The sequence below is a fragment of the Pipistrellus hanaki genome, assembly GCF_964339955.1.
Source record: "Pipistrellus hanaki genome assembly, chromosome: 9".
Classification (NCBI taxonomy): Eukaryota; Metazoa; Chordata; class Mammalia; order Chiroptera; family Vespertilionidae; genus Pipistrellus; species Pipistrellus hanaki.
In genome coordinates this window covers 4,045,247-4,329,368 of record NC_140511.1, presented here as the reverse complement: position 1 = coordinate 4,329,368, position 284,122 = coordinate 4,045,247, and positions in this window count along the sequence as shown.

The window sequence follows — 284,122 nt, the reverse complement described above, 5'->3', positions numbered from 1 at the left end:
GAACTGACTTGGAGATTCTCTTTCAGCTGTTCTAAAGAAGTTCTCATCTGTTTACAGTCATTTTCACTGAATTATTCATGTTTTCATGTAGTTTCCTATATTCTGCCTTCTGGCCCAAGTATAAGCTTTGCCCATTTTATCAAACAACTTCCTACACATTGTTATGAACTGAGGCAGCTCGGGAACATTGTCTCTAAAATGTGTTATAGAGTGTAGTACTACATTTCAGTGAAGTGTAAGGCTTTCCTAGTTTCCTATATTCTGCCTTCTGGCCCTAGTATAAGCTTTGCCCACTTTATCAAACAACTTCCTACACACTGTTAAGTAATGAGGCAGCTATTGAAGATTGTCTCTCAACTTTGTTATAGAGTGTAGTACTACATTTCAGTGAAGTGTAAGGCTTTCCAAAGCTGCCGAACGTGTTTCTTTCTCTATTTCAATGGTATTCTGCCTTGTATAACACACATTTACCACTCTAGTCTCCTTTAAGTAAAGAATATAGGATTCATAAAGTGTTTCATGTGATCTTAACTGGAATTAAGGATTTCCATTATCTTAGCTACATTTTCTACACTAAGAACTGACTTGGAGATTCTCTTTCAGCTGTTCTAAACAAGTTCTCATCTGTTTACAGTCATTTTCACTGAATTATTCATGTTTTCATGTAGTTTCCTATATTCTGCCTTCTGGCCCAAGTATAAGCTTTGCCCACTTTATCAAACAACTTCCTACACACTGTTATGAACTGAGGCAGCTCGGGAACATTGTCTCTCAACTGTGTTATAGAGTGTAGTACTACATTTCAGTGAAGTTTAAGGCTTTCCAAAGCTGCCGAACGTGTTTCTTTCTCTATTTCAATGGTATTCTGCCTTGTATAACACACATTTACCACTCGAGTCTCCTTTAAGTAAAGAATATAGGATTCATACCGTGTTTCATGTGATCTTAACTGGAATTAAGGATTTTCCTTATCTTAGCTACCTTTTCTACACTAAGAACTGACTTGGAGATTCTCTTTCAGCTGTTCTAAACAAGTTCTCATCTGTTTACAGTCATTTTCACTGAATTATTCATGTTTTCATGTAGTTTCCTATATTCTGCCTTCTGGTCCAAGTATAAGCTTTGCCCACTTTATCAAACAACTTCCTACACACTGTTAAGTACTGAGGCAGCTATTGAACATTGTCTCTCAACTGTGTTATAGAGTGTAGTACTACATTTCAGTGAAGTGTAAGGCTTTGCAAAGCTGCCGAACGTGTTTCTTTCTCTATTTTAATGGTATTCTGCCTTGTATAACACACATTTACCACTGTAGTCTCCTTTAAGTAAAGAATATAGGATTCATACAGTGTTTCACGTGATATTAACTGGAAATAAGGATTTTCCGGATTTAGCTACCTTTTCTACACTAAGAACTGACTTGGAGGATCTCTTTCAGCTGTTCTAAAACAAGTTCTCATCTGTTTACAGTCATTTTCACTGAATTATTCATGTTTTCATGTAGTTTCCTATATTCTGCCTTCTGCTTCAAGTATAAGCTTTGCCAACTTTATCAAACAACTTCCAACACCTTGTTATGAACTGAGGCAGCTTGGGAACATTGTCTCTCAACTGTGTTATAGAGTGTAGTACTACATTTCAGTGAAGTGTAAGGCTTTCCAAAGCTGCCGAACGTGTTTCTTTCTCTATTTCAATGGTATTCTGCCTTGTATAACACACATTTACCACTCTAGTCTCCTTTACGTAAAGAATATAGGATGCACACAGTGTTTCATGTGATCTTAACTGGAATTAAGGGTTTCCCTTATCTTAGCTACCTTTTCTACACTAAGAACTGACTTGGAGATTCTCTTTCAGCTGTTCTAAACAAGTTCTCATCTGTTTACAGTCATTTTCACTGAATTATTCATGTTTTCATGTAGTTTCCTATATTCTGCCTTCTGGTCCAAGTATAAGCTTTCCCAACTTTATCAAACAACTTCCTACACCTTGTTATGAACTGAGGCAGCTAGGGAACATTGTCTCATAACTGTGTTATAGAGTGTAGTACTACATTTCAGTGAAGTGTAAGGCATTCCAAAGCTGCCAAACGTGTTTCTTTCTCTATTTCAATAGTATTCTGCCTTGTATAACACACATTTACCACTCTAGTCTCCTTTAAGTAAAGAATATAGGATTCATACAGTGTTTCATGTGATCTTTACTGGAATTAAGGATTTCCCGGATCTTAGCTACCCTTTCTACACTAAGAACTGACTTGGAGATTCTCTTTCAGCTGTTCTAAAGAAGTTCTCATCTGTTTACAGTCATTTTCACTGAATTATTCATGTTTTCATGTAGTTTCCTATATTCTACCTTCTGGCCCAAGTATAAGCTTTGCCCACTTTATCAAACAACTTCCTACACACTGTTATGAACTGAGGCAGCTCGGGAACATTGTCTCTAAAATGTGTTATAGAGTGTAGTACTACATTTCAGTGAAGTGTAAGGCTTTCCTAGTTTCCTATATTCTGCCTTCTGGCCCTAGTATAAGCTTTGCCCACTTTATCAAACAACTTCCTACACACTGTTAAGTAATGAGGCAGCTATTGAACATTGTCTCTCAACTTTGTTATAGAGTGTAGTACTACATTTCAGTGAAGTGTAAGGCTTTCCAAAGCTGCCGAACGTGTTTCTTTCTCTATTTCAATGGTATTCTGCCTTGTATAACACACATTTACCACTCTAGTCTCCTTTAAGTAAAGAATATAGGATTCATAAAGTGTTTCATGTGATCTTAACTGGAATTAAGGATTTCCATTATCTTAGCTACATTTTCTACACTAAGAACTGACTTGGAGATTCTCTTTCAGCTGTTCTAAACAAGTTCTCATCTGTTTACAGTCATTTTCACTGAATTATTCATGTTTTCATGTAGTTTCCTATATTCTGCCTTCTGGTCCAAGTATAAGCTTTGCCCATTTTATCAAACAACTTCCTACACATTGTTAAGTACTGAGGCAGCTATTGAACATTGTCTCTCAACTGTGTTATAGAGTGTAGTACTACATTTCAGTGAAGTGTAAGGCTTTGCAAAGCTGCCGAACGTGTTTCTTTCTCTATTTTAATGGTATTCTGCCTTGTATAACACAGATTTACCACTGTAGTCTCCTTTAAGTAAAGAATATAGGATTCATACAGTGTTTCATGTGATCTTAACTGGAATTAAGGATTTTCCGGATTTAGCTACCTTTTCTACACTAAGAACTGACTTGGAGGATCTCTTTCAGCTGTTCTAAAACAAGTTCTCATCTGTTTACAGTCATTTTCACTGAATTATTCATGTTTTCATGTAGTTTCCTATATTCTGCCTTCTGCTTCAAGTATAAGCTTTGCCCACTTTATCAAACAACTTCCTACACACTGTTATGAACTGAGGCAGCTCGGGAACATTGTCTCTCTACTGTGTTATAGAGTGTAGTACTACATTTCAGTGAAGTGTAAGGCTTTCCAAAGCTGCCGAACGTGTTTCTTTCTCTATTTCAGTGGTATTCTGCCTTGTATAACATACATTTACCACTCGAGTCTCCTTTAAGTAAAGAATATAGGATTCATACAGTGTTTCATGTGATCTTAACTGGAATTAAGGATTTTCCTTATCTTAGCTACCTTTTCTACACTAAGAACTGACTTGGAGATTCTCTTTCAGCTGTTCTAAACAAGTTCTCATCTGTTTACAGTCATTTTCACTGAATTAATCATGTTTTCATGTAGTTTCCTATATTCTGCCATCTGGTCCAAGTATAAGCTTTGCCCACTTTATCAAACAACTTCCTATACACTGTTAAGTACTGAGGCAGCTATTGAACATTGTCTCTCAACTGTGTTATAGAGTGTAGTACTACATTTCAGTGAAGTGTAAGGCTTTCCAAAGCTGCCGAACGTGTTTCTTTCTCTATTTTAATGGTATACTGCCTTGTATAACGCACATTTACCACTCTAGTCGCCTTTAAGTAAAGAATATAGGATTCACACAGTGTTTCATGTAATCTTAACTCGAATTAAGTATTTCCCGGATCTTAGCTACCTTTTCTACACTAAGAACTGACCTGGAGAATCTCTTTCAACTGTTCTAAACATGTTCTCATCTGTTTACAGTCATTTTCACTGAATTAATCATGTTTTCATGTAGTTTCCTATATTCTGCATTCTGGTCCAAGTATAAGCTTTGCCAACTTTATCAAACAACTTCCAACACCTTGTTATGAACTGAGGCAGCTTGGGAACATTGTCTCTCAACTGTGTTATAGAGTGTAGTACTACATTTCAGTGAAGTGTAAGGCTTTCCAAAGCTGCCGAACGTGTTTCTTTCTCTATTTCAATGGTATTCTGCCTTGTATAACACACATTTACCACTCTAGTCTCCTTTACGTAAAGAATATAGGATGCACACAGTGTTTCATGTGATCTTAACTGGAATTAAGGGTTTCCCTTATCTTAGCTACCTTTTCTACACTAAGAACTGACTTGGAGATTCTCTTTCAGCTGTTCTAAACAAGTTCTCATCTGTTTACAGTCATTTTCACTGAATTATTCATGTTTTCATGTAGTTTCCTATATTCTGCCTTCTGGTCCAAGTATAAGCTTTCCGCACTTTATCAAACAACTTCCTACACACTGTTATGAACTGAGGCAGCTCGGGAACATTGTCTCTAAAATGTGTTATAGAGTGTAGTACTACATTTCAGTGAAGTGTAAGGCTTTCCTAGTTTCCTATATTCTGCCTTCTGGCCCTAGTATAAGCTTTGCCCACTTTATCAAACAACTTCCTACACACTGTTAAGTAATGAGGCAGCTATTGAACATTGTCTCTCAACTTTGTTATAGAGTGTAGTACTACATTTCAGTGAAGTGTAAGGCTTTCCAAAGCTGCCGATCGTGTTTCTTTCTCTATTTCAATGGTATTCTGCCTTGTATAACACACATTTACCACTCTAGTCTCCTTTAAGTAAAGAATATAGGATACATAAAGTGTTTCATGTGATCTTAACTGGAATTAAGGATTTCCATTATCTTAGCTACATTTTCTACACTAAGAACTGACTTGGAGATTCTCTTTCAGCTGTTCTAAACAAGTTCTCATCTGTTTACAGTCATTTTCACTGAATTATTCATGTTTTCATGTAGTTTCCTATATTCTGCCTTCTGGTCCAAGTATAAGCTTTGCCCACTTTATCAAACAACTTCCTACACACTGTTAAGTACTGAGGCAGCTATTGAACATTGTCTCTCAACTGTGTTATAGAGTGTAGTACTACATTTCAGTGAAGTGTAAGGCTTTGCAAAGCTGCCGAACGTGTTTCTTTCTCTATTTTAATGGTATTCTGCCTTGTATAACACACATTTCCCACTGTAGTCTCCTTTAAGTAAAGAATATACGATTCATACAGTGTTTCATGTGATCTTAACTGGAATTAAGGATTTTCCGGATTTAGCTACCTTTTCTACACTAAGAACTGACTTGGAGGATCTCTTTCAGCTGTTCTAAAACAAGTTCTCATCTGTTTACAGTCATTTTCACTGAATTATTCATGTTTTCATGTAGTTTCCTATATTCTGCCTTCTGCTTCAAGTATAAGCTTTGCCCACTTTATCAAACAACTTCCTACACACTGTTATGAACTGAGGCAGCTCGGGAACATTGTCTCTCTACTGTGTTATAGAGTGTAGTACTACATTTCAGTGAAGTGTAAGGCTTTCCAAAGCTGCCGAACGTGTTTCTTTCTCTATTTCAGTGGTATTCTGCCTTGTATAACACACATTTACCACTCGAGTCTCCTTTAAGTAAAGAATATAGGATTCATACAGTGTTTCATGTGATCTTAACTGGAATTAAGGATTTTCCTTATCTTAGCTACCTTTTCTACACTAAGAACTGACTTGGAGATTCTCTTTCAGCTGTTCTAAACAAGTTCTCATCTGTTTACAGTCATTTTCACTGAATTAATCATGTTTTCATGTAGTTTCCTATATTCTGCCTTCTGGTCCAAGTATAAGCTTTGCCCACTTTATCAAACAACTTCCTATACACTGTTAAGTACTGAGGCAGCTATTGAACATTGTCTCTCAACTGTGTTATAGAGTGTAGTACTACATTTCAGTGAAGTGTAAGGCTTTCCAAAGCTGCCGAACGTGTTTCTTTCTCTATTTTAATGGTATACTGCCTTGTATAACACACATTTACCACTCTAGTCGCCTTTAAGTAAAGAATATAGGATTCACACAGTGTTTCATGTAATCTTAACTCGAATTAAGTATTTCCCGGATCTTAGCTACCTTTTCTACACTAAGAACTGACCTGGAGAATCTCTTTCAGCTGTTCTAAACATGTTCTCATCTGTTTACAGTCATTTTCACTGAATTAATCATGTTTTCATGTAGTTTCCTATATTCTGCCTTCTGGTCCAAGTATAAGCTTTGCCCACTTTATCAAACAACTTCCTACACACTGTTAAGTACTGAGGCAGCTATTGAACATTGTCTCTCAACTGTGTTATAGAGTGTAGTACTACATTTCAGTGAAGTGTAAGGCTTTCCAAAGCTGCCGAACGTGTTTCTTTCTCTATTTCAATGGTATTCTGCCTTGTATAACACACATTTACCACTCTAGTCTCCTTTAAGTAAAGAATATAGGATTCATACAGTGTTTCATGTAATCTTAACTCGAATTAAGGATTTCCCAGATCTTAGCTACCTTTTCTACACTAAGAACTGACTTGGAGAATCTCTTTCAGCTGTTCTAAACAAGTTCACATCTGTTTACAGTCATTTTCACTGAATTAATCATGTTTTCATGTAGTTTCCTATATTCTGCCTTCTGGTCCAAGTATCAGCTTTGCCCACTTTATCAAACAACTTCCTACACACTGTTAAGTACTGAGGCAGCTATTGAACATTGTCTCTCAACTGTGTTATAGAGTGTAGTACTACATTTCAGTGAAGTGTAAGGCTTTCCAAAGCTGCCGAACGTGTTTCTTTCTCTATTTCAATGGTATTCTGCCTTGTATAACACACATTTACCACTCTAGTCTCCTTTAAGTAAAGAATATAGGATTCATACAGTGTTTCATGTGATCTTAACTGGAATTAAGGATTTTCCTTATCTTAGCTACCTTTTCTACACTAAGAACTGACTTGGAGATTCTCTTTCAGCTGTTCTAAACAAGTTCTCATCTGTTACAGTCATTTTCACTGAATTATTCATGTTTTCATGTAGTTTCCTATATTCTGCCTTCTGGCCCAAGTATAAGCTTTGCCCACTTTATCAAACAACTTCCTACACACTGTTATGAACTGAGGGAGCTAGGGAACATTGTCTCTCAACTGTGTTATATAAAGTGTAGTACTACATTTCAGTGAAGTGTAAGGCTTTCCAAAGCTGCCGAACGTGTTTCTTTCTCTATTTCAATGGTATTCTGCCTTGTATAACACACATTTACCACTCTAGTCTCCTTTAAGTAAAGAATATAGGATTCATACAGTGTTTCATGTAATCTTAACTCGAATTAAGGATTTCCCGGATATTAGCTACCTTTTCTACACTAAGAACTGACTTGGAGAATCTCTTTCAGCTGTTCTAAACAAGTTCACATCTGTTTACAGTCATTTTCACTGAATTAATCATGTTTTCATGTAGTTTCCTATATTCTGCCTTCTGGTCCAAGTATAAGCTTTGCCCACTTTATCAAACAACTTCCTACACACTGTTAAGTACTGAGGCAGCTATTGAACATTGTCTCTCAACTGTGTTATAGAGTGTAGTACTACATTTCAGTGAAGTGTAAGGCTTTCCAAAGATGCCGAACGTGTTTCTTTCTCTATTTCAATGGTATTCTGCCTTGTATAACACACATTTACCACTCTAGTCTCCTTTAAGTAAAGAATATAGGATTCATACAGTGTTTCATGTAATCTTAACTCGAATTAAGGATTTCCCAGATCTTAGCTACCTTTTCTACACTAAGAACTGACTTGGAGAATCTCTTTCAGCTGTTCTAAACACGTTCACATCTGTTTACAGTCATTTTCACTGAATTAATCATGTTTTCATGTAGTTTCCTATATTCTGCCTTCTGGTCCAAGTATCAGCTTTGCCCACTTTATCAAACAACTTCCTACACACTGTTAAGTACTGAGGCAGCTATTGAACATTGTCTCTCAACTGTGTTATAGAGTGTAGTACTACATTTCAGTGAAGTGTAAGGCTTTCCAAAGCTGCCGAACGTGTTTCTTTCTTTATTTCAATGGTATTCTGCCTTGTATAATACACATTTACCACTCTAGTCTCCTTTAAGTAAAGAATATAGGATTCATACAGTGTTTCATGTGATCTTAACTGGAATTAAGGATTTGCCTTATCTTAGCTACCTTTTCTACACTAAGAACTGACTTGGAGATTCTCTTTCAGCTGTTCTAAACAAGTTCTCATCTGTTTACAGTCATTTTCACTGAATTATTCATGTTTTCATGTAGTTTCCTATATTCTGCCTTCTGGCCCAAGTATAAGCTTTGCCCACTTTATCAAACAACTTACTACACACTGTTATGAACTGAGGGAGCTAGGGAACATTGTCTCTCAACTGTGTTATATAAAGTGTAGTACTACATTTCAGTGAAGTGTAAGGCTTTCCAAAGCTGCCGAACGTGTTTCTTTCTCTATTTCAATGGTATTCTGCCTTGTATAACACACATTTACCACTCTAGTCTCCTTTAAGTAAAGAATATAGGATTCATACAGTGTTTCATGTAATCTTAACTCGAATTAAGGATTTCCCGGATATTAGCTACCTTTTCTACACTAAGAACTGACTTGGAGAATCTCTTTCAGCTGTTCTAAACAAGTTCACATCTGTTTACAGTCATTTTCACTGAATTAATCATGTTTTCATGTAGTTTCCTATATTCTGCCTTCTGGTCCAAGTATAAGCTTTGCCCACTTTATCAAACAACTTCCTACACACTGTTAAGTACTGAGGCAGCTATTGAACATTGTCTCTCAACTGTGTTATAGAGTGTAGTACTACATTTCAGTGAAGTGTAAGGCTTTCCAAAGCTGCCGAACGTGTTTCTTTCTCTATTTCAATGGTATTCTGCCTTGTATAACACACATTTACCACTCTAGTCTCCTTTAAGTAAAGAATATAGGATTCATACAGTGTTTCATGTAATCTTAACTCGAATTAAGGATTTCCCAGATCTTAGCTACCTTTTCTACACTAAGAACTGACTTGGAGAATCTCTTTCAGCTGTTCTAAACAAGTTCACATCTGTTTACAGTCATTTTCACTGAATTAATCATGTTTTCATGTAGTTTCCTATATTCTGCCTTCTGGTCCAAGTATAAGCTTTGCCCACTTTATCAAACAACTTCCTACACACTGTTATGAACTTAGGGAGCTAGGGAACATTGTCTCTCAACTGTGTTATATAAAGTGTAGTACTACATTTCAGTGAAGTGTAAGGCTTTCCAAAGCTGCCGAACGTGTTTCTTTCTCTATTTCAATGGTATTCTGCCTTGTATAACACACATTTACCACTCTAGTCTCCTTTAAGTAAAGAATATAGGATTCATACAGTGTTTCATGTAATCTTAACTCGAATTAAGGATTTCCCGGATATTAGCTACCTTTTCTACACTAAGAACTGACTTGGAGAATCTCTTTCAGCTGTTCTAAACAAGTTCACATCTGTTTACAGTCATTTTCACTGAATTAATCATGTTTTCATGTAGTTTCCTATATTGTGCCTTCTGGCCCAAGTATAAGCTTTGCCCACTTTATCAAACAACTTCCTACACACTGTTATGAACTGAGGCAGCTCGGGAACATTGTCTCTCAACTGTGTTATAGAGTGTATTACTACATTTCAGTGAAGTGTAAGGCTTTCCAAAGCTGCCGAACGTGTTTCTTTCTCTATTTCAATGGTATTCTGCCTTGTATAACACACATTTACCACTCTAGTCTCCTTTAAGTAAAGAATATAGGATTCATACAGTGTTTCATGTAATCTTAACTCGAATTAAGGATTTCCCAGATCTTAGCTACCTTTTCTACACTAAGAACTGACTTGGAGAATCTCTTTCAGCTGTTCTAAACACGTTCACATCTGTTTACAGTCATTTTCACTGAATTAATCATGTTTTCATGTAGTTTCCTATATTCTGCCTTCTGGTCCAAGTATCAGCTTTGCCCACTTTATCAAACAACTTCCTACACACTGTTATGAACTTAGGGAGCTAGGGAACATTGTCTCTCAACTGTGTTATATAAAGTGTAGTACTACATTTCAGTGAAGTGTAAGGCTTTCCAAAGCTGCCGAACGTGTTTCTTTCTCTATTTCAATGGTATTCTGCCTTGTATAACACACATTTACCACTCTAGTCTCCTTTAAGTAAAGAATATAGGATTCATACAGTGTTTCATGTAATCTTAACTCGAATTAAGGATTTCCCGGATATTAGCTACCTTTTCTACACTAAGAACTGACTTGGAGAATCTCTTTCAGCTGTTCTAAACAAGTTCACATCTGTTTACAGTCATTTTCACTGAATTAATCATGTTTTCATGTAGTTTCCTATATTGTGCCTTCTGGCCCAAGTATAAGCTTTGCCCACTTTATCAAACAACTTCCTACACACTGTTATGAACTGAGGCAGCTCGGGAACATTGTCTCTCAACTGTGTTATAGAGTGTATTACTACATTTCAGTGAAGTGTAAGGCTTTCCAAAGCTGCCGAACGTGTTTCTTTCTCTATTTCAATGGTATTCTGCCTTGTATAACACACATTTACCACTCTAGTCTCCTTTAAGTAAAGAATATAGGATTCATACAGTGTTTCATGTAATCTTAACTCGAATTAAGGATTTCCCAGATCTTAGCTACCTTTTCTACACTAAGAACTGACTTGGAGAATCTCTTTCAGCTGTTCTAAACAAGTTCACATCTGTTTACAGTCATTTTCACTGAATTAATCATGTTTTCATGTAGTTTCCTATATTCTGCCTTCTGGTCCAAGTATCAGCTTTGCCCACTTTATCAAACAACTTCCTACACACTGTTAAGTACTGAGGCAGCTATTGAACATTGTCTCTCAACTGTGTTATAGAGTGTAGTACTACATTTCAGTGAAGTGTAAGGCTTTCCAAAGCTGCCGAACGTGTTTCTTTCTCTATTTCAATGGTATTCTGCCTTGTATAACACACATTTACCACTCTAATCTCCTTTAAGTAAAGAATATAGGATTCATACAGTGTTTCATGTGATCTTAACTGGAATTAAGGATTTTCCTTATCTTAGCTACCTTTTCTACACTAAGAACTGACTTGGAGATTCTCTTTCAGCTGTTCTAAACAAGTTCTCATCTGTTTACAGTCATTTTCACTGAATTATTCATGTTTTCATGTAGTTTCCTATATTCTGCCTTCTGGCCCAAGTATAAGCTTTGCCCACTTTATCAAACAACTTCCTACACACTGTTATGAACTGAGGGAGCTAGGGAACATTGTCTCTCAACTGTGTTATATAAAGTGTAGTACTACATTTCAGTGAAGTGTAAGGCTTTCCAAAGCTGCCGAACGTGTTTCTTTCTCTATTTCAATGGTATTCTGCCTTGTATAACACACATTTACCACTCTAGTCTCCTTTACGTAAAGAATATAGGATGCACACAGTGTTTCATGTGATCTTAACTGGAATTAAGGGTTTCCCTTATCTTAGCTACCTTTTCTACACTAAGAACTGACTTGGAGATTCTCTTTCAGCTGTTCTAAACAAGTTCTCATCTGTTTACAGTCATTTTCACTGAATTATTCATGTTTTCATGTAGTTTCCTATATTCTGCCTTCTGGTCCAAGTATAAGCTTTCCCCACTTTATCAAGCAACTTCCTACACACTGTTATGAACTGAGGGAGCTAGGGAACATTGTCTCATAACTGTGTTATAGAGTGTAGTACTACATTTCAGTGAAGTGTAAGGCATTCCAAAGCTGCCAAACGTCTTTCTTTCTCTATTTCAATAGTATTCTGCCTTGTATAACACACATTTACCACTCTAGTCTCCTTTAAGTAAAGAATATAGGATTCATACAGTGTTTCATGTGATCTTTACTGGAATTAAGGATTTCCCGGATCTTAGCTACCCTTTCTACACTAAGAACTGACTTGGAGATTCTCTTTCAGCTGTTCTAAAGAAGTTCTCATCTGTTTACAGTCATTTTCACTGAATTATTCATGTTTTCATGTAGTTTCCTATATTCTGCCTTCTGGCCCAAGTATAAGCTTTGCCCACTTTATCAAACAACTTCCTACACACTGTTATGAACTGAGGCAGCTCGGGAACATTGTCTCTAAAATGTGTTATAGAGTGTAGTACTACATTTCAGTGAAGTGTAAGGCTTTCCTAGTTTCCTATATTCTGCCTTCTGGCCCTAGTATAAGCTTTGCCCACTTTTTCAAACAACTTCCTACACACTGTTAAGTAATGAGGCAGCTATTGAACATTGTCTCTCAACTTTGTTATAGAGTGTAGTACTACATTTCAGTGAAGTGTAAGGCTTTCCAAAGCTGCCGAACTTGTTTCTTTCTCTATTTCAATGGTATTCTGCCTTGTATAACACACATTTACCATTCTAGTCTCCTTTAAGTAAAGAATATAGGATTCATAAAGTGTTTCATGTGATCTTAACTGGAATTAAGGATTTCCATTATCTTAGCTACATTTTCTACACTAAGAACTGACTTGGAGATTCTCTTTCAGCTGTTCTAAACAAGTTCTCATCTGTTTACAGTCATTTTCACTGAATTATTCATGTTTTCATGTAGTTTCCTATATTCTGCCTTCTGGTCCAAGTATAAGCTTTGCCCACTTTATCAAACAACTTCCTACACACTGTTAAGTACTGAGGCAGCTATTGAACATTGTCTCTCAACTGTGTTATAGAGTGTAGTACTACATTTCAGTGAAGTGTAAGGCTTTGCAAAGCTGCCGAACGTGTTTCTTTCTCTATTTTAATGGTATTCTGCCTTGTATAACACACATTTACCACTCTAGTCGCCTTTAAGTAAAGAATATAGGATTCACACAGTGTTTCATGTAATCTTAACTCGAATTAAGTATTTCCCGGATCTTAGCTACCTTTTCTACACTAAGAACTGACCTGGAGAATCTCTTTCAGCTGTTCTAAACATGTTCTCATCTGTTTACAGTCATTTTCACTGAATTATTCATGTTTTCATGTAGTTTCCTATATTCTGCCTTCTGGTCCAAGTATAAGCTTTCCGCACTTTATCAAACAACTTCCTACACACTGTTATGAACTGAGGGAGCTAGGGAACATTGTCTCATAACTGTGTTATAGAGTGTAGTACTACATTTCAGTGAAGTGTAAGGCATTCCAAAGCTGCCAAACGTGTTTCTTTCTCTATTTCAATAGTATTCTGCCTTGTATAACACACATTTACCACTCTAGTCTCCTTTAAGTAAAGAATATAGGATTCATACAGTGTTTCATGTGATCTTTACTGGAATTAAGGATTTCCCGGATCTTAGCTACCCTTTCTACACTAAGAACTGACTTGGAGATTCTCTTTCAGCTGTTCTAAAGAAGTTCTCATCTGTTTACAGTCATTTTCACTGAATTATTCATGTTTTCATGTAGTTTCCTATATTCTGCCTTCTGGCCCAAGTATAAGCTTTGCCCATTTTATCAAACAACTTCCTACACATTGTTATGAACTGAGGCAGCTCGGGAACATTGTCTCTAAAATGTGTTATAGAGTGTAGTACTACATTTCAGTGAAGTGTAAGGCTTTCCTAGTTTCCTATATTCTGCCTTCTGGCCCTAGTATAAGCTTTGCCCACTTTATCAAACAACTTCCTACACACTGTTAAGTAATGAGGCAGCTATTGAAGATTGTCTCTCAACTTTGTTATAGAGTGTAGTACTACATTTCAGTGAAGTGTAAGGCTTTCCAAAGCTGCCGAACGTGTTTCTTTCTCTATTTCAATGGTATTCTGCCTTGTATAACACACATTTACCACTCTAGTCTCCTTTAAGTAAAGAATATAGGATTCATAAAGTGTTTCATGTGATCTTAACTGGAATTAAGGATTTCCATTATCTTAGCTACATTTTCTACACTAAGAACTGACTTGGAGATTCTCTTTCAGCTGTTCTAAACAAGTTCTCATCTGTTTACAGTCATTTTCACTGAATTATTCATGTTTTCATGTAGTTTCCTATATTCTGCCTTCTGGCCCAAGTATAAGCTTTGCCCACTTTATCAAACAACTTCCTACACACTGTTATGAACTGAGGCAGCTCGGGAACATTGTCTCTCAACTGTGTTATAGAGTGTAGTACTACATTTCAGTGAAGTTTAAGGCTTTCCAAAGCTGCCGAACGTGTTTCTTTCTCTATTTCAATGGTATTCTGCCTTGTATAACACACATTTACCACTCGAGTCTCCTTTAAGTAAAGAATATAGGATTCATACCGTGTTTCATGTGATCTTAACTGGAATTAAGGATTTTCCTTATCTTAGCTACCTTTTCTACACTAAGAACTGACTTGGAGATTCTCTTTCAGCTGTTCTAAACAAGTTCTCATCTGTTTACAGTCATTTTCACTGAATTATTCATGTTTTCATGTAGTTTCCTATATTCTGCCTTCTGGTCCAAGTATAAGCTTTGCCCACTTTATCAAACAACTTCCTACACACTGTTAAGTACTGAGGCAGCTATTGAACATTGTCTCTCAACTGTGTTATAGAGTGTAGTACTACATTTCAGTGAAGTGTAAGGCTTTGCAAAGCTGCCGAACGTGTTTCTTTCTCTATTTTAATGGTATTCTGCCTTGTATAACACACATTTACCACTGTAGTCTCCTTTAAGTAAAGAATATAGGATTCATACAGTGTTTCACGTGATATTAACTGGAAATAAGGATTTTCCGGATTTAGCTACCTTTTCTACACTAAGAACTGACTTGGAGGATCTCTTTCAGCTGTTCTAAAACAAGTTCTCATCTGTTTACAGTCATTTTCACTGAATTATTCATGTTTTCATGTAGTTTCCTATATTCTGCCTTCTGCTTCAAGTATAAGCTTTGCCAACTTTATCAAACAACTTCCAACACCTTGTTATGAACTGAGGCAGCTTGGGAACATTGTCTCTCAACTGTGTTATAGAGTGTAGTACTACATTTCAGTGAAGTGTAAGGCTTTCCAAAGCTGCCGAACGTGTTTCTTTCTCTATTTCAATGGTATTCTGCCTTGTATAACACACATTTACCACTCTAGTCTCCTTTACGTAAAGAATATAGGATGCACACAGTGTTTCATGTGATCTTAACTGGAATTAAGGGTTTCCCTTATCTTAGCTACCTTTTCTACACTAAGAACTGACTTGGAGATTCTCTTTCAGCTGTTCTAAACAAGTTCTCATCTGTTTACAGTCATTTTCACTGAATTATTCATGTTTTCATGTAGTTTCCTATATTCTGCCTTCTGGTCCAAGTATAAGCTTTCCCAACTTTATCAAACAACTTCCTACACCTTGTTATGAACTGAGGCAGCTAGGGAACATTGTCTCATAACTGTGTTATAGAGTGTAGTACTACATTTCAGTGAAGTGTAAGGCATTCCAAAGCTGCCAAACGTGTTTCTTTCTCTATTTCAATAGTATTCTGCCTTGTATAACACACATTTACCACTCTAGTCTCCTTTAAGTAAAGAATATAGGATTCATACAGTGTTTCATGTGATCTTTACTGGAATTAAGGATTTCCCGGATCTTAGCTACCCTTTCTACACTAAGAACTGACTTGGAGATTCTCTTTCAGCTGTTCTAAAGAAGTTCTCATCTGTTTACAGTCATTTTCACTGAATTATTCATGTTTTCATGTAGTTTCCTATATTCTACCTTCTGGCCCAAGTATAAGCTTTGCCCACTTTATCAAACAACTTCCTACACACTGTTATGAACTGAGGCAGCTCGGGAACATTGTCTCTAAAATGTGTTATAGAGTGTAGTACTACATTTCAGTGAAGTGTAAGGCTTTCCTAGTTTCCTATATTCTGCCTTCTGGCCCTAGTATAAGCTTTGCCCACTTTATCAAACAACTTCCTACACACTGTTAAGTAATGAGGCAGCTATTGAACATTGTCTCTCAACTTTGTTATAGAGTGTAGTACTACATTTCAGTGAAGTGTAAGGCTTTCCAAAGCTGCCGAACGTGTTTCTTTCTCTATTTCAATGGTATTCTGCCTTGTATAACACACATTTACCACTCTAGTCTCCTTTAAGTAAAGAATATAGGATTCATAAAGTGTTTCATGTGATCTTAACTGGAATTAAGGATTTCCATTATCTTAGCTACATTTTCTACACTAAGAACTGACTTGGAGATTCTCTTTCAGCTGTTCTAAACAAGTTCTCATCTGTTTACAGTCATTTTCACTGAATTATTCATGTTTTCATGTAGTTTCCTATATTCTGCCTTCTGGTCCAAGTATAAGCTTTGCCCATTTTATCAAACAACTTCCTACACATTGTTAAGTACTGAGGCAGCTATTGAACATTGTCTCTCAACTGTGTTATAGAGTGTAGTACTACATTTCAGTGAAGTGTAAGGCTTTGCAAAGCTGCCGAACGTGTTTCTTTCTCTATTTTAATGGTATTCTGCCTTGTATAACACAGATTTACCACTGTAGTCTCCTTTAAGTAAAGAATATAGGATTCATACAGTGTTTCATGTGATCTTAACTGGAATTAAGGATTTTCCGGATTTAGCTACCTTTTCTACACTAAGAACTGACTTGGAGGATCTCTTTCAGCTGTTCTAAAACAAGTTCTCATCTGTTTACAGTCATTTTCACTGAATTATTCATGTTTTCATGTAGTTTCCTATATTCTGCCTTCTGCTTCAAGTATAAGCTTTGCCCACTTTATCAAACAACTTCCTACACACTGTTATGAACTGAGGCAGCTCGGGAACATTGTCTCTCTACTGTGTTATAGAGTGTAGTACTACATTTCAGTGAAGTGTAAGGCTTTCCAAAGCTGCCGAACGTGTTTCTTTCTCTATTTCAGTGGTATTCTGCCTTGTATAACATACATTTACCACTCGAGTCTCCTTTAAGTAAAGAATATAGGATTCATACAGTGTTTCATGTGATCTTAACTGGAATTAAGGATTTTCCTTATCTTAGCTACCTTTTCTACACTAAGAACTGACTTGGAGATTCTCTTTCAGCTGTTCTAAACAAGTTCTCATCTGTTTACAGTCATTTTCACTGAATTAATCATGTTTTCATGTAGTTTCCTATATTCTGCCATCTGGTCCAAGTATAAGCTTTGCCCACTTTATCAAACAACTTCCTATACACTGTTAAGTACTGAGGCAGCTATTGAACATTGTCTCTCAACTGTGTTATAGAGTGTAGTACTACATTTCAGTGAAGTGTAAGGCTTTCCAAAGCTGCCGAACGTGTTTCTTTCTCTATTTTAATGGTATACTGCCTTGTATAACGCACATTTACCACTCTAGTCGCCTTTAAGTAAAGAATATAGGATTCACACAGTGTTTCATGTAATCTTAACTCGAATTAAGTATTTCCCGGATCTTAGCTACCTTTTCTACACTAAGAACTGACCTGGAGAATCTCTTTCAACTGTTCTAAACATGTTCTCATCTGTTTACAGTCATTTTCACTGAATTAATCATGTTTTCATGTAGTTTCCTATATTCTGCATTCTGGTCCAAGTATAAGCTTTGCCAACTTTATCAAACAACTTCCAACACCTTGTTATGAACTGAGGCAGCTTGGGAACATTGTCTCTCAACTGTGTTATAGAGTGTAGTACTACATTTCAGTGAAGTGTAAGGCTTTCCAAAGCTGCCGAACGTGTTTCTTTCTCTATTTCAATGGTATTCTGCCTTGTATAACACACATTTACCACTCTAGTCTCCTTTACGTAAAGAATATAGGATGCACACAGTGTTTCATGTGATCTTAACTGGAATTAAGGGTTTCCCTTATCTTAGCTACCTTTTCTACACTAAGAACTGACTTGGAGATTCTCTTTCAGCTGTTCTAAACAAGTTCTCATCTGTTTACAGTCATTTTCACTGAATTATTCATGTTTTCATGTAGTTTCCTATATTCTGCCTTCTGGTCCAAGTATAAGCTTTCCGCACTTTATCAAACAACTTCCTACACACTGTTATGAACTGAGGCAGCTCGGGAACATTGTCTCTAAAATGTGTTATAGAGTGTAGTACTACATTTCAGTGAAGTGTAAGGCTTTCCTAGTTTCCTATATTCTGCCTTCTGGCCCTAGTATAAGCTTTGCCCACTTTATCAAACAACTTCCTACACACTGTTAAGTAATGAGGCAGCTATTGAACATTGTCTCTCAACTTTGTTATAGAGTGTAGTACTACATTTCAGTGAAGTGTAAGGCTTTCCAAAGCTGCCGATCGTGTTTCTTTCTCTATTTCAATGGTATTCTGCCTTGTATAACACACATTTACCACTCTAGTCTCCTTTAAGTAAAGAATATAGGATACATAAAGTGTTTCATGTGATCTTAACTGGAATTAAGGATTTCCATTATCTTAGCTACATTTTCTACACTAAGAACTGACTTGGAGATTCTCTTTCAGCTGTTCTAAACAAGTTCTCATCTGTTTACAGTCATTTTCACTGAATTATTCATGTTTTCATGTAGTTTCCTATATTCTGCCTTCTGGTCCAAGTATAAGCTTTGCCCACTTTATCAAACAACTTCCTACACACTGTTAAGTACTGAGGCAGCTATTGAACATTGTCTCTCAACTGTGTTATAGAGTGTAGTACTACATTTCAGTGAAGTGTAAGGCTTTGCAAAGCTGCCGAACGTGTTTCTTTCTCTATTTTAATGGTATTCTGCCTTGTATAACACACATTTACCACTGTAGTCTCCTTTAAGTAAAGAATATACGATTCATACAGTGTTTCATGTGATCTTAACTGGAATTAAGGATTTTCCGGATTTAGCTACCTTTTCTACACTAAGAACTGACTTGGAGGATCTCTTTCAGCTGTTCTAAAACAAGTTCTCATCTGTTTACAGTCATTTTCACTGAATTATTCATGTTTTCATGTAGTTTCCTATATTCTGCCTTCTGCTTCAAGTATAAGCTTTGCCCACTTTATCAAACAACTTCCTACACACTGTTATGAACTGAGGCAGCTCGGGAACATTGTCTCTCTACTGTGTTATAGAGTGTAGTACTACATTTCAGTGAAGTGTAAGGCTTTCCAAAGCTGCCGAACGTGTTTCTTTCTCTATTTCAGTGGTATTCTGCCTTGTATAACACACATTTACCACTCGAGTCTCCTTTAAGTAAAGAATATAGGATTCATACAGTGTTTCATGTGATCTTAACTGGAATTAAGGATTTTCCTTATCTTAGCTACCTTTTCTACACTAAGAACTGACTTGGAGATTCTCTTTCAGCTGTTCTAAACAAGTTCTCATCTGTTTACAGTCATTTTCACTGAATTAATCATGTTTTCATGTAGTTTCCTATATTCTGCCTTCTGGTCCAAGTATAAGCTTTGCCCACTTTATCAAACAACTTCCTATACACTGTTAAGTACTGAGGCAGCTATTGAACATTGTCTCTCAACTGTGTTATAGAGTGTAGTACTACATTTCAGTGAAGTGTAAGGCTTTCCAAAGCTGCCGAACGTGTTTCTTTCTCTATTTTAATGGTATACTGCCTTGTATAACACACATTTACCACTCTAGTCGCCTTTAAGTAAAGAATATAGGATTCACACAGTGTTTCATGTAATCTTAACTCGAATTAAGTATTTCCCGGATCTTAGCTACCTTTTCTACACTAAGAACTGACCTGGAGAATCTCTTTCAGCTGTTCTAAACATGTTCTCATCTGTTTACAGTCATTTTCACTGAATTAATCATGTTTTCATGTAGTTTCCTATATTCTGCATTCTGGTCCAAGTATAAGCTTTGCCAACTTTATCAAACAACTTCCAACACCTTGTTATGAACTGAGGCAGCTTGGGAACATTATCTCTCAACTGTGTTATAGAGTGTAGTACTACATTTCAGTGAAGTGTAAGGCTTTCCAAAGCTGCCGAACGTGTTTCTTCTCTATTTCAATGGTATTCTGCCTTGTATAACACACATTTACCACTCTAGTCTCCTTTACTTAAAGAATATAGGATTCATACAGTGTTTCATGTGATCTTTACTGGAATTAAGGATTTCCCGGATCTTAGCTACCCTTTCTACACTAAGAACTGACTTGGAGATTCTCTTTCAGCTGTTCTAAAAAAGTTCTCATCTGTTTACAGTCATTTTCACTGAATTATTCATGTTTTCATGTAGTTTCCTATATTCTGCCTTCTGGCCCAAGTATAAGCTTTGCCCACTTTATCAAACAACTTCCTACACACTGTTATGAACTGAGGCAGCTCGGGAACATTGTCTCTAAAATGTTTTATAGAGTGTAGTACTACATTTCAGTGAAGTGTAAGGCTTTCCTAGTTTCCTATATTCTGCCTTCTGGCCCTAGTATAAGCTTTGCCCACTTTATCAAACAACTTCCTACACACTGTTAAGTAATGAGGCAGCTATTGAACATTGTCTCTCAACTTTGTTATAGAGTGTAGTACTACATTTCAGTGAAGTGTAAGGCTTTCCAAAGCTGCCGAACGTGTTTCTTTCTCTATTTCAATGGTATTCTGCCTTGTATAACACACATTTACCACTCTAGTCTCCTTTAAGTAAAGAATATAGGATTCATAAAGTGTTTCATGTGATCTTAACTGGAATTAAGGATTTCCATTATCTTAGCTACATTTTCTACACTAAGAACTGACTTTGAGATTCTCTTTCAGCTGTTCTAAACATGTTCTCATCTGTTTACAGTCATTTTCACTGAATTATTCATGTTTTCATGTAGTTTCCTATATTCTGCCTTCTGGTCCAAGTATAAGCTTTGCCCACTTTATCAAACAACTTCCTACACACTGTTAAGTACTGAGGCAGCTATTGAACATTGTCTCTCAACTGTGTTATAGAGTGTAGTACTATATTTCAGTGAAGTGTAAGGCATTACAAAGCTGCCAAACGTGTTTCTTTCTCTATTTCAATAGTAGTCTGCCTTGTATAACACACATTTACCACTCTAGTCTCCTTTAAGTAAAGAATATATGATTCATACAGTGTTTCATGTGATCTTTACTGGAATTAAGGATTTCCCGGATCTTAGCTACCCTTTCTACACTAAGAACTGACTTGGAGATTCTCTTTCAGCTGTTCTAAAGAAGTTCTCATCTGTTTACAGTCATTTTCACTGAATTATTCATGTTTTCATGTAGTTTCCTATATTCTGCCTTCTGGCCCAAGTATAAGCTTTGCCCACTTTATCAAACAACTTCCTACACACTGTTATGAACTGAGGCAGCTCGGGAACATTGTCTCTAAAATGTGTTATAGAGTGTAGTACTACATTTCAGTGAAGTGTAAGGCTTTCCTAGTTTCCTATATTCTGCCTTCTGGCCCTAGTATAAGCTTTGCCCACTTTATCAAACAACTTCCTACACACTGTTAAGTAATGAGGCAGCTATTGAACATTGTCTCTCAACTTTGTTACAGAGTGTAGTACTACATTTCAGTGAAGTGTAAGGCTTTCCAAAGCTGCCGAACGTGTTTCTTTCTCTATTTCAATGGTATTCTGCCTTGTATAACACACATTTACCACTCTAGTCTCCTTTAAGTAAAGAATATAGGATTCATAAAGTGTTTCATGTGATCTTAACTGGAATTAAGGATTTCCATTATCTTAGCTACATTTTCTACACTAAGAACTGACTTGGAGATTCTCTTTCAGCTGTTCTAAACAAGTTCTCATCTGTTTACAGTCATTTTCACTGAATTATTCATGTTTTCATGTAGTTTCCTATATTCTGCCTTCTGGTCCAAGTATAAGCTTTGCCCACTTTATCAAACAACTTCCTACACACTGTTAAGTACTGAGGCAGCTATTGAACATTGTCTCTCAACTGTGTTATAGAGTGTAGTACTACATTTCAGTGAAGTGTAAGGCTTTGCAAAGCTGCCGAACGTGTTTCTTTCTCTATTTTAATGGTATTCTGCCTTGTATAACACACATTTACCTCTGTAGTCTCCTTTAAGTAAAGAATATAGGATTCATACAGTGTTTCATGTGATCTTAACTGGAATTAAGGATTTTCCGGATTTAGCTACCTTTTCTACACTAAGAACTGACTTGGAGGATCTCTTTCAGCTGTTCTAAAACAAGTTCTCATCTGTTTACAGTCATTTTCACTGAATTGTTCATGTTTTCATGTAGTTTCCTATATTCTGCCTTCTGGCCCAAGTATAAGCTTTGCCCACTTTATCAAACAACTTCCTACACACTGTTATGAACTGAGGGAGCTAGGGAACATTGTCTCTCAACTGTGTGATAGAGTGTAGTACTACATGTCAGTGAAGTGTAAGGCTTTCCAAAGCTGCCGAATGTGTTTTTTTCTCTATTTCAATGGTATTCTGCCTTGTATAACACACATTTACCACTCTAGTTTCCTTTAAGTAAAGAATATAGGATTCATACAGTGTTTCATGTAATCTTAACTCGAATTAAGGATTTCCCGAATCTTAGCTACCTTTTCTACACTAAGAACTGACTTGGAGAATCTCTTTCAGCTGTTCTAAACAAGTTCACATCTGTTTACAGTCATTTTCACTGAATTAATCATGTTTTCATGTAGTTTCCTATATTCTGCCTTCTGGTCCAAGTATAAGCTTTGCCCACTTTATCAAACAACTTCCTATACACTGTTAAGTACTGAGGCAGCTATTGAACTTGTCTCTCAACTGTGTTATAGAGTGTAGTACTACATTTCAGTGAAGTGTAAGGCTTTCCAAAGCTGCCGAACGTGTTTCTTTCTCTATTTCAATGGTATTCTGCCTTGTATAACACACATTTACCACTCGAGTCTCCTTTAAGTAAGGAATATAGGATTCATACAGTGTTTCATGTGATCTTAACTGGAATTAAGGATTTTCCTTATCTTAGCTACCTTTTCTACACTAAGAACTGACTTGGAGATTCTCTTTCAGCTGTTCTAAACAAGTTCTCATCTGTTTACAGTCATTTTCACTGAATTATTCATGTTTTCATGTAGTTTCCTATATTCGGCCTTCTGGCCCAAGTATAAGCTTTGCCCACTTTATCAGACAACTTCCTACACACTGTTATGAACTGAGGGAGCTAGGGAACATTGTCTCTCAACTGTGTGATAGAGTGTAGTACTACATGTCAGTGAAGTGTAAGGCTTTCCAAAGCTGCCGAATGTGTTTTTTTCTCTATTTCAATGGTATTCTGCCTTGTATAACACACATTTACCACTCTAGTTTCCTTTAAGTAAAGAATATAGGATTCATACAGTGTTTCATGTAATCTTAACTCGAATTAAGGATTTCCCGAATCTTAGCTACCTTTTCTACACTAAGAACTGACTTGGAGAATCTCTTTCAGCTGTTCTAAACAAGTTCTCATCTGTTTACAGTCATTTTCACTGAATTAATCATGTTTTCATGTAGTTTCCTATATTCTGCCTTCTGGTCCAAGTATAAGCTTTACCAACTTTATCAAACAACTTCCTACACACTGTTATGAACTGAGGGAGCTAGGGAACATTGTCTCTCAACTGTGTTATAGAGTGTAGTACTACATTTCAGTGAAGTGTAAGGCTTTTCAAAGCTGCCAAACGTGTTTCTTTCTCTATTTCAATGGTATTCTGCCTTGTATAACACACATTTACCACTCTAGTCTCCTTTAAGTAAAGAATATAGGATTCATACAGTGTTTCATGTGATCTTAAATGGAATTAAGGATTTCCCTTATATTAGCTACCTTTTCTACACTAAGAACTGACTTGGAGATTCTCTTTCAGCTGTTCTAAAGAAGTTCTCATCTGTTTACAGTCATTTTCACTGAATTATTCATGTTTTCATGTAGTTTCCTATATTTGGCCTTCTGGCCCAAGTATAAGCTTTGCCCACTTTATCAAACAACTTCCTACACACTGTTATGAACTGAGGCAGCTCGGGAACATTGTCTCTAAAATGTGTTATAGAGTGTAGTACTACATTTCAGTGAAGTGTAAGGCTTTCCTAGTTTCCTATATTCTGCCTTCTGGCCCTAGTATAAGCTTTCCCCACTTTATCAAACAACTTCCTACACACTGTTAAGTAATGAGGCAGCTATTGAACATTGTCTCTCAACTTTGTTATAGAGTGTAGTACTACATTTCAGTGAAGTGTAAGGCTTTCCAAAGCTGCCGAACGTGTTTCTTTCTCTATTTCAATGGTATTCTGCCTTGTATAACACACATTTACCACTCTAGTCTCCTTTAAGTAAAGAATATAGGATTCATAAAGTGTTTCATGTGATCTTAACTGGAATTAAGGATTTCCATTATCTTAGCTACATTTTCTACACTAAGAACTGACTTGGAGATTCTCTTTCAGCTGTTCTAAACAAGTTCTCATCTGTTTACAGTCATTTTCACTGAATTATTCATGTTTTCATGTAGTTTCCTATATTCTGCCTTCTGGTCCAAGTATAAGCTTTGCCCACTTTATCAAACAACTTCCTACACACTGTTAAGTACTGAGGCAGCTATTGAACATTGTCTCTCAACTGTGTTATAGAGTGTAGTACTACATTTCAGTGAAGTGTAAGGCTTTGTAAAGCTGCCGAACGTGTTTCTTTCTCTATTTTAATGGTATTCTGCCTTGTATAACACACATTTACCACTGTAGTCTCCTTTAAGTAAAGAATATAGGATTCATACAGTGTTTCATGTGATCTTAACTGGAATTAAGGATTTTCCGGATTTAGCTACCTTTTCTACACTAAGAACTGACTTGGAGGATCTCTTTCAGCTGTTCTAAAACAAGTTCTCATCTGTTTACAGTCATTTTCACTGAATTGTTCATGTTTTCATGTAGTTTCCTATATTCTGCCTTCTGGCCCAAGTATAAGCTTTGCCCACTTTATCAAACAACTTCCTACACACTGTTATGAACTGAGGCAGCTCGGGAACATTGTCTCTCAACTGTGTTATAGAGTGTAGTACTACATTTCAGTGAAGTGTAAGGCTTTCCAAAGCTGCCGAACGTGTTTCTTTCTCTATTTCAATGGTATTCTGCCTTGTATAACACACATTTACCACTCGAGTCTCCTTTAAGTAAGGAATATAGGATTCATACAGTGTTTCATGTGATCTTAACTGGAATTAAGGATTTTCCTTATCTTAGCTACCTTTTCTACACTAAGAACTGACTTGGAGATTCTCTTTCAGCTGTTCTAAACAAGTTCTCATCTGTTTACAGTCATTTTCACTGAATTATTCATGTTTTCATGTAGTTTCCTATATTCGGCCTTCTGGCCCAAGTATAAGCTTTGCCCACTTTATCAGACAACTTCCTACACACTGTTATGAACTGAGGGAGCTAGGGAACATTGTCTCTCAACTGTGTGATAGAGTGTAGTACTACATGTCAGTGAAGTGTAAGGCTTTCCAAAGCTGCCGAATGTGTTTTTTTCTCTATTTCAATGGTATTCTGCCTTGTATAACACACATTTACCACTCTAGTTTCCTTTAAGTAAAGAATATAGGATTCATACAGTGTTTCATGTAATCTTAACTCGAATTAAGGATTTCCCGAATCTTAGCTACCTTTTCTACACTAAGAACTGACTTGGAGAATCTCTTTCAGCTGTTCTAAACAAGTTCTCATCTGTTTACAGTCATTTTCACTGAATTAATCATGTTTTCATGTAGTTTCCTATATTCTGCCTTCTGGTCCAAGTATAAGCTTTACCAACTTTATCAAACAACTTCCTACACACTGTTATGAACTGAGGGAGCTAGGGAACATTGTCTCTCAACTGTGTTATAGAGTGTAGTACTACATTTCAGTGAAGTGTAAGGCTTTTCAAAGCTGCCAACCGTGTTTCTTTCTCTATTTCAATGGTATTCTGCCTTGTATAACACACATTTACCACTCTAGTCTCCTTTAAGTAAAGAATATAGGATTCATACAGTGTTTCATGTGATCTTAAATGGAATTAAGGATTTCCCTTATATTAGCTACCTTTTCTACACTAAGAACTGACTTGGAGATTCTCTTTCAGCTGTTCTAAAGAAGTTCTCATCTGTTTACAGTCATTTTCACTGAATTATTCATGTTTTTATGTAGTTTCCTATATTCGGCCTTCTGGCCCAAGTATAAGCTTTGCCCACTTTATCAAACAACTTCCTACACACTGTTATGAACTGAGGCAGCTCGGGAACATTGTCTCTAAAATGTGTTATAGAGTGTAGTACTACATTTCAGTGAAGTGTAAGGCTTTCCTAGTTTCCTATATTCTGCCTTCTGGCCCTAGTATAAGCTTTCCCCACTTTATCAAACAACTTCCTACACACTGTTAAGTAATGAGGCAGCTATTGAACATTGTCTCTCAACTTTGTTATAGAGTGTAGTACTACATTTCTGTTAAGTGTAAGGCTTTCCAAAGCTGCCGAACGTGTTTCTTTCTCTATTTCAAAGGTATTCTGCCTTGTATAACACACATTTACCACTCTAGTCTCCTTTAAGTAAAGAATATAGGATTCATAAAGTGTTTCATGTGATCTTAACTGGAATTAAGGATTTCCATTATCTTAGCTACATTTTCTACACTAAGAACTGACTTGGAGATTCTCTTTCAGCTGTTCTAAACAAGTTCTCATCTGTTTACAGTCATTTTCACTGAATTATTCATGTTTTCATGTAGTTTCCTATATTCTGCCTTCTGGTCCAAGTATAAGCTTTGCCCACTTTATCAAACAACTTCCTACACACTGTTAAGTACTGAGGCAGCTATTGAACATTGTCTCTCAACTGTGTTATAGAGTGTAGTACTACATTTCAGTGAAGTGTAAGGCTTTGCAAAGCTGCTGAATGTGTTTCTTTCTCTATTTTAATGGTATTCTGCCTTGTATAACACACATTTACCACTGTAGTCTCCTTTAAGTAAAGAATATAGGATTCATACAGTGTTTCATGTGATCTTAACTGGAATTAAGGATTTTCCGGATTTAGCTACCTTTGCTACACTAAGAACTGACTTGGAGGATCTCTTTCAGCTGTTCTAAAACAAGTTCTCATCTGTTTACAGTCATTTTCACTGAATTGTTCATGTTTTCATGTAGTTTTCTATATTCTGCCTTCTGGCCCAAGTATAAGCTTTGCCCACTTTATCAAACAACTTCCTACACACTGTTATGAACTGAGGCAGCTCGGGAACATTGTCTCTCAACTGTGTTATAGAGTGTAGTACTACATTTCAGTGAAGTTTAAGGCTTTCCAAAGCTGCCGAACGTGTTTCTTTCTCTATTTCAATGGTATTCTGCCTTGTATAACACACATTTACCACTCGAGTCTCCTTTAAGTAAAGAATATAGGATTCATACAGTGTTTCATGTGATCTTAACTGGAATTAAGGATTTTCCTTATCTTAGCTACCTTTTCTACACTAAGAACTGACTTGGAGATTCTCTTTCAGCTGTTCTAAACAAGTTCTAATCTGTTTACAGTCATTTTCACTGAATTATTCATGTTTTCATGTAGTTTCCTATATTCTGCCTTCTGGTCCAAGTATAAGCTTTCCCCACTTTATCAAACAACTTCCTACACACTGTTATGAACTGAGGGAGCTAGGGAACATTGTCTCTTAACTGTGTTATAGAGTGTAGTACTAAATTTCAGTGAAGTGTAAGGCCTTCCAAAGCTGCCAAACGTGTTTTTTTCTCTATTTCAATAGTATTCTGCCTTGTATAACACACATTTACCACTCTAGTCTCCTTTAAGTAAAGAATATAGGATTCATACAGTGTTTCATGTGATCTTTACTGGAATTAAGGATTTCCCGGATCTTAGCTACCCTTTCTACACTAAGAACTGACTTGGAGATTCTCTTTCAGCTGTTCTAAAGAAGTTCTCATCTGTTTACAGTCATTTTCACTGAATTATTCATGTTTTCATGTAGTTTCCTATATTCTGCCTTCTGGCCCAAGTATAAGCTTTGCCCACTTTATCAAACAACTTCCTACACACTGTTATGAACTGAGGCAGCTCGGGAACATTGTCTCTAAAATGTGTTATAGAGTGTAGTACTACATTTCAGTGAAGTGTAAGGCTTTCCTAGTTTCCTATATTCTGCCTTCTGGCCCTAGTATAAGCTTTGCCCACTTTATCAAACAACTTCCTACACACTGTTAAGTAATGAGGCAGCTATTGAACATTTTCTCTCAACTTTGTTATAGAGTGTAGTACTACATTTCTGTGAAGTGTAAGGCTTTCCAAAGCTGCCGAACGTGTTTCTTTCTCTATTTTAATGGTATTCTGCCTTGTATAACACACATTTACCACTGTAGTCTCCTTTAAGTAAAGAATATAGGATTCATACAGTGTTTCATGTGATCTTAACTGGAATTAAGGATTTTCCGGATTTAGCTACCTTTTCTACACTAAGAACTGACTTGGAGGATCTCTTTCAGCTGTTCTAAAACAAGTTCTCATCTGTTTACATTCATTTTCACTGAATTATTCATGTTTTCATGTAGTTTCCTATATTCTGCCTTCTGGCCCAAGTATAAGCTTTGCCCACTTTATCAAACAACTTCCTACACACTGTTATGAACTGAGGGAGCTAGGGAACATTGTCTCTTAACTGTGTTATAGAGTGTAGTACTACATTTCAGTGAAGTGTAAGGCCTTCCAAAGCTGCCAAACGTGTTTCTTTCTCTATTTCAATAGTATTCTGCCTTGTATAACACACATTTACCACTCTAGTCTCCTTTAAGTAAAGAATATAGGATTCACACAGTGTTTCATGTGATCTTAACTGGAATTAAGGATTTCCCTTATCTTAGCTACCTTTTCTACACTAAGAACTGACTTGGAGAATCTCTTTCAGCAGTTCTAAACAAGTTGTCATCTGTTTACAGTCATTTTCACTGAATTATTCATGTTTTCATGTAGTTTCCTATATTCTGCCTTCTGGCCCAAGTATAAGCTTTGCCCACTTTATCAAACAACTTCCTACACACTGTTATGAACTGAGGCAGCTCGGGAACATTGTCTCTCAACTGTGTTATAGAGTGTAGTACTACATGTCAGTGAAGTGTAAGGCTTTCCTAGTTTCCTATATTCTGCCTTCTGGCCCTAGTATAAGCTTTGCCCACTTTATCAAACAACTTCCTACACACTGTTAAGTAATGAGGCAGCTATTGAACATTGTCTCTCAACTGTGTTATAGAGTGTAGTACTACATTTCAGTGAAGTGTAAGGCTTTGCAAAGCTGCCGAACGTGTTTCTTTCTCTATTTCAATGGTATTCTGCCTTGTATAACACACATTTACCACTCGAGTCTCCTTTAAGTAAGGAATATAGGATTCATACAGCGTTTCATGTGATCTTAACTGGAATTAAGGATTTTCCGGATTTGGCTACATTTTCTACACTAAGAGATGACTTGGAGGATCTCATTCAGCTGTTCTAAAAGAAGTTCTCATCTTTTTACAGTCATTTTCACTGAATTATTCATGATTTCATGTAGTTTCCTATATTCTGCCTTCCGGTCCAAGTATAAGCTTTGCCCACTTTATCAAACAACTTCCTACACACTGTTAAGTACTGAGGCAGCTATTGAACATTGTCTCTCAACTTTGTTATAGAGTGTAGTACTACATTTCAGTGAAGTGTAAGGCTTTCCAAAGCTGCCAAACGTGTTTCTTTCTCTATTTCAATGGTATTCTGCCTTGTATAACACACATTTACCACTCGAGTCTCCTTTAAGTAAAGAATATAGGATTCATACAGTGTTTCATGTGATCATAACTGGAATTAAGGATTTCCCTTATATTAGCTACCTTTTCTACACTAAGAACTGACTTGGAGAATCTCTTTCAGCTGTTCTAAAGAAGTTCTCATCTGTTTACAGTCATTTTCACTGAATTATTCATGTTTTCATGTAGTTTCCTATATTCTGCCTTCTGGCCCAAGTATAAGCTTTGCCCACTTTATCAAACAACTTCCTACACACTGTTATGAACTGAGGCAGCTCGGGAACATTGTCTCTAAAATGTGTTATAGAGTGTAGTACTACATTTCAGTGAAGTGTAAGGCTTTCCTAGTTTCCTATATTCTGCCTTCTGGCCCTAGTATAAGCTTTGCCCACTTTATCAAACAACTTCCTACACACTGTTAAGTAATGAGGCAGCTATTGAACATTTTCTCTCAACTTTGTTATAGAGTGTAGTACTACATTTCTGTGAAGTGTAAGGCTTTCCAAAGCTGCCGAACGTGTTTCTTTCTCTATTTTAATGGTATTCTGCCTTGTATAACACACATTTACCACTGTAGTCTCCTTTAAGTAAAGAATATAGGATTCATACAGTGTTTCATGTGATCTTAACTGGAATTAAGGATTTTCCGGATTTAGCTACCTTTTCTACACTAAGAACTGACTTGGAGGATCTCTTTCAGCTGTTCTAAAACAAGTTCTCATCTGTTTACAGTCATTTTCACTGAATTATTCATGTTTTCATGTAGTTTCCTATATTCTGCCTTCTGGCCCAAGTATAAGCTTTGCCCACTTTATCAAACAACTTCCTACACACTGTTATGAACTGAGGGAGCTAGGGAACATTGTCTCTTAACTGTGTTATAGAGTGTAGTACTACATTTCAGTGAAGTGTAAGGCCTTCCAAAGCTGCCAAACGTGTTTCTTTCTCTATTTCAATAGTATTCTGCCTTGTATAACACACATTTACCACTCTAGTCTCCTTTAAGTAAAGAATATAGGATTCACACAGTGTTTCATGTGATCTTAACTGGAATTAAGGATTTCCCTTATCTTAGCTACCTTTTCTACACTAAGAACTGACTTGGAGAATCTCTTTCAGCAGTTCTAAACAAGTTGTCATCTGTTTACAGTCATTTTCACTGAATTATTCATGTTTTCATGTAGTTTCCTATATTCTGCCTTCTGGCCCAAGTATAAGCTTTGCCCACTTTATCAAACAACTTCCTACACACTGTTATGAACTGAGGCAGCTCGGGAACATTGTCTCTCAACTGTGTTATAGAGTGTAGTACTACATGTCAGTGAAGTGTAAGGCTTTCCTAGTTTCCTATATTCTGCCTTCTGGCCCTAGTATAAGCTTTGCCCACTTTATCAAACAACTTCCTACACACTGTTAAGTAATGAGGCAGCTATTGAACATTGTCTCTCAACTGTGTTATAGAGTGTAGTACTACATTTCAGTGAAGTGTAAGGCTTTGCAAAGCTGCCGAACGTGTTTCTTTCTCTATTTCAATGGTATTCTGCCTTGTATAACACACATTTACCACTCGAGTCTCCTTTAAGTAAGGAATATAGGATTCATACAGCGTTTCATGTGATCTTAACTGGAATTAAGGATTTTCCGGATTTGGCTACATTTTCTACACTAAGAGATGACTTGGAGGATCTCATTCAGCTGTTCTAAAAGAAGTTCTCATCTTTTTACAGTCATTTTCACTGAATTATTCATGATTTCATGTAGTTTCCTATATTCTGCCTTCCGGTCCAAGTATAAGCTTTGCCCACTTTATCAAACAACTTCCTACACACTGTTAAGTACTGAGGCAGCTATTGAACATTGTCTCTCAACTTTGTTATAGAGTGTAGTACTACATTTCAGTGAAGTGTAAGGCTTTCCAAAGCTGCCAAACGTGTTTCTTTCTCTATTTCAATGGTATTCTGCCTTGTATAACACACATTTACCACTCGAGTCTCCTTTAAGTAAAGAATATAGGATTCATACAGTGTTTCATGTGATCATAACTGGAATTAAGGATTTCCCTTATATTAGCTACCTTTTCTACACTAAGAACTGACTTGGAGAATCTCTTTCAGCTGTTCTAAAGAAGTTCTCATCTGTTTACAGTCATTTTCACTGAATTATTCATGTTTTCATGTAGTTTCCTATATTCTGCCTTCTGGCCCAAGTATAAGCTTTGCCCACTTTATCAAACAACTTCCTACACACTGTTATGAACTGAGGCAGCTCGGGAACATTGTCTCTAAAATGTGTTATAGAGTGTAGTACTACATTTCAGTGAAGTGTAAGGCTTTCCTAGTTTCCTATATTCTGCCTTCTGGCCCTAGTATAAGCTTTGCCCACTTTATCAAACAACTTCCTACACACTGTTAAGTAATGAGGCAGCTATTGAACATTTTCTCTCAACTTTGTTATAGAGTGTAGTACTACATTTCTGTGAAGTGTAAGGCTTTCCAAAGCTGCCGAACGTGTTTCTTTCTCTATTTTAATGGTATTCTGCCTTGTATAACACACATTTACCACTGTAGTCTCCTTTAAGTAAAGAATATAGGATTCATACAGTGTTTCATGTGATCTTAACTGGAATTAAGGATTTTCCGGATTTAGCTACCTTTTCTACACTAAGAACTGACTTGGAGGATCTCTTTCAGCTGTTCTAAAACAAGTTCTCATCTGTTTACAGTCATTTTCACTGAATTATTCATGTTTTCATGTAGTTTCCTATATTCTGCCTTCTGGCCCAAGTATAAGCTTTGCCCACTTTATCAAACAACTTCCTACACACTGTTATGAACTGAGGGAGCTAGGGAACATTGTCTCTTAACTGTGTTATAGAGTGTAGTACTACATTTCAGTGAAGTGTAAGGCCTTCCAAAGCTGCCAAACGTGTTTCTTTCTCTATTTCAATAGTATTCTGCCTTGTATAACACACATTTACCACTCTAGTCTCCTTTAAGTAAAGAATATAGGATTCACACAGTGTTTCATGTGATCTTAACTGGAATTAAGGATTTCCCTTATCTTAGCTACCTTTTCTACACTAAGAACTGACTTGGAGAATCTCTTTCAGCAGTTCTAAACAAGTTGTCATCTGTTTACAGTCATTTTCACTGAATTATTCATGTTTTCATGTAGTTTCCTATATTCTGCCTTCTGGCCCAAGTATAAGCTTTGCCCACTTTATCAAACAACTTTCTACACACTGTTATGAACTGAGGCAGCTCGGGAACATTGTCTCTAAAATGTGTTATAGAGTGTAGTACTACATTTCAGTGAAGTGTAAGGCTTTCCTAGTTTCCTATATTCTGCCTTCTGGCCCTAGTATAAGCTTTGCCCACTTTATCAAACAACTTCCTACACACTGTTATGAACTGAGGGAGCTAGGGAACATTATTTTTCAACTGTGTTATAGAGTGTAGTACTACATTTCAGTGAAGTGTAAGGCTTTCCAAAGCTGCCGAACGTGTTTCTTTCTCTATTTCAATGGTATTCTGCCTTGTATAACACACATTTACCACTCTAGTCTTTTTTAAGGAAAGAATATAGGATTCATACAGCGTTTCATGTGATCTTAACTGGAATTAAGGATTTTCCGGATTTAGCTACCTTTTCTACACTAAGAACTGACTTGGAGGATCTCTTTCAGCTGTTCTAAAAGAAGTTCTCATCTGTTTACAGTCATTTTCACTGAATTATACATGATTTCATGTAGTTTCCTATATTCTGCCTTCCGGTCCAAGTATAAGCTTTGCCCACTTTATCAAACAACTTCCTACACACTGTTAAGTACTGAGGCAGCTATTGAACATTGTCTCTCAACTTTGTTATAGAGTGTAGTACTACATTTCAGTGAAGTGTAAGGCTTTCCAAAGCTGCCCAACGTGTTTCTTTCTCTATTTCAATGGTATTCTGCCTTGTATAACACACATTTACCACTCGAGTCTCCTTTAAGTAAAGAATATAGGATTCATACAGTGTTTCATGTGATCTTAACTGGAATTAAGGATTTCCCTTATCTTACCTACCTTTTCTACACTAAGAACTGACTTGGATATTCTCTTTCAGCTGTTCTAAACAAGTTCTCATCTGTTTACAGTTATTTTCACTGAATTATTCATGTTTTCATGTAGTTTCCTATATTCTGCCTTCTGGCCCAAGTAGAAGCTTTCCCCACTTTATCAAACAACTTCCTACACACTGTTATGAACTGAGGGAGCTAGGGAACATTGTCTCTTAACTGTGTTATAGAGTGTAGTACTACATTTCAGTGAAATGTAAGGCTTTCCAAAGCTGCCGAACGTGTTTCTTTCTCCATTTCAATGGTATTCTGCCTTATATAACACACATTTACCACTCTAGTGTCCTTTACGTAAAGAATATAGGATTCACACAGTGTTTCATGTGATCTTAACTGGAATTAAGGGTTTCCCTTATCTTAGCTACCTTTTCTACACTAAGAACTGACTTGGAGATTCTCTTTCAGCTGTTCTAAACAAGTTCTCATCAGTTTATAGTCATTTTCACTGAATTATTCATGTTTTCATGTAGTTTCCTATATTCTGCCTTCTGGCCCAAGTATAAGCTTTGCCCACTTTATCAAACAACTTCCTACACACTGTTATGAACTGAGGGAGCTAGGGAACATTGTCTCTCAACTGCGTTATAGAGTGTGGTACTACATTTCAGTGAAGTGTAAGGCTTTCCAAAGCTGCCGAACGTGTTTCTTTCTCCATTTCAATGGTATTCTGCCTTATATAACACACATTTACCACTCTAGTCTCCTTTAAGTAAAGAATATAGGATTCATACAGTGTTTCATGTGATCTTAACTGGAATTAAGGATTTTCCGGATTTAGCTACCTTTTCTACACTAAGAACTGACTTGGAGAATCTCTTTCAGCTGTTCTAAACAAGTTCACATCTGTTTACAGTCATTTTCACTGAATTAATCATGTTTTCATGTAGTTTCCTATATTCTGCCTTCTGGTCCAAGTATCAGCTTTGCCCACTTTATCAAACAACTTCCTACACACTGTTAAGTACTGAGGCAGCTATTGAACATTGTCTCTCAACTGTGTTATAGAGTGTAGTACTACATTTCAGTGAAGTGTAAGGCTTTCCAAAGCTGCCGAACGTGTTTCTTTCTCTATTTCAATGGTATTCTGCCTTGTATAACACACATTTACCACTCTAGTCTCCTTTAAGTAAAGAATATAGGATTCATACAGTGTTTCATGTGATCTTAACTGGAATTAAGGATTTTCCTTATCTTAGCTACCTTTTCTACACTAAGAACTGACTTGGAGATTCTCTTTCAGCTGTTCTAAACAAGTTCTCATCTGTTACAGTCATTTTCACTGAATTATTCATGTTTTCATGTAGTTTCCTATATTCTGCCTTCTGGCCCAAGTATAAGCTTTGCCCACTTTATCAAACAACTTCCTACACACTGTTATGAACTGAGGGAGCTAGGGAACATTGTCTCTCAACTGTGTTATATAAAGTGTAGTACTACATTTCAGTGAAGTGTAAGGCTTTCCAAAGCTGCCGAACGTGTTTCTTTCTCTATTTCAATGGTATTCTGCCTTGTATAACACACATTTACCACTCTAGTCTCCTTTAAGTAAAGAATATAGGATTCATACAGTGTTTCATGTAATCTTAACTCGAATTAAGGATTTCCCAGATATTAGCTACCTTTTCTACACTAAGAACTGACTTGGAGAATCTCTTTCAGCTGTTCTAAACAAGTTCACATCTGTTTACAGTCATTTTCACTGAATTAATCATGTTTTCATGTAGTTTCCTATATTCTGCCTTCTGGTCCAAGTATAAGATTTGCCCACTTTATCAAACAACTTCCTACACAATGTTATGAACTGAGGCAGCTTGAGAACATTGTCTCTCAACTGTGTTATAGAGTGTAGTACTACATTTCAGTGAAGTGTAAGGCATTCCAAAGCTGCCAAACGTGTTTCTTTCTCTATTTCAATAGTATTCTGCCTTGTATAACACACATTTACCACTCTAGTCTCCTTTAAGTAAAGAATATAGGATTCAAACAGTGTTTCATGTGATCTTTACTGGAATTAAGGATTTCCCAGATCTTAGCTACCCTTTCTACACTAAGAACTGACTTGGAGATTCTCTTTCAGCTGTTCTAAAGAAGTTCTCATCTGTTTACAGTCATTTTCACTGAATTATTCATGTTTTCATGTAGTTTCCTATATTCTGCCTTCTGGCCCAAGTATAAGCTTTGCCCACATTATCAAACAACTTCCTACACACTGTTATGAACTGAGGCAGCTCGGGAACATTGTCTCTAAAATGTGTTATAGAGTGTAGTACTACATTTCAGTGAAGTGTAAGGCTTTCCTAGTTTCCTATATTCTGCCTCCTGGCCCTAGTATAAGCTTTGCCCACTTTATCAAACAACTTCCTACACACTGTTAAGTAATGAGGCAGCTATTGAACATTGTCTCTCAACTTTGTTATAGAGTGTAGTACTACATTTCAGTTAAGTGTAAGGCTTTCCAAAGCTGCTGAACGTGTTTCTTTCTCTATTTCAATGGTATTCTGCCTTGTATAACACACATTTACCACTCTAGTCTCCTTTAAGTAAAGAATATAGGATTCACACAGTGTTTCATGTGATCTTAACTGGAATTAAGGATTTCCCTTATCTTAGGTACCTTTTCTACACTAAGAACTGACTTGGAGAATCTCTTTCAGCAGTTCTAAACAAGTTGTCATCTGTTTACAGTCATTTTCACTGAATTATTCATGTTTTCATGTAGTTTCCTATATTCTGCCTTCTGGCCCAAGTATAAGCTTTGCCCACTTTATCAAACAACTTCCTACACACTGTTATGAACTGAGGCAGCTCGGGAACATTGTCTCTCAACTGTGTTATAGAGTGTAGTACTACATGTCAGTGAAGTGTAAGGCTTTCCTAGTTTCCTATATTCTGCCTTCTGGCCCTAGTATAAGCTTTGCCCACTTTATCAAACAACTTCCTACACACTGTTAAGTAATGAGGCAGCTATTGAACATTGTCTCTCAACTGTGTTATAGAGTGTAGTACTACATTTCAGTGAAGTGTAAGGCTTTGCAAAGCTGCCGAACGTGTTTCTTTCTCTATTTCAATGGTATTCTGCCTTGTATAACACACATTTACCACTCGAGTCTCCTTTAAGTAAGGAATATAGGATTCATACAGCGTTTCATGTGATCTTAACTGGAATTAAGGATTTTCCGGAATTGGCTACATTTTCTACACTAAGAGATGACTTGGAGGATCTCATTCAGCTGTTCTAAAAGAAGTTCTCATCTTTTTACAGTCATTTTCACTGAATTATTCATGATTTCATGTAGTTTCCTATATTCTGCCTTCCGGTCCAAGTATAAGCTTTGCCCACTTTATCAAACAACTTCCTACACACTGTTAAGTACTGAGGCAGCTATTGAACATTGTCTCTCAACTTTGTTATAGAGTGTAGTACTACATTTCAGTGAAGTGTAAGGCTTTCCAAAGCTGCCAAACGTGTTTCTTTCTCTATTTCAATGGTATTCTGCCTTGTATAACACACATTTACCACTCGAGTCTCCTTTAAGTAAAGAATATAGGATTCATACAGTGTTTCATGTGATCATAACTGGAATTAAGGATTTCCCTTATATTAGCTACCTTTTCTACACTAAGAACTGACTTGGAGAATCTCTTTCAGCTGTTCTAAAGAAGTTCTCATCTGTTTACAGTCATTTTCACTGAATTATTCATGTTTTCATGTAGTTTCCTATATTCTGCCTTCTGGCCCAAGTATAAGCTTTGCCCACTTTATCAAACAACTTTCTACACACTGTTATGAACTGAGGCAGCTCGGGAACATTGTCTCTAAAATGTGTTATAGAGTGTAGTACTACATTTCAGTGAAGTGTAAGGCTTTCCTAGTTTCCTATATTCTGCCTTCTGGCCCTAGTATAAGCTTTGCCCACTTTATCAAACAACTTCCTACACACTGTTATGAACTGAGGGAGCTAGGGAACATTATTTTTCAACTGTGTTATAGAGTGTAGTACTACATTTCAGTGAAGTGTAAGGCTTTCCAAAGCTGCCGAACGTGTTTCTTTCTCTATTTCAATGGTATTCTGCCTTGTATAACACACATTTACCACTCTAGTCTTTTTTAAGGAAAGAATATAGGATTCATACAGCGTTTCATGTGATCTTAACTGGAATTAAGGATTTTCCGGATTTAGCTACCTTTTCTACACTAAGAACTGACTTGGAGGATCTCTTTCAGCTGTTCTAAAAGAAGTTCTCATCTGTTTACAGTCATTTTCACTGAATTATACATGATTTCATGTAGTTTCCTATATTCTGCCTTCCGGTCCAAGTATAAGCTTTGCCCACTTTATCAAACAACTTCCTACACACTGTTAAGTACTGAGGCAGCTATTGAACATTGTCTCTCAACTTTGTTATAGAGTGTAGTACTACATTTCAGTGAAGTGTAAGGCTTTCCAAAGCTGCCCAACGTGTTTCTTTCTCTATTTCAATGGTATTCTGCCTTGTATAACACACATTTACCACTCGAGTCTCCTTTAAGTAAAGAATATAGGATTCATACAGTGTTTCATGTGATCTTAACTGGAATTAAGGATTTCCCTTATCTTACCTACCTTTTCTACACTAAGAACTGACTTGGATATTCTCTTTCAGCTGTTCTAAACAAGTTCTCATCTGTTTACAGTTATTTTCACTGAATTATTCATGTTTTCATGTAGTTTCCTATATTCTGCCTTCTGGCCCAAGTAGAAGCTTTCCCCACTTTATCAAACAACTTCCTACACACTGTTATGAACTGAGGGAGCTAGGGAACATTGTCTCTTAACTGTGTTATAGAGTGTAGTACTACATTTCAGTGAAATGTAAGGCTTTCCAAAGCTGCCGAACGTGTTTCTTTCTCCATTTCAATGGTATTCTGCCTTATATAACACACATTTACCACTCTAGTCTCCTTTACGTAAAGAATATAGGATTCACACAGTGTTTCATGTGATCTTAACTGGAATTAAGGGTTTCCCTTATCTTAGCTACCTTTTCTACACTAAGAACTGACTTGGAGATTCTCTTTCAGCTGTTCTAAACAAGTTCTCATCAGTTTATAGTCATTTTCACTGAATTATTCATGTTTTCATGTAGTTTCCTATATTCTGCCTTCTGGCCCAAGTATAAGCTTTGCCCACTTTATCAAACAACTTCCTACACACTGTTATGAACTGAGGGAGCTAGGGAACATTGTCTCTCAACTGCGTTATAGAGTGTGGTACTACATTTCAGTGAAGTGTAAGGCTTTCCAAAGCTGCCGAACGTGTTTCTTTCTCCATTTCAATGGTATTCTGCCTTATATAACACACATTTACCACTCTAGTCTCCTTTAAGTAAAGAATATAGGATTCATACAGTGTTTCATGTGATCTTAACTGGAATTAAGGATTTTCCGGATTTAGCTACCTTTTCTACACTAAGAACTGACTTGGAGAATCTCTTTCAGCTGTTCTAAACAAGTTCACATCTGTTTACAGTCATTTTCACTGAATTAATCATGTTTTCATGTAGTTTCCTATATTCTGCCTTCTGGTCCAAGTATCAGCTTTGCCCACTTTATCAAACAACTTCCTACACACTGTTAAGTACTGAGGCAGCTATTGAACATTGTCTCTCAACTGTGTTATAGAGTGTAGTACTACATTTCAGTGAAGTGTAAGGCTTTCCAAAGCTGCCGAACGTGTTTCTTTCTCTATTTCAATGGTATTCTGCCTTGTATAACACACATTTACCACTCTAGTCTCCTTTAAGTAAAGAATATAGGATTCATACAGTGTTTCATGTGATCTTAACTGGAATTAAGGATTTTCCTTATCTTAGCTACCTTTTCTACACTAAGAACTGACTTGGAGATTCTCTTTCAGCTGTTCTAAACAAGTTCTCATCTGTTACAGTCATTTTCACTGAATTATTCATGTTTTCATGTAGTTTCCTATATTCTGCCTTCTGGCCCAAGTATAAGCTTTGCCCACTTTATCAAACAACTTCCTACACACTGTTATGAACTGAGGGAGCTAGGGAACATTGTCTCTCAACTGTGTTATATAAAGTGTAGTACTACATTTCAGTGAAGTGTAAGGCTTTCCAAAGCTGCCGAACGTGTTTCTTTCTCTATTTCAATGGTATTCTGCCTTGTATAACACACATTTACCACTCTAGTCTCCTTTAAGTAAAGAATATAGGATTCATACAGTGTTTCATGTAATCTTAACTCGAATTAAGGATTTCCCGGATATTAGCTACCTTTTCTACACTAAGAACTGACTTGGAGAATCTCTTTCAGCTGTTCTAAACAAGTTCACATCTGTTTACAGTCATTTTCACTGAATTAATCATGTTTTCATGTAGTTTCCTATATTCTGCCTTCTGGTCCAAGTATAAGCTTTGCCCACTTTATCAAACAACTTCCTACACACTGTTATGAACTGAGGGAGCTAGGGAACATTGTCTCTCAACTGTGTTATATAAAGTGTAGTACTACATTTCAGTGAAGTGTAAGGCATTCCAAAGCTGCCAAACGTGTTTCTTTCTCTATTTCAATAGTATTCTGCCTTGTATAACACACATTTACCACTCTAGTCTCCTTTAAGTAAAGAATATAGGATTCAAACAGTGTTTCATGTGATCTTTACTGGAATTAAGGATTTCCCAGATCTTAGCTACCCTTTCTACACTAAGAACTGACTTGGAGATTCTCTTTCAGCTGTTCTAAAGAAGTTCTCATCTGTTTACAGTCATTTTCACTGAATTATTCATGTTTTCATGTAGTTTCCTATATTCTGCCTTCTGGCCCAAGTATAAGCTTTGCCCACATTATCAAACAACTTCCTACACACTGTTATGAACTGAGGCAGCTCGGGAACATTGTCTCTAAAATGTGTTATAGAGTGTAGTACTACATTTCAGTGAAGTGTAAGGCTTTCCTAGTTTCCTATATTCTGCCTCCTGGCCCTAGTGTAAGCTTTGCCCACTTTATCAAACAACTTCCTACACACTGTTAAGTAATGAGGCAGCTATTGAACATTGTCTCTCAACTTTGTTATAGAGTGTAGTACTACATTTCAGTTAAGTGTAAGGCTTTCCAAAGCTGCCGAACGTGTTTCTTTCTCTATTTTAATGGTATTCTGCCTTGTATAACACACATTTACCACTGTAGTCTCCTTTAAGTAAAGAATATAGGATTCTTACAGTGTTTCATGTGATCTTAACTGGAATTAAGGATTTTCCGGATTTAGCTACCTTTTCTACACTAAGAACTGACTTGGAGGATCTCTTTCAGCTGTTCTAAAACAAGTTCTCATCTGTTTACAGTCATTTTCACTGAATTATTCATGTTTTCATGTAGTTTCCTATATTCTGCCTTCTGGCCCAAGTATAAGCTTTGCCCACTTTATCAAACAACTTCCTACACACTGTTATGAACTGAGGGAGCTAGGGAACATTGTCTCTTAACTGTGTTATAGAGTGTAGTACTACATTTCAGTGAAGTGTAAGGCCTTCCAAAGCTGCCAAACGTGTTTCTTTCTCTATTTCAATAGTATTCTGCCTTGTATAACACACATTTACCACTCTAGTCTCCTTTAAGTAAAGAATATAGGATTCACACAGTGTTTCATGTGATCTTAACTGGAATTAAGGATTTCCCTTATCTTAGCTACCTTTTCTACACTAAGAACTGACTTGGAGAATCTCTTTCAGCAGTTCTAAACAAGTTGTCATCTGTTTACAGTCATTTTCACTGAATTATTCATGTTTTCATGTAGTTTCCTATATTCTGCCTTCTGGCCCAAGTATAAGCTTTGCCCACTTTATCAAACAACTTCCTACACACTGTTATGAACTGAGGCAGCTCGGGAAAATTGTCTCTCAACTGTGTTATAGAGTGTAGTACTACATGTCAGTGAAGTGTAAGGCTTTCCTAGTTTCCTATATTCTGCCTTCTGGCCCTAGTATAAGCTTTGCCCACTTTATCAAACAACTTCCTACACACTGTTAAGTAATGAGGCAGCTATTGAACATTGTCTCTCAACTGTGTTATAGAGTGTAGTACTACATTTCAGTGAAGTGTAAGGCTTTGCAAAGCTGCCGAACGTGTTTCTTTCTCTATTTCAATGGTATTCTGCCTTGTATAACACACATTTACCACTCGAGTCTCCTTTAAGTAAGGAATATAGGATTCATACAGCGTTTCATGTGATCTTAACTGGAATTAAGGATTTTCCGGATTTGGCTACATTTTCTACACTAAGAGATGACTTGGAGGATCTCATTCAGCTGTTCTAAAAGAAGTTCTCATCTTTTTACAGTCATTTTCACTGAATTATTCATGATTTCATGTAGTTTCCTATATTCTGCCTTCCGGTCCAAGTATAAGCTTTGCCCACTTTATCAAACAACTTCCTACACACTGTTAAGTACTGAGGCAGCTATTGAACATTGTCTCTCAACTTTGTTATAGAGTGTAGTACTACATTTCAGTGAAGTGTAAGGCTTTCCAAAGCTGCCAAACGTGTTTCTTTCTCTATTTCAATGGTATTCTGCCTTGTATAACACACATTTACCACTCGAGTCTCCTTTAAGTAAAGAATATAGGATTCATACAGTGTTTCATGTGATCATAACTGGAATTAAGGATTTCCCTTATATTAGCTACCTTTTCTACACTAAGAACTGACTTGGAGAATCTCTTTCAGCTGTTCTAAAGAAGTTCTCATCTGTTTACAGTCATTTTCACTGAATTATTCATGTTTTCATGTAGTTTCCTATATTCTGCCTTCTGGCCCAAGTATAAGCTTTGCCCACTTTATCAAACAACTTTCTACACACTGTTATGAACTGAGGCAGCTCGGGAACATTGTCTCTAAAATGTGTTATAGAGTGTAGTACTACATTTCAGTGAAGTGTAAGGTTTTCCTAGTTTCCTATATTCTGCCTTCTGGCCCTAGTATAAGCTTTGCCCACTTTATCAAACAACTTCCTACACACTGTTATGAACTGAGGGAGCTAGGGAACATTATTTTTCAACTGTGTTATAGAGTGTAGTACTACATTTCAGTGAAGTGTAAGGCTTTCCAAAGCTGCCGAACGTGTTTCTTTCTCTATTTCAATGGTATTCTGCCTTGTATAACACACATTTACCACTCTAGTCTTTTTTAAGGAAAGAATATAGGATTCATACAGCGTTTCATGTGATCTTAACTGGAATTAAGGATTTTCCGGATTTAGCTACCTTTTCTACACTAAGAACTGACTTGGAGGATCTCTTTCAGCTGTTCTAAAAGAAGTTCTCATCTGTTTACAGTCATTTTCACTGAATTATACATGATTTCATGTAGTTTCCTATATTCTGCCTTCCGGTCCAAGTATAAGCTTTGCCCACTTTATCAAACAACTTCCTACACACTGTTAAGTACTGAGGCAGCTATTGAACATTGTCTCTCAACTTTGTTATAGAGTGTAGTACTACATTTCAGTGAAGTGTAAGGCTTTCCAAAGCTGCCCAACGTGTTTCTTTCTCTATTTCAATGGTATTCTGCCTTGTATAACACACATTTACCACTCGAGTCTCCTTTAAGTAAAGAATATAGGATTCATACAGTGTTTCATGTGATCTTAACTGGAATTAAGGATTTCCCTTATCTTACCTACCTTTTCTACACTAAGAACTGACTTGGATATTCTCTTTCAGCTGTTCTAAACAAGTTCTCATCTGTTTACAGTTATTTTCACTGAATTATTCATGTTTTCATGTAGTTTCCTATATTCTGCCTTCTGGCCCAAGTAGAAGCTTTCCCCACTTTATCAAACAACTTCCTACACACTGTTATGAACTGAGGGAGCTAGGGAACATTGTCTCTTAACTGTGTTATAGAGTGTAGTACTACATTTCAGTGAAATGTAAGGCTTTCCAAAGCTGCCGAACGTGTTTCTTTCTCCATTTCAATGGTATTCTGCCTTATATAACACACATTTACCACTCTAGTCTCCTTTACGTAAAGAATATAGGATTCACACAGTGTTTCATGTGATCTTAACTGGAATTAAGGGTTTCCCTTATCTTAGCTACCTTTTCTACACTAAGAACTGACTTGGAGATTCTCTTTCAGCTGTTCTAAACAAGTTCTCATCAGTTTATAGTCATTTTCACTGAATTATTCATGTTTTCATGTAGTTTCCTATATTCTGCCTTCTGGCCCAAGTATAAGCTTTGCCCACTTTATCAAACAACTTCCTACACACTGTTATGAACTAAGGGAGCTAGGGAACATTGTCTCTCAACTGCGTTATAGAGTGTGGTACTACATTTCAGTGAAGTGTAAGGCTTTCCAAAGCTGCCGAACGTGTTTCTTTCTCCATTTCAATGGTATTCTGCCTTATATAACACACATTTACCACTCTAGTCTCCTTTAAGTAAAGAATATAGGATTCATACAGTGTTTCATGTGATCTTAACTGGAATTAAGGATTTTCCGGATTTAGCTACCTTTTCTACACTAAGAACTGACTTGGAGAATCTCTTTCAGCTGTTCTAAACAAGTTCTCATCTGTTTACAGTTATTTTCACTGAATTATTCATGTTTTCATGTAGTTTCCTATATTCTGCCTTCTGGTCCAAGTATAAGATTTGCCCACTTTATCAAACAACTTCCTACACAATGTTATGAACTGAGGCAGCTTGAGAACATTGTCTCTCAACTGTGTTATAGAGTGTAGTACTACATTTCAGTGAAGTGTAAGGCATTCCAAAGCTGCCAAACGTGTTTCTTTCTCTATTTCAATAGTATTCTGCCTTGTATAACACACATTTACCACTCTAGTCTCCTTTAAGTAAAGAATATAGGATTCAAACAGTGTTTCATGTGATCTTTACTGGAATTAAGGATTTCCCAGATCTTAGCTACCCTTTCTACACTAAGAACTGACTTGGAGATTCTCTTTCAGCTGTTCTAAAGAAGTTCTCATCTGTTTACAGTCATTTTCACTGAATTATTCATGTTTTCATGTAGTTTCCTATATTCTGCCTTCTGGCCCAAGTATAAGCTTTGCCCACTTTATCAAACAACTTCCTACACACTGTTATGAACTGAGGCAGCTCGGGAACATTGTCTCTAAAATGTGTTATAGAGTGTAGTACTACATTTCAGTGAAGTGTAAGGCTTTCCTAGTTTCCTATATTCTGCCTCCTGGCCCTAGTATAAGCTTTGCCCACTTTATCAAACAACTTCCTACACACTGTTAAGTAATGAGGCAGCTATTGAACATTGTCTCTCAACTTTGTTATAGAGTGTCGTACTACATTTCAGTTAAGTGTAAGGCTTTCCAAAGCTGCTGAACGTGTTTCTTTCTCTATTTCAATGGTATTCTGCCTTGTATAACACACATTTACCACTCTAGTCTCCTTTAAGTAAAGAATATAGGATTCATACAGTGTTTCATGTAATCTTAACTGGAATTAAGGATTTTCCGGATTTAGCTACCTTTTCTACACTAAGAACTGACTTGGAGGATCTCTTTCAGCTGTTCTAAAACAAGTTCTCATCTGTTTACAGTCATTTTCACTGAATTATTCATGTTTTCATGTAGTTTCCTATATTCTGCATTCTGGTCCAAGTATAAGCTTTGCCAACTTTATCAAAAAACTTCCAACACACTGTTATGAACTGAGGCAGCTTGGGAACATTGTCTCCCAACTGTGTTATAGAGTGTAGTACTACATTTCAGTGAAGTGTAAGGCTTTCCAAAGCTGCCGAACGTGTTTCTTTCTCTATTTCAATGGTATTCTGCCTTGTATAACACACATTTACCACTCTAGTCTCCTTTACGTAAAGAATATAGGATTCACACAGTGTTTCATGTGATCTTAACTGGAATTAAGGGTTTCCCTTATCTTAGCTACCTTTTCTACACTAAGAACTGACTTGGAGATTCTCTTTCAGCTGTTCTAAACAAGTTCTCATCTGTTTACAGTCATTTTCACTGAATTATTCATGTTTTCATGTAGTTTCCTATATTCTGCCTTCTGGCCCAAGTATAAGCTTTGCCCACTTTATCAAACAACTTCCTACACACTGTTATGAACTGAGGGAGCTAGGGAACATTGTCTCTCAACTGCGTTATAGAGTGTGGTACTACATTTCAGTGAAGTGTAAGGCTTTCCAAAGCTGCTGAACGTGTTTCTTTCTCCATTTCAATGGTATTCTGCCTTGTATAACACACATTTACCACTCTAGTCTCCTTTACGTAAAGAATATAGGATTCACACAGTGTTTCATGTGATCTTAACTGGAATTAAGGGTTTCCCTTATCTTAGCTACCTTGTCTACACTAAGAACTGACTTGGAGATTCTCTTTCAGCTGTTCTGAACAAGTTCTCATCTGTTTACAGTCATTTTCACTGAATTAATCATCTTTTCATGTAGTTTCCTATATTCTGCCTTCTGGTCCAAGTATAAGCTTTGCCAACTTTATCAAACAACTTCCAACACACTGTTATGAACTGAGGCAGCTCGGGAATATTGTCTCTCAACTGCGTTATAGAGTGTGGTACTACATTTCAGTGAAGTGTAAGGCTTTCCAAAGCTGCCGAACGTGTTTCTTTCTCCATTTCAATGGTATTCTGCCTTATATAACACACATTTACCACTCTAGTCTCCTTTAAGTAAAGAATATAGGATTCATACTGTGTTTCATGTGATCTTAACTGGAATTAAGGATTTTCCGGATTTAGCTACCTTTTCTACACTAAGAACTGACTTGGAGAATCTCTTTCAGCTGTTCTAAACAAGTTCTCACCTGTTTACAGTTATTTTCACTGAATTATTCATGTTTTCATGTAGTTTCCTATATTCTGCCTTCTGGTCCAAGTATAAGCTTTGCCCACTTTATCAAACAACTTCCTACACAATGTTATGAACTGAGGCAGCTTGAGAACATTGTCTCTCAACTGTGTTATAGAGTGTAGTACTACATGTCAGTGAAGTGTAAGGCTTTCCAAAGCTGCCGAACGTGTTTCTTTCTCTATTTCAATGGTATTCTCCCTTGTATAACACACATTTACCACTCTAGTCTCCGTTACGTAAAAAATATAGGATTCACACAGTGTTTCATGTGATCTTAACTGGAATTAAGGGTTTCCCTTATCTTAGCTACCTTGTCTACACTAAGAAATGACTTGGAGATTCTCTTTCAGCTGTTCTGAACAAGTTCTCATCTGTTTACAGTCATTTTCACTGAATTAATCATCTTTTCATGTAGTTTCCTATATTCTGCCTTCTGGTCCAAGTATAAGCTTTGCCAACGTTATCAAACAACTTCCAACACACTGTTATGAACTGAGGCAGCTCGGGAATATTGTCTCTCAACTGCGTTATAGAGTGTAGTACTACATTTCAGTGAAGTGTAAGGCTTTCCAAAGCTGCCGAACGTGTTTCTTTATCTATTTCAATGGTATTCTGCCTTGTATAACACACATTTACCACTCTAGACTCCTTTAAGTAAAGAATATAGGATTCATACAGTGTTTCATGTGATCTTAACTGGAATTAAGGATTTCCCTTATCTTAGCTACCTTTTCTAAACTAAGAACTGACTTTGAGATTCTCTTTCCGCTGTTCTAAAGAAGTTCTCATCTGTTTACAGTCATTTTCACTGAATTATTCATGTTTTCATGTAGTTTCCTATATTCTGCCTTCTGGCCCAAGTATAAGCTTTGCCCACTTTATAAAACAACTTCCTACACACTGTTATGAACTGAGGCAGCTCGGGAACATTGTCTCTAAAATGGGTTATAGAGTGTAGTACTACATTTCAGTGAAGTGTAAGGCTTTCCTAGTTTCCTATATTCTGCCTTCTGGCCCAAGTATAAGTTTTTCCCACTTTATCAAACAACTTCCTACACACTGTTATGAACTGAGGGAGCTAGGGAACATTGTCTCTCAACTGTGTTATAGAGTGTAGTACTACATTTCACTCAATTGTAAGGCTTTCCAAAGCTGCCGATCGTATTTCTTTCTCTATTTCAATGGTATTCTGCCTTGTATAGCCCACATTTACCACTCTAGTCTCCTTTAAGTAAAGAATATAGGATTTATACAGTGTTTCCTGTGATCTTAACTAGAATTAAGGATTTTCCGGATTTAGCTACCTTTTCTACACTAAGAACTGACTTGGAGGATCTCTTTCAGCTGTTCTAAAACAAGTTCCCATCTGTTTACAGTCATTTTCACTGAATTATTCATGTTTTCATGTAGTTTCCTATATTCTGCCTTCTGTTCCAAGTATAAGCTTTTCCCACTTTATCAAACAACTTCCTACACACTGTTTTGAACTGAGGGAGCTAGGGAACATTGTCTCTCAACTATGTTATAGAGTGTAGTACTACATTTCAGTGAAGTGTAAGGCTTTCCAAAGCTGCCAAACGTGTTTCTTTCTCTATTTCAATGGTATTCTGCCTTGTATAACACACATTTACCACTCTAGTCTCCTTTAAGTAAAGAATATAGGATTCAAACAGTGTTTCATGTGATCTTTACTGGAATTAAGGATTTCCCAGATCTTAGCTACCCTTTCTACACTAAGAACTGACTTGGAGATTCTCTTTCAGCTGTTCTAAAGAAGTTCTCATCTGTTTACAGTCATTTTCACTGAATTATTCATGTTTTCATGTAGTTTCCTATATTCTGCCTTCTGGCCCAAGTATAAGCTTTGCCCACTTTATCAAACAACTTCCTACACACTGTTATGAACTGAGGCAGCTCGGGAACATTGTCTCTAAAATGTGTTATAGAGTGTAGTACTACATTTCAGTGAAGTGTAAGGCTTTCCTAGTTTCCTATATTCTGCCTCCTGGCCCTAGTATAAGCTTTGCCCACTTTATCAAACAACTTCCTACACACTGTTAAGTAATGAGGCAGCTATTGAACATTGTCTCTCAACTTTGTTATAGAGTGTAGTACTACATTTCAGTTAAGTGTAAGGCTTTCCAAAGCTGCTGAACGTGTTTCTTTCTCTATTTCAATGGTATTCTGCCTTGTATAACACACATTTACCACTCTAGTCTCCTTTAAGTAAAGAATATAGGATTCATACAGTGTTTCATGTAATCTTAACTGGAATTAAGGATTTTCCGGATTTAGCTACCTTTTCTACACTAAGAACTGACTTGGAGGATCTCTTTCAGCTGTTCTAAAACAAGTTCTCATCTGTTTACAGTCATTTTCACTGAATTATTCATGTTTTCATGTAGTTTCCTATATTCTGCATTCTGGTCCAAGTATAAGCTTTGCCAACTTTATCAAAAAACTTCCAACACACTGTTATGAACTGAGGCAGCTTGGGAACATTGTCTCCCAACTGTGTTATAGAGTGTAGTACTACATTTCAGTGAAGTGTAAGGCTTTCCAAAGCTGCCGAACGTGTTTCTTTCTCTATTTCAATGGTATTCTGCCTTGTATAACACACATTTACCACTCTAGTCTCCTTTACGTAAAGAATATAGGATTCACACAGTGTTTCATGTGATCTTAACTGGAATTAAGGGTTTCCCTTATCTTAGCTACCTTTTCTACACTAAGAACTGACTTGGAGATTCTCTTTCAGCTGTTCTAAACAAGTTCTCATCTGTTTACAGTCATTTTCACTGAATTATTCATGTTTTCATGTAGTTTCCTATATTCTGCCTTCTGGCCCAAGTATAAGCTTTGCCCACTTTATCAAACAACTTCCTACACACTGTTATGAACTGAGGGAGCTAGGGAACATTGTCTCTCAACTGCGTTATAGAGTGTGGTACTACATTTCAGTGAAGTGTAAGGCTTTCCAAAGCTGCTGAACGTGTTTCTTTCTCCATTTCAATGGTATTCTGCCTTGTATAACACACATTTACCACTCTAGTCTCCTTTACGTAAAGAATATAGGATTCACACAGTGTTTCATGTGATCTTAACTGGAATTAAGGGTTTCCCTTATCTTAGCTACCTTGTCTACACTAAGAACTGACTTGGAGATTCTCTTTCAGCTGTTCTGAACAAGTTCTCATCTGTTTACAGTCATTTTCACTGAATTAATCATCTTTTCATGTAGTTTCCTATATTCTGCCTTCTGGTCCAAGTATAAGCTTTGCCAACTTTATCAAACAACTTCCAACACACTGTTATGAACTGAGGCAGCTCGGGAATATTGTCTCTCAACTGCGTTATAGAGTGTGGTACTACATTTCAGTGAAGTGTAAGGCTTTCCAAAGCTGCCGAACGTGTTTCTTTCTCCATTTCAATGGTATTCTGCCTTATATAACACACATTTACCACTCTAGTCTCCTTTAAGTAAAGAATATAGGATTCATACTGTGTTTCATGTGATCTTAACTGGAATTAAGGATTTTCCGGATTTAGCTACCTTTTCTACACTAAGAACTGACTTGGAGAATCTCTTTCAGCTGTTCTAAACAAGTTCTCACCTGTTTACAGTTATTTTCACTGAATTATTCATGTTTTCATGTAGTTTCCTATATTCTGCCTTCTGGTCCAAGTATAAGCTTTGCCCACTTTATCAAACAACTTCCTACACAATGTTATGAACTGAGGCAGCTTGAGAACATTGTCTCTCAACTGTGTTATAGAGTGTAGTACTACATGTCAGTGAAGTGTAAGGCTTTCCAAAGCTGCCGAACGTGTTTCTTTCTCTATTTCAATGGTATTCTCCCTTGTATAACACACATTTACCACTCTAGTCTCCGTTACGTAAAAAATATAGGATTCACACAGTGTTTCATGTGATCTTAACTGGAATTAAGGGTTTCCCTTATCTTAGCTACCTTGTCTACACTAAGAAATGACTTGGAGATTCTCTTTCAGCTGTTCTGAACAAGTTCTCATCTGTTTACAGTCATTTTCACTGAATTAATCATCTTTTCATGTAGTTTCCTATATTCTGCCTTCTGGTCCAAGTATAAGCTTTGCCAACGTTATCAAACAACTTCCAACACACTGTTATGAACTGAGGCAGCTCGGGAATATTGTCTCTCAACTGCGTTATAGAGTGTAGTACTACATTTCAGTGAAGTGTAAGGCTTTCCAAAGCTGCCGAACGTGTTTCTTTATCTATTTCAATGGTATTCTGCCTTGTATAACACACATTTACCACTCTAGACTCCTTTAAGTAAAGAATATAGGATTCATACAGTGTTTCATGTGATCTTAACTGGAATTAAGGATTTCCCTTATCTTAGCTACCTTTTCTAAACTAAGAACTGACTTTGAGATTCTCTTTCCGCTGTTCTAAAGAAGTTCTCATCTGTTTACAGTCATTTTCACTGAATTATTCATGTTTTCATGTAGTTTCCTATATTCTGCCTTCTGGCCCAAGTATAAGCTTTGCCCACTTTATAGAACAACTTCCTACACACTGTTATGAACTGAGGCAGCTCGGGAACATTGTCTCTAAAATGGGTTATAGAGTGTAGTACTACATTTCAGTGAAGTGTAAGGCTTTCCTAGTTTCCTATATTCTGCCTTCTGGCCCAAGTATAAGTTTTTCCCACTTTATCAAACAACTTCCTACACACTGTTATGAACTGAGGGAGCTAGGGAACATTGTCTCTCAACTGTGTTATAGAGTGTAGTACTACATTTCACTGAATTGTAAGGCTTTCCAAAGCTGCCGATCGTATTTCTTTCTCTATTTCAATGGTATTCTGCCTTTATAGCCCACATTTACCACTCTAGTCTCCTTTAAGTAAAGAATATAGGATTTATACAGTGTTTCCTGTGATCTTAACTAGAATTAAGGATTTTCCGGATTTAGCTACCTTTTCTACACTAAGAACTGACTTGGAGGATCTCTTTCAGCTGTTCTAAAACAAGTTCCCATCTGTTTACAGTCATTTTCACTGAATTATTCATGTTTTCATGTAGTTTCCTATATTCTGCCTTCTGTTCCAAGTATAAGCTTTTCCCACTTTATCAAACAACTTCCTACACACTGTTTTGAACTGAGGGAGCTAGGGAACATTGTCTCTTAACTGTGTTATAGAGTGTAGTACTACATTTCAGTGAACTGTAAGGCTTTCCAAAGCTGCCAAACGTGTTTCTTTCTCTATTTCAATGGTATTCTGCCTTGTATAACACACATTTACCACTCTAGTCTCCTTTAAGTAAAGAATATAGGATTCATACAGTGTTTCATGTGATCTTAACTGGAATTAAGGATTTTCCGGATTTAGCTACCTTTTCTACACTAAGAACTGACTTGGAGAATCTCTTTCAGCTGTTCTAAACAAGTTCTCATCTGTTTACAGTTATTTTCACTGAATTATTCATGTTTTCATGTAGTTTCCTATATTCTGCCTTCTGGTCCAAGTATAAGCTTTGCCCACTGTATCAAACAACTTCCTACACAATGTTATGAACTGAGGCAGCTTGAGACCATTGTCTCTCAACTGTGTTATAGAGTGTAGTACTACATTTCAGTGAAGTATAAGGCTTTCCAAAGCTGCCGAACGTGTTTCTTTCTCTATTTCAATGGTATTCTGCCTTGTATAACACACATTTACCACTCTAGTCTCCTTTAAGTAAAGAATATAGGATTCACACAGTGTTTCATGTGATCTTAACTGGAATTAAGGGTTTCCCTTATCTTAGCTACCTTTTCTACACTAAGAACTGACTTGGAGATTCTCTTTCAGCTTTTCTAAACAAGTTCTCATCTGTTTACAGTCATTTTCACTGAATTATTCATGTTTTCATGTAGTTTCCTATATTCTGCCTTCTGGCCCAAGTATAAGCTTTGCCCACTTTATCAAACAACTTCCTACACACTGTTATGAACTGAGGGAGCTAGGGAACATTGTCTCTCAACTGCGTTATAGAGTGTGGTACTACATTTCAGTGAAGTGTAAGGCTTTCCAAAGCTGCCGAACGTGTTTCTTTCTCCATTTCAATGGTATTCTGCCTTATATAACACACATTTACCACTCTAGTCTCCTTTAAGTAAAGAATATAGGATTCATACAGTGTTTCATGTGATCTTAACTGGAATTAAGGATTTTCCGGATTTAGCTACCTTTTCTACACTAAGAACTGACTTGGAGAATCTGTTTCAGCTGTTCTAAACAAGTTCTCATATGTTTACAGTTATTTTCACTGAATTATTCATGTTTTCATGTAGTTTCCTGTATTCTGCCTTCTGGTCCAAGTATAAGCTTTGCCCACTTTATCAAACAACTTCCTACACAATGTTATGAACTGAGGCATCTTGAGACCATTGTCTCTCAACTGTGTTATAGAGTGTAGTACTACATTTCAGTGAAGTGTAAGGCTTTCCAAAGCTGCCGAACGTGTTTCTTTCTCTATTTCAATGGTATTCTGCCTTGTATAACACACATTTACCACTCTAGTCTCCTTTAAGTAAAGAATATAGGATTCACACAGTGTTTCATGTGATCTTAACTGGAATTAAGGGTTTCCCTTATCTTAGCTACCTTTTCTACACTAAGAACTGACTTGGAGATTCTCTTTCAGCTTTTCTAAACAAGTTCTCATCTGTTTACAGTCATTTTCACTGAATTATTCATGTTTTCATGTAGTTTCCTATATTCTGCCTTCTGGCCCAAGTATAAGCTTTGCCCACTTTATCAAACAACTTCCTACACACTGTTATGAACTGAGGGAGCTAGGGAACATTGTCTCTCAACTGCGTTATAGAGTGTGGTACTACATTTCAGTGAAGTGTAAGGCTTTCCAAAGCTGCCGAACGTGTTTCTTTCTCCATTTCAATGGTATTCTGCCTTATATAACACACATTTACCACTCTAGTCTCCTTTAAGTAAAGAATATAGGATTCATACAGTGTGTCATGTGATCTTAACTGGAATTAAGGATTTTCCGGATTTAGCTTCCTTTTCTACACTAAGAACTGACTTGGAGAATCTGTTTCAGCTGTTCTAAACAAGTTCTCATATGTTTACAGTTATTTTCACTGAATTATTCATGTTTTCATGTAGTTTCCTATATTCTGCCTTCTGGTCCAAGTATAAGCTTTGCCCACTTTATCAAACAACTTCCTACACAATGTTATGAACTGAGGCAGCTTGAGACCATTGTCTCTCAACTGTGTTATAGAGTGTAGTACTACATTTCAGTGAAGTGTAAGGCTTTCCAAAGCTGCCGAACGTGTTTCTTTCTCTATTTCAATGGTATTCTGCCTTATATAACACACATTTACCACTCTAGTCTCCTTTAAGTAAAGAATATAGGATTCATACTGTGTTTCATGTGATCTTAACTGGAATTAAGGATTTTCCGGATTTAGCTACCTTTTCTACACTAAGAACTGACTTGGAGAATCTCTTTCAGCTGTTCTAAACAAGTTCTCATCTGTTTACAGTTATTTTCACTGAATTATTCATTTTTTCATGTAGTTTCCTATATTCTGCCTTCTGGTCCAAGTATAAGCTTTGCCCACTTTATCAAACAACTTCCTACACAATGTTATGAACTGAGGCAGCTTGAGAACATTGTCTCTCAACTGTGTTATAGAGTGTAGTACTACATGTCAGTGAAGTGTAAGGCTTTCCAAAGCTGCCGAACGTGTTTCTTTCTCTATTTCAATGGTATTCTGCCTTGTATAACACACATTTACCACTCTAGTCTCCTTTACGTAAAGAATATAGGATTCACACAGTGTTTCATGTGATCTTAACTGGAATTAAGGGTTTCCCTTATCTTAGCTACCTTGTCTACACTAAGAACTGACTTGGAGATTCTCTTTCAGCTGTTCTGAACAAGTTCTCATCTGTTTACAGTCATTTTCACTGAATTAATCATCTTTTCATGTAGTTTCCTATATTCTGCCTTCTGGTCCAAGTATAAGCTTTGCTAACGTTATCAAACAACTTCCAACACACTGTTATGAACTGAGGCAGCTCGGGAATATTGTCTCTCAACTGCGTTATAGAGTGTAGTACTACATTTCAGTGACGTGTAAGGCTTTCCAAAGCTGCCGAACGTGTTTCTTTATCTATTTCAATGGTATTCTGCCTTGTATAACACACATTTACCACTCTAGACTCCTTTAAGTAAAGAATATAGGATTCATACAGTGTTTCATGTGATCTTAACTGGAATTAAGGATTTCCCTTATCTTAGCTACCTTTTCTAAACTAAGAACTGACTTGGAGATTCTCTTTCCGCTGTTCTAAAGAAGTTCTCATCTGTTTACGGTCATTTTCACTGAATTATTCATGTTTTCATGTAGTTTCCTATATTCTGCCTTCTGGCCCAAGTATAAGCTTTGCCCACTTTATCAAACAACTTCCTACACACTGTTATGAACTGAGGCAGCTCGGGAACATTGTCTCTAAAATGGGTTATAGAGTGTAGTACTACATTTCAGTGAAGTGTAAGGCTTTCCTAGTTTCCTATATTCTGCCTTCTCGCCCAAGTATAAGTTTTGCCCACTTTATCAAACAACTTCCTACACACTGTTATGAACTGAGGGAGCTAGGGAACATTGTCTCTCAACTGTGTTATAGAGTGTGGTACTACATTTCAGTGAAGTGTAAGACTTTCCAAAGCTGCCAAACGTGTTTCTTTCTTTATTTCAATGGTATTCTGCCTTGTATAACACACATTTACCACTCTAGTCTCCTTTACGTAAAGAATATAGGATTCACACAGTGTTTCATGTGATCTTAACTGGAATTAAGGGTTTCCCTTATCTTAGCTACCTTGTCTACACTAAGAACTGACTTGGAGATTCTCTTTCAGCTGTTCTGAACAAGTTCTCATCTGTTTACAGTCATTTTCACTGAATTAATCATCTTTTCATGTAGTTTCCTATATTCTGCCTTCTGGTCCAAGTATAAGCTTTGCTAACCTTATCAAACAACTTCCAACACACTGTTATGAACTGAGGCAGCTCGGGAATATTGTCTCTCAACTGCGTTATAGAGTGTAGTACTACATTTCAGTGACGTGTAAGGCTTTCCAAAGCTGCCGAACGTGTTTCTTTCTCTATTTCAATGGTATTCTGCCTTGTATAACACACATTTACCACTCTAGTCTCCTTTAAGTAAAGAATATAGGATTCACACAGTGTTTCATGTGATCTTAACTGGAATTAAGGGTTTCCCTTATCTTAGCTACCTTTTCTACACTAAGAACTGACTTGGAGATTCTCCTTCAGCTTTTCTAAACAAGTTCTCATCTGTTTACAGTCATTTTCACTGAATTATTCATGTTTTCATGTAGTTTCCTATATTCTGCCTTCTGGCCCAAGTATAAGCTTTGCCCACTTTATCAAACAACTTCCTACACACTGTTATGAACTGAGGGAGCTAGGGAACATTGTCTCTCAACTGCGTTATAGAGTGTGGTACTACATTTCAGTGAAGTGTAAGGCTTTCCAAAGCTGCCGAACGTGTTTCTTTCTCCATTTCAATGGTATTCTGCCTTATATAACACACATTTACCACTCTAGTCTCCTTTAAGTAAAGAATATAGGATTCATACTGTGTTTCATGTGATCTTAACTGGAATTAAGGATTTTCCGGATTTAGCTACCTTTTCTACACTAAGAACTGACTTGGAGAATCTCTTTCAGCTGTTCTAAACAAGTTCTCATCTGTTTACAGTTATTTTCACTGAATTATTCATGTTTTCATGTAGTTTCCTATATTCTGCCTTCTGGTCCAAGTATAAGCTTTGCCCACTTTATCAAACAACTTCCTACACAATGTTATGAACTGAGGCAGCTTGAGACCATTGTCTCTCAACTGTGTTATAGAGTGTAGTACTACATGTCAGTGAAGTGTAAGGCTTTCCAAAGCTGCCGAACGTGTTTCTTTCTCTATTTCAATGGTATTCTGCCTTGTATAACACACATTTACCACTCTAGTCTCCTTTACGTAAAGAATATAGGATTCACACAGTGTTTCATGTGATCTTAACTGGAATTAAGGGTTTCCCTTATCTTAGCTACCTTGTCTACACTAAGAACTGACTTGGAGAATATCTTTGAGCTGTTCAAACAAGTTCTCATCTGTTTACAGTCATTTTCTCTGAATTATCCATGTTTTCATGTAGTTTCCTATATTCTGCCTTATGGTAAATGTATAAGCTTTGCCCGCTTTATCAAACAACTTCCTACACACTGTTATGAACTGAGGCAGCTCGGGAACATTGTCTTTAAAATGGGTTATAGAGTGTAGTACTACATTTCAGTGAAGTGTAAGGCTTTCCTAGTTTCCTATATTCTGCCTTCTGGCCCAAGTATAAGTTTTGCCCACTTTATCAAACAACTTCCTACACACTGTTATGAACTGAGGGAGCTAGGGAATATTGTCTCTCAACTGTGTTATAGAGTGTGGTACTACATTTCAGTGAATTGTAAGGCTTTCCAAAGCTGCCGATCGTATTTCTTTCTCTATTTCAATGGTATTCTGCCTTGTATAGCCCACATTTACCACTCTAGTCTCCTTTAAGTAAAGAATATAGGATTTATACAGTGTTTCATGTCATCTTAACTTGAATTAAGGATTTCCCGCTTCTTAGCTACCTTTTCTACACTAAGAACTGACTTGGAGAATCTCTTTCAGCTGTTCTAAACAAGTTCTCATCTCTTTACAGTCATTTTCTCTGAATTATCTATGTTTTCATGTAGTTTCCTATATTCTGCCTTCTTGTCCAAGTTTAAGCTTTGCCGACTCTATCAAACAACTTCCTACACACTGTTAGGAACTGAGGCAGCTCGGGAACATTGTCTCTCAACTGTGTTATAGAGTGTAGTACTACATTTCAGTGAAGTGGAAGGCTTTCCAAAGCTGCCGAACGTGTTTCTTTCTCTATTTCAATGGTATTCTGCCTTGTATAACACATATTTACCACTCTAGTCTCCTTTAAGTAAAGAATATAGGATTCATACAGTGTTTCATGTGATCTTAACTCGAATTAAAGATTACCAGGATCTTAGCTACCTTTTCTACACTAAGAACTGACTTGGAGAATCTCTTTGAGCTGTTCTAAACAAGTTCTCATCTGTTTACATTCATTTTCTCTGAATTATCCATGTTTTCATGTAGTTTCCTATATTCTGCCTTCTGGTCCAAGTATAAGCTTTGCCCACTTTATCAAACAACTTCCTACACACTGTTATGAACTGAGGCAGCTCGGGAACATTGTCCCTCAACTGTGCTTTAGAGTGTAGTACTACATTTCAGTGAAGTGTAAGGCTTTCCAAAGATGCCGATCATGATTCTTTCTTTATTTCAATGGTATTCTGCCTTGTATAACACACATTTACCACTCTAGTCTCTTTTAAGTAAAAAATATAGGATTCATACACTGTTTCATGTGATCTTAAGTCGAATTAAGGATTTCCCGGATCTTAACCACCTTTTCTACACTAAGAACTGACTTGGAGAATCTCTTTCAGCTGATCTAAACAAGTTCTCATCTCTTTACAGTCATTTTTTCTGAATTATTCATGTTTTCATGTAGTTTCCTATATTCTGCATTCTGGTCCAAGGATAAGCTTTGCCCACTTTATCAAACAACTTCCTACACACTGTTATGAACTGAGGCAGCTCAGGAACATTGTCTCTCAACTGTGTTATAGAGTGTAGTACTACATTTCAGTGAAGTGTAAGGTTTTCCAATGCCGCCGAACGTGTTTCTTTCTCTATTTCAATGGTATAATGCCTTGTATGACACACATTTACCACTCTAGTCTCATTTAAGTGAAGAATATAGGATTCATACAGTGTTTCATGTGATCTTAACTAGAATTAAGGATTTCCCGGATCTTAGCTGTAGGAAACTATATGAAAACATGAATAATTCAGAGAAAATGACTGGAAACAGATGAGACCTCGTTTAAAAGAGCTGAAAGAGATTTGCCAAGTCAGTTCTTAGTGTAGAAAAGGTAGCTAAGATCCGGGAAATCCTCAGTTCTAGTTCAGATCACATGAAACACTGTATGAATCCTATATTGTTAACTTAAAGGAGCTTAGAGTGGTAAATGTGTGTCATACAAGGCAGAATTCCATTGAAATAGAGAAAGAAACACGTTCGGCAGCTTTGGAAAGCCTTTCACTTCAATGTAATGTAGTACAACACTCTATAACATAGTTGAGTGACAATGTTCCCAAGCTGCTTCTGTTCATAACAGTGTGTAGGAAGTTGTTTGTACATGTGGGCAAAGCTTATACTTGGACAAGAAGGCAGAATATAGGAAACTACATGGAAATGTGAATAATTCAGAGAAAATGATTGGAAACAGATGAGAACTTGTTTAAAAGAGCTGAAAGAGATTCTCCAAGTCAGTTCTTAGTGTAGAAAAGGTAGCTAAGATCCGGGAAACCCTTAGTTTGAGTTCAGATCACATGAGATACTGTATGAATCCTATATTGTTTACTTGAAGTTGCCTAGAGTGGTAAATGTGTGTCATAGAAGGCAGAATAACATTGAAATAGAGAAAGAAACACGTTCGGCAGCTTTGGAAAGCCTTACACTTCATGGCAATGTAGTACTACACCCTAGTTCAGAGACAATGTTCCTGAGCTGCTTCTGTTCATAACAGCTTGGAGGAAGTTCTTTGTACATGTGGGCAAAGCTTATACTTGGACAAGAAGGCAGAATATAGGAAACTACATGGAAACATGAATAATTCAGGAAAATGACTTTAAACATATGAGAACTCGTTTTGAACAGCTGAAGGAGATTCTCCAAGTCAGTTCGTACTGTAGAAAGGTATCTAAGCTCCAAGAAATCCATAATTAGAGTTTAGAGAACATGAAACATTATATGAATCCTATATTTTTTACTTATTGGAGCCTAGAACTTTACATGTATGTCACACAAAGCTTGAAAGAGAGAAATAAGCAAATTAAGCAGCGTTGGAAAGCCCTAAAGTTCACTTAATGTAGCATTACACTCTATAACATAATGGAGAGAAAATGTTCCCGAGATTTTCAGGTTTATAACTATGTTTAAGTAATTGTTTGTCCATGTTCCCTATGCTTGTACCTGGACCAGAAGGCCTAATGTTAGAACCTATGAGAAAACATCAGTAATTCTGGGAAAATAACAGTAAATAGATGAGAACTCGCATAGAACATGTATAAAACACTTCTCCAAGTCTGTTAGTTTAAAAAAAGGTATCTATGTTCCAAGAAATTCTTAATTAGAGTTCCGATCACATGAAACAGTTTACAAATCATATATTGTTTACTTAAAGGAGCCTGGAATGGTAAATATGTGTTATACAAGGCAGAATACCATTGAAATAGAGAAAGGAACACGTTCGGCAGCATTGGAAAGCCTTACACTTCACTGCAATGTAGTACTACACTCTATAACATAGTTGAGAGACACTGTTCCCGAGCTGCTTCTGTTCATAACAGTGTGGAGGAAGTTGTTTTTTCATGTAGGCATAGCTTATACTTGGACAAGAAGGCAGAATATAGGAAACTACATGAAAACATGAAATATTCAGAGAAAATGACTGCAAACTGATGAGAACTCATTTAGAACAGCAGAAAGAGATTCTCCAAGTCAGTTCTTAGTGTAGAAAAGGTAGCTAAGATCCGGGAAATCCTTAGTTCGAGTTAAGATCACATGAAACAATGTATAAGTCCTATATTGTTTACTTAAAGGAAATTGGAATGGTAAATGTGTGTCCTACAAGGCAGAATACCATAGAAATAGAGAAAGAAACAAGTTAGGCAGCTTTGGAAAGCCTACACTTCACTGCAATGTAGTATTACACTCTATAACATAGTTGAGAGACAATGTTCCCGAGGTTTTCAGGTTCATAACAATGTTTAGGTAGTTGTTTGTCCTTCTTCCCAATGCTTATACCTGGACAAGAAGGCCTAATGTTAGATACTATGCGAAAACATCAATAATTCTGGGAAAATAACAGTAAATAGATGAGAACTCGCAGAGAACATGTATAAAACACTTCTCCAAGTCTGTTGTTAGTTTCAAAAAGGTATCTAGGATCCAGGAAATCCTTAATTAGAGTTCAGATCACATGAAACAGTATATAAATCCTGTATTGTTTACTTAAATTAGCCTGAAATGGTAAATGTGTGTCATACAAGGCAGAATACCATTGAAATAGAGAAAGAAACACCTTAGGCAGCTTTGGAAAGCCTTACACTTCACTGCAATGTAGTATTACACTCTGTAACATAGTTGAGAGACAATGTTCCCGAGGTTTTCAGGTTCATAACAGTGTTTAGGTAGCTGTTTGTCCATGTTACCAATGCTTATACCTTGCCCAGAAGGCCTAATGTTAGAAACTATGAGAAAACATCAGTAATTCTGGGAAAATAACGGTAAATAAATGAGAACTCGCATAGAACATGGATAAAACACTTCTCCAAGTCTGTTGTTAGTTTATGAAAGGTATCTACGATCCCGGAAATACTTAATTACAGTTCAGATCACATGAAACAGTGTATAAATCCCATATTGTTTACTGAAAGGAGCCTGGAAGGGTAAATGTGTGTCATACAAGGCAGAATACCAATGAAATAGAGAAAGAAACACGATAGGTATCTTTGGAAACCCTTACACTTCACTGCAATGTAGTATTACACTCTACAACATAGTTGAGAGACAATGTTCCCGAGCTGCTTTTGTTCATAACAGTGTGTAGGAAGTTGTTTGTATATGTGGCAAAGCTTATACATGAACAAGTAGGCATAATATAGGAAACTACAAGAAAAAATGAATAATTCATAGAAAATGTCAGTAAATAGATGAGAACTCATTTAGAAAAGCCGAAACAGATTATCCAAGTCAGTTCTTAGTGTAGAAAGGTATCTAAGATTCAAGAAATCCATAATTAGAGTTTAGAGAACATGAATCATTATATGAATCCTATATTTTTTACTTATTGGAGCCTAGAACTTTACATGTATGTCACACAAAGCTTGAAAGAGAGAAATAAGCAAATTAAGCAGCTTTGGAAAGCCCTAAAGTTCACTTAATGTAGCTTTACACTCTATAACATAATTGAGAGAAAATGTTCCCAAGGTTTTCAGGTTCATAACTATGTTTAGGTAGTTGTTTGTCTATGTTCCCAATGCTTATACCTGGACCAGAAGGCCTACTGTTAGAAACTATGAGAAAACATCAGTAATTCTGGGAATATAACAGTAAATAGATGAGAACTCGCATAGAACATGTATAAAACACTTCTCCAAGTCTGTTGTTAGTTTAAAAAAAGGTATCTGCGATCCAAGAAATCCTTAATTAGAGTTCAGATTACATGAAACAGTGTACAAATCCTATATTGTTTACTTAAAGGATCCCGGAGTGGTAAATGTGTGTCATACAAGGCAGAATACCATTGAAATAGAGAAAGGAACACGTTCGGCAGCTTTGAAAAGCCTTACACTTCACTGCAATGTAGTACTACCCTCTATAATATAGTTGAGAGACAATGTTCCCGAGGTTTTCAGGTTCATAACCGTGTTTATGAAGTTGTTTGTCCATGTTCCCAATGCCTATACCTGGAACTGAGGGCCTAATGTTAGAAACTATGATAAAACATCAGTAATTCTGAGAAAATAACAGTAAATAGATGAGAACTCGCATAGAACATGTATAAAACACTTCTCCAAGTCTGTTGTTAGTTTATAAAAGTTTTATGATCCAGGAAATTCTTAATTCAAGTTCAGATCACATGATACAATGTATGAAACCTATATTGTTTACTTAAAGGAGCCTTCAATGATAAATTTGAGTCATACCAGGCAGAATACCATTGAAATAGAGAAAGAAATATGTTAGGCAGCTTTGGAAAGCCTTACACTTGACTGCAATGTAGTATTACACTCTATAACATGGTTGAGAGACAATGTTCCCGAGGTTTTCAGGTTCAAAACAGTGTTTAGGAAGTTGTTTGTCAATGTTCCCAATGCTTATACCTGGATCAGAAGGCCTATTGTTAGTAACTATGAGAAAAAATCAGTAATTCTGAGAAAATAAAGGTAAATAGATGAGAACTCGCATAGAACATGTATAAAACACTTCTCCAAGTCTGATATTAGTGTATAAAACTATCTATGATCCAGGAAATCCTTAATTAGTGTTCAGATCACAAGAAACAGTATGTAAATCCTATATTGTTTATTTAAAGGAGCCTGGAATTGTAAATTTGTCATACAAGGCAGAATACCATTGTAATAGAGAAAGAAACACGTTAGGCAGCTTTGGAAAGCCTCACACGTCACTTCAATGTAGTATTGCACTCTATAACACAGTTGAGAGACAACATTCCCTAACTTCTTCTGTTCATAACAGTGTGTAGTAACTTCTTTGTATATGTGGGTAAAGCTTATACATGGACAAGAAGGCATGAAATAGGAAACTACATGAAAACATGAATAGTTCAGAGAAAATGTCAGAAAATAGATGAGAATTCATTTAGAACAGCTCAAACCGATTCTCCAGGTTAGTTCTTAGTGTAGAATAGATATCTAAGATCCAGGAAATCCTTAATTAGATTTCAGATCACATGAAACAGTGTACGAATCCTATATTGTTTACTTAAATGAGCCTAGAAAGATAAAAGTGTGTCATACCAGGCAGAATACCATTGAAATAGAGAAATAAACACATTAAGCAGCTTTGGAAAGCCTTACACTTCACTGAAATATTGTATTACACTCTCTAACATAGTTGAGAGACAATGTTCCCGAGCTTCTTCTGTTCATAACAGTGTGTAAGATGTTGTTTGTTTATGTGGGCAAAGCTTATACGTGGACAAGGAGGCATAATATAGGAAACTACATGAAAACATGAATAGTTCAGAGAAAATGTCAGAAAATAGATGAGAACTCATTTAGAACAGCTCAAAGAGATTCTCCAAGTCAGTTCTTAGTGTAGAAAGGTATCTAAGATCCAGGAAATCCTTAATTAAAGTTCAGATCACATGAAACAGTGTATGAATCCTACATTTTTTACTTATTGGAGCCTAGAACTTTAAATGCATGTCACACAAAGCTTTAAAGAGAGAAATAAGCAAATTTAGAAGCTTTGGAAACCCTTACAGTTCACTGTAATGTACCATTACACTCTATAACATAGTTGAGAGACAATGTATCCGAGGTTTTCAGGTTCATAACAAAGTTTACGTTGTTGTTTGTCCATGTTCCCAATGCTTATACCTGGACCAGAAGGCCTAATGTTAGAAACTATGAGAAAACATCAGTAATTCTGGGAAAATAACAGTAAATAGATGAGAACCCGAATAGAACATGTATAAAACAATTCTCCAAGTCTGTTGTTAGTTTATCAAAGGTATCTACGATCCAGGAAATCCTTAATTAGAGTTCAGATCACATGAAACAGTGTATAAATCCTATATTGTTTACTTAAAGTAGCTTAAAATGGTAAATGTGTGTCATACAAGGGAGAATACCATTTAAATAGATAAATAAACACATTAAGCCGCTTTGGAAAGCCTTACAATTCACTGCAACCTAGTATTACACTCTTTAACATAGTTGAGAGACAATATTCCTGAGCTTTTGCTGTTCATAACAGTGTGTAGGACTTTGTTTGTATGTCGGTAAAGCTAATATTGGACAAGAAGGCCTAATATAGGAAACTACATGAAAGCATGAATAATTCAGATAAAATGTCAGTAAATAGATGAGAACTCTTTCAGAAGACCTGAAACAGATTCTCCAAGTCAGTTCTTAGTGTAGAAAGGTATCTAAGATCCAGGAAATTCTAAATTAGAGTTCAGATCACATCAAACAGTGGATGGATCCTATATTGTTTACTTAAAGGAGCATGGAATTGTAAATGTTGTCATATAGGCAGAATTCCATTGAAATAGAGAAATAAACACATTATGCAGCTTGTGAAGCGTTACACTTCACTTCAATGTAGTATTACACTCTATAACATAATTGAGAAACAATGTTCCCGAGGTCTTCAGGTTCATAACAGTGTTTAGGTAGTTGTTTGTCCATGTTACCAATGCTTATACCTGGACCAGAAGGCCTAATGTTAGAAACTATGAGAAAACATCAGTAATTTTGGGAAAATAACAGTAAATAGATGAGAACCCGCATAGAACATGTATAAAACACTTCTCTAAGTCTGTTGTTAGTTTATAAAAGTTATCTAGGATCCAGGAAATCCTTAATTAGAGTTCAGATCACATGAAACACTGTATGAATCCTACATTGTTTACTTAAATGAGCCTAGAAAGGTAAAAGTGTGTCATACAGGCAGAATACCATTGAAATAGAGAAAGAAACACGTTTGGCAGCTTTGGAAAGCCTTACACTTCACTGCAATGTAGTATTACACTCTAACATAGTTGAGAGACAATGTTCCCGACCTTCTACTGTTCATAACAGTATGTAGGACATTGTTTGCATATGGGGGCAAAGCTTATGCGTAGACAAGAAGGCCTAAAAAAGGAAACAAAATGAAAACATGAATAATTTGAGTAAATGACAGTATATAGATGAGAACTAGTTTAGAACAGGTGAAACAGATTTTCCAATCAGTTCTTAGTGTAGAAAAGGGATCTAACATCAAGGAATTCCTTAATTCAAGTTTAGAGCACATGAAACAGTGTATGAATCCTATATATTTAACTTATTGGAGCATAGAACGTTAAATGTATGTCACACAAAGCTTGAAAGACAGAAATAATCAAATTAAGCAGCTTTGGAAAGCCTTACAGTTCACTGTAATTTAGCATTACACTCTATACCATAGTTGAAAGACAATGTTCCTGAGCCTTTTCTGTTCATAACAGTGTGTAGGAAGTTGTTTGTATATGTGGGCAAAGCTTATATTGGACAAGAAGGCCTAATATAGGAAATTACATGAAAACATGAATAATTCATAGAAAATATCAATAAATTGATGAGAACTCTTTCAGAAGAGCTGAAACAGATTCTCCAAGTCAGTTCTTAGTGTAGAAAGGTATCTAAGATCCAGGAAATTCTAAATTAGAGTTCAGATCATATCCAACAGTGTATGAATCCTATATTGTTTACTTAAAGGAGCCTGGAATGGTAAATGTTGTCATACAAGCGGAATTCCATTGAAAGAGAGAAAAAAAGACATTATGCTGCTTGTGAAGCCTTACACTTCACTGCAATGAACAATAGTATTACACTCTATCACATAGTTGAGAGACAATGTTCCCGAGCTTCTTCTGTTCATAACAGTGTGTAGGAAGTTGTTTGTATATGTGGGTAAAGCTTATACTTAGAAAATAAGGCATAATATTTGAAACTATATGAAAACATGAATAATTCAGAATAAATGACAGTAAATAGATGAGAACTCGTTTAGAGCAGCTGAAACAGATTCTCCAAGTCAGTTCTTAGTGTAAAAAGATCCAAGAAATTCTTAATTAGAGTTGAGAGCACATGAAACACTGTATGAATCCTATGTTGTTTACTTAAAGGAGCCTAGAAAGGTAAATGTTGTCATACAGGCAGAATTCCATTGAAATAGAGAAATAAACACATTATGCAGCTTGTGAAGCCTTACACTTAATGTAGTATTACACTCTATAACATAGTTTAGAGACAATGTTCCCGAGGTTTACAGGTTCATAACAGTGTGAACTCGCATTCAACATGTATAAAACACTTCTCCAATTCTGTTGTTCATTTATAAAAGGTATCTATCATCTAGGAAATGATTAATTAGAGTCGAGATCACATGAAACATTGTAAGACACCTATATTGTTTATTTAAAGGAGCCTAGAACAATAAATGTGTGTCATACAAGGTAGAGTGCCATTGAAATAGAGAAAGAAACACATTAAGCAGCTTTGGAAAGCCTTATACATCACTGCAATGTAGGATTACACTCTATAACGTAGTTGAGAGACAATGTTCCCGAGCTTGTTCTGTTCATAACAGTGTGTAGGAAGTTGTTTGTATATGTGGGCTATACTTTTACTTGGACAAGAAGGCCTACTAGAGGAAACTACAAGAAAACATGAATAATTCAGAGAAAATGTCAGTAAATACATGAGAACTCATTTAGAACAGCTGAAAAAAATTTACCAAGTCAGATTTTAGTGTAGAAAAGTTATCTAAGACCCAGGAAATGCTTAATTAGAGTTAAGAGCACATTAATCAGTTTATGAAACACTTTTGTTTACTTAAAATAACCTAGAACTTTACATGTGTGTCACACAAGGCTTGAAAGAGAGAAATAAGCAAATTGAGCAGCTTTGGAAAGCCTTACAGATCACTGTAATGTAGCATTACAATCTATAACATAGTTGATAGACAATGTTCCCTAGCTTCTTCTGTTCATAACAGTGTGTAGGAAGTTGTTTGTATATGTGGGCTATGCTTATACTTGGACAAGTATGCCAAATATAGGAAACTACTTGAAAACATGAATAATTCAAAGAAAATGTCAGTAAATACATGAGAACTCATTTAGAACAGGTGAAACAGATTCTCCAAGACAGTTATTAGTGTAGAAAAGTTATCTAACATCCAGGAATTCCTTAATTCGAGTTGAGAGTTCATTAAACAGTGTATGAATCCTTTATTTCTTACTTAAAGGAGCCTAGAACTTTAAATGTATGTCACACAAAGCTTGCAAGAGAGAAATAAGAAAATTAAGTCGCTTTGGAAAGCCTTACGCTTCACTTATGTATCATTAAACTCTATAACATAGTTGAGATACAATGTTCTCGAGCTTGTAATGTTCATAACGGTGTTTAGGTAGTTGTCCATGTTCCCAATGCTTATACCTGGACTAATATTAGAAACTACAAGAAAACATCAGTAATTCTGGGAAAATACCAGTAAATAGATGAGAACTCGCATAGAACATGTATAAAACACTTCTCCAAGTCTGTTGTTAGTCTATAAAAGGTATCTATGATCCAGGAAATGCTTAATTAGAGTCAAGATCACATGAAACCGTGTATGAAACCTATATTGTTCACTTAAAGGAGCCTAGAACGATAAATGTGTGTCATACAAGGCAGAATGCCATTGAAATAGAGAAAGAAAAACATTAAGCAGCTTTGGAAAGCCTTACACTTCACTGCAATGTAGGATTTACACTCTATAACAAAGTTGAGAGACAATGTTCCCGAGCTTCTTCTGTTCATAACAGTGTGTAGAAAGTTGTTTGTATATGTGGGCTATACTTTTACTTGGACAAGAAGGCCTACTATAGGAAACTACAAGAAAACATGAATAATTCAGAGAAAATGTCAGTAAATACATGAGAACTCGTTTAGAACAGCTGAAACAGATTTACCAAGTCAGATTTTAGTGTAGAAAAGTTATCTAAGACCCAGGAAATGCTTAATTAGAGTTAAGAGCACATTAATCAGTGTATGAAACCATTTTTGTTTACTTAAAATAACCTAGAACTTTACATGTGTGTCACACAAGGCTTGAAAGAGAGAAATAAGCAAATTGAGCAGCTTTGGAAAGCCTTACAGATCACTGTAATGTAGCATTACAATCTATAACATAGTTGATAGACAATGTTCCCTAGCTTCTTCTGTTCATAACAGTGTGTAGGAAGTTGTTTGTATATGTGGGCTATGCTTATACTTGGACAAGTATGCCAAATATAGGAAACTACTTGAAAACATGAATAATTCAAAGAAAATGTCAGTAAATACATGAGAACTCATTTAGAACAGGTGAAACAGATTCTCCAAGACAGTTATTAGTGTAGAAAAGTTATCTAACATCCAGGAATTCCTTAATTCGAGTTGAGAGTTCATTAAACAGTGTATGAATCCTTTATTTCTTACTTAAAGGAGCCTAGAACTTTAAATGTATGTCACACAAAGCTTGCAAGAGAGAAATAAGAAAATTAAGTCGCTTTGGAAAGCCTTACGCTTCACTTATGTATCATTAAACTCTATAACATAGTTGAGATACAATGTTCTCGAGCTTGTAATGTTCATAACGGTGTTTAGGTAGTTGTCCATGTTCCCAATGCTTATACCTGGACTAATATTAGAAACTACAAGAAAACATCAGTAATTCTGGGAAAATACCAGTAAATAGATGAGAACTCGCATAGAACATGTATAAAACACTTCTCCAAGTCTGTTGTTAGTCTATAAAAGGTATCTATGATCCAGGAAATGCTTAATTAGAGTCAAGATCACATGAAACCGTGTATGAAACCTATATTGTTCACTTAAAGGAGCCTAGAACGATAAATGTGTGTCATACAAGGCAGAATGCCATTGAAATAGAGAAAGAAAAACATTAAGCAGCTTTGGAAAGCCTTACACTTCACTGCAATGTAGGATTTACACTCTATAACAAAGTTGAGAGACAATGTTCCCGAGCTTCTTCTGTTCATAACAGTGTGTAGAAAGTTGTTTGTATATGTGGGCTATACTTTTACTTGGACAAGAAGGCCTACTATAGGAAACTACAAGAAAACATGAATAATTCAGAGAAAATGTCAGTAAATACATGAGAACTCGTTTAGAACAGCTGAAACAGATTTACCAAGTCAGATTTTAGTGTAGAAAAGTTATCTAAGACCCAGGAAATGCTTAATTAGAGTTAAGAGCACATTAATCAGTGTATGAAACCATTTTTGTTTACTTAAAATAACCTAGAACTTTACATGTGTGTCACACAAGGCTTGAAAGAGAGAAATAAGCAAATTGAGCAGCTTTGGAAAGCCTTACAGATCACTGTAATGTAGCATTACAATCTATAACATAGTTGATAGACAATGTTCCCTAGCTTCTTCTGTTCATAACAGTGTGTAGGAAGTTGTTTGTATATGTGGGCTATGCTTATACTTGGACAAGTATGCCAAATATAGGAAACTACTTGAAAACATGAATAATTCAAAGAAAATGTCAGTAAATACATGAGAACTCATTTAGAACAGGTGAAACAGATTCTCCAAGACAGTTATTAGTGTAGAAAAGTTATCTAACATCCAGGAATTCCTTAATTCGAGTTGAGAGTTCATTAAACAGTGTATGATTCCTTTATTTCTTACTTAAAGGAGCCTAGAACTTTAAATGTATGTCACACAAAGCTTGCAAGAGAGAAATAAGCAAATTAAGTCGCTTTGGAAAGCGTTACGCTTCACTGAAATGTATCATTAAACTCTATAACATAGTTGAGAGACAATGTTCTCGAGCTTTTCAGGTTCATAACAGTGTTTAGGTAGTTGTTTGTCCATGTTCCCAATGCTTATACCTGGACAAGAAGGACTAATGTTAGAAACTACATCAAAACATCAGTAATTCTTGGAAAATATCAGTAAGTAGATGAGAACTCGCTTAGAACATGTATAAAACACTTCTCCAAATCTGTTGTTAGTCTATAAAAGGTATCTATGATCCAGGAAATGCTTAATTTGAGTCAATATCACATTGAACAGTGTATGAAACATATACTGTTTACTTAAAGGAGCCTAGAATGGTAAATGTGTGTCATACAACCTTGAAATAGAGAAATAAGCGAATTGAGCAGCTTTGGAAATCCTTACAGATCACTGTAATGTAGCATTACACTCTATAACATAGTTGAGGGACAATGTTCTCAAGGTTTTCCTGTTTATAACAGTGTGTATGAAGTTGTTTGTATATGTGGGCTATGCTTATACTTCAACAAGTTGGCCTAATATAGGAAACTACTTGAAAACATGAATAATTCAGAGAAAATATCAGTAAATACATGAGAACTCAATTAGAACAGGTGAAACAGATTCTCCAAGACAGTTGTTAATGTAGAAAAGGTATCTCACATCCTGGAATTCCTTAATTCGAGTTGAGAGCTCATTAAACAGTGTATGAATCCTTTATTTCTTACTTAAAGGAGCCTAGAACTTTAAATGTATGTCACACAAAGCTTGAAATAGAGAAATAAGCCAATTAAGTAGCTACGGAAAGCCTTACACTTTACTGAAATGTATAATTAAACTCTATAACATATTGATAGTTGAGAGACAATGTTCTTGAGCTTTTCAGGTTCATAACAGTGTTTAGGTAGCTGTTTGTCCATGTTCCCAATGCTTATACCTGGACAAGAAGGACTAATGTTAGAAACTACAAGAAAACATCAGTAATTCTGGGAAAATAACAGAAAATAGATGTGAACTCACATAGAACATGTATAAAACACTTCTGCAACTCTGTTGTTAGTTTATAAAAGGTATCTACGATCCAGGAAATCCTTCATTGAGCAGCTGGAAAAAGCCTTACAGTTCACTGCATTGTAGCATTGAACACTATAACATAGTTGAGAGACAATGTTCCAGAACTTCTCAGGTTCATAACCGTGTGTAGGAAGTTGTTTTTCCATATCCCCAATGCTTATACTTTGACAACAAGGCCTAATATTGGGAACTACAAGAAAATATCAGTAATTCAGGGAAAATAACATTAAATAGATGAGTACTCGCATAGAACATGTAGAAAACACTTCTCCAAGTCTGTTGTTTGTGTATAAAAAGAATCTAAGATCCAGGAAATCCTTATTACAATAAAGAGTTGAGAAATCAGCTGACAATCGTATAGGTGCTCCTTTATAGGTAACTACCTTCTTTGCTCTTGCTGCTTTTAATATTCTCTCTTTGCCTTTGGCTCTTGGAATTTTAATTATGATTTGTCTTGGTTTGGTCCTCTTTGGATTCCTTTTGTTTGTAGTTCTGTGTGCTTCCTGGACTTGTAAGTCTAATTCTTTCACCAGATGGGGGAAGTTTTCTGTCACTATTTCTTTCAGAATGTTTTCGATATCTTGCTCTCTCTCATCTTCCGGGACCCCCATAATTCTGATGTTGGTTCGCTTGAAGTTGCCCAGAGGTTTCTTACATTATGTTCAATTTTCTGGATTCTCTTGCCTTCTAGGTTCTGTGGAGGAGTGTCTTCTGGCTCTTTACGTTCCAAATCTTTGACTTGATTCTTTTGATCTTCCATTCTGTTTTTAGGACTCTCTATAATATTTTTTTATTTCAGACAATGTATTCTTTATTTCTTGTTGATCCCTTATCATTTCTTTTTGATCCCTTATCATTTCTTATTGATTCCTTATTAATTGTAGTTGATCTCTTTTCATATCCTCATAGGTCTTATCAATCTTTTCTAGGAAATTCTTGAAAAACTTTATAAGCGTAGATTTGAACTCTATGTCCAGTCGCTTTTTGTCCTCCATTTCTTTCATTTGTAATCTATTTTGTTGTCGCATTTCCCAGCTACAGATGGGATGGCATTTCAGGGTGGAGCCTACAGCCTTGGCTTCCGTCAGCCCCGTGGCTCCTGGGTCTCAGAGTCCTTCAGTCCACGCTGCAAGTGCCTCTGAGAGAAAGGTGCCCTTGATTTTCGCCTGCTACCAATCAGTCTAGGCTTTCGCCAAATGAGCCCGGTATTGGGGTTCAGTTCAGTTGGAAGTGGAGCTGGAGGTGGCATTCAGAGCAGTCTGGAGCCCCAGTCTCCTTTCTGCCAGGGCAATCCCACGGCACAGCCAACCATCCCTTCTCTGTGCACAATGTGCAAGCCACCGGGACCTCCTTTTGCCGTTCCCCCAAGGATCCGCCTCGCAGCCCAGCTTCCTATGGATGAGCCTGGGTCCCCGGGATCTGGCCTAGAACTGGGGTTCAGAGCAATCGGAACTGGGGACCAGCACAGTTGGAGCTTTTATCTCCTTCCTGCAAGGGAATGCCAGCCAGGCACTCAGCCTCCCTCCTCTCTAGCTCCATCCTCTCCGGCTCCATCCTCTCTGCAAGCGCGGCATGTCTCCGTACCTTAGGCTTTTACAACTCCTCTGCACTTCCTTCTGGTTTTCTCCTTACTTCTCGCTGTAGAATTTCCAGTCAATCGACTTTCCTATAGTTCTGGGTAATGTCCATTTTATATTTTAGTTGTATTTTATTGAAATTGTTGGGTGAGGATGCGGCTAGGTGTCTACCTGAGCAGCCATCTTGGATTCTACAGGAACCTAGAAGTTTAAATGTGTGTCACACAAGGCTTGAAAGAGAGAAATAAGCACAATTAAGCAGCTGGAGAAAGCCTTACACTTCACTGCAATGTAGCATTGAACTCTATAACATAGTTGAGAGACAATGTTCCAGAGCATCTCAGGTTCATAACCATGTGTAGAAAGTTGTTTGTCCATATCCCCAATGCTTATACTTTGACAACAAGGCCTAATGTTGGAAACTACAAGAAAATATCATTAATTCAGGGAAAATAACATTAAATAGATGAGAACTCACATATTACATGTAGAAAACACTTCTCCAAGTCTGTTGTTTGTGTATAAAAGGAATCGAAGATCCATGAAATCCTTATTACAGTAAAGAGCTCATTAAACAGTGTATGAAATCTCTATTATTTGTTAATCGAGCCTAGAAGTGTAAATGTGTGTCATACAAAGCAAATATCCTTGAAATAGATAAATAAGCACATTTCAGCATCTTTGGAAAGCCTTACACATCACTGATATGTAGTATTAAACTCTATAATATAGGTGAGATACAATGTTCCTGAGCTTCTCAGGTTGTTAACAGCGTGAGAACTCGCGTGTAATATGTAGGAAACACTTCTCCAAGTAAGTTGTTTGTGTAGAAAGGTATTTAACATCCAGGAAATCCTTAATTAGAGTTAAGAGCACATGAAACAGTGTATGCAGACTTTTTATTTAATTAAAGTACCGTGGAACTGTAAATGTGTGCCATGCAAGACAGAATATCCTTTAAATAGAGAAATAAGCACATTTAAGCAGCTTTGGAAAGCCTTTGACTTCACTGTAATGTCGCAATAAACTCTAAAACATAGTTGAGAGACAATGTTCCAGAGCTTCTCAGGTTCAACACAGTGTTTAGGTATTTGTTTGTCCATGTTCCCAATGCATATACTTGGACAAGAAGGCATAATATTGGAAACTAGAAGAAAACAGTAATTCAGAGAAAATAACAGTAAATAGATGAGAACTCGCATAGAACATGTAGAAAACAATTCTCCAAGTCAGTTGTTAGGGTAGAAAAGGTATCTAAGATCCAGGAAAACCTTAATTACACTAAAGAGATCATTAAACAGTGTATGAAACCAATAAACCAAAAAAACCCACATAATTATAAAGGTATGTCATACAAGACAGAAATCCTTGAAATAGAGAAATAAACATATTTAAGTAGCTTTGGAAACCCTTACACTTAACTGAAATGTAGCAATAAATTCTATAACAGAGTTGAAAGACAATATTCCCTCACCCTAACCATAACCCTAGCCCTAACCCTAACCCTAATCCTAACCCTAACCCTAACCCTAACCCTAGCCCTAACCGTAACCCTAGTTCTAACCCTAAACCTAACCCTAATCCTAACCCTAGCCCTAACCCTAACCCTAGCCCTAACCATAACCCTAGCTTCCCAGCTTCATAACAGTGTGTAGCAAGTTGTTTGTCCTTGTGCGCAATGCTTATATTTGGATAAGAAGGCCTAATATATGAAACTACAAGAAAAAATGAGTAATACAGAGAAATCAACAGTAAATAGATGAGACCTCACATAAAACAGCTGAAACAGATTTCTACAAGTCAGTTATTAGTAGAGAAAGCGATCTAAGACCCAGGCAATCTTTAATTAAATGGAGCAGCACATTAAACAGTGTATGAAACCTCTATTATTTTCTTAAGGTAGCCTAGAACTTTAAATGTGTGTCACACAAGGCTTGAAAGAGAGAAATAAGCACAATTAAGCAGCTTTGGAAATCCTTAGACTTTACTGCATTGTAGCATTAAACTCTAAAACATAGTTGAGAGACAATGTTTCCAAGCTTCTCTGGTTCATAACAGTGTGCAGGAAGTTGTTTGTACATGTGGGCAATGCTTATACTTGGACAAGAAGGCCTAATATAGGAAACTACATGAAAACATGAATAATTCAGAGAAAATGACAGTAAATAGATGAGAACTCGTTTAGAACAGGTGAAACAGATTCTCCAAGTCAGTTGTTAGTATAGAAAAGGTATCTAATATCCAGGAATTCCTTAATTAGAGTTAAGAGCACATTAAACAGTGTATGAATCCCATATTATTTACTTAAAGGAGCCCAGATCTTTAAATATGTGTCACACAAGGCTTGAAAGAGAGAAATAAGCACAATTAAGCAACTGGAGAAAGCCTTAGACTTCACTACAATGTAGCATTGAACTCTATAACATAGTTGAGGGGCAATGTTCCAGAGCTTGTCAGATTCATAACCGTGTGTAGGAAGTTGTTTGTCCATATCTCCAATGCTTATACTTTGACAAGAAGTCCTAATATTGGAAACTATAAGAAAATATCAGTAATTCAGGGAAAATAACAGTAAATAGATGAATACTGGCATAGAACATGTAGAAAACACTTCTCCAAGTCTGTTGTTTGTGTATAAAAGGAATCTAAGATCCAGGAAATCCTTAATTACAGTAAAGAGCTCATTAAACCGTGTAGGAACCCTCTATTATTTACTTAAAGGAGCCTAGAACTGTAAATGTGTGACATGAAAGGCAAAATATCCTTGATATAGAGAAATACGCACATTTCAGCATCTTTGGAAAGTCTTAGGCTTCACAGCAATGTAGTATTCAACTCTATAATATAGTTGAGAATCAATGTTCCTGAGTTTCTCAGGTTGTTAACAGTGTGAGAACTCGCATGTAATATGTAGGAAACACTTCTCCAAGTAAGTTGTTTTTGTAGAAAGGTATCTAACATCCAGGAAACACTTAATTAGAGTTAAGAGCACATAAAACAGTGTATGAAACCTCTATTATTTACTTAAAGTAGCCTAGCACTGTAAATGTGTGTCATGCAAGACAGAATATCCTTGAAATAGAGAAATAAGCATATTTAAGCAGCTTTGGAAAGCTTTTGACTTTACTGTAATGTAGCATTAAACTCTATAACATAGTTGAGAGACAATGTTCCAGAGCTTCTCAGGTTCAAAACAGTGTTTAAGTAGTTGTTTGTCCATGTTCCCAATGCTTATACTTGATCAAGAAAGCCTAATATTGGAAACTAGAAGAAAACAGGAATTCAGAGAAAATAACAGTAAATAAATGAGAACTCGCATAGAACATGTAGAAAACACTTCTACAAGTCAGTTGTTAGTGTAGAAAAGGTATCTAAGATCCAGGAAAACCTTATTTATACTAAAGAGATCATTAAAACCTATATTATGTACTTAAAGGAGCACATAACTATAAATGTATGTCATAAAAGACATAAATCCTTGAAATAGAGAAATAAACATATTTAAGTAGCTTTGGAAACCCTTACACTTCACTGAAATGTAGCATTAAACTCTATAACAGAGTTGAAAGACAATACTCCCTCACCCTAACCATAACCGTAGCCCTAACCCTATCACTAACCCTAACCCTAACCCTAACACTAGCCCTAACCCTAACCCTAGCCCTAACTTTAACCCTAGCTTCCCAGCTTCATAACAGTGTGTAGCAAGTTGTTTGTCCTTGTGGGCAATGCTTATAATTGGATAAGAAGTCCTAATATATAAAACAATTAAGCAGCTTTGCAAATCCTTAGACTTTACTGCATTGTAGCATTAAACTCTAAAACACAGTTGAGAGACAATGTTCTCGAGCTTCTCGGGTTCATAACAGTGTGCAGGAAGTTGTTTGTCCATGTGGGAAATGCTTATACTTGGACAAGAAGGCCTAATATTTGAAACTACAAGAAAACATCAGTAATTCAGGGAAAATAACAGTAAATAGATGAGAACTCCCATAGGACATCTAGAAAACATTTCTCCAAGTCTGTTGTTAGTTTATAAAATGTATCTACGATCCAGGAAATCCTTAATTAGATTTAAGATCACATGAAACAGTGTATGAATTATTTACTTACAGGAGCCTAGAATGGTAAATGGGTGTCATACAAGGAAAAATATCCTTGAAATAGACAAACAATTTAAGCAACTTTGGAAAGACTCCTGCTTCATGATAATGTAGCATTTAACTCTATAATATAGTTGAGAGACAATGTTCCAGAGCTTCTCAGGTTCATAACCTTGTGTATAAAGTTGTTTGTCCATATCCCAATGCTTATTCCTTGAAAAAGAGGCCTAATATTGGGAACTACAAGAAAACATCAGTAATACAGAGAAAACTACATTAAATAGATGATAACTTGTATCGAACTGGTGAAACAGATTCTCCAAGTCAGTTGATAAAGTTGAAAAGGTATCTAAGATCCAGAAAATCCTTAATTAGAGTTACGATCACATCTAACAGTGTATGAACCCTACATTATTTACTTAAAGGTGCTTAGAACTTTAAATGTGTCTCAAACAAGATAAATAAGCATAATTAAGCAGCTTTGGAAAGCCTTACCCTTCACTATAATGTACTATTAAACTCTATAACATCACTAATTCCGGGAAAATAACAGCAAACAGATGAGAATTAGCATAGAACAGGTGAAACAGATTTCTCTAAGTCAGTTGTTAGTGTAGAGAAGGTATCTAAGATCCAGAAAATCCTTAATTAAACTTAAGAGCACATTAAACTCAAAATGAAACCTCATACAAGTCTTGAAAGAGTGAAATAAGCACAATTCAGCAGCTTTGAAAAGCCTTAGACTTCACTACAATTTAGCTTTAAACTCTATAACGTAGTTGAGAGACAATGTTACCCTGCTCTTAGGTTCATAACAGTGTGTTTGTTTAAGTAGGCAATGCTTATACTTAAACAAGAAGGCCTAATATAGGCAACTACATGAAAACATGAGTAATTCAGCGAAAATAACAGTAAATAGATGAGAACTCGTTTAGAACAGGTTAAACAGGTTCCTTTTCTACACTAACAACTTACTTGGAGAAGTGTTTTCTACATGTACTATGAGAGTTCTCGTCTATTTTCTGTTATTTTTTCTGAATTACTCATGTTTTCTTGTAGTTTCCTATATTAGGATTTCTTGTCCAATTATAAGCATTGCCCATATGTACAAACAATTTCCTACACAATGTTATGAAGCTGAGAACTCGGGAACATTGTCTCTCAACCATGTTTTAGAGTTTAATGCTACATTGTAGTGAAGTCTAAGGCTTTCCAAAGCTGCTTAGTTGTGTTTATTTCTCTCTTTCAATCCCTGTATGTCACACATTTAAAGTTCTAGGCCCCTTTAAGTAAATAATAGAGGTTTCATACACTGATTCATGTGCTCTTAACTCTAATTAAGAATTTCCTGGATCTTCAATACATTTCTACAATAACAACTAACGTGGAGAAGAGTGTTCTACCTCTTCTATTCGAGTTCTAATCCTTTTACTGTTATTTTCTCTGAATTACTCAAGTTTTCTTGTAGTTTACTACAGTAGGCCTTCTAGTCCAAGTATAAGCATTGCCCACAGGTACAAACAACTTCCTACACACTGCTTAAATGTGCTTACGTCTTTCTTTCAAGCTTCTATGACACACATTTACAGTTCTCTTAACTCTAATTTAGGATTTCCTGTATCTTATATAACTTTCTACACTAACAACTTACTTGAAGAAATGTTTTCAACATGTTCTATTAGAGTTCTCATTTATTTATTGTTATTTGTTCTGAATTACTCAGGTTTTCTTGTAGTTTCGTATATTCAGCATTCTTGCCTTATAAGCATTGTTAAAGGGTTTAAGGCTACATTGCAGTGAACTCTAAGGCTTTCCAAAGCTGCTTAAATGTGCTTATTTCTGCATTTAAAGGATATTCTGCCTTGTATGACACACATTTACAGTTCTAGGCTCCTTTAAGTAAATAATAGATGTTTCATGCATTGTTTCATGTGCTCTTTACTCTAATTAAGGATTTCCTGGATCTTAGATACCTTTCTACACTAACAACTTACTTGAAGTAGTGTTTTCTATACATTCTATGGGAGTTCTCATGTATTTACTGTTATTTTTCCTGGATCTTAGATAACTTTTCTACACTAACAACTGAGTAGGAGAATCTGTTTCACTTGTTATATACCAGTTTACATATATTTACTGTTATTTTCTCTGAATTACTCATGTTTTCTTTTAGTTTTATATATTAGGCCTTCTTTCCAAGGATAAGCTTTGCCCACATATACACACAACTTTGTACACACTGTTAAGAACCTGAGAAACACCAGAACATTGTCTCTCAACTATGTTATAGAGTTTAATGATACATTGCAGTGAAGTCTAATGGTTTCCACAACTGCTTAAATATTTTAGAGTTTAATGCTACATTGCAGTGAAATCTAAGGCTTTCCAAAGCTGCTTAGATGTGCTTATTTCTCTATTTCAAAGATATTCTGCCTTGTATGAAACATAATTACTGTTCTGGGCACCTTTAAGTAAATAATAGACGTTTCATTCACCGTTTAATGTGCTCTAATCTCTAATTAATGATTTCCTGGATCTTAGATAACTTTCTACACTAATAACTTACCTGGAGACCTGTTTTCTACATGTTCTATGAGAGTTCTCATCTATTTACTGTTATTACTTCTGAATTACTCATGTTTTCTTGTAGTTTCCTATATTAGACCTTCTTGTCCAATCATAAACATTGCTCACATGTACAATCAACTTACTACACACTGTTATAAAGCTGAGAAGCTCGGGAACATTGTCTCTCAACTATGTTTCAGAGTTTAATGCTACATTGCAGTGAAGTCTAAGGCTTTCTCCAGCAGCTTAATTGTGCTTATTTCTCTCAAGTCTTGTATGACACACATTTACAGTTCTAGGCTCCTTTAAGTAAATAATAGAGGCCTCATACACTGTTTAATCTGCCCTTAACTCTAAGGATTTTCTGGATCTTTGATACTTTTTCTATACTAACAACTGACTTGGAGAAGTGTCTTCCACATTTTTTATGCAATTTTTCATCTATATGTTGTTATTTTCTCTGAATTATTCATGTTTTCTTGTAGTTTCCTATATTAGGCCTTCTTGTCCAAGTATAAGCATTGCTCACATATACAAACAACTTCCTACACACTGTAATGAACCTGAGAAGCTAGGGAACATTTTCTCTCAACTACGGTTTAGAGTTTAATGCTACATTGCTGTGAAGTCTAAGGCTTCCCAAAGCTGCTTACTTGTGCATATTTCCCTCTTTCAAGCCTTGTATGACACACATGTAAAGTTCTAGGCTCCTTTCAGTAAATAATAGAGGTTTCATACAATCTTAAATGTGATATTTACTCTAATTAAGGAGTTCTGGATCTTAGGTACCTTTTCTACACTAACGACTGACTAGCAGAATGTGTTTTACCTGTTCTATGGGAGTTCTCATCTATTTACTGTTATTTTCCATAAATTACTCATGTTTTCTGTAGTTTCCTATATTAGGCCTTCTTTTCCAAGTATAAGCATTGCACACATGAACAAACAACTTCTTACACACTGTAATGAACCTGAGAAGCTCGGGAACATTTTTCTTGCAACTATGGATTAGAGTTTAATGCTATCTTGCAGTGAAGTCTAAGGCTTTCTAAAGCTGCTTAATTGTGCATATTTCTCTCTTTCAAACCTTGTATGACACACATTTACAGTTTGGGCTTTTTAAAGTAAATAATAGAGGTTTCATACACTGTTTAATGTGCTCTTTACTGTAATTAAAAATTTCCTGGATCATAGATACCTTTCTACGCTAACAACTTACTTGGAGAAGTGTGTTCTACATGTACTATGGGAGTTCTCATTTATTTACTGTTATTATCTCTGAATTACTCATGTTTTCTTGAGTTTTCTATATTTGGCTTTCTTGTCCAAGTATAAGCATTGCTCACATGTACAAACAACTTCCCACACACTGTTATGAACCTGAGAAGTTTGAGAACATTGTCTCTCCACTAAGTTATAGGGTTTAATGCTACACTGCAGTTAAGTCAAAGGCTTTCCAAAGCTGCTTAATTGTGCATATTTCTCTCTTTTAAGCCTTGTATGACACATATTTACAGTTCTAGGCTACTGTAAGTAAATAATAGAGGTTTCATACACTGTTTAATGTGCTCTTTATTGTAATTAAAAAATTCCTGGATCTTAGATAACTTTCTGCACTAACAACTTACATGGATTAGTGTTTTCTACATGTTCTATGAGAGTTCTCATCTATTTACTATTATTTCTTCTGAATTATTCATGCTTTTTTGTAGTTTTCTATATTATGCCTGCTTATCCAAGTATAAGCATTGCACACATGTACAAACAACTACCTAAACACTATAATCAACCTGAGAAACTAGGGAACATTGTCTCTACCATGTTTTACAGTATATTGCTACATTGCAGTGAAGTCTAAGCCTTTCCAAAGCTTCTTAACTGTGCTTATTTCTCTCTTTCAAGTCTTCTATGAGACACATTTAAAGTTCTTGGATCTGTTAAGTAAATAATAGACGTTTCATACAATGTTAAATGTGCTATTTATTCTAAGGATTCCCAAGATCTTAGATACCTTTTCTACACTAACAACTGAATTGGGGAATCAGTTTCACCTGTTCTATACCAGTTTTCATCTATTTACTTTTATTTTCTCTGAATTACTCATGTTTTCAGGTAGTTTCCCATATTAGGCCTTCTTGTCAAAGTATAAACATTGCCCACATATACAAACAACTTTTTACACACTGTTAATGACATGAGAAGCTTGGGAACATTGTCTCTCAACTATGTTTTAGAGTTTAATGCTACATTTCAGTGAAGTGTAAGGCTTTCCAAAGCTACTAAAATGTGCTTATTTCTCCAATTTAAGGATATTCTGCCTTGTATGAAACACATAACAGTTCTAGGCTTTTATAGTAAATAATAGAGGTTTCATACATGGTTTCATGTGCTCTAATCTCTAAGGATTTCCTGTATCTTAGATACGTTTGCTATACTAACAACTGACTTGGAAAAGTGTGTTCTACATGTTCTACGCATGTTCTCATCTACTTAATGTTATTTTTATGAATGACTCATGTTTTCCTGTAGTTTCGTATATGAGGCATTGTTGTCCAAGTATAACCATTGCCTACATGTACAAACAACTTCCTACAAACTGTTATGAACCTGAGAATGTCGGGAACATTGTATCTCAACTATCTTATAGGGTTTAAAGCTACATTGCAGTGAAGTCTAAGGCTTTCCAAAGCTGCTTAAATGTGCTTATTTCTCTATTTCAAGGATATTATTCCTTGTATGACACACATTTATAGTTCTAGGCTCCTTTAAGTAATAAAAGAGGTTTCATACACTGTTTAATGTGCTCTTAACTCTAATTAAAGATTTCCTGGATCTTCGATACTTTTTCTATACTAACAACTGATGTGGAGAAGTGTCTTCTACATGTTCTATTAGAGTTCTCATCTATTTACTGTTATTACTTCTGAAATTATTCATGTTTTCTTGTAGTTTCCTGTATAAGGCCTTCTTGTCCAAGTAAAAACATTGCCCACAAGAACAAAATACTTCATAAATACTGTAATGCACCTAAGAATCTAGGAAACATTTTCCCTCAACTATGGTTTAGAGTTCAATGCTACATTGCTATGAGGTCTAAGGCTTTCCATAACTGATTAATTGTGCATATTTCCCTCTTTCAAGCCTTGTATGACACACATTTACAGCTCTAGACTACTGTAAGTAAATAATAGAGGTTTCATACACTGTTGAATGTGATCTTTACTGTAATTAAAAATTTCCTGGATCATAGATAACTTTCTGCATTAACAACTTCCTAGGAATAGTGTTTTCTACATATTCTATGAGAGTTCTCATTTATTTACGATTATTACAATGAATTATTCATGATTTCTTCTACATTCCTATATTAGGCCTTCTTATCCAAGCATAAGCATTGCCCACATGTACAAACAACTTCCTAAACACTGTAATCAACCTGAGAAAGTAGGGAATATTATCTTTCAACCGTATTTTACAGGAGGAGGTGCCCCCATAGTGGAAAGTGATTTTCTGGGACTTGACACAGCTCTCTCCCCATTGTCAAAGGCTAACCCTAACCCTAAAACTAAGCCTATCCCTCAACCTAACCCTCACCAGTGGCTAACGCCCTGGGGCCCTGTAAAATGTGGAGAAGGGTCTCAAGTGGCCACAAAAGCCTCACCTGCCTGAGCTTCAGACTGGATGAAAGCAAGAGGGACCCTTGTCCTCAGGGCAGGGCGTTCCCGGCGAATGGGGCAGAAAGCAGGCCCCCGGGACCCGGCCACCAGACCAGTAAGAACCTCCGGAGGGGCCGGGGAGGTGCCCCCAGAGTGGAAACTGATTTTTCTCGGACTTGAGACATCTCTCTCCCTGTTGTCAAAGCAGCCCATAGGCAGGGTTGTGGGCATGCCAGGACACTCTGCTGTGAGCTGCTCCTTGGTAGGAGGGATGGGGGCGGGGTGGGGGAGGGGACTGGCAGCGAGGCTCATGGAGGCCCCTGGGTGTCCTGAAGGGAGGGCTGGCTGGTCTGTTCAGGCTCATGGACCTGGGAGGCACCCTGTGAGCAGAGGGCCATGTGCCTTTACATCCCAGAGCTGGGGGCTATTCCTCTGTGTTTGGGGGCAGGGCACACTGGCCGGTGCTGCTCGCTCATTCGTCAAATGGACCAGGGGCGGGGCTTCAGGAAAAAGGAGGCGGGCCGAGGCCCACACCTGAGCCCTGTCAAGTCAAGGAGGGGGCGGGGCCAGGTGAACACCTGGAGGCAGTCACGGGATCAAGGGGGCGGGGCCAGGTGAACAGCCTGAAGTGGTGAGGTAAGCAGGAGAAAGGGTGGCAGGCAGGGACACGGGAGACCAGGAGGACAGTCTGCTGGCTGCAGGGAACTGAAGAGGGGGCCCGGCGGGCGCTTAGCTTACTGGCCGGAAGCGATCAAGGGAAGAGTTGGTTGGGGCCTGTGTCAAAAGCTGGAGGTGGTCCAGTGGTGAAGGCCCTGGGGCCCAGTGAATGTAGAGGAGGGTTGCCAGTGGCCACAAAAGCCCCACATGCCTAAGCTCCAGGCTGGAAGCCAGCAAGAGGTTCCCTTGTCCTCAGGGCAGGGCGTTCCTGGGAAATGGGGCAGAAAGCTGGCCACCGGGGCCTGGCCAGCGGACCAGTAAGAACCTACGGAGGGGCCGGGGAGGTGCCCCTAGAGTGGAAAGTGATTTTTCTCGGACTTGACACAGCTGTCTCTCGGCTGTCAAAGCCCATAGGTTTGGCTGTGGGCGTCCCAGGACACTCTGCTGTGAGCTGCCCTAGGTGTGAGCGATGGGGATGGGAGGGGCGGGGGGGAAAGGGCCGGCCTCGAGGCTCACAGAGGCCCGTGGGTGTCCTGAAGGGAGGGCTGGCTGATCTGCCCACGCTTGGGGACCTGGGAGGCACCCTGTGAGCAGAGGGCAATGTGCCTTTACTTCCCAGTGGTGGGGCCTATTCCTCTATGTTTGGGAGCAGGGCAGACTGGCTGGTGCTGCTCACTCATTGGTCGAATGGACCAGGGGCTGGGTTTCCGGAACAAGGAGGCGGGCCCAGGCCCACAGCTGAGCCTGGTCAAGTCAAGGACGGGGCGGGGCCAGGTGAGCAGCTGGAGGCGGTCACTGGATCAAGGGGGCGGTGCCAGGTGAACAGCCTGAAGTGGTGAGGTAAGCAGGAGAGAGGGTCGCGGGCAGGGACACGGGTGACCGGCAGGCGGGTCTGCTGGAGGCAGGGACCTAAAGAGGGGGCCCGGTGGCTTGGCTGGCGCTTAGCTGACCGGCGGGAAGTGGTCAAGGGAAGAGTGGGTTGGGGCCGGTGTCAAAAGCTGGAGGTGGTACAGTGGGGAAGGCCCTGGGGCCCGGTGAATGTGGACGAGGGTCGCCAGTGGCCACAAAAGCCCCACATGCCTGAGCTCCAGGCTGCAAGCCAGAAAGAGGTTCCCTTGTCCTCAGGGGTTGAGAGACATATGTTAAGAGACATAGTTGAGAGACAATGTTCCCGAGCTGCTTCTGTTCATAACAGTGTGTAGGAAGTTGTTTGATGATGTGGGGAAAGCTTATACTTGGAAAAGAAGGCAGAATATAGTAAACTACATGAAAACATGAATAATTCAGAGAAAATGACTAAACAGATGAGAACTCGTTTAGAACAGCTGAAAGAGATTCTCCAAGTCAGTTCTTACTGTAGAAAAGGTAGCTAAGACCTGGGAAATCCTTTATTAGAGTTAATATCACATGAAACCTCAGTGGTAGAGCATCGGTCTCTGGACTGGGTGGTCCCGGGTTATGTACAGGGGCATGTACATTGGTTGCGGGCACATCCCCGGTAGGGGGTGTGCAAGAGGCAGCTGGTCCATGTTTCTCTCTCATCGATGTTTCTAGATCTCTATCTCTCTCACTTCCTCTCTGTAAAAAATCAATAAAATATATATTAAAAGAAAAGAAAAGGTAGATAAGATCTGGGAAATCCTTTATTAGAGTTAAGATCACATGAAACACTGTATGAATCCTATATTGTTTACGTAAAGGAGACTAGAGTGGTAAATGTGAGTCATACAGGGCAGAATCCCATTGAAATAGAGAAGGAAACACGTTCGGCAGCTTTGGAAAGCCTTACACTTCACTGCAATGTAGTACTACACTCTATAACATAGTTGAGAGACAATGTTCCCGAGCTGCTTCTGTTCATAACAGTGTGTAGGAAGTTGATAAAGTGGGCAAAGATTATACTTGTACCTGAAGGCAGAATATAGGAAACTACATGAAAACATGAATAATTCAGAGAAAATGACTGTAAACAGATGAGAACTTGTTTAGAACAGCTGAAAGAGATTCTCCAAGTCAGTTCTTAGTGTAGAAAAAGTAGCTAAGATCCGGGAAATCCTTAATTCAAGTTAAGATCACATGAAGCACTGTATGAATCCTATATTGTTTACTTAAAGGAGCCTAGAGTGGTAAATGTTTGTCATACACTGCAGAATACCATTAAAATAGAGAAAGAAACACGTTCGGTAGCTTTGGAAAGCCTTACAATTCACTGCAATGTAGTACTACACTCTATAACATAGTTGAGAAACAATGTTCCCGAGCTGCTTCTGTTCATAACAGTGTGTAGGAAGTTGTTTGATAAAGTGGGCAAAGCTTATACTTGGACCAGAAGGCAGAATATAGGAAACTACATGAAAAGATGAATAATTCTGAGAAAATGACTGTAAAGAGATGAGAACTCGTTTAAAACAGCTGAAAGAGATTCTCCAAGTCAGTTCTTAGTGTAGAAAAGGTAGCTAAGATCTGGGAAATCCTTTACTTGAGTTAAGATCATATAAAACACTGTATGAATCCTATATTGTTTACGTAAAGGAGACTAGAGTGGTAAATGTGAGTCATACAAGGCAGAATCCCATTGAAATAGAGAAAGAAACACGTTTGGCAGCTTTCGAAAGCCTTACACTTCACTGTAATGTAGTACTACACTCTATAACATAGTTGAGAGACAATGTTCCCGAGCTGCTTCTGTTCATAACAGTGTGTAGGAAGTTGTTTGATAAAGTGGGCAAAGATTATACTTGGTCCAGAAGGCAGAATATAGGAAAGTACATGACAACATGATGAGCCTGGAATGATAAATGTGAGTCATACCAGTCAGAATATCATTGAAATAGGGAAAGAAACACGTTAGGCAACTTTGGAAAGCCTTAAACTTGACTGCAATGTAGTATTACCCTCTATAACATAGTTGAGAGACAATGTTCCCAAGGTTTTCAGGTTCATAACAGTGCTTAGGTAGATGTTTGTCCATGTTCCCAATGCTTACACCTGGACCAGAAGACCCATTGTTAGGAACTATGAGAAAACATGAGTAATTCTGAGAAAATAACAGTAAATAGATGAGAACTTGCATAGAACATGTATAAAACACTTCTCCAAGTCTGTTGTTAATTAAAAAAGGTATCTACGATCCAGAAAATCCCTAATTACAGTTCAGATCACAAGAAACAGTATATAAGTCTTATATTGTTTTCTTAAAGGAGCCTGGAATGGTAAATGTGTCACATACAAGGCAGAAAACCATTGAAATAGAGAAAGAAACAAGTTAGGGAGCTCTGGAAAGCCTTACCCTTCACTGCAATGTACACTCTATAACATACACTCTATAACATAGTTGAGAGACAATTTTCCCGACCTTCTTCTGTTCATAACAGTGTGTAGCAAGTTGTTAGTGTATGTGCCCAAAGCTTATACATGGACAAGAAGTCATAATATAGGAAACTACAAGAAAAAATGAATAATTCAGAGAAAATGTCAGTAAGTAGATGAGAACTCGATTAGAACAGCTTAAACAGATTCTCCAAGTCAGTTCTTAGTGTAGAAAAGGTATCTACGATCCAGGAAATCTTAATTAGAGTTCAGATCACATGAAACAGTGTATAAATCCTACATTGTTTACTTAAAGGAACCTGGAATGGTAAATGTGTGTAATACAAGGCAGAATACCATTGAAATAGAGAAAGAAACAAGTTAGGTAGCTTTGGAAAGCCTTAAACTTCACTGCAATGTAGTATTACACTCATTAACATAGTTGAGAGACAATGTTCTGGAGCTTCTTCTGTTCATAACAGTGTGTAGGAAGTTGTTTGTATATGTGGGCAAAGCTTATATTAATACATGAAAAAGAAGGCATAATATAGGAAAGTACATGAAAGCATGAATAATTCAGAGAAAATGTCAGTGAATAGATGAGAACTCCTTTAGAACAGCTTAAACAGATTCTCCAAGTCAGTTCTTAATGTAGAAAAGGTATCTACGATCCAGGAAATCTTAATTAGAGTTCAGATCACATGAAACAGTGTATAAATCCTATATTGTTTACTTAAAGGAGCCTGGAATGGTAAATGTGTGTCATACCATGCAGAATACCATTGTAATAGAGAAAGAAACACGTTACGCAGCTTTGGAAAGCCTTACACTTCAGTGCAATGTAGTATTACACTCTGTAACATAGTTGAGAGACAATGTTCCCGAGCTTCTTCTGTTCATAACAGTGTGTAGTAAGTTACTTGTATATGTGGGCAAAGCTTATACATGGACAAGAAGGCATAATATAGGAAACTACATAAAAACATGAATAGTTCAGAGAAAATGTCAGAAAATAGATGAGAACTAATTTAGAACAGCTGAAACAGATTCTACAGGTTAGTTCTTAGTGTAGAAAAGTATCTAAGATCCAGGAAATCCTTAATTAGTTTTCAGATCACATGAAACAGTGTATGAATCCTATATTGTTTACTTAAAGGAACCTAGAAAGGTAAATGTGTGTCATACAAGGCAGAATACCTTTGAAATAGAGAAATAAACACATTAAGCAGCTTTGGAAAGCCTTACACTTCACTGCAATGAACTATTACACTCTATAACATAGTTGAGAGACATTGTACCCGAAGTTTTCAGGTTCATAACAGTGTTTAGGTAGTTGTTTGCCACGTTCCCAACGCTTATACCTGGACAGAAGGCCTAATGTTAGAAACTTTGGGAAAACTCAGTAATTCTGGTAAAATAACAGTAAATAGATGAGAACTCGCATAGAACATGTATAAAACACTTCTCCAAAAATGTTGTTAGTTTAAAAAGTTATCTAGAATCCAGAAAATCATTAATTAGAGTTCAGATCACATGAAAGAGTGTATAAATCCTATATTGTTTACTTAAAGGAGCCTGGAATGGTAAATGTGTGTCTTACCAGGCAAAATACCATTGACATAGAGAAAGGAACACGTTCGGCAGCTTTGGAAAGCCTTACACTTCACTGCAATGTAGCATTAAACTGCATAACATAGTTGAGTGACAATGTTCCCGAGGTTTTCAGTTTCATAACAATGTTTAGGTAGTTTACTGTCCAAGTTGCCAATGCTTATATCTGGCCCTGAAGGCCTAATATTAGAAACTATGAAAAACATCAGTAATTCTGGGGAAATAACAGTAAATAGATGACAACTCTCATAGAGCATGTATAAAACACTTCTCAAAGTCTGTTGTTAGTTTATAAAAGATATCTACGATCCAGGAAATCCTTAATTAGAGTTCAGATCACATGAAACAGTGTATAAATTCTATATTGTTTACTTAAAGGAGCCTTGAATGTTAAATGTGTGTCATACAAGGCAGAATACCATTTAAATATAGAAAGAAACACATTAGGCAGCTTTGGAAAGCCTTAAACTTCACTTCAATGTAGTATTACAATCTATAACATAGTTGAGAGACAACATTCCTGAGCTTCTTCTGTTCATAACAGTGTATAGGAAGTTGTTTGTATATGTGAGCAAAGCTTAAACATGGACAAGAAGGCATAATATAGGAAACTACATAAAAAAATGAATAATTCAGAAAAAATGTCAGTAAATAGATGAGATCTCGTTTAGAACAGCTGAAACAGATTCTCCAAGTCAGTTCTTAGTGTAGAAAGGTATCTAGGATCCAGGAAATCCTTAATTAGAGTTCAGATCACATGAAACAGTGTATAAATCCTATATTGTTTACTTAAAGGAGCCTGGAATGGTAAATGTGTTTCATACAAGGCAGAATACCATTGAAATAGAGAAAGAAACATGTTAGGCAGCTTTGGAAAGCCTTACACTTCACTGCAATGTAGTATTACACTCTATAACATAGTCGAGAGACAATGTTCCCGAGGTTTTCAGGTTCATAACAGTGTTTAGGTAGTTGTTTGTCCATATTCCCAATGCTTATACCAGGACCAGAAGGCCTAATTTTAGAAACTATTAGAAAACATCATTAATTCTGGGCAAATAACAATAAATAGATGAGAACTCGCACAAGACATGTATGAAACACTTCTCCAAGTCTGTTGTTAATTCATATAAGGTATCTACGGTCCAGGAAATCCTTAATTAGTGTTCAGATCACATGAAACAGTGTATAAATCCAATATTGTTTTCTTAAAGGAGGCCGGAATGGTAAATGTGTGTCATACAAGGCACAATAGCATTGAAATAGAGAAAGAAATAGGATAGCAGCTTTGGAAAGCCTTACACTTCACTGCAATGTAGTACTACACTCTATAACATAGTTGAGAGACAATGATCCCCAGCTGCTTCTGTTCATACCAGTGTGGAGGAAGTTGTTTGTATAAGTGGGCAAAGCTTATACATGGACAAGAAGGCATAATATAGGAAACTATAGGAAAACATGAATAATTCAGAGAAAATGTCAGTAAACATATGAGAACTCGTTTAGAGCAGATGAAAAAGATTTTCCAAGTCAGTTCTTAGTGTAGAGAAGGTACCTAAGATCCAGGAAATCCTTAATTAGTGTTCAGATCACATGAAAGAGTGTATGAATCCTATATTGTTTACTTAAAGGAGCATAGAAAGGTAAATGTTTGTCATACAGGGCAGAATACCATTGAAATAGAGAAATAAATACATTAAGCAGGTTTGGAAAGCCTGACACTTCAAAGCAATGTAGCATTATACTCTATAACATAGTTGAGAGACAATGTTGCCGAGCTTCTTCTGTTCATATCAGTGTGTAAGTCGTTGTTTGTACATGTGGGCAAAGCTTATACTTGGACAAGGAAGCATAACATAGGAAACTACATGAAAACTTGAATAATTCAGAGAAAATTTCAGTAAATAGATGAGAACTCATTTAGAACAGCTGGAACAGATTCTCCAAGTCAGTTCTTAGTGTAGAAAGGTTTCTAAGGAGCAGGAAATCCTTAATTAGAGTCAAGATCACATGAAACAGTGTATGAAGCCTATATTTTTTACTTATTGGAGCCTAGAACTTTAAATGTATGTCACACAAAGATTGAAAGAGAGAAATAAGCAAATTTAGCAGCTTTTGAAAGCCTTAAAGTTTACTGTAATGTAGCATTACACTCTATAACATAGTTGAGAGACAATGTTCCCGAGGTTTTCAGGTTCATAACAATGTTTATGTAGTTCTTTGTCCATGTTCCCAATGCTTATACCTGGTCCAGAAGTCCTAATGTTAGAAACTATGAGAAAACATCAGTCATTCTGGGAAAATACCAGTTAATAGATGAGAACTCGCACAGGACATGTATAAAACACATCTCCAAGTCTGTTGTTAGTTTAAAAAAGGTATCTACAATCCAGGTAATCCTTAATTACAGTTCAAATCACATGAAACAGTGTATAAATCCTATATTGTTTACTTAAAGAAGCCTGGAATGGTAAATGTGTGTCATACCAGGCAGAATACCATTGAAATAGAGAAACACGTTAGGCAGCTTTGGAAAGCCTTACACTTCACTGCAATGTAGTATTACACTCTATAACATAATTGAGAGACAATGTTCCCGAGCTTCTTCTGTTCATAACAGTGTGTAGTAAGTTATTTCTATATGTGGGCAAAGCTTATACATGGACAATAAGGCATGATATGGGAAACTACATGAAAATATGAATAGTTCAGAGAAAATGTCAGAAAATAGATGAGAACTCATTTAGAACAGCTGGAACAGATTCTACAGGTTAGTTCTTAGTGTAGAAAAGTATCTAAGATCCAGGAAATCCTTAATTAGTTTTCAGATCACATGAAACAGTGTATGAATCCTATATTGTTTACTTAAAGAAGCCTAGAAAGGTAAATGTGTGTCATACAAGGCAGAATAACATTGAAATAGAGAAAGAAACACGTTAGGCAGCTTTGGAAAGCCTTACACTTCACTGCAATGTAGTATTACACTGTATAACATAGTTGAGAGACAATGTTCCCGAGGTTTTCTGGTTCATAACAGTGTTTAGGTAGTTGTTTGTCCATGTTCCCAGTGCTTATTCCTGGACCAGAAGGCCTAATGTTAGAAACTATGAGAAAACATCAGTAATTCTGGGGAAATAACAGTAAATAGATGACAACTCTCATAGAGCATGTATAAAACACTTCTCAAAGTCTGTTGTTAGTTTATAAAAGATATCTACGATCCAGGAAATCCTTAATTAGAGTTCAGATCACATGAAACAGTGTATAAATTCTATATTGTTTACTTAAAGGAGCCTTGAATGTTAAATGTGTGTCATACAAGGCAGAATACCATTTAAATATAGAAAGAAACACATTAGGCAGCTTTGGAAAGCCTTAAACTTCACTTCAATGTAGTATTACAATCTATAACATAGTTGAGAGACAACATTCCTGAGCTTCTTCTGTTCATAACAGTGTATAGGAAGTTGTTTGTATATGTGAGCAAAGCTTAAACATGGACAAGAAGGCATAATATAGGAAACTACATAAAAAAATGAATAATTCAGAAAAAATGTCAGTAAATAGATGAGATCTCGTTTAGAACAGCTGAAACAGATTCTCCAAGTCAGTTCTTAGTGTAGAAAGGTATCTAGGATCCAGGAAATCCTTAATTAGAGTTCAGATCACATGAAACAGTGTATAAATCCTATATTGTTTACTTAAAGGAGCCTGGAATGGTAAATGTGTTTCATACAAGGCAGAATACCATTGAAATAGAGAAAGAAACATGTTAGGCAGCTTTGGAAAGCCTTACACTTCACTGCAATGTAGTATTACACTCTATAACATAGTCGAGAGACAATGTTCCCGAGGTTTTCAGGTTCATAACAGTGTTTAGGTAGTTGTTTGTCCATATTCCCAATGCTTATACCAGGACCAGAAGGCCTAATTTTAGAAACTATTAGAAAACATCATTAATTCTGGGCAAATAACAATAAATAGATGAGAACTCGCACAAGACATGTATGAAACACTTCTCCAAGTCTGTTGTTAATTCATATAAGGTATCTACGGTCCAGGAAATCCTTAATTAGTGTTCAGATCACATGAAACAGTGTATAAATCCAATATTGTTTTCTTAAAGGAGGCCGGAATGGTAAATGTGTGTCATACAAGGCACAATAGCATTGAAATAGAGAAAGAAATAGGATAGCAGCTTTGGAAAGCCTTACACTTCACTGCAATGTAGTACTACACTCTATAACATAGTTGAGAGACAATGATCCCCAGCTGCTTCTGTTCATACCAGTGTGGAGGAAGTTGTTTGTATAAGTGGGCAAAGCTTATACATGGACAAGAAGGCATAATATAGGAAACTATAGGAAAACATGAATAATTCAGAGAAAATGTCAGTAAACATATGAGAACTCGTTTAGAGCAGATGAAAAAGATTTTCCAAGTCAGTTCTTAGTGTAGAGAAGGTACCTAAGATCCAGGAAATCCTTAATTAGTGTTCAGATCACATGAAAGAGTGTATGAATCCTATATTGTTTACTTAAAGGAGCATAGAAAGGTAAATGTTTGTCATACAGGGCAGAATACCATTGAAATAGAGAAATAAATACATTAAGCAGGTTTGGAAAGCCTGACACTTCAAAGCAATGTAGCATTATACTCTATAACATAGTTGAGAGACAATGTTGCCGAGCTTCTTCTGTTCATATCAGTGTGTAAGTCGTTGTTTGTACATGTGGGCAAAGCTTATACTTGGACAAGGAAGCATAACATAGGAAACTACATGAAAACTTGAATAATTCAGAGAAAATTTCAGTAAATAGATGAGAACTCATTTAGAACAGCTGGAACAGATTCTCCAAGTCAGTTCTTAGTGTAGAAAGGTTTCTAAGGAGCAGGAAATCCTTAATTAGAGTCAAGATCACATGAAACAGTGTATGAAGCCTATATTTTTTACTTATTGGAGCCTAGAACTTTAAATGTATGTCACACAAAGATTGAAAGAGAGAAATAAGCAAATTTAGCAGCTTTTGAAAGCCTTAAAGTTTACTGTAATGTAGCATTACACTCTATAACATAGTTGAGAGACAATGTTCCCGAGGTTTTCAGGTTCATAACAATGTTTATGTAGTTCTTTGTCCATGTTCCCAATGCTTATACCTGGTCCAGAAGTCCTAATGTTAGAAACTATGAGAAAACATCAGTCATTCTGGGAAAATACCAGTTAATAGATGAGAACTCGCACAGGACATGTATAAAACACATCTCCAAGTCTGTTGTTAGTTTAAAAAAGGTATCTACAATCCAGGTAATCCTTAATTACAGTTCAAATCACATGAAACAGTGTATAAATCCTATATTGTTTACTTAAAGAAGCCTGGAATGGTAAATGTGTGTCATACCAGGCAGAATACCATTGAAATAGAGAAACACGTTAGGCAGCTTTGGAAAGCCTTACACTTCACTGCAATGTAGTATTACACTCTATAACATAATTGAGAGACAATGTTCCCGAGCTTCTTCTGTTCATAACAGTGTGTAGTAAGTTATTTCTATATGTGGGCAAAGCTTATACATGGACAATAAGGCATGATATGGGAAACTACATGAAAATATGAATAGTTCAGAGAAAATGTCAGAAAATAGATGAGAACTCATTTAGAACAGCTGGAACAGATTCTACAGGTTAGTTCTTAGTGTAGAAAAGTATCTAAGATCCAGGAAATCCTTAATTAGTTTTCAGATCACATGAAACAGTGTATGAATCCTATATTGTTTACTTAAAGAAGCCTAGAAAGGTAAATGTGTGTCATACAAGGCAGAATAACATTGAAATAGAGAAAGAAACACGTTAGGCAGCTTTGGAAAGCCTTACACTTCACTGCAATGTAGTATTACACTGTATAACATAGTTGAGAGACAATGTTCCCGAGGTTTTCTGGTTCATAACAGTGTTTAGGTAGTTGTTTGTCCATGTTCCCAGTGCTTATTCCTGGACCAGAAGGCCTAATGTTAGAAACTATGAGAAAACATCAGTAATTCTGGGAAAATAACAGTAAATAGATGAGAACTCGCATAGAACATGTATAAAACACTTCTACAAGTCTGTTGTTAGTTTAAAAAAAGGTATCTACGATCCAGGAAATCTTTAATTAGAGTTCAGATCATATGAAACTGTGTATAAATCCCATATTGTTTACTTAAAGGAGCCTGGAATGGTAAATGTGTGTCATACAAGGCAGGATACCATTGAAATAGAGAAAGGGACACGTTCCGCAGCTTTGGAAAGCCTTACACCTCAGAGCAATGTAGTATTCCACTCTATAACATAGTTGGGAGACAATGTTCCCTAACTTTTTCTGTTCATAACAGTGTGTAAGACGTTGTTTGTATATGTGGGTCTAGCTTATATGTGACAAGAAGGCATAATATAGGAAACTACATGAAAACATGAATAATTCAGAGAGAATGTCAGTAAATAGATAAGAACTCGTTTAGAACAGCTGAAACAGATTCTCCAGGTCAGTTCTTATTGTAGAAAAGGGATCTAAGATCCAGGAAATCCTTAATTAGAGTTTAGAGCACAGGAAACAGTGTATGAAACCTTTATTTTTTACTTATTGGAGCCTAGAACTTTAAAAGTATGTCACACAAAGCTTGAAAGAGAGATATAACCAAATTAAGCAGCTTTGGAAAGCCTTACATTTCACTGTAATGTAGCATTACACTGTATAACATAGTTGAGTGACAATATTCCCGAGGTTTTCAGGTTCATAACAATGTTTAGGTAGTTTCCTGTCCAAGTTGCCAATGCTTATATCTGGACCTTAAGGCCTAATATTAGAAACTATGAGAAAACATCAGTAATTCTGGGGAAATAACAGTAAATAGATGACAACTCTCACAGAGCATGTATAAAACACTTCTCCAAGTCTGTTAGTTTATAAAAGGTATCTACGATTCAGGAAATCCTTAATTAGAGTTCAGATCACATGAAACAGTGTATAAATCCTATATTGTTTACTTAAAGGAGCCTGGAATGGTAAATGTGTGTCATACAAGGCAGAATACCATTTAAATATAGAAAGAAACACATTAGGCAGCTTTAGAAAGCCTTAAACTTCACTGCAATGTAGCATTACACTCTATAACATACTTGAGGGAAACTGTTCTTGAGATTCTTCAGTTCATAACAGTGTATAGGAAGTTGTTTGTATATGTGGGAATGCTTATACTTGGACAAGAAGGCCTAATATAGGAAACTACATAAAAAATGAATAATTCAGTGAAAATGACAGTAAGTAGATGAGAATTCATTTCGAACCGGTGAAACATCTTCTCCAAGTCAGGTCTTAGTGTTAAAAAGATATCTAACATCCAGGAATTCCTTAATTCAAGTTGAGAGCACATTAAACATTGTATGAATCCTATATTTTTTACTTAAAGGAGCCTAGAACTTTAAATGTATGTCACACAAAGCAAGAAAGAGAGAAATAAGAAAATTAAGTAGCTTTGGAAAACCTTGCACTTCAGTGAAATGTATCATTAAACTGTATAACATAGTTTAGAGACAATGTTCCCGAGCTCTTCAGGTTCATAACACTGTTTAAGTAGTTGTTTGTCCATGTTCCCAATGCTTATACCTGGACAAGAAGGCCTAATGTTAGAAACTATGAGAAAACATCAGTAATTCTGGGAAAATAACAGTAAATAGATTAGAACTCGCATAGAACATGTATAAAACACTTCTCCAAGTCTGTTGTTAGTTTATAAAAGTATCTAAGATACAGGAATTCCTAAATTAGAGTAAGGATCACATGAAACATAGTATGAATCCTATAATGTTTACTTAAAGGAGCCTAGAACAGGAAAGTGTGTCATATAAGGAAGAATACCATTGAAATAGAGAAATAAACACATTAAGCAGCTTTGGAAATCCTTACACATCACTGCAATGTAGTATTACACTCTATAACAAATTTGAGAGACAATGTTCCCAAGCTTCTTCTGGTCATAACAGTGTGTAGGAAGTTGTTTTTATATGTGGGCTATGCTTATACTTGGACAAGAAGGCCTAATTTAGGAAACTACATGAAAAAATGAATAATTCAGAGAAAATCACAGTAAGTAGATGAGAACTCATTTAGAAGAGGTGAAACAGATTCTCCAAGTCAGTTTTTAGTGTAGAAAAGGTTTCTAAGGTCCAAGAAATCTTTAATTAGTGTTACGAGCACATTAAACAGTATTTGAAACCTCTTTGATTTACTTAAAGTAGCCTAGAACTCTACATGTGTGTCAAACAAGGCTTGAAAGTTAGATATAAGCAAATTGAACAGCTTTGGAAAGCCTTACAGTTCACTGTAATGTAGCACTACACTCTATAACAGGGGTCCTCAAACTTTTTAAAGTGGGGGCCAGATCATGGTCCCTCAGAGAGCTGGTTGGCCGGACTATATGAACTACTAATTCCTACTATAACACCTCGGATGCGTTCACTCCCCCAAAAACCTGGCGAGCCGGATCAGAATCCTCTGCGGGCCACATGTGGCCCGCGGGCCATAGTTTGAAGACCCCTGCCTATAACATAGTTGAGGGACAATGTTCTCGAGCTACCTCTGTTCATAACAGTGTATAGGAAGTTGTTTCTAAATGTGGGCAATGCTTATACTTGGACAAGAAGGCCTAATATAAGAAACTACATGAAAACATGAATAATTCAGATAAAATGACAGTAAGTAGATGGGAACTGGTTTAAAACAGCTGAAACAGCTTCTTCAAGACAGTTCTTAGCATTGAAAAGGTATCTAGCATCCAGGAATTCTTTAATTCAAGTTGAGAGCACATTATACAGTGTATGAATCCTATATTTTTTTCTTAAAGGAGACTAGAACTTTAAATGAATGTCACACAAAGCTTGAAAGAGAGAAATAGGCAAATTAAGCAGCTTTGGAAAGCCTTACACTTCACTGTAATATAGCATTAAACTCTATAACATAGTTGATAGACAATGTTCCCGAGGTTTTCAAGTTCATAACAATGTTTAGGTATTTGTTTGTCCACGTTCCCAATGCTTATACCTGGACTAGAAGGCCTAATGTTAGAAACTATGAGAAAACATCAGTAATTCTGGGAAATTAACAGTAAATAGATGAGAAATCCCATAGAACCTGTATAAAACATTTCCCCAACTCTGTAGTTAGTCTATAAAAGGTATCTACGATCCAGGAAATCCTTAATTATAGTTCAGATCACATGAAACAGTATTTGAATCCTATATTCTTTACTTATAGGAGCCTAGAATGGTACCTGTGTGTCATACAAGGCAGAATACCATTGTAATAGAGAAATAAACACATTAAGCAGTTTTGGAAATCCTTTCACTTCATTGCAATGTAGTATTACACTCTATCACATAGTTGAGAGACAATGTTCCCGACCTTCTTCTGTTCACAACAGTGTGTAGGACATTGTTTGCATATGGGGGCAAAGCTTATACATAGACAAGAAGGCCTAATAAAGGAAACAAAATGAAAACATGAATAATTTGAGTAAATGACAGTAAATAGATGAGAAGTAGTTTAGAACAGGTGAAACAGATTTTCCAATCATTTCTTAGTGTAGAAAAGGGATCTAACATCAAGGATTCCTTAATTCAAGTTTAGAGCACATGAAACAGTGTATGAATCCTATATTTTTAACTTATTGGAGCCTAGAACTTTAAATGTAAGTCACACAAAGCTTGAAAGACAGAAATACTCAAATTAAGCAGCTTTGGAAAGCCTTACAGTTCACTGTAATTTAGCATTACACTCTATAACATAGTTGAAAGACAATGTTCTCGAGCCTTTTCTGTTCATAACAGTGTGTGGAAAGTTTTTTGTATATGTGGGCAAATCTTATATTGGACAAGAAGGCCTAATATAGGAAATTACATGAAAACCTGAATAATTCATAGAAAATGTCAATAAATTGATGAGAACTCTTTCAGAAGAGCTGAAACAGATTCTCCAAGTCAGTTCTTAGTGTAGAAAGGTATCTAAGATCCAGGAAATTCTAAATTAGAGCTCAGATCACATCAAAAAGTGTATGAATCCTATATTGTTTACTTAAAGGAGCCTGGAATGGTAAATGTTGTCATACAGGCAGAATTCCATTGAAATAGAGAAATAAACACATTAGGCAGCTTTGGAAAGCCTTATACTTCACTGCAATGTAGGATTACACTCTATAACATAGTTGATAGACAATGTTCCCTAGCTTCTTCTGTTCAGAACAGTGTGTAGGAAGTTGTTTGTATACATGGGCTATACTTTTACTTGGACAAGAAGGCCTACTATAGGAAACTACATGAAAACATGAATAATTCAGAGAAAATGTCAATAAATTGATGAGAATTCTTTCAGAGGAGCTGAAACAGATTCCCCAAGTTAGTTCTTAGTGTAGAAAGTTATCTAAGATCCAGGAAATTCAAAATTAGAGTTCAGATCACATCAAACAGTGTATGAATCCTATATTGTTTACTTAAAGGAGCCTGGAATGGTAAATGTTGTCATACAGGCAGAATTCCATTGAAATAGAGAAATAAACACTTTATGCAGCTTGTGAAGCCTTACACTTCACTGCAATGTAGTATTACACTCTATCACATAGTTGAGAGACAATGTTCCCGAGCTTCTTCTGTTCATAACAGTGTGTAAGACGTTGTTTGTATATGTGTGTAAAGCTTATACTTAGAAAAGAAGGCATAATATAGGAAACTATATGAAAACATGAATAATTCAGAATAAATGACAGTAAATAGATGAGAACTCGTTTAGAACAGCTGAAACAGATTCTCCAAGTCAGTTCTTAGTGTAAAAAGGTATCAAAGATCCAAGAAATTCTTAATTAGAGTTTAGAGCACATGAAACAGTGTATGAATCCTATATTGTTTATTTAAAGGAGCCTAAAAAGGTAAATGTTGTCATTCAGGCAGAATTCCATTGAAATAGAGAAATAAACACATTATGCAGCTTGTGAAGCCTTACACTTCACTGCAATGTAGTATTACACTCTATCACATAGTTGAGAGAAAATGTTCCCGAGCTTCTTCTGTTCATAACAGTGTGTAAGACGTTGTTTGTATATGTGTGTAAAGCTTATACTTAGAAAAGAAGGCATAATATAGGAAACTATATGAAAACATGAATAATTCAGAATAAATGACAGTAAATAGATGAGAACTCGTTTAGAACAGCTGAAACAGATTCTCCAAGTCAGTTCTTAGTGTAAAAAGGTATCAAAGATCCAAGAAATTCTTAATTAGAGTTTAGAGCACATGAAACAGTGTATGAATCCTATATTGTTTATTTAAAGGAGCCTAAAAAGGTAAATGTTGTCATACAGGCAGAATTCCATTGAAATAGAGAAATAAACACATTATGCAGCTTGTGAAGCCTTACACTTCACTGCAATGTAGTATTACACTCTATCACATAGTTGAGAGACAATGTTCCCGAGGTTTACAGGTTCATAAAAGTGTGAACTCGCATTCAACATGTATAAAACACTTCTCCAATTCTGTTGTTAATTTATAAAAGGTATCTACCATCTAGGAAATGATTAATTAGAGTCAAGATCACATGAAACATTGTAAGAAACTTATATTGTTTATTTAAAGGAGCCTAGAACAATAAATGTGTGTCATACAACGTAGAGTGCCATTGAAATAGAGAAAGAAACACATTAAGCAGCTTTGGAAAGCCTTATACTTCACTGCAGTGTAGGATTACACTCTATAACATAGTTGATAGACAATGTTCCCTAGCTTCTTCTGTTCATAACAGTTTGTAGGAAGTTGTTTGTATATGTGGGCTATACTTTTACTTGGACAACAAGGCCTACTATAGGAAACTACATGAAAACATGAATAATTCAGAGAAAATGTCAATAAATTGATGAGAATTCTTTCAGAGGAGCTGAAACAGATTCTCCAAGTCAGTTCTTAGTGTAGAAAGGTATCTAAGATCCAGGAAATTCAAAATTAGAGTTCAGATCACATCAAACAGTGTATGAATCCTATATTGTTTACTTAAAGGAGCCTGGAATGGTAAATGTTGTCATACAGGCAGAATTCCATTGAAATAGAGAAATAAACACATTATGCAGCTTGTGAAGCCTTACACTTCACTGCAATGTAGTATTACACTCTATAACATTGAGAGACAATGTTCCCGAGGTTTACAGGTTCATAACAGTGTGAACTCGCATTCAACATGTATAAAACACTTCTCCAATTCTGTTGTTAATTTATAAAAGGTATCTACCATCTAGGAAATGATTAATTAGAGTCAAGATCACATGAAACATTGTAAGAAACCTATATTGTTTATTTAAAGGAGCCTAGAACAATAAATGTGTGTCATACAAGGGAGAGTGCCATTGAAATAGAGAACGAAACACATTAAGCAGCTTTGGAAAGTCTTATACTTCACTGCAATATAGGATTACACTCTATAACATAGTTGAGAGACAATGTTCCCAAGCTTCTTCTGTTCATAACAGTGTGTAGGAAGTTGTTTGTATATGTGGGCTATGCTTATACTTGGACAAGTATGACAAATACAGGAAACTACCTTAAAACATGAATAATTCAAAGAAAATGTCAGTAAATACATGAGAACTCGTTTAGAACAGGTGAAACAGATTCTCCAAGACAGTTGTTAGTGTAGAAAAGTTATCTAACATCCAGGAATTCCTTAATTCGAGTTGAGAGTTCATTAAACAGTGTATGAATCCTTTATTTCTTACTTAAAGGAGCCTAGAACTTTAAATGTATGTCACACAAAGCTTGCAAGAGAGAAATAAGCAAATTAAGTCGCTTCGGAAAGCCTTAAGCTTCACTGAAATTTATCATTGAACTCTATAACATAGTTGAGAGACAATGTTCTCGAGCTTTTCAGGTTCATAACAGTGTTTAGGTAGTTGTTTGTCCATGTTCCCAATGCTTATACCTGGACAAGAAGGACTAATGTTAGAAACTACATCAAAACAGCAGTAATTCTTGGAAAATATCAGTAAGTAGATGAGAACTAGCATTGAACATGTATAAAACACTTCTCCAAGTCTGTTGTTAGTCTATAAAAGGTATCTATGATCCAGGAAATGCTTAATTAGAGTCAACATCACATGAAACAGTGTATGAAACATATATTGTTTACTTAAAGGAGCCTAGAACGGTAAATGTGTGTCATACAAGGCTTGAAATAGAGAAATAAGCAAATTGAGCAGCTTTGGAAATCCTTACAGATCACTGTAATGTAGCATTACACTCTATAACATAGTTGAGGGACAATGTTCTCAAGGTTTTCCTGTTTATAACAGTGTGTAGGAAGTTGTTTGTATATGTGGGCTATGCTTATACTTCAACAAGTAGGCCTAATATAGGAAACTACTTGAAAACATGAATAATTCAGAGAAAATATCAGTAAATACATGAGAACTCAATTAGAACAGGTGAAACAGATTCTCCAAGACAGTTGTTAATGTAGAAAAGGTATCTAACATCCTGGAATTCCTTAATTCGAGTTGAGAGCTCATTAAACAGTGTATGAATCCTTTATTTCTTACTTAAAGGAGCCTAGAACTTTAAATGTATGTCACACAAAGCTTGAAAGAGAGAAATAAGCAAATTAAGTAGCTTCGAAATGCCTTACACTTTACTGAAATGTATCATTAAACTCTATATCATAGTTGAGAGACAATGTTCTTGAACTTTTCAGGTTCATAACAGTGTTTAGGTAGCTGTTTCTTCATGTTCCCAATGCTTATAACTGGACAAGAAGGACTAATGTTAGAAACTACAAGAAAACATCAGTAATTCTGGGAAAATAACAGTAAATAGATGTGAACTCACATAGAACATGTATAAAACACTTCTGCAACTCTGTTGTTAGTTTATAAAAGGTATTTACGATCCAGGAAATCCTTCATTGAGCAGCTGGAAAAAGCCTTACAGTTCACTGCATTGTAGCATTGAACGCTATAACATAGTTGAGAGACAATGTTCCAGAACTTCTCAGGATCATAACCGTGTGTAGGAAGTTGTTTTTCCATATCCCCAATGCTTATACTTTGACAACAAGGCCTAATATTGGGAACTACAAGAAAATATCAGTAATTCAGGGAAAATAACATTGAATAGATGAGTACTCGCATAGAACATGTAGAAAACACTTCTCCAAGTCTGTTGTTTGTGTATAAAAAGAATCTAAGATCCAGGAAATCCTTATTACAGTAAAGAGCTCATTAAACAGTGTATGAAACCTCTATTATTTCTTAATGGATCCTAGAAGTGTAAATATCTGTCATACAAGGCAAAATAGTCTTAAAATAGACAAATAAGCACATTTCAGCATCTTTGGAAAGCCTTACACTTCACCGCAATGTAGTATTAAACTCTATAATATAGGTGAGATACAATGTTCCTGAGCTTCTCAGGTTGATAACAGTGTGAGAACTCGCATGTAATATGTAGAAAACACTTCTCCAAGTCTGTTCTTAGTGTATAAAAGATATTTATGAGCCAGGAAATCCTTAATTAGAGTTACAATCACAATAAGCAGTGTGTGAATCTTATATTATTTACTTAAAGGAACCTAGAAGTTTATTTTTTTTGCATCCAATATCTTTATTTTTTTAAATAAATTTTTATTGTTCATATTATTACAAATGTTCCTTTCCCCACCACCACCATTGCTCTCCTCCAACAGGTTCCAACCCCACCCTCTGCCCTTTCCCCTCTCCCCATTGTCCTCGTCCATAGGTGCACAGTTAATGTTCAGTCTCTTCCCACATCCCCCTGTGCCCTTTTCCCCAAGAATCATCAGTTCACTCCCCTTCCATACCTCTGATTCTATTACATTCAACAGTTAATATTGTTCATCAGATTTTTTTTTAATTTCCTTGGTTTTTAGATTCACTTGTTGATAGTTACGTATTTGTTGTTCATAATTTTTATCTTTATTTACTTTCTCTTCTGAAAGAACCCCCTTCAGCAATTCATATAATTCTGGTTTGTTTTTTGATGAACTCCTTTAGCTTTTTTTGTTTATTAGTGAAGCTCTTTATCTGACCTTCGATTCTGAGTAATAGCTTTGCTGGATAGATTATCTTTGGCTGTAGGTTCTTACTATTCATCACCTTGAATATTTCTTGCCATTCCTGTCTGGCCTGCATGGTTTCTGTTGAGAAATCAGCTGACAATCGTATAGGTGCTCCTTTATAGGTAACTACCTTCTTTGCTCTTGCTGCTTTTAATATTCTGTCTTTGCCTTTGGCTCTTGGAATTTTAATTATGATTTGTCTTGGTGTGGTCCTCTTTGGATTCCTTTTGTTTGTAGTTCTGTGCGCTTCCTGGACTTATAAGTCTAATTCTTTCACCAGATGGGGGAAGTTTTCTGTCACTATTTCTTTCAGAATGTTTTCGATATCTTGCTCTCTCTCATCTTCCGGGACCCCCATAATTCTGATGTTGGTTCGCTTGAAGTTGCCCAGAGGTTTCTTACATTATGTTCAATTTTCTGGATTCTCTTGCCTTCTAGGTTCTGTGGAGGAGTGTCTTCTGGCTCTTTATGTTCCAAATCTTTGACTTGTTTCTTGCGATCTTCCATTCTGTTTTTAGGACTCTGTATAATATTTTTTTTTATTTCAGACAATGTATTCTTTATTTCTTGTTGATCCCTTATCATTTCTTGTTGATTCCTTATTAATTCTAGTTGATCTCTTTTCATATCCTCATAGGTCTTATCGATCTTTTCTACGAAATTCTTGAAAAACTTTATAAGCGTAGATTTGAACTCTATGTCCAGTCGCTTTTTGTCCTCCATTTCTTTCATTTGTGATCTATTTCGTTGTCGCATTTCCCAGCTACAGATGGGATGGCATTTCAGGGTGGAGCATACAGCCTTGGCTTCCGTCAGCCCCGTGGCTCCTGGGTCTCAGGGTCCTTCAGTCCACGCTGCAAGTGCCTCTGAGAGAAAGGTGCCCTTGATTTTCGCCTGCTACCAAACAGTCTAGGCTTTCGCCAAATGAGCCCAGTATTGGGGTTCAGTTCAGTTGGAAGTGGAGCTGGAGGTGGCATTCAGAGCAGTCTGGAGCCCCAGTCTCCTTTCCGCCAGGGCAATCCCGCGGCACAGCCAACCATCCCTTCTCTGTGCACAATGTGCAAGCCACCGGGACCTCCTTTTGCCGTTCCCCCAAGGATCCGCCTCGCAGCCCAGCTTCCTATGGATGAGCCTGGGTCCCCGGGGTCTGGCCTAGAACTGGGGTTCAGAGCAGTCGGAACTGGGGCCCAGGACAGTTGGAGCTTTTATCTCCTTCCTGCAAGGGAATGCCAGCCAGGCACTCAGCCTCCCTCCTCTCTAGCTCCATCCTCTCCGGCTCCATCCTCTCTGCAAGCGCGGCATGTCTCCGTATCTTAGGCTTTTACAAATCCTCTGCACTTCCTTCTGGTTTTCTGCTTAATTCTTGCTGTAGAATTTCCAGTCAGTCGACTTTCCTGTAGTTCTGGGTAATGTCCATTTTATATTTTAGTTGTATTTTATTGAAATTGTTGGGTGAGGATGCGGCTAGGTGTCTACCTGAGCAGCCATCTTGGATTCTACAGGAACCTAGAAGTTTAAATGTGTGTCACACAAGGCTTGAAAGAGAGAAATAAGCACAATTAAGCAGCTGGAGAAAGCCTTACACTTCACTGCAATGTAGCATTGAACTCTATAACATAGTTGAGAGACTATATTCCAGAGCTTCTCAGGTTCATAACCGTGTGTAGGAAGTTGTTTGTCCATATTACCAATGCTTGTACTTTGACAACAAGGCCTAATGTTGGAAACTACAAGAAAATATCATTAATTCAGGGAAAATAACATTAAATAGATGAGAACTCACATAGAACATGTAGAAAACACTTCTCCAAGTCTGTTGTTTGTGTATAAAAGGAATCAAAGATCCAGGAAATCCTTATTACAGTAAAGAGCTCATTAAACAGTGTATGAAATCTCTATTATTTCTTAATGGAGCCTAGAAGTGTAAATGTGTGTCATACAAAGCAAAATATCCTTGAAATAGACAAATAAGCACATTTCAGCATCTTTGGAAAGCCTTACACATCACTGCAATGTAGTATTAAACTCTATAATATAGGTGAGATACAATGTTCCTGAGTTTCTCAGGTTGTTAACAGCGTGAGAACTCGCGTGTAATATGTAGGAAACACTTCTCCAAGTAAGTTGTTTGTGTAGAAAGGTATTTAACATCCAGGAAATCCTTAATTAGAGTTAAGAGCACATGAAACAGTGTATGCAGACTTTTTATTTAATTAAAGTAGCGTGGAACTGTAAATGTGTGCCATGCAAGACAGAATATCCTTTAAATAGAGAAATAAGCACATTTAAGCAGCTTTGGAAAGCCTTTGACTTCACTGTAATGTAGCATTAAACTCTAAAACATAGTTGAGAGACAATGTTCCAGAGCTTCTCAGGTTCAAAACAGTGTTTAGGTATTTGTTTGTCCATGTTCCCAATGCTTATACTTGGACAAGAAGGCGTAATATTGGAAACTAGAAGAAAACAGTAATTCAGAGAAAATAACAGTAAATAGATGAGAACTCGCATAGCACATGTAGAAAACAATTCTCCAAGTCAGTTGTTAGGGTAGAAAAGGTATCTAAGATCCAGGAAAACCTTAATTACACTAAAGAGATCATTAAACAGTGTATGAAACCAATAAACCAAAAAACCCACATAATTATAAAGGTATGTCATACAAGACAGAAATCCTTGAAATAGAGAAATAAATATATTTAAGTAGCTTTGGAAACTCTTACACTTCACTGAAATGTGGCATTAAATTCTATAACAGAATTGAAAGACAATATTCCCTCACGCTAACCATATCCCTAGCCCTAACCCTAACCCTAGTCCTAACCCTAACCCTAACACTAACCCTAACCCTAGCCCTAACCCTAACCCTAGTTCTAACCCTAAACCTAACCCTAATCCTAACCCTAGCCCTAACCCTAAACCTAGCCCTAACCCTAACCCTATCTTCCCAGCTTCATAACAGTGTGTAGCAAGTTGTTTGTCCTTGTGGGCAATGCTTATATTTGGATAAGAAGGCCTAATATATGAAACTACAAGAAAAAAATGAGTAATTCAGAGAAATCAACAGTAAATAGATGAGACCTCACATAAAACAGCTGAAACAGATTTCTACAAGTCAGTTATTAGTGGAGAAAATGAATCTAAGACCCAGACAATCTTTAATTAAATGGAACAGCACATTAAACAGTGTATGGTACCTCTATTATTTTCTTAAGGTAGCCTAGAACTTTAAATGTGTGTCACACAAGGCTTGAAAGAGAGAAATAAGCACAATTAAGCAGCTTTGGAAATCCTTAGACTTTACTGCATTGTAGCATTAAACTCTAAAACATAGTTGAGAGACGATGTTTCCGAGCTTCTCGGGTTCATAACAGTGTGCAGGAAGTTGTTTGATAAAGTGGGCAATGCTTATACTTGGACAAGAAGGCCTAATATAGGAAAGTACATGAAAACATGAATAATTCAGAGAAAATGACAGTACATAGATGAGAACTCGTTTAGAACAGGTGAAACAGATTCTCCAAGTCAGTTGTTAGTATAGAAAAGGTATCTAATATCCAGGAATTCCTTAATTAGAGTTAAGAGCACATTAAACAGTGTATGAATCCCATATTATTTACGTAAAGGAGCCCAGATCTTTAAATGTGTGTCACACAAGGCTTGAAAGAGAGAAATAAGCACAATTAAGCAACTGGAGAAAGCCTTAGACTTCACTGCCATGTAGCATTGAACTCTATAACATAGTTGAGGAACAATGTTCCAGAGCTTGTCAGGTTCATAACCGTGTGTAGGAAGTTGTTTGTCCATATCTCCAATGCTTATACTTTGACAAGAAGTCCTAATATTGGAAACTATAAGAAAATATCAGTAATTCAGGGAAAATAATAGTAAATAGATGAATACTGGCATAGAACATGTAGAAAACACTTCTCCAAGTCTGTTGTTTGTGTATAAAAGGAATCTAAGGAAATCCTTAATTACAGTAAAGAGCTCATTAAACCGTGTAGGAACCCTCTATTAATTACTTAAAGGAGCCTAGAACTGTAAATGTGTGACATGCAAGGCAAAATATCCTTGATATAGAGAAATACGCACATTTCAGCATCTTTGGAAAGTCTTAGACTTCACAGCAATGTAGTATTCAACTCTATAATATAGGTGAGAATCAATGTTCCTGAGTTTCTCAGGTTGTTAACAGTGTGAGAACTCGCATGTAATATGTAGGAAACACTTCTCCAAGTAAGTTGTTTTTGTAGAAAGGAATCTAACATCCAGGAAATACTTAATTAGAGTTAAGAGCACATAAAACAGTGTATGAAACCTCTATTATTTACTTAAAGTAGCCTAGCACTGTAAATGTGTGTCATGCAAGACAGAATATCCTTGAAATAGAGAAATAAGCATATTTAAGCAGCTTTGAAAAGCCTTACACTTCACTGCAATGTAGTACTACACTCTATAACAGAGTTGAAAGACAATACTCCCTCACCCTAACCATAACCATAACCGTAGCCCTAACCCTATCACTAACCCTAACCCTAACACTAGCCCTAACCCTAACCCTAACCCTAACTTTAACCCTAGCTTCCCAGCTTCATAACAGTGTGTAGCAAGTTGTTTGTCCTTGTGGGCAATGATTATAATTAGATAAGAAGTCCTAATATATAAAACAATTAAGCAGCTTTGGAAATCCTTAGACTTCACTGCATTGTAGCATTAAACTCTAAAACATAGTTGAGAGACAATGTTCTTGTTCTTCTCGGGTTCATAACAGTGTGCAGGAAGTTGTTTGTACATGTGGGCAATGCTTATACTTGGACAAGAAGGCCTAATATTGGAAACTAGAAGAAAACATCAGTAATTCAGGGAAAATAACAGTAAATAGATGAGAACTCCCATAAAACATCTATTAGAAAACATTTCTCCAAGTCTGTTGTTAGTGTATAAAATGTATCTACGATCCAGGAAATCCTTAATTAGAGTGAAGATCACATTAAACAGTGTATGAATTATTTACGTACAGGAGCCTAGAATGGTAAATGGGTGTCATACAAGGAAAAATATCCTTGAAACAGACAAACAATTTAAGCAACTTTGGAAAGACTCCTGCTTCATGATAATGTAGCATTTAACTCTATAATATAGTTGAGACACAATGTTCCAGAGCTTCTCAGGTTCATAACCTTGTGTAGAAAGTTGTTTGTCCATATCCCAATGCTTATTCTTTGACAAAGAGGCCTAATATTGGGAACTACAAGAAAACATCAGTAATACAGAGAAAACTACATTAAATAGATGATAACTTGTATCGAACTGGTGAAACAGATTCTCCAAGTCAGTTGATAATTTTGAAAAGGTATCTAAGATCCAGGAAATCCTTAATTAGAGTTATGATCACATTAAACAGTGTATGAACCCTACATTATTTACTTAAAGGTGCTTAGAACTTTAAATGTGTCTCAAACAAGGCTTGAATGAGAGAAATAAGCATAATTAAGCAGCTTTGGAAAGCCTTACCCTTCACTATAATGTACTATTAAACTCTATAACATCACTAATTCCGGGAAAATAACAGTAAACAGATGAGAATTAGCATAGAACAAGTGAAACAGATTTCTCTAAGTCAGTTGTTAGTGTAGAGAAGGTATCTAAGATCCAGAAAATCCTTAATTAAACTTAAGAGCACATTAAACTCAATATGAAACCTCATACAAGTCTTGAAAGAGTGAAATAAGCACAATTCAGCAGCTTTGAAAAGCCTTAGACTTCACTACAACTTAGCTTTAAACTCTATAACGTAGTTGAGAGACAATGTTACCCTGCTCTTAGGTTCATAAAAGTGTGTTTGTTTAAGTAGGCAATGCTTATACTTAAACAAGAAGGCCTAATATAGGCAACTACATGAAAACATGAGTAATTCAGCGAAAATAACAGTAAATAGATGAGAACTCGTTTAGAACAGGTTAAACAGGTTCCTTTTCTACACTAACAACTTACTTGGAGAAGTGTTTTCTACATGTACTATGAGAGTTCTCATCTATTTTCTGTTATTTTTTCTGAATTACTCATGTTTTCTTGTAGTTTCCTATATTAGGATTTCTTGTCCAATTACAAGCATTGCCCATATGTACAAACAATTTCCTACACAATGTTATGAAGCTGAGAACTCGGGAACATTGTCTCTCAACCATGTTTTAGAGTTTAATGCTATATTGCAGTGAAGTCTAAGGCTTTCCAAAGCTGCTTAATTGTGTTTATTTCTCTCTTTCAATCCTTGTATGTCACACATTTAAAGTTCTTGGCCCCTTTAAGTAAATAATAGAGGTTTCATACACTGATTCATGTGCTCTTAACTCTAATTAAGAATTTCCTGGATCTTCAATACATTTCTACAATAACAACTAACGTGGAGAAGAGTGTTCTACCTCTTCTATTCAAGTTCTAATCCTTTTACTGTTATTTTCTCTGAATTAGTGTATAAAATGTAATTTTTCAAGTTTTCTTGTAGTTTACTACAGTAGGCCTTCTAGTCCAAGTATAAGCATTGCCCACAGGTACAAACAACTTCCTACACACTGCTTAAATGTGCTTACGTCTTTCTTTCAAGCTTCTATGACACACATTTACAGTTCTCTTAACTTTAATTTAGGATTTCCTGTATCTTATATAACTTTCTACACTAACAACTTACTTGAAGAAATGTTTTCAACATGTTCTATTAGAGTTCTCATTTATTTATTGTTATTTGTTCTGAATTACTCAGGTTTTCTTGTAGTTTCGTATATTCAGCATTCTTGCCTTATTATAAGCATTGTTAAAGGGTTTAAGGCTACATTGCAGTGAACTCTAAGGCTTTCCAAAGCTGCTTAAATGTGCTTATTTCTGCATTTAAAGGATATTCTGCCTTGTATGACACACATTTACAGTTCTAGGCTCCTTTAAGTAAATAATAGATGTTTCATGTGCTCTTTACTCTAATTAAGGATTTCCTGGATCTTAGATACCTTTCTACACTAACAACTTACTTGAAGTAGCGTTTTCTATACATTCTATGGGAGTTCTCATGTATTTACTGTTATTTTTCCTGGATCTTAGATACCTTTTCTACACTAACAACTGAGTAGGAGAATCTGTTTCACTTGTTCTATACCATTTTCATCTATTTACTGTTATTTTCTCTGAATTACTCATGTTTTCTTTTAGTTTTATATATTAGGCCTTCTTTCCAAAGATAAGCTTTGCCCACATATACACACAACTTTGTACACACTGTTAATAACCTGAGAAACGCCAGAACATTGTCTCTCAATATGTTATAGAGTTTAATGATACATTGCAGTGAAGTCTAATGGTTTCCACAACTGCTTAAATGTTTTAGAGTTTAATGCTACATTGCAGTGAAATCTAAGGCTTTCCAAAGCTGCTTAGATGTGCTTATTTCTCTATTTCAAAGATATTCTGCCTTGTATGACACATAATTACAGTTCTAGGCACCTTTAAGTAAATAATAGACGTTTCATTCACCGTTTAATGTGCTCTAATCTCTAATTAATGATTTCCTGGATCTTAGATAACTTTCTACACTAACAACTTACCTGGAGACCTGTTTTCTACATGTTCTATGAGAGTTCTCATCTATTTACTGTTATTACTTCTGAATTACTCATGTTTTCTTGTAGTTTCCTATATTAGACGTTCTTGTCCAATCATAAACATTGCTCACATGTACAATCAACTTACTACACACTGTTATGAAGCTGAGAAGCTCGGGAACATTGTCTCTCAACTATGTTTCAGAGTTTAATGCTACATTGCAGTGAAGTCTAAGGCTTTCTCCAGCAGCTTAATTGTGCTTATTTCTCTCAAGTCTTGTATGACACACATTTACAGTTCTAGGCTCCTTTAAGTAAATAATAGAGGCTTCATACACTGTTTAATCTTCTCTTAACTCTAAGGATTTTCTGGATCTTCGATACTTTTTCTATACTAACAACTGACTTGGAGAAGTGTCTTCCACATTTTTTATGCAATTTTTCATCTATATGTTGTTATTTTCTCTGAAGTATTCATGTTTTCTTGTAGTTTCCTATATTAGGCCTTCTTGTCCAAGTATAAGCATTGCTCACATATACAAACAACTTCCTACACACTGTAATGAACCTGAGAAGCTAGGGAACATTTTCTCTCAACTACGGTTTAGAGTTTAATGCTACATTGCTGTGAAGTCTAAGGCTTCCCAAAGCTGCTTACTTGTGCATATTTCCCTCTTTCAAGCCTTGTATGACACACATGTAAAGTTCTAGGCTCCTTTCAGTAAATAATAGAGGTTTCATACAATCTTAAATGTGATATTTACTCTAATTAAGGAGTTCTGGATCTTAGGTACCTTTTCTACACTAACGACTGACTAGCAGAATGTGTTTTACCTGTTCTATGGGAGTTCTCATCTATTTACTGTTATTTTCCATAAATTACTCATGTTTTCTGTAGTTTCCTATATTAGGCCTTCTTTTCCAAGTATAAGCATTGCACACGTGAACAAACAACTTCTTACACACTGTAATGAACCTGAGAAGCTCGGGAACATTTTTCTTGCAACTATGGTTTAGAGTTTAAGGCTATCTTGCTGTGAAGTCTAAGGCTTTCTAAAGCTGCTTAATTGTGCATATTTCTCTCTTTCAAGCCTTATATGACACACATTTACAGTTTAGGCTTTTTTAAGTAAATAATAGAGGTTTCATACACTGTTTAATGTGCTCTTTACTGTAATTAAAAATTTCCTGGATCTTAGATACCTTTCTACGCTAACAACTTACTTGGAGAAGTGTGTTCTACATGTACTATGGGAGTTCTCATCTATTTACTGTTATTATCTCTGAATTACTCATGTTTTCTTGAGTTTTCTATATTGGGCTTTCTTGTCAATGTATAAGCATTGCTCACATGTACAAACAACTTCCCACACACTGTTATGGACCTGAGAAGTTTGAGAACATTGTCTCTCCACTAAGTTATAGGGTTTAATGCAACACTGCAGTTAAGTCAAAGGCTTTCCAAAGCTGCTTAATTGTGCAAATTTCTCTCTTTTAAGCCTTGTATAACACATATTTACAGTTGTAGGCTACTGTAAGTAAATAATAGAGGTTTCATACACTGTTTAATGTGCTCTTTATTGTAATTAAAAATTTCCTGGATCTTAGATAACTTTCTGCACTAACAACTTACATGGATTAGTGTTTTCTACATGTTCTATGAGAGTTCTCATCTATTTACTATTATTTCTTCTGAATTATTCATGTTTTCTTGTAGTTTTCTATATTATGCCTGCTTATCCAAGTATAAGCATTGCACACATGTACAAACAACTACCTAAACACTATAATCAACCTGAGAATCTAGGGAACATTGTCTCTCAACCATGTTCTACAGTTTATTGTTACATTGCAGTGAAGTCTAAGCCTTTCCAAAGCTGCTTAACTGTGCGTATTTCTCTCTATCAAGTCTTCTATGACACACATTTAAAGTTCTTGGGTCCATTAAGTAAATAATAGACGTTTCATACAATGGTAAATGTGCTATTTATTCTAAGGATTCCCAAGATCTTAGATACCTTTTCTACACTAACAACTGAATTGGGGAATCAGTTTCACCTGTTCTATACCAGTTTTCATCTATTTACTTTTATTTTCTCTGAATTACTCATGTTTTCAGGTAGTTTCCCATATTAGGCCTTCTCGTCAAAGTATAAACATTGCCCACATATACAAACAACGTTTTACACACTGTTAATGACATGAGAAGCTTGGGAACATTGTCTCTCAATTATGTTTTAAAGTTTAATGCTACATTTCAGTGAAGTGTAAGGCTTTCCAAAGCTACTAAAATGTGCTTATTTCTCCAATTCAAGGATATTCTGCCTTGTATGAAACACATAACAGTTCTAGGCTTTTATAGTAGATAATGGAGGTTTCATACATGGTTTCATGTGCTCTAAACTCTAAGGATTTCCTGTATCTTAGATACGTTTTCTACACTAACAACTGACTTGGAAAAGTGTGTTCTACATGTTCTATGCATGTTCTCATCTACTTAATGTTATTTTTATGAATGACTCATGTTTTCCTGTAGTTTCCTATATGAGGCATTGTTGTCCAAGTATAACCATTGCCCACAGGTACAAACAACTTCCGACAAACTGTTATGAACCTGAGAATGTCGGGAACATTGTATCTCAACTATGTTATAGGGTTTAAAGCTACATTGCAGTGAAGTCTAAGGCTTTCCAAAGCTGCTTAAATGTGCTTATTTCTCTATTTCAAGGATATTATTCCTTGTATGACACACATTTATAGTTCTAGGCTCCTTTAAGTAAATAAAAGAGGTTTCATACACTGTTTAATGTGCTCTTAACTCTAATTAAAGATTTCCCGGATCTTCGATACTTTTTCTATACTAACAACTGACTTGGAGAAGTGTCTTCTACATGTTCTATTAGAGTTCTCATCTATTTACTGTTATTACTTCTGAATTATTCATGTTTTCTTGAAGTTTCCTGTATAAGGCCTTCTTGTCCAAGTAAAAACATTGCCCACAAGAACAAAATACTTCATAAATACTGTAATGAACCTGAGAATCTAGGAAACATTTTCCCTCAACTACGGTTTAGAGTTCAATGCTACATTGCTATGAGGTCTAAGGCTTTCCATAACTGATTAATTGTGCATATTTCCCTCTTTCAAGCCTTGTATGATACACATTTACAGCTCTAGACTACTGTAAGTAAATAATAGAGGTTTCATACACTGTTCAATGTGCTCTTTACAGTAATTAAAAATTTCCTGGATCTTAGATAACTTTCTGCATTAACAACTTCCTAGGAATAGTGTTTTCTACATATTCTATGAGAGTTCTCATTTATTTACGATTATTACAATGAATTATTCATGATTTCTTCTACATTCCTATATTAGGCCTTCTTGTCCAAGCATAAGCATTGCCCACATGTACAAACAACTTCCTAAACAATGTAATCAACCTAAGAAAGTAGGGAATATTATCTTTCAACCATATTTTACAGGAGAAGGTGCCCCCATAGTGGAAAGTGATTTTCTTGGACCTGACACAGCTCTCTCACCATTGTCAAAGGCTAACCCTAACCCTAAAACTAAGCCTATCCCTCAACCTAACCCTCACCAGTGGCTACCGCCCTGGGGCCCTGTGAAACCTGGAAGAGGGTCTCAAGTGCCCACAAAAGCCTCACCTGCCTGAGCTTCAGACTGGATGCCAGCAAGAGGGACCCTTGTCCTCAGGGCAGGGCGTTCCAGGCGAATGGGGCAGAAAGCAGGCCCCCGGGGACCGGGCACCAGACCAGTAAGAACATCCCGAGGGGCCGGGGAGGTGCCCCCAGAGTGGAAAGTGATTTTTCTCGGATTTGACAGAGCTCTCTCCCGGTTGTCAAAGCCCATAGGCAGGCCTGTGGGATTCCCAGGACACTCTGCTGTGAGCTGCCCTTTGGTGGGAGCGATGGGGGCCGGGGTGGGGGGGGTGGATAGAGGGTCGGCCCCGAGGCTCATGGAGGCTCGTGTGTGTCCTGAAGGGAGGGCTGGCTGGTCTGCCCACGCTTGGGGACCTGGGAGGCACCCTGTGAGCAGAGGGCTATGTGCCTTTACATCCCAGTGGTGGGGGCTATTCCTCTGTGTTTGGGAGCAGGGCAGACTGGCTGGTGCTGCTTGCTCATTGGTCGAATGGACCAGGGGCGTGGTTTCCGGAACCAGGAGGCGGGCCCAGGCCCACAGCTGAGCCTGGTCAAGTCAAGGAGGGGGCGGGGCCAGGTGAGCAGCTGGAGGTGGTCACGGGATCAAGGGGGCGGGGCCAGGTGAACAGCCTGAAGTGGTGAGGTAAGCAGGAGAGAGGGTCGCGGGCAGGGACACAGGTGACCGGCAGGCGGGTCTGCCAGCCGCAGGGACCTAAAGAGGGGGCCCGGCGGCTTGGCCGGGCGCTTAGCTGACTCACGGGAAGCGGTCAAGGGAAGAGTGGGTTGGGGCCGGTGTCAAAAGCTGGAGGTGGTCTAGTGGGGAAGGCCCTGTGGCCCGGTGAAGGTGCCCGAGGAGCGCAAAGTGATTTTCTCGGACTTGACACAGCTCTCTCCCCGTTGTCAAAGGCTAACCCTAACCCTAAAACTAAGCCTATCCCTCAACCTAACCCTCACCAGTGGCTAAGGCCCTGGGGCCCTGTGAAACCTGGACGAGGGTCTCAAGGGCCCACAAAAGCCTCACCTGCGTGAGCTTCAGACTGGATTCCAGCAAGAGGGACCCTTGTCCTCAGGGCAGGGCGTTCCAGGCGAATGGGGCGGAAAGCAGGCCCCCGGGGCCGTTCCACCAGACCAGTCAGAACCTCCGGAGGGGCCGGGGAGGTGCCCCCAGAGTGGAAAGTGATAATTTCTTGGACTTGACACAGCTCTCTCCCGGTTGTCAAAGCCCATAGGCAGGGCTCTGGGCGTCCCAGGACACTCGGCTCTGAGCTGCCCTTTGGTGGGAGCGATGTGGGCCGGGGCGGGGAGGTTAGAGGGCCGGCCCCGAGGCTCATGGAGGACCCTGGGTGTCCTGAAGTGAGGGCTGGCTGGTCTGCCCACGCTTGGGGACCTGGGAGGCACCCTGTGAGCAGAGGGCTATGTGCCTTTACATCCCAGTGGTGGGGGCTATTCCTCTGTGTTTGGGAGCAGGGCAGACTGGCTGGTGCTGCTCGCTCATTGGTCGAATGGACCAGGGGCGTGGTTTCCGGAACCAGGAGGCGGGCCCAGGCCCACAGCTGAGCCAGGTCAAGTCAAGGCGGGGGCGGGGCCAGGTGAGCAGCTGGAGGCGGTCACGGGATCAAGGGGGCGGGGCCAGGTGAACAGCCTGAAGTGGTGAGGTAAGCAGGAGAGAGGGTCTCGGGCAGGGACACGGGTGACCAGCAGGCGGGTCTGCTGGCGGCAGGGACCTAAAGAGGGGGCCCGGCAGCTTGGCCGGCCCCTTAGCTGACCTGCGGGAAGTGGTCAAGGGAAGAGTGGGTTGGGGCCGGTGTCAAAAGCTGGAAGTGGTCCAGTGGGGAAGGCCCTGGGGCCCGGTGAAGGTGCCCCCGGAGCGCAAAGTGATTTTCTCGGACTTGATACAGCTCTCTCCCCGTTGTCAAAGGCTAACCCTAACCCTAAAACTAAGCCTATCCCTCAACCTAACCCTCACCAGTGGCTAAGGCCCTGGGGCCCTGTGAAACCTGGAAGGAGGGTCTCAAGTGCCCACAAAAGCCTCACATGCCTGAGCTTCAGACTGGATGCCAGCAAGAGGGACCCTTGTCCTCAGGGCAGGGCGTTCCAGGGGAATGGGGCGGAAAGCAGGCTCCCGGGGCCGGGCCACCAGACCAGTGAGAACCTCCGGAGGGGCCGGGGAGGTGCCCCCAGAGTGGAAAGTGATAATTTCTCGGACTTGACACAGCTCTCTCCCGGTTGTCAAAGCCCATAGGCAGGGCTCTGGGCGTCCCAGGACACTCTGCTCTGAGCTGCCCTTTGGTGGGAGCGATGGGGGCCGGGGCCGTGGGGTTAGACGGCCGGCCCCGAGGCTCATGGAGGCCCCTGGGTGTCCTGAAGGGAGGGCTGGCTGGTCTGCCCACGCTTGGGGACCTGGGAGGCACCCTGTGAGCAGAGGGCTATGTGCCTTTACATTCCAGTGGTGGGGCTATTCCTCTGTGTTTGGGAGCAGGGCAGGCTGGCTGGTGCTGCTCGCTCATTGGTCGAATGGACCAGGGGCGTGGTTTCCGGAACCAGGAGGCGGGCTTAGGCCCACAGCTGAGCCATTTAAAGTCAAGGCGGTGGCGGGGCCAGGTGAGCAGCTGGAGGCGGTAACGGGATCACGGAGGCGGGGCCAGGTGAACAGCCTGAAGTGGTGAGGTAAGCAGGAGAGAGGGTCGCGGGCAGGGACATGAGTGACCAGCAGGCGGGTCTGCCGGCGGCAGGGACCTAAAGAGGGGGCCCAGCGGCTTGGCCGGCCCCTTAGCTGACCTGCGGGAAGCGGTCAAGGGAAGAGTGGGTTGGGGCCGGTATCAAAAGCTGGAGGTGGTCCAGTGGGGAAGGCCCTGGGGCCCGGTGAAGGTGCCCCAGGAGCGCAAAATGATTTTCTCGGACTTGACACCGCTCTCTCCCCGTTGTCAAAGGCTAACCCTAACCCTAAAACTAAGCCTATCCCTAAACCTAACCCTCACCAGTGGCTAAGGCCTTGGGGCCCTGTGAAACCTGGAGGAGGGTCTCAAGTGCCCACAAAAGCCTCACCTGCCTGAGCTTCAGACTGGATGCCAGCAAGAGGGACCCTTGTCCTCAGGGCAGGGTGTTCCAGGCGAATGGGGCGGAAAGCAGGCCCCCGGGGCCGGGCCACCAGACCAGTCAGAACCTCCGGAGGGGCCGGGGAGGTGCCCCCAGAGTGGAAAGTGATGATTTCTCGGACTTGACACAGCTCTCTCCCAGTTGTCAAAGCCCATAGGCAGGGCTCTGGGCGTCCCAGGACACTCTGCTCTGAGCTGCCCTTTGGTGGGAGCGATGGGGGCCGGGGCGGGGGGGTTAGAGGGCCGGCCCCGAGGCTCCTGGAGGACCCTGGGTGTCCTGAAGGGAGGGCTGGCTGGTCTGCCCACGCTTGGGGACCTGGGAGGCAACCTGTGAGCAGAGGGATATGTGCCTTTACATCCCAGTGGTGGGGGCTATTCCTCTGTGTTTGGGAGCAGGTCAGACTGGCTGGTGCTGCTCGCTCATTGGTCGAATGGACCAGGGGCGTGGTTTCCGGAACCAGGAGGCAGGCCCAGGCCCACAGCTGAGCCAGTCAAGTCAAGGCGGGGGCGGGGCCAGGTGAGCAGCTGGAGGCGGTCACTGGTTCAAGGGGGCGGGGCCAGGTGAACAGCCTGAAGTGGTTAGGTAAGCAGGAGAGAGGGTCGCGGGCAGGGACACGGGTGACCAGCAGGCGGGTCTGCCGGCGGCAGGGACCTAAAGAGGGGGCCCAGCGGCTTGGCCGGCCCCTTAGCTGACCTGCGGGAAGCGGTCAAGGGAAGAGTGGGTTGGGGCCGGTGTCAAAAGCTGGAGGAGGTCCAGTGGGGAAGGCCCTGGGGCCCGGTGAAGGTGCCCCAGGAGCGCAAAGTGATTTTCTCGGACTTGACACAGCTCTCTCCCCGTTGTCAAAGGCTCACCCTAAACCTAAAACTAAGCCTATACCTCAACCTAACCCTCACCAGTGGCTCAGGCCCTGGGGCCCTGTGAAACCTGGACGAGGGTCTAAAGTGCCCACAAAAGCCTCACCTGCCTGAGCTTCAGACTGGATGCAAGCAAGAGGGACCCTTGTCCTCAGGGCAGGGCGTTCGAGGCGAATGGGGCGGAAAGCAGGCCCCCGGGGTCGGGCCACCAGACCAGTCAGAACCTCCGGAGGGGCCGGGGAGGAGCCCCCAGAGTGGAAAGTGATAATTTCTCGGACTTGACACAGCTCTCTCCCGGTTGTCAAAGCCCATAGGCAGGGCTCTGGGCGTCCCAGGACACTCTCCTCTCAGCTGCCCTTTGGTGGGAGCGATGGGGGCCGGGGCGGGGGGGTTAGAGGGCCGGCCCCGAGGCTCATGGAGGACCCTGGGTGTCCTGAAGGGATGGCTGGCTGGTCTGCCCACGCTTGGGGACCTGGGAGGCAACCTGTGAGCAGAGGGCTATGTGCCTTTACATCCCAGTGGTGGGGGCTATTCCTCTGTGTTTGGGAGCAGGGCAGACTGGCTGGTGCTGCTCGCTCATTGGTCGAATGGACCAGGGGCGTGGTTTCCGGAACCAGGAGGCGGGCCCAGGCCCACAGCTGAGCCAGGTCAAGTCAAGGCGGGGGCGGGGCCAGGTGAGCAGCTGGAGGCGGTCACGGGATCAAGGGGGCGGGGCCAGGTGAACAGCCTGAAGTGGTGAGGTAAGCAGGAGAGAGGGTCGCGGGCAGGGACACGGGTGACCAGCAGGCGGGTCTGCCGGCGGCAGGGACCTAAAGAGGGGGCCCGGCGGCTTGGCCGGCCCCTTAGCTGACCTGCGGGAAGCGGTCAAGGGAAGAGTGGGTTGGGGCCGGTGTCAAAAGCTGGAGGTGGTCCAGTGGGGAAGGCCCTGGGGCCCGGTGAAGGTGCCCCAGGAGCGCAAAGTGATTTTCTCGGACTTGACACAGCTCTCTCCCCGTTGTCAAAGGCTCACCGTAACCCTAAAACTAAGCCTATCCCTCAACCTAACCCTCACCAGTGGCTAAGGCCCTGGGGCCCTGTGAAACCTGGACGAGGGTCTCAAGTGCCCACAAAAGCCTCACCTGCCTGAGCTTCAGACTGGATGCCAGCAAGAGGGACCCTTGTCCTCAGGGCAGGGCGTTCCATTCGAAGGGGGCAGAAAGCAGGCCCCCGGGGCCGTTCCACCAGACCAGTCAGAACCTCCGGAGGGGCCGGGGAGGTGCCCCCAGAGTGGAAAGTGATAATTTCTCGGACTTGACACAGCTCTCTCCCGGTTTTCAAAGCCCATAGGCAGGGCTCTGGGCGTCCCAGGACACTCTGCTCTGAGCTGCCCTTTGGTGGGAGCGATGGGGGCCGGGGCGGGGGGGTTAGAGGGCCGGCCCCGAGGCTCATGGAGGCCCCTGGGTGTCCTGAAGGGATGGCTGGCTGGTCTGCCCACGCTTGGGGACCTGGGAGGCACCCTGTGAGCAGAGGGCTATGTGCCTTTACATCCCAGTGGTGGGGCTATTCCTCTGTGTTTGGGAGCATGGCAGGCTGGCTGGTGCTGATCGCTTATTGGTCGAATGGACCAGGGGCGTGGTTTCTGGAACCAGGAGGCGGGCCCAGGCCCACAGCTGAGCCAGGTCAAGTCAAGGAGGGGGCGGGGCCAGGTGAGCAGCTCGAGGCGGTCTCGGGATCACGGGGGCGGGGCCAGGTGAACAGCCTGAAGTGGTGAGGTAAGCAGGAGAGAGGGTCGCGGGCAGGGACACGGGTGACCAGCAGGCGGGTCTGCCAGCGGCAGGGACCTAAAGAGGGGGCCCGGCGGCTTGGCCGGCCACTTAGCTGACCTGCGGGAAGCGGTCAAGGGAAGAGTGGGTTGGGGCCGGTGTCAAAAGCTGGAGGTGGTCCAGTGGTGAAGGCCCTGGGGCCCGGTGAAGGTGCTCCAGGAGCGCAAAGTGATTTCCTCGGACTTGACACAGCTCTCTCCCCGTTGTCAAAGGCTAAACCTAACCCTAAAACTAATCCTATCACTCAACCTAACCCTCACCAGTGGCTAAGGCCCTGGGGCCCTGTGAAACCTGGACGAGGGTCTCAAGTACCCACAAAAGCCTCACCTGCCTGAGCTTCAGACTGGATGCGAGCAAGAGGGACCCTTGTCCTCAGGGCAGGGCGTTCCAGGGGAATGGGGCGGAAAGCAGGCCCCCGGGGCCGGGCCACCAGACCAGTCAGAACCTCCGGAGGGGCCTGGGAGGTGCCCCCAGAGTGGAAAATGATAATTTCTCGGACTTGACACAGCTCTCTCCCGGTTGTCAAAGCCCATAGGCAGGGCTCTGGGCATCCCAGGACACTCTGCTCTGAGCTGCCCTTTGGTGGGAGCGATGGGGGCCGGGGCCGGGGGGTTAGAGGGCCGACCCCGAGGCTCATGGAGGCCCCTGGGTGTCCTGAAGGGAGGGCTGGCTGGTCTGCCCAAGCTTGGGGACCTGGGAGGCACCCTGTGAGCAGAGGGCTATGTGCCTTTACATCCCAGTGGTGGGGGCTATTCCTCTGTGTTTGGGAGCAGGGCAGACTTGCTGGTGCTGCTCGCTCATTGGTCGAATGGACCAGGGGCGTGGTTTCCGGAACCAGGAGGCGGGCCCAGGCCCACAGCTGAGCCTGGTCAAGTCAAGGCGGGGGCGGGGCCAGGTGAGCAGCTGGAGGCGGTCACGGGATCAAGGGGGCGGGGCCAGGTGAACAGCCTGAAGTGGTGAGGTAAGCAGGAGAGAGGGTCTCGGGCAGGGACACGGGTGACCAGCAGGCGGGTCTGCCGGCGGCAGGGACCTAAAGAGGGGGCCCGGCGACTTGGCCGGCCCCTTAGCTGACCTGCGGGAAGCGGTCAAGGGAAGAGTGGGTTGGTGCCGGTGTCAAAAGCTGGAGGTGGTCCAGTGGGGAAGGCCCTGGGGCCCGGTGAAGGTGCCCTAGGAGCGCAAAGTGATTTTCTCGGACTTGACACAGCTCTCTCCCGGTTGTCAAAGGCTATCCCTTACCCTAAAACTAAGCCTATCCCTCAACCTAACCCTCACCAGTGGCTAAGGCCCTGGGGACCTGTGAAACCTGGACGATTGTCTCAAGTGCCCACAAAAGCCTCACCTCCCTGAGCTTCAGACTGGATTCCAGCAAGAGGGACCCTTGTCCTCAGGGCAGGGCGTTCCAGGCGAATGGGGCGGAAAGCAGGCCCCCGCGGCCGGGCCACTAGACCAGTCGGAACCTCCGGAGGGGCCGGGGAGGTGCCCCCAGAGTGGAAAGTGATAATTTCTCGGACTTGACACAGCTCTCTCCCGGTTGTCAAAGCCCATAGGCAGGGCTCTGGGCGTCCCAGGACACTCTGCTCTGAGCTGCCCTTTGGTGGGAGCGATGGGGGCCGGGCCGGGGGGGTTAGAGGGCCGGCCCCGAGGCTCTTGGAGGCCCCTGGGTGTCCTGAAGGGAGGGCTGGCTGGTCTGCCCACGCTTGGGGACCTGGGAGGCACCCTGTGAGCAGAGGGATATGTGCCTTTACATCCCAGTGGTGGGGGCTATTCCTCTGTGTTTGGGAGCAGGTCAGACTGGCTGGTGCTGCTCGCTCATTGGTCGAATGGACCAGGGGCGTGGTTTCCGGAACCAGGAGGCGGGCCCAGGCCCACAGCTGAGCCAGGTGAAGTCAAGGCGGGGGCGGGGCCAGGTGAGCAGCTGGAGGCAGTCACTGGATCAAGGGGGCGGGGCCAGGTGAACAGCCTGAAGTGGTGAGGTAAGCAGGAGAGAGGGTCGCGGGCAGGGACACGGGTGACCAGCAGGCGGGTCTGCCGGCGGCAGGGACCTAAAGCGGGGGCCCGGCGGCTTGGCCGGCCCCTTAGCTGACCTGCGGGAAGCGGTCAAGGGAAGAGTGGGTTGGGGCCGGTGTCAAAAGCTGGAGGTGGTCCAGTGGTGAAGGCCCTGGGGCCCGGTGAAGGTGCCCCAGGAGCGCAAAGTGATTTTCTCGGACTTGACACAGCTCTCTCCCCGTTGTCAAAGGCTAACCCTAACCCTAAAACTAAGCCTATTCCTCAACCTAACCCTAACCAGTGGCTAAGGCCCTGGGGCCCTGTGAAACCTGGACGAGGGTCTCAAGTGCCCACAAAAGCCTCACCTGCCTGAGCTTCAGACTGGATGCCAGCAAGAGGGACCCTTGTCCTCAGGGCAGGGCGTTCCAGGCGAATGGGGCAGAAAGCAGGCCCCCGGGGCCGGGCCACCAGACCAGTCAGAACCTCCGGAGGGGCCGGGCAGGTGCCCCCAGAGTGGAAAGTGATAATTTCTCGGACTTGACACAGCTCTCTCCCGGTTGTCAAAGCCCATAGGCAGGGCTCTGGGCGTCCCAGGACACTCTCCTCTCAGCTGCCCTTTGGTGGGAGCGATGGGGGCCGGGGCGGGGGGGTTAGAGGGCCGGCCCCGAGGCTCATGGAGGACCCTGGGTGTCCTGAAGGGATGGCTGGCTGGTCTGCCCACGCTTGGGGACCTGGGAGGCACCCTGTGAGCAGAGGGCTATGTGCCTTTACATCCCAGTGGTGGGGGCTATTCCTCTGTGTTTGGGAGCAGGGCAGACTGGCTGGTGCTGCTCGCTCATTGGTCGAATGGACCAGGGGCGTGGTTTCCGGAACCAGGAGGCGGGCCCAGGCCCACAGCTGAGCCAGGTCAAGTCAAGGCGGGGGCGGGGCCAGGTGAGCAGCTGGAGGCGGTCACGGGATCAAGGGGGCGGGGCCAGGTGAACAGCCTGAAGTGGTGAGGTAAGCAGGAGAGAGGGTCGCGGGCAGGGACACGGGTGACCAGCAGGCGGGTCTGCCGGCGGCAGGGACCTAAAGAGGGGGCCCGGCGGCTTGGCCGGCCCCTTAGCTGACCTGCGGGAAGCGGTCAAGGGAAGAGTGGGTTGGGGCCGGTGTCAAAAGCTGGAGGTGGTCCAGTGGGGAAGGCCCTGGGGCCCGGTGAAGGTGCCCCAGGAGCGCAAAGTGATTTTCTCGGACTTGACACAGCTCTCTCCCCGTTGTCAAAGGCTCACCGTAACCCTAAAACTAAGCCTATCCCTCAACCTAACCCTCACCAGTGGCTAAGGCCCTGGGGCCCTGTGAAACCTGGACGAGGGTCTCAAGTGCCCACAAAAGCCTCACCTGCCTGAGCTTCAGACTGGATGCCAGCAAGAGGGACCCTTGTCCTCAGGGCAGGGTGTTCCAGGTCAATGGGGCGGAAAGCAGGCCCCCGGGGCTGGGCCACCAGACCAGTCAGAACCTCCGGAGGGGTCGGGGAGGTGCCCCCAGAGTGGAAAGTGATGATTTCTCGGACTTGACACAGCTCTCTCCCAGTTGTCAAAGCCCATAGGCAGGGATCTGGGCGTCCCAGGACACTCTGCTCTGAGCTGCCCTTTGGTGGGAGCGATGTGGGCCGGGACGGGGGGGTTAGAGGGCCGGCCCCGAGGCTCGTGGAGGACCCTGGGTGTCCTGAAGGGAGGGCTGGCTGGTCTGCCCATGCTTGGGGACCTGGGAGGCACCCTGTGAGCAGAGGGCTATGTGCCTTTACATCCCAGTCAGTGGTGGGGGCTATTCCTCTGTGTTTGGGAGCAGGGCAGACTGGCTGGTGCTGCTCGCTCATTGGTCGAATGGACCAGTGGCGTGGTTTCCGGAACCAGGAGGCGGGCTTAGGCCCACAGCTGAGCCATTTAAAGTCAAGGCGGTGGCAGGGCCAGGTGAGCAGCTGGAGGCAGTAACGGGATCAGGGAGGCGGGGCCAGGTGAACAGCCTGAAGTGGTGAGGTAAGCAGGAGAGAGGGTCGCGGGCAGGGACATGAGTGACCAGCAGGCGGGTCTGCCGGCGGCAGGGACCTAAAGAGGGGGCCCGGCGGCTTGGCCGGCCCCTTAGCTGACCTGCGGGAAGCGGTCAAGGGAAGAGTGGGTTGGGGCCGGTATCAAAAGCTGGAGGTGGTCCAGTGGGGAAGGCCCTGGGGCCCGGTGAAGGAGCCCCAGGAGCGCAAAATGATTTTCTCGGACTTGACACCGCTCTCTCCCCGTTGTCAAAGGCTAACCCTAACCCTAAAACTAAGCCTATCCCTAAACCTAACCCTCACCAGTTGCTAAGGCCTTGGGGCCCTGTGAAACCTGGACGAGGGTCTCAAGTGCCCACAAAAGCCTCACCTGCCTGAGCTTCAGACTGGATGCCAGCAAGAGGGACCCTTGTCCTCAGGGCAGGGCGTTCCAGGCGAATGGGGCGGAAAGCAGGCCCCCGGGGCCGGGACACCAGACCAGTCAGAACCTCCGGAGGGGCCGGGCAGGTGCCCCCAGAGTGGAAAGTGATAATTTCTCGGACTTGACACAGCTCTCTCCCGGTTGTCAAAGCCCATAGGCAGGGCTCTGGGCGTCCCAGGACACTCTCCTCTCAGCTGCCCTTTGGTGGGAGCGATGGGGGCCGGGGCGGGGGGGTTAGAGGGCCGGCCCCGAGGCTCATGGAGGACCCTGGGTGTCCTGAAGGGATGGCTGGCTGGTCTGCCCACGCTTGGGGACCTGGGAGGCACCCTGTGAGCAGAGGGCTATGTGCCTTTACATCCCAGTGGTGGGGGCTATTCCTCTGTGTTTGGGAGCAGGGCAGACTGGCTGGTGCTGCTCGCTCATTGGTCGAATGGACCAGGGGCGTGGTTTCCGGAACCAGGAGGCGGGCCCAGGCCCACAGCTGAGCCAGGTCAAGTCAAGGCGGGGGCGGGGCCAGGTGAGCAGCTGGAGGCGGTCACGGGATCAAGGGGGCGGGGCCAGGTGAACAGCCTGAAGTGGTGAGGTAAGCAGGAGAGAGGGTCGCGGGCAGGGACACGGGTGACCAGCAGGCGGGTCTGCCGGCGGCAGGGACCTAAAGAGGGGGCCCGGCGGCTTGGCCGGCCCCTTAGCTGACCTGCGGGAAGCGGTCAAGGGAAGAGTGGGTTGGGGCCGGTGTCAAAAGCTGGAGGTGGTCCAGTGGGGAAGGCCCTGGGGCCCGGTGAAGGTGCCCCAGGAGCGCAAAGTGATTTTCTCGGACTTGACACAGCTCTCTCCCCGTTGTCAAAGGCTCACCGTAACCCTAAAACTAAGCCTATCCCTCAACCTAACCCTCACCAGTGGCTAAGGCCCTGGGGCCCTGTGAAACCTGGACGAGGGTCTCAAGTGCCCACAAAAGCCTCACCTGCCTGAGCTTCAGACTGGATGCCAGCAAGAGGGACCCTTGTCCTCAGGGCAGGGCGTTCCATTCGAAGGGGGCAGAAAGCAGGCCCCCGGGGCCGTTCCACCAGACCAGTCAGAACCTCCGGAGGGGCCGGGGAGGTGCCCCCAGAGTGGAAAGTGATAATTTCTCGGACTTGACACAGCTCTCTCCCGGTTTTCAAAGCCCATAGGCAGGGCTCTGGGCGTCCCAGGACACTCTGCTCTGAGCTGCCCTTTGGTGGGAGCGATGGGGGCCGGGGCGGGGGGGTTAGAGGGCCGGCCCCGAGGCTCATGGAGGCCCCTGGGTGTCCTGAAGGGATGGCTGGCTGGTCTGCCCACGCTTGGGGACCTGGGAGGCACCCTGTGAGCAGAGGGCTATGTGCCTTTACATCCCAGTGGTGGGGCTATTCCTCTGTGTTTGGGAGCATGGCAGGCTGGCTGGTGCTGATCGCTTATTGGTCGAATGGACCAGGGGCGTGGTTTCTGGAACCAGGAGGCGGGCCCAGGCCCACAGCTGAGCCAGGTCAAGTCAAGGAGGGGGCGGGGCCAGGTGAGCAGCTCGAGGCGGTCTCGGGATCACGGGGGCGGGGCCAGGTGAACAGCCTGAAGTGGTGAGGTAAGCAGGAGAGAGGGTCGCGGGCAGGGACACGGGTGACCAGCAGGCGGGTCTGCCAGCGGCAGGGACCTAAAGAGGGGGCCCGGCGGCTTGGCCGGCCACTTAGCTGACCTGCGGGAAGCGGTCAAGGGAAGAGTGGGTTGGGGCCGGTGTCAAAAGCTGGAGGTGGTCCAGTGGTGAAGGCCCTGGGGCCCGGTGAAGGTGCTCCAGGAGCGCAAAGTGATTTCCTCGGACTTGACACAGCTCTCTCCCCGTTGTCAAAGGCTAAACCTAACCCTAAAACTAATCCTATCACTCAACCTAACCCTCACCAGTGGCTAAGGCCCTGGGGCCCTGTGAAACCTGGACGAGGGTCTCAAGTACCCACAAAAGCCTCACCTGCCTGAGCTTCAGACTGGATGCGAGCAAGAGGGACCCTTGTCCTCAGGGCAGGGCGTTCCAGGGGAATGGGGCGGAAAGCAGGCCCCCGGGGCCGGGCCACCAGACCAGTCAGAACCTCCGGAGGGGCCTGGGAGGTGCCCCCAGAGTGGAAAATGATAATTTCTCGGACTTGACACAGCTCTCTCCCGGTTGTCAAAGCCCATAGGCAGGGCTCTGGGCATCCCAGGACACTCTGCTCTGAGCTGCCCTTTGGTGGGAGCGATGGGGGCCGGGGCCGGGGGGTTAGAGGGCCGACCCCGAGGCTCATGGAGGCCCCTGGGTGTCCTGAAGGGAGGGCTGGCTGGTCTGCCCAAGCTTGGGGACCTGGGAGGCACCCTGTGAGCAGAGGGCTATGTGCCTTTACATCCCAGTGGTGGGGGCTATTCCTCTGTGTTTGGGAGCAGGGCAGACTTGCTGGTGCTGCTCGCTCATTGGTCGAATGGACCAGGGGCGTGGTTTCCGGAACCAGGAGGCGGGCCCAGGCCCACAGCTGAGCCTGGTCAAGTCAAGGCGGGGGCGGGGCCAGGTGAGCAGCTGGAGGCGGTCACGGGATCAAGGGGGCGGGGCCAGGTGAACAGCCTGAAGTGGTGAGGTAAGCAGGAGAGAGGGTCTCGGGCAGGGACACGGGTGACCAGCAGGCGGGTCTGCCGGCGGCAGGGACCTAAAGAGGGGGCCCGGCGACTTGGCCGGCCCCTTAGCTGACCTGCGGGAAGCGGTCAAGGGAAGAGTGGGTTGGTGCCGGTGTCAAAAGCTGGAGGTGGTCCAGTGGGGAAGGCCCTGGGGCCCGGTGAAGGTGCCCTAGGAGCGCAAAGTGATTTTCTCGGACTTGACACAGCTCTCTCCCGGTTGTCAAAGGCTATCCCTTACCCTAAAACTAAGCCTATCCCTCAACCTAACCCTCACCAGTGGCTAAGGCCCTGGGGACCTGTGAAACCTGGACGATTGTCTCAAGTGCCCACAAAAGCCTCACCTCCCTGAGCTTCAGACTGGATTCCAGCAAGAGGGACCCTTGTCCTCAGGGCAGGGCGTTCCAGGCGAATGGGGCGGAAAGCAGGCCCCCGCGGCCGGGCCACTAGACCAGTCGGAACCTCCGGAGGGGCCGGGGAGGTGCCCCCAGAGTGGAAAGTGATAATTTCTCGGACTTGACACAGCTCTCTCCCGGTTGTCAAAGCCCATAGGCAGGGCTCTGGGCGTCCCAGGACACTCTGCTCTGAGCTGCCCTTTGGTGGGAGCGATGGGGGCCGGGCCGGGGGGGTTAGAGGGCCGGCCCCGAGGCTCTTGGAGGCCCCTGGGTGTCCTGAAGGGAGGGCTGGCTGGTCTGCCCACGCTTGGGGACCTGGGAGGCACCCTGTGAGCAGAGGGATATGTGCCTTTACATCCCAGTGGTGGGGGCTATTCCTCTGTGTTTGGGAGCAGGTCAGACTGGCTGGTGCTGCTCGCTCATTGGTCGAATGGACCAGGGGCGTGGTTTCCGGAACCAGGAGGCGGGCCCAGGCCCACAGCTGAGCCAGGTGAAGTCAAGGCGGGGGCGGGGCCAGGTGAGCAGCTGGAGGCAGTCACTGGATCAAGGGGGCGGGGCCAGGTGAACAGCCTGAAGTGGTGAGGTAAGCAGGAGAGAGGGTCGCGGGCAGGGACACGGGTGACCAGCAGGCGGGTCTGCCGGCGGCAGGGACCTAAAGCGGGGGCCCGGCGGCTTGGCCGGCCCCTTAGCTGACCTGCGGGAAGCGGTCAAGGGAAGAGTGGGTTGGGGCCGGTGTCAAAAGCTGGAGGTGGTCCAGTGGTGAAGGCCCTGGGGCCCGGTGAAGGTGCCCCAGGAGCGCAAAGTGATTTTCTCGGACTTGACACAGCTCTCTCCCCGTTGTCAAAGGCTAACCCTAACCCTAAAACTAAGCCTATTCCTCAACCTAACCCTAACCAGTGGCTAAGGCCCTGGGGCCCTGTGAAACCTGGACGAGGGTCTCAAGTGCCCACAAAAGCCTCACCTGCCTGAGCTTCAGACTGGATGCCAGCAAGAGGGACCCTTGTCCTCAGGGCAGGGCGTTCCAGGCGAATGGGGCAGAAAGCAGGCCCCCGGGGCCGGGCCACCAGACCAGTCAGAACCTCCGGAGGGGCCGGGCAGGTGCCCCCAGAGTGGAAAGTGATAATTTCTCGGACTTGACACAGCTCTCTCCCGGTTGTCAAAGCCCATAGGCAGGGCTCTGGGCGTCCCAGGACACTCTCCTCTCAGCTGCCCTTTGGTGGGAGCGATGGGGGCCGGGGCGGGGGGGTTAGAGGGCCGGCCCCGAGGCTCATGGAGGACCCTGGGTGTCCTGAAGGGATGGCTGGCTGGTCTGCCCACGCTTGGGGACCTGGGAGGCACCCTGTGAGCAGAGGGCTATGTGCCTTTACATCCCAGTGGTGGGGGCTATTCCTCTGTGTTTGGGAGCAGGGCAGACTGGCTGGTGCTGCTCGCTCATTGGTCGAATGGACCAGGGGCGTGGTTTCCGGAACCAGGAGGCGGGCCCAGGCCCACAGCTGAGCCAGGTCAAGTCAAGGCGGGGGCGGGGCCAGGTGAGCAGCTGGAGGCGGTCACGGGATCAAGGGGGCGGGGCCAGGTGAACAGCCTGAAGTGGTGAGGTAAGCAGGAGAGAGGGTCGCGGGCAGGGACACGGGTGACCAGCAGGCGGGTCTGCCGGCGGCAGGGACCTAAAGAGGGGGCCCGGCGGCTTGGCCGGCCCCTTAGCTGACCTGCGGGAAGCGGTCAAGGGAAGAGTGGGTTGGGGCCGGTGTCAAAAGCTGGAGGTGGTCCAGTGGGGAAGGCCCTGGGGCCCGGTGAAGGTGCCCCAGGAGCGCAAAGTGATTTTCTCGGACTTGACACAGCTCTCTCCCCGTTGTCAAAGGCTCACCGTAACCCTAAAACTAAGCCTATCCCTCAACCTAACCCTCACCAGTGGCTAAGGCCCTGGGGCCCTGTGAAACCTGGACGAGGGTCTCAAGTGCCCACAAAAGCCTCACCTGCCTGAGCTTCAGACTGGATGCCAGCAAGAGGGACCCTTGTCCTCAGGGCAGGGTGTTCCAGGTCAATGGGGCGGAAAGCAGGCCCCCGGGGCTGGGCCACCAGACCAGTCAGAACCTCCGGAGGGGTCGGGGAGGTGCCCCCAGAGTGGAAAGTGATGATTTCTCGGACTTGACACAGCTCTCTCCCAGTTGTCAAAGCCCATAGGCAGGGCTCTGGGCGTCCCAGGACACTCTGCTCTGAGCTGCCCTTTGGTGGGAGCGATGTGGGCCGGGACGGGGGGGTTAGAGGGCCGGCCCCGAGGCTCGTGGAGGACCCTGGGTGTCCTGAAGGGAGGGCTGGCTGGTCTGCCCATGCTTGGGGACCTGGGAGGCACCCTGTGAGCAGAGGGCTATGTGCCTTTACATCCCAGTCAGTGGTGGGGGCTATTCCTCTGTGTTTGGGAGCAGGGCAGACTGGCTGGTGCTGCTCGCTCATTGGTCGAATGGACCAGTGGCGTGGTTTCCGGAACCAGGAGGCGGGCTTAGGCCCACAGCTGAGCCATTTAAAGTCAAGGCGGTGGCAGGGCCAGGTGAGCAGCTGGAGGCAGTAACGGGATCAGGGAGGCGGGGCCAGGTGAACAGCCTGAAGTGGTGAGGTAAGCAGGAGAGAGGGTCGCGGGCAGGGACATGAGTGACCAGCAGGCGGGTCTGCCGGCGGCAGGGACCTAAAGAGGGGGCCCGGCGGCTTGGCCGGCCCCTTAGCTGACCTGCGGGAAGCGGTCAAGGGAAGAGTGGGTTGGGGCCGGTATCAAAAGCTGGAGGTGGTCCAGTGGGGAAGGCCCTGGGGCCCGGTGAAGGAGCCCCAGGAGCGCAAAATGATTTTCTCGGACTTGACACCGCTCTCTCCCCGTTGTCAAAGGCTAACCCTAACCCTAAAACTAAGCCTATCCCTAAACCTAACCCTCACCAGTTGCTAAGGCCTTGGGGCCCTGTGAAACCTGGACGAGGGTCTCAAGTGCCCACAAAAGCCTCACCTGCCTGAGCTTCAGACTGGATGCCAGCAAGAGGGACCCTTGTCCTCAGGGCAGGGCGTTCCAGGCGAATGGGGCGGAAAGCAGGCCCCCGGGGCCGGGACACCAGACCAGTCAGAACCTCCGGAGGGGCCGGGCAGGTGCCCCCAGAGTGGAAAGTGATAATTTCTCGGACTTGACACAGCTCTCTCCCGGTTGTCAAAGCCCATAGGCAGGGCTCTGGGCGTCCCAGGACACTCTCCTCTCAGCTGCCCTTTGGTGGGAGCGATGGGGGCCGGGGCGGGGGGGTTAGAGGGCCGGCCCCGAGGCTCATGGAGGACCCTGGGTGTCCTGAAGGGATGGCTGGCTGGTCTGCCCACGCTTGGGGACCTGGGAGGCACCCTGTGAGCAGAGGGCTATGTGCCTTTACATCCCAGTGGTGGGGGCTATTCCTCTGTGTTTGGGAGCAGGGCAGACTGGCTGGTGCTGCTCGCTCATTGGTCGAATGGACCAGGGGCGTGGTTTCCGGAACCAGGAGGCGGGCCCAGGCCCACAGCTGAGCCAGGTCAAGTCAAGGCGGGGGCGGGGCCAGGTGAGCAGCTGGAGGCGGTCACGGGATCAAGGGGGCGGGGCCAGGTGAACAGCCTGAAGTGGTGAGGTAAGCAGGAGAGAGGGTCGCGGGCAGGGACACGGGTGACCAGCAGGCGGGTCTGCCAGCGGCAGGGACCTAAAGAGGGGGCCCGGCGGCTTGGCCAGCCACTTAGCTGACCTGCGGGAAGCGGTCAAGGGAAGAGTGGGTTGGGGCCGGTGTCAAAAGCTGGAGGTGGTCCAGTGGTGAAGGCCCTGGGGCCCGGTGAAGGTGCTCCAGGAGCGCAAAGTGATTTCCTCGGACTTGACACAGCTCTCTCCCCGTTGTCAAAGGCTAAACCTAACCCTAAAACTAATCCTATCACTCAACCTAACCCTCACCAGTGGCTAAGGCCCTGGGGCCCTGTGAAACCTGGATGAGGGTCTCAAGTACCCACAAAAGCCTCACCTGCCTGAGCTTCAGACTGGATGCGAGCAAGAGGGACCCTTGTCCTCAGGGCAGGGCGTTCCAGGGGAATGGGGCGGAAAGCAGGCCCCCGGGGCCGGGCCACCAGACCAGTCAGAACCTCCGGAGGGGCCGGGGAGGTGCCCCCAGAGTGGAAAATGATAATTTCTCGGACTTGACACAGCTCTCTCCCGGTTGTCAAAGCCCATAGGCAGGGCTCTGAGCATCCCAGGACACTCTGCTCTGAGCTGCCCTTTGGTGGGAGCGATGGGGGCCGGGGCCGGGGGGTTAGAGGGCCGACCCCGAGGCTCATGGAGGCCCCTGGGTGTCCTGAAGGGAGGGCTGGCTGGTCTGCCCAAGCTTGGGGACCTGGGAGGCACCCTGTGAGCAGAGGGCTATGTGCCTTTACATCCCAGTGGTGGGGGCTATTCCTCTGTGTTTGGGAGCAGGGCAGACTTGCTGGTGCTGCTCGCTCATTGGTCGAATGGACCAGGGGCGTGGTTTCCGGAACCAGGAGGCGGGCCCAGGCCCACAGCTGAGCCTGGTCAAGTAAAGGCGGGGGCGGGGCCAGGTGAGCAGCTGGAGGCGGTCACGGGATCAAGGGGGCGGGGCCAGGTGAACAGCCTGAAGTGGTGAGGTAAGCAGGAGAGAGGGTCTCGGGCAGGGACACGGGTGACCAGCAGGCGGGTCTGCCGGCGGCAGGGACCTAAAGAGGGGGCCCGGCGGCTTGGCCGGCCCCTTAGCTGACCTGCGGGAAGCGGTCAAGGGAAGAGTGGGTTGGGGCCGGTGTCAAAAGCTGGAGGTGGTCCAGTGGGGAAGGCCCTGGGGCCCGGTGAAGGTGCCCTAGGAGCGCAAAGTGATTTTCTCGGACTTGACACAGCTCTCTCCCGGTTGTCAAAGGCTATCCCTTACCCTAAAACTAAGCCTATCCCTCAACCTAACCCTCACCAGTGGCTAAGGCCCTGGGGACCTGTGAAACCTGGACGATTGTCTCAAGTGCCCACAAAAGCCTCACCTCCCTGAGCTTCAGACTGGATTCCAGCAAGAGGGACCCTTGTCCTCAGGGCAGGGCGTTCCAGGCGAATGGGGCGGAAAGCAGGCCCCCGCGGCCGGGCCACTAGACCAGTCAGAACCTCCGGAGGGGCCGGGGAGGTGCCCCCAGAGTGGAAAGTGATAATTTCTCGGACTTGACACAGCTCTCTCCCGGTTGTCAAAGCCCATAGGCAGGGCTCTGGGCGTCCCAGGACACTCTGCTCTGAGCTGCCCTTTGGTGGGAGCGATGGGGGCCGGGCCGGGGGGGTTAGAGGGCCGGCCCCGAGGCTCTTGGAGGCCCCTGGGTGTCCTGAAGGGAGGGCTGGCTGGTCTGCCCACGCTTGGGGACCTGGGAGGCACCCTGTGAGCAGAGGGATATGTGCCTTTACATCCCAGTGGTGGGGGCTATTCCTCTGTGTTTGGGAGCAGGTCAGACTGGCTGGTGCTGCTCGCTCATTGGTCGAATGGACCAGGGGCGTGGTTTCCGGAACCAGGAGGCGGGCCCAGGCCCACAGCTGAGCCAGGTGAAGTCAAGGCGGGGGCGGGGCCAGGTGAGCAGCTGGAGGCAGTCACTGGATCAAGGGGGCGGGGCCAGGTGAACAGCCTGAAGTGGTGAGGTAAGCAGGAGAGAGGGTCACGGGCAGGGACACGGGTGACCAGCAGGCGGGTCTGCCGGCGGCAGGGACCTAAAGCGGGGGCCCGGCGGCTTGGCCGGCCACTTAGCTGACCTGTGGGAAGCGGTCAAGGGAAGAGTGGGTTGGGGCCGGTGTCAAAAGCTGGAGGTGGTCCAGTGGTGAAGGCCCTGGGGCCCGGTGAAGGTGCTCCAGGAGCGCAAAGTGATTTCCTCGGACTTGACACAGCTCTCTCCCCGTTGTCAAAGGCTAAACCTAACCCTAAAACTAATCCTATCACTCAACCTAACCCTCACCAGTGGCTAAGGCCCTGGGGCCCTGTGAAACCTGGACGAGGGTCTCAAGTACCCACAAAAGCCTCACCTGCCTGAGCTTCAGACTGGATGCCAGCAAGAGGGACCCTTGTCCTCAGGGCAGGGCGTTCCAGAGGAATGGGGCGGAAAGCAGGCCCCCGGGGCCGGGCCACCAGACCAGTCAGAACCTCCGGAGGGGCCGGGGAGGTGCCCCCAGAGTGGAAAATGATAATTTCTCGGACTTGACACAGCTCTCTCCCGGTTGTCAAAGCCCATAGGCAGGGCTCTGGGCGTCCCAGGACACTCTGCTCTGAGCTGCCCTTTGGTGGGAGCGATGGGGGCCGGGGGGTTAGAGGGCCGACCCCGAGGCTCATGGAGGCCCCTGGGTGTCCTGAAGGGAGGGCTGGCTGGTCTGCCCAAGCTTGGGGACCTGGGAGGCACCCTGTGAGCAGAGGGCTATGTGCCTTTACATCCCAGTGGTGGGGCTATTCCTCTGTGTTTGGGAGCAGGGCAGACTGGCTGGTGCTGCTCGCTCATTGGTCGAATGGACCAGGGGCGTGGTTTCCGGAACCAGGAGGCGGGCCCAGGCCCACAGCTGAGCCTGGTCAAGTCAAGGCGGGGGCGGGGCCAGGTGAGCAGCTGGAGGCGGTCACGGGATCAAGGGGGCGGGGCCAGGTGAACAGCCTGAAGTGGTGAGGTAAGCAGGAGAGAGGGTCTCGGGCAGGGACACGGGTGACCAGCAGGCGGGTCTGCCGGCGGCAGGGACCTCAAGAGGGGGCCCGGCGGCTTGGCCGGCCCCTTAGCTGACCTGCGGGAAGCGGTCAAGGGAAGAGTGGGTTGGTGCCGGTGTCAAAAGCTGGAGGTGGTCCAGTGGGGAAGGCCCTGGGGCCCGGTGAAGGTGCCCCAGGAGCGCAAAGTGATTTTCTCGGACTTGACACAGCTCTCTCCCCGTTGTCAAAGGCAATCCCTTACCCTAAAACTAAGCCTATCCCTCAACCTAACCCTCACCAGTGGCTAAGGCCCTGGGGCCCTGTGAAACCTGGACGATTGTCTCAAGTGCCCACAAAAGCCTCACCTGCCTGAGCTTCAGACTGGATTCCAGCAAGAGGGACCCTTGTCCTCAGGGCAGGGCGTTCCAGGCGAATGGGGCGGAAAGCAGGCCCCCGCGGCCGGGCCACTAGACCAGTCAGAACCTCCGGAGGGGCCGGGGAGGTGCCCCCAGAGTGGAAAGTGATAATTTCTCGGACTTGACACAGCTCTCTCCCGGTTGTCAAAGCCCATAGGCAGGGCTCTGGGCGTCCCAGGACACTCTGCTCTGAGCTGCCCTTTGGTGGGAGCGATGGGGGCCGGGCCGGGGGGGTTAGAGGGCCGGCCCCGAGGCTCTTGGAGGCCCCTGGGTGTCCTGAAGGGAGGGCTGACTGGTCTGCCCACGCTTGGGGACCTGGGCGACACCCTGTGAGCAGAGGGCTATGTGCCTTTACATCCCAGTGGTGGGGCTATTCCTCTGTGTTTGGGAGCAGGGCAGGCTGGCTGGTGCTGATCGCTTATTGGTCGAATGGACCAGGGGCGTGGTTTCCGGAACCAGGAGGCGGGCCCAGGCCCACAGCTGAGCCTGGTCAAGTCAAGGCGGGGGCGGGGCCAGGTGAGCAGCTGGAGGCGGTCACGGGATCAAGGGGGCGGGGCCAGGTGAACAGCCTGAAGTGGTGAGGTAAGCAGGAGAGAGGGTCTCGGGCAGGGACACGGGTGACCAGCAGGCGGGTCTGCCGGCGGCAGGGACCTCAAGAGGGGGCCCGGCGGCTTGGCCGGCCCCTTAGCTGACCTGCGGGAAGCGGTCAAGGGAAGAGTGGGTTGGTGCCGGTGTCAAAAGCTGGAGGTGGTCCAGTGGGGAAGGCCCTGGGGCCCGGTGAAGGTGCCCCAGGAGCGCAAAGTGATTTTCTCGGACTTGACACAGCTCTCTCCCCGTTGTCAAAGGCTATCCCTTACCCTAAAACTAAGCCTATCCCTCAACCTAACCCTCACCAGTGGCTAAGGCCCTGGGGCCCTGTGAAACCTGGACGATTGTCTCAAGTGCCCACAAAAGCCTCACCTGCCTGAGCTTCAGACTGGATTCCAGCAAGAGGGACCCTTGTCCTCAGGGCAGGGCGTTCCAGGCGAATGGGGCGGAAAGCAGGCCCCCGCGGCCGGGCCACTAGACCAGTCAGAACCTCCGGAGGGGCCGGGGAGGTGCCCCCAGAGTGGAAAGTGATAATTTCTCGGACTTGACACAGCTCTCTCCCGGTTGTCAAAGCCCATAGGCAGGGCTCTGGGCGTCCCAGGACACTCTGCTCTGAGCTGCCCTTTGGTGGGAGCGATGGGGGCCGGGCCGGGGGGGTTAGAGGGCCGGCCCCGAGGCTCTTGGAGGCCCCTGGGTGTCCTGAAGGGAGGGCTGGCTGGTCTGCCCACGCTTGGGGACCTGGGCGACACCCTGTGAGCAGAGGGCTATGTGCCTTTACATCCCAGTGGTGGGGCTATTCCTCTGTGTTTGGGAGCAGGGCAGGCTGGCTGGTGCTGATCGCTTATTGGTCGAATGGACCAGGGGCGTGGTTTCCGGAACCAGGAGGCGGGCCCAGGCCCACAGCTGAGCCAGGTTAAGTCAAGGAGGGGGCGGGGCCCGGTGAGCAGCTGGAGGCGGTCACGGGATCACGGGGTCGGGGCCAGGTGAACAGCCTGAAGTGGTGAGGTAAGCAGGAGAGAGGGTCGCGGGCAGGGACACGGGTGACCAGCAGAAGGGTCTGCCGGCGGCAGGGACCTAAAGAGGGGGCCCGGCGGCTTGGCCGGCCCCTTAGCTGACCTGCGGGAAGCGGTCAAGGGAAGAGTGGGTTGGGGCCGGTGTCAAAAGCTGGAGGTGGTCCAGTGGGGAAGGCCCTGGGGCCCGGTGAAGGTGCCCCAGGAGCGCAAAGTGATTTTCTCGGACTTGACACAGCTCTCTCCCCGTTGTCAAAGGCTCACCGTAACCCTAAAACTAAGCCTATCCCTCAACCTAACCCTCACCAGTGGCTAAGGCCCTGGGGCCCTGTGAAACCTAGACGAGGGTCTCAAGTGCCCACAAAAGCCTCACCTGCCTGAGCTTCAGACTGGATGCCAGCAAGAGGGACCCTTGTCCTCAGGGCTGGACGTTCCATTCGAAGGGGGCAGAAAGCAGGCCCCCGGGGCCGTTCCACCAGACCAGTCAGAACCTCCGGAGGGGCCGGGGAGGTGCCCCCAGAGTGGAAAGTGATAATTTCTCGGACTTGACACAGCTCTCTCCCGGTTTTCAAAGCCCATAGGCAGGGCTCTGGGCGTCCCAGGACACTCTGCTCTGAGCTGCCCTTTGGTGGGAGCGATGGGGGCCGGGGCGGGGGGGTTAGAGGGCCGGCCCCGAGGCTCATGGAGGCCCCTGGGTGTCCTGAAGGGATGGCTGGCTGGTCTGCCCACGCTTGGGGACCTGGGAGGCACCCTGTGAGCAGAGGGCTATGTGCCTTTACATCCCAGTGGTGGGGCTATTCCTCTGTGTTTGGGAGCATGGCAGGCTGGCTGGTGCTGATCACTTATTGGTCGAATGGACCAGGGGCGTGGTTTCTGGAACCAGGAGGCGGGCCCAGGCCCACAGCTGAGCCAGGTCAAGTCAAGGAGGGGGCGGGGCCAGGTGAGCAGCTGGAGGCGGTCTCGGGATCACGGGGGCGGGGCCAGGTGAACAGCCTGAAGTGGTGAGGTAAGCAGGAGAGAGGGTCGCGGGCAGGGACACGGGTGACCAGCAGGCGGGTCTGCCAGCGGCAGGGACCTAAAGAGGGGGCCCGGCGGCTTGGCCGGCCACTTAGCTGACCTGTGGGAAGCGGTCAAGGGAAGAGTGGGTTGGGGCCGGTGTCAAAAGCTGGAGGTGGTCCAGTGGTGAAGGCCCTGGGGCCCGGTGAAGGTGCTCCAGGAGCGCAAAGTGATTTCCTCGGACTTGACACAGCTCTCTCCCCGTTGTCAAAGGCTAAACCTAACCCGAAAACTAATCCTATCACTCAACCTAACCCTCACCAGTGGCTAAGGCCCTGGGGCCCTGTGAAACCTGGACGAGGGTCTCAAGTACCCACAAAAGCCTCACCTGCCTGAGCTTCAGACTGGATGCCAGCAAGAGGGACCCTTGTCCTCAGGGCAGGGCGTTCCAGAGGAATGGGGCGGAAAGCAGGCCCCCGGGGCCGGGCCACCAGACCAGTCAGAACCTCCGGAGGGGCCGGGGAGGTGCCCCCAGAGTGGAAAATGATAATTTCTCGGACTTGACACAGCTCTCTCCCGGTTGTCAAAGCCCATAGGCAGGGCTCTGGGCGTCCCAGGACACTCTGCTCTGAGCTGCCCTTTGGTGGGAGCGATGGGGGCCGGGGCCGGGGGGTTAGAGGGCCGACCCCGAGGCTCATGGAGGCCCCTGGGTGTCCTGAAGGGAGGGCTGGCTGGTCTGCCCAAGCTTGGGGACCTGGGAGGCACCCTGTGAGCAGAGGGCTATGTGCCTTTACATCCCAGTGGTGGGGGCTATTCCTCTGTGTTTGGGAGCAGGGCAGACTGGCTGGTGCTGCTCGCTCATTGGTCGAATGGACCAGGGGCGTGGTTTCCGGAACCAGGAGGCGGGCCCAGGCCCACAGCTGAGCCTGGTCAAGTCAAGGCGGGGGCGGGGCCAGGTGAGCAGCTGGAGGCGGTCACGGGATCAAGGGGGCGGGGCCAGGTGAACAGCCTGAAGTGGTGAGGTAAGCAGGAGAGAGGGTCTCGGGCAGGGACACGGGTGACCAGCAGGCGGGTCTGCCGGCGGCAGGGACCTCAAGAGGGGGCCCGGCGGCTTGGCCGGCCCCTTAGCTGACCTGCGGGAAGCGGTCAAGGGAAGAGTGGGTTGGTGCCGGTGTCAAAAGCTGGAGGTGGTCCAGTGGGGAAGGCCCTGGGGCCCGGTGAAGGTGCCCCAGGAGCGCAAAGTGATTTTCTCGGACTTGACACAGCTCTCTCCCCGTTGTCAAAGGCTATCCCTTACCCTAAAACTAAGCCTATCCCTCAACCTAACCCTCACCAGTGGCTAAGGCCCTGGGGCCCTGTGAAACCTGGACGATTGTCTCAAGTGCCCACAAAAGCCTCACCTGCCTGAGCTTCAGACTGGATTCCAGCAAGAGGGACCCTTGTCCTCAGGGCAGGGCGTTCCAGGCGAATGGGGCGGAAAGCAGGCCCCCGCAGCCGGGCCACTAGACCAGTCAGAACCTCCGGAGGGGCCGGGGAGGTGCCCCCAGAGTGGAAAGTGATAATTTCTCGGACTTGACCCAGCTCTCTCCCGGTTGTCAAAGCCCATAGGCAGGGCTCTGGGCGTCCCAGGACACTCTGCTCTGAGCTGCCCTTTGGTGGGAGCGATGGGGGCCGGGCCGGGGGGGTTAGAGGGCCGGCCCCGAGGCTCTTGGAGGCCCCTGGGTGTCCTGAAGGGAGGGCTGGCTGGTCTGCCCACGCTTGGGGACCTGGGCGACACCCTGTGAGCAGAGGGCTATGTGCCTTTACATCCCAGTGGTGGGGCTATTCCTCTGTGTTTGGGAGCAGGGCAGGCTGGCTGGTGCTGATCGCTTATTGGTCGAATGGACCAGGGTCGTGGTTTCCGGAACCAGGAGGCGGGCCCAGGCCCACAGCTGAGCCAGGTTAAGTCAAGGAGGGGGCGAGGCCAGGTGAGCAGCTGGAGGCGGTCACGGGATCACGGGGTCGGGGCCAGGTGAACAGCCTGAAGTGGTGAGGTAAGCAGGAGAGAGGGTTGCGGGCAGGGACACGGGTGACCAGCAGAAGGGTCTGCCGGCGGCAGGGACCTAAAGAGGGGGCCCGGCGGCTTGGCCGGCCCCTTAGCTGACCTGCGGGAAGCGGTCAAGGGAAGAGTGGGTTGGGGCCGGTGTCAAAAGCTGGAGGTGGTCCAGTGGGGAAGGCCCTGGGGCCCGGTGAAGGTGCCCCAGGAGCGCAAAGTGATTTTCTCGGACTTGACACAGCTCTCTCCCCGTTGTCAAAGGCTCACCGTAACCCTAAAACTAAGCCTATCCCTCAACCTAACCCTCACCAGTGGCTAAGGCCCTGGGGCCCTGTGAAACCTGGATGAGGGTCTCAAGTGCCCACAAAAGCCTCACCTGCCTGAGCTTCAGACTGGATGCCAGCAAGAGGGACCCTTGTCCTCAGGGCTGGGCGTTCCATTCGAAGGGGGCAGAAAGCAGGCCCCCGGGGCCGTTCCACCAGACCAGTCAGAACCTCCGGAGGGGCCGGGGAGGTGCCCCCAGAGTGGAAAGTGATAATTTCTCGGACTTGACACAGCTCTCTCCCGGTTTTCAAAGCCCATAGGCAGGGCTCTGGGCGTCCCAGGACACTCTGCTCTGAGCTGCCCTTTGGTGGGAGCGATGGGGGCCGGGGCGGGGGGGTTAGAGGGCCGGCCCCGAGGCTCATGGAGGCCCCTGGGTGTCCTGAAGGGATGGCTGGCTGGTCTGCCCACGCTTGGGGACCTGGGAGGCACCCTGTGAGCAGAGGGCTATGTGCCTTTACATCCCAGTGGTGGGGCTATTCCTCTGTGTTTGGGAGCATGGCAGGCTGGCTGGTGCTGATCGCTTATTGGTCGAATGGACCAGGGGCGTGGTTTCTGGAACCAGGAGGCGGGCCCAGGCCCACAGCTGAGCCAGGTCAAGTCAAGGAGGGGGCGGGGCCAGGTGAGCAGCTGGAGGCGGTCTCGGGATCACGGGGGCGGGGCCAGGTGAACAGCCTGAAGTGGTGAGGTAAGCAGGAGAGAGGGTCGCGGGCAGGGACACGGGTGACCAGCAGGCGGGTCTGCCAGCGGCAGGGACCTAAAGAGGGGGCCCGGCGGCTTGGCCGGCCACTTAGCTGACCTGTGGGAAGCGGTCAAGGGAAGAGTGGGTTGGGGCCGGTGTCAAAAGCTGGAGGTGGTCCAGTGGTGAAGGCCCTGGGGCCCGGTGAAGGTGCTCCAGGAGCGCAAAGTGATTTCCTCGGACTTGACACAGCTCTCTCCCCGTTGTCAAAGGCTAAACCTAACCCTAAAACTAATCCTATCACTCAACCTAACCCTCACCAGTGGCTAAGGCCCTGGGGCCCTGTGAAACCTGGACGAGGGTCTCAAGTACCCACAAAAGCCTCACCTGCCTGAGCTTCAGACTGGATGCCAGCAAGAGGGACCCTTGTCCTCAGGGCAGGGCGTTCCAGAGGAATGGGGCGGAAAGCAGGCCCCCGGGGCCGGGCCACCAGACCAGTCAGAACCTCCGGAGGGGCCGGGGAGGTGCCCCCAGAGTGGAAAATGATAATTTCTCGGACTTGACACAGCTCTCTCCCGGTTGTCAAAGCCCATAGGCAGGGCTCTGGGCGTCCCAGGACACTCTGCTCTGAGCTGCCCTTTGGTGGGAGCGATGGGGGCCGGGGCCGGGGGGTTAGAGGGCCGACCCCGAGGCTCATGGAGGCCCCTGGGTGTCCTGAAGGGAGGGCTGGCTGGTCTGCCCAAGCTTGGGGACCTGGGAGGCACCCTGTGAGCAGAGGGCTATGTGCCTTTACATCCCAGTGGTGGGGGCTATTCCTCTGTGTTTGGGAGCAGGGCAGACTGGCTGGTGCTGCTCGCTCATTGGTCGAATGGACCAGGGGCGTGGTTTCCGGAACCAGGAGGCGGGCCCAGGCCCACAGCTGAGCCTGGTCAAGTCAAGGCGGGGGCGGGGCCAGGTGAGCAGCTGGAGGCGGTCACGGGATCAAGGGGGCGGGGCCAGGTGAACAGCCTGAAGTGGTGAGGTAAGCAGGAGAGAGGGTCTCGGGCAGGGACACGGGTGACCAGCAGGCGGGTCTGCCGGCGGCAGGGACCTCAAGAGGGGGCCCGGCGGCTTGGCCGGCCCCTTAGCTGACCTGCGGGAAGCGGTCAAGGGAAGAGTGGGTTGGTGCCGGTGTCAAAAGCTGGAGGTGGTCCAGTGGGGAAGGCCCTGGGGCCCGGTGAAGGTGCCCCAGGAGGGCAAAGTGATTTTCTCGGACTTGACACAGCTCTCTCCCCGTTGTCAAAGGCTATCCCTTACCCTAAAACTAAGCCTATCCCTCAACCTAACCCTCACCAGTGGCTAAGGCCCTGGGGCCCTGTGAAACCTGGACGATTGTCTCAAGTGCCCACAAAAGCCTCACCTGCCTGAGCTTCAGACTGGATTCCAGCAAGAGGGACCCTTGTCCTCAGGGCAGGGCGTTCCAGGCGAATGGGGCGGAAAGCAGGCCCCCGCAGCCGGGCCACTAGACCAGTCAGAACCTCCGGAGGGGCCGGGGAGGTGCCCCCAGAGTGGAAAGTGATAATTTCTCGGACTTGACCCAGCTCTCTCCCGGTTGTCAAAGCCCATAGGCAGGGCTCTGGGCGTCCCAGGACACTCTGCTCTGAGCTGCCCTTTGGTGGGAGCGATGGGGGCCGGGCCGGGGGGGTTAGAGGGCCGGCCCCGAGGCTCTTGGAGGCCCCTGGGTGTCCTGAAGGGAGGGCTGGCTGGTCTGCCCACGCTTGGGGACCTGGGCGACACCCTGTGAGCAGAGGGCTATGTGCCTTTACATCCCAGTGGTGGGGCTATTCCTCTGTGTTTGGGAGCAGGGCAGGCTGGCTGGTGCTGATCGCTTATTGGTCGAATGGACCAGGGTCGTGGTTTCCGGAACCAGGAGGCGGGCCCAGGCCCACAGCTGAGCCAGGTTAAGTCAAGGAGGGGGCGAGGCCAGGTGAGCAGCTGGAGGCGGTCACGGGATCACGGGGTCGGGGCCAGGTGAACAGCCTGAAGTGGTGAGGTAAGCAGGAGAGAGGGTAGCGGGCAGGGACACGGGTGACCAGCAGAAGGGTCTGCCGGCGGCAGGGACCTAAAGAGGGGGCCGGCGGCTTGGCCGGCCCCTTAGCTGACCTGCGGGAAGCGGTCAAGGGAAGAGTGGGTTGGGGCCGGTGTCAAAAGCTGGAGGTGGTCCAGTGGGGAAGGCCCTGGGGCCCGGTGAAGGTGCCCCAGGAGCGCAAAGTGATTTTCTCGGACTTGACACAGCTCTCTCCCCGTTGTCAAAGGCTCACCGTAACCCTAAAACTAAGCCTATCCCTCAACCTAACCCTCACCAGTGGCTAAGGCCCTGGGGCCCTGTGAAACCTGGATGAGGGTCTCAAGTGCCCACAAAAGCCTCACCTGCCTGAGCTTCAGACTGGATGCCAGCAAGAGGGACCCTTGTCCTCAGGGCTGGGCGTTCCATTCGAAGGGGGCAGAAAGCAGGCCCCCGGGGCCGTTCCACCAGACCAGTCAGAACCTCCGGAGGGGCCGGGGAGGTGCCCCCAGAGTGGAAAGTGATAATTTCTCGGACTTGACACAGCTCTCTCCCGGTTTTCAAAGCCCATAGGCAGGGCTCTGGGCGTCCCAGGACACTCTGCTCTGAGCTGCCCTTTGGTGGGAGCGATGGGGGCCGGGGCGGGGGGGTTAGAGGGCCGGCCCCGAGGCTCATGGAGGCCCCTGGGTGTCCTGAAGGGATGGCTGGCTGGTCTGCCCACGCTTGGGGACCTGGGAGGCACCCTGTGAGCAGAGGGCTATGTGCCTTTACATCCCAGTGGTGGGGCTATTCCTCTGTGTTTGGGAGCATGGCAGGCTGGCTGGTGCTGATCGCTTATTGGTCGAATGGACCAGGGGCGTGGTTTCTGGAACCAGGAGGCGGGCCCAGGCCCACAGCTGAGCCAGGTCAAGTCAAGGAGGGGGCGGGGCCAGGTGAGCAGCTGGAGGCGGTCTCGGGATCACGGGGGCGGGGCCAGGTGAACAGCCTGAAGTGGTGAGGTAAGCAGGAGAGAGGGTCGCGGGCAGGGACACGGGTGACCAGCAGGCGGGTCTGCCAGCGGCAGGGACCTAAAGAGGGGGCCCGGCGGCTTGGCCGGCCACTTAGCTGACCTGTGGGAAGCGGTCAAGGGAAGAGTGGGTTGGGGCCGGTGTCAAAAGCTGGAGGTGGTCCAGTGGTGAAGGCCCTGGGGCCCGGTGAAGGTGCTCCAGGAGCGCAAAGTGATTTCCTCGGACTTGACACAGCTCTCTCCCCGTTGTCAAAGGCTAAACCTAACCCTAAAACTAATCCTATCACTCAACCTAACCCTCACCAGTGGCTAAGGCCCTGGGGCCCTGTGAAACCTGGACGAGGGTCTCAAGTACCCACAAAAGCCTCACCTGCCTGAGCTTCAGACTGGATGCCAGCAAGAGGGACCCTTGTCCTCAGGGCAGGGCGTTCCAGAGGAATGGGGCGGAAAGCAGGCCCCCGGGGCCGGGCCACCAGACCAGTCAGAACCTCCGGAGGGGCCGGGGAGGTGCCCCCAGAGTGGAAAATGATAATTTCTCGGACTTGACACAGCTCTCTCCCGGTTGTCAAAGCCCATAGGCAGGGCTCTGGGCGTCCCAGGACACTCTGCTCTGAGCTGCCCTTTGGTGGGAGCGATGGGGGCCGGGGCCGGGGGGTTAGAGGGCCGACCCCGAGGCTCATGGAGGCCCCTGGGTGTCCTGAAGGGAGGGCTGGCTGGTCTGCCCAAGCTTGGGGACCTGGGAGGCACCCTGTGAGCAGAGGGCTATGTGCCTTTACATCCCAGTGGTCGGGCTATTCCTCTGTGTTTGGGAGCAGGGCAGACTGGCTGGTGCTGCTCGCTCATTGGTCGAATGGACCAGGGGCGTGGTTTCCGGAACCAGGAGGCGGGCCCAGGCCCACAGCTGAGCCTGGTCAAGTCAAGGCGGGGGCGGGGCCAGGTGAGCAGCTGGAGGCGGTCACGGGATCAAGGGGGCGGGGCCAGGTGAACAGCCTGAAGTGGTGAGGTAAGCAGGAGAGAGGGTCGCGGGCAGGGACACGGGTGACCAGCAGAAGGGTCTGCCGGCGGCAGGGACCTAAAGAGGGGGCCCGGCGGCTTGGCCGGCCCCTTAGCTGACCTGCGGGAAGCGGTCAAGGGAAGAGTGGGTTGGGGCCGGTGTCAAAAGCTGGAGGTGGTCCAGTGGGGAAGGCCCTGGGGCCCGGTGAAGGTGCCCCAGGAGCGCAAAGTGATTTTCTCGGACTTGACACAGCTCTCTCCCCGTTGTCAAAGGCTCACCGTAACCCTAAAACTAAGCCTATCCCTCAACCTAACCCTCACCAGTGGCTAAGGCCCTGGGGCCCTGTGAAACCTAGACGAGGGTCTCAAGTGCCCACAAAAGCCTCACCTGCCTGAGCTTCAGACTGGATGCCAGCAAGAGGGACCCTTGTCCTCAGGGCTGGACGTTCCATTCGAAGGGGGCAGAAAGCAGGCCCCCGGGGCCGTTCCACCAGACCAGTCAGAACCTCCGGAGGGGCCGGGGAGGTGCCCCAGGTGCCCCCAGAGTGGAAAATGATAATTTCTCGGACTTGACACAGCTCTCTCCCGGTTGTCAAAGCCCATAGGCAGGGCTCTGGGCGTCCCAGGACACTCTGCTCTGAGCTGCCCTTTGGTGGGAGCGATGGGGGCCGGGGCCGGGGGGTTAGAGGGCCGACCCCGAGGCTCATGGAGGCCCCTGGGTGTCCTGAAGGGAGGGCTGGCTGGTCTGCCCAAGCTTGGGGACCTGGGAGGCACCCTGTGAGCAGAGGGCTATGTGCCTTTACATCCCAGTGGTGGGGGCTATTCCTCTGTGTTTGGGAGCAGGGCAGACTGGCTGGTGCTGCTCGCTCATTGGTCGAATGGACCAGGGGCGTGGTTTCCGGAACCAGGAGGCGGGCCCAGGCCCACAGCTGAGCCTGGTCAAGTCAAGGCGGGGGCGGGGCCAGGTGAGCAGCTGGAGGCGGTCACGGGATCAAGGGGGCGGGGCCAGGTGAACAGCCTGAAGTGGTGAGGTAAGCAGGAGAGAGGGTCTCGGGCAGGGACACGGGTGACCAGCAGGCGGGTCTGCCGGCGGCAGGGACCTCAAGAGGGGGCCCGGCGGCTTGGCCGGCCCCTTAGCTGACCTGCGGGAAGCGGTCAAGGGAAGAGTGGGTTGGTGCCGGTGTCAAAAGCTGGAGGTGGTCCAGTGGGGAAGGCCCTGGGGCCCGGTGAAGGTGCCCCAGGAGGGCAAAGTGATTTTCTCGGACTTGACACAGCTCTCTCCCCGTTGTCAAAGGCTATCCCTTACCCTAAAACTAAGCCTATCCCTCAACCTAACCCTCACCAGTGGCTAAGGCCCTGGGGCCCTGTGAAACCTGGACGATTGTCTCAAGTGCCCACAAAAGCCTCACCTGCCTGAGCTTCAGACTGGATTCCAGCAAGAGGGACCCTTGTCCTCAGGGCAGGGCGTTCCAGGCGAATGGGGCGGAAAGCAGGCCCCCGCAGCCGGGCCACTAGACCAGTCAGAACCTCCGGAGGGGCCGGGGAGGTGCCCCCAGAGTGGAAAGTGATAATTTCTCGGACTTGACCCAGCTCTCTCCCGGTTGTCAAAGCCCATAGGCAGGGCTCTGGGCGTCCCAGGACACTCTGCTCTGAGCTGCCCTTTGGTGGGAGCGATGGGGGCCGGGCCGGGGGGGTTAGAGGGCCGGCCCCGAGGCTCTTGGAGGCCCCTGGGTGTCCTGAAGGGAGGGCTGGCTGGTCTGCCCACGCTTGGGGACCTGGGCGACACCCTGTGAGCAGAGGGCTATGTGCCTTTACATCCCAGTGGTGGGGCTATTCCTCTGTGTTTGGGAGCAGGGCAGGCTGGCTGGTGCTGATCGCTTATTGGTCGAATGGACCAGGGTCGTGGTTTCCGGAACCAGGAGGCGGGCCCAGGCCCACAGCTGAGCCAGGTTAAGTCAAGGAGGGGGCGAGGCCAGGTGAGCAGCTGGAGGCGGTCACGGGATCACGGGGTCGGGGCCAGGTGAACAGCCTGAAGTGGTGAGGTAAGCAGGAGAGAGGGTAGCGGGCAGGGACACGGGTGACCAGCAGAAGGGTCTGCCGGCGGCAGGGACCTAAAGAGGGGGCCCGGCGGCTTGGCCGGCCCCTTAGCTGACCTGCGGGAAGCGGTCAAGGGAAGAGTGGGTTGGGGCCGGTGTCAAAAGCTGGAGGTGGTCCAGTGGGGAAGGCCCTGGGGCCCGGTGAAGGTGCCCCAGGAGCGCAAAGTGATTTTCTCGGACTTGACACAGCTCTCTCCCCGTTGTCAAAGGCTCACCGTAACCCTAAAACTAAGCCTATCCCTCAACCTAACCCTCACCAGTGGCTAAGGCCCTGGGGCCCTGTGAAACCTGGATGAGGGTCTCAAGTGCCCACAAAAGCCTCACCTGCCTGAGCTTCAGACTGGATGCCAGCAAGAGGGACCCTTGTCCTCAGGGCTGGGCGTTCCATTCGAAGGGGGCAGAAAGCAGGCCCCCGGGGCCGTTCCACCAGACCAGTCAGAACCTCCGGAGGGGCCGGGGAGGTGCCCCCAGAGTGGAAAGTGATAATTTCTCGGACTTGACACAGCTCTCTCCCGGTTTTCAAAGCCCATAGGCAGGGCTCTGGGCGTCCCAGGACACTCTGCTCTGAGCTGCCCTTTGGTGGGAGCGATGGGGGCCGGGGCGGGGGGGTTAGAGGGCCGGCCCCGAGGCTCATGGAGGCCCCTGGGTGTCCTGAAGGGATGGCTGGCTGGTCTGCCCACGCTTGGGGACCTGGGAGGCACCCTGTGAGCAGAGGGCTATGTGCCTTTACATCCCAGTGGTGGGGCTATTCCTCTGTGTTTGGGAGCATGGCAGGCTGGCTGGTGCTGATCGCTTATTGGTCGAATGGACCAGGGGCGTGGTTTCTGGAACCAGGAGGCGGGCCCAGGCCCACAGCTGAGCCAGGTCAAGTCAAGGAGGGGGCGGGGCCAGGTGAGCAGCTGGAGGCGGTCTCGGGATCACGGGGGCGGGGCCAGGTGAACAGCCTGAAGTGGTGAGGTAAGCAGGAGAGAGGGTCGCGGGCAGGGACACGGGTGACCAGCAGGCGGGTCTGCCAGCGGCAGGGACCTAAAGAGGGGGCCCGGCGGCTTGGCCGGCCACTTAGCTGACCTGTGGGAAGCGGTCAAGGGAAGAGTGGGTTGGGGCCGGTGTCAAAAGCTGGAGGTGGTCCAGTGGTGAAGGCCCTGGGGCCCGGTGAAGGTGCTCCAGGAGCGCAAAGTGATTTCCTCGGACTTGACACAGCTCTCTCCCCGTTGTCAAAGGCTAAACCTAACCCTAAAACTAATCCTATCACTCAACCTAACCCTCACCAGTGGCTAAGGCCCTGGGGCCCTGTGAAACCTGGACGAGGGTCTCAAGTACCCACAAAAGCCTCACCTGCCTGAGCTTCAGACTGGATGCCAGCAAGAGGGACCCTTGTCCTCAGGGCAGGGCGTTCCAGAGGAATGGGGCGGAAAGCAGGCCCCCGGGGCCGGGCCACCAGACCAGTCAGAACCTCCGGAGGGGCCGGGGAGGTGCCCCCAGAGTGGAAAATGATAATTTCTCGGACTTGACACAGCTCTCTCCCGGTTGTCAAAGCCCATAGGCAGGGCTCTGGGCGTCCCAGGACACTCTGCTCTGAGCTGCCCTTTGGTGGGAGCGATGGGGGCCGGGGCCGGGGGGTTAGAGGGCCGACCCCGAGGCTCATGGAGGCCCCTGGGTGTCCTGAAGGGAGGGCTGGCTGGTCTGCCCAAGCTTGGGGACCTGGGAGGCACCCTGTGAGCAGAGGGCTATGTGCCTTTACATCCCAGTGGTGGGGGCTATTCCTCTGTGTTTGGGAGCAGGGCAGACTGGCTGGTGCTGCTCGCTCATTGGTCGAATGGACCAGGGGCGTGGTTTCCGGAACCAGGAGGCGGGCCCAGGCCCACAGCTGAGCCTGGTCAAGTCAAGGCGGGGGCGGGGCCAGGTGAGCAGCTGGAGGCGGTCACGGGATCAAGGGGGCGGGGCCAGGTGAACAGCCTGAAGTGGTGAGGTAAGCAGGAGAGAGGGTCTCGGGCAGGGACACGGGTGACCAGCAGGCGGGTCTGCCGGCGGCAGGGACCTCAAGAGGGGGCCCGGCGGCTTGGCCGGCCCCTTAGCTGACCTGCGGGAAGCGGTCAAGGGAAGAGTGGGTTGGTGCCGGTGTCAAAAGCTGGAGGTGGTCCAGTGGGGAAGGCCCTGGGGCCCGGTGAAGGTGCCCCAGGAGGGCAAAGTGATTTTCTCGGACTTGACACAGCTCTCTCCCCGTTGTCAAAGGCTATCCCTTACCCTAAAACTAAGCCTATCCCTCAACCTAACCCTCACCAGTGGCTAAGGCCCTGGGGCCCTGTGAAACCTGGACGATTGTCTCAAGTGCCCACAAAAGCCTCACCTGCCTGAGCTTCAGACTGGATTCCAGCAAGAGGGACCCTTGTCCTCAGGGCAGGGCGTTCCAGGCGAATGGGGCGGAAAGCAGGCCCCCGCAGCCGGGCCACTAGACCAGTCAGAACCTCCGGAGGGGCCGGGGAGGTGCCCCCAGAGTGGAAAGTGATAATTTCTCGGACTTGACCCAGCTCTCTCCCGGTTGTCAAAGCCCATAGGCAGGGCTCTGGGCGTCCCAGGACACTCTGCTCTGAGCTGCCCTTTGGTGGGAGCGATGGGGGCCGGGCCGGGGGGGTTAGAGGGCCGGCCCCGAGGCTCTTGGAGGCCCCTGGGTGTCCTGAAGGGAGGGCTGGCTGGTCTGCCCACGCTTGGGGACCTGGGCGACACCCTGTGAGCAGAGGGCTATGTGCCTTTACATCCCAGTGGTGTGGCTATTCCTCTGTGTTTGGGAGCAGGGCAGGCTGGCTGGTGCTGATCGCTTATTGGTCGAATGGACCAGGGTCGTGGTTTCCGGAACCAGGAGGCGGGCCCAGGCCCACAGCTGAGCCAGGTTAAGTCAAGGAGGGGGCGAGGCCAGGTGAGCAGCTGGAGGCGGTCACGGGATCACGGGGTCGGGGCCAGGTGAACAGCCTGAAGTGGTGAGGTAAGCAGGAGAGAGGGTCGCGGGCAGGGACACGGGTGACCAGCAGAAGGGTCTGCCGGCGGCAGGGACCTAAAGAGGGGGCCCGGCGGCTTGGCCGGCCCCTTAGCTGACCTGCGGGAAGCGGTCAAGGGAAGAGTGGGTTGGGGCCGGTGTCAAAAGCTGGAGGTGGTCCAGTGGGGAAGGCCCTGGGGCCCGGTGAAGGTGCCCCAGGAGCGCAAAGTGATTTTCTCGGACTTGACACAGCTCTCTCCCCGTTGTCAAAGGCTCACCGTAACCCTAAAACTAAGCCTATCCCTCAACCTAACCCTCACCAGTGGCTAAGGCCCTGGGGCCCTGTGAAACCTGGATGAGGGTCTCAAGTGCCCACAAAAGCCTCACCTGCCTGAGCTTCAGACTGGATGCCAGCAAGAGGGACCCTTGTCCTCAGGGCTGGGCGTTCCATTCGAAGGGGGCAGAAAGCAGGCCCCCGGGGCCGTTCCACCAGACCAGTCAGAACCTCCGGAGGGGCCGGGGAGGTGCCCCCAGAGTGGAAAGTGATAATTTCTCGGACTTGACACAGCTCTCTCCCGGTTTTCAAAGCCCATAGGCAGGGCTCTGGGCGTCCCAGGACACTCTGCTCTGAGCTGCCCTTTGGTGGGAGCGATGGGGGCCGGGGCGGGGGGGTTAGAGGGCCGGCCCCGAGGCTCATGGAGGCCCCTGGGTGTCCTGAAGGGATGGCTGGCTGGTCTGCCCACGCTTGGGGACCTGGGAGGCACCCTGTGAGCAGAGGGCTATGTGCCTTTACATCCCAGTGGTGGGGCTATTCCTCTGTGTTTGGGAGCATGGCAGGCTGGCTGGTGCTGATCGCTTATTGGTCGAATGGACCAGGGGCGTGGTTTCTGGAACCAGGAGGCGGGCCCAGGCCCACAGCTGAGCCAGGTCAAGTCAAGGAGGGGGCGGGGCCAGGTGAGCAGCTGGAGGCGGTCTCGGGATCACGGGGGCGGGGCCAGGTGAACAGCCTGAAGTGGTGAGGTAAGCAGGAGAGAGGGTCTCGGGCAGGGACACGGGTGACCAGCAGGCGGGTCTGCCGGCGGCACGGACCTCAAGAGGGGGCCCGGCGGCTTGGCCGGCCCCTTAGCTGACCTGCGGGAAGCGGTCAAGGGAAGAGTGGGTTGGTGCCGGTGTCAAAAGCTGGAGGTGGTCCAGTGGGGAAGGCCCTGGGGCCCGGTGAAGGTGCCCCAGGAGCGCAAAGTGATTTTCTCGGACTTGACACAGCTCTCTCCCCGTTGTCAAAGGCTATCCCTTACCCTAAAACTAAGCCTATCCCTCAACCTAACCCTCACCAGTGGCTAAGGCCCTGGGGCCCTGTGAAACCTGGACGATTGTCTCAAGTGCCCACAAAAGCCTCACCTGCCTGAGCTTCAGACTGGATTCCAGCAAGAGGGACCCTTGTCCTCAGGGCAGGGCGTTCCAGGCGAATGGGGCGGAAAGCAGGCCCCCGCAGCCGGGCCACTAGACCAGTCAGAACCTCCGGAGGGGCCGGGGAGGTGCCCCCAGAGTGGAAAGTGATAATTTCTCGGACTTGACCCAGCTCTCTCCCGGTTGTCAAAGCCCATAGGCAGGGCTCTGGGCGTCCCAGGACACTCTGCTCTGAGCTGCCCTTTGGTGGGAGCGATGGGGGCCGGGCCGGGGGGGTTAGAGGGCCGGCCCCGAGGCTCTTGGAGGCCCCTGGGTGTCCTGAAGGGAGGGCTGGCTGGTCTGCCCACGCTTGGGGACCTGGGCGACACCCTGTGAGCAGAGGGCTATGTGCCTTTACATCCCAGTGGTGGGGCTATTCCTCTGTGTTTGGGAGCAGGGCAGGCTGGCTGGTGCTGATCGCTTATTGGTCGAATGGACCAGGGGCGTGGTTTCCGGAACCAGGAGGCGGGCCCAGGCCCACAGCTGAGCCAGGTTAAGTCAAGGAGGGGGCGGGGCCCGGTGAGCAGCTGGAGGCGGTCACGGGATCACGGGGTCGGGGCCAGGTGAACAGCCTGAAGTGGTGAGGTAAGCAGGAGAGAGGGTCGCGGGCAGGGACACGGGTGACCAGCAGAAGGGTCTGCCGGCGGCAGGGACCTAAAGAGGGGGCCCGGCGGCTTGGCCGGCCCCTTAGCTGACCTGCGGGAAGCGGTCAAGGGAAGAGTGGGTTGGGGCCGGTGTCAAAAGCTGGAGGTGGTCCAGTGGGGAAGGCCCTGGGGCCCGGTGAAGGTGCCCCAGGAGCGCAAAGTGATTTTCTCGGACTTGACACAGCTCTCTCCCCGTTGTCAAAGGCTCACCGTAACCCTAAAACTAAGCCTATCCCTCAACCTAACCCTCACCAGTGGCTAAGGCCCTGGGGCCCTGTGAAACCTAGACGAGGGTCTCAAGTGCCCACAAAAGCCTCACCTGCCTGAGCTTCAGACTGGATGCCAGCAAGAGGGACCCTTGTCCTCAGGGCTGGACGTTCCATTCGAAGGGGGCAGAAAGCAGGCCCCCGGGGCCGTTCCACCAGACCAGTCAGAACCTCCGGAGGGGCCGGGGAGGTGCCCCAGGTGCCCCCAGAGTGGAAAATGATAATTTCTCGGACTTGACACAGCTCTCTCCCGGTTGTCAAAGCCCATAGGCAGGGCTCTGGGCGTCCCAGGACACTCTGCTCTGAGCTGCCCTTTGGTGGGAGCGATGGGGGCCGGGGCCGGGGGGTTAGAGGGCCGACCCCGAGGCTCATGGAGGCCCCTGGGTGTCCTGAAGGGAGGGCTGGCTGGTCTGCCCAAGCTTGGGGACCTGGGAGGCACCCTGTGAGCAGAGGGCTATGTGCCTTTACATCCCAGTGGTGGGGGCTATTCCTCTGTGTTTGGGAGCAGGGCAGACTGGCTGGTGCTGCTCGCTCATTGGTCGAATGGACCAGGGGCGTGGTTTCCGGAACCAGGAGGCGGGCCCAGGCCCACAGCTGAGCCTGGTCAAGTCAAGGCGGGGGCGGGGCCAGGTGAGCAGCTGGAGGCGGTCACGGGATCAAGGGGGCGGGGCCAGGTGAACAGCCTGAAGTGGTGAGGTAAGCAGGAGAGAGGGTCTCGGGCAGGGACACGGGTGACCAGCAGGCGGGTCTGCCGGCGGCAGGGACCTCAAGAGGGGGCCCGGCGGCTTGGCCGGCCCCTTAGCTGACCTGCGGGAAGCGGTCAAGGGAAGAGTGGGTTGGTGCCGGTGTCAAAAGCTGGAGGTGGTCCAGTGGGGAAGGCCCTGGGGCCCGGTGAAGGTGCCCCAGGAGCGCAAAGTGATTTTCTCGGACTTGACACAGCTCTCTCCCCGTTGTCAAAGGCTATCCCTTACCCTAAAACTAAGCCTATCCCTCAACCTAACCCTCACCAGTGGCTAAGGCCCTGGGGCCCTGTGAAACCTGGACGATTGTCTCAAGTGCCCACAAAAGCCTCACCTGCCTGAGCTTCAGACTGGATTCCAGCAAGAGGGACCCTTGTCCTCAGGGCAGGGCGTTCCAGGCGAATGGGGCGGAAAGCAGGCCCCCGCAGCCGGGCCACTAGACCAGTCAGAACCTCCGGAGGGGCCGGGGAGGTGCCCCCAGAGTGGAAAGTGATAATTTCTCGGACTTGACCCAGCTCTCTCCCGGTTGTCAAAGCCCATAGGCAGGGCTCTGGGCGTCCCAGGACACTCTGCTCTGAGCTGCCCTTTGGTGGGAGCGATGGGGGCCGGGCCGGGGGGGTTAGAGGGCCGGCCCCGAGGCTCTTGGAGGCCCCTGGGTGTCCTGAAGGGAGGGCTGGCTGGTCTGCCCACGCTTGGGGACCTGGGCGACACCCTGTGAGCAGAGGGCTATGTGCCTTTACATCCCAGTGGTGGGGCTATTCCTCTGTGTTTGGGAGCAGGGCAGGCTGGCTGGTGCTGATCGCTTATTGGTCGAATGGACCAGGGTCGTGGTTTCCGGAACCAGGAGGCGGGCCCAGGCCCACAGCTGAGCCAGGTTAAGTCAAGGAGGGGGCGAGGCCAGGTGAGCAGCTGGAGGCGGTCACGGGATCACGGGGTCGGGGCCAGGTGAACAGCCTGAAGTGGTGAGGTAAGCAGGAGAGAGGGTCGCGGGCAGGGACACGGGTGACCAGCAGAAGGGTCTGCCGGCGGCAGGGACCTAAAGAGGGGGCCCGGCGGCTTGGCCGGCCCCTTAGCTGACCTGCGGGAAGCGGTCAAGGGAAGAGTGGGTTGGGGCCGGTGTCAAAAGCTGGAGGTGGTCCAGTGGGGAAGGCCCTGGGGCCCGGTGAAGGTGCCCCAGGAGCGCAAAGTGATTTTCTCGGACTTGACACAGCTCTCTCCCCGTTGTCAAAGGCTCACCGTAACCCTAAAACTAAGCCTATCCCTCAACCTAACCCTCACCAGTGGCTAAGGCCCTGGGGCCCTGTGAAACCTGGATGAGGGTCTCAAGTGCCCACAAAAGCCTCACCTGCCTGAGCTTCAGACTGGATGCCAGCAAGAGGGACCCTTGTCCTCAGGGCTGGGCGTTCCATTCGAAGGGGGCAGAAAGCAGGCCCCCGGGGCCGTTCCACCAGACCAGTCAGAACCTCCGGAGGGGCGGGGGAGGTGCCCCCAGAGTGGAAAGTGATAATTTCTCGGACTTGACACAGCTCTCTCCCGGTTTTCAAAGCCCATAGGCAGGGCTCTGGGCGTCCCAGGACACTCTGCTCTGAGCTGCCCTTTGGTGGGAGCGATGGGGGCCGGGGCGGGGGGGTTAGAGGGCCGGCCCCGAGGCTCATGGAGGCCCCTGGGTGTCCTGAAGGGATGGCTGGCTGGTCTGCCCACGCTTGGGGACCTGGGAGGCACCCTGTGAGCAGAGGGCTATGTGCCTTTACATCCCAGTGGTGGGGCTATTCCTCTGTGTTTGGGAGCATGGCAGGCTGGCTGGTGCTGATCGCTTATTGGTCGAATGGACCAGGGGCGTGGTTTCTGGAACCAGGAGGCGGGCCCAGGCCCACAGCTGAGCCAGGTCAAGTCAAGGAGGGGGCGGGGCCAGGTGAGCAGCTGGAGGCGGTCTCGGGATCACGGGGGCGGGGCCAGGTGAACAGCCTGAAGTGGTGAGGTAAGCAGGAGAGAGGGTCGCGGGCAGGGACACGGGTGACCAGCAGGCGGGTCTGCCAGCGGCAGGGACCTAAAGAGGGGGCCCGGCGGCTTGGCCGGCCACTTAGCTGACCTGTGGGAAGCGGTCAAGGGAAGAGTGGGTTGGGGCCGGTGTCAAAAGCTGGAGGTGGTCCAGTGGTGAAGGCCCTGGGGCCCGGTGAAGGTGCTCCAGGAGCGCAAAGTGATTTCCTCGGACTTGACACAGCTCTCTCCCCGTTGTCAAAGGCTAAACCTAAACCTAAAACTAATCCTATCACTCAACCTAACCCTCACCAGTGGCTAAGGCCCTGGGGCCCTGTGAAACCTGGACGAGGGTCTCAAGTACCCACAAAAGCCTCACCTGCCTGAGCTTCAGACTGGATGCCAGCAAGAGGGACCCTTGTCCTCAGGGCAGGGCGTTCCAGAGGAATGGGGCGGAAAGCAGGCCCCCGGGGCCGGGCCACCAGACCAGTCAGAACCTCCGGAGGGGCCGGGGAGGTGCCCCCAGAGTGGAAAATGATAATTTCTCGGACTTGACACAGCTCTCTCCCGGTTGTCAAAGCCCATAGGCAGGGCTCTGGGCGTCCCAGGACACTCTGCTCTGAGCTGCCCTTTGGTGGGAGCGATGGGGGCCGGGGCCGGGGGGTTAGAGGGCCGACCCCGAGGCTCATGGAGGCCCCTGGGTGTCCTGAAGGGAGGGCTGGCTGGTCTGCCCAAGCTTGGGGACCTGGGAGGCACCCTGTGAGCAGAGGGCTATGTGCCTTTACATCCCAGTGGTCGGGCTATTCCTCTGTGTTTGGGAGCAGGGCAGACTGGCTGGTGCTGCTCGCTCATTGGTCGAATGGACCAGGGGCGTGGTTTCCGGAACCAGGAGGCGGGCCCAGGCCCACAGCTGAGCCTGGTCAAGTCAAGGCGGGGGCGGGGCCAGGTGAGCAGCTGGAGGCGGTCACGGGATAAAGGGGGCGGGGCCAGGTGAACAGCCTGAAGTGGTGAGGTAAGCAGGAGAGAGGGTCTCGGGCAGGGACACGGGTGACCAGCAGGCGGGTCTGCCGGCGGCAGGGACCTCAAGAGGGGGCCCGGCGGCTTGGCCGGCCCCTTAGCTGACCTGCGGGAAGCGGTCAAGGGAAGAGTGGGTTGGTGCCGGTGTCAAAAGCTGGAGGTGGTCCAGTGGGGAAGGCCCTGGGGCCCGGTGAAGGTGCCCCAGGAGCGCAAAGTGATTTTCTCGGACTTGACACAGCTCTCTCCCCGTTGTCAAAGGCTATCCCTTACCCTAAAACTAAGCCTATCCCTCAACCTAACCCTCACCAGTGGCTAAGGCCCTGGGGCCCTGTGAAACCTGGACGATTGTCTCAAGTGCCCACAAAAGCCTCACCTGCCTGAGCTTCAGACTGGATTCCAGCAAGAGGGACCCTTGTCCTCAGGGCAGGGCGTTCCAGGCGAATGGGGCGGAAAGCAGGCCCCCGCAGCCGGGCCACTAGACCAGTCAGAACCTCCGGAGGGGCCGGGGAGGTGCCCCCAGAGTGGAAAGTGATAATTTCTCGGACTTGACCCAGCTCTCTCCCGGTTGTCAAAGCCCATAGGCAGGGCTCTGGGCGTCCCAGGACACTCTGCTCTGAGCTGCCCTTTGGTGGGAGCGATGGGGGCCGGGCCGGGGGGGTTAGAGGGCCGGCCCCGAGGCTCTTGGAGGCCCCTGGGTGTCCTGAAGGGAGGGCTGGCTGGTCTGCCCACGCTTGGGGACCTGGGCGACACCCTGTGAGCAGAGGGCTATGTGCCTTTACATCCCAGTGGTGTGGCTATTCCTCTGTGTTTGGGAGCAGGGCAGGCTGGCTGGTGCTGATCGCTTATTGGTCGAATGGACCAGGGTCGTGGTTTCCGGAACCAGGAGGCGGGCCCAGGCCCACAGCTGAGCCAGGTTAAGTCAAGGAGGGGGCGAGGCCAGGTGAGCAGCTGGAGGCGGTCACGGGATCACGGGGTCGGGGCCAGGTGAACAGCCTGAAGTGGTGAGGTAAGCAGGAGAGAGGGTCGCGGGCAGGGACACGGGTGACCAGCAGAAGGGTCTGCCGGCGGCAGGGACCTAAAGAGGGGGCCCGGCGGCTTGGCCGGCCCCTTAGCTGACCTGCGGGAAGCGGTCAAGGGAAGAGTGGGTTGGGGCCGGTGTCAAAAGCTGGAGGTGGTCCAGTGGGGAAGGCCCTGGGGCCCGGTGAAGGTGCCCCAGGAGCGCAAAGTGATTTTCTCGGACTTGACACAGCTCTCTCCCCGTTGTCAAAGGCTCACCGTAACCCTAAAACTAAGCCTATCCCTCAACCTAACCCTCACCAGTGGCTAAGGCCCTGGGGCCCTGTGAAACCTGGATGAGGGTCTCAAGTGCCCACAAAAGCCTCACCTGCCTGAGCTTCAGACTGGATGCCAGCAAGAGGGACCCTTGTCCTCAGGGCTGGGCGTTCCATTCGAAGGGGGCAGAAAGCAGGCCCCCGGGGCCGTTCCACCAGACCAGTCAGAACCTCCGGAGGGGCCGGGGAGGTGCCCCCAGAGTGGAAAGTGATAATTTCTCGGACTTGACACAGCTCTCTCCCGGTTTTCAAAGCCCATAGGCAGGGCTCTGGGCGTCCCAGGACACTCTGCTCTGAGCTGCCCTTTGGTGGGAGCGATGGGGGCCGGGGCGGGGGGGTTAGAGGGCCGGCCCCGAGGCTCATGGAGGCCCCTGGGTGTCCTGAAGGGATGGCTGGCTGGTCTGCCCACGCTTGGGGACCTGGGAGGCACCCTGTGAGCAGAGGGCTATGTGCCTTTACATCCCAGTGGTGGGGCTATTCCTCTGTGTTTGGGAGCATGGCAGGCTGGCTGGTGCTGATCGCTTATTGGTCGAATGGACCAGGGGCGTGGTTTCTGGAACCAGGAGGCGGGCCCAGGCCCACAGCTGAGCCAGGTCAAGTCAAGGAGGGGGCGGGGCCAGGTGAGCAGCTGGAGGCGGTCTCGGGATCACGGGGGCGGGGCCAGGTGAACAGCCTGAAGTGGTGAGGTAAGCAGGAGAGAGGGTCGCGGGCAGGGACACGGGTGACCAGCAGGCGGGTCTGCCAGCGGCAGGGACCTAAAGAGGGGGCCCGGCGGCTTGGCCGGCCACATAGCTGACCTGTGGGAAGCGGTCAAGGGAAGAGTGGGTTGGGGCCGGTGTCAAAAGCTGGAGGTGGTCCAGTGGTGAAGGCCCTGGGGCCCGGTGAAGGTGCTCCAGGAGCGCAAAGTGATTTCCTCGGACTTGACACAGCTCTCTCCCCGTTGTCAAAGGCTAAACCTAACCCTAAAACTAATCCTATCACTCAACCTAACCCTCACCAGTGGCTAAGGCCCTGGGGCCCTGTGAAACCTGGACGAGGGTCTCAAGTACCCACAAAAGCCTCACCTGCCTGAGCTTCAGACTGGATGCCAGCAAGAGGGACCCTTGTCCTCAGGGCAGGGCGTTCCAGAGGAATGGGGCGGAAAGCAGGCCCCCGGGGCCGGGCCACCAGACCAGTCAGAAACTCCGGAGGGGCCGGGGAGGTGCCCCCAGAGTGGAAAATGATAATTTCTCGGACTTGACACAGCTCTCTCCCGGTTGTCAAAGCCCATAGGCAGGGCTCTGGGCGTCCCAGGACACTCTGCTCTGAGCTGCCCTTTGGTGGGAGCGATGGGGGCCGGGGCCGGGGGGTTAGAGGGCCGACCCCGAGGCTCATGGAGGCCCCTGGGTGTCCTGAAGGGAGGGCTGGCTGGTCTGCCCAAGCTTGGGGACCTGGGAGGCACCCTGTGAGCAGAGGGCTATGTGCCTTTACATCCCAGTGGTGGGGGCTATTCCTCTGTGTTTGGGAGCAGGGCAGACTGGCTGGTGCTGCTCGCTCATTGGTCGAATGGACCAGGGGCGTGGTTTCCGGAACCAGGAGGCGGGCCCAGGCCCACAGCTGAGCCTGGTCAAGTCAAGGCGGGGGCGGGGCCAGGTGAGCAGCTGGAGGCGGTCACGGGATCAAGGGGGCGGGGCCAGGTGAACAGCCTGAAGTGGTGAGGTAAGCAGGAGAGAGGGTCTCGGGCAGGGACACGGGTGACCAGCAGGCGGGTCTGCCGGCGGCAGGGACCTCAAGAGGGGGCCCGGCGGCTTGGCCGGCCCCTTAGCTGACCTGCGGGAAGCGGTCAAGGGAAGAGTGGGTTGGTGCCGGTGTCAAAAGCTGGAGGTGGTCCAGTGGGGAAGGCCCTGGGGCCCGGTGAAGGTGCCCCAGGAGCGCAAAGTGATTTTCTCGGACTTGACACAGCTCTCTCCCCGTTGTCAAAGGCTATCCCTTACCCTAAAACTAAGCCTATCCCTCAACCTAACCCTCACCAGTGGCTAAGGCCCTGGGGCCCTGTGAAACCTGGACGATTGTCTCAAGTGCCCACAAAAGCCTCACCTGCCTGAGCTTCAGACTGGATTCCAGCAAGAGGGACCCTTGTCCTCAGGGCAGGGCGTTCCAGGCGAATGGGGCGGAAAGCAGGCCCCCGCGGCCGGGCCACTAGACCAGTCAGAACCTCCGGAGGGGCCGGGGAGGTGCCCCCAGAGTGGAAAGTGATAATTTCTCGGACTTGACACAGCTCTCTCCCGGTTGTCAAAGCCCATAGGCAGGGCTCTGGGCGTCCCAGGACACTCTGCTCTGAGCTGCCCTTTGGTGGGAGCAATGGGGGCCGGGGCGGGGGGGTTAGAGGGCCGGCCCCGAGGCTCTTGGAGGCCCCTGGGTGTCCTGAAGGGAGGGCTGGCTGGTCTGCCCACGCTTGGGGACCTGGGCGACACCCTGTGAGCAGAGGGCTATGTGCCTTTACATCCCAGTGGTGGGGCTATTCCTCTGTGTTTGGGAGCAGGGCAGGCTGGCTGGTGCTGATCGCTTATTGGTCGAATGGACCAGGGGCGTGGTTTCCGGAACCAGGAGGCGGGCCCAGGCCCACAGCTGAGCCAGGTTAAGTCAAGGAGGGGGCGGGGCCAGGTGAGCAGCTGGAGGCGGTCACGGGATCACGGGGTCGGGGCCAGGTGAACAGCCTGAAGTGGTGAGGTAAGCAGGAGAGAGGGTCGCGGGCAGGGACACGGGTGACCAGCAGAAGGGTCTGCCGGCGGCAGGGACCTAAAGAGGGGGCCCGGCGGCTTGGCCGGCCCCTTAGCTGACCTGCGGGAAGCGGTCAAGGGAAGAGTGGGTTGGGGCCGGTGTCAAAAGCTGGAGGTGGTCCAGTGGGGAAGGCCCTGGGGCCCGGTGAAGGTGCCCCAGGAGCGCAAAGTGATTTTCTCGGACTTGACACAGCTCTCTCCCCGTTGTCAAAGGCTCACCGTAACCCTAAAACTAAGCCTATCCCTCAACCTAACCCTCACCAGTGGCTAAGGCCCTGGGGCCCTGTGAAACCTGGACGAGGGTCTCAAGTGCCCACAAAAGCCTCACCTGCCTGAGCTTCAGACTGGATGCCAGCAAGAGGGACCCTTGTCCTCAGGGCAGGGCGTTCCAGAGGAATGGGGCGGAAAGCAGGCCCCCGGGGCCGGGCCACCAGACCAGTCAGAACCTCCGGAGGGGCCGGGGAGGTGCCCCCAGAGTGGAAAATGATAATTTCTCGGACTTGACACAGCTCTCTCCCGGTTGTCAAAGCCCATAGGCAGGGCTCTGGGCGTCCCAGGACACTCTGCTCTGAGCTGCCCTTTGGTGGGAGCGATGGGGGCCGGGGCCGGGGGGTTAGAGGGCCGACCCCGAGGCTCATGGAGGCCCCTGGGTGTCCTGAAGGGAGGGCTGGCTGGTCTGCCCAAGCTTGGGGACCTGGGAGGCACCCTGTGAGCAGAGGGCTATGTGCCTTTACATCCCAGTGGTCGGGGCTATTCCTCTGTGTTTGGGAGCAGGGCAGACTGGCTGGTGCTGCTCGCTCATTGGTCGAATGGACCAGGTGCGTGGTTTCCGGAACCAGGAGGCGGGCCCAGGCCCACAGCTGAGCCTGGTCAAGTCAAGGCGGGGGCGGGGCCAGGTGAGCAGCTGGAGGCGGTCACGGGATAAAGGGGGCGGGGCCAGGTGAACAGCCTGAAGTGGTGAGGTAAGCAGGAGAGAGGGTCTCGGGCAGGGACACGGGTGACCAGCAGGCGGGTCTGCCGGCGGCAGGGACCTCAAGAGGGGGCCCGGCGGCTTGGCCGGCCCCTTAGCTGACCTGCGGGAAGCGGTCAAGGGAAGAGTGGGTTGGTGCCGGTGTCAAAAGCTGGAGGTGGTCCAGTGGGGAAGGCCCTGGGGCCCGGTGAAGGTTCCCCAGGAGCGCAAAGTGATTTTCTCGGACTTGACACAGCTCTCTCCCCGTTGTCAAAGGCTATCCCTTACCCTAAAACTAAGCCTATCCCTCAACCTAACCCTCACCAGTGGCTAAGGCCCTGGGGCCCTGTGAAACCTGGACGATTGTCTCAAGTGCCCACAAAAGCCTCACCTGCCTGAGCTTCAGACTGGATTCCAGCAAGAGGGACCCTTGTCCTCAGGGCAGGGCGTTCCAGGCGAATGGGGCGGAAAGCAGGCCCCCGCAGCCGGGCCACTAGACCAGTCAGAACCTCCGGAGGGGCCGGGGAGGTGCCCCCAGAGTGGAAAGTGATAATTTCTCGGACTTGACACAGCTCTCTCCCGGTTGTCAAAGCCCATAGGCAGGGCTCTGGGCGTCCCAGGACACTCTGCTCAGAGCTGCCCTTTGGTGGGAGCGATGGGGGCCGGGGCGGGGGGGTTAGAGGGCCGGCCCCGAGGCTCTTGGAGGCCCCTGGGTGTCCTGAAGGGAGGGCTGGCTGGTCTGCCCACGCTTGGGGACCTGGGCGACACCCTGTGAGCAGAGGGCTATGTGCCTTTACATCCCAGTGGTGGGGCTATTCCTCTGTGTTTGGGAGCAGGGCAGGCTGGCTGGTGCTGATCGCTTATTGGTCGAATGGACCAGGGGCGTGGTTTCCGGAACCAGGAGGCGGGCCCAGGCCCACAGCTGAGCCAGGTAAAGTCAAGGAGGGGGCGGGGCCAGGTGAGCAGCTGGAGGCGGTCACGGGATCACGGGGTCGGGGCCAGGTGAACAGCCTGAAGTGGTGAGGTAAGCAGGAGAGAGGGTCGCGGGCAGGGACACGGGTGACCAGCAGAAGGGTCTGCCGGCGGCAGGGACCTAAAGAGGGGGCCCGGCGGCTTGGCCGGCCCCTTAGCTGACCTGCGGGAAGCGGTCAAGGGAAGAGTGGGTTGGGGCCGGTGTCAAAAGCTGGAGGTGGTCCAGTGGGGAAGGCCCTGGGGCCCGGTGAAGGTGCCCCAGGAGCGCAAAGTGATTTTCTCGGACTTGACACAGCTCTCTCCCCGTTGTCAAAGGCTCACCGTAACCCTAAAACTAAGCCTATCCCTCAACCTAACCCTCACCAGTGGCTAAGGCCCTGGGGCCCTGTGAAACCTGGATGAGGGTCTCAAGTGCCCACAAAAGCCTCACCTGCCTGAGCTTCAGACTGGATGCCAGCAAGAGGGACCCTTGTCCTCAGGGCTGGGCGTTCCATTCGAAGGGGGCAGAAAGCAGGCCCCCGGGGCCGTTCCACCAGACCAGTCAGAACCTCCGGAGGGGCCGGGGAGGTGCCCCCAGAGTGGAAAGTGATAATTTCTCGGACTTGACACAGCTCTCTCCCGGTTTTCAAAGCCCATAGGCAGGGCTCTGGGCGTCCCAGGACACTCTGCTCTGAGCTGCCCTTTGGTGGGAGCGATGGGGGCCGGGGCGGGGGGGTTAGAGGGCCGGCCCCGAGGCTCATGGAGGCCCCTGGGTGTCCTGAAGGGATGGCTGGCTGGTCTGCCCACGCTTGGGGACCTGGGAGGCACCCTGTGAGCAGAGGGCTATGTGCCTTTACATCCCAGTGGTGGGGCTATTCCTCTGTGTTTGGGAGCATGGCAGGCTGGCTGGTGCTGATCGCTTATTGGTCGAATGGACCAGGGGCGTGGTTTCTGGAACCAGGAGGCGGGCCCAGGCCCACAGCTGAGCCAGGTCAAGTCAAGGAGGGGGCGGGGCCAGGTGAGCAGCTGGAGGCGGTCTCGGGATCACGGGGGCGGGGCCAGGTGAACAGCCTGAAGTGGTGAGGTAAGCAGGAGAGAGGGTCGCGGGCAGGGACACGGGTGACCAGCAGGCGGGTCTGCCAGCGGCAGGGACCTAAAGAGGGGGCCCGGCGGCTTGGCCGGCCCCTTAGCTGACCTGCGGGAAGCGGTCAAGGGAAGAGTGGGTTGGTGCCGGTGTCAAAAGCTGGAGGTGGTCCAGTGGGGAAGGCCCTGGGGCCCGGTGAAGGTGCCCCAGGAGCGCAAAGTGATTTTCTCGGACTTTACACAGCTCTCTCCCCGTTGTCAAAGGCTATCCCTTACCCTAAAACTAAGCCTATCCCTCAACCTAACCCTCACCAGTGGCTAAGGCCCTGGGGCCCTGTGAAACCTGGACGATTGTCTCAAGTGCCCACAAAAGCCTCACCTGCCTGAGCTTCAGACTGGATTCCAGCAAGAGGGACCCTTGTCCTCAGGGCAGGGCGTTCCAGGCGAATGGGGGGGAAAGCAGGCCCCCGCGGCCGTGCCACTAGACCAGTCAGAACCTCCGGAGGGGCCGGGGAGGTGCCCCCAGAGTGGAAAGTGATAATTTCTCGGACTTGACACAGCTCTCTCCCGGTTGTCAAAGCCCATAGGCAGGGCTCTGGGCGTCCCAGGACACTCTGCTCTGAGCTGCCCTTTGGTGGGAGCGATGGGGGCCGGGCCGGGGGGGTTAGAGGGCCGGCCCCGAGGCTCTTGGAGGCCCCTGGGTGTCCTGAAGGGAGGGCTGGCTGGTCTGCCCACGCTTGGGGACCTGGGCGACACCCTGTGAGCAGAGGGCTATGTGCCTTTACATCCCAGTGGTGGGGGATTCCTCTGTGTTTGGGAGCAGGGCAGGCTGGCTGGTGCTGATCGCTTATTGGTCGAATGGACCAGGGGCGTGGTTTCCGGAACCAGGAGGCGGGCCCAGGCCCACAGCTGAGCCAGGTAAAGTCAAGGAGGGGGCGGGGCCAGGTGAGCAGGTGGAGGCGGTCACGGGATCACGGGGTCGGGGCCAGGTGAACAGCCTGAAGTGGTGAGGTAAGCAGGAGAGAGGGTCGCGGGCAGGGACACGGGTGACCAGCAGAAGGGTCTGCCGGCGGCAGGGACCTAAAGAGGGGGCCCGGCGGCTTGGCCGGCCCCTTAGCTGACCTGCGGGAAGCGGTCAAGGGAAGAGTGGGTTGGGGCCGGTGTCAAAAGCTGGAGGTGGTCCAGTGGGGAAGGCCCTGGGGCCCGGTGAAGGTGCCCCAGGAGCGCAAAGTGATTTTCTCGGACTTGACACAGCTCTCTCCCCGTTGTCAAAGGCTCACCGTAACCCTAAAACTAAGCCTATCCCTCAACCTAACCCTCACCAGTGGCTAAGGCCCTGGGGCCCTGTGAAACCTGGACGAGGGTCTCAAGTGCCCACAAAAGCCTCACCTGCCTGAGCTTCAGACTGGATTCCAGCAAGAGGGACCCTTGTCCTCAGGGCTGGGCGTTCCATTCGAAGGGGGCAGAAAGCAGGCCCCCGGGGCCGTTCCACCAGACCAGTCAGAACCTCCGGAGGGGCCGGGGAGGTGCCCCCAGAGTGGAAAGTGATAATTTCTCGGACTTGACACAGCTCTCTCCCGGTTTTCAAAGCCCATAGGCAGGGCTCTGGGCGTCCCAGGACACTCTGCTCTGAGCTGCCCTTTGGTGGGAGCGATGGGGGCCGTGGCGGGGGGGTTAGAGGGCCGGCCCCGAGGCTCATGGAGGCCCCTGGGTGTCCTGAAGGGATGGCTGGCTGGTCTGCCCACGCTTGGGGACCTGGGAGGCACCCTGTGAGCAGAGGGCTATGTGCCTTTACATCCCAGTGGTGGGGCTATTCCTCTGTGTTTGGGAGCATGGCAGGCTGGCTGGTGCTGATCGCTTATTGGTCGAATGGACCAGGGGCGTGGTTTCTGGAACCAGGAGGCGGGCCCAGGCCCACAGCTGAGCCAGGTCAAGTCAAGGAGGGGGCGGGGCCAGGTGAGCAGCTGGAGGCGGTCTCGGGATCACGGGGGCGGGGCCAGGTGAACAGCCTGAAGTGGTGAGGTAAGCAGGAGAGAGGGTCGCGGGCAGGGACACGGGTGACCAGCAGGCGGGTCTGCCAGCGGCAGGGACCTAAAGAGGGGGCCCGGCGGCTTGGCCGGCCACTTAGCTGACCTGTGGGAAACGGTCAAGGGAAGAGTGGGTTGGGGCCGGTGTCAAAAGCTGGAGGTGGTCCAGTGGTGAAGGCCCAGGGGCCCGGTGAAGGTGCTCCAGGAGCGCAAAGTGATTTCCTCGGACTTGACACAGCTCTCTCCCCGTTGTCAAAGGCTAAACCTAACCCTAAAACTAATCCTATCACTCAACCTAACCCTCACCAGTGGCTAAGGCCCTGGGGCCCTGTGAAACCTGGACGAGGGTCTCAAGTACCCACAAAAGCCTCACCTGCCTGAGCTTCAGACTGGATGCCAGCAAGAGGGACCCTTGTCCTCAGGGCAGGGCGTTCCAGAGGAATGGGGCGGAAAGCAGGCCCCCGGGGCCGGGCCACCAGACCAGTCAGAACCTCCGGAGGGGCCGGGGAGGTGCCCCCAGAGTGGAAAATGATAATTTCTCGGACTTGACACAGCTCTCTCCCGGTTGTCAAAGCCCATAGGCAGGGCTCTGGGCGTCCCAGGACACTCTGCTCTGAGCTGCCCTTTGGTGGGAGCGATGGGGGCCGGGGCCGGGGGGTTAGAGGGCCGACCCCGAGGCTCATGGAGGCCCCTGGGTGTCCTGAAGGGAGGGCTGGCTGGTCTGCCCAAGCTTGGGGACCTGGGAGGCACCCTGTGAGCAGAGGGCTATGTGCCTTTACATCCCAGTGGTCGGGGCTATTCCTCTGTGTTTGGGAGCAGGGCAGACTGGCTGGTGCTGCTCGCTCATTGGTCGAATGGACCAGGTGCGTGGTTTCCGGAACCAGGAGGCGGGCCCAGGCCCACAGCTGAGCCTGGTCAAGTCAAGGCGGGGGCGGGGCCAGGTGAGCAGCTGGAGGCGGTCACGGGATAAAGGGGGCGGGGCCAGGTGAACAGCCTGAAGTGGTGAGGTAAGCAGGAGAGAGGGTCTCGGGCAGGGACACGGGTGACCAGCAGGCGGGTCTGCCGGCGGCAGGGACCTCAAGAGGGGGCCCGGCGGCTTGGCCGGCCCCTTAGCTGACCTGCGGGAAGCGGTCAAGGGAAGAGTGGGTTGGTGCCGGTGTCAAAAGCTGGAGGTGGTCCAGTGGGGAAGGCCCTGGGGCCCGGTGAAGGTGCCCCAGGAGCGCAAAGTGATTTTCTCGGACTTGACACAGCTCTCTCCCCGTTGTCAAAGGCTATCCCTTACCCTAAAACTAAGCCTATCCCTCAACCTAACCCTCACCAGTGGCTAAGGCCCTGGGGCCCTGTGAAACCTGGACGATTGTCTCAAGTGCCCACAAAAGCCTCACCTGCCTGAGCTTCAGACTGGATTCCAGCAAGAGGGACCCTTGTCCTCAGGGCAGGGCGTTCCAGGCGAATGGGGCGGAAAGCAGGCCCCCGCAGCCGGGCCACTAGACCAGTCAGAACCTCCGGAGGGGCCGGGGAGGTGCCCCCAGAGTGGAAAGTGATAATTTCTCGGACTTGACACAGCTCTCTCCCGGTTGTCAAAGCCCATAGGCAGGGCTCTGGGCGTCCCAGGACACTCTGCTCAGAGCTGCCCTTTGGTGGGAGCGATGGGGGCCGGGGCGGGGGGGTTAGAGGGCCGGCCCCGAGGCTCTTGGAGGCCCCTGGGTGTCCTGAAGGGAGGGCTGGCTGGTCTGCCCACGCTTGGGGACCTGGGCGACACCCTGTGAGCAGAGGGCTATGTGCCTTTACATCCCAGTGGTGGGGCTATTCCTCTGTGTTTGGGAGCAGGGCAGGCTGGCTGGTGCTGATCGCTTATTGGTCGAATGGACCAGGGGCGTGGTTTCCGGAACCAGGAGGCGGGCCCAGGCCCACAGCTGAGCCAGGTAAAGTCAAGGAGGGGGCGGGGCCAGGTGAGCAGCTGGAGGCGGTCACGGGATCACGGGGTCGGGGCCAGGTGAACAGCCTGAAGTGGTGAGGTAAGCAGGAGAGAGGGTCGCGGGCAGGGACACGGGTGACCAGCAGAAGGGTCTGCCGGCGGCAGGGACCTAAAGAGGGGGCCCGGCGGCTTGGCCGGCCCCTTAGCTGACCTGCGGGAAGCGGTCAAGGGAAGAGTGGGTTGGGGCCGGTGTCAAAAGCTGGAGGTGGTCCAGTGGGGAAGGCCCTGGGGCCCGGTGAAGGTGCCCCAGGAGCGCAAAGTGATTTTCTCGGACTTGACACAGCTCTCTCCCCGTTGTCAAAGGCTCACCGTAACCCTAAAACTAAGCCTATCCCTCAACCTAACCCTCACCAGTGGCTAAGGCCCTGGGGCCCTGTGAAACCTGGATGAGGGTCTCAAGTGCCCACAAAAGCCTCACCTGCCTGAGCTTCAGACTGGATGCCAGCAAGAGGGACCCTTGTCCTCAGGGCTGGGCGTTCCATTCGAAGGGGGCAGAAAGCAGGCCCCCGGGGCCGTTCCACCAGACCAGTCAGAACCTCCGGAGGGGCCGGGGAGGTGCCCCCAGAGTGGAAAGTGATAATTTCTCGGACTTGACACAGCTCTCTCCCGGTTTTCAAAGCCCATAGGCAGGGCTCTGGGCGTCCCAGGACACTCTGCTCTGAGCTGCCCTTTGGTGGGAGCGATGGGGGCCGGGGCGGGGGGGTTAGAGGGCCGGCCCCGAGGCTCATGGAGGCCCCTGGGTGTCCTGAAGGGATGGCTGGCTGGTCTGCCCACGCTTGGGGACCTGGGAGGCACCCTGTGAGCAGAGGGCTATGTGCCTTTACATCCCAGTGGTGGGGCTATTCCTCTGTGTTTGGGAGCATGGCAGGCTGGCTGGTGCTGATCGCTTATTGGTCGAATGGACCAGGGGCGTGGTTTCTGGAACCAGGAGGCGGGCCCAGGCCCACAGCTGAGCCAGGTCAAGTCAAGGAGGGGGCGGGGCCAGGTGAGCAGCTGGAGGCGGTCTCGGGATCACGGGGGCGGGGCCAGGTGAACAGCCTGAAGTGGTGAGGTAAGCAGGAGAGAGGGTCGCGGGCAGGGACACGGGTGACCAGCAGGCGGGTCTGCCAGCGGCAGGGACCTAAAGAGGGGGCCCGGCGGCTTGGCCGGCCCCTTAGCTGACCTGCGGGAAGCGGTCAAGGGAAGAGTGGGTTGGTGCCGGTGTCAAAAGCTGGAGGTGGTCCAGTGGGGAAGGCCCTGGGGCCCGGTGAAGGTGCCCCAGGAGCGCAAAGTGATTTTCTCGGACTTTACACAGCTCTCTCCCCGTTGTCAAAGGCTATCCCTTACCCTAAAACTAAGCCTATCCCTCAACCTAACCCTCACCAGTGGCTAAGGCCCTGGGGCCCTGTGAAACCTGGACGATTGTCTCAAGTGCCCACAAAAGCCTCACCTGCCTGAGCTTCAGACTGGATTCCAGCAAGAGGGACCCTTGTCCTCAGGGCAGGGCGTTCCAGGCGAATGGGGGGGAAAGCAGGCCCCCGCGGCCGTGCCACTAGACCAGTCAGAACCTCCGGAGGGGCCGGGGAGGTGCCCCCAGAGTGGAAAGTGATAATTTCTCGGACTTGACACAGCTCTCTCCCGGTTGTCAAAGCCCATAGGCAGGGCTCTGGGCGTCCCAGGACACTCTGCTCTGAGCTGCCCTTTGGTGGGAGCGATGGGGGCCGGGCCGGGGGGGTTAGAGGGCCGGCCCCGAGGCTCTTGGAGGCCCCTGGGTGTCCTGAAGGGAGGGCTGGCTGGTCTGCCCACGCTTGGGGACCTGGGCGACACCCTGTGAGCAGAGGGCTATGTGCCTTTACATCCCAGTGGTGGGGGATTCCTCTGTGTTTGGGAGCAGGGCAGGCTGGCTGGTGCTGATCGCTTATTGGTCGAATGGACCAGGGGCGTGGTTTCCGGAACCAGGAGGCGGGCCCAGGCCCACAGCTGAGCCAGGTAAAGTCAAGGAGGGGGCGGGGCCAGGTGAGCAGGTGGAGGCGGTCACGGGATCACGGGGTCGGGGCCAGGTGAACAGCCTGAAGTGGTGAGGTAAGCAGGAGAGAGGGTCGCGGGCAGGGACACGGGTGACCAGCAGAAGGGTCTGCCGGCGGCAGGGACCTAAAGAGGGGGCCCGGCGGCTTGGCCGGCCCCTTAGCTGACCTGCGGGAAGCGGTCAAGGGAAGAGTGGGTTGGGGCCGGTGTCAAAAGCTGGAGGTGGTCCAGTGGGGAAGGCCCTGGGGCCCGGTGAAGGTGCCCCAGGAGCGCAAAGTGATTTTCTCGGACTTGACACAGCTCTCTCCCCGTTGTCAAAGGCTCACCGTAACCCTAAAACTAAGCCTATCCCTCAACCTAACCCTCACCAGTGGCTAAGGCCCTGGGGCCCTGTGAAACCTGGACGAGGGTCTCAAGTGCCCACAAAAGCCTCACCTGCCTGAGCTTCAGACTGGATTCCAGCAAGAGGGACCCTTGTCCTCAGGGCTGGGCGTTCCATTCGAAGGGGGCAGAAAGCAGGCCCCCGGGGCCGTTCCACCAGACCAGTCAGAACCTCCGGAGGGGCCGGGGAGGTGCCCCCAGAGTGGAAAGTGATAATTTCTCGGACTTGACACAGCTCTCTCCCGGTTTTCAAAGCCCATAGGCAGGGCTCTGGGCGTCCCAGGACACTCTGCTCTGAGCTGCCCTTTGGTGGGAGCGATGGGGGCCGTGGCGGGGGGGTTAGAGGGCCGGCCCCGAGGCTCATGGAGGCCCCTGGGTGTCCTGAAGGGATGGCTGGCTGGTCTGCCCACGCTTGGGGACCTGGGAGGCACCCTGTGAGCAGAGGGCTATGTGCCTTTACATCCCAGTGGTGGGGCTATTCCTCTGTGTTTGGGAGCATGGCAGGCTGGCTGGTGCTGATCGCTTATTGGTCGAATGGACCAGGGGCGTGGTTTCTGGAACCAGGAGGCGGGCCCAGGCCCACAGCTGAGCCAGGTCAAGTCAAGGAGGGGGCGGGGCCAGGTGAGCAGCTGGAGGCGGTCTCGGGATCACGGGGGCGGGGCCAGGTGAACAGCCTGAAGTGGTGAGGTAAGCAGGAGAGAGGGTCGCGGGCAGGGACACGGGTGACCAGCAGGCGGGTCTGCCAGCGGCAGGGACCTAAAGAGGGGGCCCGGCGGCTTGGCCGGCCACTTAGCTGACCTGTGGGAAACGGTCAAGGGAAGAGTGGGTTGGGGCCGGTGTCAAAAGCTGGAGGTGGTCCAGTGGTGAAGGCCCAGGGGCCCGGTGAAGGTGCTCCAGGAGCGCAAAGTGATTTCCTCGGACTTGACACAGCTCTCTCCCCGTTGTCAAAGGCTAAACCTAACCCTAAAACTAATCCTATCACTCAACCTAACCCTCACCAGTGGCTAAGGCCCTGGGGCCCTGTGAAACCTGGACGAGGGTCTCAAGTACCCACAAAAGCCTCACCTGCCTGAGCTTCAGACTGGATGCCAGCAAGAGGGACCCTTGTCCTCAGGGCAGGGCGTTCCAGAGGAATGGGGCGGAAAGCAGGCCCCCGGGGCCGGGCCACCAGACCAGTCAGAACCTCCGGAGGGGCCGGGGAGGTGCCCCCAGAGTGGAAAATGATAATTTCTCGGACTTGACACAGCTCTCTCCCGGTTGTCAAAGCCCATAGGCAGGGCTCTGGGCGTCCCAGGACACTCTGCTCTGAGCTGCCCTTTGGTGGGAGCGATGGGGGCCGGGGCCGGGGGGTTAGAGGGCCGACCCCGAGGCTCATGGAGGCCCCTGGGTGTCCTGAAGGGAGGGCTGGCTGGTCTGCCCAAGCTTGGGGACCTGGGAGGCACCCTGTGAGCAGAGGGCTATGTGCCTTTACATCCCAGTGGTGGGGGCTATTCCTCTGTGTTTGGGAGCAGGGCAGACTGGCTGGTGCTGCTCGCTCATTGGTCGAATGGACCAGGGGCGTGGTTTCCGGAACCAGGAGGCGGGCCCAGGCCCACAGCTGAGCCTGGTCAAGTCAAGGCGGGGGCGGGGCCAGGTGAGCAGCTGGAGGCGGTCACGGGATCAAGGGGGCGGGGCCAGGTGAACAGCCTGAAGTGGTGAGGTAAGCAGGAGAGAGGGTCTCGGGCAGGGACACGGGTGACCAGCAGGCGGGTCTGCCGGCGGCAGGGACCTCAAGAGGGGGCCCGGCGGCTTGGCCGGCCCCTTAGCTGACCTGCGGGAAGCGGTCAAGGGAAGAGTGGGTTGGTGCCGGTGTCAAAAGCTGGAGGTGGTCCAGTGGGGAAGGCCCTGGGGCCCGGTGAAGGTGCCCCAGGAGCGCAAAGTGATTTTCTCGGACTTGACACAGCTCTCTCCCCGTTGTCAAAGGCTATCCCTTACCCTAAAACTAAGCCTATCCCTCAACCTAACCCTCACCAGTGGCTAAGGCCCTGGGGCCCTGTGAAACCTGGACGATTGTCTCAAGTGCCCACAAAAGCCTCACCTGCCTGAGCTTCAGACTGGATTCCAGCAAGAGGGACCCTTGTCCTCAGGGCAGGGCGTTCCAGGCGAATGGGGCGGAAAGCAGGCCCCTGCGGCCGGGCCACTAGACCAGTCAGAACCTCCGGAGGGGCCGGGGAGGTGCCCCCAGAGTGGAAAGTGATAATTTCTCGGACTTGACACAGCTCTCTCCCGGTTGTCAAAGCCCATAGGCAGGGCTCTGGGCGTCCCAGGACACTCTGCTCTGAGCTGCCCTTTGGTGGGAGCGATGGGGGCCGGGGCGGGGGGGTTAGAGGGCCGGCCCCGAGGCTCATGGAGGCCCCTGGGTGTCCTGAAGGGATGGCTAGCTGGTCTGCCCACGCTTGGGGACCTGGGAGGCACCCTGTGAGCAGAGGGCTATGTGCCTTTACATCCCAGTGGTGGGGCTATTCCTCTGTGTTTGGGAGCATGGCAGGCTGGCTGGTGCTGATCGCTTATTGGTCGAATGGACCAGGGGCGTGGTTTCTGGAACCAGGAGGCGGGCCCAGGCCCACAGCTGAGCCAGGTCAAGTCAAGGAGGGGGCGGGGCCAGGTGAGCAGCTGGAGGCGGTCACGGGATCACGGGGGCGGGGCCAGGTGAACAGCCTGAAGTGGTGAGGTAAGCAGGAGAGAGGGTCTCGGGCAGGGACACGGGTGACCAGCAGGCGGGTCTGCCAGCGGCAGGGACCTAAAGAGGGGGCCCGGCGGCTTGGCCGGCCACTTAGCTGACCTGTGGGAAGCGGTCAAGGGAAGAGTGGGTTGGGGCCGGTGTCAAAAGCTGGAGGTGGTCCAGTGGTGAAGGCCCTGGGGCCCGGTGAAGGTGCTCCAGGAGCGCAAAGTGATTTCCTCGGACTTGACACAGCTCTCTCCCCGTTGTCAAAGGCTAAACCTAACCCTAAAACTAATCCTATCACTCAACCTAACCCTCACCAGTGGCTAAGGCCCTGGGGCCCTGTGAAACCTGGACGAGGGTCTCAAGTACCCACAAAAGCCTCACCTGCCTGAGCTTCAGACTGGATGCCAGCAAGAGGGACCCTTGTCCTCAGGGCAGGGCGTTCCAGAGGAATGGGGCGGAAAGCAGGCCCCCGGGGCCGGGCCACCAGACCAGTCAGAACCTCCGGAGGGGCCGGGGAGGTGCCCCCAGAGTGGAAAATGATAATTTCTCGGACTTGACACAGCTCTCTCCCGGTTGTCAAAGCCCATAGGCAGGGCTCTGGGCGTCCCAGGACACTCTGCTCTGAGCTGCCCTTTGGTGGGAGCGATGGGGGCCGGGGCCGGGGGGTTAGAGTGCCGACCCCGAGGCTCATGGAGGCCCCTGGGTGTCCTGAAGGGAGGGCTGGCTGGTCTGCCCAAGCTTGGGGACCTGGGAGGCACCCTGTGAGCAGAGGGCTATGTGCCTTTACATCCCAGTGGTGGGGCTATTCCTCTGTGTTTGGGAGCAGGGCAGGCTGGCTGGTGCTGATCGCTTATTGGTCGAATGGACCAGGGGCGTGGTTTCCGGAACCAGGAGGCGGGCCCAGGCCCACAGCTGAGCCAGGTTAAGTCAAGGAGGGGGCGGGGCCAGGTGAGCAGCTGGAGGCGGTCACGGGATCACGGGGTCGGGGCCAGGTGAACAGCCTGAAGTGGTGAGGTAAGCAGGAGAGAGGGTCGCGGGCAGGGACACGGGTGACCAGCAGAAGGGTCTGCCGGCGGCAGGGACCTAAAGAGGGGGCCCGGCGGCTTGGCCGGCCCCTTAGCTGACCTGCGGGAAGCGGTCAAGGGAAGAGTGGGTTGGGGCCGGTGTCAAAAGCTGGAGGTGGTCCAGTGGGGAAGGCCCTGGGGCCCGGTGAAGGTGCCCCAGGAGCGCAAAGTGATTTTCTCGGACTTGACACAGCTCTCTCCCCGTTGTCAAAGGCTCACCGTAACCCTAAAACTAAGCCTATCCCTCAACCTAACCCTCACCAGTGGCTAAGGCCCTGGGGCCCTGTGAAACCTGGACGAGGGTCTCAAGTGCCCACAAAAGCCTCACCTGCCTGAGCTTCAGACTGGATGCCAGCAAGAGGGACCCTTGTCCTCAGGGCTGGGCGTTCCATTCGAAGGGGGCAGAAAGCAGGCCCCCGGGGCCGTTCCACCAGACCAGTCAGAACCTCCGGAGGGGCCGGGGAGGTGCCCCCAGAGTGGAAAGTGATAATTTCTCGGACTTGACACAGCTCTCTCCCGGTTTTCAAAGCCCATAGGCAGGGCTCTGGGCGTCCCAGGACACTCTGCTCTGAGCTGCCCTTTGGTGGGAGCGATGGGGGCCGGGGCGGGGGGGTTAGAGGGCCGGCCCCGAGGCTCATGGAGGCCCCTGGGTGTCCTGAAGGGATGGCTAGCTGGTCTGCCCACGCTTGGGGACCTGGGAGGCACCCTGTGAGCAGAGGGCTATGTGCCTTTACATCCCAGTGGTGGGGCTATTCCTCTGTGTTTGGGAGCATGGCAGGCTGGCTGGTTCTGATCGCTTATTGGTCGAATGGACCAGGGGCGTGGTTTCTGGAACCAGGAGGCGGGCCCAGGCCCACAGCTGAGCCAGGTCAAGTCAAGGAGGGGGCGGGGCCAGGTGAGCAGCTGGAGGCGGTCACGGGATCACGGGGGCGGGGCCAGGTGAACAGCCTGAAGTGGTGAGGTAAGCAGGAGAGAGGGTCGCGGGCAGGGACACGGGTGACCAGCAGGCGGGTCTGCCAGCGGCAGGGACCTAAAGAGGGGGCCCGGCGGCTTGGCCGGCCACTTAGCTGACCTGTGGGAAGCGGTCAAGGGAAGAGTGGGTTGGGGCCGGTGTCAAAAGCTGGAGGTGGTCCAGTGGTGAAGGCCCTGGGGCCCGGTGAAGGTGCTCCAGGAGCGCAAAGTGATTTCCTCGGACTTGACACAGCTCTCTCCCCGTTGTCAAAGGCTAAACCTAACCCTAAAACTAATCCTATCACTCAACCTAACCCTCACCAGTGGCTAAGGCCCTGGGGCCCTGTGAAACCTGGACGAGGGTCTCAAGTACCCACAAAAGCCTCACCTGCCTGAGCTTCAGACTGGATGCCAGCAAGAGGGACCCTTGTCCTCAGGGCAGGGCGTTCCAGAGGAATGGGGCGGAAAGCAGGCCCCCGGGGCCGGGCCACCAGACCAGTCAGAACCTCCGGAGGGGCCGGGGAGGTGCCCCCAGAGTGGAAAATGATAATTTCTCGGACTTGACACAGCTCTCTCCCGGTTGTCAAAGCCCATAGGCAGGGCTCTGGGCGTCCCAGGACACTCTGCTCTGAGCTGCCCTTTGGTGGGAGCGATGGGGGCCGGGGCCGGGGGGTTAGAGGGCCGACCCCGAGGCTCATGGAGGCCCCTGGGTGTCCTGAAGGGAGGGCTGGCTGGTCTGCCCAAGCTTGGGGACCTGGGAGGCACCCTGTGAGCAGAGGGCTATGTGCCTTTACATCCCAGTGGTGGGGGCTATTCCTCTGTGTTTGGGAGCAGGGCAGACTGGCTGGTGCTGCTCGCTCATTGGTCGAATGGACCAGGGGCGTGGTTTCCGGAACCAGGAGGCGGGCCCAGGCCCACAGCTGAGCCTGGTCAAGTCAAGGCGGGGGCGGGGCCAGGTGAGCAGCTGGAGGCGGTCACGGGATCAAGGGGGCGGGGCCAGGTGAACAGCCTGAAGTGGTGAGGTAAGCAGGAGAGAGGGTCTCGGGCAGGGACACGGGTGACCAGCAGGCGGGTCTGCCGGCGGCAGGGACCTCAAGAGGGGGCCCGGCGGCTTGGCCGGCCCCTTAGCTGACCTGCGGGAAGCGGTCAAGGGAAGAGTGGGTTGGTGCCGGTGTCAAAAGCTGGAGGTGGTCCAGTGGGGAAGGCCCTGGGGCCCGGTGAAGGTGCCCCAGGAGCGCAAAGTGATTTTCTCGGACTTGACACAGCTCTCTCCCCGTTGTCAAAGGCTCACCGTAACCCTAAAACTAAGCCTATCCCTCAACCTAACCCTCACCAGTGGCTAAGGCCCTGGGGCCCTGTGAAACCTGGACGATTGTCTCAAGTGCCCACAAAAGCCTCACCTGCCTGAGCTTCAGACTGGATTCCAGCAAGAGGGACCCTTGTCCTCAGGGCAGGGCGTTCCAGGCGAATGGGGCGGAAAGCAGGCCCCTGCGGCCGGGCCACTAGACCAGTCAGAACCTCCGGAGGGGCCGGGGAGGTGCCCCCAGAGTGGAAAGTGATAATTTCTCGGACTTGACACAGCTCTCTCCCGGTTGTCAAAGCCCATAGGCAGGGCTCTGGGCGTCCCAGGACACTCTGCTCTGAGCTGCCCTTTGGTGGGAGCGATGGGGGCCGGGCCGGGGGGGTTAGAGGGCCGGCCCCGAGGCTCTTGGAGGCCCCTGGGTGTCCTGAAGGGAGGGCTGGCTGGTCTGCCCACGCTTGGGGACCTGGGCGACACCCTGTGAGCAGAGGGCTATGTGCCTTTACATCCCAGTGGTGGGGCTATTCCTCTGTGTTTGGGAGCAGGGCAGGCTGGCTGGTGCTGATCGCTTATTGGTCGAATGGACCAGGGGCGTGGTTTCCGGAACCAGGAGGCGGGCCCAGGCCCACAGCTGAGCCAGGTTAAGTCAAGGAGGGGGCGGGGCCAGGTGAGCAGCTGGAGGCGGTCACGGGATCACGGGGTCGGGGCCAGGTGAACAGCCTGAAGTGGTGAGGTAAGCAGGAGAGAGGGTCGCGGGCAGGGACACGGGTGACCAGCAGAAGGGTCTGCCGGCGGCAGGGACCTAAAGAGGGGGCCCGGCGGCTTGGCCGGCCCCTTAGCTGACCTGCGGGAAGCGGTCAAGGGAAGAGTGGGTTGGGGCCGGTGTCAAAAGCTGGAGGTGGTCCAGTGGGGAAGGCCCTGGGGCCCGGTGAAGGTGCCCCAGGAGCGCAAAGTGATTTTCTCGGACTTGACACAGCTCTCTCCCCGTTGTCAAAGGCTCACCGTAACCCTAAAACTAAGCCTATCCCTCAACCTAACCCTCACCAGTGGCTAAGGCCCTGGGGCCCTGTGAAACCTGGACGAGGGTCTCAAGTGCCCACAAAAGCCTCACCTGCCTGAGCTTCAGACTGGATGCCAGCAAGAGGGACCCTTGTCCTCAGGGCTGGGCGTTCCATTCGAAGGGGGCAGAAAGCAGGCCCCCGGGGCCGTTCCACCAGACCAGTCAGAACCTCCGGAGGGGCCGGGGAGGTGCCCCCAGAGTGGAAAGTGATAATTTCTCGGACTTGACACAGCTCTCTCCCGGTTTTCAAAGCCCATAGGCAGGGCTCTGGGCGTCCCAGGACACTCTGCTCTGAGCTGCCCTTTGGTGGGAGCGATGGGGGCCGGGGCGGGGGGGTTAGAGGGCCGGCCCCGAGGCTCATGGAGGCCCCTGGGTGTCCTGAAGGGATGGCTGGCTGGTCTGCCCACGCTTGGGGACCTGGGAGGCACCCTGTGAGCAGAGGGCTATGTGCCTTTACATCCCAGTGGTGGGGCTATTCCTCTGTGTTTGGGAGCATGGCAGGCTGGCTGGTGCTGATCGCTTATTGGTCGAATGGACCAGGGGCGTGGTTTCTGGAACCAGGAGGCGGGCCCAGGCCCACAGCTGAGCCAGGTCAAGTCAAGGAGGGGGCGGGGCCAGGTGAGCAGCTCGAGGCGGTCTCGGGATCACGGGGGCGGGGCCAGGTGAACAGCCTGAAGTGGTGAGGTAAGCAGGAGAGAGGGTCGCGGGCAGGGACACGGGTGACCAGCAGGCGGGTCTGCCAGCGGCAGGGACCTAAAGAGGGGGCCCGGCGGCTTGGCCGGCCACTTAGCTGACCTGTGGGAAGCGGTCAAGGGAAGAGTGGGTTGGGGCCGGTGTCATAAGCTGGAGGTGGTCCAGTGGTGAAGGCCCTGGGGCCCGGTGAAGGTGCTCCAGGAGCGCAAAGTGATTTCCTCGGACTTGACACAGCTCTCTCCCCGTTGTCAAAGGCTAAACCTAACCCTAAAACTAATCCTATCACTCAACCTAACCCTCACCAGTGGCTAAGGCCCTGGGGCCCTGTGAAACCTGGACGAGGGTCTCAAGTACCCACAAAAGCCTCACCTGCCTGAGCTTCAGACTGGATGCCAGCAAGAGGGACCCTTGTCCTCAGGGCAGGGCGTTCCAGAGGAATGGGGCGGAAAGCAGGCCCCCGGGGCCGGGCCACCAGACCAGTCAGAACCTCCGGAGGGGCCGGGGAGGTGCCCCCAGAGTGGAAAATGATAATTTCTCGGACTTGACACAGCTCTCTCCCGGTTGTCAAAGCCCATAGGCAGGGCTCTGGGCGTCCCAGGACACTCTGCTCTGAGCTGCCCTTTGGTGGGAGCGATGGGGGCCGGGGCCGGGGGGTTAGAGGGCCGACCCCGAGGCTCATGGAGGCCCCTGGGTGTCCTGAAGGGAGGGCTGGCTGGTCTGCCCAAGCTTGGGGACCTGGGAGGCACCCTGTGAGCAGAGGGCTATGTGCCTTTACATCCCAGTGGTGGGGGCTATTCCTCTGTGTTTGGGAGCAGGGCAGACTGGCTGGTGCTGCTCGCTCATTGGTCGAATGGACCAGGGGCGTGGTTTCCGGAACCAGGAGGCGGGCCCAGGCCCACAGCTGAGCCTGGTCAAGTCAAGGCGGGGGCGGGGCCAGGTGAGCAGCTGGAGGCGGTCACGGGATCAAGGGGGCGGGGCCAGGTGAACAGCCTGAAGTGGTGAGGTAAGCAGGAGAGAGGGTCTCGGGCAGGGACACGGGTGACCAGCAGGCGGGTCTGCCGGCGGCAGGGACCTCAAGAGGGGGCCCGGCGGCTTGGCCGGCCCCTTAGCTGACCTGCGGGAAGCGGTCAAGGGAAGAGTGGGTTGGTGCCGGTGTCAAAAGCTGGAGGTGGTCCAGTGGGGAAGGCCCTGGGGCCCGGTGAAGGTGCCCCAGGAGCGCAAAGTGATTTTCTCGGACTTGACACAGCTCTCTCCCCGTTGTCAAAGGCTATCCCTTACCCTAAAACTAAGCCTATCCCTCAACCTAACCCTCACCAGTGGCTAAGGCCCTGGGGCCCTGTGAAACCTGGACGATTGTCTCAAGTGCCCACAAAAGCCTCACCTGCCTGAGCTTCAGACTGGATTCCAGCAAGAGGGACCCTTGTCCTCAGGGCAGGGCGTTCCAGGCGAATGGGGCGGAAAGCAGGCCCCTGCGGCCGGGCCACTAGACCAGTCAGAACCTCCGGAGGGGCCGGGGAGGTGCCCCCAGAGTGGAAAGTGATAATTTCTCGGACTTGACACAGCTCTCTCCCGGTTGTCAAAGCCCATAGGCAGGGCTCTGGGCGTCCCAGGACACTCTGCTCTGAGCTGCCCTTTGGTGGGAGCGATGGGGGCCGGGCCGGGGGGGTTAGAGGGCCGGCCCCGAGGCTCTTGGAGGCCCCTGGGTGTCCTGAAGGGAGGGCTGGCTGGTCTGCCCACGCTTGGGGACCTGGGCGACACCCTGTGAGCAGAGGGCTATGTGCCTTTACATCCCAGTGGTGGGGCTATTCCTCTGTGTTTGGGAGCAGGGCAGGCTGGCTGGTGCTGATCGCTTATTGGTCGAATGGACCAGGGGCGTGGTTTCCGGAACCAGGAGGCGGGCCCAGGCCCACAGCTGAGCCAGGTTAAGTCAAGGAGGGGGCGGGGCCAGGTGAGCAGCTGGAGGCGGTCACGGGATCACGGGGTCGGGGCCAGGTGAACAGCCTGAAGTGGTGAGGTAAGCAGGAGAGAGAGTCGCGGGCAGGGACACGGGTGACCAGCAGAAGGGTCTGCCGGCGGCAGGGACCTAAAGAGGGGGCCCGGCGGCTTGGCCGGCCCCTTAGCTGACCTGCGGGAAGCGGTCAAGGGAAGAGTGGGTTGGGGCCGGTGTCAAAAGCTGGAGGTGGTCCAGTGGGGAAGGCCCTGGGGCCCGGTGAAGGTGCCCCAGGAGCGCAAAGTGATTTTCTCGGACTTGACACAGCTCTCTCCCCGTTGTCAAAGGCTCACCGTAACCCTAAAACTAAGCCTATCCCTCAACCTAACCCTCACCAGTGGCTAAGGCCCTGGGGCCCTGTGAAACCTGGACGAGGGTCTCAAGTGCCCACAAAAGCCTCACCTGCCTGAGCTTCAGACTGGATGCCAGCAAGAGGGACCCTTGTCCTCAGGGCTGGGCGTTCCATTCGAAGGGGGCAGAAAGCAGGCCCCCGGGGCCGTTCCACCAGACCAGTCAGAACCTCCGGAGGGGCCGGGGAGGTGCCCCCAGAGTGGAAAGTGATAATTTCTCGGACTTGACACAGCTCTCTCCCGGTTTTCAAAGCCCATAGGCAGGGCTCTGGGCGTCCCAGGACACTCTGCTCTGAGCTGCCCTTTGGTGGGAGCGATGGGGGCCGGGCCGGGGGGGGTTAGAGGGCCGGCCCCGAGGCTCATGGAGGCCCCTGGGTGTCCTGAAGGGATGGCTGGCTGGTCTGCCCACGCTTGGGGACCTGGGAGGCACCCTGTGAGCAGAGGGCTATGTGCCTTTACATCCCAGTGGTGGGGCTATTCCTCTGTGTTTGGGAGCATGGCAGGCTGGCTGGTGCTGATCGCTTATTGGTCGAATGGACCAGGGGCGTGGTTTCTGGAACCAGGAGGCGGGCCCAGGCCCACAGCTGAGCCAGGTCAAGTCAAGGAGGGGGCGGGGCCAGGTGAGCAGCTGGAGGCGGTCACGGGATCACGGGGGCGGGGCCAGGTGAACAGCCTGAAGTGGTGAGGTAAGCAGGAGAGAGGGTCGCGGGCAGGGACACGGGTGACCAGCAGGCGGGTCTGCCAGCGGCAGGGACCTAAAGAGGGGGCCCGGCGGCTTGGCCGGCCACTTAGCTGACCTGTGGGAAGCGGTCAAGGGAAGAGTGGGTTGGGGCCGGTGTCAAAAGCTGGAGGTGGTCCAGTGGTGAAGGCCCTGGGGCCCGGTGAAGGTGCTCCAGGAGCGCAAAGTGATTTCCTCGGACTTGACACAGCTCTCTCCCCGTTGTCAAAGGCTAAACCTAACCCTAAAACTAATCCTATCACTCAACCTAACCCTCACCAGTGGCTAAGGCCCTGGGGCCCTGTGAAACCTGGACGAGGGTCTCAAGTACCCACAAAAGCCTCACCTGCCTGAGCTTCAGACTGGATGCCAGCAAGAGGGACCCTTGTCCTCAGGGCAGGGCGTTCCAGAGGAATGGGGCGGAAAGCAGGCCCCCGGGGCCGGGCCACCAGACCAGTCAGAACCTCCGGAGGGGCCGGGGAGGTGCCCCCAGAGTGGAAAATGATAATTTCTCGGACTTGACACAGCTCTCTCCCGGTTGTCAAAGCCCATAGGCAGGGCTCTGGGCGTCCCAGGACACTCTGCTCTGAGCTGCCCTTTGGTGGGAGCGATGGGGGCCGGGGCCGGGGGGTTAGAGTGCCGACCCCGAGGCTCATGGAGGCCCCTGGGTGTCCTGAAGGGAGGGCTGGCTGGTCTGCCCAAGCTTGGGGACCTGGGAGGCACCCTGTGAGCAGAGGGCTATGTGCCTTTACATCCCAGTGGTGGGGGCTATTCCTCTGTGTTTGGGAGCAGGGCAGACTGGCTGGTGCTGCTCGCTCATTGGTCGAATGGACCAGGGGCGTGGTTTCCGGAACCAGGAGGCGGGCCCAGGCCCACAGCTGAGCCTGGTCAAGTCAAGGCGGGGGCGGGGCCAGGTGAGCAGCTGGAGGCGGTCACGGGATCAAGGGGGCGGGGCCAGGTGAACAGCCTGAAGTGGTGAGGTAAGCAGGAGAGAGGGTCTCGGGCAGGGACACGGGTGACCAGCAGGCGGGTCTGCCGGCGGCAGGGACCTCAAGAGGGGGCCCGGCGGCTTGGCCGGCCCCTTAGCTGACCTGCGGGAAGCGGTCAAGGGAAGAGTGGGTTGGTGCCGGTGTCAAAAGCTGGAGGTGGTCCAGTGGGGAAGGCCCTGGGGCCCAGTGAAGGTGCCCCAGGAGCGCAAAGTGATTTTCTCGGACTTGACACAGCTCTCTCCCCGTTGTCAAAGGCTATCCCTTACCCTAAAACTAAGCCTATCCCTCAACCTAACCCTCACCAGTGGCTAAGGCCCTGGGGCCCTGTGAAACCTGGACGATTGTCTCAAGTGCCCACAAAAGCCTCACCTGCCTGAGCTTCAGACTGGATTCCAGCAAGAGGGACCGTTGTCCTCAGGGCAGGGCGTTCCAGGCGAATGGGGCGGAAAGCAGGCCCCCGCGGCCGGGCCACTAGACCAGTCAGAACCTCCGGAGGGGCCGGGGAGGTGCCCCCAGAGTGGAAAGTGATAATTTCTCGGACTTGACACAGCTCTCTCCCGGTTGTCAAAGCCCATAGGCAGGGCTCTGGGCGTCCCAGGACACTCTGCTCTGAGCTGCCCTTTGGTGGGAGCGATGGGGGCCGGGCCGGGGGGGTTAGAGGGCCGGCCCCGAGGCTCTTGGAGGCCCCTGGGTGTCCTGAAGGGAGGGCTGGCTGGTCTGCCCACGCTTGGGGACCTGGGCGACACCCTGTGAGCAGAGGGCTATGTGCCTTTACATCCCAGTGGTGGGGCTATTCCTCTGTGTTTGGGAGCAGGGCAGGCTGGCTGGTGCTGATCGCTTATTGGTCGAATGGACCAGGGGCGTGGTTTCCGGAACCAGGAGGCGGGCCCAGGCCCACAGCTGAGCCAGGTTAAGTCAAGGAGGGGGCGGGGCCAGGTGAGCAGCTGGAGGCGGTCACGGGATCACGGGGTCGGGGCCAGGTGAACAGCCTGAAGTGGTGAGGTAAGCAGGAGAGAGGGTCGCGGGCAGGGACACGGGTGACCAGCAGAAGGGTCTGCCGGCGGCAGGGACCTAAAGAGGGGGCCCGGCGGCTTGGCCGGCCCCTTAGCTGACCTGCGGGAAGCGGTCAAGGGAAGAGTGGGTTGGGGCCGGTGTCAAAAGCTGGAGGTGGTCCAGTGGGGAAGGCCCTGGGGCCCGGTGAAGGTGCCCCAGGAGCGCAAAGTGATTTTCTCGGACTTGACACAGCTCTCTCCCCGTTGTCAAAGGCTCACCGTAACCCTAAAACTAAGCCTATCCCTCAACCTAACCCTCACCAGTGGCTAAGGCCCTGGGGCCCTGTGAAACCTGGACGAGGGTCTCAAGTGCCCACAAAAGCCTCACCTGCCTGAGCTTCAGACTGGATGCCAGCAAGAGGGACCCTTGTCCTCAGGGCTGGGCGTTCCATTCGAAGGGGGCAGAAAGCAGGCCCCCGGGGCCGTTCCACCAGACCAGTCAGAACCTCCGGAGGGGCCGGGGAGGTGCCCCCAGAGTGGAAAGTGATAATTTCTCGGACTTGACACAGCTCTCTCCCGGTTTTCAAAGCCCATAGGCAGGGCTCTGGGCGTCCCAGGACACTCTGCTCTGAGCTGCCCTTTGGTGGGAGCGATGGGGGCCGGGGCGGGGGGGTTAGAGGGCCGGCCCCGAGGCTCATGGAGGCCCCTGGGTGTCCTGAAGGGATGGCTAGCTGGTCTGCCCACGCTTGGGGACCTGGGAGGCACCCTGTGAGCAGAGGGCTATGTGCCTTTACATCCCAGTGGTGGGGCTATTCCTCTGTGTTTGGGAGCATGGCAGGCTGGCTGGTGCTGATCGCTTATTGGTCGAATGGACCAGGGGCGTGGTTTCTGGAACCAGGAGGCGGGCCCAGGCCCACAGCTGAGCCAGGTCAAGTCAAGGAGGGGGCGGGGCCAGGTGAGCAGCTGGAGGCGGTCACGGGATCACGGGGGCGGGGCCAGGTGAACAGCCTGAAGTGGTGAGGTAAGCAGGAGAGAGGGTCGCGGGCAGGGACACGGGTGACCAGCAGGCGGGTCTGCCAGCGGCAGGGACCTAAAGAGGGGGCCCGGCGGCTTGGCCGGCCACTTAGCTGACCTGTGGGAAGCGGTCAAGGGAAGAGTGGGTTGGGGCCGGTGTCAAAAGCTGGAGGTGGTCCAGTGGTGAAGGCCCTGGGGCCCGGTGAAGGTGCTCCAGGAGCGCAAAGTGATTTCCTCGGACTTGACACAGCTCTCTCCCCGTTGTCAAAGGCTAAACCTAACCCTAAAACTAATCCTATCACTCAACCTAACCCTCACCAGTGGCTAAGGCCCTGGGGCCCTGTGAAACCTGGACGAGGGTCTCAAGTACCCACAAAAGCCTCACCTGCCTGAGCTTCAGACTGGATGCCAGCAAGAGGGACCCTTGTCCTCAGGGCAGGGCGTTCCAGAGGAATGGGGCGGAAAGCAGGCCCCCGGGGCCGGGCCACCAGACCAGTCAGAACCTCCGGAGGGGCCGGGGAGGTGCCCCCAGAGTGGAAAATGATAATTTCTCGGACTTGACACAGCTCTCTCCCGGTTGTCAAAGCCCATAGGCAGGGCTCTGGGCGTCCCAGGACACTCTGCTCTGAGCTGCCCTTTGGTGGGAGCGATGGGGGCCGGGGCCGGGGGGTTAGAGGGCCGACCCCGAGGCTCATGGAGGCCCCTGGGTGTCCTGAAGGGAGGGCTGGCTGGTCTGCCCAAGCTTGGGGACCTGGGAGGCACCCTGTGAGCAGAGGGCTATGTGCCTTTACATCCCAGTGGTGGGGGCTATTCCTCTGTGTTTGGGAGCAGGGCAGACTGGCTGGTGCTGCTCGCTCATTGGTCGAATGGACCAGGGGCGTGGTTTCCGGAACCAGGAGGCGGGCCCAGGCCCACAGCTGAGCCTGGTCAAGTCAAGGCGGGGGCGGGGCCAGGTGAGCAGCTGGAGGCGGTCACGGGATCAAGGGGGCGGGGCCAGGTGAACAGCCTGAAGTGGTGAGGTAAGCAGGAGAGAGGGTCTCGGGCAGGGACACGGGTGACCAGCAGGCGGGTCTGCCGGCGGCAGGGACCTCAAGAGGGGGCCCGGCGGCTTGGCCGGCCCCTTAGCTGACCTGCGGGAAGCGGTCAAGGGAAGAGTGGGTTGGTGCCGGTGTCAAAAGCTGGAGGTGGTCCAGTGGGGAAGGCCCTGGGGCCCGGTGAAGGTGCCCCAGGAGCGCAAAGTGATTTTCTCGGACTTGACACAGCTCTCTCCCCGTTGTCAAAGGCTATCCCTTACCCTAAAACTAAGCCTATCCCTCAACCTAACCCTCACCAGTGGCTAAGGCCCTGGGGCCCTGTGAAACCTGGACGATTGTCTCAAGTGCCCACAAAAGCCTCATCTGCCTGAGCTTCAGACTGGATTCCAGCAAGAGGGACCCTTGTCCTCAGGGCAGGGCGTTCCAGGCGAATGGGGCGGAAAGCAGGCCCCCGCGGCCGGGCCACTAGACCAGTCAGAACCTCCGGAGGGGCCGGGGAGGTGCCCCCAGAGTGGAAAGTGATAATTTCTCGGACTTGACACAGCTCTCTCCCGGTTGTCAAAGCCCATAGGCAGGGCTCTGGGCGTCCCAGGACACTCTGCTCTGAGCTGCCCTTTGGTGGGAGCGATGCGGGCCGGGCCGGGGGGGTTAGAGGGCCGGCCCCGAGGCTCTTGGAGGCCCCTGGGTGTCCTGAAGGGAGGGCTGGCTGGTCTGCCCACGCTTGGGGACCTGGGCGACACCCTGTGAGCAGAGGGCTATGTGCCTTTACATCCCAGTGGTGGGGCTATTCCTCTGTGTTTGGGAGCAGGGCAGGCTGGCTGGTGCTGATCGCTTATTGGTCGAATGGACCAGGGCGTGGTTTCCGGAACCAGGAGGCGGGCCCAGGCCCACAGCTGAGCCAGGTAAAGTCAAGGAGGGGGCGGGGCCAGGTGAGCAGCTGGAGGCGGTCACGGGATCACGGGGTCGGGGCCAGGTGAACAGCCTGAAGTGGTGAGGTAAGCAGGAGAGAGGGTCGCGGGCAGGGACACGGGTGACCAGCAGAAGGGTCTGCCGGCGGCAGGGACCTAAAGAGGGGGCCCGGCGGCTTGGCCGGCCCCTTAGCTGACCTGCGGGAAGCGGTCAAGGGAAGAGTGGGTTGGGGCCGGTGTCAAAAGCTGGAGGTGGTCCAGTGGGGAAGGCCCTGGGGCCCGGTGAAGGTGCCCCAGGAGCGCAAAGTGATTTTCTCGGACTTGACACAGCTCTCTCCCCGTTGTCAAAGGCTCACCGTAACCCTAAAACTAAGCCTATCCCTCAACCTAACCCTCACCAGTGGCTAAGGCCCTGGGGCCCTGTGAAACCTGGACGATTGTCTCAAGTGCCCACAAAAGCCTCACCTGCCTGAGCTTCAGACTGGATTCCAGCAAGAGGGACCCTTGTCCTCAGGGCAGGGCGTTCCAGGCGAATGGGGCGGAAAGCAGGCCCCTGCGGCCGGGCCACTAGACCAGTCAGAACCTCCGGAGGGGCCGGGGAGGTGCCCCCAGAGTGGAAAGTGATAATTTCTCGGACTTGACACAGCTCTCTCCCGGTTGTCAAAGCCCATAGGCAGGGCTCTGGGCGTCCCAGGACACTCTGCTCTGAGCTGCCCTTTGGTGGGAGCGATGGGGGCCGGGCCGGGGGGGTTAGAGGGCCGGCCCCGAGGCTCTTGGAGGCCCCTGGGTGTCCTGAAGGGAGGGCTGGCTGGTCTGCCCACGCTTGGGGACCTGGGCGACACCCTGTGAGCAGAGGGCTATGTGCCTTTACATCCCAGTGGTGGGGCTATTCCTCTGTGTTTGGGAGCAGGGCAGGCTGGCTGGTGCTGATCGCTTATTGGTCGAATGGACCAGGGGCGTGGTTTCCGGAACCAGGAGGCGGGCCCAGGCCCACAGCTGAGCCAGGTTAAGTCAAGGAGGGGGCGGGGCCAGGTGAGCAGCTGGAGGCGGTCACGGGATCACGGGGTCGGGGCCAGGTGAACAGCCTGAAGTGGTGAGGTAAGCAGGAGAGAGGGTCGCGGGCAGGGACACGGGTGACCAGCAGAAGGGTCTGCCGGCGGCAGGGACCTAAAGAGGGGGCCCGGCGGCTTGGCCGGCCCCTTAGCTGACCTGCGGGAAGCGGTCAAGGGAAGAGTGGGTTGGGGCCGGTGTCAAAAGCTGGAGGTGGTCCAGTGGGGAAGGCCCTGGGGCCCGGTGAAGGTGCCCCAGGAGCGCAAAGTGATTTTCTCGGACTTGACACAGCTCTCTCCCCGTTGTCAAAGGCTCACCGTAACCCTAAAACTAAGCCTATCCCTCAACCTAACCCTCACCAGTGGCTAAGGCCCTGGGGCCCTGTGAAACCTGGACGAGGGTCTCAAGTGCCCACAAAAGCCTCACCTGCCTGAGCTTCAGACTGGATGCCAGCAAGAGGGACCCTTGTCCTCAGGGCTGGGCGTTCCATTCGAAGGGGGCAGAAAGCAGGCCCCCGGGGCCGTTCCACCAGACCAGTCAGAACCTCCGGAGGGGCCGGGGAGGTGCCCCCAGAGTGGAAAGTGATAATTTCTCGGACTTGACACAGCTCTCTCCCGGTTTTCAAAGCCCATAGGCAGGGCTCTGGGCGTCCCAGGACACTCTGCTCTGAGCTGCCCTTTGGTGGGAGCGATGGGGGCCGGGGCGGGGGGGTTAGAGGGCCGGCCCCGAGGCTCATGGAGGCCCCTGGGTGTCCTGAAGGGATGGCTAGCTGGTCTGCCCACGCTTGGGGACCTGGGAGGCACCCTGTGAGCAGAGGGCTATGTGCCTTTACATCCCAGTGGTGGGGCTATTCCTCTGTGTTTGGGAGCATGGCAGGCTGGCTGGTGCTGATCGCTTATTGGTCGAATGGACCAGGGGCGTGGTTTCTGGAACCAGGAGGCGGGCCCAGGCCCACAGCTGAGCCAGGTCAAGTCAAGGAGGGGGCGGGGCCAGGTGAGCAGCTGGAGGCGGTCACGGGATCACGGGGGCGGGGCCAGGTGAACAGCCTGAAGTGGTGAGGTAAGCAGGAGAGAGGGTCGCGGGCAGGGACACGGGTGACCAGCAGGCGGGTCTGCCAGCGGCAGGGACCTAAAGAGGGGGCCCGGCGGCTTGGCCGGCCACTTAGCTGACCTGTGGGAAGCGGTCAAGGGAAGAGTGGGTTGGGGCCGGTGTCAAAAGCTGGAGGTGGTCCAGTGGTGAAGGCCCTGGGGCCCGGTGAAGGTGCTCCAGGAGCGCAAAGTGATTTCCTCGGACTTGACACAGCTCTCTCCCCGTTGTCAAAGGCTAAACCTAACCCTAAAACTAATCCTATCACTCAACCTAACCCTCACCAGTGGCTAAGGCCCTGGGGCCCTGTGAAACCTGGACGAGGGTCTCAAGTACCCACAAAAGCCTCACCTGCCTGAGCTTCAGACTGGATGCCAGCAAGAGGGACCCTTGTCCTCAGGGCAGGGCGTTCCAGAGGAATGGGGCGGAAAGCAGGCCCCCGGGGCCGGGCCACCAGACCAGTCAGAACCTCCGGAGGGGCCGGGGAGGTGCCCCCAGAGTGGAAAATGATAATTTCTCGGACTTGACACAGCTCTCTCCCGGTTGTCAAAGCCCATAGGCAGGGCTCTGGGCGTCCCAGGACACTCTGCTCTGAGCTGCCCTTTGGTGGGAGCGATGGGGGCCGGGGCCGGGGGGTTAGAGGGCCGACCCCGAGGCTCATGGAGGCCCCTGGGTGTCCTGAAGGGAGGGCTGGCTGGTCTGCCCAAGCTTGGGGACCTGGGAGGCACCCTGTGAGCAGAGGGCTATGTGCCTTTACATCCCAGTGGTGGGGGCTATTCCTCTGTGTTTGGGAGCAGGGCAGACTGGCTGGTGCTGCTCGCTCATTGGTCGAATGGACCAGGGGCGTGGTTTCCGGAACCAGGAGGCGGGCCCAGGCCCACAGCTGAGCCTGGTCAAGTCAAGGCGGGGGCGGGGCCAGGTGAGCAGCTGGAGGCGGTCACGGGATCAAGGGGGCGGGGCCAGGTGAACAGCCTGAAGTGGTGAGGTAAGCAGGAGAGAGGGTCTCGGGCAGGGACACGGGTGACCAGCAGGCGGGTCTGCCGGCGGCAGGGACCTCAAGAGGGGGCCCGGCGGCTTGGCCGGCCCCTTAGCTGACCTGCGGGAAGCGGTCAAGGGAAGAGTGGGTTGGTGCCGGTGTCAAAAGCTGGAGGTGGTCCAGTGGGGAAGGCCCTGGGGCCCGGTGAAGGTGCCCCAGGAGCGCAAAGTGATTTTCTCGGACTTGACACAGCTCTCTCCCCGTTGTCAAAGGCTATCCCTTACCCTAAAACTAAGCCTATCCCTCAACCTAACCCTCACCAGTGGCTAAGGCCCTGGGGCCCTGTGAAACCTGGACGATTGTCTCAAGTGCCCACAAAAGCCTCATCTGCCTGAGCTTCAGACTGGATTCCAGCAAGAGGGACCCTTGTCCTCAGGGCAGGGCGTTCCAGGCGAATGGGGCGGAAAGCAGGCCCCCGCGGCCGGGCCACTAGACCAGTCAGAACCTCCGGAGGGGCCGGGGAGGTGCCCCCAGAGTGGAAAGTGATAATTTCTCGGACTTGACACAGCTCTCTCCCGGTTGTCAAAGCCCATAGGCAGGGCTCTGGGCGTCCCAGGACACTCTGCTCTGAGCTGCCCTTTGGTGGGAGCGATGCGGGCCGGGCCGGGGGGGTTAGAGGGCCGGCCCCGAGGCTCTTGGAGGCCCCTGGGTGTCCTGAAGGGAGGGCTGGCTGGTCTGCCCACGCTTGGGGACCTGGGCGACACCCTGTGAGCAGAGGGCTATGTGCCTTTACATCCCAGTGGTGGGGCTATTCCTCTGTGTTTGGGAGCAGGGCAGGCTGGCTGGTGCTGATCGCTTATTGGTCGAATGGACCAGGGCGTGGTTTCCGGAACCAGGAGGCGGGCCCAGGCCCACAGCTGAGCCAGGTAAAGTCAAGGAGGGGGCGGGGCCAGGTGAGCAGCTGGAGGCGGTCACGGGATCACGGGGTCGGGGCCAGGTGAACAGCCTGAAGTGGTGAGGTAAGCAGGAGAGAGGGTCGCGGGCAGGGACACGGGTGACCAGCAGAAGGGTCTGCCGGCGGCAGGGACCTAAAGAGGGGGCCCGGCGGCTTGGCCGGCCCCTTAGCTGACCTGCGGGAAGCGGTCAAGGGAAGAGTGGGTTGGGGCCGGTGTCAAAAGCTGGAGGTGGTCCAGTGGGGAAGGCCCTGGGGCCCGGTGAAGGTGCCCCAGGAGCGCAAAGTGATTTTCTCGGACTTGACACAGCTCTCTCCCCGTTGTCAAAGGCTCACCGTAACCCTAAAACTAAGCCTATCCCTCAACCTAACCCTCACCAGTGGCTAAGGCCCTGGGGCCCTGTGAAACCTGGACGATTGTCTCAAGTGCCCACAAAAGCCTCACCTGCCTGAGCTTCAGACTGGATTCCAGCAAGAGGGACCCTTGTCCTCAGGGCAGGGCGTTCCAGGCGAATGGGGCGGAAAGCAGGCCCCTGCGGCCGGGCCACTAGACCAGTCAGAACCTCCGGAGGGGCCGGGGAGGTGCCCCCAGAGTGGAAAGTGATAATTTCTCGGACTTGACACAGCTCTCTCCCGGTTGTCAAAGCCCATAGGCAGGGCTCTGGGCGTCCCAGGACACTCTGCTCTGAGCTGCCCTTTGGTGGGAGCGATGGGGGCCGGGCCGGGGGGGTTAGAGGGCCGGCCCCGAGGCTCTTGGAGGCCCCTGGGTGTCCTGAAGGGAGGGCTGGCTGGTCTGCCCACGCTTGGGGACCTGGGCGACACCCTGTGAGCAGAGGGCTATGTGCCTTTACATCCCAGTGGTGGGGCTATTCCTCTGTGTTTGGGAGCAGGGCAGGCTGGCTGGTGCTGATCGCTTATTGGTCGAATGGACCAGGGGCGTGGTTTCCGGAACCAGGAGGCGGGCCCAGGCCCACAGCTGAGCCAGGTTAAGTCAAGGAGGGGGCGGGGCCAGGTGAGCAGCGGGAGGCGGTCACGGGATCACGGGGTCGGGGCCAGGTGAACAGCCTGAAGTGGTGAGGTAAGCAGGAGAGAGGGTCGCGGGCAGGGACACGGGTGACCAGCAGAAGGGTCTGCCGGCGGCAGGGACCTAAAGAGGGGGCCCGGCGGCTTGGCCGGCCCCTTAGCTGACCTGCGGGAAGCGGTCAAGGGAAGAGTGGGTTGGGGCCGGTGTCAAAAGCTGGAGGTGGTCCAGTGGGGAAGGCCCTGGGGCCCGGTGAAGGTGCCCCAGGAGCGCAAAGTGATTTTCTCGGACTTGACACAGCTCTCTCCCCGTTGTCAAAGGCTCACCGTAACCCTAAAACTAAGCCTATCCCTCAACCTAACCCTCACCAGTGGCTAAGGCCCTGGGGCCCTGTGAAACCTGGACGAGGGTCTCAAGTGCCCACAAAAGCCTCACCTGCCTGAGCTTCAGACTGGATGCCAGCAAGAGGGACCCTTGTCCTCAGGGCTGGGCGTTCCATTCGAAGGGGGCAGAAAGCAGGCCCCCGGGGCCGTTCCACCAGACCAGTCAGAACCTCCGGAGGGGCCGGGGAGGTGCCCCCAGAGTGGAAAGTGATAATTTCTCGGACTTGACACAGCTCTCTCCCGGTTTTCAAAGCCCATAGGCAGGGCTCTGGGCGTCCCAGGACACTCTGCTCTGAGCTGCCCTTTGGTGGGAGCGATGGGGGCCGGGGCGGGGGGGTTAGAGGGCCGGCCCCGAGGCTCATGGAGGCCCCTGGGTGTCCTGAAGGGATGGCTGGCTGGTCTGCCCACGCTTGGGGACCTGGGAGGCACCCTGTGAGCAGAGGGCTATGTGCCTTTACATCCCAGTGGTGGGGCTATTCCTCTGTGTTTGGGAGCATGGCAGGCTGGCTGGTGCTGATCGCTTATTGGTCGAATGGACCAGGGGCGTGGTTTCTGGAACCAGGAGGCGGGCCCAGGCCCACAGCTGAGCCAGGTCAAGTCAAGGAGGGGGCGGGGCCAGGTGAGCAGCTGGAGGCGGTCTCGGGATCACGGGGGCGGGGCCAGGTGAACAGCCTGAAGTGGTGAGGTAAGCAGGAGAGAGGGTCGCGGGCAGGGACACGGGTGACCAGCAGGCGGGTCTGCCAGCGGCAGGGACCTAAAGAGGGGGCCTGGCGGCTTGGCCGGCCACTTAGCTGACCTGTGGGAAGCGGTCAAGGGAAGAGTGGGTTGGTGCCGGTGTCAAAAGCTGGAGGTGGTCCAGTGGTGAAGGCCCTGGGGCCCGGTGAAGGTGCTCCAGGAGCGCAAAGTGATTTCCTCGGACTTGACACAGCTCTCTCCCCGTTGTCAAAGGCTAAACCTAACCCTAAAACTAATCCTATCACTCAACCTAACCCTCACCAGTGGCTAAGGCCCTGGGGCCCTGTGAAACCTGGACGAGGGTCTCAAGTACCCACAAAAGCCTCACCTGCCTGAGCTTCAGACTGGATGCCAGCAAGAGGGACCCTTGTCCTCAGGGCAGGGCGTTCCAGAGGAATGGGGCGGAAAGCAGGCCCCCGGGGCCGGGCCACCAGACCAGTCAGAACCTCCGGAGGGGCCGGGGAGGTGCCCCCAGAGTGGAAAATGATAATTTCTCGGACTTGACACAGCTCTCTCCCGGTTGTCAAAGCCCATAGGCAGGGCTCTGGGCGTCCCAGGACACTCTGCTCTGAGCTGCCCTTTGGTGGGAGCGATGGGGGCCGGGGCCGGGGGGTTAGAGGGCCGACCCCGAGGCTCATGGAGGCCCCTGGGTGTCCTGAAGGGAGGGCTGGCTGGTCTGCCCAAGCTTGGGGACCTGGGAGGCACCCTGTGAGCAGAGGGCTATGTGCCTTTACATCCCAGTGGTCGGGGCTATTCCTCTGTGTTTGGGAGCAGGGCAGACTGGCTGGTGCTGCTCGCTCATTGGTCGAATGGACCAGGGGCGTGGTTTCCGGAACCAGGAGGCGGGCCCAGGCCCACAGCTGAGCCTGGTCAAGTCAAGGCGGGGGCGGGGCCAGGTGAGCAGCTGGAGGCGGTCACGGGATCAAGGGGGCGGGGCCAGGTGAACAGCCTGAAGTGGTGAGGTAAGCAGGAGAGAGGGTCTCGGGCAGGGACACGGGTGACCAGCAGGCGGGTCTGCCGGCGGCAGGGACCTCAAGAGGGGGCCCGGCGGCTTGGCCGGCCCATTAGCTGACCTGCGGGAAGCGGTCAAGGGAAGAGTGGGTTGGTGCCCGTGTCAAAAGCTGGAGGTGGTCCAGTGGGGAAGGCCCTGGGGCCCGGTGAAGGTGCCCCAGGAGCGCAAAGTGATTTTCTCGGACTTGACACAGCTCTCTCCCCGTTGTCAAAGGCTATCCCTTACCCTAAAACTAAGCCTATCCCTCAACCTAACCCTCACCAGTGGCTAAGGCCCTGGGGCCCTGTGAAACCTGGACGATTGTCTCAAGTGCCCACAAAAGCCTCACCTGCCTGAGCTTCAGACTGGATTCCAGCAAGAGGGACCCTTGTCCTCAGGGCAGGGCGTTCCAGGCGAATGGGGCGGAAAGCAGGCCCCCGCAGCCGGGCCACTAGACCAGTCAGAACCTCCGGAGGGGCCGGGGAGGTGCCCCCAGAGTGGAAAGTGATAATTTCTCGGACTTGACACAGGTCTCTCCCGGTTGTCAAAGCCCATAGGCAGGGCTCTGGGCGTCCCAGGACACTCTGCTCTGAGCTGCCCTTTGGTGGGAGCGATGGGGGCCGGGCCGGGGGGGTTAGAGGGCCGGCCCCGAGGCTCTTGGAGGCCCCTGGGTGTCCTGAAGGGAGGGCTGGCTGGTCTGCCCACGCTTGGGGACCTGGGCGACACCCTGTGAGCAGAGGGCTATGTGCCTTTACATCCCAGTGGTGGGGCTATTCCTCTGTGTTTGGGAGCAGGGCAGGCTGGCTGGTGCTGATCGCTTATTGGTCGAATGGACCAGGGGCGTGGTTTCCGGAACCAGGAGGCGGGCCCAGGCCCACAGCTGAGCCAGGTCAAGTCAAGGAGGGGGCGGGGCCAGGTGAGCAGCTGGAGGCGGTCACGGGATCACGGGGTCGGGGCCAGGTGAACAGCCTGAAGTGGTGAGGTAAGCAGGAGAGAGGGTCGCGGGCAGGGACACGGGTGACCAGCAGAAGGGTCTGCCGGCGGCAGGGATCTAAAGAGGGGGCCCGGCGGCTTGGCCGGCCCCTTAGCTGACCTGCGGGAAGCGGTCAAGGGAAGAGTGGGTTGGGGCCGGTGTCAAAAGCTGGAGGTGGTCCAGTGGGGAAGGCCCTGGGGCCCGGTGAAGGTGCCCCAGGAGCGCAAAGTGATTTTCTCGGACTTGACACAGCTCTCTCCCCGTTGTCAAAGGCTCACCGTAACCCTAAAACTAAGCCTATCCCTCAACCTAACCCTCACCAGTGGCTAAGGCCCTGGGGCCCTGTGAAACCTGGACGAGGGTCTCAAGTGCCCACAAAAGCCTCACCTGCCTGAGCTTCAGACTGGATGCCAGCAAGAGGGACCCTTGTCCTCAGGGCTGGGCGTTCCATTCGAAGGGGGCAGAAAGCAGGCCCCCGGGGCCGTTCCACCAGACCAGTCAGAACCTCCGGAGGGGCCGGGGAGGTGCCCCCAGAGTGGAAAGTGATAATTTCTCGGACTTGACACAGCTCTCTCCCGGTTTTCAAAGCCCATAGGCAGGGCTCTGGGCGTCCCAGGACACTCTGCTCTGAGCTGCCCTTTGGTGGGAGCGATGGGGGCCGGGGCGGGGGGGTTAGAGGGCCGGCCCCGAGGCTCATGGAGGCCCCTGGGTGTCCTGAAGGGATGGCTAGCTGGTCTGCCCACGCTTGGGGACCTGGGAGGCACCCTGTGAGCAGAGGGCTATGTGCCTTTACATCCCAGTGGTGGGGCTATTCCTCTGTGTTTGGGAGCATGGCAGGCTGGCTGGTGCTGATCGCTTATTGGTCGAATGGACCAGGGGCGTGGTTTCTGGAACCAGGAGGCGGGCCCAGGCCCACAGCTGAGCCAGGTCAAGTCAAGGAGGGGGCGGGGCCAGGTGAGCAGCTGGAGGCGGTCACGGGATCACGGGGGCGGGGCCAGGTGAACAGCCTGAAGTGGTGAGGTAAGCAGGAGAGAGGGTCGCGGGCAGGGACACGGGTGACCAGCAGGCGGGTCTGCCAGCGGCAGGGACCTAAAGAGGGGGCCCGGCGGCTTGGCCGGCCACTTAGCTGACCTGTGGGAAGCGGTCAAGGGAAGAGTGGGTTGGGGCCGGTGTCAAAAGCTGGAGGTGGTCCAGTGGTGAAGGCCCTGGGGCCCGGTGAAGGTGCTCCAGGAGCGCAAAGTGATTTCCTCGGACTTGACACAGCTCTCTCCCCGTTGTCAAAGGCTAAACCTAACCCTAAAACTAATCCTATCACTCAACCTAACCCTCACCAGTGGCTAAGGCCCTGGGGCCCTGTGAAACCTGGACGAGGGTCTCAAGTACCCACAAAAGCCTCACCTGCCTGAGCTTCAGACTGGATGCCAGCAAGAGGGACCCTTGTCCTCAGGGCAGGGCGTTCCAGAGGAATGGGGCGGAAAGCAGGCCCCCGGGGCCGGGCCACCAGACCAGTCAGAACCTCCGGAGGGGCCGGGGAGGTGCCCCCAGAGTGGAAAATGATAATTTCTCGGACTTGACACAGCTCTCTCCCGGTTGTCAAAGCCCATAGGCAGGGCTCTGGGCGTCCCAGGACACTCTGCTCTGAGCTGCCCTTTGGTGGGAGCGATGGGGGCCGGGGCCGGGGGGTTAGAGGGCCGACCCCGAGGCTCATGGAGGCCCCTGGGTGTCCTGAAGGGAGGGCTGGCTGGTCTGCCCAAGCTTGGGGACCTGGGAGGCACCCTGTGAGCAGAGGGCTATGTGCCTTTACATCCCAGTGGTCGGGGCTATTCCTCTGTGTTTGGGAGCAGGGCAGACTGGCTGGTGCTGCTCGCTCATTGGTCGAATGGACCAGGGGCGTGGTTTCCGGAACCAGGAGGCGGGCCCAGGCCCACAGCTGAGCCTGGTCAAGTCAAGGCGGGGGCGGGGCCAGGTGAGCAGCTGGAGGCGGTCACGGGATCAAGGGGGCGGGGCCAGGTGAACAGCCTGAAGTGGTGAGGTAAGCAGGAGAGAGGGTCTCGGGCAGGGACACGGGTGACCAGCAGGCGGGTCTGCCGGCGGCAGGGACCTCAAGAGGGGGCCCGGCGGCTTGGCCGGCCCATTAGCTGACCTGCGGGAAGCGGTCAAGGGAAGAGTGGGTTGGTGCCGGTGTCAAAAGCTGGAGGTGGTCCAGTGGGGAAGGCCCTGGGGCCCGGTGAAGGTGCCCCAGGAGCGCAAAGTGATTTTCTCGGACTTGACACAGCTCTCTCCCCGTTGTCAAAGGCTATCCCTTACCCTAAAACTAAGCCTATCCCTCAACCTAACCCTCACCAGTGGCTAAGGCCCTGGGGCCCTGTGAAACCTGGACGATTGTCTCAAGTGCCCACAAAAGCCTCACCTGCCTGAGCTTCAGACTGGATTCCAGCAAGAGGGACCCTTGTCCTCAGGGCAGGGCGTTCCAGGCGAATGGGGCAGAAAGCAGGCCCCCGCAGCCGGGCCACTAGACCAGTCAGAACCTCCGGAGGGGCCGGGGAGGTGCCCCCAGAGTGGAAAGTGATAATTTCTCGGACTTGACACAGGTCTCTCCCGGTTGTCAAAGCCCATAGGCAGGGCTCTGGGCGTCCCAGGACACTCTGCTCTGAGCTGCCCTTTGGTGGGAGCGATGGGGGCCGGGCCGGGGGGGTTAGAGGGCCGGCCCCGAGGCTCTTGGAGGCCCCTGGGTGTCCTGAAGGGAGGGCTGGCTGGTCTGCCCACGCTTGGGGACCTGGGCGACACCCTGTGAGCAGAGGGCTATGTGCCTTTACATCCCAGTGGTGGGGCTATTCCTCTGTGTTTGGGAGCAGGGCAGGCTGGCTGGTGCTGATCGCTTATTGGTCGAATGGACCAGGGGCGTGGTTTCCGGAACCAGGAGGCGGGCCCAGGCCCACAGCTGAGCCAGGTCAAGTCAAGGAGGGGGCGGGGCCAGGTGAGCAGCTGGAGGCGGACACGGGATCACGGGGTCGGGGCCAGGTGAACAGCCTGAAGTGGTGAGGTAAGCAGGAGAGAGGGTCGCGGGCAGGGACACGGGTGACCAGCAGAAGGGTCTGCCGGCGGCAGGGACCTAAAGAGGGGGCCCGGCGGCTTGGCCGGCCCCTTAGCTGACCTGCGGGAAGCGGTCAAGGGAAGAGTGGGTTGGGGCCGGTGTCAAAAGCTGGAGGTGGTCCAGTGGGGAAGGCCCTGGGGCCCGGTGAAGGTGCCCCAGGAGCGCAAAGTGATTTTCTCGGACTTGACACAGCTCTCTCCCCGTTGTCAAAGGCTCACCGTAACCCTAAAACTAAGCCTATCCCTCAACCTAACCCTCACCAGTGGCTAAGGCCCTGGGGCCCTGTGAAACCTGGACGAGGGTCTCAAGTGCCCACAAAAGCCTCACCTGCCTGAGCTTCAGACTGGATGCCAGCAAGAGGGACCCTTGTCCTCAGGGCTGGGCGTTCCATTCGAAGGGGGCAGAAAGCAGGCCCCCGGGGCCGTTCCACCAGACCAGTCAGAACCTCCGGAGGGGCCGGGGAGGTGCCCCCAGAGTGGAAAGTGATAATTTCTCGGACTTGGCACAGCTCTCTCCCGGTTTTCAAAGCCCATAGGCAGGGCTCTGGGCGTCCCAGGACACTCTGCTCTGAGCTGCCCTTTGGTGGGAGCGATGGGGGCCGGGGCGGGGGGGTTAGAGGGCCGGCCCCGAGGCTCATGGAGGCCCCTGGGTGTCCTGAAGGGATGGCTGGCTGGTCTGCCCACGCTTGGGGACCTGGGAGGCACCCTGTGAGCAGAGGGCTATGTGCCTTTACATCCCAGTGGTGGGGCTATTCCTCTGTGTTTGGGAGCATGGCAGGCTGGCTGGTGCTGATCGCTTATTGGTCGAATGGACCAGGGGCGTGGTTTCTGGAACCAGGAGGCGGGCCCAGGCCCACAGCTGAGCCAGGTCAAGTCAAGGAGGGGGCGGGGCCAGGTGAGCAGCTGGAGGCGGTCTCGGGATCACGGGGGCGGGGCCAGGTGAACAGCCTGAAGTGGTGAGGTAAGCAGGAGAGAGGGTCGCGGGCAGGGACACGGGTGACCAGCAGGCGGGTCTGCCAGCGGCAGGGACCTAAAGAGGGGGCCCGGCGGCTTGGCCGGCCACTTAGCTGACCTGTGGGAAGCGGTCAAGGGAAGAGTGGGTTGGGGCCGGTGTCAAAAGCTGGAGGTGGTCCAGTGGTGAAGGCCCTGGGGCCCGGTGAAGGTGCTCCAGGAGCGCAAAGTGATTTCCTCGGACTTGACACAGCTCTCTCCCCGTTGTCAAAGGCTAAACCTAACCCTAAAACTAATCCTATCACTCAACCTAACCCTCACCAGTGGCTAAGGCCCTGGGGCCCTGTGAAACCTGGACGAGGGTCTCAAGTACCCACAAAAGCCTCACCTGCCTGAGCTTCAGACTGGATGCCAGCAAGAGGGACCCTTGTCCTCAGGGCAGGGCGTTCCAGAGGAATGGGGCGGAAAGCAGGCCCCCGGGGCCGGGCCACCAGACCAGTCAGAACCTCCGGAGGGGCCGGGGAGGTGCCCCCAGAGTGGAAAATGATAATTTCTCGGACTTGACACAGCTCTCTCCCGGTTGTCAAAGCCCATAGGCAGGGCTCTGGGCGTCCCAGGACACTCTGCTCTGAGCTGCCCTTTGGTGGGAGCGATGGGGGCCGGGGCCGGGGGGTTAGAGGGCCGACCCCGAGGCTCATGGAGGCCCCTGGGTGTCCTGAAGGGAGGGCTGGCTGGTCTGCCCAAGCTTGGGGACCTGGGAGGCACCCTGTGAGCAGAGGGCTATGTGCCTTTACATCCCAGTGGTGGGGGCTATTCCTCTGTGTTTGGGAGCAGGGCAGACTGGCTGGTGCTGCTCGCTCATTGGTCGAATGGACCAGGGGCGTGGTTTCCGGAACCAGGAGGCGGGCCCAGGCCCACAGCTGAGCCTGGTCAAGTCAAGGCGGGGGCGGGGCCAGGTGAGCAGCTGGAGGCGGTCACGGGATCAAGGGGGCGGGGCCAGGTGAACAGCCTGAAGTGGTGAGGTAAGCAGGAGAGAGGGTCTCGGGCAGGGACACGGGTGACCAGCAGGCGGGTCTGCCGGCGGAAGGGACCTCAAGAGGGGGCCCGGCGGCTTGGCCGGCCCCTTAGCTGACCTGCGGGAAGCGGTCAAGGGAAGAGTGGGTTGGTGCCGGTGTCAAAAGCTGGAGGTGGTCCAGTGGGGAAGGCCCTGGGGCCCAGTGAAGGTGCCCCAGGAGCGCAAAGTGATTTTCTCGGACTTGACACAGCTCTCTCCCCGTTGTCAAAGGCTATCCCTTACCCTAAAACTAAGCCTATCCCTCAACCTAACCCTCACCAGTGGCTAAGGCCCTGGGGCCCTGTGAAACCTGGACGATTGTCTCAAGTGCCCACAAAAGCCTCACCTGCCTGAGCTTCAGACTGGATTCCAGCAAGAGGGACCCTTGTCCTCAGGGCAGGGCGTTCCAGGCGAATGGGGCGGAAAGCAGGCCCCCGCGGCCGGGCCACTAGACCAGTCAGAACCTCCGGAGGGGCCGGGGAGGTGCCCCCAGAGTGGAAAGTGATAATTTCTCGGACTTGACACAGCTCTCTCCCGGTTGTCAAAGCCCATAGGCAGGGCTCTGGGCGTCCCAGGACACTCTGCTCTGAGCTGCCCTTTGGTGGGTGCGATGGGGGCCGGGCCGGGGGGGTTAGAGGGCCGGCCCCGAGGCTCTTGGAGGCCCCTGGGTGTCCTGAAGGGAGGGCTGGCTGGTCTGCCCACGCTTGGGGACCTGGGCGACACCCTGTGAGCAGAGGGCTATGTGCCTTTACATCCCAGTGGTGGGGCTATTCCTCTGTGTTTGGGAGCAGGGCAGGCTGGCTGGTGCTGATCGCTTATTGGTCGAATGGACCAGGGGCGTGGTTTCCGGAACCAGGAGGCGGGCCCAGGCCCACAGCTGAGCCAGGTTAAGTCAAGGAGGGGGCGGGGCCAGGTGAGCAGCTGGAGGCGGTCACGGGATCACGGGGTCGGGGCCAGGTGAACAGCCTGAAGTGGTGAGGTAAGCAGGAGAGAGGGTCGCGGGCAGGGACACGGGTGACCAGCAGAAGGGTCTGCCGGCGGCAGGGACCTAAAGAGGGGGCCCGGCGGCTTGGCCGGCCCCTTAGCTGACCTGCGGGAAGCGGTCAAGGGAAGAGTGGGTTGGGGCCGGTGTCAAAAGCTGGAGGTGGTCCAGTGGTGAAGGCCCTGGGGCCCGGTGAAGGTGCTCCAGGAGCGCAAAGTGATTTCCTCGGACTTGACACAGCTCTCTCCCCGTTGTCAAAGGCTAAACCTAACCCTAAAACTAATCCTATCACTCAACCTAACCCTCACCAGTGGCTAAGGCCCTGGGGCCCTGTGAAACCTGGACGAGGGTCTCAAGTACCCACAAAAGCCTCACCTGCCTGAGCTTCAGACTGGATGCCAGCAAGAGGGACCCTTGTCCTCAGGGCAGGGCGTTCCAGAGGAATGGGGCGGAAAGCAGGCCCCCGGGGCCGGGCCACCAGACCAGTCAGAACCTCCGGAGGGGCCGGGGAGGTGCCCCCAGAGTGGAAAATGATAATTTCTCGGACTTGACACAGCTCTCTCCCGGTTGTCAAAGCCCATAGGCAGGGCTCTGGGCGTCCCAGGACACTCTGCTCTGAGCTGCCCTTTGGTGGGAGCGATGGGGGCCGGGGCCGGGGGGTTAGAGGGCCGACCCCGAGGCTCATGGAGGCCCCTGGGTGTCCTGAAGGGAGGGCTGGCTGGTCTGCCCAAGCTTGGGGACCTGGGAGGCACCCTGTGAGCAGAGGGCTATGTGCCTTTACATCCCAGTGGTCGGGGCTATTCCTCTGTGTTTGGGAGCAGGGCAGACTGGCTGGTGCTGCTCGCTCATTGGTCGAATGGACCAGGGGCGTGGTTTCCGGAACCAGGAGGCGGGCCCAGGCCCACAGCTGAGCCTGGTCAAGTCAAGGCGGGGGCGGGGCCAGGTGAGCAGCTGGAGGCGGTCAGGGGATCAAGGGGACGGGGCCAGGTGAACAGCCTGAAGTGGTGAGGTAAGCAGGAGAGAGGGTCTCGGGCAGGGACACGGGTGACCAGCAGGCGGGTCTGCCGGCGGCAGGGACCTCAAGAGGGGGCCCGGCGGCTTGGCCGGCCCCTTAGCTGACCTGCGGGAAGCGGTCAAGGGAAGAGTGGGTTGGTGCCGGTGTCAAAAGCTGGAGGTGGTCCAGTGGGGAAGGCCCTGGGGCCCGGTGAAGGTGCCCCAGGAGCGCAAAGTGATTTTCTCGGACTTGACACAGCTCTCTCCCCGTTGTCAAAGGCTATCCCTTACCCTAAAACTAAGCCTATCCCTCAACCTAACCCTCACCAGTGGCTAAGGCCCTGGGGCCCTGTGAAACCTGGACGATTGTCTCAAGTGCCCACAAAAGCCTCACCTGCCTGAGCTTCAGACTGGATTCCAGCAAGAGGGACCCTTGTCCTCAGGGCAGGGCGTTCCAGGCGAATGGGGCGGAAAGCAGGCCCCCGCAGCCGGGCCACTAGACCAGTCAGAACCTCCGGAGGGGCCGGGGAGGTGCCCCCATAGTGGAAAGTGATAATTTCTCGGACTTGACACAGCTCTCTCCCGGTTGTCAAAGCCCATAGGCAGGGCTCTGGGCGTCCCAGGACACTCTGCTCTGAGCTGCCCTTTGGTGGGAGCGATGGGGGCCGGGCCGGGGGGGTTAGAGGGCCGGCCCCGAGGCTCTTGGAGGCCCCTGGGTGTCCTGAAGGGAGGGCTGGCTGGTCTGCCCACGCTTGGGGACCTGGGAGACACCCTGTGAGCAGAGGGCTATGTGCCTTTACATCCCAGTGGTGGGGCTATTCCTCTGTGTTTGGGAGCAGGGCAGGCTGGCTGGTGCTGATCGCTTATTGGTCGAATGGATCAGGGGCGTGGTTTCCGGAACCAGGAGTCGGGCCCAGGCCCACAGCTGAGCCAGGTCAAGTCAAGGAGGGGGCGGGGCCAGGTGAGCAGCTGGAGGCGGTCACGGGATCACGGGGTCGGGGCCAGGTGAACAGCCTGAAGTGGTGAGGTAAGCAGGAGAGAGGGTCGCGGGCAGGGACACGGGTGACCAGCAGAAGGGTCTGCCGGCGGCAGGCACCTAAAGAGGGCCCCGGCGGCTTGGCCGGCCCCTTAGCTGACCTGCGGGAAGTGGTCAAGGGAAGAGTGGGTTGGGGCCAGTGTCAAAAGCTGGAGGTGGTCCAGTGGGGAAGGCCGTGGGGCCCGGTGAAGGTGCCCCAGGAGCGCAAAGTGATTTTCTCGGACTTGACACAGCTCTCTCCCCGTTGTCAAAGGCTCACCGTAACCCTAAAACTAAGCCTATCCCTCAACCTAACCCTCACCAGTGGCTAAGGCCCTGGGGCCCTGTGAAACCTGGACGAGGGTCTCAAGTGCCCACAAAAGCCTCACCTGCCTGAGCTTCAGACTGGATGCCAGCAAGAGGGACCCTTGTCCTCAGGGCTGGGCGTTCCATTCGAAGGGGGCAGAAAGCAGGCCCCCGGGGCCGTTCCACCAGACCAGTCAGAACCTCCGGAGGGGCCGGGGAGGTGCCCCCAGAGTGGAAAGTGATAATTTCTCGGACTTGACACAGCTCTCTCCCGGTTTTCAAAGCCCATAGGCAGGGCTCTGGGCGTCCCAGGACACTCTGCTCTGAGCTGCCCTTTGGTGGGAGCGATGGGGGCCGGGGCGGGGGGGTTAGAGGGCCGGCCCCGAGGCTCATGGAGGCCCCTGGGTGTCCTGAAGGGATGGCTGGCTGGTCTGCCCACGCTTGGGGACCTGGGAGGCACCCTGTGAGCAGAGGGCTATGTGCCTTTACATCCCAGTGGTGGGGCTATTCCTCTGTGTTTGGGAGCATGGCAGGCTGGCTGGTGCTGATCGCTTATTGGTCGAATGGACCAGGGGCGTGGTTTCTGGAACCAGGAGGCGGGCCCAGGCCCACAGCTGAGCCAGGTCAAGTCAAGGAAGGGGCGGGGCCAGGTGAGCAGCTGGAGGCGGTCTCGGGATCACGGGGGCGGGGCCAGGTGAACAGCCTGAAGTGGTGAGGTAAGCAGGAGAGAGGGTCGCGGGCAGGGACACGGGTGACCAGCAGGCGGGTCTGCCAGCGGCAGGGACCTAAAGAGGGGGCCCGGCGGCTTGGCCGGCCACTTAGCTGACCTGTGGGAAGCGGTCAAGGGAAGAGTGGGTTGGGGCCGGTGTCAAAAGCTGGAGGTGGTCCAGTGGTGAAGGCCCTGGGGCCCGGTGAAGGTGCTCCAGGAGCGCAAAGTGATTTCCTCGGACTTGACACAGCTCTCTCCCCGTTGTCAAAGGCTAAACCTAACCCTAAAACTAATCCTATCACTCAACCTAACCCTCACCAGTGGCTAAGGCCCTGGGGCCCTGTGAAACCTGGACGAGGGTCTCAAGTACCCACAAAAGCCTCACCTGCCTGAGCTTCAGACTGGATGCCAGCAAGAGGGACCCTTGTCCTCAGGGCAGGGCGTTCCAGAGGAATGGGGCGGAAAGCAGGCCCCCGGGGCCGGGCCACCAGACCAGTCAGAAACTCCGGAGGGGCCGGGGAGGTGCCCCCAGAGTGGAAAATGATAATTTCTCGGACTTGACACAGCTCTCTCCCGGTTGTCAAAGCCCATAGGCAGGGCTCTGGGCGTCCCAGGACACTCTGCTCTGAGCTGCCCTTTGGTGGGAGCGATGGGGGCCGGGGCCGGGGGGTTAGAGGGCCGACCCCGAGGCTCATGGAGGCCCCTGGGTGTCCTGAAGGGAGGGCTGGCTGGTCTGCCCAAGCTTGGGGACCTGGGAGGCACCCTGTGAGCAGAGGGCTATGTGCCTTTACATCCCAGTGGTGGGGGCTATTCCTCTGTGTTTGGGAGCAGGGCAGACTGGCTGGTGCTGCTCGCTCATTGGTCGAATGGACCAGGGGCGTGGTTTCCGGAACCAGGAGGCGGGCCCAGGCCCACAGCTGAGCCTGGTCAAGTCAAGGCGGGGGCGGGGCCAGGTGAGCAGCTGGAGGCGGTCACGGGATCAAGGGGGCGGGGCCAGGTGAACAGCCTGAAGTGGTGAGGTAAGCAGGAGAGAGGGTCTCGGGCAGGGACACGGGTGACCAGCAGGCGGGTCTGCCGGCGGCAGGGACCTAAAGAGGGGGCCCGGCGGCTTGGCCGGCCCCTTAGCTGACCTGCGGGAAGCGGTCAAGGGAAGAGTGGGTTGGTGCCGGTGTCAAAAGCTGGAGGTGGTCCAGTGGGGAAGGCCCTGGGGCCCGGTGAAGGTGCCCCAGGAGCGCAAAGTGATTTTCTCGGACTTGACAGAGCTCTCTCCCCGTTGTCAAAGGCTATCCCTTACCCTAAAACTAAGCCTATCCCTCAACCTAACCCTCACCAGTGGCTAAGGCCCTGGGGCCCTGTGAAACCTGGACGATTGTCTCAAGTGCCCACAAAAGCCTCACCTGCCTGAGCTTCAGACTGGATTCCAGCAAGAGGGACCCTTGTCCTCAGGGCAGGGCGTTCCAGAGGAATGGGGCGGAAAGCAGGCCCCCGGGGCCGGGCCAACAGACCAGTCAGAACCTCCGGAGGGGCCGGGGAGGTGCCCCCAGAGTGGAAAATGATAATTTCTCGGACTTGACACAGCTCTCTCCCGGTTGTCAAAGCCCATAGGCAGGGCTCTGGGCGTCCCAGGACACTCTGCTCTGAGCTGCCCTTTGGTGGGAGCGATGGGGGCCGGGGCCAGGGGGTTAGAGGGCCGACCCTGAGGCTCATGGAGGCCCCTGGGTGTCCTGAAGGGAGGGCTGGCTGGTCTGTCCAAGCTTGGGGACCTGGGAGGCACCCTGTGAGCAGAGGGCTATGTGCCTTTACATCCCAGTGGTGGGGGCTATTCCTCTGTGTTTGGGAGCAGGGCAGACTGGCTGGTGCTGCTCGCTCATTGGTCGAATGGACCAGGGGCGTGGTTTCCGGAACCAGGAGGCGGGCCCAGGCCCACAGCTGAGCCTGGTCAAGTCAAGGCGGGGGCGGGGCCAGGTGATCAGCTGGAGGCGGTCACGGGATCAAGGGGGCGGGGCCAGGTGAACAGCCTGAAGTGGTGAGGTAAGCAGGAGAGAGGGTCGCGGGCAGGGACACGGGTGACCAGCAGAAGGGTCTGCCGGCGGCAGGGACCTAAAGAGGGGGCCCGGCGGCTTGGCCGGCCCCTTAGCTGACCTGCGGGAAGCGGTCAAGGGAAGAGTGGGTTGGGGCCGGTGTCAAAAGCTGGAGGTGGTCCAGTGGGGAAGGCCCTGGGGCCCGGTGAAGGTGCCCCAGGAGCGCAAAGTGATTTTCTCGGACTTGACACAGCTCTCTCCCCGTTGTCAAAGGCTCACCGTAACCCTAAAACTAAGCCTATCCCTCAACCTAACCCTCACCAGTGGCTAAGGCCCTGGGGCCCTGTGAAACCTAGACGAGGGTCTCAAGTGCCCACAAAAGCCTCACCTGCCTGAGCTTCAGACTGGATGCCAGCAAGAGGGACCCTTGTCCTCAGGGCTGGACGTTCCATTCGAAGGGGGCAGAAAGCAGGCCCCCGGGGCCGTTCCACCAGACCAGTCAGAACCTCCGGAGGGGCCGGGGAGGTGCCCCAGGTGCCCCCAGAGTGGAAAATGATAATTTCTCGGACTTGACACAGCTCTCTCCCGGTTGTCAAAGCCCATAGGCAGGGCTCTGGGCGTCCCAGGACACTCTGCTCTGAGCTGCCCTTTGGTGGGAGCGATGGGGGCCGGGGCCGGGGGGTTAGAGGGCCGACCCCGAGGCTCATGGAGGCCCCTGGGTGTCCTGAAGGGAGGGCTGGCTGGTCTGCCCAAGCTTGGGGACCTGGGAGGCACCCTGTGAGCAGAGGGCTATGTGCCTTTACATCCCAGTGGTGGGGGCTATTCCTCTGTGTTTGGGAGCAGGGCAGACTGGCTGGTGCTGCTCGCTCATTGGTCGAATGGACCAGGGGCGTGGTTTCCGGAACCAGGAGGCGGGCCCAGGCCCACAGCTGAGCCTGGTCAAGTCAAGGCGGGGGCGGGGCCAGGTGAGCAGCTGGAGGCGGTCACGGGATCAAGGGGGCGGGGCCAGGTGAACAGCCTGAAGTGGTGAGGTAAGCAGGAGAGAGGGTCTCGGGCAGGGACACGGGTGACCAGCAGGCGGGTCTGCCGGCGGCAGGGACCTCAAGAGGGGGCCCGGCGGCTTGGCCGGCCCCTTAGCTGACCTGCGGGAAGCGGTCAAGGGAAGAGTGGGTTGGTGCCGGTGTCAAAAGCTGGAGGTGGTCCAGTGGGGAAGGCCCTGGGGCCCGGTGAAGGTGCCCCAGGAGGGCAAAGTGATTTTCTCGGACTTGACACAGCTCTCTCCCCGTTGTCAAAGGCTATCCCTTACCCTAAAACTAAGCCTATCCCTCAACCTAACCCTCACCAGTGGCTAAGGCCCTGGGGCCCTGTGAAACCTGGACGATTGTCTCAAGTGCCCACAAAAGCCTCACCTGCCTGAGCTTCAGACTGGATTCCAGCAAGAGGGACCCTTGTCCTCAGGGCAGGGCGTTCCAGGCGAATGGGGCGGAAAGCAGGCCCCCGCAGCCGGGCCACTAGACCAGTCAGAACCTCCGGAGGGGCCGGGGAGGTGCCCCCAGAGTGGAAAGTGATAATTTCTCGGACTTGACCCAGCTCTCTCCCGGTTGTCAAAGCCCATAGGCAGGGCTCTGGGCGTCCCAGGACACTCTGCTCTGAGCTGCCCTTTGGTGGGAGCGATGGGGGCCGGGCCGGGGGGGTTAGAGGGCCGGCCCCGAGGCTCTTGGAGGCCCCTGGGTGTCCTGAAGGGAGGGCTGGCTGGTCTGCCCACGCTTGGGGACCTGGGCGACACCCTGTGAGCAGAGGGCTATGTGCCTTTACATCCCAGTGGTGGGGCTATTCCTCTGTGTTTGGGAGCAGGGCAGGCTGGCTGGTGCTGATCGCTTATTGGTCGAATGGACCAGGGTCGTGGTTTCCGGAACCAGGAGGCGGGCCCAGGCCCACAGCTGAGCCAGGTTAAGTCAAGGAGGGGGCGAGGCCAGGTGAGCAGCTGGAGGCGGTCACGGGATCACGGGGTCGGGGCCAGGTGAACAGCCTGAAGTGGTGAGGTAAGCAGGAGAGAGGGTAGCGGGCAGGGACACGGGTGACCAGCAGAAGGGTCTGCCGGCGGCAGGGACCTAAAGAGGGGGCCCGGCGGCTTGGCCGGCCCCTTAGCTGACCTGCGGGAAGCGGTCAAGGGAAGAGTGGGTTGGGGCCGGTGTCAAAAGCTGGAGGTGGTCCAGTGGGGAAGGCCCTGGGGCCCGGTGAAGGTGCCCCAGGAGCGCAAAGTGATTTTCTCGGACTTGACACAGCTCTCTCCCCGTTGTCAAAGGCTCACCGTAACCCTAAAACTAAGCCTATCCCTCAACCTAACCCTCACCAGTGGCTAAGGCCCTGGGGCCCTGTGAAACCTGGATGAGGGTCTCAAGTGCCCACAAAAGCCTCACCTGCCTGAGCTTCAGACTGGATGCCAGCAAGAGGGACCCTTGTCCTCAGGGCTGGGCGTTCCATTCGAAGGGGGCAGAAAGCAGGCCCCCGGGGCCGTTCCACCAGACCAGTCAGAACCTCCGGAGGGGCCGGGGAGGTGCCCCCAGAGTGGAAAGTGATAATTTCTCGGACTTGACACAGCTCTCTCCCGGTTTTCAAAGCCCATAGGCAGGGCTCTGGGCGTCCCAGGACACTCTGCTCTGAGCTGCCCTTTGGTGGGAGCGATGGGGGCCGGGGCGGGGGGGTTAGAGGGCCGGCCCCGAGGCTCATGGAGGCCCCTGGGTGTCCTGAAGGGATGGCTGGCTGGTCTGCCCACGCTTGGGGACCTGGGAGGCACCCTGTGAGCAGAGGGCTATGTGCCTTTACATCCCAGTGGTGGGGCTATTCCTCTGTGTTTGGGAGCATGGCAGGCTGGCTGGTGCTGATCGCTTATTGGTCGAATGGACCAGGGGCGTGGTTTCTGGAACCAGGAGGCGGGCCCAGGCCCACAGCTGAGCCAGGTCAAGTCAAGGAGGGGGCGGGGCCAGGTGAGCAGCTGGAGGCGGTCTCGGGATCACGGGGGCGGGGCCAGGTGAACAGCCTGAAGTGGTGAGGTAAGCAGGAGAGAGGGTCGCGGGCAGGGACACGGGTGACCAGCAGGCGGGTCTGCCAGCGGCAGGGACCTAAAGAGGGGGCCCGGCGGCTTGGCCGGCCACTTAGCTGACCTGTGGGAAGCGGTCAAGGGAAGAGTGGGTTGGGGCCGGTGTCAAAAGCTGGAGGTGGTCCAGTGGTGAAGGCCCTGGGGCCCGGTGAAGGTGCTCCAGGAGCGCAAAGTGATTTCCTCGGACTTGACACAGCTCTCTCCCCGTTGTCAAAGGCTAAACCTAACCCTAAAACTAATCCTATCACTCAACCTAACCCTCACCAGTGGCTAAGGCCCTGGGGCCCTGTGAAACCTGGACGAGGGTCTCAAGTACCCACAAAAGCCTCACCTGCCTGAGCTTCAGACTGGATGCCAGCAAGAGGGACCCTTGTCCTCAGGGCAGGGCGTTCCAGAGGAATGGGGCGGAAAGCAGGCCCCCGGGGCCGGGCCACCAGACCAGTCAGAACCTCCGGAGGGGCCGGGGAGGTGCCCCCAGAGTGGAAAATGATAATTTCTCGGACTTGACACAGCTCTCTCCCGGTTGTCAAAGCCCATAGGCAGGGCTCTGGGCGTCCCAGGACACTCTGCTCTGAGCTGCCCTTTGGTGGGAGCGATGGGGGCCGGGGCCGGGGGGTTAGAGGGCCGACCCCGAGGCTCATGGAGGCCCCTGGGTGTCCTGAAGGGAGGGCTGGCTGGTCTGCCCAAGCTTGGGGACCTGGGAGGCACCCTGTGAGCAGAGGGCTATGTGCCTTTACATCCCAGTGGTGGGGGCTATTCCTCTGTGTTTGGGAGCAGGGCAGACTGGCTGGTGCTGCTCGCTCATTGGTCGAATGGACCAGGGGCGTGGTTTCCGGAACCAGGAGGCGGGCCCAGGCCCACAGCTGAGCCTGGTCAAGTCAAGGCGGGGGCGGGGCCAGGTGAGCAGCTGGAGGCGGTCACGGGATCAAGGGGGCGGGGCCAGGTGAACAGCCTGAAGTGGTGAGGTAAGCAGGAGAGAGGGTCTCGGGCAGGGACACGGGTGACCAGCAGGCGGGTCTGCCGGCGGCAGGGACCTCAAGAGGGGGCCCGGCGGCTTGGCCGGCCCCTTAGCTGACCTGCGGGAAGCGGTCAAGGGAAGAGTGGGTTGGTGCCGGTGTCAAAAGCTGGAGGTGGTCCAGTGGGGAAGGCCCTGGGGCCCGGTGAAGGTGCCCCAGGAGGGCAAAGTGATTTTCTCGGACTTGACACAGCTCTCTCCCCGTTGTCAAAGGCTATCCCTTACCCTAAAACTAAGCCTATCCCTCAACCTAACCCTCACCAGTGGCTAAGGCCCTGGGGCCCTGTGAAACCTGGACGATTGTCTCAAGTGCCCACAAAAGCCTCACCTGCCTGAGCTTCAGACTGGATTCCAGCAAGAGGGACCCTTGTCCTCAGGGCAGGGCGTTCCAGGCGAATGGGGCGGAAAGCAGGCCCCCGCAGCCGGGCCACTAGACCAGTCAGAACCTCCGGAGGGGCCGGGGAGGTGCCCCCAGAGTGGAAAGTGATAATTTCTCGGACTTGACCCAGCTCTCTCCCGGTTGTCAAAGCCCATAGGCAGGGCTCTGGGCGTCCCAGGACACTCTGCTCTGAGCTGCCCTTTGGTGGGAGCGATGGGGGCCGGGCCGGGGGGGTTAGAGGGCCGGCCCCGAGGCTCTTGGAGGCCCCTGGGTGTCCTGAAGGGAGGGCTGGCTGGTCTGCCCACGCTTGGGGACCTGGGCGACACCCTGTGAGCAGAGGGCTATGTGCCTTTACATCCCAGTGGTGTGGCTATTCCTCTGTGTTTGGGAGCAGGGCAGGCTGGCTGGTGCTGATCGCTTATTGGTCGAATGGACCAGGGTCGTGGTTTCCGGAACCAGGAGGCGGGCCCAGGCCCACAGCTGAGCCAGGTTAAGTCAAGGAGGGGGCGAGGCCAGGTGAGCAGCTGGAGGCGGTCACGGGATCACGGGGTCGGGGCCAGGTGAACAGCCTGAAGTGGTGAGGTAAGCAGGAGAGAGGGTCGCGGGCAGGGACACGGGTGACCAGCAGAAGGGTCTGCCGGCGGCAGGGACCTAAAGAGGGGGCCCGGCGGCTTGGCCGGCCCCTTAGCTGACCTGCGGGAAGCGGTCAAGGGAAGAGTGGGTTGGGGCCGGTGTCAAAAGCTGGAGGTGGTCCAGTGGGGAAGGCCCTGGGGCCCGGTGAAGGTGCCCCAGGAGCGCAAAGTGATTTTCTCGGACTTGACACAGCTCTCTCCCCGTTGTCAAAGGCTCACCGTAACCCTAAAACTAAGCCTATCCCTCAACCTAACCCTCACCAGTGGCTAAGGCCCTGGGGCCCTGTGAAACCTGGATGAGGGTCTCAAGTGCCCACAAAAGCCTCACCTGCCTGAGCTTCAGACTGGATGCCAGCAAGAGGGACCCTTGTCCTCAGGGCTGGGCGTTCCATTCGAAGGGGGCAGAAAGCAGGCCCCCGGGGCCGTTCCACCAGACCAGTCAGAACCTCCGGAGGGGCCGGGGAGGTGCCCCCAGAGTGGAAAGTGATAATTTCTCGGACTTGACACAGCTCTCTCCCGGTTTTCAAAGCCCATAGGCAGGGCTCTGGGCGTCCCAGGACACTCTGCTCTGAGCTGCCCTTTGGTGGGAGCGATGGGGGCCGGGGCGGGGGGGTTAGAGGGCCGGCCCCGAGGCTCATGGAGGCCCCTGGGTGTCCTGAAGGGATGGCTGGCTGGTCTGCCCACGCTTGGGGACCTGGGAGGCACCCTGTGAGCAGAGGGCTATGTGCCTTTACATCCCAGTGGTGGGGCTATTCCTCTGTGTTTGGGAGCATGGCAGGCTGGCTGGTGCTGATCGCTTATTGGTCGAATGGACCAGGGGCGTGGTTTCTGGAACCAGGAGGCGGGCCCAGGCCCACAGCTGAGCCAGGTCAAGTCAAGGAGGGGGCGGGGCCAGGTGAGCAGCTGGAGGCGGTCTCGGGATCACGGGGGCGGGGCCAGGTGAACAGCCTGAAGTGGTGAGGTAAGCAGGAGAGAGGGTCTCGGGCAGGGACACGGGTGACCAGCAGGCGGGTCTGCCGGCGGCACGGACCTCAAGAGGGGGCCCGGCGGCTTGGCCGGCCCCTTAGCTGACCTGCGGGAAGCGGTCAAGGGAAGAGTGGGTTGGTGCCGGTGTCAAAAGCTGGAGGTGGTCCAGTGGGGAAGGCCCTGGGGCCCGGTGAAGGTGCCCCAGGAGCGCAAAGTGATTTTCTCGGACTTGACACAGCTCTCTCCCCGTTGTCAAAGGCTATCCCTTACCCTAAAACTAAGCCTATCCCTCAACCTAACCCTCACCAGTGGCTAAGGCCCTGGGGCCCTGTGAAACCTGGACGATTGTCTCAAGTGCCCACAAAAGCCTCACCTGCCTGAGCTTCAGACTGGATTCCAGCAAGAGGGACCCTTGTCCTCAGGGCAGGGCGTTCCAGGCGAATGGGGCGGAAAGCAGGCCCCCGCAGCCGGGCCACTAGACCAGTCAGAACCTCCGGAGGGGCCGGGGAGGTGCCCCCAGAGTGGAAAGTGATAATTTCTCGGACTTGACCCAGCTCTCTCCCGGTTGTCAAAGCCCATAGGCAGGGCTCTGGGCGTCCCAGGACACTCTGCTCTGAGCTGCCCTTTGGTGGGAGCGATGGGGGCCGGGCCGGGGGGGTTAGAGGGCCGGCCCCGAGGCTCTTGGAGGCCCCTGGGTGTCCTGAAGGGAGGGCTGGCTGGTCTGCCCACGCTTGGGGACCTGGGCGACACCCTGTGAGCAGAGGGCTATGTGCCTTTACATCCCAGTGGTGGGGCTATTCCTCTGTGTTTGGGAGCAGGGCAGGCTGGCTGGTGCTGATCGCTTATTGGTCGAATGGACCAGGGGCGTGGTTTCCGGAACCAGGAGGCGGGCCCAGGCCCACAGCTGAGCCAGGTTAAGTCAAGGAGGGGGCGGGGCCCGGTGAGCAGCTGGAGGCGGTCACGGGATCACGGGGTCGGGGCCAGGTGAACAGCCTGAAGTGGTGAGGTAAGCAGGAGAGAGGGTCGCGGGCAGGGACACGGGTGACCAGCAGAAGGGTCTGCCGGCGGCAGGGACCTAAAGAGGGGGCCCGGCGGCTTGGCCGGCCCCTTAGCTGACCTGCGGGAAGCGGTCAAGGGAAGAGTGGGTTGGGGCCGGTGTCAAAAGCTGGAGGTGGTCCAGTGGGGAAGGCCCTGGGGCCCGGTGAAGGTGCCCCAGGAGCGCAAAGTGATTTTCTCGGACTTGACACAGCTCTCTCCCCGTTGTCAAAGGCTCACCGTAACCCTAAAACTAAGCCTATCCCTCAACCTAACCCTCACCAGTGGCTAAGGCCCTGGGGCCCTGTGAAACCTAGACGAGGGTCTCAAGTGCCCACAAAAGCCTCACCTGCCTGAGCTTCAGACTGGATGCCAGCAAGAGGGACCCTTGTCCTCAGGGCTGGACGTTCCATTCGAAGGGGGCAGAAAGCAGGCCCCCGGGGCCGTTCCACCAGACCAGTCAGAACCTCCGGAGGGGCCGGGGAGGTGCCCCAGGTGCCCCCAGAGTGGAAAATGATAATTTCTCGGACTTGACACAGCTCTCTCCCGGTTGTCAAAGCCCATAGGCAGGGCTCTGGGCGTCCCAGGACACTCTGCTCTGAGCTGCCCTTTGGTGGGAGCGATGGGGGCCGGGGCCGGGGGGTTAGAGGGCCGACCCCGAGGCTCATGGAGGCCCCTGGGTGTCCTGAAGGGAGGGCTGGCTGGTCTGCCCAAGCTTGGGGACCTGGGAGGCACCCTGTGAGCAGAGGGCTATGTGCCTTTACATCCCAGTGGTGGGGGCTATTCCTCTGTGTTTGGGAGCAGGGCAGACTGGCTGGTGCTGCTCGCTCATTGGTCGAATGGACCAGGGGCGTGGTTTCCGGAACCAGGAGGCGGGCCCAGGCCCACAGCTGAGCCTGGTCAAGTCAAGGCGGGGGCGGGGCCAGGTGAGCAGCTGGAGGCGGTCACGGGATCAAGGGGGCGGGGCCAGGTGAACAGCCTGAAGTGGTGAGGTAAGCAGGAGAGAGGGTCTCGGGCAGGGACACGGGTGACCAGCAGGCGGGTCTGCCGGCGGCAGGGACCTCAAGAGGGGGCCCGGCGGCTTGGCCGGCCCCTTAGCTGACCTGCGGGAAGCGGTCAAGGGAAGAGTGGGTTGGTGCCGGTGTCAAAAGCTGGAGGTGGTCCAGTGGGGAAGGCCCTGGGGCCCGGTGAAGGTGCCCCAGGAGCGCAAAGTGATTTTCTCGGACTTGACACAGCTCTCTCCCCGTTGTCAAAGGCTATCCCTTACCCTAAAACTAAGCCTATCCCTCAACCTAACCCTCACCAGTGGCTAAGGCCCTGGGGCCCTGTGAAACCTGGACGATTGTCTCAAGTGCCCACAAAAGCCTCACCTGCCTGAGCTTCAGACTGGATTCCAGCAAGAGGGACCCTTGTCCTCAGGGCAGGGCGTTCCAGGCGAATGGGGCGGAAAGCAGGCCCCCGCAGCCGGGCCACTAGACCAGTCAGAACCTCCGGAGGGGCCGGGGAGGTGCCCCCAGAGTGGAAAGTGATAATTTCTCGGACTTGACCCAGCTCTCTCCCGGTTGTCAAAGCCCATAGGCAGGGCTCTGGGCGTCCCAGGACACTCTGCTCTGAGCTGCCCTTTGGTGGGAGCGATGGGGGCCGGGCCGGGGGGGTTAGAGGGCCGGCCCCGAGGCTCTTGGAGGCCCCTGGGTGTCCTGAAGGGAGGGCTGGCTGGTCTGCCCACGCTTGGGGACCTGGGCGACACCCTGTGAGCAGAGGGCTATGTGCCTTTACATCCCAGTGGTGGGGCTATTCCTCTGTGTTTGGGAGCAGGGCAGGCTGGCTGGTGCTGATCGCTTATTGGTCGAATGGACCAGGGTCGTGGTTTCCGGAACCAGGAGGCGGGCCCAGGCCCACAGCTGAGCCAGGTTAAGTCAAGGAGGGGGCGAGGCCAGGTGAGCAGCTGGAGGCGGTCACGGGATCACGGGGTCGGGGCCAGGTGAACAGCCTGAAGTGGTGAGGTAAGCAGGAGAGAGGGTCGCGGGCAGGGACACGGGTGACCAGCAGAAGGGTCTGCCGGCGGCAGGGACCTAAAGAGGGGGCCCGGCGGCTTGGCCGGCCCCTTAGCTGACCTGCGGGAAGCGGTCAAGGGAAGAGTGGGTTGGGGCCGGTGTCAAAAGCTGGAGGTGGTCCAGTGGGGAAGGCCCTGGGGCCCGGTGAAGGTGCCCCAGGAGCGCAAAGTGATTTTCTCGGACTTGACACAGCTCTCTCCCCGTTGTCAAAGGCTCACCGTAACCCTAAAACTAAGCCTATCCCTCAACCTAACCCTCACCAGTGGCTAAGGCCCTGGGGCCCTGTGAAACCTGGATGAGGGTCTCAAGTGCCCACAAAAGCCTCACCTGCCTGAGCTTCAGACTGGATGCCAGCAAGAGGGACCCTTGTCCTCAGGGCTGGGCGTTCCATTCGAAGGGGGCAGAAAGCAGGCCCCCGGGGCCGTTCCACCAGACCAGTCAGAACCTCCGGAGGGGCGGGGGAGGTGCCCCCAGAGTGGAAAGTGATAATTTCTCGGACTTGACACAGCTCTCTCCCGGTTTTCAAAGCCCATAGGCAGGGCTCTGGGCGTCCCAGGACACTCTGCTCTGAGCTGCCCTTTGGTGGGAGCGATGGGGGCCGGGGCGGGGGGGTTAGAGGGCCGGCCCCGAGGCTCATGGAGGCCCCTGGGTGTCCTGAAGGGATGGCTGGCTGGTCTGCCCACGCTTGGGGACCTGGGAGGCACCCTGTGAGCAGAGGGCTATGTGCCTTTACATCCCAGTGGTGGGGCTATTCCTCTGTGTTTGGGAGCATGGCAGGCTGGCTGGTGCTGATCGCTTATTGGTCGAATGGACCAGGGGCGTGGTTTCTGGAACCAGGAGGCGGGCCCAGGCCCACAGCTGAGCCAGGTCAAGTCAAGGAGGGGGCGGGGCCAGGTGAGCAGCTGGAGGCGGTCTCGGGATCACGGGGGCGGGGCCAGGTGAACAGCCTGAAGTGGTGAGGTAAGCAGGAGAGAGGGTCGCGGGCAGGGACACGGGTGACCAGCAGGCGGGTCTGCCAGCGGCAGGGACCTAAAGAGGGGGCCCGGCGGCTTGGCCGGCCACTTAGCTGACCTGTGGGAAGCGGTCAAGGGAAGAGTGGGTTGGGGCCGGTGTCAAAAGCTGGAGGTGGTCCAGTGGTGAAGGCCCTGGGGCCCGGTGAAGGTGCTCCAGGAGCGCAAAGTGATTTCCTCGGACTTGACACAGCTCTCTCCCCGTTGTCAAAGGCTAAACCTAAACCTAAAACTAATCCTATCACTCAACCTAACCCTCACCAGTGGCTAAGGCCCTGGGGCCCTGTGAAACCTGGACGAGGGTCTCAAGTACCCACAAAAGCCTCACCTGCCTGAGCTTCAGACTGGATGCCAGCAAGAGGGACCCTTGTCCTCAGGGCAGGGCGTTCCAGAGGAATGGGGCGGAAAGCAGGCCCCCGGGGCCGGGCCACCAGACCAGTCAGAACCTCCGGAGGGGCCGGGGAGGTGCCCCCAGAGTGGAAAATGATAATTTCTCGGACTTGACACAGCTCTCTCCCGGTTGTCAAAGCCCATAGGCAGGGCTCTGGGCGTCCCAGGACACTCTGCTCTGAGCTGCCCTTTGGTGGGAGCGATGGGGGCCGGGGCCGGGGGGTTAGAGGGCCGACCCCGAGGCTCATGGAGGCCCCTGGGTGTCCTGAAGGGAGGGCTGGCTGGTCTGCCCAAGCTTGGGGACCTGGGAGGCACCCTGTGAGCAGAGGGCTATGTGCCTTTACATCCCAGTGGTCGGGCTATTCCTCTGTGTTTGGGAGCAGGGCAGACTGGCTGGTGCTGCTCGCTCATTGGTCGAATGGACCAGGGGCGTGGTTTCCGGAACCAGGAGGCGGGCCCAGGCCCACAGCTGAGCCTGGTCAAGTCAAGGCGGGGGCGGGGCCAGGTGAGCAGCTGGAGGCGGTCACGGGATCAAGGGGGCGGGGCCAGGTGAACAGCCTGAAGTGGTGAGGTAAGCAGGAGAGAGGGTCTCGGGCAGGGACACGGGTGACCAGCAGGCGGGTCTGCCGGCGGCAGGGACCTCAAGAGGGGGCCCGGCGGCTTGGCCGGCCCCTTAGCTGACCTGCGGGAAGCGGTCAAGGGAAGAGTGGGTTGGTGCCGGTGTCAAAAGCTGGAGGTGGTCCAGTGGGGAAGGCCCTGGGGCCCGGTGAAGGTGCCCCAGGAGCGCAAAGTGATTTTCTCGGACTTGACACAGCTCTCTCCCCGTTGTCAAAGGCTATCCCTTACCCTAAAACTAAGCCTATCCCTCAACCTAACCCTCACCAGTGGCTAAGGCCCTGGGGCCCTGTGAAACCTGGACGATTGTCTCAAGTGCCCACAAAAGCCTCATCTGCCTGAGCTTCAGACTGGATTCCAGCAAGAGGGACCCTTGTCCTCAGGGCAGGGCGTTCCAGGCGAATGGGGCGGAAAGCAGGCCCCCGCGGCCGGGCCACTAGACCAGTCAGAACCTCCGGAGGGGCCGGGGAGGTGCCCCCAGAGTGGAAAGTGATAATTTCTCGGACTTGACACAGCTCTCTCCCGGTTGTCAAAGCCCATAGGCAGGGCTCTGGGCGTCCCAGGACACTCTGCTCTGAGCTGCCCTTTGGTGGGAGCGATGCGGGCCGGGCCGGGGGGGTTAGAGGGCCGGCCCCGAGGCTCTTGGAGGCCCCTGGGTGTCCTGAAGGGAGGGCTGGCTGGTCTGCCCACGCTTGGGGACCTGGGCGACACCCTGTGAGCAGAGGGCTATGTGCCTTTACATCCCAGTGGTGGGGCTATTCCTCTGTGTTTGGGAGCAGGGCAGGCTGGCTGGTGCTGATCGCTTATTGGTCGAATGGACCAGGGCGTGGTTTCCGGAACCAGGAGGCGGGCCCAGGCCCACAGCTGAGCCAGGTAAAGTCAAGGAGGGGGCGGGGCCAGGTGAGCAGCTGGAGGCGGTCACGGGATCACGGGGTCGGGGCCAGGTGAACAGCCTGAAGTGGTGAGGTAAGCAGGAGAGAGGGTCGCGGGCAGGGACACGGGTGACCAGCAGAAGGGTCTGCCGGCGGCAGGGACCTAAAGAGGGGGCCCGGCGGCTTGGCCGGCCCCTTAGCTGACCTGCGGGAAGCGGTCAAGGGAAGAGTGGGTTGGGGCCGGTGTCAAAAGCTGGAGGTGGTCCAGTGGGGAAGGCCCTGGGGCCCGGTGAAGGTGCCCCAGGAGCGCAAAGTGATTTTCTCGGACTTGACACAGCTCTCTCCCCGTTGTCAAAGGCTCACCGTAACCCTAAAACTAAGCCTATCCCTCAACCTAACCCTCACCAGTGGCTAAGGCCCTGGGGCCCTGTGAAACCTGGACGATTGTCTCAAGTGCCCACAAAAGCCTCACCTGCCTGAGCTTCAGACTGGATTCCAGCAAGAGGGACCCTTGTCCTCAGGGCAGGGCGTTCCAGGCGAATGGGGCGGAAAGCAGGCCCCTGCGGCCGGGCCACTAGACCAGTCAGAACCTCCGGAGGGGCCGGGGAGGTGCCCCCAGAGTGGAAAGTGATAATTTCTCGGACTTGACACAGCTCTCTCCCGGTTGTCAAAGCCCATAGGCAGGGCTCTGGGCGTCCCAGGACACTCTGCTCTGAGCTGCCCTTTGGTGGGAGCGATGGGGGCCGGGCCGGGGGGGTTAGAGGGCCGGCCCCGAGGCTCTTGGAGGCCCCTGGGTGTCCTGAAGGGAGGGCTGGCTGGTCTGCCCACGCTTGGGGACCTGGGCGACACCCTGTGAGCAGAGGGCTATGTGCCTTTACATCCCAGTGGTGGGGCTATTCCTCTGTGTTTGGGAGCAGGGCAGGCTGGCTGGTGCTGATCGCTTATTGGTCGAATGGACCAGGGGCGTGGTTTCCGGAACCAGGAGGCGGGCCCAGGCCCACAGCTGAGCCAGGTTAAGTCAAGGAGGGGGCGGGGCCAGGTGAGCAGCGGGAGGCGGTCACGGGATCACGGGGTCGGGGCCAGGTGAACAGCCTGAAGTGGTGAGGTAAGCAGGAGAGAGGGTCGCGGGCAGGGACACGGGTGACCAGCAGAAGGGTCTGCCGGCGGCAGGGACCTAAAGAGGGGGCCCGGCGGCTTGGCCGGCCCCTTAGCTGACCTGCGGGAAGCGGTCAAGGGAAGAGTGGGTTGGGGCCGGTGTCAAAAGCTGGAGGTGGTCCAGTGGGGAAGGCCCTGGGGCCCGGTGAAGGTGCCCCAGGAGCGCAAAGTGATTTTCTCGGACTTGACACAGCTCTCTCCCCGTTGTCAAAGGCTCACCGTAACCCTAAAACTAAGCCTATCCCTCAACCTAACCCTCACCAGTGGCTAAGGCCCTGGGGCCCTGTGAAACCTGGACGAGGGTCTCAAGTGCCCACAAAAGCCTCACCTGCCTGAGCTTCAGACTGGATGCCAGCAAGAGGGACCCTTGTCCTCAGGGCTGGGCGTTCCATTCGAAGGGGGCAGAAAGCAGGCCCCCGGGGCCGTTCCACCAGACCAGTCAGAACCTCCGGAGGGGCCGGGGAGGTGCCCCCAGAGTGGAAAGTGATAATTTCTCGGACTTGACACAGCTCTCTCCCGGTTTTCAAAGCCCATAGGCAGGGCTCTGGGCGTCCCAGGACACTCTGCTCTGAGCTGCCCTTTGGTGGGAGCGATGGGGGCCGGGGCGGGGGGGTTAGAGGGCCGGCCCCGAGGCTCATGGAGGCCCCTGGGTGTCCTGAAGGGATGGCTGGCTGGTCTGCCCACGCTTGGGGACCTGGGAGGCACCCTGTGAGCAGAGGGCTATGTGCCTTTACATCCCAGTGGTGGGGCTATTCCTCTGTGTTTGGGAGCATGGCAGGCTGGCTGGTGCTGATCGCTTATTGGTCGAATGGACCAGGGGCGTGGTTTCTGGAACCAGGAGGCGGGCCCAGGCCCACAGCTGAGCCAGGTCAAGTCAAGGAGGGGGCGGGGCCAGGTGAGCAGCTGGAGGCGGTCTCGGGATCACGGGGGCGGGGCCAGGTGAACAGCCTGAAGTGGTGAGGTAAGCAGGAGAGAGGGTCGCGGGCAGGGACACGGGTGACCAGCAGGCGGGTCTGCCAGCGGCAGGGACCTAAAGAGGGGGCCTGGCGGCTTGGCCGGCCACTTAGCTGACCTGTGGGAAGCGGTCAAGGGAAGAGTGGGTTGGTGCCGGTGTCAAAAGCTGGAGGTGGTCCAGTGGTGAAGGCCCTGGGGCCCGGTGAAGGTGCTCCAGGAGCGCAAAGTGATTTCCTCGGACTTGACACAGCTCTCTCCCCGTTGTCAAAGGCTAAACCTAACCCTAAAACTAATCCTATCACTCAACCTAACCCTCACCAGTGGCTAAGGCCCTGGGGCCCTGTGAAACCTGGACGAGGGTCTCAAGTACCCACAAAAGCCTCACCTGCCTGAGCTTCAGACTGGATGCCAGCAAGAGGGACCCTTGTCCTCAGGGCAGGGCGTTCCAGAGGAATGGGGCGGAAAGCAGGCCCCCGGGGCCGGGCCACCAGACCAGTCAGAACCTCCGGAGGGGCCGGGGAGGTGCCCCCAGAGTGGAAAATGATAATTTCTCGGACTTGACACAGCTCTCTCCCGGTTGTCAAAGCCCATAGGCAGGGCTCTGGGCGTCCCAGGACACTCTGCTCTGAGCTGCCCTTTGGTGGGAGCGATGGGGGCCGGGGCCGGGGGGTTAGAGGGCCGACCCCGAGGCTCATGGAGGCCCCTGGGTGTCCTGAAGGGAGGGCTGGCTGGTCTGCCCAAGCTTGGGGACCTGGGAGGCACCCTGTGAGCAGAGGGCTATGTGCCTTTACATCCCAGTGGTCGGGGCTATTCCTCTGTGTTTGGGAGCAGGGCAGACTGGCTGGTGCTGCTCGCTCATTGGTCGAATGGACCAGGGGCGTGGTTTCCGGAACCAGGAGGCGGGCCCAGGCCCACAGCTGAGCCTGGTCAAGTCAAGGCGGGGGCGGGGCCAGGTGAGCAGCTGGAGGCGGTCACGGGATCAAGGGGGCGGGGCCAGGTGAACAGCCTGAAGTGGTGAGGTAAGCAGGAGAGAGGGTCTCGGGCAGGGACACGGGTGACCAGCAGGCGGGTCTGCCGGCGGCAGGGACCTCAAGAGGGGGCCCGGCGGCTTGGCCGGCCCATTAGCTGACCTGCGGGAAGCGGTCAAGGGAAGAGTGGGTTGGTGCCCGTGTCAAAAGCTGGAGGTGGTCCAGTGGGGAAGGCCCTGGGGCCCGGTGAAGGTGCCCCAGGAGCGCAAAGTGATTTTCTCGGACTTGACACAGCTCTCTCCCCGTTGTCAAAGGCTATCCCTTACCCTAAAACTAAGCCTATCCCTCAACCTAACCCTCACCAGTGGCTAAGGCCCTGGGGCCCTGTGAAACCTGGACGATTGTCTCAAGTGCCCACAAAAGCCTCACCTGCCTGAGCTTCAGACTGGATTCCAGCAAGAGGGACCCTTGTCCTCAGGGCAGGGCGTTCCAGGCGAATGGGGCGGAAAGCAGGCCCCCGCAGCCGGGCCACTAGACCAGTCAGAACCTCCGGAGGGGCCGGGGAGGTGCCCCCAGAGTGGAAAGTGATAATTTCTCGGACTTGACACAGGTCTCTCCCGGTTGTCAAAGCCCATAGGCAGGGCTCTGGGCGTCCCAGGACACTCTGCTCTGAGCTGCCCTTTGGTGGGAGCGATGGGGGCCGGGCCGGGGGGGTTAGAGGGCCGGCCCCGAGGCTCTTGGAGGCCCCTGGGTGTCCTGAAGGGAGGGCTGGCTGGTCTGCCCACGCTTGGGGACCTGGGCGACACCCTGTGAGCAGAGGGCTATGTGCCTTTACATCCCAGTGGTGGGGCTATTCCTCTGTGTTTGGGAGCAGGGCAGGCTGGCTGGTGCTGATCGCTTATTGGTCGAATGGACCAGGGGCGTGGTTTCCGGAACCAGGAGGCGGGCCCAGGCCCACAGCTGAGCCAGGTCAAGTCAAGGAGGGGGCGGGGCCAGGTGAGCAGCTGGAGGCGGTCACGGGATCACGGGGTCGGGGCCAGGTGAACAGCCTGAAGTGGTGAGGTAAGCAGGAGAGAGGGTCGCGGGCAGGGACACGGGTGACCAGCAGAAGGGTCTGCCGGCGGCAGGGATCTAAAGAGGGGGCCCGGCGGCTTGGCCGGCCCCTTAGCTGACCTGCGGGAAGCGGTCAAGGGAAGAGTGGGTTGGGGCCGGTGTCAAAAGCTGGAGGTGGTCCAGTGGGGAAGGCCCTGGGGCCCGGTGAAGGTGCCCCAGGAGCGCAAAGTGATTTTCTCGGACTTGACACAGCTCTCTCCCCGTTGTCAAAGGCTCACCGTAACCCTAAAACTAAGCCTATCCCTCAACCTAACCCTCACCAGTGGCTAAGGCCCTGGGGCCCTGTGAAACCTGGACGAGGGTCTCAAGTGCCCACAAAAGCCTCACCTGCCTGAGCTTCAGACTGGATGCCAGCAAGAGGGACCCTTGTCCTCAGGGCTGGGCGTTCCATTCGAAGGGGGCAGAAAGCAGGCCCCCGGGGCCGTTCCACCAGACCAGTCAGAACCTCCGGAGGGGCCGGGGAGGTGCCCCCAGAGTGGAAAGTGATAATTTCTCGGACTTGACACAGCTCTCTCCCGGTTTTCAAAGCCCATAGGCAGGGCTCTGGGCGTCCCAGGACACTCTGCTCTGAGCTGCCCTTTGGTGGGAGCGATGGGGGCCGGGGCGGGGGGGTTAGAGGGCCGGCCCCGAGGCTCATGGAGGCCCCTGGGTGTCCTGAAGGGATGGCTAGCTGGTCTGCCCACGCTTGGGGACCTGGGAGGCACCCTGTGAGCAGAGGGCTATGTGCCTTTACATCCCAGTGGTGGGGCTATTCCTCTGTGTTTGGGAGCATGGCAGGCTGGCTGGTGCTGATCGCTTATTGGTCGAATGGACCAGGGGCGTGGTTTCTGGAACCAGGAGGCGGGCCCAGGCCCACAGCTGAGCCAGGTCAAGTCAAGGAGGGGGCGGGGCCAGGTGAGCAGCTGGAGGCGGTCACGGGATCACGGGGGCGGGGCCAGGTGAACAGCCTGAAGTGGTGAGGTAAGCAGGAGAGAGGGTCGCGGGCAGGGACACGGGTGACCAGCAGGCGGGTCTGCCAGCGGCAGGGACCTAAAGAGGGGGCCCGGCGGCTTGGCCGGCCACTTAGCTGACCTGTGGGAAGCGGTCAAGGGAAGAGTGGGTTGGGGCCGGTGTCAAAAGCTGGAGGTGGTCCAGTGGTGAAGGCCCTGGGGCCCGGTGAAGGTGCTCCAGGAGCGCAAAGTGATTTCCTCGGACTTGACACAGCTCTCTCCCCGTTGTCAAAGGCTAAACCTAACCCTAAAACTAATCCTATCACTCAACCTAACCCTCACCAGTGGCTAAGGCCCTGGGGCCCTGTGAAACCTGGACGAGGGTCTCAAGTACCCACAAAAGCCTCACCTGCCTGAGCTTCAGACTGGATGCCAGCAAGAGGGACCCTTGTCCTCAGGGCAGGGCGTTCCAGAGGAATGGGGCGGAAAGCAGGCCCCCGGGGCCGGGCCACCAGACCAGTCAGAACCTCCGGAGGGGCCGGGGAGGTGCCCCCAGAGTGGAAAATGATAATTTCTCGGACTTGACACAGCTCTCTCCCGGTTGTCAAAGCCCATAGGCAGGGCTCTGGGCGTCCCAGGACACTCTGCTCTGAGCTGCCCTTTGGTGGGAGCGATGGGGGCCGGGGCCGGGGGGTTAGAGGGCCGACCCCGAGGCTCATGGAGGCCCCTGGGTGTCCTGAAGGGAGGGCTGGCTGGTCTGCCCAAGCTTGGGGACCTGGGAGGCACCCTGTGAGCAGAGGGCTATGTGCCTTTACATCCCAGTGGTCGGGGCTATTCCTCTGTGTTTGGGAGCAGGGCAGACTGGCTGGTGCTGCTCGCTCATTGGTCGAATGGACCAGGGGCGTGGTTTCCGGAACCAGGAGGCGGGCCCAGGCCCACAGCTGAGCCTGGTCAAGTCAAGGCGGGGGCGGGGCCAGGTGAGCAGCTGGAGGCGGTCACGGGATCAAGGGGGCGGGGCCAGGTGAACAGCCTGAAGTGGTGAGGTAAGCAGGAGAGAGGGTCTCGGGCAGGGACACGGGTGACCAGCAGGCGGGTCTGCCGGCGGCAGGGACCTCAAGAGGGGGCCCGGCGGCTTGGCCGGCCCATTAGCTGACCTGCGGGAAGCGGTCAAGGGAAGAGTGGGTTGGTGCCGGTGTCAAAAGCTGGAGGTGGTCCAGTGGGGAAGGCCCTGGGGCCCGGTGAAGGTGCCCCAGGAGCGCAAAGTGATTTTCTCGGACTTGACACAGCTCTCTCCCCGTTGTCAAAGGCTATCCCTTACCCTAAAACTAAGCCTATCCCTCAACCTAACCCTCACCAGTGGCTAAGGCCCTGGGGCCCTGTGAAACCTGGACGATTGTCTCAAGTGCCCACAAAAGCCTCACCTGCCTGAGCTTCAGACTGGATTCCAGCAAGAGGGACCCTTGTCCTCAGGGCAGGGCGTTCCAGGCGAATGGGGCAGAAAGCAGGCCCCCGCAGCCGGGCCACTAGACCAGTCAGAACCTCCGGAGGGGCCGGGGAGGTGCCCCCAGAGTGGAAAGTGATAATTTCTCGGACTTGACACAGGTCTCTCCCGGTTGTCAAAGCCCATAGGCAGGGCTCTGGGCGTCCCAGGACACTCTGCTCTGAGCTGCCCTTTGGTGGGAGCGATGGGGGCCGGGCCGGGGGGGTTAGAGGGCCGGCCCCGAGGCTCTTGGAGGCCCCTGGGTGTCCTGAAGGGAGGGCTGGCTGGTCTGCCCACGCTTGGGGACCTGGGCGACACCCTGTGAGCAGAGGGCTATGTGCCTTTACATCCCAGTGGTGGGGCTATTCCTCTGTGTTTGGGAGCAGGGCAGGCTGGCTGGTGCTGATCGCTTATTGGTCGAATGGACCAGGGGCGTGGTTTCCGGAACCAGGAGGCGGGCCCAGGCCCACAGCTGAGCCAGGTCAAGTCAAGGAGGGGGCGGGGCCAGGTGAGCAGCTGGAGGCGGACACGGGATCACGGGGTCGGGGCCAGGTGAACAGCCTGAAGTGGTGAGGTAAGCAGGAGAGAGGGTCGCGGGCAGGGACACGGGTGACCAGCAGAAGGGTCTGCCGGCGGCAGGGACCTAAAGAGGGGGCCCGGCGGCTTGGCCGGCCCCTTAGCTGACCTGCGGGAAGCGGTCAAGGGAAGAGTGGGTTGGGGCCGGTGTCAAAAGCTGGAGGTGGTCCAGTGGGGAAGGCCCTGGGGCCCGGTGAAGGTGCCCCAGGAGCGCAAAGTGATTTTCTCGGACTTGACACAGCTCTCTCCCCGTTGTCAAAGGCTCACCGTAACCCTAAAACTAAGCCTATCCCTCAACCTAACCCTCACCAGTGGCTAAGGCCCTGGGGCCCTGTGAAACCTGGACGAGGGTCTCAAGTGCCCACAAAAGCCTCACCTGCCTGAGCTTCAGACTGGATGCCAGCAAGAGGGACCCTTGTCCTCAGGGCTGGGCGTTCCATTCGAAGGGGGCAGAAAGCAGGCCCCCGGGGCCGTTCCACCAGACCAGTCAGAACCTCCGGAGGGGCCGGGGAGGTGCCCCCAGAGTGGAAAGTGATAATTTCTCGGACTTGGCACAGCTCTCTCCCGGTTTTCAAAGCCCATAGGCAGGGCTCTGGGCGTCCCAGGACACTCTGCTCTGAGCTGCCCTTTGGTGGGAGCGATGGGGGCCGGGGCGGGGGGGTTAGAGGGCCGGCCCCGAGGCTCATGGAGGCCCCTGGGTGTCCTGAAGGGATGGCTGGCTGGTCTGCCCACGCTTGGGGACCTGGGAGGCACCCTGTGAGCAGAGGGCTATGTGCCTTTACATCCCAGTGGTGGGGCTATTCCTCTGTGTTTGGGAGCATGGCAGGCTGGCTGGTGCTGATCGCTTATTGGTCGAATGGACCAGGGGCGTGGTTTCTGGAACCAGGAGGCGGGCCCAGGCCCACAGCTGAGCCAGGTCAAGTCAAGGAGGGGGCGGGGCCAGGTGAGCAGCTGGAGGCGGTCTCGGGATCACGGGGGCGGGGCCAGGTGAACAGCCTGAAGTGGTGAGGTAAGCAGGAGAGAGGGTCGCGGGCAGGGACACGGGTGACCAGCAGGCGGGTCTGCCAGCGGCAGGGACCTAAAGAGGGGGCCCGGCGGCTTGGCCGGCCACTTAGCTGACCTGTGGGAAGCGGTCAAGGGAAGAGTGGGTTGGGGCCGGTGTCAAAAGCTGGAGGTGGTCCAGTGGTGAAGGCCCTGGGGCCCGGTGAAGGTGCTCCAGGAGCGCAAAGTGATTTCCTCGGACTTGACACAGCTCTCTCCCCGTTGTCAAAGGCTAAACCTAACCCTAAAACTAATCCTATCACTCAACCTAACCCTCACCAGTGGCTAAGGCCCTGGGGCCCTGTGAAACCTGGACGAGGGTCTCAAGTACCCACAAAAGCCTCACCTGCCTGAGCTTCAGACTGGATGCCAGCAAGAGGGACCCTTGTCCTCAGGGCAGGGCGTTCCAGAGGAATGGGGCGGAAAGCAGGCCCCCGGGGCCGGGCCACCAGACCAGTCAGAACCTCCGGAGGGGCCGGGGAGGTGCCCCCAGAGTGGAAAATGATAATTTCTCGGACTTGACACAGCTCTCTCCCGGTTGTCAAAGCCCATAGGCAGGGCTCTGGGCGTCCCAGGACACTCTGCTCTGAGCTGCCCTTTGGTGGGAGCGATGGGGGCCGGGGCCGGGGGGTTAGAGGGCCGACCCCGAGGCTCATGGAGGCCCCTGGGTGTCCTGAAGGGAGGGCTGGCTGGTCTGCCCAAGCTTGGGGACCTGGGAGGCACCCTGTGAGCAGAGGGCTATGTGCCTTTACATCCCAGTGGTGGGGGCTATTCCTCTGTGTTTGGGAGCAGGGCAGACTGGCTGGTGCTGCTCGCTCATTGGTCGAATGGACCAGGGGCGTGGTTTCCGGAACCAGGAGGCGGGCCCAGGCCCACAGCTGAGCCTGGTCAAGTCAAGGCGGGGGCGGGGCCAGGTGAGCAGCTGGAGGCGGTCACGGGATCAAGGGGGCGGGGCCAGGTGAACAGCCTGAAGTGGTGAGGTAAGCAGGAGAGAGGGTCTCGGGCAGGGACACGGGTGACCAGCAGGCGGGTCTGCCGGCGGAAGGGACCTCAAGAGGGGGCCCGGCGGCTTGGCCGGCCCCTTAGCTGACCTGCGGGAAGCGGTCAAGGGAAGAGTGGGTTGGTGCCGGTGTCAAAAGCTGGAGGTGGTCCAGTGGGGAAGGCCCTGGGGCCCAGTGAAGGTGCCCCAGGAGCGCAAAGTGATTTTCTCGGACTTGACACAGCTCTCTCCCCGTTGTCAAAGGCTATCCCTTACCCTAAAACTAAGCCTATCCCTCAACCTAACCCTCACCAGTGGCTAAGGCCCTGGGGCCCTGTGAAACCTGGACGATTGTCTCAAGTGCCCACAAAAGCCTCACCTGCCTGAGCTTCAGACTGGATTCCAGCAAGAGGGACCCTTGTCCTCAGGGCAGGGCGTTCCAGGCGAATGGGGCGGAAAGCAGGCCCCCGCGGCCGGGCCACTAGACCAGTCAGAACCTCCGGAGGGGCCGGGGAGGTGCCCCCAGAGTGGAAAGTGATAATTTCTCGGACTTGACACAGCTCTCTCCCGGTTGTCAAAGCCCATAGGCAGGGCTCTGGGCGTCCCAGGACACTCTGCTCTGAGCTGCCCTTTGGTGGGTGCGATGGGGGCCGGGCCGGGGGGGTTAGAGGGCCGGCCCCGAGGCTCTTGGAGGCCCCTGGGTGTCCTGAAGGGAGGGCTGGCTGGTCTGCCCACGCTTGGGGACCTGGGCGACACCCTGTGAGCAGAGGGCTATGTGCCTTTACATCCCAGTGGTGGGGCTATTCCTCTGTGTTTGGGAGCAGGGCAGGCTGGCTGGTGCTGATCGCTTATTGGTCGAATGGACCAGGGGCGTGGTTTCCGGAACCAGGAGGCGGGCCCAGGCCCACAGCTGAGCCAGGTTAAGTCAAGGAGGGGGCGGGGCCAGGTGAGCAGCTGGAGGCGGTCACGGGATCACGGGGTCGGGGCCAGGTGAACAGCCTGAAGTGGTGAGGTAAGCAGGAGAGAGGGTCGCGGGCAGGGACACGGGTGACCAGCAGAAGGGTCTGCCGGCGGCAGGGACCTAAAGAGGGGGCCCGGCGGCTTGGCCGGCCCCTTAGCTGACCTGCGGGAAGCGGTCAAGGGAAGAGTGGGTTGGGGCCGGTGTCAAAAGCTGGAGGTGGTCCAGTGGTGAAGGCCCTGGGGCCCGGTGAAGGTGCTCCAGGAGCGCAAAGTGATTTCCTCGGACTTGACACAGCTCTCTCCCCGTTGTCAAAGGCTAAACCTAACCCTAAAACTAATCCTATCACTCAACCTAACCCTCACCAGTGGCTAAGGCCCTGGGGCCCTGTGAAACCTGGACGAGGGTCTCAAGTACCCACAAAAGCCTCACCTGCCTGAGCTTCAGACTGGATGCCAGCAAGAGGGACCCTTGTCCTCAGGGCAGGGCGTTCCAGAGGAATGGGGCGGAAAGCAGGCCCCCGGGGCCGGGCCACCAGACCAGTCAGAACCTCCGGAGGGGCCGGGGAGGTGCCCCCAGAGTGGAAAATGATAATTTCTCGGACTTGACACAGCTCTCTCCCGGTTGTCAAAGCCCATAGGCAGGGCTCTGGGCGTCCCAGGACACTCTGCTCTGAGCTGCCCTTTGGTGGGAGCGATGGGGGCCGGGGCCGGGGGGTTAGAGGGCCGACCCCGAGGCTCATGGAGGCCCCTGGGTGTCCTGAAGGGAGGGCTGGCTGGTCTGCCCAAGCTTGGGGACCTGGGAGGCACCCTGTGAGCAGAGGGCTATGTGCCTTTACATCCCAGTGGTCGGGGCTATTCCTCTGTGTTTGGGAGCAGGGCAGACTGGCTGGTGCTGCTCGCTCATTGGTCGAATGGACCAGGGGCGTGGTTTCCGGAACCAGGAGGCGGGCCCAGGCCCACAGCTGAGCCTGGTCAAGTCAAGGCGGGGGCGGGGCCAGGTGAGCAGCTGGAGGCGGTCAGGGGATCAAGGGGACGGGGCCAGGTGAACAGCCTGAAGTGGTGAGGTAAGCAGGAGAGAGGGTCTCGGGCAGGGACACGGGTGACCAGCAGGCGGGTCTGCCGGCGGCAGGGACCTCAAGAGGGGGCCCGGCGGCTTGGCCGGCCCCTTAGCTGACCTGCGGGAAGCGGTCAAGGGAAGAGTGGGTTGGTGCCGGTGTCAAAAGCTGGAGGTGGTCCAGTGGGGAAGGCCCTGGGGCCCGGTGAAGGTGCCCCAGGAGCGCAAAGTGATTTTCTCGGACTTGACACAGCTCTCTCCCCGTTGTCAAAGGCTATCCCTTACCCTAAAACTAAGCCTATCCCTCAACCTAACCCTCACCAGTGGCTAAGGCCCTGGGGCCCTGTGAAACCTGGACGATTGTCTCAAGTGCCCACAAAAGCCTCACCTGCCTGAGCTTCAGACTGGATTCCAGCAAGAGGGACCCTTGTCCTCAGGGCAGGGCGTTCCAGGCGAATGGGGCGGAAAGCAGGCCCCCGCAGCCGGGCCACTAGACCAGTCAGAACCTCCGGAGGGGCCGGGGAGGTGCCCCCATAGTGGAAAGTGATAATTTCTCGGACTTGACACAGCTCTCTCCCGGTTGTCAAAGCCCATAGGCAGGGCTCTGGGCGTCCCAGGACACTCTGCTCTGAGCTGCCCTTTGGTGGGAGCGATGGGGGCCGGGCCGGGGGGGTTAGAGGGCCGGCCCCGAGGCTCTTGGAGGCCCCTGGGTGTCCTGAAGGGAGGGCTGGCTGGTCTGCCCACGCTTGGGGACCTGGGAGACACCCTGTGAGCAGAGGGCTATGTGCCTTTACATCCCAGTGGTGGGGCTATTCCTCTGTGTTTGGGAGCAGGGCAGGCTGGCTGGTGCTGATCGCTTATTGGTCGAATGGATCAGGGGCGTGGTTTCCGGAACCAGGAGTCGGGCCCAGGCCCACAGCTGAGCCAGGTCAAGTCAAGGAGGGGGCGGGGCCAGGTGAGCAGCTGGAGGCGGTCACGGGATCACGGGGTCGGGGCCAGGTGAACAGCCTGAAGTGGTGAGGTAAGCAGGAGAGAGGGTCGCGGGCAGGGACACGGGTGACCAGCAGAAGGGTCTGCCGGCGGCAGGCACCTAAAGAGGGCCCCGGCGGCTTGGCCGGCCCCTTAGCTGACCTGCGGGAAGTGGTCAAGGGAAGAGTGGGTTGGGGCCAGTGTCAAAAGCTGGAGGTGGTCCAGTGGGGAAGGCCGTGGGGCCCGGTGAAGGTGCCCCAGGAGCGCAAAGTGATTTTCTCGGACTTGACACAGCTCTCTCCCCGTTGTCAAAGGCTCACCGTAACCCTAAAACTAAGCCTATCCCTCAACCTAACCCTCACCAGTGGCTAAGGCCCTGGGGCCCTGTGAAACCTGGACGAGGGTCTCAAGTGCCCACAAAAGCCTCACCTGCCTGAGCTTCAGACTGGATGCCAGCAAGAGGGACCCTTGTCCTCAGGGCTGGGCGTTCCATTCGAAGGGGGCAGAAAGCAGGCCCCCGGGGCCGTTCCACCAGACCAGTCAGAACCTCCGGAGGGGCCGGGGAGGTGCCCCCAGAGTGGAAAGTGATAATTTCTCGGACTTGACACAGCTCTCTCCCGGTTTTCAAAGCCCATAGGCAGGGCTCTGGGCGTCCCAGGACACTCTGCTCTGAGCTGCCCTTTGGTGGGAGCGATGGGGGCCGGGGCGGGGGGGTTAGAGGGCCGGCCCCGAGGCTCATGGAGGCCCCTGGGTGTCCTGAAGGGATGGCTGGCTGGTCTGCCCACGCTTGGGGACCTGGGAGGCACCCTGTGAGCAGAGGGCTATGTGCCTTTACATCCCAGTGGTGGGGCTATTCCTCTGTGTTTGGGAGCATGGCAGGCTGGCTGGTGCTGATCGCTTATTGGTCGAATGGACCAGGGGCGTGGTTTCTGGAACCAGGAGGCGGGCCCAGGCCCACAGCTGAGCCAGGTCAAGTCAAGGAAGGGGCGGGGCCAGGTGAGCAGCTGGAGGCGGTCTCGGGATCACGGGGGCGGGGCCAGGTGAACAGCCTGAAGTGGTGAGGTAAGCAGGAGAGAGGGTCGCGGGCAGGGACACGGGTGACCAGCAGGCGGGTCTGCCAGCGGCAGGGACCTAAAGAGGGGGCCCGGCGGCTTGGCCGGCCACTTAGCTGACCTGTGGGAAGCGGTCAAGGGAAGAGTGGGTTGGGGCCGGTGTCAAAAGCTGGAGGTGGTCCAGTGGTGAAGGCCCTGGGGCCCGGTGAAGGTGCTCCAGGAGCGCAAAGTGATTTCCTCGGACTTGACACAGCTCTCTCCCCGTTGTCAAAGGCTAAACCTAACCCTAAAACTAATCCTATCACTCAACCTAACCCTCACCAGTGGCTAAGGCCCTGGGGCCCTGTGAAACCTGGACGAGGGTCTCAAGTACCCACAAAAGCCTCACCTGCCTGAGCTTCAGACTGGATGCCAGCAAGAGGGACCCTTGTCCTCAGGGCAGGGCGTTCCAGAGGAATGGGGCGGAAAGCAGGCCCCCGGGGCCGGGCCACCAGACCAGTCAGAAACTCCGGAGGGGCCGGGGAGGTGCCCCCAGAGTGGAAAATGATAATTTCTCGGACTTGACACAGCTCTCTCCCGGTTGTCAAAGCCCATAGGCAGGGCTCTGGGCGTCCCAGGACACTCTGCTCTGAGCTGCCCTTTGGTGGGAGCGATGGGGGCCGGGGCCGGGGGGTTAGAGGGCCGACCCCGAGGCTCATGGAGGCCCCTGGGTGTCCTGAAGGGAGGGCTGGCTGGTCTGCCCAAGCTTGGGGACCTGGGAGGCACCCTGTGAGCAGAGGGCTATGTGCCTTTACATCCCAGTGGTGGGGGCTATTCCTCTGTGTTTGGGAGCAGGGCAGACTGGCTGGTGCTGCTCGCTCATTGGTCGAATGGACCAGGGGCGTGGTTTCCGGAACCAGGAGGCGGGCCCAGGCCCACAGCTGAGCCTGGTCAAGTCAAGGCGGGGGCGGGGCCAGGTGAGCAGCTGGAGGCGGTCACGGGATCAAGGGGGCGGGGCCAGGTGAACAGCCTGAAGTGGTGAGGTAAGCAGGAGAGAGGGTCTCGGGCAGGGACACGGGTGACCAGCAGGCGGGTCTGCCGGCGGCAGGGACCTAAAGAGGGGGCCCGGCGGCTTGGCCGGCCCCTTAGCTGACCTGCGGGAAGCGGTCAAGGGAAGAGTGGGTTGGTGCCGGTGTCAAAAGCTGGAGGTGGTCCAGTGGGGAAGGCCCTGGGGCCCGGTGAAGGTGCCCCAGGAGCGCAAAGTGATTTTCTCGGACTTGACAGAGCTCTCTCCCCGTTGTCAAAGGCTATCCCTTACCCTAAAACTAAGCCTATCCCTCAACCTAACCCTCACCAGTGGCTAAGGCCCTGGGGCCCTGTGAAACCTGGACGATTGTCTCAAGTGCCCACAAAAGCCTCACCTGCCTGAGCTTCAGACTGGATTCCAGCAAGAGGGACCCTTGTCCTCAGGGCAGGGCGTTCCAGAGGAATGGGGCGGAAAGCAGGCCCCCGGGGCCGGGCCAACAGACCAGTCAGAACCTCCGGAGGGGCCGGGGAGGTGCCCCCAGAGTGGAAAATGATAATTTCTCGGACTTGACACAGCTCTCTCCCGGTTGTCAAAGCCCATAGGCAGGGCTCTGGGCGTCCCAGGACACTCTGCTCTGAGCTGCCCTTTGGTGGGAGCGATGGGGGCCGGGGCCAGGGGGTTAGAGGGCCGACCCTGAGGCTCATGGAGGCCCCTGGGTGTCCTGAAGGGAGGGCTGGCTGGTCTGTCCAAGCTTGGGGACCTGGGAGGCACCCTGTGAGCAGAGGGCTATGTGCCTTTACATCCCAGTGGTGGGGGCTATTCCTCTGTGTTTGGGAGCAGGGCAGACTGGCTGGTGCTGCTCGCTCATTGGTCGAATGGACCAGGGGCGTGGTTTCCGGAACCAGGAGGCGGGCCCAGGCCCACAGCTGAGCCTGGTCAAGTCAAGGCGGGGGCGGGGCCAGGTGATCAGCTGGAGGCGGTCACGGGATCAAGGGGGCGGGGCCAGGTGAACAGCCTGAAGTGGTGAGGTAAGCAGGAGAGAGGGTCGCGGGCAGGGACACGGGTGACCAGCAGAAGGGTCTGCCGGCGGCAGGGACCTAAAGAGGGGGCCCGGCGGCTTGGCCGGCCCCTTAGCTGACCTGCGGGAAGCGGTCAAGGGAAGAGTGGGTTGGGGCCGGTGTCAAAAGCTGGAGGTGGTCCAGTGGGGAAGGCCCTGGGGCCCGGTGAAGGTGCCCCAGGAGCGCAAAGTGATTTTCTCGGACTTGACACAGCTCTCTCCCCGTTGTCAAAGGCTCACCGTAACCCTAAAACTAAGCCTATCCCTCAACCTAACCCTCACCAGTGGCTAAGGCCCTGGGGCCCTGTGAAACCTAGACGAGGGTCTCAAGTGCCCACAAAAGCCTCACCTGCCTGAGCTTCAGACTGGATGCCAGCAAGAGGGACCCTTGTCCTCAGGGCTGGACGTTCCATTCGAAGGGGGCAGAAAGCAGGCCCCCGGGGCCGTTCCACCAGACCAGTCAGAACCTCCGGAGGGGCCGGGGAGGTGCCCCAGGTGCCCCCAGAGTGGAAAATGATAATTTCTCGGACTTGACACAGCTCTCTCCCGGTTGTCAAAGCCCATAGGCAGGGCTCTGGGCGTCCCAGGACACTCTGCTCTGAGCTGCCCTTTGGTGGGAGCGATGGGGGCCGGGGCCGGGGGGTTAGAGGGCCGACCCCGAGGCTCATGGAGGCCCCTGGGTGTCCTGAAGGGAGGGCTGGCTGGTCTGCCCAAGCTTGGGGACCTGGGAGGCACCCTGTGAGCAGAGGGCTATGTGCCTTTACATCCCAGTGGTGGGGGCTATTCCTCTGTGTTTGGGAGCAGGGCAGACTGGCTGGTGCTGCTCGCTCATTGGTCGAATGGACCAGGGGCGTGGTTTCCGGAACCAGGAGGCGGGCCCAGGCCCACAGCTGAGCCTGGTCAAGTCAAGGCGGGGGCGGGGCCAGGTGAGCAGCTGGAGGCGGTCACGGGATCAAGGGGGCGGGGCCAGGTGAACAGCCTGAAGTGGTGAGGTAAGCAGGAGAGAGGGTCTCGGGCAGGGACACGGGTGACCAGCAGGCGGGTCTGCCGGCGGCAGGGACCTCAAGAGGGGGCCCGGCGGCTTGGCCGGCCCCTTAGCTGACCTGCGGGAAGCGGTCAAGGGAAGAGTGGGTTGGTGCCGGTGTCAAAAGCTGGAGGTGGTCCAGTGGGGAAGGCCCTGGGGCCCGGTGAAGGTGCCCCAGGAGGGCAAAGTGATTTTCTCGGACTTGACACAGCTCTCTCCCCGTTGTCAAAGGCTATCCCTTACCCTAAAACTAAGCCTATCCCTCAACCTAACCCTCACCAGTGGCTAAGGCCCTGGGGCCCTGTGAAACCTGGACGATTGTCTCAAGTGCCCACAAAAGCCTCACCTGCCTGAGCTTCAGACTGGATTCCAGCAAGAGGGACCCTTGTCCTCAGGGCAGGGCGTTCCAGGCGAATGGGGCGGAAAGCAGGCCCCCGCAGCCGGGCCACTAGACCAGTCAGAACCTCCGGAGGGGCCGGGGAGGTGCCCCCAGAGTGGAAAGTGATAATTTCTCGGACTTGACCCAGCTCTCTCCCGGTTGTCAAAGCCCATAGGCAGGGCTCTGGGCGTCCCAGGACACTCTGCTCTGAGCTGCCCTTTGGTGGGAGCGATGGGGGCCGGGCCGGGGGGGTTAGAGGGCCGGCCCCGAGGCTCTTGGAGGCCCCTGGGTGTCCTGAAGGGAGGGCTGGCTGGTCTGCCCACGCTTGGGGACCTGGGCGACACCCTGTGAGCAGAGGGCTATGTGCCTTTACATCCCAGTGGTGGGGCTATTCCTCTGTGTTTGGGAGCAGGGCAGGCTGGCTGGTGCTGATCGCTTATTGGTCGAATGGACCAGGGTCGTGGTTTCCGGAACCAGGAGGCGGGCCCAGGCCCACAGCTGAGCCAGGTTAAGTCAAGGAGGGGGCGAGGCCAGGTGAGCAGCTGGAGGCGGTCACGGGATCACGGGGTCGGGGCCAGGTGAACAGCCTGAAGTGGTGAGGTAAGCAGGAGAGAGGGTAGCGGGCAGGGACACGGGTGACCAGCAGAAGGGTCTGCCGGCGGCAGGGACCTAAAGAGGGGGCCCGGCGGCTTGGCCGGCCCCTTAGCTGACCTGCGGGAAGCGGTCAAGGGAAGAGTGGGTTGGGGCCGGTGTCAAAAGCTGGAGGTGGTCCAGTGGGGAAGGCCCTGGGGCCCGGTGAAGGTGCCCCAGGAGCGCAAAGTGATTTTCTCGGACTTGACACAGCTCTCTCCCCGTTGTCAAAGGCTCACCGTAACCCTAAAACTAAGCCTATCCCTCAACCTAACCCTCACCAGTGGCTAAGGCCCTGGGGCCCTGTGAAACCTGGATGAGGGTCTCAAGTGCCCACAAAAGCCTCACCTGCCTGAGCTTCAGACTGGATGCCAGCAAGAGGGACCCTTGTCCTCAGGGCTGGGCGTTCCATTCGAAGGGGGCAGAAAGCAGGCCCCCGGGGCCGTTCCACCAGACCAGTCAGAACCTCCGGAGGGGCCGGGGAGGTGCCCCCAGAGTGGAAAGTGATAATTTCTCGGACTTGACACAGCTCTCTCCCGGTTTTCAAAGCCCATAGGCAGGGCTCTGGGCGTCCCAGGACACTCTGCTCTGAGCTGCCCTTTGGTGGGAGCGATGGGGGCCGGGGCGGGGGGGTTAGAGGGCCGGCCCCGAGGCTCATGGAGGCCCCTGGGTGTCCTGAAGGGATGGCTGGCTGGTCTGCCCACGCTTGGGGACCTGGGAGGCACCCTGTGAGCAGAGGGCTATGTGCCTTTACATCCCAGTGGTGGGGCTATTCCTCTGTGTTTGGGAGCATGGCAGGCTGGCTGGTGCTGATCGCTTATTGGTCGAATGGACCAGGGGCGTGGTTTCTGGAACCAGGAGGCGGGCCCAGGCCCACAGCTGAGCCAGGTCAAGTCAAGGAGGGGGCGGGGCCAGGTGAGCAGCTGGAGGCGGTCTCGGGATCACGGGGGCGGGGCCAGGTGAACAGCCTGAAGTGGTGAGGTAAGCAGGAGAGAGGGTCGCGGGCAGGGACACGGGTGACCAGCAGGCGGGTCTGCCAGCGGCAGGGACCTAAAGAGGGGGCCCGGCGGCTTGGCCGGCCACTTAGCTGACCTGTGGGAAGCGGTCAAGGGAAGAGTGGGTTGGGGCCGGTGTCAAAAGCTGGAGGTGGTCCAGTGGTGAAGGCCCTGGGGCCCGGTGAAGGTGCTCCAGGAGCGCAAAGTGATTTCCTCGGACTTGACACAGCTCTCTCCCCGTTGTCAAAGGCTAAACCTAACCCTAAAACTAATCCTATCACTCAACCTAACCCTCACCAGTGGCTAAGGCCCTGGGGCCCTGTGAAACCTGGACGAGGGTCTCAAGTACCCACAAAAGCCTCACCTGCCTGAGCTTCAGACTGGATGCCAGCAAGAGGGACCCTTGTCCTCAGGGCAGGGCGTTCCAGAGGAATGGGGCGGAAAGCAGGCCCCCGGGGCCGGGCCACCAGACCAGTCAGAACCTCCGGAGGGGCCGGGGAGGTGCCCCCAGAGTGGAAAATGATAATTTCTCGGACTTGACACAGCTCTCTCCCGGTTGTCAAAGCCCATAGGCAGGGCTCTGGGCGTCCCAGGACACTCTGCTCTGAGCTGCCCTTTGGTGGGAGCGATGGGGGCCGGGGCCGGGGGGTTAGAGGGCCGACCCCGAGGCTCATGGAGGCCCCTGGGTGTCCTGAAGGGAGGGCTGGCTGGTCTGCCCAAGCTTGGGGACCTGGGAGGCACCCTGTGAGCAGAGGGCTATGTGCCTTTACATCCCAGTGGTGGGGGCTATTCCTCTGTGTTTGGGAGCAGGGCAGACTGGCTGGTGCTGCTCGCTCATTGGTCGAATGGACCAGGGGCGTGGTTTCCGGAACCAGGAGGCGGGCCCAGGCCCACAGCTGAGCCTGGTCAAGTCAAGGCGGGGGCGGGGCCAGGTGAGCAGCTGGAGGCGGTCACGGGATCAAGGGGGCGGGGCCAGGTGAACAGCCTGAAGTGGTGAGGTAAGCAGGAGAGAGGGTCTCGGGCAGGGACACGGGTGACCAGCAGGCGGGTCTGCCGGCGGCAGGGACCTCAAGAGGGGGCCCGGCGGCTTGGCCGGCCCCTTAGCTGACCTGCGGGAAGCGGTCAAGGGAAGAGTGGGTTGGTGCCGGTGTCAAAAGCTGGAGGTGGTCCAGTGGGGAAGGCCCTGGGGCCCGGTGAAGGTGCCCCAGGAGGGCAAAGTGATTTTCTCGGACTTGACACAGCTCTCTCCCCGTTGTCAAAGGCTATCCCTTACCCTAAAACTAAGCCTATCCCTCAACCTAACCCTCACCAGTGGCTAAGGCCCTGGGGCCCTGTGAAACCTGGACGATTGTCTCAAGTGCCCACAAAAGCCTCACCTGCCTGAGCTTCAGACTGGATTCCAGCAAGAGGGACCCTTGTCCTCAGGGCAGGGCGTTCCAGGCGAATGGGGCGGAAAGCAGGCCCCCGCAGCCGGGCCACTAGACCAGTCAGAACCTCCGGAGGGGCCGGGGAGGTGCCCCCAGAGTGGAAAGTGATAATTTCTCGGACTTGACCCAGCTCTCTCCCGGTTGTCAAAGCCCATAGGCAGGGCTCTGGGCGTCCCAGGACACTCTGCTCTGAGCTGCCCTTTGGTGGGAGCGATGGGGGCCGGGCCGGGGGGGTTAGAGGGCCGGCCCCGAGGCTCTTGGAGGCCCCTGGGTGTCCTGAAGGGAGGGCTGGCTGGTCTGCCCACGCTTGGGGACCTGGGCGACACCCTGTGAGCAGAGGGCTATGTGCCTTTACATCCCAGTGGTGTGGCTATTCCTCTGTGTTTGGGAGCAGGGCAGGCTGGCTGGTGCTGATCGCTTATTGGTCGAATGGACCAGGGTCGTGGTTTCCGGAACCAGGAGGCGGGCCCAGGCCCACAGCTGAGCCAGGTTAAGTCAAGGAGGGGGCGAGGCCAGGTGAGCAGCTGGAGGCGGTCACGGGATCACGGGGTCGGGGCCAGGTGAACAGCCTGAAGTGGTGAGGTAAGCAGGAGAGAGGGTCGCGGGCAGGGACACGGGTGACCAGCAGAAGGGTCTGCCGGCGGCAGGGACCTAAAGAGGGGGCCCGGCGGCTTGGCCGGCCCCTTAGCTGACCTGCGGGAAGCGGTCAAGGGAAGAGTGGGTTGGGGCCGGTGTCAAAAGCTGGAGGTGGTCCAGTGGGGAAGGCCCTGGGGCCCGGTGAAGGTGCCCCAGGAGCGCAAAGTGATTTTCTCGGACTTGACACAGCTCTCTCCCCGTTGTCAAAGGCTCACCGTAACCCTAAAACTAAGCCTATCCCTCAACCTAACCCTCACCAGTGGCTAAGGCCCTGGGGCCCTGTGAAACCTGGATGAGGGTCTCAAGTGCCCACAAAAGCCTCACCTGCCTGAGCTTCAGACTGGATGCCAGCAAGAGGGACCCTTGTCCTCAGGGCTGGGCGTTCCATTCGAAGGGGGCAGAAAGCAGGCCCCCGGGGCCGTTCCACCAGACCAGTCAGAACCTCCGGAGGGGCCGGGGAGGTGCCCCCAGAGTGGAAAGTGATAATTTCTCGGACTTGACACAGCTCTCTCCCGGTTTTCAAAGCCCATAGGCAGGGCTCTGGGCGTCCCAGGACACTCTGCTCTGAGCTGCCCTTTGGTGGGAGCGATGGGGGCCGGGGCGGGGGGGTTAGAGGGCCGGCCCCGAGGCTCATGGAGGCCCCTGGGTGTCCTGAAGGGATGGCTGGCTGGTCTGCCCACGCTTGGGGACCTGGGAGGCACCCTGTGAGCAGAGGGCTATGTGCCTTTACATCCCAGTGGTGGGGCTATTCCTCTGTGTTTGGGAGCATGGCAGGCTGGCTGGTGCTGATCGCTTATTGGTCGAATGGACCAGGGGCGTGGTTTCTGGAACCAGGAGGCGGGCCCAGGCCCACAGCTGAGCCAGGTCAAGTCAAGGAGGGGGCGGGGCCAGGTGAGCAGCTGGAGGCGGTCTCGGGATCACGGGGGCGGGGCCAGGTGAACAGCCTGAAGTGGTGAGGTAAGCAGGAGAGAGGGTCTCGGGCAGGGACACGGGTGACCAGCAGGCGGGTCTGCCGGCGGCACGGACCTCAAGAGGGGGCCCGGCGGCTTGGCCGGCCCCTTAGCTGACCTGCGGGAAGCGGTCAAGGGAAGAGTGGGTTGGTGCCGGTGTCAAAAGCTGGAGGTGGTCCAGTGGGGAAGGCCCTGGGGCCCGGTGAAGGTGCCCCAGGAGCGCAAAGTGATTTTCTCGGACTTGACACAGCTCTCTCCCCGTTGTCAAAGGCTATCCCTTACCCTAAAACTAAGCCTATCCCTCAACCTAACCCTCACCAGTGGCTAAGGCCCTGGGGCCCTGTGAAACCTGGACGATTGTCTCAAGTGCCCACAAAAGCCTCACCTGCCTGAGCTTCAGACTGGATTCCAGCAAGAGGGACCCTTGTCCTCAGGGCAGGGCGTTCCAGGCGAATGGGGCGGAAAGCAGGCCCCCGCAGCCGGGCCACTAGACCAGTCAGAACCTCCGGAGGGGCCGGGGAGGTGCCCCCAGAGTGGAAAGTGATAATTTCTCGGACTTGACCCAGCTCTCTCCCGGTTGTCAAAGCCCATAGGCAGGGCTCTGGGCGTCCCAGGACACTCTGCTCTGAGCTGCCCTTTGGTGGGAGCGATGGGGGCCGGGCCGGGGGGGTTAGAGGGCCGGCCCCGAGGCTCTTGGAGGCCCCTGGGTGTCCTGAAGGGAGGGCTGGCTGGTCTGCCCACGCTTGGGGACCTGGGCGACACCCTGTGAGCAGAGGGCTATGTGCCTTTACATCCCAGTGGTGGGGCTATTCCTCTGTGTTTGGGAGCAGGGCAGGCTGGCTGGTGCTGATCGCTTATTGGTCGAATGGACCAGGGGCGTGGTTTCCGGAACCAGGAGGCGGGCCCAGGCCCACAGCTGAGCCAGGTTAAGTCAAGGAGGGGGCGGGGCCCGGTGAGCAGCTGGAGGCGGTCACGGGATCACGGGGTCGGGGCCAGGTGAACAGCCTGAAGTGGTGAGGTAAGCAGGAGAGAGGGTCGCGGGCAGGGACACGGGTGACCAGCAGAAGGGTCTGCCGGCGGCAGGGACCTAAAGAGGGGGCCCGGCGGCTTGGCCGGCCCCTTAGCTGACCTGCGGGAAGCGGTCAAGGGAAGAGTGGGTTGGGGCCGGTGTCAAAAGCTGGAGGTGGTCCAGTGGGGAAGGCCCTGGGGCCCGGTGAAGGTGCCCCAGGAGCGCAAAGTGATTTTCTCGGACTTGACACAGCTCTCTCCCCGTTGTCAAAGGCTCACCGTAACCCTAAAACTAAGCCTATCCCTCAACCTAACCCTCACCAGTGGCTAAGGCCCTGGGGCCCTGTGAAACCTAGACGAGGGTCTCAAGTGCCCACAAAAGCCTCACCTGCCTGAGCTTCAGACTGGATGCCAGCAAGAGGGACCCTTGTCCTCAGGGCTGGACGTTCCATTCGAAGGGGGCAGAAAGCAGGCCCCCGGGGCCGTTCCACCAGACCAGTCAGAACCTCCGGAGGGGCCGGGGAGGTGCCCCAGGTGCCCCCAGAGTGGAAAATGATAATTTCTCGGACTTGACACAGCTCTCTCCCGGTTGTCAAAGCCCATAGGCAGGGCTCTGGGCGTCCCAGGACACTCTGCTCTGAGCTGCCCTTTGGTGGGAGCGATGGGGGCCGGGGCCGGGGGGTTAGAGGGCCGACCCCGAGGCTCATGGAGGCCCCTGGGTGTCCTGAAGGGAGGGCTGGCTGGTCTGCCCAAGCTTGGGGACCTGGGAGGCACCCTGTGAGCAGAGGGCTATGTGCCTTTACATCCCAGTGGTGGGGGCTATTCCTCTGTGTTTGGGAGCAGGGCAGACTGGCTGGTGCTGCTCGCTCATTGGTCGAATGGACCAGGGGCGTGGTTTCCGGAACCAGGAGGCGGGCCCAGGCCCACAGCTGAGCCTGGTCAAGTCAAGGCGGGGGCGGGGCCAGGTGAGCAGCTGGAGGCGGTCACGGGATCAAGGGGGCGGGGCCAGGTGAACAGCCTGAAGTGGTGAGGTAAGCAGGAGAGAGGGTCTCGGGCAGGGACACGGGTGACCAGCAGGCGGGTCTGCCGGCGGCAGGGACCTCAAGAGGGGGCCCGGCGGCTTGGCCGGCCCCTTAGCTGACCTGCGGGAAGCGGTCAAGGGAAGAGTGGGTTGGTGCCGGTGTCAAAAGCTGGAGGTGGTCCAGTGGGGAAGGCCCTGGGGCCCGGTGAAGGTGCCCCAGGAGCGCAAAGTGATTTTCTCGGACTTGACACAGCTCTCTCCCCGTTGTCAAAGGCTATCCCTTACCCTAAAACTAAGCCTATCCCTCAACCTAACCCTCACCAGTGGCTAAGGCCCTGGGGCCCTGTGAAACCTGGACGATTGTCTCAAGTGCCCACAAAAGCCTCACCTGCCTGAGCTTCAGACTGGATTCCAGCAAGAGGGACCCTTGTCCTCAGGGCAGGGCGTTCCAGGCGAATGGGGCGGAAAGCAGGCCCCCGCAGCCGGGCCACTAGACCAGTCAGAACCTCCGGAGGGGCCGGGGAGGTGCCCCCAGAGTGGAAAGTGATAATTTCTCGGACTTGACCCAGCTCTCTCCCGGTTGTCAAAGCCCATAGGCAGGGCTCTGGGCGTCCCAGGACACTCTGCTCTGAGCTGCCCTTTGGTGGGAGCGATGGGGGCCGGGCCGGGGGGGTTAGAGGGCCGGCCCCGAGGCTCTTGGAGGCCCCTGGGTGTCCTGAAGGGAGGGCTGGCTGGTCTGCCCACGCTTGGGGACCTGGGCGACACCCTGTGAGCAGAGGGCTATGTGCCTTTACATCCCAGTGGTGGGGCTATTCCTCTGTGTTTGGGAGCAGGGCAGGCTGGCTGGTGCTGATCGCTTATTGGTCGAATGGACCAGGGTCGTGGTTTCCGGAACCAGGAGGCGGGCCCAGGCCCACAGCTGAGCCAGGTTAAGTCAAGGAGGGGGCGAGGCCAGGTGAGCAGCTGGAGGCGGTCACGGGATCACGGGGTCGGGGCCAGGTGAACAGCCTGAAGTGGTGAGGTAAGCAGGAGAGAGGGTCGCGGGCAGGGACACGGGTGACCAGCAGAAGGGTCTGCCGGCGGCAGGGACCTAAAGAGGGGGCCCGGCGGCTTGGCCGGCCCCTTAGCTGACCTGCGGGAAGCGGTCAAGGGAAGAGTGGGTTGGGGCCGGTGTCAAAAGCTGGAGGTGGTCCAGTGGGGAAGGCCCTGGGGCCCGGTGAAGGTGCCCCAGGAGCGCAAAGTGATTTTCTCGGACTTGACACAGCTCTCTCCCCGTTGTCAAAGGCTCACCGTAACCCTAAAACTAAGCCTATCCCTCAACCTAACCCTCACCAGTGGCTAAGGCCCTGGGGCCCTGTGAAACCTGGATGAGGGTCTCAAGTGCCCACAAAAGCCTCACCTGCCTGAGCTTCAGACTGGATGCCAGCAAGAGGGACCCTTGTCCTCAGGGCTGGGCGTTCCATTCGAAGGGGGCAGAAAGCAGGCCCCCGGGGCCGTTCCACCAGACCAGTCAGAACCTCCGGAGGGGCGGGGGAGGTGCCCCCAGAGTGGAAAGTGATAATTTCTCGGACTTGACACAGCTCTCTCCCGGTTTTCAAAGCCCATAGGCAGGGCTCTGGGCGTCCCAGGACACTCTGCTCTGAGCTGCCCTTTGGTGGGAGCGATGGGGGCCGGGGCGGGGGGGTTAGAGGGCCGGCCCCGAGGCTCATGGAGGCCCCTGGGTGTCCTGAAGGGATGGCTGGCTGGTCTGCCCACGCTTGGGGACCTGGGAGGCACCCTGTGAGCAGAGGGCTATGTGCCTTTACATCCCAGTGGTGGGGCTATTCCTCTGTGTTTGGGAGCATGGCAGGCTGGCTGGTGCTGATCGCTTATTGGTCGAATGGACCAGGGGCGTGGTTTCTGGAACCAGGAGGCGGGCCCAGGCCCACAGCTGAGCCAGGTCAAGTCAAGGAGGGGGCGGGGCCAGGTGAGCAGCTGGAGGCGGTCTCGGGATCACGGGGGCGGGGCCAGGTGAACAGCCTGAAGTGGTGAGGTAAGCAGGAGAGAGGGTCGCGGGCAGGGACACGGGTGACCAGCAGGCGGGTCTGCCAGCGGCAGGGACCTAAAGAGGGGGCCCGGCGGCTTGGCCGGCCACTTAGCTGACCTGTGGGAAGCGGTCAAGGGAAGAGTGGGTTGGGGCCGGTGTCAAAAGCTGGAGGTGGTCCAGTGGTGAAGGCCCTGGGGCCCGGTGAAGGTGCTCCAGGAGCGCAAAGTGATTTCCTCGGACTTGACACAGCTCTCTCCCCGTTGTCAAAGGCTAAACCTAAACCTAAAACTAATCCTATCACTCAACCTAACCCTCACCAGTGGCTAAGGCCCTGGGGCCCTGTGAAACCTGGACGAGGGTCTCAAGTACCCACAAAAGCCTCACCTGCCTGAGCTTCAGACTGGATGCCAGCAAGAGGGACCCTTGTCCTCAGGGCAGGGCGTTCCAGAGGAATGGGGCGGAAAGCAGGCCCCCGGGGCCGGGCCACCAGACCAGTCAGAACCTCCGGAGGGGCCGGGGAGGTGCCCCCAGAGTGGAAAATGATAATTTCTCGGACTTGACACAGCTCTCTCCCGGTTGTCAAAGCCCATAGGCAGGGCTCTGGGCGTCCCAGGACACTCTGCTCTGAGCTGCCCTTTGGTGGGAGCGATGGGGGCCGGGGCCGGGGGGTTAGAGGGCCGACCCCGAGGCTCATGGAGGCCCCTGGGTGTCCTGAAGGGAGGGCTGGCTGGTCTGCCCAAGCTTGGGGACCTGGGAGGCACCCTGTGAGCAGAGGGCTATGTGCCTTTACATCCCAGTGGTCGGGCTATTCCTCTGTGTTTGGGAGCAGGGCAGACTGGCTGGTGCTGCTCGCTCATTGGTCGAATGGACCAGGGGCGTGGTTTCCGGAACCAGGAGGCGGGCCCAGGCCCACAGCTGAGCCTGGTCAAGTCAAGGCGGGGGCGGGGCCAGGTGAGCAGCTGGAGGCGGTCACGGGATAAAGGGGGCGGGGCCAGGTGAACAGCCTGAAGTGGTGAGGTAAGCAGGAGAGAGGGTCTCGGGCAGGGACACGGGTGACCAGCAGGCGGGTCTGCCGGCGGCAGGGACCTCAAGAGGGGGCCCGGCGGCTTGGCCGGCCCCTTAGCTGACCTGCGGGAAGCGGTCAAGGGAAGAGTGGGTTGGTGCCGGTGTCAAAAGCTGGAGGTGGTCCAGTGGGGAAGGCCCTGGGGCCCGGTGAAGGTGCCCCAGGAGCGCAAAGTGATTTTCTCGGACTTGACACAGCTCTCTCCCCGTTGTCAAAGGCTATCCCTTACCCTAAAACTAAGCCTATCCCTCAACCTAACCCTCACCAGTGGCTAAGGCCCTGGGGCCCTGTGAAACCTGGACGATTGTCTCAAGTGCCCACAAAAGCCTCACCTGCCTGAGCTTCAGACTGGATTCCAGCAAGAGGGACCCTTGTCCTCAGGGCAGGGCGTTCCAGGCGAATGGGGCGGAAAGCAGGCCCCCGCAGCCGGGCCACTAGACCAGTCAGAACCTCCGGAGGGGCCGGGGAGGTGCCCCCAGAGTGGAAAGTGATAATTTCTCGGACTTGACCCAGCTCTCTCCCGGTTGTCAAAGCCCATAGGCAGGGCTCTGGGCGTCCCAGGACACTCTGCTCTGAGCTGCCCTTTGGTGGGAGCGATGGGGGCCGGGCCGGGGGGGTTAGAGGGCCGGCCCCGAGGCTCTTGGAGGCCCCTGGGTGTCCTGAAGGGAGGGCTGGCTGGTCTGCCCACGCTTGGGGACCTGGGCGACACCCTGTGAGCAGAGGGCTATGTGCCTTTACATCCCAGTGGTGTGGCTATTCCTCTGTGTTTGGGAGCAGGGCAGGCTGGCTGGTGCTGATCGCTTATTGGTCGAATGGACCAGGGTCGTGGTTTCCGGAACCAGGAGGCGGGCCCAGGCCCACAGCTGAGCCAGGTTAAGTCAAGGAGGGGGCGAGGCCAGGTGAGCAGCTGGAGGCGGTCACGGGATCACGGGGTCGGGGCCAGGTGAACAGCCTGAAGTGGTGAGGTAAGCAGGAGAGAGGGTCGCGGGCAGGGACACGGGTGACCAGCAGAAGGGTCTGCCGGCGGCAGGGACCTAAAGAGGGGGCCCGGCGGCTTGGCCGGCCCCTTAGCTGACCTGCGGGAAGCGGTCAAGGGAAGAGTGGGTTGGGGCCGGTGTCAAAAGCTGGAGGTGGTCCAGTGGGGAAGGCCCTGGGGCCCGGTGAAGGTGCCCCAGGAGCGCAAAGTGATTTTCTCGGACTTGACACAGCTCTCTCCCCGTTGTCAAAGGCTCACCGTAACCCTAAAACTAAGCCTATCCCTCAACCTAACCCTCACCAGTGGCTAAGGCCCTGGGGCCCTGTGAAACCTGGATGAGGGTCTCAAGTGCCCACAAAAGCCTCACCTGCCTGAGCTTCAGACTGGATGCCAGCAAGAGGGACCCTTGTCCTCAGGGCTGGGCGTTCCATTCGAAGGGGGCAGAAAGCAGGCCCCCGGGGCCGTTCCACCAGACCAGTCAGAACCTCCGGAGGGGCCGGGGAGGTGCCCCCAGAGTGGAAAGTGATAATTTCTCGGACTTGACACAGCTCTCTCCCGGTTTTCAAAGCCCATAGGCAGGGCTCTGGGCGTCCCAGGACACTCTGCTCTGAGCTGCCCTTTGGTGGGAGCGATGGGGGCCGGGGCGGGGGGGTTAGAGGGCCGGCCCCGAGGCTCATGGAGGCCCCTGGGTGTCCTGAAGGGATGGCTGGCTGGTCTGCCCACGCTTGGGGACCTGGGAGGCACCCTGTGAGCAGAGGGCTATGTGCCTTTACATCCCAGTGGTGGGGCTATTCCTCTGTGTTTGGGAGCATGGCAGGCTGGCTGGTGCTGATCGCTTATTGGTCGAATGGACCAGGGGCGTGGTTTCTGGAACCAGGAGGCGGGCCCAGGCCCACAGCTGAGCCAGGTCAAGTCAAGGAGGGGGCGGGGCCAGGTGAGCAGCTGGAGGCGGTCTCGGGATCACGGGGGCGGGGCCAGGTGAACAGCCTGAAGTGGTGAGGTAAGCAGGAGAGAGGGTCGCGGGCAGGGACACGGGTGACCAGCAGGCGGGTCTGCCAGCGGCAGGGACCTAAAGAGGGGGCCCGGCGGCTTGGCCGGCCACATAGCTGACCTGTGGGAAGCGGTCAAGGGAAGAGTGGGTTGGGGCCGGTGTCAAAAGCTGGAGGTGGTCCAGTGGTGAAGGCCCTGGGGCCCGGTGAAGGTGCTCCAGGAGCGCAAAGTGATTTCCTCGGACTTGACACAGCTCTCTCCCCGTTGTCAAAGGCTAAACCTAACCCTAAAACTAATCCTATCACTCAACCTAACCCTCACCAGTGGCTAAGGCCCTGGGGCCCTGTGAAACCTGGACGAGGGTCTCAAGTACCCACAAAAGCCTCACCTGCCTGAGCTTCAGACTGGATGCCAGCAAGAGGGACCCTTGTCCTCAGGGCAGGGCGTTCCAGAGGAATGGGGCGGAAAGCAGGCCCCCGGGGCCGGGCCACCAGACCAGTCAGAAACTCCGGAGGGGCCGGGGAGGTGCCCCCAGAGTGGAAAATGATAATTTCTCGGACTTGACACAGCTCTCTCCCGGTTGTCAAAGCCCATAGGCAGGGCTCTGGGCGTCCCAGGACACTCTGCTCTGAGCTGCCCTTTGGTGGGAGCGATGGGGGCCGGGGCCGGGGGGTTAGAGGGCCGACCCCGAGGCTCATGGAGGCCCCTGGGTGTCCTGAAGGGAGGGCTGGCTGGTCTGCCCAAGCTTGGGGACCTGGGAGGCACCCTGTGAGCAGAGGGCTATGTGCCTTTACATCCCAGTGGTGGGGGCTATTCCTCTGTGTTTGGGAGCAGGGCAGACTGGCTGGTGCTGCTCGCTCATTGGTCGAATGGACCAGGGGCGTGGTTTCCGGAACCAGGAGGCGGGCCCAGGCCCACAGCTGAGCCTGGTCAAGTCAAGGCGGGGGCGGGGCCAGGTGAGCAGCTGGAGGCGGTCACGGGATCAAGGGGGCGGGGCCAGGTGAACAGCCTGAAGTGGTGAGGTAAGCAGGAGAGAGGGTCTCGGGCAGGGACACGGGTGACCAGCAGGCGGGTCTGCCGGCGGCAGGGACCTCAAGAGGGGGCCCGGCGGCTTGGCCGGCCCCTTAGCTGACCTGCGGGAAGCGGTCAAGGGAAGAGTGGGTTGGTGCCGGTGTCAAAAGCTGGAGGTGGTCCAGTGGGGAAGGCCCTGGGGCCCGGTGAAGGTGCCCCAGGAGCGCAAAGTGATTTTCTCGGACTTGACACAGCTCTCTCCCCGTTGTCAAAGGCTATCCCTTACCCTAAAACTAAGCCTATCCCTCAACCTAACCCTCACCAGTGGCTAAGGCCCTGGGGCCCTGTGAAACCTGGACGATTGTCTCAAGTGCCCACAAAAGCCTCACCTGCCTGAGCTTCAGACTGGATTCCAGCAAGAGGGACCCTTGTCCTCAGGGCAGGGCGTTCCAGGCGAATGGGGCGGAAAGCAGGCCCCCGCGGCCGGGCCACTAGACCAGTCAGAACCTCCGGAGGGGCCGGGGAGGTGCCCCCAGAGTGGAAAGTGATAATTTCTCGGACTTGACACAGCTCTCTCCCGGTTGTCAAAGCCCATAGGCAGGGCTCTGGGCGTCCCAGGACACTCTGCTCTGAGCTGCCCTTTGGTGGGAGCAATGGGGGCCGGGGCGGGGGGGTTAGAGGGCCGGCCCCGAGGCTCTTGGAGGCCCCTGGGTGTCCTGAAGGGAGGGCTGGCTGGTCTGCCCACGCTTGGGGACCTGGGCGACACCCTGTGAGCAGAGGGCTATGTGCCTTTACATCCCAGTGGTGGGGCTATTCCTCTGTGTTTGGGAGCAGGGCAGGCTGGCTGGTGCTGATCGCTTATTGGTCGAATGGACCAGGGGCGTGGTTTCCGGAACCAGGAGGCGGGCCCAGGCCCACAGCTGAGCCAGGTTAAGTCAAGGAGGGGGCGGGGCCAGGTGAGCAGCTGGAGGCGGTCACGGGATCACGGGGTCGGGGCCAGGTGAACAGCCTGAAGTGGTGAGGTAAGCAGGAGAGAGGGTCGCGGGCAGGGACACGGGTGACCAGCAGAAGGGTCTGCCGGCGGCAGGGACCTAAAGAGGGGGCCCGGCGGCTTGGCCGGCCCCTTAGCTGACCTGCGGGAAGCGGTCAAGGGAAGAGTGGGTTGGGGCCGGTGTCAAAAGCTGGAGGTGGTCCAGTGGGGAAGGCCCTGGGGCCCGGTGAAGGTGCCCCAGGAGCGCAAAGTGATTTTCTCGGACTTGACACAGCTCTCTCCCCGTTGTCAAAGGCTCACCGTAACCCTAAAACTAAGCCTATCCCTCAACCTAACCCTCACCAGTGGCTAAGGCCCTGGGGCCCTGTGAAACCTGGACGAGGGTCTCAAGTGCCCACAAAAGCCTCACCTGCCTGAGCTTCAGACTGGATGCCAGCAAGAGGGACCCTTGTCCTCAGGGCAGGGCGTTCCAGAGGAATGGGGCGGAAAGCAGGCCCCCGGGGCCGGGCCACCAGACCAGTCAGAACCTCCGGAGGGGCCGGGGAGGTGCCCCCAGAGTGGAAAATGATAATTTCTCGGACTTGACACAGCTCTCTCCCGGTTGTCAAAGCCCATAGGCAGGGCTCTGGGCGTCCCAGGACACTCTGCTCTGAGCTGCCCTTTGGTGGGAGCGATGGGGGCCGGGGCCGGGGGGTTAGAGGGCCGACCCCGAGGCTCATGGAGGCCCCTGGGTGTCCTGAAGGGAGGGCTGGCTGGTCTGCCCAAGCTTGGGGACCTGGGAGGCACCCTGTGAGCAGAGGGCTATGTGCCTTTACATCCCAGTGGTCGGGGCTATTCCTCTGTGTTTGGGAGCAGGGCAGACTGGCTGGTGCTGCTCGCTCATTGGTCGAATGGACCAGGTGCGTGGTTTCCGGAACCAGGAGGCGGGCCCAGGCCCACAGCTGAGCCTGGTCAAGTCAAGGCGGGGGCGGGGCCAGGTGAGCAGCTGGAGGCGGTCACGGGATAAAGGGGGCGGGGCCAGGTGAACAGCCTGAAGTGGTGAGGTAAGCAGGAGAGAGGGTCTCGGGCAGGGACACGGGTGACCAGCAGGCGGGTCTGCCGGCGGCAGGGACCTCAAGAGGGGGCCCGGCGGCTTGGCCGGCCCCTTAGCTGACCTGCGGGAAGCGGTCAAGGGAAGAGTGGGTTGGTGCCGGTGTCAAAAGCTGGAGGTGGTCCAGTGGGGAAGGCCCTGGGGCCCGGTGAAGGTTCCCCAGGAGCGCAAAGTGATTTTCTCGGACTTGACACAGCTCTCTCCCCGTTGTCAAAGGCTATCCCTTACCCTAAAACTAAGCCTATCCCTCAACCTAACCCTCACCAGTGGCTAAGGCCCTGGGGCCCTGTGAAACCTGGACGATTGTCTCAAGTGCCCACAAAAGCCTCACCTGCCTGAGCTTCAGACTGGATTCCAGCAAGAGGGACCCTTGTCCTCAGGGCAGGGCGTTCCAGGCGAATGGGGCGGAAAGCAGGCCCCCGCAGCCGGGCCACTAGACCAGTCAGAACCTCCGGAGGGGCCGGGGAGGTGCCCCCAGAGTGGAAAGTGATAATTTCTCGGACTTGACACAGCTCTCTCCCGGTTGTCAAAGCCCATAGGCAGGGCTCTGGGCGTCCCAGGACACTCTGCTCAGAGCTGCCCTTTGGTGGGAGCGATGGGGGCCGGGGCGGGGGGGTTAGAGGGCCGGCCCCGAGGCTCTTGGAGGCCCCTGGGTGTCCTGAAGGGAGGGCTGGCTGGTCTGCCCACGCTTGGGGACCTGGGCGACACCCTGTGAGCAGAGGGCTATGTGCCTTTACATCCCAGTGGTGGGGCTATTCCTCTGTGTTTGGGAGCAGGGCAGGCTGGCTGGTGCTGATCGCTTATTGGTCGAATGGACCAGGGGCGTGGTTTCCGGAACCAGGAGGCGGGCCCAGGCCCACAGCTGAGCCAGGTAAAGTCAAGGAGGGGGCGGGGCCAGGTGAGCAGCTGGAGGCGGTCACGGGATCACGGGGTCGGGGCCAGGTGAACAGCCTGAAGTGGTGAGGTAAGCAGGAGAGAGGGTCGCGGGCAGGGACACGGGTGACCAGCAGAAGGGTCTGCCGGCGGCAGGGACCTAAAGAGGGGGCCCGGCGGCTTGGCCGGCCCCTTAGCTGACCTGCGGGAAGCGGTCAAGGGAAGAGTGGGTTGGGGCCGGTGTCAAAAGCTGGAGGTGGTCCAGTGGGGAAGGCCCTGGGGCCCGGTGAAGGTGCCCCAGGAGCGCAAAGTGATTTTCTCGGACTTGACACAGCTCTCTCCCCGTTGTCAAAGGCTCACCGTAACCCTAAAACTAAGCCTATCCCTCAACCTAACCCTCACCAGTGGCTAAGGCCCTGGGGCCCTGTGAAACCTGGATGAGGGTCTCAAGTGCCCACAAAAGCCTCACCTGCCTGAGCTTCAGACTGGATGCCAGCAAGAGGGACCCTTGTCCTCAGGGCTGGGCGTTCCATTCGAAGGGGGCAGAAAGCAGGCCCCCGGGGCCGTTCCACCAGACCAGTCAGAACCTCCGGAGGGGCCGGGGAGGTGCCCCCAGAGTGGAAAGTGATAATTTCTCGGACTTGACACAGCTCTCTCCCGGTTTTCAAAGCCCATAGGCAGGGCTCTGGGCGTCCCAGGACACTCTGCTCTGAGCTGCCCTTTGGTGGGAGCGATGGGGGCCGGGGCGGGGGGGTTAGAGGGCCGGCCCCGAGGCTCATGGAGGCCCCTGGGTGTCCTGAAGGGATGGCTGGCTGGTCTGCCCACGCTTGGGGACCTGGGAGGCACCCTGTGAGCAGAGGGCTATGTGCCTTTACATCCCAGTGGTGGGGCTATTCCTCTGTGTTTGGGAGCATGGCAGGCTGGCTGGTGCTGATCGCTTATTGGTCGAATGGACCAGGGGCGTGGTTTCTGGAACCAGGAGGCGGGCCCAGGCCCACAGCTGAGCCAGGTCAAGTCAAGGAGGGGGCGGGGCCAGGTGAGCAGCTGGAGGCGGTCTCGGGATCACGGGGGCGGGGCCAGGTGAACAGCCTGAAGTGGTGAGGTAAGCAGGAGAGAGGGTCGCGGGCAGGGACACGGGTGACCAGCAGGCGGGTCTGCCAGCGGCAGGGACCTAAAGAGGGGGCCCGGCGGCTTGGCCGGCCCCTTAGCTGACCTGCGGGAAGCGGTCAAGGGAAGAGTGGGTTGGTGCCGGTGTCAAAAGCTGGAGGTGGTCCAGTGGGGAAGGCCCTGGGGCCCGGTGAAGGTGCCCCAGGAGCGCAAAGTGATTTTCTCGGACTTTACACAGCTCTCTCCCCGTTGTCAAAGGCTATCCCTTACCCTAAAACTAAGCCTATCCCTCAACCTAACCCTCACCAGTGGCTAAGGCCCTGGGGCCCTGTGAAACCTGGACGATTGTCTCAAGTGCCCACAAAAGCCTCACCTGCCTGAGCTTCAGACTGGATTCCAGCAAGAGGGACCCTTGTCCTCAGGGCAGGGCGTTCCAGGCGAATGGGGGGGAAAGCAGGCCCCCGCGGCCGTGCCACTAGACCAGTCAGAACCTCCGGAGGGGCCGGGGAGGTGCCCCCAGAGTGGAAAGTGATAATTTCTCGGACTTGACACAGCTCTCTCCCGGTTGTCAAAGCCCATAGGCAGGGCTCTGGGCGTCCCAGGACACTCTGCTCTGAGCTGCCCTTTGGTGGGAGCGATGGGGGCCGGGCCGGGGGGGTTAGAGGGCCGGCCCCGAGGCTCTTGGAGGCCCCTGGGTGTCCTGAAGGGAGGGCTGGCTGGTCTGCCCACGCTTGGGGACCTGGGCGACACCCTGTGAGCAGAGGGCTATGTGCCTTTACATCCCAGTGGTGGGGGATTCCTCTGTGTTTGGGAGCAGGGCAGGCTGGCTGGTGCTGATCGCTTATTGGTCGAATGGACCAGGGGCGTGGTTTCCGGAACCAGGAGGCGGGCCCAGGCCCACAGCTGAGCCAGGTTAAGTCAAGGAGGGGGCGAGGCCAGGTGAGCAGCTGGAGGCGGTCACGGGATCACGGGGTCGGGGCCAGGTGAACAGCCTGAAGTGGTGAGGTAAGCAGGAGAGAGGGTCGCGGGCAGGGACACGGGTGACCAGCAGAAGGGTCTGCCGGCGGCAGGGACCTAAAGAGGGGGCCCGGCGGCTTGGCCGGCCCCTTAGCTGACCTGCGGGAAGCGGTCAAGGGAAGAGTGGGTTGGGGCCGGTGTCAAAAGCTGGAGGTGGTCCAGTGGGGAAGGCCCTGGGGCCCGGTGAAGGTGCCCCAGGAGCGCAAAGTGATTTTCTCGGACTTGACACAGCTCTCTCCCCGTTGTCAAAGGCTCACCGTAACCCTAAAACTAAGCCTATCCCTCAACCTAACCCTCACCAGTGGCTAAGGCCCTGGGGCCCTGTGAAACCTGGATGAGGGTCTCAAGTGCCCACAAAAGCCTCACCTGCCTGAGCTTCAGACTGGATGCCAGCAAGAGGGACCCTTGTCCTCAGGGCTGGGCGTTCCATTCGAAGGGGGCAGAAAGCAGGCCCCCGGGGCCGTTCCACCAGACCAGTCAGAACCTCCGGAGGGGCCGGGGAGGTGCCCCCAGAGTGGAAAGTGATAATTTCTCGGACTTGACACAGCTCTCTCCCGGTTTTCAAAGCCCATAGGCAGGGCTCTGGGCGTCCCAGGACACTCTGCTCTGAGCTGCCCTTTGGTGGGAGCGATGGGGGCCGGGGCGGGGGGGTTAGAGGGCCGGCCCCGAGGCTCATGGAGGCCCCTGGGTGTCCTGAAGGGATGGCTGGCTGGTCTGCCCACGCTTGGGGACCTGGGAGGCACCCTGTGAGCAGAGGGCTATGTGCCTTTACATCCCAGTGGTGGGGCTATTCCTCTGTGTTTGGGAGCATGGCAGGCTGGCTGGTGCTGATCGCTTATTGGTCGAATGGACCAGGGGCGTGGTTTCTGGAACCAGGAGGCGGGCCCAGGCCCACAGCTGAGCCAGGTCAAGTCAAGGAGGGGGCGGGGCCAGGTGAGCAGCTGGAGGCGGTCTCGGGATCACGGGGGCGGGGCCAGGTGAACAGCCTGAAGTGGTGAGGTAAGCAGGAGAGAGGGTCGCGGGCAGGGACACGGGTGACCAGCAGGCGGGTCTGCCAGCGGCAGGGACCTAAAGAGGGGGCCCGGCGGCTTGGCCGGCCACATAGCTGACCTGTGGGAAGCGGTCAAGGGAAGAGTGGGTTGGGGCCGGTGTCAAAAGCTGGAGGTGGTCCAGTGGTGAAGGCCCTGGGGCCCGGTGAAGGTGCTCCAGGAGCGCAAAGTGATTTCCTCGGACTTGACACAGCTCTCTCCCCGTTGTCAAAGGCTAAACCTAACCCTAAAACTAATCCTATCACTCAACCTAACCCTCACCAGTGGCTAAGGCCCTGGGGCCCTGTGAAACCTGGACGAGGGTCTCAAGTACCCACAAAAGCCTCACCTGCCTGAGCTTCAGACTGGATGCCAGCAAGAGGGACCCTTGTCCTCAGGGCAGGGCGTTCCAGAGGAATGGGGCGGAAAGCAGGCCCCCGGGGCCGGGCCACCAGACCAGTCAGAAACTCCGGAGGGGCCGGGGAGGTGCCCCCAGAGTGGAAAATGATAATTTCTCGGACTTGACACAGCTCTCTCCCGGTTGTCAAAGCCCATAGGCAGGGCTCTGGGCGTCCCAGGACACTCTGCTCTGAGCTGCCCTTTGGTGGGAGCGATGGGGGCCGGGGCCGGGGGGTTAGAGGGCCGACCCCGAGGCTCATGGAGGCCCCTGGGTGTCCTGAAGGGAGGGCTGGCTGGTCTGCCCAAGCTTGGGGACCTGGGAGGCACCCTGTGAGCAGAGGGCTATGTGCCTTTACATCCCAGTGGTGGGGGCTATTCCTCTGTGTTTGGGAGCAGGGCAGACTGGCTGGTGCTGCTCGCTCATTGGTCGAATGGACCAGGGGCGTGGTTTCCGGAACCAGGAGGCGGGCCCAGGCCCACAGCTGAGCCTGGTCAAGTCAAGGCGGGGGCGGGGCCAGGTGAGCAGCTGGAGGCGGTCACGGGATCAAGGGGGCGGGGCCAGGTGAACAGCCTGAAGTGGTGAGGTAAGCAGGAGAGAGGGTCTCGGGCAGGGACACGGGTGACCAGCAGGCGGGTCTGCCGGCGGCAGGGACCTCAAGAGGGGGCCCGGCGGCTTGGCCGGCCCCTTAGCTGACCTGCGGGAAGCGGTCAAGGGAAGAGTGGGTTGGTGCCGGTGTCAAAAGCTGGAGGTGGTCCAGTGGGGAAGGCCCTGGGGCCCGGTGAAGGTGCCCCAGGAGCGCAAAGTGATTTTCTCGGACTTGACACAGCTCTCTCCCCGTTGTCAAAGGCTATCCCTTACCCTAAAACTAAGCCTATCCCTCAACCTAACCCTCACCAGTGGCTAAGGCCCTGGGGCCCTGTGAAACCTGGACGATTGTCTCAAGTGCCCACAAAAGCCTCACCTGCCTGAGCTTCAGACTGGATTCCAGCAAGAGGGACCCTTGTCCTCAGGGCAGGGCGTTCCAGGCGAATGGGGCGGAAAGCAGGCCCCCGCGGCCGGGCCACTAGACCAGTCAGAACCTCCGGAGGGGCCGGGGAGGTGCCCCCAGAGTGGAAAGTGATAATTTCTCGGACTTGACACAGCTCTCTCCCGGTTGTCAAAGCCCATAGGCAGGGCTCTGGGCGTCCCAGGACACTCTGCTCTGAGCTGCCCTTTGGTGGGAGCAATGGGGGCCGGGGCGGGGGGGTTAGAGGGCCGGCCCCGAGGCTCTTGGAGGCCCCTGGGTGTCCTGAAGGGAGGGCTGGCTGGTCTGCCCACGCTTGGGGACCTGGGCGACACCCTGTGAGCAGAGGGCTATGTGCCTTTACATCCCAGTGGTGGGGCTATTCCTCTGTGTTTGGGAGCAGGGCAGGCTGGCTGGTGCTGATCGCTTATTGGTCGAATGGACCAGGGGCGTGGTTTCCGGAACCAGGAGGCGGGCCCAGGCCCACAGCTGAGCCAGGTTAAGTCAAGGAGGGGGCGGGGCCAGGTGAGCAGCTGGAGGCGGTCACGGGATCACGGGGTCGGGGCCAGGTGAACAGCCTGAAGTGGTGAGGTAAGCAGGAGAGAGGGTCGCGGGCAGGGACACGGGTGACCAGCAGAAGGGTCTGCCGGCGGCAGGGACCTAAAGAGGGGGCCCGGCGGCTTGGCCGGCCCCTTAGCTGACCTGCGGGAAGCGGTCAAGGGAAGAGTGGGTTGGGGCCGGTGTCAAAAGCTGGAGGTGGTCCAGTGGGGAAGGCCCTGGGGCCCGGTGAAGGTGCCCCAGGAGCGCAAAGTGATTTTCTCGGACTTGACACAGCTCTCTCCCCGTTGTCAAAGGCTCACCGTAACCCTAAAACTAAGCCTATCCCTCAACCTAACCCTCACCAGTGGCTAAGGCCCTGGGGCCCTGTGAAACCTGGACGAGGGTCTCAAGTGCCCACAAAAGCCTCACCTGCCTGAGCTTCAGACTGGATGCCAGCAAGAGGGACCCTTGTCCTCAGGGCAGGGCGTTCCAGAGGAATGGGGCGGAAAGCAGGCCCCCGGGGCCGGGCCACCAGACCAGTCAGAACCTCCGGAGGGGCCGGGGAGGTGCCCCCAGAGTGGAAAATGATAATTTCTCGGACTTGACACAGCTCTCTCCCGGTTGTCAAAGCCCATAGGCAGGGCTCTGGGCGTCCCAGGACACTCTGCTCTGAGCTGCCCTTTGGTGGGAGCGATGGGGGCCGGGGCCGGGGGGTTAGAGGGCCGACCCCGAGGCTCATGGAGGCCCCTGGGTGTCCTGAAGGGAGGGCTGGCTGGTCTGCCCAAGCTTGGGGACCTGGGAGGCACCCTGTGAGCAGAGGGCTATGTGCCTTTACATCCCAGTGGTCGGGGCTATTCCTCTGTGTTTGGGAGCAGGGCAGACTGGCTGGTGCTGCTCGCTCATTGGTCGAATGGACCAGGTGCGTGGTTTCCGGAACCAGGAGGCGGGCCCAGGCCCACAGCTGAGCCTGGTCAAGTCAAGGCGGGGGCGGGGCCAGGTGAGCAGCTGGAGGCGGTCACGGGATAAAGGGGGCGGGGCCAGGTGAACAGCCTGAAGTGGTGAGGTAAGCAGGAGAGAGGGTCTCGGGCAGGGACACGGGTGACCAGCAGGCGGGTCTGCCGGCGGCAGGGACCTCAAGAGGGGGCCCGGCGGCTTGGCCGGCCCCTTAGCTGACCTGCGGGAAGCGGTCAAGGGAAGAGTGGGTTGGTGCCGGTGTCAAAAGCTGGAGGTGGTCCAGTGGGGAAGGCCCTGGGGCCCGGTGAAGGTTCCCCAGGAGCGCAAAGTGATTTTCTCGGACTTGACACAGCTCTCTCCCCGTTGTCAAAGGCTATCCCTTACCCTAAAACTAAGCCTATCCCTCAACCTAACCCTCACCAGTGGCTAAGGCCCTGGGGCCCTGTGAAACCTGGACGATTGTCTCAAGTGCCCACAAAAGCCTCACCTGCCTGAGCTTCAGACTGGATTCCAGCAAGAGGGACCCTTGTCCTCAGGGCAGGGCGTTCCAGGCGAATGGGGCGGAAAGCAGGCCCCCGCAGCCGGGCCACTAGACCAGTCAGAACCTCCGGAGGGGCCGGGGAGGTGCCCCCAGAGTGGAAAGTGATAATTTCTCGGACTTGACACAGCTCTCTCCCGGTTGTCAAAGCCCATAGGCAGGGCTCTGGGCGTCCCAGGACACTCTGCTCAGAGCTGCCCTTTGGTGGGAGCGATGGGGGCCGGGGCGGGGGGGTTAGAGGGCCGGCCCCGAGGCTCTTGGAGGCCCCTGGGTGTCCTGAAGGGAGGGCTGGCTGGTCTGCCCACGCTTGGGGACCTGGGCGACACCCTGTGAGCAGAGGGCTATGTGCCTTTACATCCCAGTGGTGGGGCTATTCCTCTGTGTTTGGGAGCAGGGCAGGCTGGCTGGTGCTGATCGCTTATTGGTCGAATGGACCAGGGGCGTGGTTTCCGGAACCAGGAGGCGGGCCCAGGCCCACAGCTGAGCCAGGTAAAGTCAAGGAGGGGGCGGGGCCAGGTGAGCAGCTGGAGGCGGTCACGGGATCACGGGGTCGGGGCCAGGTGAACAGCCTGAAGTGGTGAGGTAAGCAGGAGAGAGGGTCGCGGGCAGGGACACGGGTGACCAGCAGAAGGGTCTGCCGGCGGCAGGGACCTAAAGAGGGGGCCCGGCGGCTTGGCCGGCCCCTTAGCTGACCTGCGGGAAGCGGTCAAGGGAAGAGTGGGTTGGGGCCGGTGTCAAAAGCTGGAGGTGGTCCAGTGGGGAAGGCCCTGGGGCCCGGTGAAGGTGCCCCAGGAGCGCAAAGTGATTTTCTCGGACTTGACACAGCTCTCTCCCCGTTGTCAAAGGCTCACCGTAACCCTAAAACTAAGCCTATCCCTCAACCTAACCCTCACCAGTGGCTAAGGCCCTGGGGCCCTGTGAAACCTGGATGAGGGTCTCAAGTGCCCACAAAAGCCTCACCTGCCTGAGCTTCAGACTGGATGCCAGCAAGAGGGACCCTTGTCCTCAGGGCTGGGCGTTCCATTCGAAGGGGGCAGAAAGCAGGCCCCCGGGGCCGTTCCACCAGACCAGTCAGAACCTCCGGAGGGGCCGGGGAGGTGCCCCCAGAGTGGAAAGTGATAATTTCTCGGACTTGACACAGCTCTCTCCCGGTTTTCAAAGCCCATAGGCAGGGCTCTGGGCGTCCCAGGACACTCTGCTCTGAGCTGCCCTTTGGTGGGAGCGATGGGGGCCGGGGCGGGGGGGTTAGAGGGCCGGCCCCGAGGCTCATGGAGGCCCCTGGGTGTCCTGAAGGGATGGCTGGCTGGTCTGCCCACGCTTGGGGACCTGGGAGGCACCCTGTGAGCAGAGGGCTATGTGCCTTTACATCCCAGTGGTGGGGCTATTCCTCTGTGTTTGGGAGCATGGCAGGCTGGCTGGTGCTGATCGCTTATTGGTCGAATGGACCAGGGGCGTGGTTTCTGGAACCAGGAGGCGGGCCCAGGCCCACAGCTGAGCCAGGTCAAGTCAAGGAGGGGGCGGGGCCAGGTGAGCAGCTGGAGGCGGTCTCGGGATCACGGGGGCGGGGCCAGGTGAACAGCCTGAAGTGGTGAGGTAAGCAGGAGAGAGGGTCGCGGGCAGGGACACGGGTGACCAGCAGGCGGGTCTGCCAGCGGCAGGGACCTAAAGAGGGGGCCCGGCGGCTTGGCCGGCCCCTTAGCTGACCTGCGGGAAGCGGTCAAGGGAAGAGTGGGTTGGTGCCGGTGTCAAAAGCTGGAGGTGGTCCAGTGGGGAAGGCCCTGGGGCCCGGTGAAGGTGCCCCAGGAGCGCAAAGTGATTTTCTCGGACTTTACACAGCTCTCTCCCCGTTGTCAAAGGCTATCCCTTACCCTAAAACTAAGCCTATCCCTCAACCTAACCCTCACCAGTGGCTAAGGCCCTGGGGCCCTGTGAAACCTGGACGATTGTCTCAAGTGCCCACAAAAGCCTCACCTGCCTGAGCTTCAGACTGGATTCCAGCAAGAGGGACCCTTGTCCTCAGGGCAGGGCGTTCCAGGCGAATGGGGGGGAAAGCAGGCCCCCGCGGCCGTGCCACTAGACCAGTCAGAACCTCCGGAGGGGCCGGGGAGGTGCCCCCAGAGTGGAAAGTGATAATTTCTCGGACTTGACACAGCTCTCTCCCGGTTGTCAAAGCCCATAGGCAGGGCTCTGGGCGTCCCAGGACACTCTGCTCTGAGCTGCCCTTTGGTGGGAGCGATGGGGGCCGGGCCGGGGGGGTTAGAGGGCCGGCCCCGAGGCTCTTGGAGGCCCCTGGGTGTCCTGAAGGGAGGGCTGGCTGGTCTGCCCACGCTTGGGGACCTGGGCGACACCCTGTGAGCAGAGGGCTATGTGCCTTTACATCCCAGTGGTGGGGGATTCCTCTGTGTTTGGGAGCAGGGCAGGCTGGCTGGTGCTGATCGCTTATTGGTCGAATGGACCAGGGGCGTGGTTTCCGGAACCAGGAGGCGGGCCCAGGCCCACAGCTGAGCCAGGTAAAGTCAAGGAGGGGGCGGGGCCAGGTGAGCAGGTGGAGGCGGTCACGGGATCACGGGGTCGGGGCCAGGTGAACAGCCTGAAGTGGTGAGGTAAGCAGGAGAGAGGGTCGCGGGCAGGGACACGGGTGACCAGCAGAAGGGTCTGCCGGCGGCAGGGACCTAAAGAGGGGGCCCGGCGGCTTGGCCGGCCCCTTAGCTGACCTGCGGGAAGCGGTCAAGGGAAGAGTGGGTTGGGGCCGGTGTCAAAAGCTGGAGGTGGTCCAGTGGGGAAGGCCCTGGGGCCCGGTGAAGGTGCCCCAGGAGCGCAAAGTGATTTTCTCGGACTTGACACAGCTCTCTCCCCGTTGTCAAAGGCTCACCGTAACCCTAAAACTAAGCCTATCCCTCAACCTAACCCTCACCAGTGGCTAAGGCCCTGGGGCCCTGTGAAACCTGGACGAGGGTCTCAAGTGCCCACAAAAGCCTCACCTGCCTGAGCTTCAGACTGGATTCCAGCAAGAGGGACCCTTGTCCTCAGGGCTGGGCGTTCCATTCGAAGGGGGCAGAAAGCAGGCCCCCGGGGCCGTTCCACCAGACCAGTCAGAACCTCCGGAGGGGCCGGGGAGGTGCCCCCAGAGTGGAAAGTGATAATTTCTCGGACTTGACACAGCTCTCTCCCGGTTTTCAAAGCCCATAGGCAGGGCTCTGGGCGTCCCAGGACACTCTGCTCTGAGCTGCCCTTTGGTGGGAGCGATGGGGGCCGTGGCGGGGGGGTTAGAGGGCCGGCCCCGAGGCTCATGGAGGCCCCTGGGTGTCCTGAAGGGATGGCTGGCTGGTCTGCCCACGCTTGGGGACCTGGGAGGCACCCTGTGAGCAGAGGGCTATGTGCCTTTACATCCCAGTGGTGGGGCTATTCCTCTGTGTTTGGGAGCATGGCAGGCTGGCTGGTGCTGATCGCTTATTGGTCGAATGGACCAGGGGCGTGGTTTCTGGAACCAGGAGGCGGGCCCAGGCCCACAGCTGAGCCAGGTCAAGTCAAGGAGGGGGCGGGGCCAGGTGAGCAGCTGGAGGCGGTCTCGGGATCACGGGGGCGGGGCCAGGTGAACAGCCTGAAGTGGTGAGGTAAGCAGGAGAGAGGGTCGCGGGCAGGGACACGGGTGACCAGCAGGCGGGTCTGCCAGCGGCAGGGACCTAAAGAGGGGGCCCGGCGGCTTGGCCGGCCACTTAGCTGACCTGTGGGAAACGGTCAAGGGAAGAGTGGGTTGGGGCCGGTGTCAAAAGCTGGAGGTGGTCCAGTGGTGAAGGCCCAGGGGCCCGGTGAAGGTGCTCCAGGAGCGCAAAGTGATTTCCTCGGACTTGACACAGCTCTCTCCCCGTTGTCAAAGGCTAAACCTAACCCTAAAACTAATCCTATCACTCAACCTAACCCTCACCAGTGGCTAAGGCCCTGGGGCCCTGTGAAACCTGGACGAGGGTCTCAAGTACCCACAAAAGCCTCACCTGCCTGAGCTTCAGACTGGATGCCAGCAAGAGGGACCCTTGTCCTCAGGGCAGGGCGTTCCAGAGGAATGGGGCGGAAAGCAGGCCCCCGGGGCCGGGCCACCAGACCAGTCAGAACCTCCGGAGGGGCCGGGGAGGTGCCCCCAGAGTGGAAAATGATAATTTCTCGGACTTGACACAGCTCTCTCCCGGTTGTCAAAGCCCATAGGCAGGGCTCTGGGCGTCCCAGGACACTCTGCTCTGAGCTGCCCTTTGGTGGGAGCGATGGGGGCCGGGGCCGGGGGGTTAGAGGGCCGACCCCGAGGCTCATGGAGGCCCCTGGGTGTCCTGAAGGGAGGGCTGGCTGGTCTGCCCAAGCTTGGGGACCTGGGAGGCACCCTGTGAGCAGAGGGCTATGTGCCTTTACATCCCAGTGGTCGGGGCTATTCCTCTGTGTTTGGGAGCAGGGCAGACTGGCTGGTGCTGCTCGCTCATTGGTCGAATGGACCAGGTGCGTGGTTTCCGGAACCAGGAGGCGGGCCCAGGCCCACAGCTGAGCCTGGTCAAGTCAAGGCGGGGGCGGGGCCAGGTGAGCAGCTGGAGGCGGTCACGGGATAAAGGGGGCGGGGCCAGGTGAACAGCCTGAAGTGGTGAGGTAAGCAGGAGAGAGGGTCTCGGGCAGGGACACGGGTGACCAGCAGGCGGGTCTGCCGGCGGCAGGGACCTCAAGAGGGGGCCCGGCGGCTTGGCCGGCCCCTTAGCTGACCTGCGGGAAGCGGTCAAGGGAAGAGTGGGTTGGTGCCGGTGTCAAAAGCTGGAGGTGGTCCAGTGGGGAAGGCCCTGGGGCCCGGTGAAGGTGCCCCAGGAGCGCAAAGTGATTTTCTCGGACTTGACACAGCTCTCTCCCCGTTGTCAAAGGCTATCCCTTACCCTAAAACTAAGCCTATCCCTCAACCTAACCCTCACCAGTGGCTAAGGCCCTGGGGCCCTGTGAAACCTGGACGATTGTCTCAAGTGCCCACAAAAGCCTCACCTGCCTGAGCTTCAGACTGGATTCCAGCAAGAGGGACCCTTGTCCTCAGGGCAGGGCGTTCCAGGCGAATGGGGCGGAAAGCAGGCCCCCGCAGCCGGGCCACTAGACCAGTCAGAACCTCCGGAGGGGCCGGGGAGGTGCCCCCAGAGTGGAAAGTGATAATTTCTCGGACTTGACACAGCTCTCTCCCGGTTGTCAAAGCCCATAGGCAGGGCTCTGGGCGTCCCAGGACACTCTGCTCAGAGCTGCCCTTTGGTGGGAGCGATGGGGGCCGGGGCGGGGGGGTTAGAGGGCCGGCCCCGAGGCTCTTGGAGGCCCCTGGGTGTCCTGAAGGGAGGGCTGGCTGGTCTGCCCACGCTTGGGGACCTGGGCGACACCCTGTGAGCAGAGGGCTATGTGCCTTTACATCCCAGTGGTGGGGCTATTCCTCTGTGTTTGGGAGCAGGGCAGGCTGGCTGGTGCTGATCGCTTATTGGTCGAATGGACCAGGGGCGTGGTTTCCGGAACCAGGAGGCGGGCCCAGGCCCACAGCTGAGCCAGGTAAAGTCAAGGAGGGGGCGGGGCCAGGTGAGCAGCTGGAGGCGGTCACGGGATCACGGGGTCGGGGCCAGGTGAACAGCCTGAAGTGGTGAGGTAAGCAGGAGAGAGGGTCGCGGGCAGGGACACGGGTGACCAGCAGAAGGGTCTGCCGGCGGCAGGGACCTAAAGAGGGGGCCCGGCGGCTTGGCCGGCCCCTTAGCTGACCTGCGGGAAGCGGTCAAGGGAAGAGTGGGTTGGGGCCGGTGTCAAAAGCTGGAGGTGGTCCAGTGGGGAAGGCCCTGGGGCCCGGTGAAGGTGCCCCAGGAGCGCAAAGTGATTTTCTCGGACTTGACACAGCTCTCTCCCCGTTGTCAAAGGCTCACCGTAACCCTAAAACTAAGCCTATCCCTCAACCTAACCCTCACCAGTGGCTAAGGCCCTGGGGCCCTGTGAAACCTGGATGAGGGTCTCAAGTGCCCACAAAAGCCTCACCTGCCTGAGCTTCAGACTGGATGCCAGCAAGAGGGACCCTTGTCCTCAGGGCTGGGCGTTCCATTCGAAGGGGGCAGAAAGCAGGCCCCCGGGGCCGTTCCACCAGACCAGTCAGAACCTCCGGAGGGGCCGGGGAGGTGCCCCCAGAGTGGAAAGTGATAATTTCTCGGACTTGACACAGCTCTCTCCCGGTTTTCAAAGCCCATAGGCAGGGCTCTGGGCGTCCCAGGACACTCTGCTCTGAGCTGCCCTTTGGTGGGAGCGATGGGGGCCGGGGCGGGGGGGTTAGAGGGCCGGCCCCGAGGCTCATGGAGGCCCCTGGGTGTCCTGAAGGGATGGCTGGCTGGTCTGCCCACGCTTGGGGACCTGGGAGGCACCCTGTGAGCAGAGGGCTATGTGCCTTTACATCCCAGTGGTGGGGCTATTCCTCTGTGTTTGGGAGCATGGCAGGCTGGCTGGTGCTGATCGCTTATTGGTCGAATGGACCAGGGGCGTGGTTTCTGGAACCAGGAGGCGGGCCCAGGCCCACAGCTGAGCCAGGTCAAGTCAAGGAGGGGGCGGGGCCAGGTGAGCAGCTGGAGGCGGTCTCGGGATCACGGGGGCGGGGCCAGGTGAACAGCCTGAAGTGGTGAGGTAAGCAGGAGAGAGGGTCGCGGGCAGGGACACGGGTGACCAGCAGGCGGGTCTGCCAGCGGCAGGGACCTAAAGAGGGGGCCCGGCGGCTTGGCCGGCCCCTTAGCTGACCTGCGGGAAGCGGTCAAGGGAAGAGTGGGTTGGTGCCGGTGTCAAAAGCTGGAGGTGGTCCAGTGGGGAAGGCCCTGGGGCCCGGTGAAGGTGCCCCAGGAGCGCAAAGTGATTTTCTCGGACTTTACACAGCTCTCTCCCCGTTGTCAAAGGCTATCCCTTACCCTAAAACTAAGCCTATCCCTCAACCTAACCCTCACCAGTGGCTAAGGCCCTGGGGCCCTGTGAAACCTGGACGATTGTCTCAAGTGCCCACAAAAGCCTCACCTGCCTGAGCTTCAGACTGGATTCCAGCAAGAGGGACCCTTGTCCTCAGGGCAGGGCGTTCCAGGCGAATGGGGGGGAAAGCAGGCCCCCGCGGCCGTGCCACTAGACCAGTCAGAACCTCCGGAGGGGCCGGGGAGGTGCCCCCAGAGTGGAAAGTGATAATTTCTCGGACTTGACACAGCTCTCTCCCGGTTGTCAAAGCCCATAGGCAGGGCTCTGGGCGTCCCAGGACACTCTGCTCTGAGCTGCCCTTTGGTGGGAGCGATGGGGGCCGGGCCGGGGGGGTTAGAGGGCCGGCCCCGAGGCTCTTGGAGGCCCCTGGGTGTCCTGAAGGGAGGGCTGGCTGGTCTGCCCACGCTTGGGGACCTGGGCGACACCCTGTGAGCAGAGGGCTATGTGCCTTTACATCCCAGTGGTGGGGGATTCCTCTGTGTTTGGGAGCAGGGCAGGCTGGCTGGTGCTGATCGCTTATTGGTCGAATGGACCAGGGGCGTGGTTTCCGGAACCAGGAGGCGGGCCCAGGCCCACAGCTGAGCCAGGTAAAGTCAAGGAGGGGGCGGGGCCAGGTGAGCAGGTGGAGGCGGTCACGGGATCACGGGGTCGGGGCCAGGTGAACAGCCTGAAGTGGTGAGGTAAGCAGGAGAGAGGGTCGCGGGCAGGGACACGGGTGACCAGCAGAAGGGTCTGCCGGCGGCAGGGACCTAAAGAGGGGGCCCGGCGGCTTGGCCGGCCCCTTAGCTGACCTGCGGGAAGCGGTCAAGGGAAGAGTGGGTTGGGGCCGGTGTCAAAAGCTGGAGGTGGTCCAGTGGGGAAGGCCCTGGGGCCCGGTGAAGGTGCCCCAGGAGCGCAAAGTGATTTTCTCGGACTTGACACAGCTCTCTCCCCGTTGTCAAAGGCTCACCGTAACCCTAAAACTAAGCCTATCCCTCAACCTAACCCTCACCAGTGGCTAAGGCCCTGGGGCCCTGTGAAACCTGGACGAGGGTCTCAAGTGCCCACAAAAGCCTCACCTGCCTGAGCTTCAGACTGGATTCCAGCAAGAGGGACCCTTGTCCTCAGGGCTGGGCGTTCCATTCGAAGGGGGCAGAAAGCAGGCCCCCGGGGCCGTTCCACCAGACCAGTCAGAACCTCCGGAGGGGCCGGGGAGGTGCCCCCAGAGTGGAAAGTGATAATTTCTCGGACTTGACACAGCTCTCTCCCGGTTTTCAAAGCCCATAGGCAGGGCTCTGGGCGTCCCAGGACACTCTGCTCTGAGCTGCCCTTTGGTGGGAGCGATGGGGGCCGTGGCGGGGGGGTTAGAGGGCCGGCCCCGAGGCTCATGGAGGCCCCTGGGTGTCCTGAAGGGATGGCTGGCTGGTCTGCCCACGCTTGGGGACCTGGGAGGCACCCTGTGAGCAGAGGGCTATGTGCCTTTACATCCCAGTGGTGGGGCTATTCCTCTGTGTTTGGGAGCATGGCAGGCTGGCTGGTGCTGATCGCTTATTGGTCGAATGGACCAGGGGCGTGGTTTCTGGAACCAGGAGGCGGGCCCAGGCCCACAGCTGAGCCAGGTCAAGTCAAGGAGGGGGCGGGGCCAGGTGAGCAGCTGGAGGCGGTCTCGGGATCACGGGGGCGGGGCCAGGTGAACAGCCTGAAGTGGTGAGGTAAGCAGGAGAGAGGGTCGCGGGCAGGGACACGGGTGACCAGCAGGCGGGTCTGCCAGCGGCAGGGACCTAAAGAGGGGGCCCGGCGGCTTGGCCGGCCACTTAGCTGACCTGTGGGAAACGGTCAAGGGAAGAGTGGGTTGGGGCCGGTGTCAAAAGCTGGAGGTGGTCCAGTGGTGAAGGCCCAGGGGCCCGGTGAAGGTGCTCCAGGAGCGCAAAGTGATTTCCTCGGACTTGACACAGCTCTCTCCCCGTTGTCAAAGGCTAAACCTAACCCTAAAACTAATCCTATCACTCAACCTAACCCTCACCAGTGGCTAAGGCCCTGGGGCCCTGTGAAACCTGGACGAGGGTCTCAAGTACCCACAAAAGCCTCACCTGCCTGAGCTTCAGACTGGATGCCAGCAAGAGGGACCCTTGTCCTCAGGGCAGGGCGTTCCAGAGGAATGGGGCGGAAAGCAGGCCCCCGGGGCCGGGCCACCAGACCAGTCAGAACCTCCGGAGGGGCCGGGGAGGTGCCCCCAGAGTGGAAAATGATAATTTCTCGGACTTGACACAGCTCTCTCCCGGTTGTCAAAGCCCATAGGCAGGGCTCTGGGCGTCCCAGGACACTCTGCTCTGAGCTGCCCTTTGGTGGGAGCGATGGGGGCCGGGGCCGGGGGGTTAGAGGGCCGACCCCGAGGCTCATGGAGGCCCCTGGGTGTCCTGAAGGGAGGGCTGGCTGGTCTGCCCAAGCTTGGGGACCTGGGAGGCACCCTGTGAGCAGAGGGCTATGTGCCTTTACATCCCAGTGGTGGGGGCTATTCCTCTGTGTTTGGGAGCAGGGCAGACTGGCTGGTGCTGCTCGCTCATTGGTCGAATGGACCAGGGGCGTGGTTTCCGGAACCAGGAGGCGGGCCCAGGCCCACAGCTGAGCCTGGTCAAGTCAAGGCGGGGGCGGGGCCAGGTGAGCAGCTGGAGGCGGTCACGGGATCAAGGGGGCGGGGCCAGGTGAACAGCCTGAAGTGGTGAGGTAAGCAGGAGAGAGGGTCTCGGGCAGGGACACGGGTGACCAGCAGGCGGGTCTGCCGGCGGCAGGGACCTCAAGAGGGGGCCCGGCGGCTTGGCCGGCCCCTTAGCTGACCTGCGGGAAGCGGTCAAGGGAAGAGTGGGTTGGTGCCGGTGTCAAAAGCTGGAGGTGGTCCAGTGGGGAAGGCCCTGGGGCCCGGTGAAGGTGCCCCAGGAGCGCAAAGTGATTTTCTCGGACTTGACACAGCTCTCTCCCCGTTGTCAAAGGCTATCCCTTACCCTAAAACTAAGCCTATCCCTCAACCTAACCCTCACCAGTGGCTAAGGCCCTGGGGCCCTGTGAAACCTGGACGATTGTCTCAAGTGCCCACAAAAGCCTCACCTGCCTGAGCTTCAGACTGGATTCCAGCAAGAGGGACCCTTGTCCTCAGGGCAGGGCGTTCCAGGCGAATGGGGCGGAAAGCAGGCCCCTGCGGCCGGGCCACTAGACCAGTCAGAACCTCCGGAGGGGCCGGGGAGGTGCCCCCAGAGTGGAAAGTGATAATTTCTCGGACTTGACACAGCTCTCTCCCGGTTGTCAAAGCCCATAGGCAGGGCTCTGGGCGTCCCAGGACACTCTGCTCTGAGCTGCCCTTTGGTGGGAGCGATGGGGGCCGGGGCGGGGGGGTTAGAGGGCCGGCCCCGAGGCTCATGGAGGCCCCTGGGTGTCCTGAAGGGATGGCTAGCTGGTCTGCCCACGCTTGGGGACCTGGGAGGCACCCTGTGAGCAGAGGGCTATGTGCCTTTACATCCCAGTGGTGGGGCTATTCCTCTGTGTTTGGGAGCATGGCAGGCTGGCTGGTGCTGATCGCTTATTGGTCGAATGGACCAGGGGCGTGGTTTCTGGAACCAGGAGGCGGGCCCAGGCCCACAGCTGAGCCAGGTCAAGTCAAGGAGGGGGCGGGGCCAGGTGAGCAGCTGGAGGCGGTCACGGGATCACGGGGGCGGGGCCAGGTGAACAGCCTGAAGTGGTGAGGTAAGCAGGAGAGAGGGTCTCGGGCAGGGACACGGGTGACCAGCAGGCGGGTCTGCCAGCGGCAGGGACCTAAAGAGGGGGCCCGGCGGCTTGGCCGGCCACTTAGCTGACCTGTGGGAAGCGGTCAAGGGAAGAGTGGGTTGGGGCCGGTGTCAAAAGCTGGAGGTGGTCCAGTGGTGAAGGCCCTGGGGCCCGGTGAAGGTGCTCCAGGAGCGCAAAGTGATTTCCTCGGACTTGACACAGCTCTCTCCCCGTTGTCAAAGGCTAAACCTAACCCTAAAACTAATCCTATCACTCAACCTAACCCTCACCAGTGGCTAAGGCCCTGGGGCCCTGTGAAACCTGGACGAGGGTCTCAAGTACCCACAAAAGCCTCACCTGCCTGAGCTTCAGACTGGATGCCAGCAAGAGGGACCCTTGTCCTCAGGGCAGGGCGTTCCAGAGGAATGGGGCGGAAAGCAGGCCCCCGGGGCCGGGCCACCAGACCAGTCAGAACCTCCGGAGGGGCCGGGGAGGTGCCCCCAGAGTGGAAAATGATAATTTCTCGGACTTGACACAGCTCTCTCCCGGTTGTCAAAGCCCATAGGCAGGGCTCTGGGCGTCCCAGGACACTCTGCTCTGAGCTGCCCTTTGGTGGGAGCGATGGGGGCCGGGGCCGGGGGGTTAGAGTGCCGACCCCGAGGCTCATGGAGGCCCCTGGGTGTCCTGAAGGGAGGGCTGGCTGGTCTGCCCAAGCTTGGGGACCTGGGAGGCACCCTGTGAGCAGAGGGCTATGTGCCTTTACATCCCAGTGGTGGGGCTATTCCTCTGTGTTTGGGAGCAGGGCAGGCTGGCTGGTGCTGATCGCTTATTGGTCGAATGGACCAGGGGCGTGGTTTCCGGAACCAGGAGGCGGGCCCAGGCCCACAGCTGAGCCAGGTTAAGTCAAGGAGGGGGCGGGGCCAGGTGAGCAGCTGGAGGCGGTCACGGGATCACGGGGTCGGGGCCAGGTGAACAGCCTGAAGTGGTGAGGTAAGCAGGAGAGAGGGTCGCGGGCAGGGACACGGGTGACCAGCAGAAGGGTCTGCCGGCGGCAGGGACCTAAAGAGGGGGCCCGGCGGCTTGGCCGGCCCCTTAGCTGACCTGCGGGAAGCGGTCAAGGGAAGAGTGGGTTGGGGCCGGTGTCAAAAGCTGGAGGTGGTCCAGTGGGGAAGGCCCTGGGGCCCGGTGAAGGTGCCCCAGGAGCGCAAAGTGATTTTCTCGGACTTGACACAGCTCTCTCCCCGTTGTCAAAGGCTCACCGTAACCCTAAAACTAAGCCTATCCCTCAACCTAACCCTCACCAGTGGCTAAGGCCCTGGGGCCCTGTGAAACCTGGACGAGGGTCTCAAGTGCCCACAAAAGCCTCACCTGCCTGAGCTTCAGACTGGATGCCAGCAAGAGGGACCCTTGTCCTCAGGGCTGGGCGTTCCATTCGAAGGGGGCAGAAAGCAGGCCCCCGGGGCCGTTCCACCAGACCAGTCAGAACCTCCGGAGGGGCCGGGGAGGTGCCCCCAGAGTGGAAAGTGATAATTTCTCGGACTTGACACAGCTCTCTCCCGGTTTTCAAAGCCCATAGGCAGGGCTCTGGGCGTCCCAGGACACTCTGCTCTGAGCTGCCCTTTGGTGGGAGCGATGGGGGCCGGGGCGGGGGGGTTAGAGGGCCGGCCCCGAGGCTCATGGAGGCCCCTGGGTGTCCTGAAGGGATGGCTAGCTGGTCTGCCCACGCTTGGGGACCTGGGAGGCACCCTGTGAGCAGAGGGCTATGTGCCTTTACATCCCAGTGGTGGGGCTATTCCTCTGTGTTTGGGAGCATGGCAGGCTGGCTGGTTCTGATCGCTTATTGGTCGAATGGACCAGGGGCGTGGTTTCTGGAACCAGGAGGCGGGCCCAGGCCCACAGCTGAGCCAGGTCAAGTCAAGGAGGGGGCGGGGCCAGGTGAGCAGCTGGAGGCGGTCACGGGATCACGGGGGCGGGGCCAGGTGAACAGCCTGAAGTGGTGAGGTAAGCAGGAGAGAGGGTCGCGGGCAGGGACACGGGTGACCAGCAGGCGGGTCTGCCAGCGGCAGGGACCTAAAGAGGGGGCCCGGCGGCTTGGCCGGCCACTTAGCTGACCTGTGGGAAGCGGTCAAGGGAAGAGTGGGTTGGGGCCGGTGTCAAAAGCTGGAGGTGGTCCAGTGGTGAAGGCCCTGGGGCCCGGTGAAGGTGCTCCAGGAGCGCAAAGTGATTTCCTCGGACTTGACACAGCTCTCTCCCCGTTGTCAAAGGCTAAACCTAACCCTAAAACTAATCCTATCACTCAACCTAACCCTCACCAGTGGCTAAGGCCCTGGGGCCCTGTGAAACCTGGACGAGGGTCTCAAGTACCCACAAAAGCCTCACCTGCCTGAGCTTCAGACTGGATGCCAGCAAGAGGGACCCTTGTCCTCAGGGCAGGGCGTTCCAGAGGAATGGGGCGGAAAGCAGGCCCCCGGGGCCGGGCCACCAGACCAGTCAGAACCTCCGGAGGGGCCGGGGAGGTGCCCCCAGAGTGGAAAATGATAATTTCTCGGACTTGACACAGCTCTCTCCCGGTTGTCAAAGCCCATAGGCAGGGCTCTGGGCGTCCCAGGACACTCTGCTCTGAGCTGCCCTTTGGTGGGAGCGATGGGGGCCGGGGCCGGGGGGTTAGAGGGCCGACCCCGAGGCTCATGGAGGCCCCTGGGTGTCCTGAAGGGAGGGCTGGCTGGTCTGCCCAAGCTTGGGGACCTGGGAGGCACCCTGTGAGCAGAGGGCTATGTGCCTTTACATCCCAGTGGTGGGGGCTATTCCTCTGTGTTTGGGAGCAGGGCAGACTGGCTGGTGCTGCTCGCTCATTGGTCGAATGGACCAGGGGCGTGGTTTCCGGAACCAGGAGGCGGGCCCAGGCCCACAGCTGAGCCTGGTCAAGTCAAGGCGGGGGCGGGGCCAGGTGAGCAGCTGGAGGCGGTCACGGGATCAAGGGGGCGGGGCCAGGTGAACAGCCTGAAGTGGTGAGGTAAGCAGGAGAGAGGGTCTCGGGCAGGGACACGGGTGACCAGCAGGCGGGTCTGCCGGCGGCAGGGACCTCAAGAGGGGGCCCGGCGGCTTGGCCGGCCCCTTAGCTGACCTGCGGGAAGCGGTCAAGGGAAGAGTGGGTTGGTGCCGGTGTCAAAAGCTGGAGGTGGTCCAGTGGGGAAGGCCCTGGGGCCCGGTGAAGGTGCCCCAGGAGCGCAAAGTGATTTTCTCGGACTTGACACAGCTCTCTCCCCGTTGTCAAAGGCTCACCGTAACCCTAAAACTAAGCCTATCCCTCAACCTAACCCTCACCAGTGGCTAAGGCCCTGGGGCCCTGTGAAACCTGGACGATTGTCTCAAGTGCCCACAAAAGCCTCACCTGCCTGAGCTTCAGACTGGATTCCAGCAAGAGGGACCCTTGTCCTCAGGGCAGGGCGTTCCAGGCGAATGGGGCGGAAAGCAGGCCCCTGCGGCCGGGCCACTAGACCAGTCAGAACCTCCGGAGGGGCCGGGGAGGTGCCCCCAGAGTGGAAAGTGATAATTTCTCGGACTTGACACAGCTCTCTCCCGGTTGTCAAAGCCCATAGGCAGGGCTCTGGGCGTCCCAGGACACTCTGCTCTGAGCTGCCCTTTGGTGGGAGCGATGGGGGCCGGGCCGGGGGGGTTAGAGGGCCGGCCCCGAGGCTCTTGGAGGCCCCTGGGTGTCCTGAAGGGAGGGCTGGCTGGTCTGCCCACGCTTGGGGACCTGGGCGACACCCTGTGAGCAGAGGGCTATGTGCCTTTACATCCCAGTGGTGGGGCTATTCCTCTGTGTTTGGGAGCAGGGCAGGCTGGCTGGTGCTGATCGCTTATTGGTCGAATGGACCAGGGGCGTGGTTTCCGGAACCAGGAGGCGGGCCCAGGCCCACAGCTGAGCCAGGTTAAGTCAAGGAGGGGGCGGGGCCAGGTGAGCAGCTGGAGGCGGTCACGGGATCACGGGGTCGGGGCCAGGTGAACAGCCTGAAGTGGTGAGGTAAGCAGGAGAGAGGGTCGCGGGCAGGGACACGGGTGACCAGCAGAAGGGTCTGCCGGCGGCAGGGACCTAAAGAGGGGGCCCGGCGGCTTGGCCGGCCCCTTAGCTGACCTGCGGGAAGCGGTCAAGGGAAGAGTGGGTTGGGGCCGGTGTCAAAAGCTGGAGGTGGTCCAGTGGGGAAGGCCCTGGGGCCCGGTGAAGGTGCCCCAGGAGCGCAAAGTGATTTTCTCGGACTTGACACAGCTCTCTCCCCGTTGTCAAAGGCTCACCGTAACCCTAAAACTAAGCCTATCCCTCAACCTAACCCTCACCAGTGGCTAAGGCCCTGGGGCCCTGTGAAACCTGGACGAGGGTCTCAAGTGCCCACAAAAGCCTCACCTGCCTGAGCTTCAGACTGGATGCCAGCAAGAGGGACCCTTGTCCTCAGGGCTGGGCGTTCCATTCGAAGGGGGCAGAAAGCAGGCCCCCGGGGCCGTTCCACCAGACCAGTCAGAACCTCCGGAGGGGCCGGGGAGGTGCCCCCAGAGTGGAAAGTGATAATTTCTCGGACTTGACACAGCTCTCTCCCGGTTTTCAAAGCCCATAGGCAGGGCTCTGGGCGTCCCAGGACACTCTGCTCTGAGCTGCCCTTTGGTGGGAGCGATGGGGGCCGGGGCGGGGGGGTTAGAGGGCCGGCCCCGAGGCTCATGGAGGCCCCTGGGTGTCCTGAAGGGATGGCTGGCTGGTCTGCCCACGCTTGGGGACCTGGGAGGCACCCTGTGAGCAGAGGGCTATGTGCCTTTACATCCCAGTGGTGGGGCTATTCCTCTGTGTTTGGGAGCATGGCAGGCTGGCTGGTGCTGATCGCTTATTGGTCGAATGGACCAGGGGCGTGGTTTCTGGAACCAGGAGGCGGGCCCAGGCCCACAGCTGAGCCAGGTCAAGTCAAGGAGGGGGCGGGGCCAGGTGAGCAGCTCGAGGCGGTCTCGGGATCACGGGGGCGGGGCCAGGTGAACAGCCTGAAGTGGTGAGGTAAGCAGGAGAGAGGGTCGCGGGCAGGGACACGGGTGACCAGCAGGCGGGTCTGCCAGCGGCAGGGACCTAAAGAGGGGGCCCGGCGGCTTGGCCGGCCACTTAGCTGACCTGTGGGAAGCGGTCAAGGGAAGAGTGGGTTGGGGCCGGTGTCATAAGCTGGAGGTGGTCCAGTGGTGAAGGCCCTGGGGCCCGGTGAAGGTGCTCCAGGAGCGCAAAGTGATTTCCTCGGACTTGACACAGCTCTCTCCCCGTTGTCAAAGGCTAAACCTAACCCTAAAACTAATCCTATCACTCAACCTAACCCTCACCAGTGGCTAAGGCCCTGGGGCCCTGTGAAACCTGGACGAGGGTCTCAAGTACCCACAAAAGCCTCACCTGCCTGAGCTTCAGACTGGATGCCAGCAAGAGGGACCCTTGTCCTCAGGGCAGGGCGTTCCAGAGGAATGGGGCGGAAAGCAGGCCCCCGGGGCCGGGCCACCAGACCAGTCAGAACCTCCGGAGGGGCCGGGGAGGTGCCCCCAGAGTGGAAAATGATAATTTCTCGGACTTGACACAGCTCTCTCCCGGTTGTCAAAGCCCATAGGCAGGGCTCTGGGCGTCCCAGGACACTCTGCTCTGAGCTGCCCTTTGGTGGGAGCGATGGGGGCCGGGGCCGGGGGGTTAGAGGGCCGACCCCGAGGCTCATGGAGGCCCCTGGGTGTCCTGAAGGGAGGGCTGGCTGGTCTGCCCAAGCTTGGGGACCTGGGAGGCACCCTGTGAGCAGAGGGCTATGTGCCTTTACATCCCAGTGGTGGGGGCTATTCCTCTGTGTTTGGGAGCAGGGCAGACTGGCTGGTGCTGCTCGCTCATTGGTCGAATGGACCAGGGGCGTGGTTTCCGGAACCAGGAGGCGGGCCCAGGCCCACAGCTGAGCCTGGTCAAGTCAAGGCGGGGGCGGGGCCAGGTGAGCAGCTGGAGGCGGTCACGGGATCAAGGGGGCGGGGCCAGGTGAACAGCCTGAAGTGGTGAGGTAAGCAGGAGAGAGGGTCTCGGGCAGGGACACGGGTGACCAGCAGGCGGGTCTGCCGGCGGCAGGGACCTCAAGAGGGGGCCCGGCGGCTTGGCCGGCCCCTTAGCTGACCTGCGGGAAGCGGTCAAGGGAAGAGTGGGTTGGTGCCGGTGTCAAAAGCTGGAGGTGGTCCAGTGGGGAAGGCCCTGGGGCCCGGTGAAGGTGCCCCAGGAGCGCAAAGTGATTTTCTCGGACTTGACACAGCTCTCTCCCCGTTGTCAAAGGCTATCCCTTACCCTAAAACTAAGCCTATCCCTCAACCTAACCCTCACCAGTGGCTAAGGCCCTGGGGCCCTGTGAAACCTGGACGATTGTCTCAAGTGCCCACAAAAGCCTCACCTGCCTGAGCTTCAGACTGGATTCCAGCAAGAGGGACCCTTGTCCTCAGGGCAGGGCGTTCCAGGCGAATGGGGCGGAAAGCAGGCCCCTGCGGCCGGGCCACTAGACCAGTCAGAACCTCCGGAGGGGCCGGGGAGGTGCCCCCAGAGTGGAAAGTGATAATTTCTCGGACTTGACACAGCTCTCTCCCGGTTGTCAAAGCCCATAGGCAGGGCTCTGGGCGTCCCAGGACACTCTGCTCTGAGCTGCCCTTTGGTGGGAGCGATGGGGGCCGGGCCGGGGGGGTTAGAGGGCCGGCCCCGAGGCTCTTGGAGGCCCCTGGGTGTCCTGAAGGGAGGGCTGGCTGGTCTGCCCACGCTTGGGGACCTGGGCGACACCCTGTGAGCAGAGGGCTATGTGCCTTTACATCCCAGTGGTGGGGCTATTCCTCTGTGTTTGGGAGCAGGGCAGGCTGGCTGGTGCTGATCGCTTATTGGTCGAATGGACCAGGGGCGTGGTTTCCGGAACCAGGAGGCGGGCCCAGGCCCACAGCTGAGCCAGGTTAAGTCAAGGAGGGGGCGGGGCCAGGTGAGCAGCTGGAGGCGGTCACGGGATCACGGGGTCGGGGCCAGGTGAACAGCCTGAAGTGGTGAGGTAAGCAGGAGAGAGAGTCGCGGGCAGGGACACGGGTGACCAGCAGAAGGGTCTGCCGGCGGCAGGGACCTAAAGAGGGGGCCCGGCGGCTTGGCCGGCCCCTTAGCTGACCTGCGGGAAGCGGTCAAGGGAAGAGTGGGTTGGGGCCGGTGTCAAAAGCTGGAGGTGGTCCAGTGGGGAAGGCCCTGGGGCCCGGTGAAGGTGCCCCAGGAGCGCAAAGTGATTTTCTCGGACTTGACACAGCTCTCTCCCCGTTGTCAAAGGCTCACCGTAACCCTAAAACTAAGCCTATCCCTCAACCTAACCCTCACCAGTGGCTAAGGCCCTGGGGCCCTGTGAAACCTGGACGAGGGTCTCAAGTGCCCACAAAAGCCTCACCTGCCTGAGCTTCAGACTGGATGCCAGCAAGAGGGACCCTTGTCCTCAGGGCTGGGCGTTCCATTCGAAGGGGGCAGAAAGCAGGCCCCCGGGGCCGTTCCACCAGACCAGTCAGAACCTCCGGAGGGGCCGGGGAGGTGCCCCCAGAGTGGAAAGTGATAATTTCTCGGACTTGACACAGCTCTCTCCCGGTTTTCAAAGCCCATAGGCAGGGCTCTGGGCGTCCCAGGACACTCTGCTCTGAGCTGCCCTTTGGTGGGAGCGATGGGGGCCGGGCCGGGGGGGGTTAGAGGGCCGGCCCCGAGGCTCATGGAGGCCCCTGGGTGTCCTGAAGGGATGGCTGGCTGGTCTGCCCACGCTTGGGGACCTGGGAGGCACCCTGTGAGCAGAGGGCTATGTGCCTTTACATCCCAGTGGTGGGGCTATTCCTCTGTGTTTGGGAGCATGGCAGGCTGGCTGGTGCTGATCGCTTATTGGTCGAATGGACCAGGGGCGTGGTTTCTGGAACCAGGAGGCGGGCCCAGGCCCACAGCTGAGCCAGGTCAAGTCAAGGAGGGGGCGGGGCCAGGTGAGCAGCTGGAGGCGGTCACGGGATCACGGGGGCGGGGCCAGGTGAACAGCCTGAAGTGGTGAGGTAAGCAGGAGAGAGGGTCGCGGGCAGGGACACGGGTGACCAGCAGGCGGGTCTGCCAGCGGCAGGGACCTAAAGAGGGGGCCCGGCGGCTTGGCCGGCCACTTAGCTGACCTGTGGGAAGCGGTCAAGGGAAGAGTGGGTTGGGGCCGGTGTCAAAAGCTGGAGGTGGTCCAGTGGTGAAGGCCCTGGGGCCCGGTGAAGGTGCTCCAGGAGCGCAAAGTGATTTCCTCGGACTTGACACAGCTCTCTCCCCGTTGTCAAAGGCTAAACCTAACCCTAAAACTAATCCTATCACTCAACCTAACCCTCACCAGTGGCTAAGGCCCTGGGGCCCTGTGAAACCTGGACGAGGGTCTCAAGTACCCACAAAAGCCTCACCTGCCTGAGCTTCAGACTGGATGCCAGCAAGAGGGACCCTTGTCCTCAGGGCAGGGCGTTCCAGAGGAATGGGGCGGAAAGCAGGCCCCCGGGGCCGGGCCACCAGACCAGTCAGAACCTCCGGAGGGGCCGGGGAGGTGCCCCCAGAGTGGAAAATGATAATTTCTCGGACTTGACACAGCTCTCTCCCGGTTGTCAAAGCCCATAGGCAGGGCTCTGGGCGTCCCAGGACACTCTGCTCTGAGCTGCCCTTTGGTGGGAGCGATGGGGGCCGGGGCCGGGGGGTTAGAGTGCCGACCCCGAGGCTCATGGAGGCCCCTGGGTGTCCTGAAGGGAGGGCTGGCTGGTCTGCCCAAGCTTGGGGACCTGGGAGGCACCCTGTGAGCAGAGGGCTATGTGCCTTTACATCCCAGTGGTGGGGGCTATTCCTCTGTGTTTGGGAGCAGGGCAGACTGGCTGGTGCTGCTCGCTCATTGGTCGAATGGACCAGGGGCGTGGTTTCCGGAACCAGGAGGCGGGCCCAGGCCCACAGCTGAGCCTGGTCAAGTCAAGGCGGGGGCGGGGCCAGGTGAGCAGCTGGAGGCGGTCACGGGATCAAGGGGGCGGGGCCAGGTGAACAGCCTGAAGTGGTGAGGTAAGCAGGAGAGAGGGTCTCGGGCAGGGACACGGGTGACCAGCAGGCGGGTCTGCCGGCGGCAGGGACCTCAAGAGGGGGCCCGGCGGCTTGGCCGGCCCCTTAGCTGACCTGCGGGAAGCGGTCAAGGGAAGAGTGGGTTGGTGCCGGTGTCAAAAGCTGGAGGTGGTCCAGTGGGGAAGGCCCTGGGGCCCAGTGAAGGTGCCCCAGGAGCGCAAAGTGATTTTCTCGGACTTGACACAGCTCTCTCCCCGTTGTCAAAGGCTATCCCTTACCCTAAAACTAAGCCTATCCCTCAACCTAACCCTCACCAGTGGCTAAGGCCCTGGGGCCCTGTGAAACCTGGACGATTGTCTCAAGTGCCCACAAAAGCCTCACCTGCCTGAGCTTCAGACTGGATTCCAGCAAGAGGGACCGTTGTCCTCAGGGCAGGGCGTTCCAGGCGAATGGGGCGGAAAGCAGGCCCCCGCGGCCGGGCCACTAGACCAGTCAGAACCTCCGGAGGGGCCGGGGAGGTGCCCCCAGAGTGGAAAGTGATAATTTCTCGGACTTGACACAGCTCTCTCCCGGTTGTCAAAGCCCATAGGCAGGGCTCTGGGCGTCCCAGGACACTCTGCTCTGAGCTGCCCTTTGGTGGGAGCGATGGGGGCCGGGCCGGGGGGGTTAGAGGGCCGGCCCCGAGGCTCTTGGAGGCCCCTGGGTGTCCTGAAGGGAGGGCTGGCTGGTCTGCCCACGCTTGGGGACCTGGGCGACACCCTGTGAGCAGAGGGCTATGTGCCTTTACATCCCAGTGGTGGGGCTATTCCTCTGTGTTTGGGAGCAGGGCAGGCTGGCTGGTGCTGATCGCTTATTGGTCGAATGGACCAGGGGCGTGGTTTCCGGAACCAGGAGGCGGGCCCAGGCCCACAGCTGAGCCAGGTTAAGTCAAGGAGGGGGCGGGGCCAGGTGAGCAGCTGGAGGCGGTCACGGGATCACGGGGTCGGGGCCAGGTGAACAGCCTGAAGTGGTGAGGTAAGCAGGAGAGAGGGTCGCGGGCAGGGACACGGGTGACCAGCAGAAGGGTCTGCCGGCGGCAGGGACCTAAAGAGGGGGCCCGGCGGCTTGGCCGGCCCCTTAGCTGACCTGCGGGAAGCGGTCAAGGGAAGAGTGGGTTGGGGCCGGTGTCAAAAGCTGGAGGTGGTCCAGTGGGGAAGGCCCTGGGGCCCGGTGAAGGTGCCCCAGGAGCGCAAAGTGATTTTCTCGGACTTGACACAGCTCTCTCCCCGTTGTCAAAGGCTCACCGTAACCCTAAAACTAAGCCTATCCCTCAACCTAACCCTCACCAGTGGCTAAGGCCCTGGGGCCCTGTGAAACCTGGACGAGGGTCTCAAGTGCCCACAAAAGCCTCACCTGCCTGAGCTTCAGACTGGATGCCAGCAAGAGGGACCCTTGTCCTCAGGGCTGGGCGTTCCATTCGAAGGGGGCAGAAAGCAGGCCCCCGGGGCCGTTCCACCAGACCAGTCAGAACCTCCGGAGGGGCCGGGGAGGTGCCCCCAGAGTGGAAAGTGATAATTTCTCGGACTTGACACAGCTCTCTCCCGGTTTTCAAAGCCCATAGGCAGGGCTCTGGGCGTCCCAGGACACTCTGCTCTGAGCTGCCCTTTGGTGGGAGCGATGGGGGCCGGGGCGGGGGGGTTAGAGGGCCGGCCCCGAGGCTCATGGAGGCCCCTGGGTGTCCTGAAGGGATGGCTAGCTGGTCTGCCCACGCTTGGGGACCTGGGAGGCACCCTGTGAGCAGAGGGCTATGTGCCTTTACATCCCAGTGGTGGGGCTATTCCTCTGTGTTTGGGAGCATGGCAGGCTGGCTGGTGCTGATCGCTTATTGGTCGAATGGACCAGGGGCGTGGTTTCTGGAACCAGGAGGCGGGCCCAGGCCCACAGCTGAGCCAGGTCAAGTCAAGGAGGGGGCGGGGCCAGGTGAGCAGCTGGAGGCGGTCACGGGATCACGGGGGCGGGGCCAGGTGAACAGCCTGAAGTGGTGAGGTAAGCAGGAGAGAGGGTCGCGGGCAGGGACACGGGTGACCAGCAGGCGGGTCTGCCAGCGGCAGGGACCTAAAGAGGGGGCCCGGCGGCTTGGCCGGCCACTTAGCTGACCTGTGGGAAGCGGTCAAGGGAAGAGTGGGTTGGGGCCGGTGTCAAAAGCTGGAGGTGGTCCAGTGGTGAAGGCCCTGGGGCCCGGTGAAGGTGCTCCAGGAGCGCAAAGTGATTTCCTCGGACTTGACACAGCTCTCTCCCCGTTGTCAAAGGCTAAACCTAACCCTAAAACTAATCCTATCACTCAACCTAACCCTCACCAGTGGCTAAGGCCCTGGGGCCCTGTGAAACCTGGACGAGGGTCTCAAGTACCCACAAAAGCCTCACCTGCCTGAGCTTCAGACTGGATGCCAGCAAGAGGGACCCTTGTCCTCAGGGCAGGGCGTTCCAGAGGAATGGGGCGGAAAGCAGGCCCCCGGGGCCGGGCCACCAGACCAGTCAGAACCTCCGGAGGGGCCGGGGAGGTGCCCCCAGAGTGGAAAATGATAATTTCTCGGACTTGACACAGCTCTCTCCCGGTTGTCAAAGCCCATAGGCAGGGCTCTGGGCGTCCCAGGACACTCTGCTCTGAGCTGCCCTTTGGTGGGAGCGATGGGGGCCGGGGCCGGGGGGTTAGAGGGCCGACCCCGAGGCTCATGGAGGCCCCTGGGTGTCCTGAAGGGAGGGCTGGCTGGTCTGCCCAAGCTTGGGGACCTGGGAGGCACCCTGTGAGCAGAGGGCTATGTGCCTTTACATCCCAGTGGTGGGGGCTATTCCTCTGTGTTTGGGAGCAGGGCAGACTGGCTGGTGCTGCTCGCTCATTGGTCGAATGGACCAGGGGCGTGGTTTCCGGAACCAGGAGGCGGGCCCAGGCCCACAGCTGAGCCTGGTCAAGTCAAGGCGGGGGCGGGGCCAGGTGAGCAGCTGGAGGCGGTCACGGGATCAAGGGGGCGGGGCCAGGTGAACAGCCTGAAGTGGTGAGGTAAGCAGGAGAGAGGGTCTCGGGCAGGGACACGGGTGACCAGCAGGCGGGTCTGCCGGCGGCAGGGACCTCAAGAGGGGGCCCGGCGGCTTGGCCGGCCCCTTAGCTGACCTGCGGGAAGCGGTCAAGGGAAGAGTGGGTTGGTGCCGGTGTCAAAAGCTGGAGGTGGTCCAGTGGGGAAGGCCCTGGGGCCCGGTGAAGGTGCCCCAGGAGCGCAAAGTGATTTTCTCGGACTTGACACAGCTCTCTCCCCGTTGTCAAAGGCTATCCCTTACCCTAAAACTAAGCCTATCCCTCAACCTAACCCTCACCAGTGGCTAAGGCCCTGGGGCCCTGTGAAACCTGGACGATTGTCTCAAGTGCCCACAAAAGCCTCATCTGCCTGAGCTTCAGACTGGATTCCAGCAAGAGGGACCCTTGTCCTCAGGGCAGGGCGTTCCAGGCGAATGGGGCGGAAAGCAGGCCCCCGCGGCCGGGCCACTAGACCAGTCAGAACCTCCGGAGGGGCCGGGGAGGTGCCCCCAGAGTGGAAAGTGATAATTTCTCGGACTTGACACAGCTCTCTCCCGGTTGTCAAAGCCCATAGGCAGGGCTCTGGGCGTCCCAGGACACTCTGCTCTGAGCTGCCCTTTGGTGGGAGCGATGCGGGCCGGGCCGGGGGGGTTAGAGGGCCGGCCCCGAGGCTCTTGGAGGCCCCTGGGTGTCCTGAAGGGAGGGCTGGCTGGTCTGCCCACGCTTGGGGACCTGGGCGACACCCTGTGAGCAGAGGGCTATGTGCCTTTACATCCCAGTGGTGGGGCTATTCCTCTGTGTTTGGGAGCAGGGCAGGCTGGCTGGTGCTGATCGCTTATTGGTCGAATGGACCAGGGCGTGGTTTCCGGAACCAGGAGGCGGGCCCAGGCCCACAGCTGAGCCAGGTAAAGTCAAGGAGGGGGCGGGGCCAGGTGAGCAGCTGGAGGCGGTCACGGGATCACGGGGTCGGGGCCAGGTGAACAGCCTGAAGTGGTGAGGTAAGCAGGAGAGAGGGTCGCGGGCAGGGACACGGGTGACCAGCAGAAGGGTCTGCCGGCGGCAGGGACCTAAAGAGGGGGCCCGGCGGCTTGGCCGGCCCCTTAGCTGACCTGCGGGAAGCGGTCAAGGGAAGAGTGGGTTGGGGCCGGTGTCAAAAGCTGGAGGTGGTCCAGTGGGGAAGGCCCTGGGGCCCGGTGAAGGTGCCCCAGGAGCGCAAAGTGATTTTCTCGGACTTGACACAGCTCTCTCCCCGTTGTCAAAGGCTCACCGTAACCCTAAAACTAAGCCTATCCCTCAACCTAACCCTCACCAGTGGCTAAGGCCCTGGGGCCCTGTGAAACCTGGACGATTGTCTCAAGTGCCCACAAAAGCCTCACCTGCCTGAGCTTCAGACTGGATTCCAGCAAGAGGGACCCTTGTCCTCAGGGCAGGGCGTTCCAGGCGAATGGGGCGGAAAGCAGGCCCCTGCGGCCGGGCCACTAGACCAGTCAGAACCTCCGGAGGGGCCGGGGAGGTGCCCCCAGAGTGGAAAGTGATAATTTCTCGGACTTGACACAGCTCTCTCCCGGTTGTCAAAGCCCATAGGCAGGGCTCTGGGCGTCCCAGGACACTCTGCTCTGAGCTGCCCTTTGGTGGGAGCGATGGGGGCCGGGCCGGGGGGGTTAGAGGGCCGGCCCCGAGGCTCTTGGAGGCCCCTGGGTGTCCTGAAGGGAGGGCTGGCTGGTCTGCCCACGCTTGGGGACCTGGGCGACACCCTGTGAGCAGAGGGCTATGTGCCTTTACATCCCAGTGGTGGGGCTATTCCTCTGTGTTTGGGAGCAGGGCAGGCTGGCTGGTGCTGATCGCTTATTGGTCGAATGGACCAGGGGCGTGGTTTCCGGAACCAGGAGGCGGGCCCAGGCCCACAGCTGAGCCAGGTTAAGTCAAGGAGGGGGCGGGGCCAGGTGAGCAGCGGGAGGCGGTCACGGGATCACGGGGTCGGGGCCAGGTGAACAGCCTGAAGTGGTGAGGTAAGCAGGAGAGAGGGTCGCGGGCAGGGACACGGGTGACCAGCAGAAGGGTCTGCCGGCGGCAGGGACCTAAAGAGGGGGCCCGGCGGCTTGGCCGGCCCCTTAGCTGACCTGCGGGAAGCGGTCAAGGGAAGAGTGGGTTGGGGCCGGTGTCAAAAGCTGGAGGTGGTCCAGTGGGGAAGGCCCTGGGGCCCGGTGAAGGTGCCCCAGGAGCGCAAAGTGATTTTCTCGGACTTGACACAGCTCTCTCCCCGTTGTCAAAGGCTCACCGTAACCCTAAAACTAAGCCTATCCCTCAACCTAACCCTCACCAGTGGCTAAGGCCCTGGGGCCCTGTGAAACCTGGACGAGGGTCTCAAGTGCCCACAAAAGCCTCACCTGCCTGAGCTTCAGACTGGATGCCAGCAAGAGGGACCCTTGTCCTCAGGGCTGGGCGTTCCATTCGAAGGGGGCAGAAAGCAGGCCCCCGGGGCCGTTCCACCAGACCAGTCAGAACCTCCGGAGGGGCCGGGGAGGTGCCCCCAGAGTGGAAAGTGATAATTTCTCGGACTTGACACAGCTCTCTCCCGGTTTTCAAAGCCCATAGGCAGGGCTCTGGGCGTCCCAGGACACTCTGCTCTGAGCTGCCCTTTGGTGGGAGCGATGGGGGCCGGGGCGGGGGGGTTAGAGGGCCGGCCCCGAGGCTCATGGAGGCCCCTGGGTGTCCTGAAGGGATGGCTGGCTGGTCTGCCCACGCTTGGGGACCTGGGAGGCACCCTGTGAGCAGAGGGCTATGTGCCTTTACATCCCAGTGGTGGGGCTATTCCTCTGTGTTTGGGAGCATGGCAGGCTGGCTGGTGCTGATCGCTTATTGGTCGAATGGACCAGGGGCGTGGTTTCTGGAACCAGGAGGCGGGCCCAGGCCCACAGCTGAGCCAGGTCAAGTCAAGGAGGGGGCGGGGCCAGGTGAGCAGCTGGAGGCGGTCTCGGGATCACGGGGGCGGGGCCAGGTGAACAGCCTGAAGTGGTGAGGTAAGCAGGAGAGAGGGTCGCGGGCAGGGACACGGGTGACCAGCAGGCGGGTCTGCCAGCGGCAGGGACCTAAAGAGGGGGCCTGGCGGCTTGGCCGGCCACTTAGCTGACCTGTGGGAAGCGGTCAAGGGAAGAGTGGGTTGGTGCCGGTGTCAAAAGCTGGAGGTGGTCCAGTGGTGAAGGCCCTGGGGCCCGGTGAAGGTGCTCCAGGAGCGCAAAGTGATTTCCTCGGACTTGACACAGCTCTCTCCCCGTTGTCAAAGGCTAAACCTAACCCTAAAACTAATCCTATCACTCAACCTAACCCTCACCAGTGGCTAAGGCCCTGGGGCCCTGTGAAACCTGGACGAGGGTCTCAAGTACCCACAAAAGCCTCACCTGCCTGAGCTTCAGACTGGATGCCAGCAAGAGGGACCCTTGTCCTCAGGGCAGGGCGTTCCAGAGGAATGGGGCGGAAAGCAGGCCCCCGGGGCCGGGCCACCAGACCAGTCAGAACCTCCGGAGGGGCCGGGGAGGTGCCCCCAGAGTGGAAAATGATAATTTCTCGGACTTGACACAGCTCTCTCCCGGTTGTCAAAGCCCATAGGCAGGGCTCTGGGCGTCCCAGGACACTCTGCTCTGAGCTGCCCTTTGGTGGGAGCGATGGGGGCCGGGGCCGGGGGGTTAGAGGGCCGACCCCGAGGCTCATGGAGGCCCCTGGGTGTCCTGAAGGGAGGGCTGGCTGGTCTGCCCAAGCTTGGGGACCTGGGAGGCACCCTGTGAGCAGAGGGCTATGTGCCTTTACGTCCCAGTGGTCGGGGCTATTCCTCTGTGTTTGGGAGCAGGGCAGACTGGCTGGTGCTGCTCGCTCATTGGTCGAATGGACCAGGGGCGTGGTTTCCGGAACCAGGAGGCGGGCCCAGGCCCACAGCTGAGCCTGGTCAAGTCAAGGCGGGGGCGGGGCCAGGTGAGCAGCTGGAGGCGGTCACGGGATCAAGGGGGCGGGGCCAGGTGAACAGCCTGAAGTGGTGAGGTAAGCAGGAGAGAGGGTCTCGGGCAGGGACACGGGTGACCAGCAGGCGGGTCTGCCGGCGGCAGGGACCTCAAGAGGGGGCCCGGCGGCTTGGCCGGCCCATTAGCTGACCTGCGGGAAGCGGTCAAGGGAAGAGTGGGTTGGTGCCCGTGTCAAAAGCTGGAGGTGGTCCAGTGGGGAAGGCCCTGGGGCCCGGTGAAGGTGCCCCAGGAGCGCAAAGTGATTTTCTCGGACTTGACACAGCTCTCTCCCCGTTGTCAAAGGCTATCCCTTACCCTAAAACTAAGCCTATCCCTCAACCTAACCCTCACCAGTGGCTAAGGCCCTGGGGCCCTGTGAAACCTGGACGATTGTCTCAAGTGCCCACAAAAGCCTCACCTGCCTGAGCTTCAGACTGGATTCCAGCAAGAGGGACCCTTGTCCTCAGGGCAGGGCGTTCCAGGCGAATGGGGCGGAAAGCAGGCCCCCGCAGCCGGGCCACTAGACCAGTCAGAACCTCCGGAGGGGCCGGGGAGGTGCCCCCAGAGTGGAAAGTGATAATTTCTCGGACTTGACACAGGTCTCTCCCGGTTGTCAAAGCCCATAGGCAGGGCTCTGGGCGTCCCAGGACACTCTGCTCTGAGCTGCCCTTTGGTGGGAGCGATGGGGGCCGGGCCGGGGGGGTTAGAGGGCCGGCCCCGAGGCTCTTGGAGGCCCCTGGGTGTCCTGAAGGGAGGGCTGGCTGGTCTGCCCACGCTTGGGGACCTGGGCGACACCCTGTGAGCAGAGGGCTATGTGCCTTTACATCCCAGTGGTGGGGCTATTCCTCTGTGTTTGGGAGCAGGGCAGGCTGGCTGGTGCTGATCGCTTATTGGTCGAATGGACCAGGGGCGTGGTTTCCGGAACCAGGAGGCGGGCCCAGGCCCACAGCTGAGCCAGGTCAAGTCAAGGAGGGGGCGGGGCCAGGTGAGCAGCTGGAGGCGGTCACGGGATCACGGGGTCGGGGCCAGGTGAACAGCCTGAAGTGGTGAGGTAAGCAGGAGAGAGGGTCGCGGGCAGGGACACGGGTGACCAGCAGAAGGGTCTGCCGGCGGCAGGGATCTAAAGAGGGGGCCCGGCGGCTTGGCCGGCCCCTTAGCTGACCTGCGGGAAGCGGTCAAGGGAAGAGTGGGTTGGGGCCGGTGTCAAAAGCTGGAGGTGGTCCAGTGGGGAAGGCCCTGGGGCCCGGTGAAGGTGCCCCAGGAGCGCAAAGTGATTTTCTCGGACTTGACACAGCTCTCTCCCCGTTGTCAAAGGCTCACCGTAACCCTAAAACTAAGCCTATCCCTCAACCTAACCCTCACCAGTGGCTAAGGCCCTGGGGCCCTGTGAAACCTGGACGAGGGTCTCAAGTGCCCACAA